Source organism: Kogia breviceps, chromosome 3 (assembly GCF_026419965.1).
Source record: "Kogia breviceps isolate mKogBre1 chromosome 3, mKogBre1 haplotype 1, whole genome shotgun sequence".
Lineage (NCBI taxonomy): Eukaryota > Metazoa > Chordata > Mammalia > Artiodactyla > Physeteridae > Kogia > Kogia breviceps.
The window spans coordinates 12,205,692-12,411,931 of NC_081312.1; the positions used below are offsets into that span (position 1 = coordinate 12,205,692).

The window sequence follows — 206,240 nt, forward strand, 5'->3', positions numbered from 1 at the left end:
AAACCTATCTCATTCACCCCAGTATCCCCGGCTTGGAAGCAAAATGGAAACTCAGCAAATACCTACTGAGTTGAACTGAATGTCCTCGTGGTTTGGTAGAGAATGGAACATCCAGATCAAAGTCTCCTAATTCCAATAAGTCAACTTAAACACACATCCTTCATGCTCCCAGCTAGGTAAACAAATTTGACACACTCGAAATTTGTTCTTTGCACTACTTAATGCCCCTAATTTTAAACTCAAGTCTTTGTGTTATTTTTATGACCTAGGATTGATTAATCCTGAAAAACAAAGGCAATTACAATGAGAGGTTGATGATTAATTTTTCTCATTTGGGTTTACCCCTTCTGGCCAGTTTTCTCTTTCTAGTAAATGACAAATTTCAGGACAGGGAGTTGGTACACAGCCCAAATAGATCTTCCAACCCTGCATGAGACAGTATGGTCTGGCTGTAGATCCATCCACTGGCCCAACTTCTCCCTAAATATTGAAAGCCCTCGGTTTTGCCACTAGGTGTGTGTGTTTTTTTTTTTTTTGGTTTTTTTTTTTTTTGTAGTACGCGGGCCTCTTACTGTTGTGGCCTCTCCCGCTGCGGAGCGCAGGCTCCGGACGCGCAGGCTCCAGACGCGCAGGCTCAGCAGCCATGGCTCACGGGCCCACCCGCTCCACGGCACGGGGGATCTTCCCGGACCGGGGCACGAACCCGTGTCCCCTGCATCGGCAGGCAGACTCCCAACCACTGCGCCACCAGGGAAGCCCCAGGGAAGCCCCCACTAGGTGTGTTTTTGACTAAGTTCCTATGTAAACAACTTGGGTAAAACCCTTGCATTTTGTGTTACACTTTGTACTTTTCAAAGCATTTTGATCTATATCTATACCATTCCATTCTCACACCATCTGGTTAAATCAAAAGGGTTCACATTTTGCAGAGGAGAAGACTGAGGCATGGAGAGCTCAAGTTGATCTGTTCGCTTGAGTTACCTAATAACTTCCTTACTTCTCTGGTTAAGACTTTCCAATTTTAATGCACATTTATAAGTTCAAAGCTCAGTAGCTGCCATGCCAGTGTTTTAAATCATCTGCCCACCTTCCCTCGGGCGCACAGCAGCCAGTGCCGACACCCGGGACGCCTGCCAGCTGCCGGTCAGTACTCTTCGGGGGCAAGAGGCTTTTTCTGAATAGCAGGCTTCTTGGACTCCAAGCTGTCTGGGCTCCTCGGTTGCTTGGCACAGAACCTGTCTTAGGGGATTTATGATCAGAATCCAGAGGTGGGGGAAACGAGGACACGCCAAAGAGCTGAACCTCAGAATGACAGGAGGTGATGGCTGGTCCTGGTCCAAAGTGGTCCAGAGTCTGTGGCAGCAGGAGCTTGTACAACTTCACCCCAGCCTGGAACTCCCCTATAAATGAGACTCAGCTCCCAGGGAGGCAATTCAAGCTGTTTCTCTGTCTTGTCTTCACTCGCCTAATGCTTTACTGCTGCTCAGGGTATGTGGAGCTAATGCTCTGAAGTCAGCACAGTAGGTGAAATTTCAGCAGAGTCCAAATTTGCCCTCGAAAATTCTTTAAACCCCCCAGAGAGTACAGTTGACATGGTTTGATGCAGCCAGCCCTATTTAGTAATATGTATTCCACGCAGAATGTGAGAGACAACAGTCCTTACAAAAACCTTTTCTTTGCTAGGCACTGGCCTTTAAACCACCCCAGTAGGAGGCATCCTTCTCCTGTCCCTGGATGAACATTTGGGGTAGCCCCTTGATCTTTTTTTAATTGAGATAAAATTTACCCAGCATAAAATTAACCATTTAAAGTGTACAACTCAGTGGCATTTCGTACATTCACAGTGTTGTACAACCGCTACCTCTATCAAGTTCCAAGACATTTGCATCACCCCAAGAAGGAGACCCCGTACCCATTAGCAGTCATTCTCCATTCCATACCCCACTCCCTAAGCCTCAACCCCGGCCATCTCTAGCCAGTCCTCTTTCTATCTCCATGGGTTTACCTATTCTGGGGGTTTCATATAAATGGAAATGTACAATATGTGACCTTCACGTTTGGCTTCTTTTGCTGCAGATAATGTTCTTGAGGCCTATCCACATTGTAACATCAACGTTTCATTCCTTATTAGCCCCTCAATTTTTGTTTGCTCTTTGGTTTTAAAAAGTCTCTGGGTAATTATTCTTTGCAATCCATTGTCTCAATTCAGAAATTCAACGCTCGTCTCCAATCAACAGCCAAATCTTGACTCAGAGGTAAGGCTTCTGCCCCGCCTCCTGTCCTCCTGCTCCAGCACCAGGCTGTGGTCCTCTTCTTCTCTCCCTTTCCCCTCCCTAGTTGGCTAACTCCAGTTTCTGGTTTCTGGCCCCTGTGGGTTGGAATGGGAGGGGGAGGGAAGGCAGGGAAAGGGGGCAGAAGATTTGCTACTTGACTGGTTCTACAGTGCAAAGGCTCCACGCTCCCTGAGTCTGATTGTATTACACACCTTTCTTGCATGAGCATTTCTTTGGGTCATTCAGTGGCTCCTGCTGGGGCACTGCAGTTGCAAACACCTTGATGTGGGCAATGCATTCTGTTCTTTTCCTGTGGCCACTCACTCTGCTTGGTCACTGTGGCATCGCAGCCTTTTCAAATAGCCTTCTGAGCAGGATTTTAAAGTCTCCAGCTAGTCTGTCTCCTGTGAGGTTAGGGGGTACTAAAAGCAATTAAAGGGCTTCCCTGGTGGCGCAGTGGTTGAGAGTCCGCCTGCCGATGCGGGGGACGCGGGTTCGTGCCCCAGTCCGGGAGGATCCCACGTGCAGCGGAGCGGCTGGGCCCGTGAGCCGTGGCCGCCGAGCCTGCGCGTCCGGAGCCTGTGCTCCGCAACGGGGGAGGCCACGGCAGTGAGAGGCCCGCGTACCGCAAAAAAAAAAAAAAAAAAAAAAAAAAAAAAAAAAAAAAACCCCAAAAAAAGCAATTAAAATTGTATTAATTATGTTTATATATTGATCAACAAATTGGTTTTATGACATTGGTGAACCTATAAAATAGTCTGATTCAAAAACTATATTTAAAAATAATATTCGTTCTCAAAATAAAAATAACATATCTGTATCCATATATGTCTGAAGAAGCTTTTTGAAGTATTTATACTAATTGTGTGAACATTGAAAAAACTTAGAAGAATACTTTGGGTGCACAATCTAGTACTTTTACTCTCTTTTGTAGCTATATCTGATTCTAATACCATGTCATAAATACTCTTCTGAAGAATATGGTTCGTTTTGTTTTTTCAATTCGGGCTCGTTATTTTTAGATTTTTATAACATAGACTGAAATTGTCTTCAAAATTGCGTTTAATTGTTAATACATTTGAAATTGTTGAGGTCTTCAAAAGACTCTACAGACCATGATATTTTTTTTATTTTTTAATTTGTTTTGTTGAAGTACAGTTGATTTACAATGTTGTGTTAATTTCTACTGTACCGCAAAGTAATACGGTTAAATACATACACACACACATACTTTTTCATATTCTTTTCCATTACGGTTTATCACAGGATATTAAATATAATTCCCTGTGCTACACAGTAGGACCCTGTTGTTTATCCATTCTAGATATAACATTTTGCATCTGCTAGTCCCAAACTCCCAATCCATTCTTTCCCCACCACCCTCCCCCATGTCAAACACAAGCAGACCATGATGTTTTTAATTGAGAAAATATTCTTTCCTGGTGCTGAGGTGCCTGGTGAGCTCAAAGGAAATTTTTCTAGTTGAAGGAGATTCTCATTTCTAATTTATTTCAAGTCAAAATGTAGAATATTTCAGCCAAGATATTTTCACACATTGTCTTTTTGCCTCCTTTCAGATTAATTTTCTTTAGTAAGTATCTTTATAAGATGAAAAGGCATTGAATAATAGATCTATATTTATGACTCTTTTTTTTTTTGAGGTTCAAGGGTTTATTAGTGACATTTTTAACACAAATTCTAAACTGGAAAAAAAATTTCCCCCAAAGGAAACAAACACTCATACTTAATTTAGATCCAACTAGAAAGGAACTTAAAATGATACACCAAATATGCTCTTCTCTGACATATTAAGTCCCTAGTACAGCGTGGAATATTCATCAGGAGGACAATTTTGCAGCAGTATGACCCTTTTCAATGTTTTGTCAAACCGAGATTGTAGGCCTTTCTTAATTTTATTCCATCTGGAACAGAGTATAAATTTATACACTTAAAAAAATAAGCTCCATCCAAAGATTCTCCCCTCCAGTTAAGATTTCCCAAAGCACATCCTAGAATTTTTTCAGTCCCTTTTTCCATTTTCATGCCTTCCTGTTTGCAAGCTTTGTCTTCAATCATTGCAATTTGCTAAAAAGCTTTAAAAGCTGAAGTTCTATTTTAGTGCTCTGTTCATTGAGTACTTTGATTAAATATTTCCAACTGATTTTTGACAAAAATGTTGAGACTCCCTTTAAACAAAGAAAAAGCTTGGTAAAACTCTTGGGCTGATCTACAAAGTGGTTCTGCCAAAGGTCAAGCATTTCTAACATCTGATTAGTGACTCGTCAGCAAAAAAAAAATTTTTTTAATGCTGCTTCAGCATTATCACAGTTACTCTGAGTATGTATAAAAACATGTGTGATGTTTAACAACTGCAGCTTTTATTTCAGTTGGTGGACATCACAGCTAATTTGAATGAATTACAAATTACATGTGCATATCACAGCCAATTCCAAGGTCATTGCTAATTTAGTACAAACATCATTTTTACCATAAAGCTGTGATTCACCAAAGTATATATTTGTATTGAGACCACAGAAACAATTTTATCTTCAATGCTGGATATTTTAACTAAGTTTACAATGTGTTTACGTTAATTTTGGATGTTTTACCCTTGGCAGAATGAACTTTTTAAAACTTTATTTTGATTCCGTGAATTGGCTGAAAAAAATCAAATCCGCATTGGAGTTAACCGATATACTTAAAACATTGGATGACTTTGATATCAAATTGGCATCATTTAACTGTTTGCAAAGTTGTTCTTTTGCCAGGGGAGCCCACACGATAACAGTTATCACTTCTCTTTGTATATGTACAAGGAAACTTGGAAACAAATGAGCAAGATTAATTTTTATTGTGGTAAAATATACATAACATAAAATTTACCACTTTAACCATTTTTAAGGGTATAATTCAGTGGCATTAAATATATTCCCATTGCTGTGCAACCATCCCCAGAACTTTTTTTTATCATCCCGAACTGAAACTCTGTCCCTGTTCAACAAAGTCATGGTTCACAGAGGGTTGTGTAAATGGACTTTTCTGGAGCTGCACATGTTAAGTCACCCACTTAGGGCATCACTTCCTACAAATAATCACTACCTTTTGCAGTGGTTGTTGATGCTTCTTCAGCAGATTCCTGTCTTCAGGTTTCCATGTGGTTGGTGACCATGGTCTCGTGGTGTCTGGATAAACATCAACATTTTGTGCTAGGTACGTGCTCACCATCGATTTTCTTGAGAAACAGAAAAATAGTGCTTAAGTTTTCGTTAAATATGCACACAAATGTTCTTGAGCTCCATGACGGCTGGAAGGGTTTACTGAAAATGTAAAAAGCATTAGCAAGCAATGCAGTGAGTGAACAAGCAGAGTTACACCATGTGATAAGTGACAACGCCTCTGCACCAAGAGCACTCAGACTCCTCTCGGTTCTGCAGGATAGGACTGCTCAGCTCCCATCCCACATCTTTGCCATACACCTAACCTGCACTTTCCTGTATTTCCCACTGACGCCATCAACTCGCAGCCCGGTGGCTTTACTGCAGCACAGGCTCTTGGTACAGGCCATTGGCACACCTGGTTGGCACGCCGAATGGCCACCAGATCAGCAGCGTCAAATACCTTCTCCTACCATCAGACGAGGCTGGCAGCAGCTTTTGGCTTTCCCTAACCCCCCACGTCACAGTGCGCTTTGTGAGCGCCCTGCATGCTGTCCTTGAAAGAAAGGTGTTGCTTAAGTTGTGCAACTGGAAGAGACAGCTGTTGCTAGGAAACTTCTGGATTGAACCGCAGGTGTCACACACTACTAGATGAGGCCATGGTGGCAGCTGCAAGTGCCAAGTGGAGGCCCACCAAACCCATGCAGTCTGTTTGAATGGAACTATTAATACAATATACTTTATTTATTTACTTATTATTATTTAAAAAAAATTTTTTTTTTATGGTACGTGGGCCTCTCACTGTTGTGGCCTCTCCCATTGCGGAGCACAGGCTCCGGAAGCGCAGGCTCAGCGGCCATGGCTCACGAGCCCAGCCGCTCCGCGGCATGTGGGATCTTCCCGGACCGGGGCACGAACCCGCGTCCCCTGCATCGGCGGGCGGATTCTCAACCACTGCGCCACCAGGGAAGCCCAATACAATATACTTTGTTTACAAATGACATGCTGAACAGGATGAGACCCCAAGACAGCAGATCTAAACTGGAACTGTACCTGGCAAACTAGGGCGGGTGGTGGTTTATCAATGGCCCCCAACAGGTCCATGGGAAACCCACATATCCTCGCCCAGACAAGCTCTGGTCCCCACACAGCAGCAAACCCCGCCTTTGCTCCTCCACTAAGGCAGCTCACAAGCTCATCCTTCCTGCCTTAAAGATTTCCCACCCAGTGATGCGGTGGTTAAGAATCCTGCACTGGCAGTCCTGCAATCACCTGCATTGGCAGGCGACGTGGGTTCGGTCCCTGGTCCAGGAAGATCCCACATGCCACGGAGCAACTAAGCCCGTGCGCCACAACTACCGAGCCTGTGCTCTACAGCCCACAGGCCACAACTACTGAGCTCATGTGCCTCAACTACTGAGCCCACGTGCCACAACTACTGAAGCCTGCACACCTAGAGCCTGTGCTCCACAACAAGAGAAGCCACTGCAACGAGAAGCCCGTGCACTGAAACCAACAGTAGCCCCCGCTCACCACAACTAGAGAAAACCCGCACGCAGCAACAAAGACCCAATGCCGCGAAGAATAAATAAATTTATTTTAAAAAATAAAAGATTTCCCAGGCAGGACTCAAACACCAATCTATTATGTCCCCAACAGCTTGACCACAAAGAATAAGCAACAGGGAATGCACTGCTTTGAGATACAGCACACCTTGCTGTTGAGCGCCTTCCTCAAGACAGCGGAGAAGACAGTTCTGGAGTTAGACCACCTGGGTGCACAGCCCGGCCCTACGACTTGGCAGCTCTGTGAACCTGGATTAATTGCTTAATTGCTCCGGGTCCTCATCTGTAAAATGATCATGAGTGCTTGCCTTATGGTATATCAGGTTGCCAGATTCAAGGTAACGCCCAACTAAATCTGAATTTCAGGTAACAAATAAATGTTTACGAAAAGTATGTCCCAAATGTAATAGGGCAGCCTGGATTTTTTCAGTGCTGAAATCTGACAACCCTATTGGTATAGCCATTAGGAAAGTACCTGGCCTATAGTAAGTTACATAGAGTTGACTGTTTTTGCTGTTGTTAAAGCTTTGGGGCCAAAGGGAACAGAAAAGCTTACAGCATAGGGAAAGGGGACCATGGGTGTGTGGGGACACAGCTGGTCCCTCTATTTCTCAGGTGTTGGTGACTTCTATCTTCTTGTCTCTCAGAGGCCTCGTGGACCCACCCGGTCTGCTTCTCTCGGCTTCATCTTTCTGTCGCCTTCACGCTAATGTCCACCCTCACAAGGCCTTCTGATTCGAGTCTACAAGACAGGCAGACCCAACCCTGTCTTAGTTTGGGTTGTTCCAGGAGCAGCCCCTGACAAAAGGACTCTAGGGAAGTAGTTTATTTCGGGGGGTACCCCACAAACACTGGGGGGGCTGAGGAGTGAGGCAAAGAAGGAAGTCAATAAAAAGGGTTTCACCAAGCAAATCACCACCAAGTGCAACTCAACCTCAATCCTGCCGGGAAACTCTGGAAAAACAGGAGTTATGCCAATTGAGGGCTGAGGAAGCTGGGTATTTAGCCACTGGCTCTGCTCATCAGGCCGAGGGCTGCTTCTCGGGCCATTAACTCTCCGGCACTTCTGGCTCACCTGGTGCTATGCATGCTTCTACCACCAAAGTCCTCAGGTGGAGAGCACAGGTGTGCCCCGCAGCCACCTTCGGGGTGCAGAGATGAGGTTGGAGGGTGTGTGTGTAGGGCCCTGGCAGCACCTCCTGCAAAAGCACCCACCTCAGCAGAGGAATCTATGTCTCAGTGCAAATTCTCAAGGGAGAGCACTGATGGGTCGCTGTCCGGCCAATAGGCTGGTCGGCATTGGGTCAGGTAGGTCTTTCTGCCTCTTCCTAGTTTCTGGTGGTGACTGCTGATCCTTGGGGTTCCTTGGGGTCCCAGCAGCATCACTCCGGGCTCTGCCTCTGTGGTGACATGGCCTTCTCCCTGTGTATCTGTCTTCACATCATCTCTCTCTTCTTATAAGGACACCAGTCATACTGGACAAAGGATCCCCCCTCCTCCACCTCATCTTAACTTAATTACACCTGCAACGACCCTATTTCCAAATAAGCTCACGTTCTGAGGTCCTAGGGGTTAGGACTTCGACATATATTTTGAGGGGACACAATTCAGCCCATTGACAGGAAGCAAAGGGCAATGCTCACTCAAATGTGGGCTGGCACTTGGGATTTGATAAAGCGCCCCCCCCCACCCCAGGGTGACTCAGGACCACACCCATAAGCCTGGTGTCTCCGTGGCAGTCCTACAGGGGTCCAGGCCCACCTCACCAGGCTGAGAGTAGAATCTTAGAGGGAACCACTGATCTGGAGCACTTCTCTCAGAGGCCAGGAGGATAAAGCAGCCAGGAAGACCCCGGCTGCCTGGGTCTGGAGGTGCTGGGTGCTGGCGCCCTCCCCTCCCCTCCTATCCTGCTTCCCTCTGATGTACAAACCATCGGTACGAATTTCCTGCACCTCCCTCTCCACTGACCCTTGGGGCTCATGCTCTTCCTTCAGCTCCTGGTCACTAATGTCAGCGCTAAGGTTCATACCTGATGTCTATTTACGACATTCATCCATTCATTCATGCCTGAAGTCAGATCACATCAATCCTCTGTCCAACAGCCCCAACGGCTCCTGTCTTACTCAGAGGAAAAGCCAAAGTCCTTCGGTGGCCCCAGGGCCCTGCGCAGTCTGCTCTGTGCTGGGCATCATTGGTTGGCCCCCGTATTTCCACTCTCCACCCTTCACCCAGCTCCCAGCCCCCAGAGGCTGACCTGCAGAGGGTTCTCTGGCTTCCGGTTGGGTTCAGACAATAGGGGACACTGGGCAGGTGACCGAGGGAGAGAGGAGAGGAGAGCTGGGGTGCTTATTCCCTCAGCTTCCCCCCTGCAGGGCTCTGCACGGCTGCTAGTGTCCCTCAGCCAGCAAGCAGCCACCTCCTCTCTCCCTGGGTTCTAGTAACTTCTCTTTTCCTGTCCCTTCAGTTTCAGGGCGGGTAATGGCATCCGGGGATACTGAATCCTGGTGCCCCGGAATCTTGTCTACTCTGCAAGCTGTCCTTTAATTAAACTCTCTTCCAATCACCCAGTGTGAGCAGACCATCTGCTTCCTGCCACGACCTTGACCGGCACTCCCCCTCTTACCTCTCTGTCCTTCTCCCCTCACCCTGTCCACGTAGCCACGCTGGCTACCTCACTGTGCCTCTCCGGCTGCACTCTCACTTTTGCACAGGCTTTTATTTTTATTTTGCTTTTTTAAAAAAATTAATACTTTATTTTTTTAGAGCAGTCTTAGGTTCACAGCAATATTGAGAGGAAGGTACAGACATTTCCCATATATCTCCTCCCCCCGAAGGAATAACCTCCCCACTATCAACACTCTCCCCAGAGTGGCATATGTGTCACAGCTGATGAACCTACACAGATACTTCCTCATCACCCAAAGTCCACAGTTTACATTGGAGTTCGCTCTTGGTATTGTATATTCTGTGAGTTTGGACCAATGTCTAATGACATCTGTCCTTCATTACCGTGTCATACAGAGTGGTTTCACTGCCCTAAAAACTCTCTGTGCTCTGCCTATTCACCCTTCCCTCCCGCATCTCTGGCAACCATTGATCTTTTTACTATCTCCATAGTTTTGCCTTTTCCAGACTGTCATACAGCAGGAATCATACAGTATATAGCCTTTGCAGATTGGCTTCTTTCCCTTGGAAATATGCATGTAAGGATCCTCCAGGTTTTTTTTATGGCTTGATAGCTCATTTCTTTTTAGCACTAAATAATATTCCATTGTCTGGATATACCCCAATTTATTTACCCATCACCTACTGAAGGACATACTGGTTGCTTCTAAGTTTCGGCAGTCATAAATAAAGCTGCATAAACCTCCATGTGCATGTTTTTGTGTGGATATAAACTTTCAGTGCATGGGCTTTTTTCTCTTTAACCTGGAGCTCTCTTTCCCAGATACCTACTTGACCAGTTCTCTTGTCTTTTCTCAAGTCTTTGCTCAGCGATGACATGGTAAGGAAGGCCCACCCTGCCCATCCTACTTACAATTCCAACACCCGCCCACCCGCAATACTCCCAGGCCCCTTAGCCTTCTCTATTTTTTTCAGGCACGTAACTCCTTCTAGGATGTTCTATGATGTCTGTATTTGGTATGTTTATTGTCTGTTTCCCCTGCCACTAAAATGAAAGTTCCACAAGGAATGTCTGGCTGTTTCTTTTTGTTCATGGATATATCCCAGTACGTAGAACAGCTCCTGGCCTGTGTTAGTCATTCATTCATTCATTCATTCATTCACAAATACTTACTGTGTGTCTACAATGTCATCAGGCACTGTCTAGGCACACAAACACACTCTTCATCCACATTCTTTGCCTTTATTTTCTCTCCCTTACCTGGCCTCTGGCTCACGGCTGCCCAAACCCTCCAGCCTCTGTACATCCTGCATGGCCATCCCAGAGCACCAGGCTGCCAGCCTGGCAGGAGCTCTGCTGTTTGCCATGGCAGGAATGACCATGAGGGCAGGAGAACCCCTTCTGTGGCATGATCACAGGGGAGCCTCTCCTGACTGCTTCCCACTGCTGTTTGAGGCTGAGCTCTTTGAAGCCAGAGTTTCTGGGTTGGCTCATTTTTAAACAGTGATGCGGTTTACACACTCAGCACTTCTGCATGGGGCCCTTGGCAACAGCTCGGGCTGGCTTCTTTCCAGCTCTCTGATAAATCAACTTCTGAGTCAACCTCTTTCGGTCCAGCATGAACTTAGCCGAATCCCACCTCGGAAACGCGCTTCACCAGAACATGTCTTTAGAGGTGTGAGAGAGTCTCTCTGCATTATCTCTCAGGCATAACGATTATGGAGTTGACCAGAGATTCTCTTGCAACTTTCCCTCAGGGCTCTGGAAATGTAGCTAGACATAAGCCAAAAAGAAAAAAGAAAATCTCTGCATGCAAAACAACCTGGTTTTAGGAGGTATGTAGCATCTGTCATTTTGTAAAAGCAGAGGGGCTGCTGATGGAAGGGGGGGTGGGTTGTGCTTGTTAAAGCCCTGAAGGCAGCAAATGATCCCAAAGGGGACTGAGATAATGGATTCTGGGACTTGTCTCATCTCAGTCTTTATTGAAGTGAGCTGGAAACTCGGTGGGTCAGTACAGCACAGATATTAAAAATTGGGTGGTGGGCGTTTCTGGTGCCTTCCACGGTGGGACAAGACACCCAAGATATGGTATCCTCACTCTTCTCTGGTTGCAAGACAAAGAGGGAAGAAGAATGGCACAGAGTATTCTGGGAGGCTCCACTGGGTCTACTGATGAAAGATATTGCTTCAATAAGCACATGGAGATTTTGTGTTCTCCTTGGTCCAGGGACGAAAACAAAAGGAAAGGAAAGATGTGGCTGGAGAGAACTGAGGGAAGATCTTCACCCACCCCTCCTCTAAAGCCAGAGTGGTGTGGTGTGCTGCCTGCTGCCCTGAGTACAGACAGCCTGAGGCACCCCCTACGTTGATGATATAGCTCCCCCCGTCCCCCCGTAGGACCTCAGAGAGCACGAGACAGAGCCCAGGGGAATTGCTAGCATGCCAGGGATCTGGGAGTGCAGCCCCCAATGTTGGGTGCAATGCAACTGTTCTGATCGCTTGTGACAGAAATTTCTCCAACAGCCACCCCGCACCCCTCAACCCCAAAGATCCCCAAAACACTGCAGAAGGACCCTTGAGAGGCTAAGGTCAGCTGCCGACTTCAGGTTTAGGCCAATGGTAGCTGAGATTTCCTCAGCCAATCAGAACACAGCCCATGAGAGGGACCGCCCCCCACCCCTCCCATCCCCGCCTTACACCTTGCAGCCAAGCTGCGGCTCCTGCACTCTCGTGCGCGGTCTTCTTGGGGTCTTCCACTCCCGGGTCCTTCTGGGGCCTGCTGCCTGTGAAGCCATTCTTGGTACCCTGGAGGAGGGTGCGGATGGGTGTGCCCGGGGTGCGGCCCCACGGTGCTCCCTGAGTGCCAGGGGCGGGGAGTGCGGGGCGTTCTCGCGGAGCAAAGCTCCTCCGGGATCCACCAGCAGGGGGCAGGGAGCTGCCCGCACCTAAGCACAGGGCACACTAAGCGCGGGACAGGCCTCAGAGTAGCACCGCTGATGCCCTTCCGCTGCGCCTGTCCCTCCGGTTCTCAGCCACGGCGGGCCAGGCCAAGGAGTACCCGAGAGACTCCACCCTGTGTCCTTGTCCTCTCGAGAGCCCGTGCAGAACTCCTCCAGCCCCAAAGCTTCGTATTAGTCATTCCTGGTTCAACCTGAGAGCTAGCTAAATCCCAGCCACAGACGCACGGATTTTTCAGCTTCTGTTTGTCTCTTGGTCTCTTAAGCCAGTGTTTCTGACGCTGGGTTAGAAGTGCTTGCAAGGTGTGGGGAGCAGAGAGGCAAGGCAGGTGGCCCAGAGCCCTCGGGCTGTTTATGGCCTTGGGCTGTGTGCCGCGCACCCGGCACCCCCGCTGTGTCCTACTCTTGATCCTCCTGGCTAAGGCCCTGTGACCCGGGTCCCGCGTTCCCATCCTTTTTGCCTCTTGTACTTGGCACTGCCTTTCCGGCTTTGACCTTGGCTTCCCCTTGACGGTTTTCCGGCTTACACCCAACATACTGTGGGCATTCCGTCCTCAGCGGACACTCCTCCCGGCTCAACCTGGTCCTGACACCCTCTTATTCCAGAAGTGTCTTCCACCTCCACCCTTCACCTGCTGTGTGTGGTACTCTGGCTGGGCACCACAAGTCGGAACAGAAAATGTTCTTAAACTTAGCAACCTGGGCTTGAGCAGAAAGGGAAGACTGGGGCAGGTGTTACGTAAACCTTAGCTACACCTCCTGGGATTGATGGGTATGAAGGGGAAAAAAATGGGTGGATGCTTGGTTTATCTGGATGCAAATCTAGAATGCAAACAGCTCAGGAGAGGTGTTCATGGTCCGGTTCAATTAGGTGAATGGACTGGGAGGGGATGGGGCTGATTCTAGACCTGCCCATGGTGGGTGGGGTGGTGAGGAACGGAGGCTGGGGCTAGGCCAGGGGAAGGAATCAGTAGTGGGTGCCAGAAAAAAGCTCTCATGTACTCAGCAAAGACAATGGTATTTGATGGGAACAGTGATTAACAATAATAGTACTCCAGGTGAAGAGAGGGCATATGGATCGATGTGATGTTGTGGGGATCCAGGTGCAGGGAATAGCTAACAACCCAACAGGTGGGCGGGTGGTGTAGTGGGCAAGTTACAAGGAACAAAAGTCTGGTGATCGGGCTTCCCTGGTGGCGCAGTGGTTGGGAATCCGCCTGCCGATGCAGGGGACACGGGTTCGTGCCCCGGTCCGGGATGATCCCACGTGCCGCGAAGGGACTGGGCCTGTGAGCCATGGCCGCTGAGCCTGCGCGTCCGGAGCCTGTGCTCCGCAGCGGGAGAGGTCACAACAGTGAGAGGCCCGCGTACCACAAAAAAATAAAAAATAAAAAGTCTGGTGATCATACCTAAGGGTTGAGATTGAGTTATCAGATTGAGTTATCATATGGTGAGTTTCATTGAGTTGGGCATGGAATGCTTCAAGTTCTCCTGCTCAAAGTTCAGCAAACTTAAATGCCTTTCTTTTTTGTAACATCTTTATTGGAGTATAATTGCTTTACAATGGTGTGTTAGTTTCTGATGTATAACAAAGTGAATCAGCTATACGTATACATATCTCCCCGTATCCCCTCCCTCTTGCGTTAAATGCCTTTTGAAACAGGCTACAAACATAAATGTAAGAGGATACGGAGAGATAGGATCGTGCCAACAGCAGAGGGCACATCTGCGGTTATCATTAGTGCTGACTCTGCTTTCCCCGCACTTGGTAGGATTTCACGTCCCCATCTGCTCGGAAGTCAGGAGAGTGTTGAGCTGCTCAGGCCAATGAAACTCACAGGGCACGTGTCCTTCTAGGAGGAAGCTTTAAGGACCAGTGAGCTGCTCACCCCACTCCCCTCCCTTCCCTGCTGCAGTGGTCCTACCAGCACATGTCAAGATGGAGTCTCCACCAGCCTGAGTCCCTGAGTGGAGCCATGAGCAGCACCCGCTGGGGACGTGCCCTTGGACGTGCAGCACGGCCCAGAAATAAACTCTAGCTGTGTTAAACCACTCAGATTTGGGGGTTGTTACTGCAGCATAACCTAATCTAGCCTACCCATTGGACCCTCTTATTCTGTGCATAAGTCACTGTGACAATGATCAAAGAGTTCTCCCTCATCAGCAACTTTCAAGAGTTTCTGAGTCCTTTGCCAGACTTATGGGGTTAAAAGAAGAATCACCGAAAGGCAACTCCCCGTGCCTGAGTTTTCCCATTTCACTGAGGAATCACACAGTCATCATCAGTCTCATCAAGACAGTATTCAGTGGTGGCCACCTAGCTACCTGTAGTCCTAGGAATGGAAAGCAGCCTGGTCCAGGCAGAAGCATGGATGGGAAAGAACTTTGGCTGCATGGCTGATCCCTAGGGATAGACACAGCCCAGTGCACAACCCTTAAAGGGGGAAATGACACTCTGCTTGATTCCGACTGGGGTCACTCTCTCGGGAGAGAGGTCATCCCGAATGGATCTGTCAGGCCAGGAGGCAGCGCTGAGGTTTAGAGGGTTCAAGCGGTAGAACTGGGAGGCAACCTCCCTGTGTTCCTGTTTCCTCATCTGTAAAATGGCACAGTGCAGATCCACCAAGTGCCTCCTCTACACTGGACGCTGTGCCAGGCCCTGGGGATACAGAGATGAACGTGTCACAGCCTCTGTCCTCAACGATCTCACAGTCCGGTGTAGCACTGCAGAAGATGCTGGTCTGTGAATTGTTACCAGCCTGCAAGAAGACAAGGAGCTTATACCAGAATGTAAATCAATTTTCGTCATTAGGCACCGCTGACTTTTTTATAGTAGGACTTTCTCAATGAAAGAAGCCGTGGGTTGATTCACAAATTCTTTATTGTGAATGGTAACGGTTTGTGACACTGATTCACCGACTGCACTTTGAATACTGCTGTCTAGTAGTTTTGAGACGCTCTCTGAAAGATGAGTAGCAGTGAAACCATTTTGCTGGTTTAGCAATGGCAGAGCTGTTGGTGCCCCTTCCCCATCCTCTCGGCACTGGCCATTCTGGTGCATACTGATCGTTCCTTCCTGTGAGCACCTACGATGTGCCACCTGAGGGCTTTCTCTGAGGGCCAGGGGAAGGGGAAGACAGAGATGCTGAGAGCTGATGCTCCTGGGAGCCACCCTCGGTCAATGAATGGGATCTGGAGTATAGAGAACCCGGCTTTTTGTCCCTGGGCTGGGACAATTCTGATGCGTGCTCGATACCCTCTTTCAGAGGGGTCCCCAGCCAGACTGCACTCCAGTTGCCCATGGTGGTAACCTGCTCATTATAAACCCCATCTTGGCTCCTTCCCCTCCTTCTCCCACATCCCCGTTCTCCTCCAGTACTTCCTGAGGTCACCTCCCAACTCAACTACATGCACTCCCATCCTTGTCTCAGGATCTGCTTCTGGGGTAACCTTAGAAGACACTGTGCTAATTTAATGATCCCAGTAAACAAATGTGCCTTAGAAGCACTTTGGAGGTGACAAGAAAATGCTCTCTTAGAGCTTTTGCTATATCCTGGAGTCCTTTCCTGCTTCCCTCACATCACTTATCACTCAGATGTGCCCACAGGGCAGTAATAACTCCTCGTGTAAAGTTTGTATTTTACTAACTGTAGGGAGGCAATGGGGTAGGATGGAAAGAACACCAGCTCTGGACTCCAGAACAGAACTTTTGATTTTCACCCAGACCTCTTCCTCTCCCCTGAGACAGCACCACCACCCAGTTGCCCAAGCTCCAGCACTAGAGGCCAATCTTGATTTATCCCTTTTCCATACCCTGCACATACACTCCATTGGCAAGTCCTGTTGCTTGTGCCTTGGGAACCTGGCTGGAATCTCTTCACCCCTTTCCAAGCCACCCCCCAATTCCAAGCCACCATTACTTCTCTCTAGGGCCACACCAATGACCTCCCGACTGGTCTTGCTGCCTCTACTCTTACCCCTTACTATGCAATTCCCACTAGCGTCCAGAGAGACCTATCAAATATATAAATCAGGGACTTCCCTAGTGGTCCAGTGGTAATGAATCCACCTTCCAATGCAGGGGATGTGGGTTCAATCCCTGGTCAGAGAACTAAGATCCCACGTGCTGCGGGGCAACTAAGCCCATGCGCCACAACTACTGAGCTCGCGCGCCTCAACTAGAGATCCCACATGCCTCCAGAGCCCACGCGCCCTGGAGCCCACACTTCACAACTAGAGGGAGAAAACCCGTGTGCCACAACTAGAGAGACGCCCGCGTGCCACAATGAAGAGCTCACGTCACAATGAAAGATCTCGCATGCCTCAACGAAGATCCCACCTGCCACAACTAAGATCTGATGCAGCCAAAAGTAAATAAATAAAATACATATTTTTTAAAAACGTAAATCAAATAATGCCATCCCCTGCTTAAAACCTTTCAATGACTCCTCTTCTCAATCAGAATAATATCCAGACTCTTTCCAAGGCCCTACATGGCCCTACAGGAGCTGACTCCTGCCTCTCTCCAAAATTAGCCTCTTCCATTCCTTTCTGAGCTCCAGTCAAGTGGCCACCTTTCAGCTCCTCAAATGTCCCCAGCTCTTTGCTGCCTCGGGGCCTTTGCACATGTTGCTCCCTCTCCCTGGAAGGCCCTTCGCTGGGTCTTCACATGGGGACGGCAGCTCCTTCCTGTCTGTCAGGCCTTAGTTCAAATGCGACTCATCTACAAAGCCCTCCCCAATCACCCTGTCTCAAATGTTCACTCCCCCTCCAACACACACCAGAAACCCAGTTACTTTCCACCATATCACCCTATTTATGACCGTTTCAGCCATCATTGCTGATCTAAAATCACCTTGCTTGTATGTCTGCAGCCTCCTCTACTGGAATGGAACCTCCTGAAAGCCCGGATTTGTCTGTCTCCTTTGCCCTGCCTCCCCAGCTCTTGGAGACTGCCTAACACATAGCAAGCGCTCAGTAAATTTTTTTAAGTCACAACAGCTTAGAGTTCTGCCTCTGTCACTTAGTGTGTGACTCTGTGCACGTTACTTATCTTCCCAAGGCCTTAGTTTCCTCAAATGTACAATGGGGATAATGTAGCAACGACCTAATAAAAAGCTCCTAACACAGCCTTACACACTGGGGAATTTGGCAAATGCTGGTTTATTTCTGTATCCATCAGAATCGTTTCAGCTGTACAGAGCAAAATATCCAAATACAAGAGGATTAAACAATAGGGGCTTCATTATCTCACATAATTCTCCTACATGAGGGAAGGTCCGGGGTTGGTCCTCAGCAATGTCATCAGGGACGCAGACCCCTTTTCATCTTTCTTCTCAGCCTTCTTCAGCATAATAACTTGGTCCTAGGCTTGTCCTTATGGCCACAAAATGGCTGCCACAGTTCCAGCATCATGTGTAGATGTGACAACATCTGGCTAGAGAAGAAGGGCATTCCCACCCATGCAGCTCCTTTCATTAGGGGAGAATACCTCGCTCAGAAGACACCAACAAACTCCTCCTCTAATTGATCCTATTGGCTAGGATTGGAGCATATGCCCTAGTTTTGTGGCAAAGGAGGCTGGGAAGGTCTGTGTCTGGCCATTTCAGCCTCTTTGTGGGAGGATAGGAAGCAGGAGTGGAGAATGTTTGCTGGGTGGGTGTGTATCCGAGATGTTCCCTGCACCTTCTTTCTCTTTCCTCTCTGCTCTGCAGGTGTTTCCTTTTCCCAAGATGCCCTCCCAGGCTTGGTCGGTTTTGAATTAGGGAGTCCACACCTTTCTCTCAGCTGTGTTATTCCCTGCAGGTAGTGTTTTTAGGTGCGTGAGTGTTTCAAGGCGGAGATTCAGGATGTGCTGTGGGTTAGTAAGAAGTGGGTAGGAAGATCCAGGGATCGGTGGAAGGGGGAAGAAGACGGTGCTGAGCAGCCTGCGAGGGTCAACAGAGGAGGAGACCAGAGGTAGGTGAGAGCCTGCGCTGCCTGGAGCCAGACCTTCTCTGAGAACAGGGCAAGTGGACCGAGGGGAGGAAAGGACTTTTATCTCAGAACCTCAACTTGACCTCTCCTCTTCTTCCTTAACCCACCCTGACCTCCCGCTCCTCCTTCCTGTTCCATCAGGACACGGATGCTGCTCAAAGCTCCAGCTTCCCCGTCTTGTGTGCCCATGTAGGGGGTGTCCCACCTGCCTCTGTCCTCTGAGGACCTGGCCGCTCCTAAGCCAAAAAAGACATTCCTGGCTGAAGACACACACGGTGCCGAAGGGCCCGGGTGGGATCTCAGTGTGGGTAGGGCTGCGAGAAACAGCTGAAGCCAAGGGGAAGCCCCGAGCTCACCACTCTCACAGTGGAGAGAGCATGGTGGCGGGGCCACAGTTATTAACCCATTCCAGACTGACTGGTTCTGGATCCTGGGAGCAGCATTCGGGCACCACCTCAAGACCTGCCATGTCATGATGAAGAAGACCTTGGTCCTGGTTGATAAGGGCTCGAAACCCAACTTTCATATTTACTAGCTATAGTGGACATTTGTCATTCCTTTGGGCCTCTAGCAGCTGGACTCCCTTATTTTATGGTGACTCCTCCACCTGAAAAGGTGAAAATGCCAGATATTCCCAATCCTCACCTCCCTTGCGGCTAAGGTACAGGCACGTGACCTGGGCACCACGTATTCCATCAGTTCAACCTATGGAGCAAGTCTTGTTCTGCTTGAAAACCTGAGGTGCTTTCTGTCTTCCTGACTGGACACTCACTGAGGCTAAGTCCAGAGTCCACTATGACTGAGCATTTTTCACGGCATATACTCTCAAAACTAGCTTCTCTGGCCCTCTCAATGGCCCCCGTTTTATTCAGATTGATTGGGGTATGTTTTTCACAGCTTTATTGAGATATAATTGACGTCTATCATTGTGTAAGTTTCAAGTGTACAATGTGATGATTTGATACATGTATATATTACAAAATGTTTACCACAATAAGGTGAGTTAATCCTTCACCTCATATAATGACCATTTTGTTGTTGCTGTTATTATGGTAAGAACATTAAAGCTTCACTCTCAGCAGCTTTGAAGCACACAGAACAGTATTGTTAACATAATCACCACGCTGTACTTTAACTCCCCAGAACTTATTCATCTCATGAATAAGGGAAGGGAAGTTTGTACCCTTTGATCAACATCTTCTTGTTTTCTCCACCCCTCAGCCCCTGGTAACCACCATTCTACTGTCTGTGTGTTTGGGTTGATGTTTTCAAATTCCACATATAAACGAGGTCATACAGTATTTGTCTTTCTCTGACTTGTTTCAGTTAACAAAATGCTGGCAGGTTCCATCCATGTTGTCACAAAGGGCAGAATAATTCCCACTCTTTGAGGTCAACTCTCAGAATTGTGGCAGCTTATGTCATGGCTACAGTCTGGTCATCATGCAGTTAACTTCTCCACCTGGTGGGGGCTTCAGTATCTACAAGACAGCTCATGGGATACGGCTCAGGATATTATCTATAGTCCTTGAGAAGGAGCCAAAAGTCCTTGACTATGCTTAATGACTAAGCAATTATTATTTGGTCTTGTTTGGCTGTTTTCCTTAGGTGATATCCCTGTTTCTCTAAAGTCCTGGGAGCTTTTTAAAAATTTATTTATTTATTTATCTGTTTTTGGCTGCGTTGGGTTTTCGTTGCTGCCCAGCGGCTTTCTCTAGTTGCGGCGAGCGGGGGCTACTCTTCGTTGCGGTGCGCGGGCTTCTCATTGCTGTGGCTTCTCTTGTTGTGGCGCACGGGCTTAGTTGCTCCGCGGCATGTGGGATCTTCCCAGACCAGGGCTCGAACTCGTGTCCCCTGCATTGGTAGGCAGACTCTTAACCACTGTGCCACTAAGGAAGTCCCAAAGTCCTGGGAGCTTTATCAGTCCTTGGCTATGGGCACCCTTGCCTTTGTGTCTTGGGCTTCAGGTGTTACTGTTACAGCTTGTATCTTTGGGGGGATAGGCCGGTTCCACCTTAGCCATCTCTGAGGGTTGCATGTGGAGTGACATTCAACAGCGACTGTACAGCAAGGTGGTTAAGAACATGGGGGCTTTGGAGACGGATGTTGTAGGTTCAAATCTCACCTCTGCCAATCTTCTCATTGTGTGGCCTCAGCAAATAACTGAATTTCCCTGTGCCCCATTTCCCCCATCTGTAAGCTGAGGAACTGGGGCCAATAACTGAACCTACTTCCTAGAGTTGCTCTGAGAAGTAACACTTGAGAGCCCCTCGTAAAGGCGGCACATAGTAGGTGCTTTATCAGAGTGTGTTGAATGAGCAGACATCTCCTCGGGCCTCTGACTCAGCTCTTCCGCTGCATGTGGTTCGGCGGCCGGCCCCCCCACCCAGCCACAGCTGACGGGGCTCCATGGTGCTCGTTCACACACAGGCTTTAAGTGGTGGTGATGAGCAGGCCCACTGCACCTGTCACTTCAGGACAACTAAGCAGCCGTTCCCCTCAGGCGCTGTTCTCTCACTAATTAGCTCAGCCCCGGGGAAGGCCTCCGGGTGCTGGCTTAGTCCTCCCATGGCCGAGCTTCATGGTGCAGTGTCTGAGCTCACGGCCACACGAGCCCTTAGCCTCACGGGCCGCAGCTTCGCCGCCTGTGAAACGGGATGCCAGCGCCTCCGGTTCCGGGTGGGGCGGGCTGGCGGCGCGTTGTGGCTCCTGAGCCTGGCCTCTCGGCGGCGGTTAAGCCGAGTGGCTTACCTCGTGTGCCTTCCAGCCCCGGCAAGTAGGTTAAGGCCAGCCTGGGAAGATTATTTGCAGGGAATTAGAGCAGGAGAGAGCAGGATTCGGACGCACTTCTGACTGCTGGCTCGGGTGGCTCATCCGTAGCTGCCATCTGCAAAGGGCTGGTGCCACCTTCAGCTGACAGCGAGCACTGACGGGGGGCGGGGGGGAAGGGGTCTCTTATGGGCTAGAGAAGCCGCTTGAGCAGGGACCTCGGGACTTGGGGGGTTCTGCCCTGCTCCCAGCTCCCCCTCCCAGGCCCTCTGACCAGCTGCACCAGTTCCGCAGAGGATGGGCGGGGTGGGGGGAGGGGAGCTGGGGACGAGGACACCCGAGTGGGTGCCTGTCCTGTCACTCACTGTGCGAGCCGGGTGAGCCACCTTGCCTTTCTGGGCCTCTGTCTCCTCACCTGTAAGGTGAGAGTCTGGGCCTATGACCCGTCAGAACTACCTGCCTCTAATGTTTGCGGGACCATTCAAAGCAGAAGGCAGGAGGTTGAGGAGGAAAGATCAGCTGGGTATTCCTAGTGGGTGTGAAGACAGCACCAGCAGAGAAAGGCTGAACTGACACTGACAGGGAGACAGAATTCAGTTAAATGAATGAATAATGAGTGAATGAATGAATGAAATGGTACATGTGATTGATATATAGGATATTTAAAGAGCAACAATTTCCTCCCAAGGCTGTGAAAATAATAGAACTAAATTTGCTTCTGATGGAGAATTATAGAATCCCCATAAAATGGATAAAATCAGAATTATTCATATACTTAAATAACATGGATAGTAGCCCTTATTGAGCACGTACCAGACATCGTTCTTTGTGTTTTACAACTATAACCTCATGTAGTCCTCACAGTGATGTAATATTATAACCCCCAATTTAAAGATGCAGAAACTGAGGCACAGAAATGTCCGAGGCTAACCCTGCAGTCTTGCTTCGGAGCCCTTAGGTTAACATTCCCCAGGTTAGCCTCATAGTAGCTAGAAAGGCTCTTAGGTCAGAGCAAGCCTTGGCCACATGTCCCTGAGGCGTGTACTGTTTGCCTGAGACCCGCCTCCATCACCCCTTCCAGATTAAGAGTCCTCCACACCGCGCGGGCCAGGAGATCTGAGCTTCGGACTCCCCAGCTTGTCCAGTTAGAAACCTTCGGGTTCCCCAGCGTCCCGCGCCAGCTCTGCCAGGCACCGGGTTCACAACCCGGCTGCTTTGCTGCCCGGAACCCGGGCCACAGTGCTCCCTCCCAGTCACCAGCAGAATCAGGGCTGTGGCGCAGGAGGCTGTCCCCTGACCCTCCCCTGACCCTTCCTGTGCCACACGCAGGCCTGGACTCACTCCAGAACCCTTACCTCACCGCCAGAAGAACACTTCCTCAAGATGAAAACTCAGGGGCGGGTGCCAGGCTTCCTACAGGCTGATCGCATTGGTGCCAAATCCTACACGACGCAGGGGCCTGGAGGTGTGGGGACAAGCTTGTGAGGAGCTCAGGTCCTCGGGCTGGTTCCACTACTTAAAACTCACCCCAAACAGATCGCGGCCTTTACTCATTCCTCATAGCCTCACAGTAGCCAGAAAGACTCTTAAGTCAGAGCAAGCCTGGGCTGCACATCCAGGACGAAAGCCCCTGGTTGGAGCAGAGGGCTGGGATATCAGGTGAATTTTTTTTCCGTCACAGGCACATGACTTCCAGCCCACACAGTAGCCCACAGAGGTAAATACACCATTTTTCATCAGTTCTAAGACATGCCATTATTTTATAAGCCACTAAGAAGGGGGAAATGCTACTAGTGAAATTTTGACGTGCAAACAATTTTAAGACTCAACCCAATTTCAGAGGTGTTAAAATGTGGGAAAATGTGCTTTTCGGAATCAATGAAATATGATATAATCCTCATTTGAGAGGTCAGAAAACCAGGACCTTGGTGTAGGTGAACATATTCAAGGTCACACGGTAAATAAGGACGTGTGGTTTTCAAGACCTGTTCTGACAACAAATCCTGCTTGTTTCTGCTACGTGTCTCACTTCTCTGAGAGGTCATGGAAGGAAAGGAAGTGGAGGACCAGCCTTGCAGAGAGAGACGCACAGTGATCAGCAACGGATTGTTTATGGGATCAAAGGGATCCTCTGATTGCAGGGAGCGCAGGGGGTCACAGGAAGACCTGTCCCCGTTCAGGCAGGGCGGGGAAGGGACACTGGAAGGGCAGGCAAGCCCCAGTGAGGAGAGCGAAGAAGGAGGGTGGAGACCCCCAAATCTCAACCCTCCTACTCATCACCTGGGTGGTCCCTGCCCTGACCCCATTAACAGAAGAGGAAACCATTTCTGAGGCAGATCTTCAGCGAGATGGATGTTGAATAACAATGCACTTTGAAAACTGTGAAGCACTAATATTTAATTTCCTACTATTACAAGTGAAATTTAATTTCCTACTATCACAAGTGAAAATACACAAACCCAGGCTGCTGTGCAGTTCCATCTCAGCAGGCTATCACCTTCAGACTGGAAGCAATTTAAAGCAATTTATATCTTTCTTTATGCTAGCCTCTTCAAAAATTCCAAAATGGGATTCAAAGTCTCTTGTGCTTGTCCTGTGTGATACAAGGTATATCTCTTACAGCATTACCCGGTAGCTGTCTGGAAACTGCATTCAGGCAGTTCAATCTCTCTTCCTCCCTCCCCTTTCTCTCTCCCCAAGAATTTCCAAAACAAAGGACAGAGGGGGAGGGGGAGAGAGAGAGGAAAAAAAGAAAGCCTAGCCCACCATGGCCTTTCTCTTTTCTCTAAGTTCCTCCCATTTCGGTATTTACCCCTTTTCTCTTGTGTGCAGATCTCTGCCCCTTTGGAAATAACTCAATCTACATTTTCTTTGCCCTTAAAAATTCTGCAGTTCTATCCCCCATCACCATTAGCACACCACCACCCTCCGAGACCCACAAGCTGCCCACATAGCAAAGGATTAGTTCTCTTGCGAGTGGAGTATAGGGAGCCTGTTAATACTTTTTTTTCTGGCATATAAATAACCATCAATGACCTCTTCACCTATCACATGGCAGCTGTTGGATTCATGATTGGCAGGTAAATATAATGCAAAGTGTAAGTTCTCCTGGTGACTAAGCTCTTATTATATACATACAAATATTCGTCAAGATTCCCCCCAAAATTATCCCTCAGAAAAGGGAGCTGCCTTAGGTCCTTACAAAATCTAGCATGTTACAGGAAACTCTTATTTAAAACATTAAAATACTGTTTTGAGAAGACACATCAGTCTGAAAAAAAAAATCGGTGCTAATTAGGGATGCTTCTAAAGATCCTGATAATCACCTGATAGAAACAATAAAAAAGGAGACAGACACTTAACACAGACTTATTTAGTCCATGAGGGGAAGGGCCTTGCAATTATGTGAAATGTTGTTTTTTTAAAAAAGCTTTTTTACAGACCACTAAAAAGCAATGCGTTTAGCAAGGCTGGGCACCTGCTGGGTCCCCACCAATCTTGGGCATCTTGGATGCCTCTCTCCCCCTCTGTTGGGCTTTCGCACCCAACTCCACATTGCGCTGGGGGATGAGCTCACCCAGAGAGCCTCCGCTGAGGTCTTGCAGCCTCTACGCTCCCTCTCTGTGGGAGGCAGAACAATGGCCCCGAGATGTCCACGTCCTAATCCCCAGAATCTATGAATATGGTACCTTACACGGCAAAAGGGACATTGCAGGTGTGATGAAGGATCCTGAGATGGGAGATTATCCAGGTGGGCACAAAGTCATCACAAGGGGCCTTATAAGAGAGAGGCAGGAGGTCAGAGAAGAGGTGACAGCAAAATCAGAGGTTGGTGTGATGCAACGCAGCTGCAGACCACGGGCCCAGCAATGCAGCAGCCTCTAGAGGCTGGAAAAGGCAAGGAAATAGATTTTCCCCCTCAAGCCTCTAGAAGGAACGCAGCTCTGCCAACACCTTGACAGTGAGACTCTATCTGATTTCTGACCTCCAGAACACTAAGATAATAAATTTGTTAGTTTAAGGGGGAAAAAAGGCAAGGCATTTAGTACTTATAATGCAGAGGTTATGAATATGCGTCCACAGGAGGAATTGTTCCCTGTGTTTCCAATGACAGCGTCACACACACTTGCTCTACCAACATGGGCTGAGGTGGTAAACTGTTAGAGGACTCAAACGAGTAAGGAAATTGCTCCATGAAACAAGACAGGGCAAAAAATCCCATTTCTAAATAAATATATCCTTTTTATTTCATGTGTGACTTTTAGATATGGAGGGTACAATAAAAATTGAATCATAAATATATAACCATTTTATTTATTTCTCTAGAAGTTTATACATTCAGGTTAGCCAAAAACATTGGTCTTTGTTTCCTTGGTTGTTTGGTTGGCTGGTTTTGTTTGAGCATGTTTTAAATGTTTTCATTGGGATAATGGGAAATTGCTTTATACTTAGAGTTATATGAATTGGGCATATATGGGCATAATAGGAACAGAATTAATGGGCCTAGAGTTTATGTTTTAGTCTGAAGGGAACTAAAACCTGCACTTATCTGCAATTTTAGGTTGATGGCTCCATATTTGGAGGGATACATACTTGTTTCCTGGGCTGTGACTTGAAGAACAGTCGATGAAACAGTTGAGACGTGCAACGGCCAGGTGAGCCCCTTACCATTGTCACTGGAAGCATTAGGCTGGGAATTCCTTCTCTTTGTAAGATCTACAGAAGACCTTATTGGAGGGGGAGGGAAAGGCAAATTCTACTAGCATTGTCCTTTTTCGTCAGAGATTTTTTTAAAGATAAGAATATTGTTATTGTTTAATACTGGGAAGAGTTCTAAGTATTTGCAGATATCAGTAACCAAGGTACTTTCCTTTTTTAAAAAATTTTTTTGGAGTATAGTTGATTTACAATGTTGTGTTAGTTTCAGTTGTACAGCAAAGTGAATCAGTTATACGTATACACATATCCACCCTTTTTTAAGATTCTTTTCCCATATAGGGCATTACAGAGTGTTGAGTAGAGTTCCCTGTGCTATACAGCAGGTTCTTATTAGTTATCTATTTTATATATAGTAGTGTGTATATGTCAATCCCAATCTTCCAATTTATCCCTTCCCACCCCTTACCCCCTGGTAACCATAAGTTTGTTTTCTACATCTGTAACTCTCTGTTTCATAGATAAGTTCATTTGTACCCATTTTTTAGATTCCACATATAAACGATATCATATTTGTCTTTCTCTCTCTGTCTGACAGCTTCACTCAGTATGACAATCTCTAGATCCATCCATGTCGCTGCAAATGGCATTATTTCATTCTTTTTTATGGCCGAGTAATATTCCATTGTATATATGTACCACATCTTTTTTATCCATTCTTCTGTTGATGGACATTTAGTTTGCTTCCATGTCCTGGCTATTGTCAATAGAGCTGTAATGAACATTGGGGTGCATGTATCTTTTTGAATTATGGTTTTCTCTGAATAATCCTAGGAGAGGGATTGCTGGATCATATGGTATCTCTATTTTTAGTTAGTTAGTTGGTTGTTCACAGGCCTCTCACTGCTGTGGCCTCTCCCGTTGCGGAGCACAGGCTCCAGACGCGCAGGCCCGGCGGCCATGGTTCACGGGCCCAGCCGCTCCGCGGCACGTGGGATCCTCCCTGACTGGGGCACGAACCCGTGTCCCCTGCGTCGGCAGGCGGACTCCCAACCACTGCTCCACCAGGGAAGCCCTATTTTTAGTTTTTTAAAGAACCTCCATACTGCTCTCCATAGTGGCTGTACCAGTTCACATTCACACCAACAGTGTAGGATTCCCTCATCAGAGATTAATTCTAAAGAGCAAATGTCTTACCTGTGACATAAAAGCCCTGGCTTTCCCAGGGTCCTTGAGAGAAGAGCAGAGTGGTGTAGGGCAGGAAGTTGGGGGAGAGTAATGACCCCCCCAAGTGGAGGCCTGAGCCCCCCATGCTCTGCTTATTCCCTGATTCAAAGATGTAACCAATGACAATCTATCTCCTGGAATTCAATGTCTAAAGAATTTTCCAGATCAAGCATTAGCAAATTCTAATCCAAGCTACACCCTACCTCTTTCCAATAATTCATCATCTTCCCTATCATTAAGGAACTTTTAGAAATCCAAACTGAACTTGCTTTCCCCTCTACAGGGCCTGGTTAGTGCTTCTCTTCATGACAAGAAACAAAAGGAAAAACAAAATTTAAGGAATTTGGTGTGATATTTTGAAATACCAAAAAAAATTAAGGAAAATCTCTGATTTAGCAACATTTCTACTCAGAATTCCCCAAAGAATCTTGATTTGAGAGAAGAGTTGACTAAAAATTATTCCGTGGTACAGTCGTGTAGTGTTTTGATTTTCAAAGGGCTTGTCGATCTATCCTGTTTGATCCCCTCCACGACCCCTCGAGGTAAGCAGGGCAAGTATTACCTCCAATTTGGAGATCAGAGAAGATTTAGGTTTAGAGAAAAATGAGAACTAACCAATATTTGTTTGGCTCTTACAATTGTTTCGTCCTATGGGGTGGGCCCTCTTTAGTTAGAACTCTTCTAGTGCAAGTTTCAGAAAAACCAGCTCAAACCAGCTTAAACAAATGAACAAACCCAAAAAAGGAATTCATTGGTTCATATAAGAAGTGCAAGGGGTGAATTCACAGGAATTCAGCTCTCTCCTCTCGCTCCTCTTGAAACGGAGCAGGACCCTGTGGTCCTCGCCCCCCATGTCCTCAGCCTGCATTTTGTCCGTGGAAAAACTTTAGCCAAACAATAAGTTTAATCAGAGAAGTGAGAAAATGCAGAAACAAAGGAAAACAGTCAAACAAGACCAAATAATAATAGTTTAGTCATTAAAGCAAAGTTAAGGACCTTAATTCCTCCTCGAGGGCTCTAGATCATATTCTGAGCCGTATCCCGTGAGCTGTTGTATAGATACTGAGATCCCCACCAGGTGGAAGAAGTCACCTACATGATGACCAGATTGCCGCCATGACATCAGCTGCCACATTTCTGAGAACTGGCCTCAAAGAAATGGGAACAAACCGACCCTGGCACTGAGGACTAACTGTACTTAAAACAGTCAAGATGACGCCGATCAGACCACTGCTTGACCAATTTCAAGATGACGGTCAGAGCTGACTGTGCTCTTTCCGCGTGCAGCCCCCCCCCTCCGTCTATAAACCCCCCACCCCTGATTGTCAGTGGCGGGGAGTCGGCCTTCGGACAGGCGTCCGCCCTCTGCCCAGCTCCCACAACAGGTTGCCAGCCTCTGAAATAAAGCAGACTTTCCTTTCCACCAAGCTTGCCTCTTTCTTGGCTTTAGAGCAGCAAGCAGCTGGACCCCACTTTTGGTTACACATACTCTCTCTCTCTCTCTCTCTCTTTCTCTCTGTTCCCCTCACCCTTCTGTTTCCAACTTTAGCTTTCTTCTGTGTTGCCGTCATTCTCAGGCAGGCTGTCCCCCAAGAAGCAGAGATGACCACCTCAGAATTAGATGCTACCAGTTTAGCAGTCCAGTGGAAAGCAAGGTCCTTTCTCACCACTGTTTCAATAAAAGTCGGATGCTGGGCCTCTTCAGCCTGACCTGAGTCACGTTCCCGCCCCTGAACCAATTACTGTGGCTCTGCCTTGTGTCAATTGCTCCCCGGGGCGTGGTCATTCCCCTTCCAGTCAAATGACAGGAGACCCAGGAGAGGATGACTCTCTCAAAGGCAACCTGGCGTTGTTGCTAGCAGAAGGGGGCGTGGTTGCTGGGTAGACAAAAACTACAGAAGTCTATTCCATTCACATTTTCATTCTTCAGTGGAGGAAAGTGAAGTACAGAGGCATTGTCCTGGGTCTTATAGCCAGATCTCAGACCACAGAGCCCAGGGCCTCTTTGCACATTTGGTGGAGACAAATCCATGGACATGCCTTAAAGTGGTTGAACTGACACCTGAACTGGGGCCATCTGCTGTTTGGCTCTAAATGCTCATTGCCAGAAATACGAGCTTATATCATCCTACGATGCCTCACATGGTTAGCTCACCTCCCACCACCATCCCAATAAAGCAACCTATCATTTAAAGAGAACATATTCTCAGGTCCAGAGTAAGTCAACCGTCAAGCCTCTTCATGCTCTTCCTTTAGACCTGCTGGGAGGCAACGGGAAAGCCAGCCAGACCCCAGCCTCCATCTCTTCCTGAGGTTGGCCCTGCTTCACCCTTGCTCCCCAGCCAGTAGGAGGAGCTCAGTAGTGTCCCCCCACTTCCTTCTTTCTCTCCACCACTCTGCTCTTGGGTGTCTATCCAATCAATACAGTTCTGATCCAAGAGACTGCCATACCTGTGCTCTTAAACATATAACTATTTGATGCCAGGGATGGCGCCTTATTTCTTTTCCCCTCAGAATGACTAGTCCAGCACCCTGAAGGTAGTCAGCTTTCCATAAATGATTCTGACTTGCACTAACCCCACTTTGGTGGTATCTTGAGGGTTAACAGTCAGTAGATTAAGAGACGGCATAATGGTAGGTATTACTCATTTCTCTTTCTAAGTTTTCTGATCACAGATTTTTCCAGAAGCCACAGATTGCTCCAGAGTGGATGGGAACAATTCCATAAGCATTACATTGGGTATGAATTGGTCTTAGGGTTAGTTTTCTAATCAAAGCGTCTTTCAGTTGCTTTACAGTGTATTTTTTAGAAAACAATTTCTCCAAATCATGTCTTTTCTTAGCCTAGTTCCTCACAGTAAAAAAGCTCCTCTTTTACGTTTCTCTTTCCATTCTTTGAGATACTCATTTTTTTCTATAGATAGATATAAATGAATTCAATATATTTCATTTTCCTCAAATTTTAATGTGTCTTCTTTAGATTCTATCCCCTAGTTCAGGCTGAGAATAGGGAGTTAGAATATCCAGAGCATTAAAGATTTATCACTTCCATCATAATTTATAGGACTTCTCTTATATCTAAGGAATATCTCATTTGCTTAGGTGATTTTGCAGAAGAAAGGGGAATTAATATTTTCTGAAGCTCTGTATGAGTTTTCAAAAATCTGTTGGATGGTGAGTTTTTAATAACTCCAACTAATTACCCTTTTTAAGATTAGATGTTAGGTAGAAGCCTTTAGATTTCCCACCATTGAAAACTACTAATAAAACCAATTTATAATGAACAAAATGTGGTTTCAATATGAAGATACCTCCAGGGGACAGCCATTTGTACAAGAAAGATTTTCTGTAGTTCAGGTTTGAGGAGATCTATAGTAAATCCTTCCAACAAAGGAATGTTGGCTGGAAGTACTAAAATTATGTGAGCAGTTTTCCCCTTTGCTGACAGCACTGGGCTGAATTAATGTGATATTTGTTTTCTACCTACTGGGTTGTAAAGGTAATGAGGATGGGGAGGGCCTTGTGGAGGATGTGAGCTGTGGGGACCCCAGAAAGTCTTCATTTGCCAGGTCTTACTTTTATTACCTATTCCCCAGTGCCCTGGATCTAAAAAATAGAATGTTGTGCCCTAAGCAGCACAATGTTTGACTTGGGTGATAGAATCATAAGGTAGGCAGGGTCTTATAAATTATTCAGACTAATCCCACCCCAGGTCCATTTTATGGATAAATAAAGTGAGGATCACAGAGGACCAGAGACTTGGCCAGGGTCCCCTAGAAAGTGGCAGTACCCAGCTTTCCAAGTCTCCAATCAGCGTTCTTCCTACACTGAGACTCTCATTTGTTCTCACTCATCATGCTTGTCAACCATTTTGGGTGGCCAAGCTGAGGACAAGACCCAAATTTTTTGAACATGCCACCTGAAACCACATTTAATATCAGAACTTGTCCAGACTTTAGCATATATTGGAAATGAGACGAACATAGATGGACAGGGGCCCATTCACTGCGAGAGTAGAAATGGGAGGGCAATGAAGCCAAGGGCAATGATGCTCCAGGAGAAATGCTTCCATGCAGCCTCTCTACTTTCATGCTCCTTCCTCCTCCCCTCTTTCCCCAGTACCTCCCCTACTGCCTCTCTGCAGCTCCTCTGGACACTGGCACTGAGGATTGCTGAAGAAAGGTGAGGTGGGAATTTTCACGTGACATCCATACAGTGTCCTTTAGACGGAGTACTCACTGAGGCAAAAGAATTAGTAAAACTCATGAACCGAAAACTGGGAAATTTTTCATCTTCAATGCAGACCTAGGTTAAAATCTTCTCTCAGCCATTTGCATATATGGTTTTACAAAAATGTAGTCATACCTTATATATTACTCTGCAACTTATTTTTTCTCATTTTAATTAATGTGAACATCTTTCCAGGTCAGTATGTAATATCAATGTCAATCAAAATTATTTTTTTTAATGAGTGCTAAATATTCCACACTGTGGAATAATCAATTCAACACCATAATCAACTCAACCTCTCCCTTTACATGGATGTTCAGTGTTAATCAGGTGTGCTATTCAAAAAAATGCAGTAATAAAGTGCTTAGGCCAGTGCCTGAGGTAAAGGCACACCAAATGTCAGGCTCCCTGTCTTCCTTAGCTATTGGTGCCTTCACAACCAGAAATGGAATTAAAACGGGAGTCAAAGGTAACAATTCCAAAGACTCACTAATCATTTTATACATCTCTGCTTCCTGAGTTCGTAAGTTTTTCTTACTTTCTGAATTTGCACTTGACACCAGTCATTTTCCTGCTTTATTTCAAAGGAGGGCATCTCAAAATGTTAAATCTGTCTGAAGCAGCTCTATCAGCAGCAGAAAAATGCTCCAAAGGTGGGACAGGGGAAGCAGCAGCATGCTGTGGAAACATTTTTTTTAACATCTTTATTATATGGAGGTTCCTTAAAAAACTAAAAAAATGGAAACATTAAAAACAAGGGAAACATCACATGATTCTGGATTAAACATCAGCTTTAAGCTGACCACTATTTCTATTTTGAAATAGTGGTGAGGAAAGCAAGTTGAAGACCTGGGAATAAACAGATCCTGAAGTTTCAACCCAATGGACAGAGAAACATGGAGGCTTCCTTCTCTGAAAGATAGGAAATATACTTTATTATATCCTCACATTCTTTCAATCCATACAACTGTTTCCTTCCTATTTCCTCAATGTCTATTTGTTGCCACACTGGGATAGGCCTACAATTGTAGTCAACCTTTTGCAGTCTTTAATCTGTCATAAGAGTGTAGACTTTGGAATACTCAGAAAATCTGGATTCATATCCTGGCTACAGTTGTTATTTAATAGTGATTGACACCTGGGAAATTCTTTTTTTTTTTTTTTTTTTTGTGGTATGCGGGCCTCTCACTGTTGTGGCCTCTCCCTTTGCGGGGCACAGGCTCCGGATGCGCAGGCTCAGCGGCCATGGCTCACGGGCCCAGCCGCTCCGCGGCACGTGGGATCTTCCCGGACCGGGGCACGAACCCGTATCCCCTGCATCGTCAGGCGGATTCTCAACCACTGCGCCACCAGGGAAGCCCGACACCTGGGAAATTCTTAGCGTGAGTCTTCACTTCCTCATCTGTAAAGTGGGGATAACTTGTTAAATCTGGCTGCTGCGAGGGTTAAATAAAAGTAATGCAGAGCAAGTGTGTGATACAAAGCCTTCAAGAATAGTCCTCTTCATTCTGGATCAATGGAAACACAGATCCTTTCTCTCCCTGGTGTATTAGTGTATGGCATACTATTGTTACAGCTTAAAATTTATTTCTGTTGTCCTTCATCAATTTCCATAGGATTGCCAAAAGATATTCATCCTTTCTGAGCAATTGGAAGAAAAATATGCTTATACTGACCTCATTTTTCAGGAAACCGAAGTCATGGAATGAAGAATTCACTAAAGCACTGCTGCTTCTAGGAACGGCTGCAGGAGGCTGATGTCTGTGGGTAAGTTTTGTACAGTTGCTCACATGCTCTGCCTTTTCCCACTGTGAAACATGGTTTGGTTTTGTTAATTTATTTTTGGCTGCATTGGGTCTTTGTTGCTTTGTGCTGGCTTTCTCTAGTTGCGGTAAGCAGGGGCTCCTCTTGGTTGCAGTGTGGTCTTCTCATTGTGGTGGCTTGTTGTGGAGCACGGCCTCTAGGCGCACGGGCTTCAGTAGTTGTGGCACCCAGGCTCAGTGGTTGTGGCTCGTGGGCTCTAGAGCACAGGCTCAGTTGTGGTGCACGGGCTTAGTTGCTCCGTGGCATGTGGGTCTTCCCGGACCAGGGCTCGAACCTGTCTCCCCTGCATTGACAGGTGGATTCTTAACCACTGCGCCACCAGGGAAGCCCGTGAAATATGTTTTTAATAATTACTAGCAATAAGGTAATGAAGAGAGTGACAGTTCTAACAAATCTTTAAAAAAATTTTTTTCTGGCTCCCCCAGGACGGTCAGGGTCGGATGTAATATCGTAAGTTTTGAGAGAGAAACCTTGGGAGGGGGAAAGGCAGCAAGAGAAGGAAAGATAGATAATTCACATAGAAGGTGCTGGCACTGGAAGCAAATTCTTGGAACAGTTATGTTTGGGGGTTGGTGGTGGGAATACCACTGATGCTCTCATTTCGTTGTTGAATGTTGAAGACGTTACTTTTCTTCTCCAAAGAAAAGGCGTTGACTGCATGTTGAGTACATAAAGCCAGGTCACTACTGGGAAACTGAAGAACACAGCAACTTACCTGATAGTCAGTTGACGTGGGTGCTTTTAGTAAGATCCTTAGCTCATTCTTTGTAAGATAACCTCTTTTCCAAAAAATGAGCCCTATTGCATACTCCAACCCATATTCTCAGTTTCTATTTGCAGTGGTTTCCAGGCCAATCAACAAGCTGGTTACTCTCTTCTGGACCTAATTCAGATATTAATGTCCGTAAAGAGTGGTACTTAGGCTGTTTGCAATTATGAGCTAGTACTAATATCATCACCATGATGCATGACTTTATGAATAAATCTGTATGCATTTCAGATTATAGAGAAAAATTGGAAACCACCCAAAAACTGGGAAGAACTAAGTAAATAATGATACAGCCATATGATGGAATATTTGCAGCCATTAAAAGATGTTTATAAACCTTGGAAATTCTTCTCTAAAGACAAGTGCAAAATTGTATATGTATTACATAAACATTTTATTGAAAGAGATGGAAATAGGCCAAAATGATAAAAGTACTACATTTAGTATAGGGCTTTTTCCTGTTTCTTTATGCTTTTCTGCACCCTCCAAATTTCCTAGCATGTGCATTTATTAAATATTAGAAGGGAAAGTTAAAAAAAAGGTGGGGGAGGGAGAAAAATGTTTTCTGAACTAAGTGGGGTCTTACCAGTAGAATGAAGTAGCAGGCCCATCACCATGTTTATTTTAAACAGTGTCTTAGTAATTACAAAGTCCATGTGTCTATTAGTAATACGGCCCTAAGTCATTACCTTTTTTGACAGTTCTCTTTATACTCAGCTTATAGTCCACTGAAATGCCTTTTTTTTTTTTTTGACCGCGCCGTGCAGCATGCAGGATTTTAGTTCCCCAACCAGGGATCAAACCCGTGCCTCCTGCATTGGGAGCGCAGAGTCTTAACAACTGGACTGCCAGGGAAATCCCTGAAATGCTTCTTTATAAACCTAGAATCCTAGGCTAGGGTTTTCTCTCCATTATTTACTTGTGCCATTGGTTTAGAAAGAGGTAAAATTTCATTTTCTCAGATTTCACCCATTGTGCAAACTTGTCAGGATCCCTTTAGGTACCAATGTTATCTTCTCATACAACAGCTATTTCTTCTAGTGGCAGGTCATTTGCAAATTGTCTTAACCTACCACCAATATCCTGAACTAGAAAATTTATAAAAGTGGCATGTAAGGTGAGATGAGGACAGAGCCTGCTAATTCAGACTAGCACGTCCACAAATGAGCAGCTTTTAGAAATGGCTATAGAAAGGTTAGAAACCCACTTGACTAAATCTCACCCAACCCCCATCTCTCCCTCTTATCCATAAAGATTTTAAGGGAAAGTGTTAAGTGGCTTTTTGGAATCAATATATAAGCATTCCTGGATAAATATATCCCAAGATTCTCACACAGCTTGTGGGTTTCCTCATTTTGACCAAGGGAAGTCTGTTTTCTGTAATTCTATGGGGAATAACATCACCAGTAAAGATAAGATTCAGTATCTTTAGATTAATGCATTAGCACCTTGACCAAATCAAAAAGTCTGCTGCATTTAAATTGTCTTAGAAAATGTCTAAAGATAAAAACGTCTTTGATCTACATTAGGTCATGTGGTATAAATTCCACTGTTATTTAGAGTAAACTGTAATACATTAGAAGTTACTTTGAAGGATCCTTCTCTAGAAGCTAAAAGGATAAATAGTAGAGCACTTTTTGTAGATCAAGTGGTAAAAGCACCCGATTCACTATTGATCAGCTATGTGACTTTGAATAAGCCACTTAGACACCCCAGAGCCAGTTTCTTTTTCTGTAAAAATGAGGTGATACGTAGCCTTTAGGGTTGTAATAAAGATTGAATGAGGTGATGGATGTGCAAGTGGCACTAAATAATTATTAACATGTATTGAGGTGCTTACCATGTGCCAGACACGCCACATGCTTTGCATGGTTCATATTTAATCCTCATGCAACCCTAGGCAATGGTACCATTACCATCCCCATTATCTGAAGTGCTAAGATGTAAAGTAACTGGCCAATCCACACAAAGTGGTACTCAAAACTAAAGAACTCTAATGATATGTCTAAACAAGTACATACTGTAATGCCTATTATGTGTCAGGTATGTGTCAGAATTGGGAGACTAATAACAGACCATAGACTTAAGTTTCCACATCTGTAAAATGGGGTAATAACAGTGTCCATCCTGCCCATGATCATTATGATTAAATGAGACAATGCATATAAAGTACTTGGCACAGTATTTGGTACATAGAAAATACTCAGTGTCAGCTACTACGATAGGGGCTCAGTTATTTTTTACTAAAGAAGCACTTGCGCAATTATTCCCATTAGGTGAACCACATCTCTAAAATGGAAATTATGGCCATAGACTCCATTTTCCCACTGGTAGGGTTAAGTTCTAGTAATTATTATACAGGTTCCACATTTGTTACATAACTGGGCTCCATCTTAAGCTCACTGAGGAATCCTTTCTCCAGGGGCATATTATTCCTCGCACTCCAAATTGTTAAGATTGAAGAATACCTGACTGTTTAATAAAAGAACACCTCAGCACTCACTATAGTGAACTTGGTCATGACGCTCCTAAAGCTTAAGAGTTAAGGGGGTGGATGATCCAAATGATGAAAGGACAGGCAGAGGTTTTTTTGCAAGGACAGTTATAAAATAATATTAACACAGATCTTAAGAGCTTTAACTGCGAATGTGTTTTGCTTAGACAGCGTTTTGGATTGTGATCGCCATGCGTGTTATTCTCTGGCCAGACCCGCTACTCCCCTGAGACGGGGTTTCCACCTCCTTCCTTTTCATACTCTCCTCCACTAACCCCACTCCACAGTGATCATTACTTTGGCTTAACTCTAGAGTAGGAAATAATGAGGAAAATATTGTAGCAAAATAACCAAGACAAATACCCAAAGACTGTAAAGTCACATTCAAAGTAGAAACCCTCAGAATTTGTGCTTCTTTCACCATTGCTGGACCATCATGTAAATTGGAACAGAACATCTGTTGAGGCCAAAGGTGCCTTCTTTAAAATACCTGCTATGGGGTTCAACGGGCAGGTGCTGCCATGGAGCGAGCAATAGAAGGAAACTCTGTTCTTGCAGCAGCTGTGTGCAGGGGGGCTTCAAGCAAAGCAGCCAGCCCCATGGTCAAAAACTGATTAATTATAGGGGAGTGAACAAATAAGTGACTATATTGAAGATTATGGGAGCCCCTGTTTTTACTATAGGGTAAAGGAGGTACAAATATGAAGAGAGGGAAGGCTAGAATAAACCCTGTGGAGTAGAGGTGGAACCGGAGATCAGTGTGAACTTGTGGTTTTTAACATAGAGAGATGGATGATGAGGAAACAAGCATAGATGTAGATATTTCCTAACTGTATACTGAGGACCTGGTAGCAATGATAGCACCGTGGCAATGAGCACAAGTGAGCACCCAAATCTTGGTTCTAAATGACATTCTCCACTAAAGTGAACCAGGACTCTGGAGAAATGGCTAATCCCAGGACTGGGGTAGTGAAAATGCAAGATGGAGCCTGGAACATCTTGTGGTGACTCAAAGTTAGGAAGTGCTCAAAGAACCATGGGGACGTGCAGCCATCATGGAAATCAGTATGGAAATCCTCGAAAAATTAGAAATGGAATTATCATATGACCCAGTAGCCTCATTGGATATGTATCCAAAAGATGTGAAAGCAGGATGTCAAGGAGATATTTGCACACCCATGTTCACTGCAGCATGATTCACAAGAGCCAAATGGTGGAAACAACCCAAATGTCCATCGACAAATGAATGGATAAAGAACATGTGGTACAGCCAGACGGTGGAATATTATGCTGCCTTTAAAAGGAAGGAAATCCTGTCACATGCTACAATATGGATGAAGCTTGAGGACAGTATGCTGAGTCAAATAAGTCACTCACAAAAGGACACCTACTGTACTGTTCCACTCATTAAGTCTCTAAAGCAATCAGAACCATAGAAACAGAAAGTAGGAAGGTGATTACCAAGGGCTGGGGGAAGGCAAGTGAGGACATTAGCGCTCAGTGGGTATAGAGTTTCAGTGTTGCAAAATAAAAAAGTTCGAGATCTGTTGCACAACAACCTGAATATATGTAACACTACTGAACTTGTATACTTAAGAAAGGTTAAGATGGTAAATTTAATGTTATGTTTTTTACCACAATTAAAACAAACAAAAAAAGAACCTGAGACCATGTCAAAAGAGCACAGAAGCCACCTTAAAAGGGCTCCCACTAGCCAAACCTAGGAAAACTGTAGCATTTCATTTTGAAATGAATCATGATAGTTTGTAGATTATAAAACAGAATCCATGTTCCACACCGATATAAATAATGAACAAACAAATGGGGGAGAAGAGAATGTGCTTACACTAGAATTTCAAATAAATGTAGAAGCCACAGTGTAATCAGAAAATCACCTTTTGGCAATCTTATCTGATTTCTTCAGATAAGAATCATCAATAGATGCTAAAACTAGAGGATAAATATTTATAAAGAAGAGGATATTGACATAGTCTCAAAGTAGCTCCCCACAAAGTATTTATTAACTTGACAGTGGAGAAACCTTGGAAACATAACCATGAAAAATTAACATCGCCAGTAATGGGGAAAATTGACACTATGTGCTTCCTGATATAATGCAGAGAAGAACAAAGCATCATTTACTTCTCTAGTATTCCTGTCAAAAACCCATAACCTGAACCTAATCATGAGGAAACATCAGACAAACTCAAAGGAAGGGCCATTTACAAAGTAACTGATCGCACTCTTCAAAAATGTCAAGGTCACAAAAAAATAAATTTTAAAAAAGGAAAAACTGAGGAAGTCTTCCAGATTGAGGAAGACTGAAGGGAAAACATAACTAAACACATGCATCATCCTGGACTGGATCCTAGACCAAAAAGGAAAGGGTTATTTTAGGGACATTTTGGACTAACTGGTAACATGTGAACGGGGTTTGTGGATTAAACGGTAGAATTTCATCAACACCGGTTTCCTGACTTTGATGGAAGTATTGTAGTTATGCAGGAGAGTCCTTGTTTTTAAAAAATGCACACTGTAGTGCTTATGGCTAATGGGATGTCATAATTGCTACTTAGTATCAAACCATTCAAAAAATATGTATATACAGATAGAATGATAAATAAATACAGCAAAATGTTAACAACAGGGGAACCTAGGGGAATGATATATAGGATCTTTTAAACTATTCTTGTAATTTTTCTGTCAGTTTAAAATTATTTCAAAATAAGTTAAAAAATAAGACACACACAAGTGGTCTTTTAGCTATTACGAATTTATTACACTGGTTTTTGTACTAGAAAAATCTCTGCTTAATGGTTTCCTTATCTCAGGTAAAACTATTCAAAAGAATATTTGAAATAAAGGTGAAAGAAGTTTTCTTTAATGGGCAATAATGTAGATATAAGATTCTGCTTAATAGTTAAAAATGCACAATGTTCTGAATCTTTCTCATTAAACGTAACTTCTTTCTTCCTACAATAGTCTGTCTCCTTGAAAAAAATTACGTATGGGAGATATTGAAAAACCCTGAGAATCTGAATCCTATACATTTAGGTAATTTGTTTTTCTTATAACTGATAGAGGATTTCCATAATCTCATTAGAGACATACATCCTTTGATACCTGAGTATGAAATTTAACCTGAACAATGACCTATTTGAGGATGTTGGGAATGACGGCATCTTTATGATTTCTGGTATATTCCACTGCTTTTATTTTCATTATAGTTTGGTTTTTAATAGATAACTTTTTAATATAAAAAATCTCCTATGATAGCAAATGTCTGTCCATAAAAGAAGAGCTGTTAAATATTGAGGGGGGTCATTTAAAGTCAAATGGTAATAGCATATGTTGGGCCAAGACCACAATGTGTTTCTAAGATAAATTACATTTCTCATAAGCTCGGTAAATGAATCTGAAGAGAAACGAGAGCTCCAAAAATATTTAAAACAAGGACAGCAGGCAGCACCCTTAGAATAAAAACAGCTTCCAATAGAGACTTGTTTGAAGGACTTCACTAGTTTGAATGTACAATTAGTGGTGCCTTAAAAAAAAAAATTGTGTCAAGAAGAAAAAGGAAATACAATAAATTGGATACTGAACATTAAAATAACTTCAGAAAGCGATGTAGTACGTCCTTATGAATCCTTTGCGTATTCTCTGCTTGAAATTATCACTCAATATCAAATGTTTGAGTAGGATCCATGGAATTCCATTAACAATTTCACAAAAGAAGCACATACACTTTTGGTTCTCTTCAACTACAATGAGGAGAGATTTAAAACTCTCCAAACTCCTATTTTGCTCCTCGAAATCACATTTTGACTTCAAGAACTAAAATGAAATGGGCTGAGTAGTGAAGGAAAAAGCACCAAAAAAATAGAGCTGTGTGGGAATGGGGCGGGGGCAGGGAGGAGGGGGGACCAACAGGAGAGAGAAGCAAAGATACCCTCACTTCCAGCAAAGTCCTGAACTTTTACTGTGACAATTTTGGGTATTTTCTCACAAACACAATTCACGTGGTTAAAGTGAGAGAAAAGCAAAAGAAGGATAAAAACCTTTCCTTGATCCCCGCCCAGGTAGGCAGATCTGAAGACTCCTTCTCTAGTTCACACTGCGTCGTCACTTAGCCATCCACTCTGTAGTTATCAAATGGCTGAATAAAGAAGGGGTTAGGGGTAGCAGAGAACAACCACCACACAAACAAACAAGCAAACAATCAACCTCTCAATCACTGAATTACTAACCACTATTTATACCCTTTGACTTAAGTGGTAATGAGTTCATCGATATTTAAAGGACAATAACCGTGTGCTAAAACTCTAGAACCTTAAAACCAAAGAAAAGTACAGAAGGTGACATTTACCCTTTCTCTCCCCGCCCTCCCCACCTTCACTGGCCATCACACAGAATGCAGGCAGTCTCTCTCTCAGCAGGCTATTGTCCTAAATAACAGCTGCCAGATGCTGTTCTTAGAGCAGATAAACTGAAAGTATTCCCCCTAAGCAAAGTGAATATAACTAAGAAAGCGAAACAGCACAGCAGTGCAGGGAAAAAAGCAGTTGAAATTTACAGCTTAAAATCTCAGAATGTTATGCCTGAGAGGAACTGAAGAACTCATGTAGTTCAATATACTTATTTTAGTATTGAATCAATGGATTCTATAAGGATTCTAGATTCATTCATTTAATATAAAATGAACGGACTCTATGAAGGCTAGATTCCAATTCCAACTCTGTCTCTGACCAGCTATCTGACTCAAGCAAACCCCTTACCTCCCACAGGCCCATTCATTCAATACTAAAATAAGCATGTTGAACTAGATGAATTCTATAGTCCCTCTCAGCCATAACATTCTAAGATTTTAAGCCCTAAATTTCAAGTATATTTTTCCTATTAAAAGTGAGTGGCCTTTTTACAGAAATTGATAAACTGATTCTAAAATTCATATGAAAATGCTAGGGAACCAGAACAGCCTAAACAATCTTGAAAAAGAAAAAAGTTGGATGTACAGTTGCCGATTTCAAAATTTAATACATAGTTACGGTATTCAAAACAATACTGGCATAAGGATAGATGTATACATCTGTGAGATAGAATTGAGAATCCAAGAACAAAGTCATATTCATAGGCAACTGATTTTCAACAAAGGTGGCAAGAAAATTTGATGAGGAAATAGTCTTTTCAACAAATGATGCTGGGACTACTGGATATCTAAATGCAAAAGAATGAAATCAGACCCCTACCTCACATCATACATAAAAGTTAACTCAAAATGGATCAAAGACTTAAATGTAAGAACTATATTAAACCATAAAGCTCTTAGGAAAAAAAAATAGGTATAAATCTTTGTGACATGGGATGAAGCAACGGGTTTCTAAGATATGACACCAATAGCACAAAGGACCAAAGAATAAAACAGATAAATTAGACTTCATCAAAATTAAAAACTTTTGGGCTTCCCTGGTGGCGCAGTGGTTGAGAGTCCGCCTGCCGATGCAGGGCACACGGGTTCATGCCCCGGTCCGGGAAGATCTCACATGCCGCAGAGCGGCTGGGCCCGTAAGCCATGGCCGCTGAGCCTGCGCATCCGGAGCCTGTGCTGTACGATGGGAGAGGCCATAACAGTGAGAGGCCCACATAACGCAAAAAATATATATATATATTAAAAAAAGAAAAATTAAAAACTTTTGTGCTTCAAAGGACACTATCAAGATAGTGAAAAAACAAAGAGAATGGGAAAAAATATTTGCAAATCATACATATGATAAGGATTTAGTATCCAGAGTGTATAAAAACCTCTTTAACTCAACAATAAAAAGATAAATGATCCAATTTAAAAATAGGCAAAGGATCTGAACAGACATTTGTCCGAAGAAGATATACAAACAGCCAATAAGTACAGAAAAGAAGCTCAAAATCATCAGTCATTAGAGAAATGCAAATCGAAACCACAATGAGATACTTCCTCACACACACTAAAGTGGCTAAAATAAAAAAGATGGTGAGTAACCAGTGTTACCAAGGACATAGGAATGTAAAATGGTGCAGTCACTTTGGAAAACAGTCTGGCAATTTCCCAAAAGGTTACACAGAGTTACCATATGATCCAGCAATTCTACTCTTAACGTATATGCCTCCCCAAATTGAAAACATATGCCCATACAAAAAGCCTGTACACAAATGTTCATAACAGCATTATTCATAATAGCCAAAGAGTGGAAACAAACCAAATGTCTCTCAACTGATAAGTGGATAAACAAAATGCAGTATATCCATATGGAATACTATTCAGCCATAAAAAGAATACTGATACATGCTACAGCATCGATGAATCTTAAAAGTTATGCTAAGTGAAAAAAGTCAGACACAAAAGACCACATACTGTATGATTCCATTTTTATGAACTGTCCAGAATAGGTAAATTCATAGAGACAGAAGAAGATAGATTAATGCTTGCCTGGGGCTGAGGAGAAGCGAGAATGGGGAGTGACTGCTATCGGGTACGGAGTTTCTTTTCGGGGCAATGAAGTGTTCTGGAATTAGATGGTGGTAATGGTTGCACAACACTGTAAATATACTAAAAAAAAAAAAAATGTAACTTTAAAAGAGTGAATTTTAAAAGTATGTGAATCGTATCTCAAATTTTTTTTAAAAAGGCAAAGGCCCTCCTTTGAAAATTGATTTTCTCACTTCTGTTTCAGGCCACCTACTGGTTCATGAAAATATAGAAAGTTTGCAATGATACTTGACATTTATAATCCCACTGCCACAAATATTACAACAAAATTTCTTTTTAGCCAAATTATAGATATCAGCTGATGGTCCATTGTATTTATTTTGCCTTTGAACAATGACGATCTGAAAGTGCCTCTGAGTTCGTGATTTATCTCAGAGTCCATTTTAAAATTTATATTTTTCTTAAGTAACTGGGACTAAACAAATGCCTTCATTTTAGAAATTTTGGTAATACTGTCATCTAGAAACAGGTAAAAATATTGCTCCTGCATTGACATTAGTTAGCACAGCCATCTTCAAGCAGTACTTTAAAATTTAATTCCTGTTCATAGGACAATAAAAACGCGAGGCAAGAGACAATTTTTCAATATCACTATTGCAATGTAATATGTATAACCAGATGCTTTAAGCCATGAAACAAATGCAGACTTTCTTTTCCCTGGAATATAAATAGGATTCTAGGCTTACTCTATTCAGTAGTAAGAGTTTAAGTGATTTTTTTTTTCAAAGCTCTGCAAAGAAAACATACTCTTTACCTTCATCGTCTGTAACTTGTTTTGTGTGTCTGGTTTTCAGTACCAGAAGGCTGTAAACTTTGCGTTAGCAATTTAACTCACAATAAAAGCTTTCTAAGCATTTGAAATAGAGTGAAATATTAATTCTTGTCTGATATCACTGGGTTGTATTATACATAGTTCCATATAAGTTAAACAAGATTTCTGACCCTTCTAAAAATGCTTAAGTATAAAGAGGAGGGTTTAAATAAGAAATAAACATCAAGGTCTGTCATGATTAAGCTACATTCTAAAAAAGCACCCACAGATTACAATAGGGTGACATGACTTTCATTTTTTAAGTTCAATGAGAACTGCATATACTGTTTTTACTCTTAAACACAAGTGATTTAGACTGTATCAGGGCTGCTAGCCCCAAGAAAGATATGAACATAGAATGGATGGCCTTATCCAACTTCAGTATTATTTCTGTAGTAATGTGTATAAAATCCAACCACTGCTTGGGCAACCTTAGGAGAAAGCAAGCCTAAGAGATGAAGACCTTCACACCTTTAAATTATACTGCTACCTTATAAAAATGTGAGGTTCAACATTTGTTTCCCTAAAAGCAAAGCACAAAACAGTCTCCAGTACAGTAGTTAAGATGTGTTTAAAATGTATGAAGGACCTTTAAGACTAGAAAACATCAAGGGGTTTTTCTGAATTATGTATATTCAAATGATGGTGTTATAATTCAAGCTGAACAACAACAACAAAATCTTGATACAACAGGAAATGGGAGAAATAAAAACTGGTTTCTGAACCAAATGTGTACCATCTCAAAGTAGAGTGAATCACTGGGAAACGTAGGCATGGAGTAGATAAGCTCCCTGTGAAGAAAACTGCATACAGGAATTCAAAAGAGTTACAGCACACACTCTTTGTTTTTGTTTTTTAAATACATAGGCTCAACAAACTGTTTTATCAGGTTTTTTTTTTTATAGCATCTTGCATCTTTTTAAGATAAATTCTCACTTTTCATTCCAGAAAATGTAAGAAAGTTTGCAAGAATTCATGCAAACATGTTTCTCTAAGGCCATGAACTGGTTTGCTAAGTTGCATTGTTTTATTCAAGTAACAAGCCCTTCTAGAATAAGCGGTCTCTAAGGGAAGCCAATCACCTTCAACTCCAGGGCCTGCACACTTGTAAGGATCTCTATCACTCTGAAAGCCAAAAGGTAGCATGCTCATTTGAGCATTAGCAATACGGTTTCTATTTACATTTTTAAAAATCTAATGCATGTTAAGTTTTTCTGGCAGATTCTTTTTGTATGTTACAAAACGAAAAAGCAAAAGCTTAGAGTAAGAATGCTTTTTTTCTTAGAAAGGTCAAACAGATACTTCTTGACATCGTGTCCTTTACACAATGGCATACTGTTCATATAAAAGGTCTCTTATCCTATAAAAATCTTGACAAAGGCAGCCTTCTAATCCAATGCGTCCAGTTTCCGTCTAGAAACCAAGTAAAAAAAATAAGTTATTTAGCAGATTTTCTATCCATTAATATGCAGACATAATAACCAAAATATATTAACTAGATTGCTCTATGATTGATTAGGAATGGACCGCTCTGATTCACAGAATATGGATATAATATTCAAGTCATAAATTTTACATAGACACATAAATGTCACAGGATTCAAATAATAAAAATTTACAATAAAATTATATATCACGTCTTTGAGAGTCACTTTTAAAAGCCATCAAGGTCATCACTATAAATGTGATGTCTTCACTATAAATTACTGATCTCCAGTTAGTAAAATTAATTCAATCAAGAATTACAGAATTGAAAATAACTAAACATCAGGAGCATTTGTTCAATTCAGCCCTTCTTAAAAACACACTTACTCTACGGACTGCTACTTGATTGTTGCAAACAAGTACACCTCCTACGAACTCAGCTTGGATCCCCTCCCTTAAAAGAACTTGTTTGAAGTCCGACAGTCTTGGTTCATTCATAAAAACCGACTGATGTCCAGGAACCTTAGATAAGGTTAAAGGGGAAAGAACTTCAAATAAAACACCAGACACACAGTTGTACTGAATAAAGTGAAATAACACATGATCTCTAAGTTATTTCCTATTATCCCCTGAATTCCTTTGACAGATCATTTCAAGACTATAAATCACATTCCAAGTTGTTAGTCTGAATTTTACCTCATTATTTTACATTACAAAGCCCTTCACATTTTCTGAATGTTTCACAATCAATTTTATTAGTCGTGCCTCATAATAACAGAAAGCCATCTGATAATGTTATGCTCTTCACTCCCCCACTTGCCGAAGGGGGTCAGCAAGAGTGTGAGTAGGCAGAACTGAACAAAAAATTCATTTTCCAGATCCCAGTCCTTTGTACACAGTTCAGAGGATAATTCTCCCCTGATCCCACTTCCACTTTCCTTCCTCCCTCACAGTGAATGCGTGGGTTGTAGAATCAGAAAGGCAAGCGGTTCAACCTAATGCCGCTGCTTTGAATATATTCTCTAGCCATAGAAGACATACGCTTTGAAGTTGCTTTGAAGAGTGCCAGCTTTAGCACAGAGAGAAGAAAGTTCCTAGTTCCTCCCCACAATTTTGTTGTACTTGAAGGGAATCCAATGACAGAGGCCGTCTCTCCATTCTTTATTGCATACAAGGGCCAAAGACATCACTTGACAGTCGTGACAGACTCTCATAATATAGTTTTAATACTGCTGTAAGTTAATTACCTGAAAGCTCTGCCAGTTAACTAGCTATCTCTTGAGAACATGTAAATAAAATACTAGACTAAAACTATACCTATAGGAAATAAATGATTTCCAACTGTATTAAAACCCAAAGTGGTCAAGTTGAATCAATAACACACAAAAACGGAGTATAAGAGTATGACATTCTTAGAAAATTATAGGTAGATGACCCTCACAATCACCAAACTTAATATTTAAAAATCCTTACTGAAAGACAAATCATGAAACAATTATGTATCTTATAAGAAGATCTGCTAAAGGTTTCCTTACTATCGTTATCATTCTCTAGCCATAGAGGACATACGCACACACACTGAGACATATCTTGAGTAATTTTTTTAAAACTCCAAAATGAGCCTTTATATGACATATTTTAAATGGTTAAAAACATTTAAAAAAACATTCAAAGGATGACAAATTAAAGGAGAGAGAGAAGCAGCACATGCTTTTTACCTCATGAGGTGGTAAGGGTTCCAAAGTAGGAATGATCTCACTTTCTTCACCTGTTTCTTTCTCATCGTCTCCAAACAGACTTTTCATGGCCTTCTGCTGTGCTATAACGCTAGAATCTGATGGAGCGTCCACTTGCATTTCTGAGTCTTCTCCGTCATCCTTTAGTTCTCCTTCTTCTAAAATAACTCCTGTGTCCACTTTGGAAACTCTCATGTCTAAGACACCATCTATCCAAGCTAATTCAGCATCTTTTGCCTTACAAAACTGAAGGGAGCTGACAAGTGAATCTTTTAATCTCACCTAGATATGATGCAAAGGGGAGGGAGAGAAATAAAGCCCAAAGAGTATAACTTAACAATTAAATATGATCTATTGTCATTTTCTAACTCTAGTATTGTGTATTAAAATTTGAAAATCTTTCATTCATCTTCACTGTAACTGGTAATGACCTAATGGCCTGTAAAATCATAGGGCCCCTGTCTACTTTCTTAAGTAAAGGTTATTAACCTTGACTGTACATTGGGACCACATGGCAATTTTTTTTTTTTTTAACATTAATGCCTGGGTCCCACCTACAGTGATTCTAATATAACTGGTGAGACTAAGGCCAGAACACTGAGCCCCTTGACTCCCCCAAAGCTCTCCAGATGTGTAGCCGGGGTGGAGAACCACTGATCAGTCTCATCCCCTAGGACCTGATGCTACTTCAGGAGTACTGAACGGCTTCGGGTTTCCTCAATGTACCCCGCCGTTTCACGCCTCCGTATTCCTGGGACGCTGCTTCCTCTTGTTCTGCCCAGAATGACGCTGCTGCCTGGTGAATTCCAATCCATTTTTTCCAAACAAATACAGACACCACTCTTGCCTTACCTGGTACCATCTCCCATTACCAGATATGAGTTGATCAAGCCCTCCTCTGTGCCATTCCTGTTTTCTATACCTGTCTCCATTTTTTTCAATTAGGAATAGAACCTTAACATTTGTGAATTTTTAGAAAACTTCTGAATTCCTAAACACTCCCCATTCCCCTCACCTCTATACTTTCACAAATGTTGTTCCGTCTGCCTGGAACACTTTTTCTCCCTCTCTCTACCACTCTATAGACCACCCTGACAACCCATCTAAATAGCTGTCGGGATTCAGCCTAGTTATCCCTTCCTCTGGGAAACTGTTTCTAAACCCCCCAAATTTGGGTTGGAATCTCCCCGTGTATACTCTCATAGCATCCTGTACTTCCTCTATCAGAGGTAGAACAGTATGATAAATGCTATTTCCTTGTTACAAGCCCCACAGACTATAAAATCTGCTAGGACAAGGGACCACATTTGTTTCACTCACCACTGTATTCCTAATCTATCTGTCCTAATCTGCAACAAAAAGTACTTATTTCTATGTGGCTCAAATGCCAGCATACTTACCTGGTAGATATGAGTTTCACTAGTGGCATCGACTGTTTCATGTAGCTTTGGCATGTACACTTTAATATCTTTCCCACCAAACCCACGGCAGCACTCTGCAAGATCCTGACTGGCCTCTGGTGGTCCATGGACAATGATCAACTGTCGTGGTTTCATCTGATTGATGATTTTTTTAATGGAATCCCCATCAGAGCGTCCTTCATAGTCTATGTAAGTAACCCTGGCTCTGTAATTAGATGATTATTCAGCTTACTTTTTGGTAAGTTAATTCTAAAATTAGGTTTTTAATGGCTTTTATCATCAGGAAAGAAATGTATCAATATGCAGAATGAGGATTTGAGGAATACACTGTGTTATATTGTTAATATGTCATATTGAGCTCTTAGCCGTACCCAAGAATGTATACTAGATGATACCACTGGACAAAAAGCCACTTTGCTCTCTGATAACTATTAAAAATATATTCCAAAATGATCATTTACTGGTGTTAACTGCACTAAATAGAAAGGGAAAAAAAGGTTCACAATTTTTTAAGGCACAGTGGTTATTTTTAAAGCACAATGGTTATTTTTAAGACACAGTGGTACTTTTAAGATGTTAATGCACTTGCAGAGATGCTGAGTCAAGGAGTTTATTTTTTTTGTTTTGTTTTGTTTTTTTTGTGGTATGCGGGCCTCTCACTGTTGTGGCATCTCCCGTTGTGGAGCACAGGCTCCAGACGCGAAGGCTCAGCGGCCATGGCTCACGGGCCCAGCCGCATGTGGGATCTTCCCCGACCGGGGCACGAACCCGTGTCGCCTGCATTGGCAGGAGGATTCTCAACCACTGTGCCACCAGGGAAGCCCAAGGAGTTTATTTTAGTAAACAAGCGTTTAGAAAAATTAAACTTGGAATTATACAAGCTCACCTGCTACTAGACTTACTAGAAAGACCAGAAAGAATGTTTTTTCACATACATGTACAATTTAAAGTTTAACCCCCTCCTCACCACCAATTCATTTTGGCATTCAAATATCATAAATGAAGGGGAAAAAAACACCATACTTCACAAGAAGAAAAAAATTAAAATTTAAAAGCACAAACTTACTAGAGGATATTTGGAAATCTCACTTTTGAAACAATGTAAATTATGTGATTCAGCACTTGAAATTTTACCTCGTAATCTATGTTCAAAATGCAACAAGAGCACTTACTTTATTTCTATAGATTCTGTTGTAGAAATACACTTAGTAGGAACATCAGATAAATCCTGATCCATGGGTTCATCTCCATTTGTCAGGCCAGACTCTAATTTGCTTTTTTCTTCTTCAGTAGCTTGAAGTTCTGGCACTAAGAAATCCTCTGGTCTAAATAAAAAGTCTCTAATTAGAAGTAGTAACAAGCAAGCCAACATTATTTAATACATACAACTAATTAGTAGATGGCATAATTTTTAGACTCCTCACATATATCAAGATTCAAATACACATTTGATCCAAAGTCAATGCAACTTCACAATATCAATTATCAGATGACTGCATATATTACATTCTTCATGACCATCAAGGAGTACACTTTAAGTACACTCACCATGTGGGTGAGTGAAAAGGCCCTACTTAGACACGTCATTAGAAGACCGTAGTGGCTATCATAAGTATTCTTGCAACCTGGCCCTGCATTTGTTTCAGATTTTTTCTCAATTTCTGTGGTTCCTCTTGTCAATTTCCAGTCCTTATAAATCTCAGATCTCCTTTGGTTTCCTTAAGACACCCACATTATTCCTTCCCTGCCCCATGAAAGCAGATGACTCTCTATTTTTGCACATTACAGAGAAACCTGAAATACAAAATCATTAGCTCCCTCAAAAGCCTTCATCTTTATTTCAACAAACTATTAGCACAACTATTTTCCAATATCAGAGAGAGTTCTACATTAAAATTAAAAAGCAAACTTTTTTTAATGTTCTAATCTCTATATTTATCATGCCCTACCCCCAAATCCCCTCACACTCCTGAGAATCCAGGCCTCTGTCACACAACATCTAGATTGCTGCAGGAGCCCAATATCTCCAACCGTAATCCACATAACTGTAGTAGCAACCATTTAAAGTGCATTTACTATGAGTCAGGTTCTATGCTAAGTGCCTTAAAACGCATAACCTCGTTGTATTCTTACCCCCATTTTTCAGATAAGAAAATTGAAGCTAAAGAACACTGTCCATATGATAAACAAATTGGCCATTAATTAAGTGAAATGGTAAGCAAACTCACCAATATGGTTTAGATGGTTAGTTTTTCTCTCTCCTATTTTAGAGGGCCAAGAAAACAGTAGAATTTTCCTAATTAAATTCAAGGATGACCTAAGACCATATGCTCAAGATATTTACAAAGAAAGTAAAAGAGAGGGAACTAACTGTGTTGCGATGGTAAGGGAGAGACGGGAAAGTTTTCCAGTGGTTTGTGAGGCCAGATTCAGCAGCCTGAAAGCTTGGGATGGGAAGGTAGAACCAGGCTGAAGGAAGAGCATGGGTAAAGGCATGACATGAAAGAGCTGAGCAGGGGGAAACTGAGAGAAGGCTGGAACCACCAGAGTGGAGAACACACACTGCTGTAAGAGAAATATAGAGAAATATAATAGAAAAGTAGGGAGAAACCAAATTGTGAAAGACAGCGTGCATTATGCTAAGGCAGTTGACATTTACTGATCTTTATTCAGGATAGTAGGGTTTTCAAATCTGTGATTAGAATGTGTGATTTCAGTTGTTTTTCTAATAGTGGGTATAGATTTGGTAGATTTTCTATGGTTCCACTCACACTATCTCCTATTCCTCTTGTAACTAAAACGTGTGCAACACTACTTGAGACATAACCCATTTCCCAAACTTAACATAACCTTGGCCATCAAAAGTTCTTCCTATCATATGTCTTTCTCCAATGCACATCCCTTACCTCTTTTTAAGTGGGGAGGGCGGGAAAGAGTCTTGATCATCGTTTTAAACATTTCACATACCTAAGTAATAAAACTACCAGTTTTTCTTTATTATTAACTCTCTATATGTTCCTCAACCTTTCTACTTTTACATTTCAAACTACAAGCTGAGATACTCAGAAACTAAGTACATGATGACAAGAAAGACCAAATTCTTTGAGCTAAAATGACAATACAGTTACTACCTCCAATCTGCAAGAAAGAAAAACTTGTTTTGTTCACATACTTGATAATTTCTCCATATTCATCCCATTTAATTCTTTCTTCTGGGGCAGGAAACATAGGATAAGACTTTTTAGCCTGTTTGAAGAAACTTCCTTTACGACTACCTTCACCTTTCATCATCAGGTCATGCTTAGTCTTATGAGCTGATGGTTGGTCAATATCTTCCTCAACATCACTCTCATCACTGGAATCTATGTCTGCCCTAAGGGAGTTTGGGAAAAGATAAAGGTCATAAAGTCCCCAAAATACTTTTAATTAATATTTATAAAATTATAGGGCTTCCCTGGTGGCACAGTGGTTGAGAATCCGCCTGCCGATGCAGGAGACACGGGTTCGTGCCCTGGTCTGGGAAGATCCCACATGCCGCGGAGCAACTAAGCCCGTGAGCCATGGCCACTAGGCCTGCGCGTCCGGAGCCTGTGCTCCGCAACGGGAGAGGCCACAACAGTGAGAGGCCCGCATACCGCAAAAAAAAAAAAAAAAAAAAAAAAAAAATTATTATTAACATTCACTATTAATTCAATGATAATGATAATATTATTGGATTGATATTTTGTGAAATATAGCATTAACTGCCAGTTAATTAATACATATTAACATTAGCACTGAAAGGATTTAGTATTCTAGCACCATTGGAAAGATGTAATAAAAGTAATAAAGTCAAAAGAAAATTTAAATATTTTCAATTAATCATTTTTGTCTAGAAATAAGTTATCAAAAAACTTATATAAACTTCTAATCGTCTGAAAACAACTTACTCTTTTGACTGTTCAAGTTTTTTAGCAGCTTCTTTCTTTAGTTTCTCTTTTTCCAAGTATTCTTCAAGTTCTTTCCCTTCAAGTTTCACACGTTTCCTCAACTACAGAAAAAGAGCAGGAAATGAAATAAAGGAAAAAGAAGGAAAAGAAAAGGAAAAGAAAGGAAATATCAATATTAGGGGGTTAAGGCAGTGGGGTGTGAGATACATCACATCTCTAAATTGATTCATCATCTTTAAACTAAATTTTCCTCTGAAATTATTTAAGTTTCCATTATGCACAATTACAGATCCTATTTAGATTAGTACTAAAATTGAGCTGTCACATTTCCAGGATGGGTTTAATTTAAATCAAACTGGCTAAAAATCACCAATCAGGCAAAGAAAATACAGAGAAGTTTTTTTTTTTTTTTTGCGGTATGCGGGCCTCTCACTGTTGTGGCCTCTCCCGTTGTGGAGCACAGGCTCCGGACGCGCAGGCCCAGCGGCCATGGCTCACGGGCTCAGTTGCTCCGCGGCATGTGGGATCTTCCCGGACCAGGGCACGAACCCGTGTCTCCTGCATCGGCAGGCGGATCAGAGAAGTATTTTTATAACTTGGTGTAGGTGAGACCTACACATGACATAAAACCCAAAAGAAAACGTGAATAAATATGGTGACAGGAAAAAAAAAAACCTCTGACATTTTAAATCTCATGAAATATAAAGAAACTGAGAAAATTATCTGCAGCACTATTTGACTATCAGAAGCTACTTTGTCCTAAGAGCTCTTCCAAATCAGTTAAGAAAAAGATGATCAACATATCAAAAAAGGACAAAATGATATACAAGTAATTTATAAAATAAGAAAAATAACTAATAGCCAAAAAAGATATATAACTTTACTAATGATTTTTGAAAAATTTTTAAATGTAATACCATATTTTATGAAATGTAATACCATAATTTATGAAATTGGCAATGCTAATTACTAATGGAGAAAGGGTATTTTCATCTGCTCTGGGAAAATTAGTGCAACTATGTTAGAAGGCAGTTTGTCAACATCTAAAACTAAAAATGTACTTGTCGTTTAACACAGCATTTCTACTTCTGGGAATTTATCCTACTGAAATGATCACACAAACATGAAGAAAAAAAGTACATGGCAGCAATGTTTGTAATAGTAAAAAACTGGACATAACTTTAAAATCCATCAACATGGAATGATTAAATCAGTAGTTCCCAAACTTTCTGATCTCTTTTAGACTCTTAAAAATTACTGAGGGGGCTTCCCTGGTGGCGCAGTGGTTGAGAGTCCGCCCGCCGATGCAGGGGACACAGGTTTGTGCGCCAGTCCGGGAAGATCCCACGTGCCGCGGAGCAACTAGGCCTGTGAGTCACAACTACTGAGCCTGCGCGTCTGGAGTCTGTGTTCCACAACAAGAAAGGCCGCGATACTGAGAGGCCCGCGCACCACGATGAAGAGTGAGTGGCCTACGCTTGCCGCAACTAGAGAAAGCCCTCGCACAGAAACGAAGACCCAACACAGCCAAAAATAAATAAATAAAATTTTTTTAAAAAAGTGTTACAAAAAATTACTGAGAACCTCAAAGAATTTTTGGGTTTTGTGGGTTATATTTATTAATATTTACCGTATCAGAAATTAAAACTGAGAGATTTTAAAAATATTTATCTGTTCATTAAAAAGTAATAAAACCATTCATTACATGTTAACATTAACATCATTTTTTACAAAAGATAATTATAGTTTCCAAAGCAAAAAAATTAGTAAGATGTATGGCATTATGTTACATTTCTGCAAGTCTCTTTAATATCTAGCTCAATAGAAGATAGCTGGATTCTCACATCTGCTTCTGCATTCAATCTCTTGCAATATATTTGTTTTGGTTAAAGTATATGAAGAAGGGGCTTCCCTGGTGGCGCAGTGGTTGAGAGTCCGCCTGCCGATGCAGGAGACACGGGTTCGTGCCCTGGTCCGGGAAGATCCCACATGCCGCGGAGCAGCTAAGCCCGTGAGCCATGGCCGCTGGGCCTGCGCGTCCGGAGCCTGTGCTCCGCAATGGGAGAGGCCACAGCAGTGAGAGGCCCGCATACCGCAAAAAAAAAAAAAAAAAAAAAAAAAAAAGTATATGAAGAAAATCCAGCCTCACACAGATGAATAGTTGGGAAAAATTTTTAAATAGCCTTTTCATGAATATTCTTCTCTGATATTACATTAAAACTCAGAAAGTGGTAGTTTCTTAAAGGTTAGTTGTAATGTGGAATCTGTAACCATACTGATAACTTTTGTACTCTGTTACTAAAATTTACCGATTTATCTTACACTCTGACTGGATCTTTTATTTGTACATTATTTTGCAACTTCATGCATTAGTTATTTGGAAAATACTAGTTCACTAAGTTACACAGATCTTACAAATATTGACAATATTTTTAAAAATCACATTTGCAAATATCACCGCCAATCTCATCAGAAAAGTCTTTTAAGTTGTCAGTCTCACAGTGATGAGAGTAAGTTTTCCAAAATTCTAATTTTCACTTGAAAGTTTCAATTTTATCAGATTGAGGCAAGAAATGCTGTCAATTGTTTTCCTTAGATCCACAAGCTCAATTATTTATTTTTGGGAAAATATTTGCCAAATAGCCAAGTCTGAATAACTATGTCATTACTTCAAGTAAAACCAGTGTTTCAGGAAAAAAAAAGTGGCTAGTTTAACTCAACTCAAACAATTACACAAGCGGTTTTCTTCAGGACAAACATCATATTTCAGTATGCAACACAAGTGCTTTTGTATATTTCACATCTTGGCACTCAGATTATTAAAAAAAACCTTTTTACTAAAAGGATTTAATTAAGTTAATAACTTTTACTGCTTCATCAAGGACATTCTTAAGTGAAACTGACTTTTTTGAACTACAAGTGTGTGGTAATGAAAAATGCAGTGATTAATACAGTTTGGTGCCGCTGCCCTGATTTACGCTAAGGCACCAGCACTTTACTCACCATTGCTTTCACTCGTCAATATAAATGTAGACACAGTAAAAGGCAAATAACATCTTAATATTATCATGAAAAACAGTCTGTGGACTCCATGAAAGCATCTCACGTAGTCCCCAGGGGTCCTTGCACCATACTTTTGGGAACCACTGGATTAAATAATCAAAGTATGTATACAAAATGTATTATTTAAGAATTATTAAAAAGAATTCATGCACTTATTCAAATACATTTGAAAATTTATTAATACCAAGTATTGAATAAAGTAAATCTGTATCTACTTTCACTGTTTAAAAATATGTGGATAATTTGGCCTCATTTCTTTTTTTTAAAAAAATCATATAGATATTTGTATGTGAACAGAAAAAAAAATCCAGAACATATATGCTTCAAAAATGTCAAGTCATGACAACTAAATGTAATGTGTAATCCTGGATGGGATTCCAAACAAAAAAGGAAAGGGTAATTATAAAGGACATTGTTGGAGCATTCACCAAAAGTCAAGTGGAGTCAGTGGATGAAATGGTAGTATCATATACGTGCTTATTTCCTTATTGCAACAGATGTATTACGCCACAGTTTTGCAGGAGACTCCTTGTTTCTAGGTAATACACATTGCTGTGTTTAGAGGTAATGATGGAATGCCTGCAGCTTACTTTCAAAAAAATATCTAATATTGTGTCTATATGTATAAAAAGAAGTAATAAGGCAAACCCAGTAAAATGTTGACAATTGGGAAATCTGAGTATGCTATTTTTTATAACTTTTCTGTTAACATTGAAATTATTTTAAAATAAATAGCAACAAAAAAAATTAAACCAAAATCAAGTGTTTCTACTATATAGGATGAAAGAGTGATTTACATGTTACACCTGGCATCCCACATTTGCTTACTTGGAAATAAGTTCAATTTAGAAAAGTGTCATTATTTTCCTGTAGTACACACTCTCAGCAATTTACATAGATCTCTATCTTAACCACAAATAAACTTCGACAGAACATTTACCTCATGATTTAGTTTATGCCTGTTGCTATAATAAATTTCACTCTCCATCTTATTTTTCATTTAAGATATCTAAAATTAATGGCTATATTCAAAAACAGATTTCTAGAATAATCAACCCTAAGATGTTTTTCTCCCTAGTCCTTCACTGTATTACCTCCAAGTTATTCCTTCTTCCTAATCAAATTTACTCCAATTCATTAATCCTTATTCATTTACTGTTTTTGCTCTTCTTCAATGAATAAGATTTGACTCTAGAGAGTGATAAATGTAGATGAAAAAAATACCATACATAGTAAACTCTTATCTAACATGATAAGAAATCTGGTTTATTGCCTATTCACCTATTTGGTCATTCATGAATTCAACCAACCCATTTATTGAGGACCTTCAATGTACCAAGCACTGTTCTGGGTGCTAGGGATATAAAAAAACAAGATCCCTTTCTCATGGAACTTGTATTCTACTTGGTAGTAGGAAAAGGAAGACAACAAACAAAGGAAAATATCAGATAGTAATGGGAGCTAGGAAAAATAAAGTAATGTGATTGGGTTGGCAACTAACTGAGTAGTAGACTGGTAGTCAGAGAAGCCCTACCTGAGGAGGTGACCTTTAAACTGATACTTGAATGACAAGGAGTGACCAAGTGCAAAGCTGGGAAGGAACATCAGAGGCAGGAGACCCTGATGCAGTGAAGCAGTGTAGAGCATAAAGAAAATAGAATGAGATATGGTCAGAAAAGTGGGTGGAGATCAGATCAGTGGGATCTTGAAAGCCCAGGTAAGGAGTGTGAATTTTATTCAGAGAGTAGAAGGAAGCAACCTGAGGGTTTAAGCAAGGGAATGACACGAAATGATGAATTTTTAAAAGATGCCTTTGGGAGCTGTTCCATGGGTATAGAACTTTCTGCAAGATGAAAAGTTCTAGAGACCTACTGTACACCAATGTTCATATAGTTAACACTGCTGTGCGGGACCCTTAAAAATGGTTCAGATGCCACCTAGAGGGGTGGGATAGGGAGGGTGGGAGAGATGGTGATGCAAGAAGGAAGAGATATGGGAACATATGTATATGTATAACTGATTCAGTTTGTTGTAAAGGAAAAACTAACACACTATTGTAAAACAATTATACTCCAATAAAGATGTTAAAAAAAAAAAAAATGAAAAAGAAAAAGGGTGCGATTTGTCTTACCAGATATCAGAATGTACTATAAAACTACTGTAATTAAATCAATTCAGTATTGACATGGCAATAGATAAATGTATGATTGGAATAAAATAGAGAACCCAGGAATAAACCAAGTGTGTATATGTGAGAATTTACTGTATGACATAGTTGGTATTTCAATTCCATGAAAAAGGATGGATTATTTAATAAATGGTGCCAAGACAGCTTCCATCTGGAATAAGATAAAAAAAAAAAAAAAATGGTTCAGATGGTAAATTGAATGTTATGTGGCTTTACCACAATAAAATGAGAGACAAAGACAGAGTGAAAGGGAAAGATATGTCTTTGGCCACTATGAGAAGAAAGGATTAAGGGAGTAGAAAAGTAAAAACAGCGAAACCAATTAGAAAACCACTGCACAGTCCAGGCAACACCACTTAGCATGGGCTAGGATGATTGGGAGTGGAGATGGAGAAAAGTAGACAGATTTAGGACATATCTGGAGGTTGAGTCAATAGGACTTGCTGCTGGATTGGATATGGGTAGTGAGAGAAAAGTAAGGAACTGAAAATAAATTTTAATAATCTGTGCGTTAGAAGCCTGGATAGTGGTTACCCTTGGAAGGATAGGGAGGATCAGAAAGGGGGCATCTGGGGTACTGGTAATAGACTGTTTCTTGATCTGGGTATAAGCCAGACAGGTGTGTTCAATTTGTGAAAACTCATCACGCTGTACACTTACAATATGCAAACTTTTCAGTATATATTACACTTCAATGAACATATTTAAATTTTCTGTATTTGGGGCTTGAATAAATATGTGGAAAGCACTGCTAGTCCATGACACGAGGAAGACTCAGAGAAGAACAAGTTTGGGAATAGAGGAGGAATAGTAAAAATTATTTTGGATGTCACCAAGTGGAGGGAAAAGGTGATAGATAATGGAGAGAAAAAGAATAACTACAGAAGAAACACCCCTAACAAGGTGAGAGGGCAAAGAACCTTAAACATACAGGGCTTCCCTGGTGGCGCAGTGGTTGGGAGTCCACCCGCCAATGCAGGGGACATGGGTTCAAGCTCTGGTCTGGGAGGATCCCACACGCCGCAGAGCAACTATGCCCGTGCGCCACAACTACCAAGCCTGTGCTTTAGAGCCCACGAGCCACAACTACTGAGACCACGCGCCACAACTGCTGAAGCCCGCGCACCTAGAGCCCGTGCCCCGCGAGAGAAGCCACCGCAATGAGAAGCCCACGCACCGCAATGAAGAGCAGCCCCCGCTCACCACAACTAGAGAAAGCCTGTGCGCAGCAATGAAGACCCAACACAGCCAGAAGATGGAACGATGATGATTAGCAGAAGTGGTGAGGTTCATGAATTGAAAGTCCCAATGGGACCAAAGAATTGTTGGCATGAGAGTACTAGAGAAAGTCAGCTATGAGACCAGAGTGGGATGCTTGAGGGAGAGATCTGGAGATCATAACGAGGTTAAAGGTATGACCATGGGAGTGGACAGCAAGATCATGGGAAGGGATGGCTGAGGTGGAGTGGAGGAAAAGATCATTAAGAAATAAGGTGTCAAGGAACTGAGAGGGCCAAGAAACTGGATATAGCATATATATGGATGCTAAAGTCATCAAGAATAGAGTCCTGAGTATGAGTGGACTGGAAGACTGTGAACCAGGGTCTAAAGTCACCGATGAACAACAGAGAATGACCAAGAGATCAGTGTCTGAAACAAGGAGGGGTCAGTGTATTTTCAAGTCTGACAGCATGAACTACAGAGGTAAGAGAAATGGCTTGAAAGCTGCAACACAGAACAAGGATACCTACCTCACCCAAAGTACACGAAGCATGAAAGAGAAGGCTACAGGAAAAAGAAATCATTAGGAAATAGCCAGATTTCAATTACTGGAAGGATGTGAAAGGAATTTTTCAAAGAATGAATAAGAATACAGCATATATGCATACTCTCTGGGTATGGTTCCAGAGGGTACCATAGAAGGGTTCAATACTGAGAGTTTCCAATTAAGGAGCTCTGAAATGTGTGCTATTAAAGCCTCTCTACTGTTAGTCAGATAAAAATCCTGAAACAACTTCAAGTATTATTTTGGGTCATTGTTATAAACATCTTGTACAGTGTACCCCCCAAACAATTTTAAGATAAGGTTCATGGACTTCCATGGCAGTCCAGTGGTTAAGACTCTGTGCTTCCACTGCAAGGGGCATAGGTTCAATCCCTGGTCAGGGAACTAAGATTTCACACACCACACAGTGCGGCCAAAAAAGAAAAAAGATAAAGTTCACATACAAGCACTTACCTCTATCTCTGTAATTTTTTCAGAAGGATTATCAATTAGGAAACGTGCTAAAGTCCCAGGAGTAGTTCTGTAAGTTAGAATGATCGAGTTTTTAGGGTCCTGGCACCACTGAATAAACAGATCCCTTGAAAATCCACATTCCAGGTCGGGTTGGCTGGCAAGTACCACTTTAGGGCTAGGTACTCGAGCCAAGTCAGAAAGACCATGGCATAGAGAGAGATGACGAAACTGAAATGGATTATTTCTTTTGTCTTCAAAACATCTCATCAATTTATCACTCATCCATTCTACCTAATATGGGGGGAAAAGGTGACAATAATTAGAAAATACTGTATTATAACCTCAATGTATCCTACGACAGTCAAGGGATTCAAGTTCCATCTTGTTTAAAGTCTTTTTTCCACCAATTGTTGCTTATACTTGTACTATGTTAATAAGCAGCTTGCTGTCTGTTTCTATTCCCCATCAGATCTGCCCACACCACTGTTCATCCCTAGAAATCTAACTTTGCCTTATGTTTCAGGTATAAGTCACCTTAAATCTTATTCAGAAGGTGGTATGTAAGTTCTAAGTGAATATCTTACCCCAGACATTGCTACTTCAAGAGAAAGAGCTTATCCAAAAGGAAGAGAAAAACAGATTCTAACAATTATAGCCTATGAAGTAGTTCTATTTTTGCCATCATTTTAGACTGTGATACTAAGCATTAGAGAACCAAGTTGCCCAATCTGTAAAATGGGGACAAAAACAGAACCTACTTCATAGGATATAAAAGGATTAAATGAAATAATACACAAAGTGTATTATTACAGTAAGTGGTTGATTTTTAGTTTTTATCATCATCATCATTACCAACATTATTATCATCAACCCCAAGAGAAAAAGAAAATCCAAAGGGCAATTAACACACAGTTTTCCATAAGCCCAATCTCTGTAGAAAACATCTTTATTACACATGATAACATGAAAACAAACCTGGGACTTAGAAAACTCCACCACATTATAACTGACATTATTTAGGAGTGCCAATGAGTAAACACCCAATCCCGCATCTTTAGTTCTCCAAATTTGATCAAGGAGTTGAGCAAGTTCCAAAACTCTGCCTGCAGTGTCCACTGCTATTAACACATTTCCATCACCTCGAAGTGTTTCCAGGACATTTGCTAGAAAACAAGAATGTAAAATCCTTATAGAAGATAGCAATACTTTGCTATAAAATTAAAGATAACTTTATCTCCATGTTTTTACTATAAAGACTACAGTTTATAAGAATGCCATTAACTCTCAATTTTTTTTCCACTGAAAAATTATAAATTGGTGGTTTCCAACCCTTTTACCCATAGTACACATAGAAAATGACATTTGTATAGGATACTGGGAAAATTGGGTGAATAGGGCAAATGCAATCAGCCTTGGGTTTCCAGGTCACTCTGGTCTCACCTGCCTACCTCAATGAACTTCATTATAAAACATAATTCCCAAATTTATACACACACATTTATAGTTTAGATTAATACATACATGTTTTATATGTATATATGCCTGTAGAATAAAAGATAAATAATATTCCCTCTTCCAATAAAAGACTTTCTAGATGAAAGTCTGCTTAGAAATATTTAGTCAAATCAAACCCTAGCAAAAACAAACAAACAACAAAAAAATACCAAGAATTGAAAACTTCTTAGAGTAACACAGTATATAAATCATACATTTTAAGTAGAAAAATGAAGGCAGTGGTATCAAACATGTTGAAAGTGGAACCCGATTTTCCCTGTTGAATTCCCATGCAGCTTACAAAAAAAGAATGTAAGGTAACAGGGCTCAAGCCAAAGCAGAAGCAACCAGGGATGGCCCAGATACATCTCTTTAGAATCAAGACTACTAGATTAGAGCATAAAACACCCAAACACCAAAATCAGCAGACTATTTGCACCCTCATTTACCTCCTTTGTTCATTTTGCTTTTAGAGTGTAAATGTTTTTCTAGTAGATTTATATGAGATCTTTATATATTTTGATGTTCCCTAGACATATACCAGAGACTGCTAGCTATCTGCTGAATGGCAGGAAGAAACCAATCTTTATACCTATCCCACAGAAGTTAAATTCAAACCAACTAAAGCATCTTTTTGTAAAAATATTGATATGGTCACATAGTAATTTTTCAAAAATACTAGAGTTCGCCAATCTCATATGACAAGAAAAATGTCAAACAGAACAGAATAAACAGTAATTCATACTACCATGCACTTCCACAGCTCTGTACAAAGGACAGTATGCAATACATACTCAGAAGTTGCTCGTCTCTTTGTTTCCTCCTGGGCTGCACATACGTAGCATTAAATGAATCTGTGATAAGTAGAGAGGGTCTGCTTAGCATTTCCAGGGAACATCCATTTAAGTGGCTATAACAAAGTTGAAGAAGAGGAATACTTTATATCATTTCAAATAAACAATAGCTTTTCTTACCTAAAAAATAACTTCTTTTATAAGGTTTTTCCTTTTCTAACTATAAAAGTATACATGTGGGCTTCCCTGGTGGCGCAGTGGTTGAGAGTCTGCCTGCCGATGCAGGGGACGCGGGTTCGTGCCCCGGTCCGGGAAGATCCCACATGCTGGAGAGGCTGGGCCCGTGAGCCATGGTCACTGAGCCTGTGCGTCCGGAGCCTGTGCTCCGCAACGGGAGAGGCCACAACAGTGAGAAACCCGCGTACCGCAAAAAAAAAAAAAGGTATACATGCTCCTTGATAAGAAAATCTGGTAAATTCAAGAAAGGAAAATTAAGCTCTTCCAGAGCAACATCACTGAAAAGATAATCGATATAATATTTTGGGGTATATCTTCTAAGTACATAAATAAATTTTTCTATGCGTATATAGGTATATGTGTTTTACAAAGGTGATATCCCACGTATATGATTATATACTCAGTTCTATATCCTAGTTTTCTCCCATGACATTAAAATCATTTTCTAAATCTGATTTTTAACAATTATAAAAGCTTTGTGTTGTGTTTGTACAATATTTATTTGGTCATTTCCCTTTATTGATATTTAGGTTATTTTTTTTTGCCATTATAAATAATCTGTCAAAGAAAACTTTTGCAAAAAGCTTCAATTGCATTTCTCGTTGTTTCTTTAGGACACATTCCTAGAAATGTATTTACTAGAATATATGATATTGCTAAATGGCTTTCCAGAAAGGTTTAACCTTTTTCAGAAAGCTCTCCCTTTTCCAGAAAGGTTCAACCAGAAAGAATGACCAACTCACTAAATATTTTCCAGAAGAATACTACCATTTAAAAACAATTTTAACAGTATTTAATTTTAAAAATCATTATCCTTTAAATTTTCTCTTTTATGACTTTATAACTTTCATCCATTTTGCAACTGTTATCTTTTTGATTGATTAATACCTGGTCTTATAAATAAGTCTTTGCTCAACTTGATGTAAATATTTTCCGTCATTTATAGGTCTTTAATTTAGTTTGTTTCAGACATTTTAAACCTGTATGTAATCAAATCTAGCAGTCTTCCTTTGCAACTTGGTCCACTGCCTCTCTGCTTACAAAGTCTTTTCCAAATCAAGAGATCAGACTCACCCATACTGTTTCATTTTCTATTTAATTCTAATCCAACTGAAATTTATTTTAGTATGCAGTAAAAAAAAAACACAAACCAAGTTTTTTCCCCAAATGTTTGAATACCATTTACTCAAATACCCATCTTTCCTCATTAACCTGTGATTACAAGAGCCTAAAATTCAACTTATTAGTCTTAAATATTTCTTCATAAGATACCAAAGATCTTGAGGATAATGTAATCTAATATAGAATAGCTATGTATTTGATGTACAGAAATTACAAAAGAAGGCAAAACAATTTTAAAGAAATGCTGTAAGTACAAAATGAAGTTTTAAAATTAAACTACTGTGTCCCCTTTTAAAGGGAGTCTGACTTTAAATATAGTTATATTAGATGGTATTAATGACTTTATCAAAAACAAAAAAACCCCACCTGCAAAGTTCATCTAAATAGCAGGTCAAGAACATATAAAATATAATTTGTTGTACAAAAATTAATCTCCTTTGCAACATCTCCAGAGAGATATCTGTTTTATAGAGTGGATATTTGCATGTAAATTTCAAAACAATGTCTTTTATCTCATATCAAATTTTTTCCCTTACAATGCAAATAACTGAAAATATTCACTGTTTGGTGTTTTTAAATTGCTCTAGATTTCTAGTTAAAAAAATAACTTTGTTTCTAATTTTCTCTCCAAAGAATGAAATAATACAAATTGCATTTCCATTAGCTTTTGTCTTGATATACCTACATCTCCCTCTTGTGGTTGAAGTCAACTGCATAAACAATTTCTTCTTCTCCATCTTTGACTATCTTCCATATTGTTCCACCTATCATATGACCAGCTGGCAGAGGTGTGATAGACAAGCCATGTCCTTTACCTATGTCAACAAGACAATGACAGTACTCAGATTTCTTTTTACAACCCTAAAGAAAGGTTATTTATTTTTAGCTATTTTGAAATAGGTAACATATGCAATGATACAAAATTCAAAAGTAAAAAGGCATACAGTGAAATGCAAGTCTCACCCACCTGTCCCCCAGCTACCCCATACCTTCATGCAGGCACTCTTGTCATGTTATTATATATTCTTGCAGATATATTTGTGCTGATAAATAGAAGGCTAGAGATTGCCATTACTATTTAATAACTTAGCATGAACTAATAAATTTTAATATTTCTATTGTGCACATAATTATCAAGTGTTTCCATCTTCGCTAACCTCTAAATTGACAATTCTTATCTCACTATGGTAAAGAATGTATCGTATAGAAAACAAGTACAAGCAAAACTGTTAAGACCATTGTTACTTCCTGGCTAATCTTCAGAGTCCATTTTGTGCCATTTTTTCATATTTATGGGTTAAATTTATGAAAATGTTTTACTATAATTCTCTCTATAGATGAAAAATGTATACTTAATATATGACTTCCTGACCTAATTAAATGACAGTTTTCATGTTCAATTCTAGAATTCAGGCATGTTCTACTTTGTGCTGCCATAGCACTTCATTTACTTCAATCACTACATTTAGTCATCTGAGCTACTCAACCTACATCTGATCTACTGTCCTCAACTTAACTGTGAGCTCTTAGGAAGAGAATCTGGCCACATTTACCTTTGTGCACTATATACAGTAAACACTAAATAAGTGTTTCCCAAATTAAATTTGAAAAGGCCTGAGCTGTTACATTTTGTTAAAATATAGTCTGGAATATTTTAAAATTCAAATGACTTCGGGGAATTTCACAGTTCCCTATGAAAAAATGCTAATTTTTAATTCTTCAGACAATAGTGCCTATAATTTTTATGACAAATTCTCCTTGTACTTTTCAGTAGTTTAAACCCCATTAGTCCAATTATTTGCTACCGGAAACATGTTTTACCTTTCAAATTCACAATCTGAGAGAATTTTAACTGCTGTATTTTATCAAAGGCTGCATCCACATCATCTAGTGTAAAGAGTGTAAAATCTTCTGTATTGTGCCGGGACTAAAAGAACAACACAAATAAAAGGTTAAGTCTACAACAGTGAGAGGCCCGCGTACCGCAAAAAAAAAAAAAAAAAAGAAAAAACGAAAAAATGCTCACTGCAGGAGTGTTGAAAATTTTTTTTAATAGCTTAAATTACCTGATAAAGATCATACATGAACATCTGCCCCATTTTATAAACGGGAATGGTTGCATAAATGGCACAGTTCAAACCCAACTTTCCGACAGCATACGGAAGGGCGCCAAGATGGAGAGGATCGGGGTGAGACAACAGTACTGCGTCAATCTGGTGAACATGCCTAGAACACAATCAAAATGACTATTTCTCAGTCTTGTTCCCAAGGGTAAAGGCAGGATACTCAAAATTAATTTGCCAGTTCTGATTCCTCTCAGTACTCTGAATCGAAGACTATGCTGGGGTAAAAGAGAAAAACTAAGAGCTAAAATTATGTTACTTATGAATTTCAATTATTACTACCCCTGTCCTACATAGAGATCAAAATTATGGTATAAATTGCACGTAAATATATAATGTCTAGACACATTTTTTTTTAAAAAGGAAATTTTTTAGACACCACACAAAGCTGATTTCAAGTGGCTATCTTGTATACTATTAATTTAAGTTCAAGAACTCAGCTTAGAATTTAGGAAATTGTTAAGGAAAGGATATTTAAAAGGCCACATATTTATTATGGATTTTTGTCTCAGCTTTTTAGCATGGTGACTGACAGTATATGCATGATAGTAAAACTTCAATTAGTCAATAATACGTTCTCATCAACAAAAAAATAAGAAAAAAAATTTTTGCTACAAGTTCTAAGTGTTCTAAATGTTTACGTCCTGGTTCCTTCCATAATTAGTACAATACTGCTAATGTAACTAAATTTTTCTTTGATGGATTAGTATCCTTTTGTATCTCACGTCTTTAATCTAAGCACCAGTTCTCAAATTGAATCAAAAGATAACAGGAATTGCATCAAAAGATAATACAAGATAAGCTATTGTGATATGACTGAAGAACTTTTAACAAGGAAGGTTTTTCTTCTCTTCAAATTCTTATAAACTTAATCTTACTCTTTTTCTAAAATTAGGGTGCAAAAATTTCTACTGAGTTCCATCAGGCAAGTAACAATTAACTTAATATTTTGCTGAATTTCAATAAACACAGCTTGAGTCAATCAAAACTACACAAATATAGTATTTGGCTCTTCGGCATAAGTATAACTAAATATTTTACTATCAACTAAATTAGAGCAAAAAAGCAAATACTGTGTAACATCAAAATGGTACAACAGCATAAAAAAGAGACGTTGATTTACGAAAAGTGTGGAAATATTAACAGTAACTTACTTCCTCAGGGAATCTATAATATCCATAGAGAAGTGCTCATCCCAGCCACAGTCCAATAAAAATCTAAACTCATCGACTTGGAGAAGATAGCAAAGAGCAGACTCTTCCTGGACCCCAGAAAGGGTAGTTAATTTGATAATAGATGTCATTTTTTCGGTCCAATAACAATAATCCAAAAGGTTCTTTCAATAGAAATAAAAACATAGTTAAACATAAAAGTCTTTTTAAAGACCTATTTCCATCATTGCTAAGTGTAAAGGTACAAACATAATCTTACACACTCCTGTTTACCAAGAGTCCTTCAGTGGCTCCCCAGTGTGGTTTAATGAAAAGTAGTAGATTTTGGAATCAGACAGACCCGTATTTGAATCTACTCCTATGTGGTTCTGGGCAAGTTAATTAACTTTTCCTCACTTATGTATCCTAGTCTATAAATCATGAGTATTAATATATACATAAGGGCTTCCCTGGTGGCACAGTGGTTGAGAATCCGCCTGCCGATGCAGGGGACACGGGTTCGTGCTCCGGTACGGGAAGATCCCACATTCCGCGGAGCGGCTGAGCCCATGAGCCATGGCCGCTGAGCCTGCGCGTCCGGAGCCTGTGCTCCGCAACGAGATAGGCCACAACAGTGAGAGGCCCGCGTACCACAAAAAAAAAAAAAAATATATATATATATATATATATATATATATATATATATACACACACACACACACACACACATAAAAAGGATGTTGGAAGATTTCAAATAATGTGTAAATTACCTAGAATGGAGGCTACTAAGTTTCTCAATAAATAAATGTATAATAAATTAGTGAACTTATTATTTACGGTAAATTTGTTCCTCCTTTATTTTGCTCTGTGATGGCAGTAATTACACTGCATTACAGTTATTAGTTTATGGTTCTTTCTCTACTAGTAGACCAGTGGTCCTTAAATAAAGGGACACCCCCCAAGAATCTGATAAAGGGCTATGGACCTTTCCTTCTCCCCCCAGTCCTTAAAAAAAGACAAAAAGGCCCATATACATGTAAAAATTCATGTATTTTTCAGGGAGTTTAATGTTAAGAACTCTTGCACTGGAATGTGAGCAACTGAAAAACAGAGGTAGTACCTTGTGTCTGTAATTCCTAAAAGAGAACCTGACACATAGGAGGTGCTCAACACATACCTGATAGAATATAGTCAGGACGCCTACTACATATTTCAAGAAGATACAACATGAACACATGTTTTGGAATTTAGGACCTAGAGTATGTGTGCTATTAAACAGATGTTATTAAAAACATTGATTAGCAAAGTACAACTCCACAGCAACACTTCTGATCCTAGCTTTAGCCTTGCCTGGCTAACTACGCAAGTAAGAGAGGTCACTGCATGTCTCACGATCCCTCGCCATCTGCCCAAGGTCACCTCAACAAACTAAGGGAAACTGCCCACCTTTCTTAACAGGCTGTCAGGGGGCTAACCCTGCCATATCTCCCATCCTTGTTTACCTCAGTCATAGCCAAACATCCAAGACTCCTAGGTTATCCAGCATCACTGATGTGTACATCTAATTGGACCCAATCCACTACCTCTTCTCCCTCCGAAATCCTTTCGGTACGCCCTCTGGAACTACTGCACTAACCTGGAACTTCGACCTCTTCTCTGAACATTCTCCTCACCTGCAAATCTTCACAGAAACCTAGTTTCTCCTGCAGGCTTCTCAAGAGGCCTTTTTTCCTCTTGTACTCCCTGACCTCCAAAGCAGGAAGGATGTGCTCCTTCCTCCTCACTGCAGCTTCCAACCTGTCTTCTTCCACCTCAAAATACTCCAGTCCCATTGAAGGTCATGCTGCCCAGCCAGCTCACTGTGAGCCTTTCCTATTCTTCCTTATTGCTGGCATCTATTAATCTCACCTCACTCACTGAGGACTTTAGTTCCTGACTCAGTCTTCCTCTGAGTAGCCTCAATACTGACCTCTTAGTTCCCTGACTTTCTCAATTCCAATAATCTTCATTTCACTTCAGCTACCCACCACCACAGTCACAACCATGACATTATCATGACCAATAAGCTGCAGCACTTTCAAAATATCACCTTCAACTATCTCCCTCTCTCACTCCCACCTTCCTCACTCTAGAATTCCCACTGCAGGTTGAGAGTCCGCCTGCCGATGCAGGGGACACGGGTTCGTGCCCCGGTCCGGGAGGGTCCCGCGTGCCGCGGAGCCGCTGGGCCCGTGAGCCATGGCCGCTGCGCCTGCGCGTCCGGAGCCTGTGCTCCGCAACGGGAGAGGCCACAACAGTGAGAGGCCCGCGTACCACAAAAAAAAAAAAAGGGAAAAAAATAGAATTCCCACTGCAAAAATCCTTTAGCCTCACTGGTATCTCTAATCCACTGACTACTTTTTCACCGTCCATGACCCCCTCCTGTCTCCACTCATGTCTTACCATCGATCTGCGATCCATCATGATTATTTTGCAAATACTCTCAAGTACCTTGCTGCTCTAGTCCTTCCTTGTACGAGCCTGGCAAAACCCCAACCTTCATTGACTCCAATCACTCACCTGTCTATTCCAGCAGCTCAATGTTGCCAGAAGGGGAAAAAAAAAAAAATCACAAAACTATGCTATTTGCTCTTCAAATTCATGGCCAAAGATCTCAAACAGGCACTATGTCCTACCTATCAATCTGATTTTTCTTAGTAGGTTGACTTTCCATCTCTGAGACCATCATTTCACATCTCCTCTTCTCTGCTCAAGTATCACACACCCTTCTCTCCACCCTACTCTCTGTTGATAATCTCACCTCATTCCTCAATTATAAAAGTAATCAGACAGTAACCCCTCATTTTCCAAATACCGTACCTGTTAACCTATCTGCATGTATACTGTTGTGTCTCCTACCGTAAGGAACAAATAGCTCAGCTCTCATCCAAGGCCAATCCCCTGTATGTGCTCTCAATCCCACTCTTGTTTCTCTTCCAAGGATAACTTCTTCAGTCATCCCCTCCTTCTCCTGTATCATCAACGTATCACTGATTTACAATTCCTAATAGCATACAAAGATACTCTAGAATTTCCCAACTTAAAAGAACCCTCTCTTCATTCTCCTATCCCCTGCAACTGCTTCATCATTTCTACACTCCCCTTTCACAGCAAAATTTCTCAGAATATTTGTCCACAGATGTGTCTCCACTTTCTCACCTCCCATTCACACTACTAAATCTGACGTCTTTCTCTACCCTATCACTACACAAGCTTTCATCAAGGTCACTGACAAACCTCTATACAACTGAAGCCAACAGACGTTTCTGTGGTCCCAAATTACTGGAAATCGTAGCAGCAATCAACAAAATTAACGGCTCCATCCTCCCAGAAACACCTTCCTCTTCTCCTCTGTCAACCCTCTCCTGGTTTTCTTTATATCTAACTGGCCATTCCTCACCCTCTGTAGTTAACACCTCTTTCTCCCCTCAACCTCTAAATGAGGCAGTGATTTTCAGCAGGACTTTCTTTTCTCTTTTCTCTCTAGGCAATCTTACCCAATCCCACAGCATTAAGACCATCTGGCCTCTGATGGTATCATCCTTGATTCCTTCCTTAACTTGTTGCTCACATCCAATCCATCAATAAGTCCTGCATTTTTACTTCTATTGTATTTCTCAAGTACAATAATTTCTCAAGTATTTCCTTCTATCTCCACTGTCACCAAGATCTCTAACTAGTTTGAGCTATTATTTTCCCTGCCTCAAATTTATTCTCTCAGAAACATTTTCTGACCACCCTAAAGTCCATCCCCACCTCAGTTACATCCTATCACGTGTATTTTCCTTCTATTTTCCTCAAAATATTTAGTGCCCACCTGCACTTGCCGCTTATTTACTTACTCACTTTGTCCATCCCCTTCTCTCCTCTTAACCTTCACACCAGAATAATGACTCCATGAAAGTAGAGACTTGGTCTATTTTGATCACACAGTTATATTCCAACACCCCAAGGTGCCTAACACACAGTGGTGGTCAGTAAATGCTTCTTAAGTGAATAAATGAAGATGGCTGGTATTAAGTGAGCTTAGTGCTGTTACCACACCATTAACAGCTACCTATTTACATGTATTTCCTCTGGCTTGGGAGAGCTCTCTGAATGCAGCACTAGGTTTGATCTATTTTTGTATCCTTACTATTTTAGCACATGTGTTACACATAGTGGTTGTTTAACAAATAGTTACTGAAACAAATAAGTTAAAATTAAAAATATATTGACTTAGGGACTTCCCTGGTGGTCCAGTGGTTAAGAATCCACCTTCCAATGCAAGGAACGCAGGTTCGATCCCTGGTCGGGGAACTAACATCCCACATGCCACGGGGCAACTAAGCCTGCGTGCCACTAACTACTGAGCCCATGTGCCACAACTAGAGAGAAGCCTGTGCGCTCTGGAGCCCGCACACCGCAACTAGAGAAGCCTGCGCCCGCCTGCGCACCACAACAAAGATCCTGTGTGCTGCAACTAAGACCTAACGCAGTCTAATTAATTTATTAATTTAAAAAATATATTGACTTGGTGTGTTCCTATTTGTAAGGTATGAGAAATGCAAAGATACTAATTCTCTATTTGATGAAAAATATTTATAAATACAGTTTTGGATAGGACTTGAATCTCCCTGCCAAAAAGCTCCCTGTACCACAATTATATTAATGGCCTAAGAGAAACTTTTCCTACTCAAATCTACCTTACCCCCACTTTCTTTATTTAGAGTATGAAGTGAAAATACAAAGTTTCTTGTAGGTAGAACTGAATGAGCTCATGTTAAAACTTTCTTGCAGACAGACCCAGATTTCAATAGATGAAAAGATTTTTATTACAACTGCTTGTAATATAATAAAGCTGTATCTTTATTAGACAGTCTTTACTTACTGGTATCTCAGTCGTATATAGGATGAAACACCATGAATTCAAAGAAAGAGTTCTTTAAAATCTAAAAAATAAAGAAATAAGAGTCTCATGAATGAGGTATAATGATTTACTTCTGTTTTTAATACCAGTATTAAACGTCTATGTCTTGCCCTAAGGTGAAAACCTTGAGCAAGTAGAATAACATATGCTCCTTTTTTTTGGGGGGGGGGGCATATGGCGAGGCATGCAGGATATTAGTTCCCTGACCAGGGATGGAACCAGTGCCCCCTGCAGTGGAAGCGCAGAGTCTTAAACACTGGACCACCAGGGAAGTCCCGATATGGTTCTTTTTTTAAAGAAAATAAATTTGTCATAATTTTAGGAAGCCTAAACTTACATAAAAAAATAGGACTAAGATAATAAAAGACAAAAATAAATAACATGAAATTGGCTCTAATCAGGGGCTGAAATATGCGGCTTAGGAAGTAAGATTTAAAAAACTGACATTAGCTTATGTTATTGAGAATCAGAAAAGAGGTCGGATCATAAATTATTGGATTGGTAAGGACTGGTAGGCCGTGGGCAGAAAGAGACAAAGAGAAAAAGCTATTCAAAACAGGGGAATAACAGGATCAAAGGCATAAAACAAACACTTAAAGTACCAGTGACAAAACTAGCCTGGCACACTTTCATATAAGCAAAAAATGAAAGAAAAGTCCTAATGAATAGAAAAGGGCCAGCTAATGAAAGGCCTTAGAAACTCTGGACCCAGTTCTAATTGTTGAACAGAGAACAGGCAACAGAGAGACATTTTAAGATCACTTATCAAGTAAGATGACTTGATACAGGTAGTTCTGTATTTTAGAAAAACTAGCTGGAGTACATGATTAGATAAAGAAGATAGAGAAAGCAGGGAGATAAAAAAGGAGAGTATTTAAGTATTTAGCAGCACACTTTCTCCTTTCAACTTTGCTGGTTCTATTTTGAGACTAAATTTCTTTAGACTCAAATGTACCTTATAACTCTATGACATGACTTCTTAATTGTTATCTAAATAACCAAGGCTTGAAACACTCCTGTTTTATTCCTTCCTTTACTTCTTGAACAGTCTGTTACCAACTCCTGATTATTTTCCCCTGAGAATGCCTTGTACATTTATCATTCCCTTTCCACTCCTACTGGAAGTACCTTAATACAGGGCCTCATTACCTTACATTTGGGTTTCTGTTTCTTTGCCTCCAGCCTTTCCTTCCTTCATCTCAACGTATACCTTACTACCAGATTAATCTTCCAAAACACCCCTGCACATAGGATCCCTTGCTCAGAAATCTCTGAAGGCCTCCTACTGCTTGAAAAAGCAGAAACTGAATGCCTTAACTGGCAACGGAGGGGGCCAGCAAGCTGCTCTGACATCACCATTGACTATCATCATTTTAAGGCCCAGCTCAGATCCCACCTCCTCACTAATCCCTCTATCATTAGTCTAGACTAGCACAGCTCTGTCCAACAAAAATATCATGCAAGCCAGATATGTAATTAAAAAATTTTTTCACAGCCACATTGAAGTTTCACAGGTGAAATTACTTTTATTTAACCCAACATATCCAAAATATTATCATCTCAACATGTAATAATTAAAGAAATTATTGAGACTTTTTTTTGGTACTGAGCCTTCAAAATCTAGTGTGTATTTTATAATTACAGCACATCACAATTCAAACTAACCACAATTTCAAGTGTGCAATAGCGACATGTAGCTAGAGGCTACTGTAATAGCAGAGATTTCTAGAATCTAAAAATCAATGCTTTGGACTGTAGAGCATTGTGCTTTGGCACTCCTAAAGTGCAAGTTGCCACCATACTATTTTTATGTACATGTCTTAGGCTTTATTTAATGGTATCACCAACCACTTAGTCTCCCAGACTAAAAATTCTGAAATCACCCTCTTATCACCACTTTGGCTGCCACCAGTTGAATCCTATTTGACCTTTCAGAAATGTCTCTGACATCCTTTACTATCCTGCCTCAAAGGAGGCATTCATTACCTTACCTTAATGATTGCAATTTCCTCTCATCTAGTTTTCCTGTTCCAAGTTATCTTCCACACAGCTATCAGAGAGACCACCCTAAAAAAGAAATAGCCTCATGCCCCTTCCTTGTGCAAAGCAGTCATTGACTTCCGGCTAAATACTGAATAAAATCTAAACACCTTCCTCGGAAAGCAAGGTCCTTCACACGTTTACCTCAATCTCCCTGTTGCTTCGCCAACCGCCCTTACACTGCATGCTCAAGTGCATTCATTCTCCCGCTCTCCCTAAGCATGCCAAAACTTCTCAAGTCTCTGCATCTCTGTACTGCAGCCAGGGATGACCTTCTCCTGAGCTTAGTACATTCCTTTTGAGCCTTCGTGACCCAGCTCAAATATTTACTCCTTTATAAAGCTACTTTGGTGTCTCCAGGCAATGGTATGTATTTTTAGCTAGCACAAGTGGGCACATAGAATATATGTTGAATGGATGTTAAATGTATGGGGGAAGAGTAAAAGTGAATCTTTTTAACTCCAATACCAAGCACAGCGCTCAAAGCAACATAAATGTGTACTGAAAGGAATGAACCTTCACCATATCATAAATTCCTTCCGGGCAGTGATTTCCGACGGATACCATTTCACCTTAATTATCTATCAGTTACTTGCTCTCTCAATAACGACCCTGCATGTTGATGACAACTGAGGGGAACCATGCAAAATCTAAGGGAAAACGAAAGAGTCTGGGTTAGCCCTGGAGCTCAAGTGAGAAAAGTCTCCTCCTGGTCAATTCCGGGAGAACACGGGTTTCACAACAGGGTCAAAGGGGTTCTAAAATTAAAACTTTTAATTTTAGGGCATGGGCAATGATAACGCAGGCTCGCCTGGTCACAGGAAGTCAGACTTGTCGGAGTTAAAATTATTCTGACCTCCTGTTTACTGAAGAGCATGTAAATAGAGTGATGATGCTGGAAGCGCTCAAAGGAGATGCGGGGTGGGGGGCGGTGCGGAGGGCCGAGGCTGTTTTAACAAAGCACTGTAACCTCTTAAAGGTCTTTGGAGTCGATTAACTAAAAAGAACGCCTACTTTGTGCCCAGTAGCCTCGTGATCTCTCTACCCGAAACGACGGGAAGACCCCGAGCGAGGAGGCCGAGAACAAGGTAGCCACAATGCTAAGAAGCCAAAGCTGGCGTCGGATTAACTCCTCCAGCGAGGAGAGACTGAAAGGCCGGAGGGAAACAGCAAAAAGGAGGAAAGGAGAGTCTGGGAGTGAATCGTAGGAACTGCCACAAAAGACCGAGAGCTTTAGACCCTTGGAGAAGTCACTCTCTTTCCCTCGCTGAACACTTCCGTCAGAAACGACCAGGACAGTCGCACCCGCAACCCTGGGGGCACGTCCGCGGCGGAGACCGGGTCGCAGTCGGAGCCAGGCTCTCCCCGAGGGCCGAGACGTTCCCTACCCCATCCAAAGGCGCACTGCTTTCTTCCGCCCCCACTTGCCTCGTCAGTCCTCCCCCAACGCCGTCCACTGCCCTTCCCAACCCCTAGTCGCGTCCAGGTTCAGGAGCGAGAAAAGATGAGGTTGGCTCAACAGCGCCGGTGACGATCAGGTACCAAAATCCCCTCAATGGCGGCCGCCATTTTGAAACTGGAGGCGATCCGCGGAGGCGGGGAGACCCAGGGTGATACCATCTTCGGGGGTGGGAGGGACTAATCTGGAGGAAGGAGGTGGCATTTACACCGAGTCTCGTCACCTAGGGCTGAAGTTTTATTTTTAAAGAATTTACAATATGTTGAAGCTAAAAGAAATATGAGAAGAGTCAAGCAGTGAAAGGAAGAAGAGGAATGATTTCTCGGAGCCACCCCTCTCTTAGAGCGGGCGCGGCGAATGGTGAGTCCCGAGGCCGCAGCTTCCGCCGGCGCCGGTGGCTGGGCTCACCGCCGCCCTAGGCCGTGGTCTCGTTGTTGCTCCTGAGGTTTCAGGTGGGTCGGGGATCCCGGGCGGTCGAGGCGGCGAGAGTACCCTTTGTGCAGGCGGGGAGGGTGCACCTCTAGGAAAGCCCTCACCGGCGGTGTGTACCTGCGGGTGGGGGTGGTCTGGGCCTCCCCGTGACTGCCGCGGCCCGCTTTCCCGAGGCTTCCAGCGAAGGAGACAGGGAAAGGCAAGGGAATAGGGATTGCTTTGAGGTGGGCGGCTGCGCTCACGGTTCCCCCCTGGCGCCTTTGGGAAGGGGTACTTTGAGGCTGTCCTAACTGGAAAATGTCTAGGTTCACGGCTCCTAGGCTGCAGCGGGGAAGGGACTGCTTTTCCACGAGCATCTCCGATTGGTCCAAGTTTCAGAGTTGTCTTCCTCGTTATTCAGGATTGGAAGCTAACCTTGCTCTCTTCTAAGTCTCCAACCCTCTTGAGCCGACCATTCCACAAAATACAAACTTTTTCAAAACTTAATTTAAAAAAAAGTAATACTTACGCTTGATTTCTAGGGCATATACGTCATTAAGACGAGGTTCCAGACCTCAAGGAGTTCCGTTTCTCCATGCATCCAGGACTGATTTTTATAGGTTAAGTCGACACTTTTTTTTTTTTTTTGCGGTATGCGGGCCTCTCACTGTTGTGGCCTCTCCTGTTGCGGAGCACAGGCTCCGGACGCGCAGGCCCAGCGGCCATGGCTCACGGGCTTAGTTGCTCCGCGGCATGTGGGATCTTCCCGGACCAGGGCACGAACCCGTGTCTCCTGCGTCGGCAGGCGGATTCTCAACCACTGCGCCACCAGGGAAGCCCAAGTCGACACTTTTTGATTACTACATATAAAGTGCTGTAGGGACTAATTAGAGTAGAATTTTTTTTTTTTTTTTTTTTTTTTTTGCGGTACGCGGGCCTCTCACTGTTGTGGCCTCTCCCGTTGCGGAGCACAGGCTCCGGACGCGCAGGCTCAGCGGCCATGGCTCACGAGCCCAGCCGCTCCGCGGCATGTGGGATCTTCCCGGACCGGGGCACGACCCCGTGTGCCCTGCATCGGCAGGCGGACTCTCAACCACTGCGCCACCAGGGAAGCCCAGAATTTATTTTTTTAATGTCTAGACGTCTATATTATTCCAGCGTGAATTCAGAGGGCCTTACAAAAATACACACTGTATACAATTTTCGTTTTAGAAGTTAAGTGGAAAAAAATTGGGTTGAAGAAAAGGTAATACAGGCATATCTCATTTTATTGTGCTTCACAGATAACGCATTTTTAACAAACTGAAGGTGTGTAGCAACCCTGCAGTGTCAGAAACAATATTGTGTTTGTATTTTTAGACATAATGCTATTGCACACTTTAAATAGACTCTAGTGTAAACCTAATTTTCCTGTGCACTAGGAAACCAAAACATTCTTGTGACTCACTTTATCTCTATGTTCGATTTATCGCGGTGGTCTGGAACCAAACTCATGATATCTCCAAGTTATGCCCTTATTAGGAAAAACGAGATAAAGCCGAAAGTAACAATATAAATGTTGACCTTTATACTTCCTGTAAGAGACAGTAAAGCACCAATGAGCTTGGACCAAGGAGCCAGACAGCCTGGGTTTTAATACCAGTCTGCCACTTACTGCATCTGTGACCTTAGGCAAGTTGATTGTCTCTGGATTTCCTCATCTGAAAAAAATATCCCTATTGCATTGGGGACATTATATTAGTTAATACATGTATAGTAATGTGAGGATTACATGAATTGGTGATTATGAAAAGCATTAAGAACCATGCCTTACAGAGAGTACTCTAAGAGTCAGCTCTTTCTAAAGGTAGGGAAAAAATTTTGGATCATTTTGGTATCAAAGGATACATCATCCGTTACTCAATTCCCTTAGTTCATAAGATTAAAAACCAGTTTGTTTTGTTTTGTTTCAGGAATAGCATAGCTACTCCCCAGTTCTGAAGTAAAAACAAAATTTTTCTTGAGAGATCTTCATATAAAGAAGACACTAATAACATGTACAGTGCCGTTGAGGGCACCCATGTGGATGTCACTCTTTATCCAAGCCTGGACTTGTCTCATTAGAGATTGTCCCAGGTGCTTTCTGCCTTTTGCCCATCAGATGAAGCCATCTTACTGTCTTGAGCCCGTGAGCAAGAGCCTGTCTACGTTCCCCCTCCTATCCTTTCTCTAGGGAATCATTCTTGCTCACTTTTTATGTCCATCAATCTTTGTCTTCCCTGGTCATCCCTTTGTCTTCCCAGTGACATATACAGGACAAATTATGCTGAGTGCCACTGGGTCCCAAAGTCCATTTAGTAGTAGATTGTACAGTTGTAATATGAAATGCCTGTGCTGCTAAGATTTGCGTTTTATGTCTTTGGGGTGGAATCAGGCTTCCATCCTGGTAGTTGAATCCTGTAGAGTCTCTGTGAGAGCCTGTATACAGCAGGAGTCTCAAGGGCTTGGCTCATCTCTTCTGCTTAGAGTAAAGCCAGACAGAATTGCCTTCTGGCCCTGTTAGAGGAGTGCCAACAGTAATGGCTTATAGCCCACAGGTGGCCATGGACTGATTTAAAAAGTCTTGGGCTGAGAGTCAGCAATTACTTTTTTTGTTGTTTAAATACAGTTATCTAACAGTCAGCTGTGCTGAGTGTTAGAATTGACACCTCTTAAGAAACTTGAGGAACCTAATAAGGACAGGTGGGAGAATAGATGACCCCCAGGCTTCTCTAGAGACCTATATTGTCTAGTATTTTGTAGTTTAGTGCTTTCCAGGTTACATCATTTGTTAAGGCATGCATTGTGATTCCCATACTTGACTGGCTCAAGTTTATAAAGCAAGTGGCTAACTTGGATCGGAATCACAAAAAGTACCTAAATGTTTATCAAACAGTAAGGATCTAACTGCAAATAATGCTACTTAGGGAACGTACAATGCTAAGAGAACCACCATCTTCTAGGAATTAGGTAAGATTGGTTACATTTACATTTATATGTCCCAGAACTATTTGCAGCAAATCAGCTGGGGAGTTATTTCAAACATCTCATTTACTTATATCATAATTTTCTAGATCGGTGATATTCAGACTGGAATCTGCTGTGTGTAGTATTACACTCTGTGAAAGACAGTATGTAGTAATTGTGTGACTTAACTTCGTGTCCATTTCCTAACCCAGTGCCTTTAGGTAGTAAAGCTTGAGAAATAAAGAATTAGAATGTGAGAACCAGTATCCTAGAAGGAGCAGCAGGAATCCGGTCTACATAATCCTAGCACAGTTCAGCGCTAAGCCCTTTTGTTAGCAGTAATGTATTTTTCTATGATGTTGTCCTGTCTTCTCATCCATAATATAGGATTTATTTATTATAGATTCATGTGCATACATATGTATTTTGATTTCATCTTTAGATACAAATTTTTACAGAAAATTGATGATTCAACTGTGTTTTTATTGAATTACTGCAAATTCATTTGCCATATGATGACTTCTAGATCTTCTATGAAGAAGTCCTCCTCTTCTGCCTTTTAGAAACTCTTAACACTTAAAAAGTCTTAGTACCATAAATATCAATTAGGGGAAAGGTCTATACAAGAGGCATCTGGATATGATAGAAGGAGCTGGAGCTTTGGAATGAACCTGAGTTTGAATTCCAGATCTACACGTAATACCTATTTGGGTTAAACTGTATTCTTATCTGTTAAATAAGGATGACAATATTTCGTGTTATATATTGGACTATATGATGGCTCTGGTACCTAGCAGTCATTCTACAAAAGTAAGTTCCTCTGTTGCCATATGTTTTGTAGAGTCATTTAATTGATATTCAGATCTGTTGTGACATTATTCAATATGATTTTTAAAAAATTTCTCATGTTTTCATTTCCTTTCAAAAGTTAGTTTTAAAAAAATAGTTGTCAATAATTACAGCTTGAAAGAATTCTGCTTCTGACAAAATACTATTATACTTGGTTTAACATTGTGAGAGGTTCTAAAAATAGTTTACAAATGTAAAGGTTCTAAATCAATACTAGGAGGGTGCAAATACTCAGCTTTTACAGGTAGAATTTTTTTAATACTCTCTCCATTCCTGTGTTATATCAGGTCACTGGTGGAGCTAGAAATAAAAGGTAGCAAATTGACTTTAGTGCAGTATAATTTTTATACTAATCATTGTACCTATATAATCTTCATCAAGTAGATTTTAAGTAGTATACTACATTCTGATGCCAAACAAATGTAAAGAGGCTTATTATGCTTTTGACGTCTATATCCTATATTTAGAGCTATCTTCCTGTTTCAGATGTGATTTAAAAGATACTTCAAAGGCAGTTATATTTCTGGTAATTTTTTTTTTATAGCATTCATGATGAACTTACTTCAGGTTGTGCGTGACCACTGGGTACATATACTTGTCCCTGTGGGATTTGTCGTTGGATGTTACCTAGACAGAAAGAATGATGAAAAGCTCATTGCCTTCCGGAACAAGAGTCTGTTATATAAAAGGTTAGTTTTTGTATTTTTTTTATTAAACCAACAGTCAGGTTTTAGAAGTATTATTCTTAATGTCATTTGTGCCAAAATGAACAGAAGGGGTAATTTTCTCCCCCTGAGGATTTAGATTTAAGTGATATTATTTTGTAGTCTTATTTGTTGCTTAATCCTTAGACAAAACTCTATGATTACTTTTGGATTGTAAACAAGTTCTTTAGTTTCTGAACAGGCTATTTCAGATCTTTGAAAGTTTTTTTTTTTTTTTAAAGTCAGGGTACATTTTAATGTGAAAACAGTCTTAAACCAGCTTGCCAAAGCCTCCTCTCTGTGCTTTAATATATATGATCATGCACTGTCTTACTCAGGCCATGATATAGCTGAAAACAATGGCACTAATTGTGGCTTGGTGCTGTGTTCTCAGCTACACTGGTTGAGAGCTTTAGACATGGTGGTTGGGTGATCAAATAGCAACTGGCAGCTGCCTGGTCCCACTGTGTCTCTGGAGATGGCACCAGAGTTAGAGTTAGGAAGACAGGGTGTCTGCCACTGACTGTGTAGCTGGGCGGAGGAAGCTCAAGGGACAAGAGAACCAAGCAGCAGCCAAAGGCGTTGTGTAGGGGAGGTTCCAGCCAGGGATTTCAAGAAAGATAAAATGAGCTAGAAGGAATATAAAAAACATTAAATGAACTCACTGAGAGAGGATAATTGCTTTCATATAAAGGTAGACTAAGAAATTACAGTTCTTTAATCTGGAAAAATGAAGAGATGGTAAAAGTTTAAAATCATGAGAGAATAGAATGAATATGTTGAACCTAATAAAAACTTTTAAATGGGTCAATTTAATACAATATAAAATACTGAATCCATATTCTTCTGACTTTCCCTTTTATCTTATCCTCTCGTAAAAGTTTTATTTACACTTTTGCTTTTTCTTTTTTTTCTTTCCATGCAGGGAATTAAGACCCAGTGAAGAAGTCACCTGGAAGTAAAAGGCTGCTGCTGAATTATAGAATGTTCACAGTTTTTAAATTATAAGAGAAATAAAAACACATTCAATACTTAATTTGAAGACTTCTAAGTGTGAATCTTTTTGTGCTGAAATAATCTTTCCCATTTCAAGTAACAGACACACTTAGTAATTAAAAAATAATCACTGAATCATATGGCTCAATTTTTCAGAAAAATTTTTTCAAACCATGTTCTTCAAAGGCACTCTAAAAGGATGATGCTAGGATTTTATTTGGCAGAAATCAATAGCTGAAAATTTTAGTGGCCTTGAATTTAGCAAAGATTTCTTAAATACAATACATAAAGCACGAACCAGTTTTAAAAACCAAGACAATTATACTTTATCAAAATTAAAAACTTCTTCAAAAAACACAAGGAAATGAAAATGCAGCCATAGACTAGGAGAAAATATTTGCAAAACATACACACAACAAAGAACTTATATTTAGAATATGTAAACTCATAACTTATTAATAAGAAAACCCGATTTTTAAAAAGCAAGATTTTAACATACACTTCACCAAAAGCACATGAGAATGGCATACAAACACGTGAAAAGATGCTCAAATCAGTAGTCACTAGAGAAATGCAAATTAAAACCACAATGAGCAACCACTACACACCTATCAGAATGGTTAAAATTAAGGAGACTGATCTTACCAAGTGTTGGCAAGGGTGTGGAGCAACTGGAACTCACACCCTGCTGGCAGGAATGGATAATGTAGCTGCCAGAAGTTGCACCACTTTGGAAATCAGTTTAGCAGTTTCAAGTTAAACATGCACCTACCATATGACCCAGCCATTCTACTCTGAGGTATTTACCTCAAAGAAAGGCATATATGCCAAAAGAAAGCATATGTCCACACAAAGACATCTTCATGAATGTTCATAGCAGCTCTACTTGTAATAGCCAAAAATTAGAGACAACCCAAATGTCCATCAACACAGGGATAAATAAATTGTATTAAATCCATATAATGGAATATTACTACTCAGCAATAAAAAGAAATGCTCTATTGATATGACATAGATGAATTCCAAATTAATTATCCTGAATGAAAGAAGCCAGACAAAAAGCACACACTGTGTGATTCCACTTACATAAAATGTTAGAACCTGCAACCTATAGTAACAAAGCAGATCAGTGGTTGCCAGGGAGTGGTCCAGGAAGGGGTTGGAGGAATTATTTTCTTGATTATGGTGATGGTTTCTTGGGTATATATATATGTCATCTGTTATATTCAACTACCTCTTCTTGGAAAGCAAATTTTGTTTCAGGTAAGCTTGAATTTAGGAGAAGTGAAATGACAATGAAATGATACTCCCTTATCACTGATTCTTTTCAGAACTCAGGACATTTAAGATGACACATAAACTTTAAAATCTCAATTGTTTGAAATTCTGTTAAACTATTTGGTTTGGGGTAACAAAATTTAGGCCAGTTTAAAAGACAATGTTCAAGAAGATAGGTATAACTTTTTGCCATCTTGCTTGTTAACATAAAATTTCAATGAGGTAGATACAGAGATAAGTCGAACTGTCCAAGGTGAAATAGAAGTCTGGAAGTGCATCTATTTCATGTCCTCTGTCTCCAGGAACTCCTTGATTGGCTCAGTAATCACTGTCTCCTGCTGAACTATTGTAATACTTGTCTGTGCCCCCCAAATTTGTGCATTTATTCACTTCTATGCAGCAACCCTTGTTATAAAGAGTAAAACTCCTTTGACCCTCAAAAGCTGATAGTCCACTGGCGTATAAAGTAGTAAGTCCGGTGTGTTGTAATGAGGGTTTTAATGTAGGTAGGTGCAAGGTATAGTGGTGGCACAAACGACTTTTCTTCAGAGGACTTTCCGGAAGTCAAGGGAAGCTGGTGTGACTGGAGCAGAGGGAATTCCAGGAGATAAAGCCAGGCAGGTCCAGGGCACAAAGAACTTTTTAGTCCAGCAATAGGAAGTCACTGAAAGATTTCAAACAGAGTAATATTGTGTAATTATTTAAGGATTCCCCCCCCCAATATAAGCTCTGTGAAAGTTGGACTGTTTGTCTCTCTCATGGTTATAGTCCCAGTGCCTGATACACAGTAACATTCCATTTGTTAAGACAGAAAAACTGGTGAGGTTTGCATTTTTGAAAGATCACTGACAGCACTATGAATTAAACATACTGAAGCTGGAATCAGACGACCAATTCAGAGATCCTGGACCTGGAATATACAAGAGACCAGGAAGGCTAAGCAGTAGCAAAGCAGACAGAGAGGAAAGAGCCATGAACATGCACATTTGAGGACCGATTGGAACAAAATGTGAAGTGGAAGAATGGGGGGAAAAGAATCGAGAATGATTCCCAGATGCTAGCTTCACTAATTCATTTGAAAGGCATTGACTACAAGATATACAAAGTCAAATAAGACATGGGCCCTGCCATCAAGACATTTATAGGGTATTGGCGAAGACGTATGATCAAACCAACTGTTACGATACTGTGTAAAAGGTACCAAGTAAGATACAGGCACATACAGGAGCTCAGAGGAGGGACAGGAACTTCTAAGTTAGTTGAAGACCTGGGGATGCTTCCTGGAGAGTGTGGTCATTGAGTTTTGATGAACAATACAAGTTAACTTATGAAGTTCAAGTTTGGGATGTGCCGAATATCAAGTGGAGTTATCATAATAGGAAATGCAACAAATCTAATACCCAATTCACACATGGCTTCAGGGGCAAAGTCACACCCAGAATTTGCATTCTGACTTCCAGGCACTGATCTTTTCATTTTATGATGCTTGCTATTAATCACATACTCAATAGGTCGGAAGGCCTAATGAAATGATTAGTAGTAATTCAACGTTACTAAATATTGCCAAGCACTGTTCTACATGCTAAATGAACAAAACTATAAGGTCCTTTGGGGTCATTTACATCCTAATAAGCAATTAGTCACTGTAGAGAGTTGAATCATTACCCTCCAAAATTCAAGTCCACCCAGAACCAAAGACCTTATTTGGAAACAGAGTCTTTGCTTACGTATTTAGTTAAGTATCTCAACATGAAATTACTCTGGATTAGGATAGAACCTAAATCCAATGACTGGTGTTTTATAAGAGGAGAGGACACAAACAGACACAGAAGGAAGAAAAGGTCATGTAAAGATAGAGGCAGAAATTGGAGTTAGGATGCCACAAGCTAAGAACACCAGCAGCCACCAGAAGCTGAAAGAAGCAAGAAAGGATTCTCCACTAGAGGCTTTGTAAAGAGCATGGCCCTGCTGACACCATGGTTTCAGACTTCTGGCCGCAAGAAGAAGAAGAAAATAAATTTTGTTGTTTTAAGTCACCAGGTTTGTGGTAATTTGCTACAGCAGCCTCAGGAAATGAATACAATCACATATTTTTTTGAATTAGTAATACATTAATTAGCTCAAAAAAACAAGACTAGGGACTTCCCTGGTGGCGCAGTGGTTAAGAATCCACATGCCAATGCAGAGGACACGGGTTCGAGGCCTGGTCCGGGAAGATTCCACATGCTGCAGAGCAACTAAGCCCGTGCACCACAACTACTGAGCCTGCACTCTAGAGCCTGCGAACCACAACTACTGAGCCCACGTGCCACAACTACTGCAGCCCGCGTGCCTAGAGCCTTTGCTCCACAACAAAGAGAAGCCACCCAGTGAGAAGCCCGCACACAGCAACAAAGAGTAGCCCCCGCTCGCCGCAAGGAGAGAAAGCCTGCACACAGCTACGAAGACCCAATGCCGCCAAAAAATAAATAAATTTATTTTTTTTAAAAAAGACTAAAATTGTATACAGTGAAAAGTCTCCCTCCCACTCTTTCCCCCATTTGCCTTAGTTCCCTTACCACTCAAACATGTAACCTCTGGGTTTTCTGTATATTCTTCCAGAGATTTGTAATGCATATGCATGAAAAAAGAAATACATGTTTCTCTACATAGACACATTTTCTTTTAAAAAAAATCAGAAAAACTGGTTTGCATATTTTTTTGCTTCATGAGACCATGATTTCTTTCCCCAGTTAGGCCACAATTTCTTAAGAACACAGACTACTTCCAATACAGGACTGTATTTCCAATACAGGACTGTACATGCAGAGACATTGGATGAATGGTTACTGAATCCTCCCCTGAGAACCTGGTCCTCGCTGGCAGTCTCCTTTCCTTCCTTCCCACTGCCCCTTCTGTTCCTCTGGACCTGCACTCACCAAGGTCACCAATGGTCTCCATAGCAACACAATTTATTTGGCTCTTGTAAGTCCTTATGCTGCTGAACCTCTGGGCAGCAACTGACACTGACTGTTCCTTGAAACATTTCCTTCCTGGGGCTTCCATACATTACACCTTCCTGTTTTTCCTCCCTTCTCCTAGGCTATGCCTTCTCTACCCTCAGGGCTCTGTGAGATCCTCTTCTCAGTCTCTTCCTTTTCCCCAAGATGATTATATTCACTCCTGTGGTTTCAGTTCCCTTTTTTACGCCAACAGCTCTCCGTTCTACAGCCAAACTATCTATCTGTCTACCTATCTAGTTGTGCTGTTCTTAATCTCTTCATGCCTCAGCTTCCTCATGTATAAAATAAGGATAATAACGCTTACATCAAAGTTTGCTGTATTAAATTCGTTAATACATGCAAAGCACTTACAAGAGTGCCCACCGACAGTAAGCCCTACGTAAATATTAACTCTTATTTTTACACAACTGCTCAGTATTCAGGGATGTAATGAGAATTTCTGTGCAGGAGGAGGAGAAAGATATTAAATAATTGTATGCAAATGTGATAAAAAGAAAGTACAAGGTAAAATAGAAAACAAAAAGAACATAGAATTCGAGTGGTCCTTATCCAATCCCCCAGAAACCTAAGAATCCAAAGCAATGAGTGGGAAGCGGAGATGATCCTCCACACGGCAGGGGGCGCTGCATCATCCTCCAGCCGGGGGGAAAAACAGGAGATGGGAGGACGCTCTACAAAGGTCACGTGCCCCGGAGTTTACCGCCCCGGCGTTCACGCCTCTTCGCTCCACGTGACTCGCATTCTTGGGGGTGATTGGTCTACACGAGACACGTGGGCAGGGGTGGCACGAGGCGGGGCGGGGCATAGTGGGCGGAGGGGTGGGGCTGGGGGCGGGGCTGGAGGGGGTTGGTTCGGCGCGGGGGCCGTTGGCTCCAGACAAATAATCATGGAGTCCATCTTCCATGAAAAAGTGAGTATCCGCGTTCGGTGGGGAGCTGTCTGCGGCGCGGTGGCGGGCGTGGGACGCGGCATCGCTGCCTCCCGGGGAGCTGGGTGGGGCCCGAGATGCCCCCATCCCGATCTCGCCGGGCGGGAGGAGCTTCACCTGGAGGGGAGTTTCACCGATGCCCCCATTGCACCCTAAGGCCCGTGCCGGAGGAGCCGGAGAAGACCCGGGCCTGGGATGTCTGGGAAGCCCGCAGGGAATAAGGGCAGGACCGGCGGCACGAGAGAGGCGGTGACTGCCGCGCTTTCTCTCTACTTCCCGTGGGAGTCCTTCTCCAGTTCCTCTCCCCCGCTTTCCCTAGGTTCTAGCTACTGAGCTCTTGGACACCTCCCTCTACCCTTCCCAGTTCCACCCCGCTCTCCCAGTCCTACCCTTTGGAAGAATTAACTTTTCCTTCTCTGGGTTCCTCAATTCAAAATTGGAATTTCTCCTACAGCCACATCCTTCTGCACTGGGTACGTGAGCATCCCGGGGGCAGGGACCTTGGCTCGTCCCACGGAGGGCGTGACCCTTAGGGAAGTGAAGTAGGAAACCCCGTGCGACCCTGAACTGGGAAGTCGTCACAAGAGTTTTTGTTATGAGATGTTTGAGTTTCGTTTCTTTTGGTGGTGGCGTCTTTCCGGATCAGGAGGCCAGCTTTCTTATTAGGTGTCAAGAGTGTGCAGGAATAATATTGTTTTTCTCTGCCTAGCCTGTTTGGCTTTGATTCTTACATGACTATGCGCTTGAAGATAATGTTTGTGGCATGTGGAGAAACTCGTCTTTTCTCGCAGTTATCAAACCATTTGGGTGTGAGTGAAACCTTCCTCAGGATAACTTTGTCAACATATCTTGTTTCATAATAGTTTCGTGTTTGGAACGGGTTACTGGTGAGGCTGTTATTTAGTAGGAGTGAAGGGGTTTTGTTTCGTTAAATACTTGTCCATTTAAAAACACACACACAACAATCAGATAAAGCAATCAGACAAAGGAAGTACAGTATAAATCTAACCAAATGTTATGGAATGCTTTTCTTTATAGAAAACATTTCAGAAAGTTTGGTACTAGAATAGACCAGTTTTTAATGTGTGGGTGAGGAAGGACTCAGTGGTATGGTTATCACTAATCTTTTGACTTGACTGACATGTTATATGAATCCTGGACAAGAGAAATTTAGCTGCTTGGCTAAGGAGACTGGATGAAGAGAACCTTGAGTGGGCATATTTTTATGACTGATTTTCAAAAGCTTTGCTATAGAACCAGATGGTTCAACATTGAAGATTTTAAATTTGTCCACATCACTTCTTGAGAATTATACAATATATTTTTTTAACAATAATGATTGGTACCTGGTTTGGATAGAGTTCAGTGAAGGTAGCTGCTTAACCATGGGATCAAAAGAAGCCAGACGCTAGCCTAATGAAAATCTACTTACCTGAAAGCAGTCACTCTGAATTATCAGCATGAATGTAGACTTAAACCTACTTCAAGAACACATTTAACCTTATCAATTTATTGTTACTTAGCAAATGAAGACTTAAAGTTCTTCAGGCATATTTCAATAGTACGGAAAGCACCTGTAACCATAGGGCCCATTGTCCATCTCATACACAGACCATTCTGGGAAGGTCTGAGCTCAATATGACATTTTCCAGAGCACTCCCTTCCCCTCCTCCACATACATTTAACTCTAGGTCCTGGGTTTGGAGAGCCAGAGAACCAACTTTGGCCCTAGGGAAGCTGTGCATGTAGGGTTATATGCCTACAAAGGACTTTGCAACCACTTCCTCTTGGAATTTTGGTTTCTCCATTTTCAGAGTTGTCACTTGGAGTGCCCCTTGTTAAATTAAAGTGTAAACTCAACAGTTTTTTTTTTTGTTTTTTTTTTTATTTTGCGATACCGCTGTGGTCTCTCCCGTTGCGGAGCACAGGCTCCAGACGCGCAGGCTCAGAGGCCATGGCTCACGGGTCCGGCTCCGCAGCATGTGGGATCTTCCCGGACCGGGGCACGAACCCATGTCTCCTGCATCGGCAGGCGGACTCTCAACCACTGCGCCACCAGGGAAGCCCTCAACAGTTGTTTATGGATATATCCCCAGTGCCTGGCTCATAGCAGGTGCTCAATAAATATTTGAATGAATCAAGAGTGTTCCTTGAGCATCTAAGATGTATATGGTGCTATTTATCTAAAGTAAACAATTTTTTCTGTAAATATTTTATTTTTTAAAATAGGATTTTTTTTTTTTTTTTTTTTGGCTACGTTGGGTCTTCGTTGCTGTGCGGGCTTTCTCTAGTTGCAGTGAGTGGGGGCCACTCTTCATTGCGGTGTGTGGGCTTCTCATTGCAGTGGCTTCTCTTGTTGCGTAGCACGGGCTCTAGGCTCACAGGCTTCAGTAGTTGCGGCATGTGGGCTTGGTAGTTGCGGCTCGAAGGCTCAGTAGTTGTGGCTAGCAGGCTGTAGAGCGCAGGCTCAGTAGTTGTGGTGCATGGGCTTAGTTGCTCCACGGCACGTGGGATCTTCCTGGACCAGGGCTCAAACCCGTGTCCCCTGCGTTGGCAGGCAGATTCTTAACTACTGTGCCACCAGGGAAGTCCTTCTGTAAATATTTTAGACTTTGCAGGTCTTTTATGTTCTCACATATTCGTGTGTGTGTGTGTGTGTGTGTGTGTGTTTTCCCAACCATCTAAAAATGTAAAAACCATTCTTAGCTCCTGGGGCAGATTGAATTTGGCCCAAGGGCTAGAGTTTGCCAATCCCTAACTTAAACCCTAGTGCTATATGGCCACCAACTGCTGGAGTTTTTTGTTGTTTGGGTTTTTTTTTTAGTTCTGGTGCCTGATTTCTGTCGTTTTTGTTATCGCTTCTGTTGCTGTCTGCTCTTGGTGAGGTTACTGTGCCATCTGAATTGGTACTTTTATGTGTTTACAGCTGTGAATGATAACCAGACTTGTTGGGATTGTATTTAAAATTACTGAAAATACTGGAAAGATGCTGAGAATTGACTTTATGACATTCGTTATTTTTTTCGTGTGATTGCTGGTTCTTAACCATCTTCAGGATATTTGAAGTTTAAGAATCACCAAATTCCAAATAACTGGCTTAAGGAGGTGGGAATAGTACAGACTTGAAACTTCTGCCTGGGTTTGAATCTCAGCTCTGCCGTTTACTACCTGTATGATCCTGGGCAAGTTACTTATTATCTCTGTTCTCCAGTTTCCTCCGCTGTATTTGATGATTTTGAAGTGTCTGTCTCAGAGTTATGAGTGCTTAGAATGCTACTTGGCACATAGTGCTGGACACGTGCTGGCCATTGTTGTTCAGATGCTTGTGCTTGCTGAACCTCATAATAAGGGGTGGAACCTTATTCTTACTAAGATGAGATGAACAAGTGCTGCTAGGTTGATTGTGTGGCCCCATTTAGGCCATTTCTGAGCACACCTTTGGGTTTATACCTAGTTTCAGTTGGAGGCAGTAGTGTCTCTGGGAATTTGAACTAGTTTCAGGGAGGTCCTGAAGACTTTGGGGACAGTGAGGGAATGATTTGGTTGAAGTTACCCTTGGTGGTTTTTTTTTTTTTTTTTTTTTTTTGCGGTACGCGGGCCTCTCACTGCTGTGGCCTCTCCTGTTGCGGAGCACAGGCTCCGGACGCGCAGGCTCAGCAGCCATGGCTTACGGGCTCAGCCACTCTGCAGCATGTGGGACCTTCCCGGACACGAACCCGTGTCCCCTGCATCGGCAGGCGGACTCTCAACCGCTGCGCCACCAGGGAAGCCCCCCTTGGTGGTTTTGTAAGATATCTTGGTAAAACTGAAGATGCATTTTGTTCATCCTCGGATCCCAACACAATAAAGTCTGGGCTTGAAATCATGAAATTTCAATACCACTGAACTTTGACTATAGCAAAGTGAACTTCTGTCCAACTTTGGTTAAAGTTTGATGAGAAAGAAGTGGTTGGGGGACTTCCCTGGTTGCACAGTGGTTAAGAATCCACCTGCCAATGCAAGGGATGCTGGTTCGAGCCCTGGTCCTGGAAGATCCCACATGCCGCGGAGCAACTAAGCCCATGAGCCACAACTACTGAGCCTGCGCTCTAGAAGTCCGCAAGCCACAACTGCGGAGCCCACACGCCACAACTACTGAAGCCCGTGCACCTAGAACCCATGCTCTGCAACAAAGACAAGCCACCACAATGAGAAGCCCACGCACCGCAATGAAGAGTAGCCCCCGCTCACTGCAACTAGAGAAAGCCCACACACAGTAACGAAGACCCAATGCAGCCAAAAATAAATAAATAAATTTTTAAAAAAGAGAGAAATGGTTGGGGGGACTTCCCTCGTGGGCCAGTGGTTAAGACTCCATGCTCCCAATGCAGGGGGCCGAGGTTTGATCCCTGGTCAGGGAACTAGATCCTGCAACTAAGAGCCTGCATGCCACAACCAAAAGATCCCACATGTCGCAACTAAAAAGATTCTGCATGCCGCAACTAAAGAGCCCGCACGCTGCAGCAAAGATCCTGAGTGCCGCAACTAAGACCCGGCATAGCCAAATGAATGAATGAATGAAATGGTTGGGGATAGTTTGCGGGGGGTGGGATGGGCAGGCAGGGAAATGCATAATCTTAGATGGGACCATTTTACAATTTTTTTGGTCCATGTAGAATTTGACTCATCTTGTGACTTTAAAAAATAATTTTATTTAAATTTGACTGTACAATTTGTTCTTTTCTTCTATTAAATCATGTTAGAAGTACAGAACTTGATATAATTTCCTAAAGCAATACAGTATTACTTCAATTAGGTTTAATTTCAAGTGCTTTTTTTTGGTATTTTAAAGCTAATTTTTATAGAGAGAATTTTTACATCAAATATTTGGATTCACTGTTTCTATATATGTTATTACATATGGTGACCATAGTCTGAGCGCCCCAAACTGAAGCATGTAGCCTGACAGCAAACAGAAAATGCCAAGATAATCCAGTGTCTGGTCACTGTATTAGGTAGCTCTTAATGTGAAGTAGCTGTATCTTAGTAGAGACTTTTTTATCGTTGTTTGAATTTTTTATTAAGGATAACACGTGTAGGCGTACACAGATCATAAGAGTATAGCTCAATGAATTCTCATGAAGTGAACACAAGCGTGTCAATAATACTTAGGTCAAGTAACAGAACATTTACCTGCATCTTATAAACCCCCTTACATTGTTCGTCTTCCAGGATACTAGCTCTCCCTCCACCCCTGCAAGGGTAACCACTACCCTGATTTCTAATGTCATCCATTAATTAGTTTTGTCTGTTTTTGAAATTTTGTAAATGGAATCATACAGAGTGTACTCTTGAGTCTGTCTTCTTTTGTTTAACATTGACGGAGTCATCCATATTGTTGCAGGTAGTTGTAGTTATAATTCATTGTCATTGTTACATAGTAGTCCTTTGTGAATGTAAAACAATTTAGCCATTCTACTGTGAGGAGCATTTGGGTAATTTCCAGTTTGGGGGCCAATACAAATAGTGCTTCTATGAACGTTCTTATACATGTCTTTTGATGAGCACAGGTTTACATTTCTGTTGCTTACGTTATGTACCTAGTGGTGGGATTGCTAGATCATAGGGTAGGTAGATGTTAAGCTGTAGTAGATATTCCAAATAGTTTTCCAAAGTGGTTAAACTAATTTACACTTCCATCAGTAGTATATAAAAGTTTTGATGTCTCTAATCATCTCCAACATTTTAGCCCTTCTGGAGTGTGTAGTAGTAACACATTGGTAGTTTTAATATAGGTTTCTCTGATGGTTAATGAAGTTGAGTCCCTCTCTGTTTTTTATCCATTTGGCTATCCTCTTGTGAGTTCTTGTTTGTCTTGCCCACTTTTCAATAGAATATAAGTAGACATCTGTGTATCCCTCCAATTCACATTATATTGTTCAGTGAGACTGGCTTTCTGGCAGAAGGAATACAGTAGAAGGAAAAAGAAGCGGAGACAAGTACTGTCTCACCATCGTAGTTATGACTTGAGGGATGGATAGTGTCTTCTTCAAGTTACTTATTTTTTTTATTTTTATTTTTAAAATAAATTTATTTATTTATTTATTTATTTTTGGCTGTGTTGGGTCTTCGTTGCTGCATGCAGGCCTTCTCCAGTTGCGGTGAGCAGGGGCTACTCTTGGTTATGGTGCATGGACTTCTCATCACGGTGGCCTCCCTTGCTGTGGAGCACAGGCTCTAGGCACGCGGGCTTCAGTAGTTACGGCACACGGGTCCAGTAGTTGTGGCTCGCAGGCTCTAGAGCACAGGCTCAGCAGTTATGGCACACGGGCCTAGTTGCTCCGCGGCATGTGGGATCCACCGGGACCAGGGCTCGAACCCGTGTCCCTTGCATTGGTAGGCGGATTCTTAACCACTGTGCCACCAGGGAAGCCCCAAGTTACTTATTCCATACCAAAATATGAAGATAAACTTGTCTCAGACCCTTTCTCACACTCAGACTGTCTCAGTGCTGCATTCCTATTCCATTATATACATATATCCTGTATCTTTTTCAGCAGCGGAATTTTGTTCCTAGAAAATCAGGAAAAAGATATATCTTGCAAGGTGTTGGTCTTTGGGGTCTGACCTATTGTGTGATATAGCTCGAAAGAAACTGCAGGATGTCAGACAGGTTGGGTTAATGAAAAGACTTTACTGGGGAAATGGAGAACTTAGAGGGCCAGAGTTAGCAGGAGAAGAAGGTGTTCTCCCATCTGCCATCGTACTACAGAGAGACCAACCCGGGGCCGGGTTCACTGGGAGGAACCTCATCCACCCATTAGTCTCCCTTCTTATAGGGAAACAGGAAAGCAGCACTGTTGAGGGGAGAGGGGTGATACACAGGCTGCTTAGTTGGAGGAAGCCTGGATTTAGGTTTGGGGTGCCAGTTGTGTGAGAAAGCCAGCTGCCCAGCCCGCGAAGGGCCTGTGGGAAGTTGTTTTCTCCCCACCCCCATAACAGGAAGCCAGTGATCTCAGTTCCCAATTGGAGAACTGAGCTTGGATGCAGCCCCCTTGCTGTTTTGTCCAGATGTGAACTCCAGGGGTGGTTTTTGGACAGTTTTGCTCATGCACCAAAACTGTGTACATTATCTGCAGAGTTCTTGAAGAGAACCTTAGCTCTGTAGCTATAAGTCTTCATAAACATGGAACAGAATTTTTCTTACTATATCAGTTCTTGAGATTCTTCATCTGTTCATGGATTTGAAATTCCATGAACGAACATTTAGACGGATTAGAGATTATCTTGTTAAAAGAACAAATGTTCCAGGGATAAAAATTCCCTTTCAGCATTAGTAATTTACCATGGAATCTCCAAAAATGTATTTATTTTAGCCACTGAAAACAAAGGAGGCTAAATGTTTATTATAGAGTAGTTTTTAATAAAAATGGGATTTGGTGTATTTGACAGATGATGTTTGTTTAGTATAAATCATTCTTAAATTTTTGATCATATAGCTAAATAACTGTAGTTTCATTAATGGCAGAATTATAAACTAAATGTTAACAAATGAAAATGCATGTGCCTGTGTTAATCATGCTTGTCTAAAGCTAAGAATGTTCGGTTTGGCTGTGTTAAGTTAATGATTAAATTTCTGTTTCGGGGAAGATACTGTACAAGTGTGTTTTACAAATCCCATTTGAATCTTTTCTTTTGGAACTATTAGCAAGAAGGCTCACTTTGTGCTCAGCATTGCTTGAATAACCTGTTACAAGGAGAATACTTCAGCCCTGTGGAATTATCTTCAATTGCACACCAGCTAGATGAGGAAGAGAGGATGAGAATGGCGGAAGGAGGGGTTACTAGTGAAGACTACCGCACATTTTTGCAGGTACTGATTTTAAACTCGCTAAATCACACTTCTTAAAGAAATGTGGGTGCTGTTTAGAAAAGGATGAAACCCTGTCCCTGTGGGGATCTGACCTGTTAATTATAAAGCGGCTCTCAACTTTGTAGACGGGAATATGCACAGGACATTACTTTAAATATGTACACTAATGACACTATCCTTCTCTTCCCACCCTCAACCCCTGTCCCAACTCCCTATATCCAAATTAAACAGCAGCCTTCTGGAAATATGGATGACAGTGGCTTTTTCTCTATTCAAGTAAGTAGTCACAGGCATCTACTAAGTGTTGTTTATGTCCCAGGCACTGTTTAAGCTCAGGGTATGCTTTTCACAGTCTTTCATAGTCACTGTAATGATGTGACCTTCAGAAGTTCCTCTAGTAGATTCTGTCTAAGAGTATAAGATTCTACGCCAGAGTACTAGATTTTTATATAGATAAATATGAAAATTAGGATGATAGAATCTTCATCTCACAGTAGGGCTTTTTCAAAGGAGGTTGTTAATTTGCATCTGGATGCTAATAACCGTAATTCCAGTAAGTCACAGTATTTCAAACTTACCATCTCCTGTGTAAATTTGAGAAAATACAACACTTTGCTACCTTCCATTTAAATCAGCCTACTAGGATTGGATTCCTTCATTATGGTCTGTGGCTTTCTCCTTTTTCCTTTTAAAAATCTTATCACTCCCCTTGAATTCTGTGGGTGAATATATATGTACTTGTGAGATTGATTCTTTCATCCGTGGATCTTTCATTCCATTTCTAACACCTGGGAGGCATATCCAGAATTCTTTAGAACTTCTCTTGGGGGAACTTTTTCTGCAGATATCTCTGCTTGTATTCTGCTGTACTGTCCTCCTGGACTCCTCAGTCACCAGCGTTTCCAGCCAGTGCTTTTTTATGGACCGTTACAGATGACAGCTACTGCAGGGCTTGAAGCAGAGGCCTGAGCAGGCCCAGTGTTTGCCATTTCCTGTTTGTGCAATGCTGCTCTTTTGTTTTTGGCTGTACCACGTGGCCGTGACATGTGGGATCTTATTATACTTCCCCAACCAGGGATGGAACCCGCATCCCCTGCAGTAGAAGTGTGGATTCTTAACCACTGGACCACCAGGGAAGTCCCTGCAGTGCTGCTCCTGGTGCCAGTTCACATTTGCCCACCTCAGAGCATTCACTTTTTGTCTGTATTTGTGCCTGGTTCACTTGCTGCTTTGTTGGCTACCTTGGAGGGTAGGTAGTGAATTTTCAGAAATTTCCCTTTTTTTTCTCAGTTTGAAATAATCAGGTTTATCTTTTGTTTTTTTCCTACAGATCACAAACCCATGATAATAGACCTTTAAAATTTATGAAAGCTTCAGTTTAAATCCCCCGAAATAACTCATTTTAATAGACATAAAATTATCATTATTATATATCAGGTAGTGAGTTGACTATCAGTTTTCTAAAGCAGGACCCATAGCAGCCAAATTATCACATGTTTGCAGTGGACTAGTTTTAAGAGTAGCGCTTACTGGATAGAAAATACATCTGGATTTTTAAGGCAGTTTTATCTAGGAATTGTGTGGTTCTCTGGAACATTCCAGAAACTTAGTGTAAAAAGTACTCTTTTAATGTTACATTTGTATATTATTTATGGACTTGTGATATATCTACACACACACACACACTTTAAAAACCATAACCTTCTGGGGAAATTTATATATGAACTACAATTGTGTATACAACTAACATGGCTACACTACTTAAATCTGGAATTTTTAAAAGTTGCTATTTTTTTATAACAGGTTATAAGCAATGCCTTGAAAGTTTGGGGTTTAGAACTAATACTGTTTAACAGTCCAGAGTATCAGAGGCTCAGCATCGATCCCATGTAAGATTTTATTTTGCTTTTCCTACATTTGATTTTTAAATTTATACTTTCTTAAAGGAGAAAAATACATCTTGCATGCTTTTGTTTTGATACTCCCTGTTTCAATCCCTCAGGTTTTCCTAGTTCACCTTTTGTGGCTGACTGTGAACATCTGCCCACTGAGCCTTCCTGACCCCTCAGTGTCTGGCAGTGCAGAGCTGATCCTTGAATGGGGTGTGGTGCTATCGTTTTTGCACGGCATCACTTATCTGCACAGAGATTCATACTGTTTTGTAATTTTTTAAAAATCAGTAATACTTAAAACTGTGAATATAATGCTAAATCATCATAGGTTTTGTGTAATACTTTCCAATAGACAAACTAAATGAATATGAACTCTAGTATTTCAACTTAATATTATGTATGTTTTTTTTCCTGTTTCTAGAAATGAAAGATCATTTATATGCAATTATAAAGAGCACTGGTTTACAGTTAGAAAATTAGGAAAACAGGTAATGCTTTCCCTCTTCCCCTGTCTTTTTCCTCATTCTGTACCTCATTTGCAACTGAAGTGTAAGGGATTTGTGCCTTCATCTTTAAGGCACCCATCCCTTTCACTTCAGTTGCAAGTGAAACTCACCAATAATGTGTGTATGTGGCCTGGTTTCAATAGAGAGAGAGAGAACATAAGTAAAATTATTTAATAAGACAATACAGCCGTGGTTACTTTTAATATGTTTATGAGTTTTTATGTTGTAAAGATGCTCTGGCAGTTAACTACTATTTTCATGGGTTTGTATTAAGCATAGCAATGTCACAAAGCCTCAAATAGTGTCTAGCATGAATAAAAATTTCCAGTAGCGTCTGCTTTTGCTTAACAAGGTTATTCACATTGCAGAATGCCATGTAATATATGTATCTGCATAAATCATTTCTATGTTTTCTAAAAAAAGGACATGGAATGTGTCTTGAGCAAGGCTTTTAATAAGATCAGAAAAGTACCTAAAGTGTTATTTTTTAAAATAATTGCCAGTGATCTTTGTATACATGATACCATTTTTTAAACAGAGTTAAAGTCTTTTTTCTTAGAATTTTGACTCTTTGAAAGAGGATTATTATTATTTTTTTGGTGTTATTTATTTGTTTATTTATTTATTTATGGCTGCATTGGGTCTGTTGCTGTGCATGGGCTTTCTCTAGTTGTGGCGAGCGGGGGCTACTTTTCATTGCAGTGCGTGGGCTTCTCATTGTTGCAGAGCATGGGTTCGAGACATGCACGCTCCATAGTTGTGGCACGTGGGCTCAGTAGTTGTGGCTTGCAGGCTCTAGAGCACAAGCCCAGTAGTTGTGGAGCACGGGCTTAGTTGCTCTTCAGCATGTGGGATCTTCCCGGACCAGGGCTCCAACCCATGTCCCCTGCAGTGGCAGGCGGATTCTTAACCACTGCACCATCAGGGAAGTACAGAAAGAGGATGATTGAAAACAGGCTAATGTAGTGAAAAGGAATGAATTATTGATACATGTAACAACATGGATGAATCTCAAAATAATTATGCTGAGTGAAAGGACCTAGACACAAAAATACTACATACCGTATTGTTCCATTTATATAAAGGTGTAGAAAATGCAAACTAATCTGTAGTGACAGAAAGCAGATTGACTAGTGGTTGCCTGAGGATGAGGAGGGCGAGGAGCAGTGAAAGAGGAGGATTACAAGGGGCACAGGAAAGTTGGCAGCGACGAATATGTTCACTCTTGGTTGTGGTGATGGTTTCATGGGTATATACATATGTTAAAACTTTTCAAATTGTATACTTTAAATATGGCCAGTTTACTGCATGTCAATCATACCTTAATAAAGCTGTTTTAAAAAATAAACTAATACAAAACGAAAAAGGAAATGAAATCAAGAAAGTACACTGAATTAAATCAATACACGATAATTCAAAAACAAAAGCCCTGCTATTAATCAATACACGATAATTCAAAAACAAAAGCCCTGCTATTATCTTTTAAGTCTGCTGCCTAGAAGCAGCTTCATCATAACTGATTATTTCTTAAGGTCCCTCCTGGGGGGGCAAAGAGCAAGTACGGAGGTGTGGTGAGGTGTGGTGAAAGACAGGAAAGACTGACTCGGGTGGGAATCAACTCTGGGAAAAACCAGGGCAGGACAACTGCCAAGGTTATTTAACCTCTGGGTTTTATTTAGATTTTTAAAAATATGATCAAGTATTCTTCACTTTCAAGATCTGAAGACTTAAATTCTAGAAATTCCTTTGTATTGATTTGCATGTAAACTTACATTATTTTGAGAAAAAAAATTTTTTTTGTATTTCTTTATTTCTTTATTTCCTTTGGCTGCGCCGGGTCTTCGTTGCGGCACTCAGGATCTTCGCTGCAGCATGAAGGATCTTTAGTTGCGGCATGCGGGCTTCTTAGTTGCGGCATGTGGGATTCTTAGTTGCAGCATGCATGTGGGATCTAGTTCCCCAACCAGGGATTGAACCCAGGCCCCCTGCATTGGGAGCGCAGAGTCTTACCCACTGGACCACCAGAGAAGTCCCCTATTTTGAGAAATTATTAAAATTGTGGTTCTTCAAAATTGAATTTACACATTTCAAATTATCTTTGACAAACACAGGAAATGTCAAAGTATGACTTGTCATCTTTGGTTCTAATTTGTATTTTTGTTTAAAATTGTATTTTTCCCTATAGACTCTTGTCTGAGGTCCCTGTATAAAGAAAAAGATGACTGAGAAAAATATTATCTCTGTGAAAATCCAGGAAAAGTAGTTGGTCACGTTGCTGACAGTAACTTCTGAAACTTTTGTATCTTGTGGCTTACACTAGGACGCCCATGAAGTAGTGACCCAATGATGTTAATTACATGCAGTAGTGGCTTAGTGAACTTTTTAAAATGAGTTGGAGATTATAAATTCTCTTCCTGGAATGTCTGGCTTTCTCTCAATTGAAATATTTTGACCAAGATTATCAGCAGTGGGAAAACTGGGTAGTTTTCCTTTTTCTTCCACCATCAATATAATAATGATTAGATGAGGATTTTGTTGGGCTCTTCCTTTGAAAAAAGATTTAATTGTCGCTATCAATAAAGATACTTTAAAATACTGGCTATCAGTTTCTTTTCTTTTTTGGAGGAGGGATTTAAAGCTTATGGCTTAAAGCATACTTTTAAAACATTTAATAGCGATAAATTTGCAACATTCTATTTCAGTTTTTTAGAATCACATTATTTAATTACTTTAAAAAAATCTTGATTTGACATGTTTTCAGTGTTTAGACAGTCTTACTAAGTTTAGATGGGTTATATCTATCTTTAACATGTGAAACTTCCTTATTACTTACAATGTGCACTAACTTAAATATTGACAATTTTTTTCCAGTGGTTCAACTTGAATTCTCTCTTGACGGGTCCAGAATTAATATCAGACACATACCTTGCACTTTTCTTGGCTCAGTTACAACAGGAAGGTAAGTAAAGACTGAACATTTTATGTTACCTTTTGAAGTAGCCAAATAAAACTATCTCATTAGAAGTGACTGTAACAAGGGGCTTCCCTGGTGGTGAAGTGGTTAAGAATCTACCTGCCAATGCAGGGGACACGGGTTCGAGACCTGGTGCGGGAAGATTCCACATGCCGTGGAGCAGCTAAGCCTGTGCGCCACAACTACTGAGCCTGCGCTCTAGAGCCTGCGAGCCACAACTACTGAAGCCCGTGTGCCTAGAGCCCGTGCTCCACAACGAGAGAAGCCACCACAGTGAGAAGTCTGCGCACCGCAGTGAAGAGTAGCCCCTGCTCACCGCAACTAGAGAGAGCCCACACACAGCAACGAAGACCCAACACAGCCAAAAATAAATAAATTAATTAATTTTTTAAAAAAGTTAAAAAAAAAAGTGAGTGTAACAATATTGTTTTTGTGGCAGTGGCAGGGATATAATTTTTATGTTTTACGTGGTGAGCTTTAGGCTGTGATTTGGATGATAACTGCTCATTTAGCATTCTTGCTGACACTTGGCCCTCCCCTGGGGATGCTGGTTCCTTTGCAGCCCTTCTACAGTAATGGTTCTTTTGTCTTCCATACCCCACACAGCACGGAGCCAAGGGGAGCTGTGGGTATTCTTCTTGCTCCACCTTGCCCCTTCGCGGCCACTCTTCTTCTCTAAAAACTCCAGGTGCTTTGAAATACATGTCACGAGATTAAACTCTACCCCATGCTCTTTTGTAGTCTTTTGCAGTCTGATCTTCCTCCTCTTCCACTGAAGATTTTAGGATCTGACTCACTGTCATCTCTCTACTTCAACTCCTTTCATCATTCTTGGTGATTTCTACATCAAAAATCAATCCAATTCAACCTCTTCTTACTTTCAAAGATAATTTTCTTCACTTTTGCCTAGCCATTACTAACAACTGTACCACCTCCAAATCCCAGTTATAAGCATCCTACTCTTTGACTATTGCCTCCTATGTTTATACCATATTTTCGGTTTTTTTTATTTCCAACAATTCTTTAAACAATACTGCAAACCTAAACATTCCCCTTACATCCTTAAATCCTGTATTACCCTGCTTATTTCCAGTAATCCATCATTATAATAACTCTGTTGCATTTCTCAACTCCTCTGTCCTTCTCTCCCTCCATCATACTTTTATGACAAAATCCCAACCCTGGTTAAAACCCAATCTTGGGCTTGTACAATCCTCCATCAGAACAGCTGAACATGGCTAAAGATAAAATATGATTTATTTGGCTTCAAATTTATAATCACAATTAAAAAAAATTTTTATATGATCACAAATTTCAGATGAGCCTTTAGTGCTGCTTGACATCCCTACTATGTTCTCTCGGTTACTTCACTTACCACTGTCCAAGATGATGATTTCACAACTTCTGCCTTCAAACATCTAACCACTCCCCTCGCCCTTCCTGACTCCTAGCTTATGGCCTCCCTTTACATTCTATTACAAAAACAGGAGCAACTAAAAGAGAACCTCCTCATTTTTCTACCAGCAATCTATCACTTTGTTTCTATCTCTACCTGTGCTTTGAGCCTATTAAAATAGATGAATTGTCCCCTGTTCCTAACCAAGACCAACCTCGCCACTTTGGGGCTAGATCCCAGCTCCTCCCACCTACTCAGGATCTTTGTTTCTGCTTTTGTCACTCCAGTCTAGTGTGTGATTAGTTTCCCCCTCTTTTCTGTATTATTTCTATCAGCAGAGAAATATACTTTTTCTCTCCATTGAGTAAAAAGAAAAAGCATCTTCAACACCAGGAAACTCCAGCTGTCTCCTATTTTTATTTTCTCCTTAGAATCATCTCTAGTGTGTTGTCTCCTATTCATGAACTCATTCCAGTTACACTGTCATAACCAATGTGTCACTGAAAACCCTCTTCTCAGTGTCACCAATGACCTCCGCATTTGCCACTGCCAGTATTCAGTTCTCAGTCTTCCTTTGACCTCATCTTTTTTGAGGGTATAGTTGATTATATTCTCCTTTAAACAGAACAAAATAAAACATTCTTACCAAGAATTTCAAACAAGTATAAAGTATGGAAAATAATGTGATAGAATCTCATGTACCCTTCTCCCAGCCTCAACAAATAACTCATGGTCAGTATTGTTTTACCTTTACCCTACCCACTTCCTTTTCCAGTTTATTTTGAGAAAATACTAATTGTCTTATGTTCTGTGTAGGTGTCTTTTTAATTAAAATCTTTAAAAAACAAGGACTCTTTAAAATATATATATAGTCACAATACTATAATGACACATAAAAATTTAATTACAATTCTGTAATAACATCAACTAATAACATCAACTAGCCAGCCACTGTTCAAATCTCCAGTCTCTTTGGTTGATTCTTCTGGGTTTTGTTTTGTTTTTTTTTACAGTTGAAGCAGGTTGAAATAAGGTTAATTGATTCCATTGGATTGCTGTGTCTCTAAAATATATCTATAGGTTTCTTCTCCTCTTTTTTCCTTGATATATTCTTTTGAAGAAAATGGGTCTTTTGTTCTCTTTCCCACATTCTAGATTTTGCTGGTTGCATCCTTTTTTTCCTCTGAGCCCTGGATGCCCAATAGACTGGTCCTTATATTTAGAGGCTTGATCAGATTCAGGTTGATTTTGGGAGGACAGAATTCTCTTTACAGATGGTGGTGTCTAGTTATCTCTTTTTGTGACTTGGGTAGCTATTGATGATCAATGCCTAGTCCATTATTTCATTGAAGACTGCAAAATGGTAATGTCAGATTCCTGTCATTCCTTTATTTATTAGTTGGAGGACTTCTATACAAATAAACGTTCCCTCATCAACTGTTTGGTTATCCTGAAGTATAGTTCATATAGAAAAAGCAGGATAAATATTTCTTTTATCAGTTTTTTAAAATGAGTCAGTTTCATAGTATCCGTCCTCCAAAGGTAATTGGTTTGTTTCTGAAGTGTCATCGTAAACAAATCCATTAAAACCATAGTTCATATGGTTTAGTCCATTGTAATTATTATTCATGTTGATACTCAAAATTGTCCCATCTTGGAGGAGTGGGAACTTCTTGAACTTGACTCCCAAGCTTCTGAAATGACCACTCTAGCCTTTTGAAGCCCTTCTTCCTCATACAATAAGAATTTTCAGTCTTATCTTGTATATTTCCTGCCCTTTTAGTAATGGTGGTTAGAGATCACAGTCTGGGCACTGGCATGCTTATTGCTACCAGGTTGGTTGCCATATTACCTCTCTCCAGTTTACACGTAGGACCATAGTGTTGTAACTTCCTTGATTTTATATACTTGTATCCCTTTTCTTTTATGCCTAAAACCTTTGTTCCTAGCTGTATCCTCCCTTCTTGAAATACTGTCTATGCAAGGCTTCCAGGCCTCTATGGAGGTTTACCTGCTATCATTGGCTGCTTCTTTCAGATTCCTTTTATGGATCTTACTCTTTTCAATCTCTAACTAATGAAGTGACCCAGAGTTCAGTCCTTGGACAACTTCTTGACTGCTCTCCCATTATTTTAAATATCATCTCTAAATAAAGTCTATCTGCCAATAATTCCTTAGACTTTTATCTTCTGCCAGATATCTACACTGAACACCAAACTCCTAACTTTGACATCTCCACTCAGAAGTCCAGAAAGCATTTTAAACTGAACACGTCTACAAAAGACGTATTTTTCTTTTCCTCCCCATGTACGCTATCCCTCAGGTTTTCCATTTTAGTAAGACCCACTCTTCTTGCACGCTGGTTCCTATATATTTTGTTGATAAAGCAGCCTAGAGTGCTCTTTTTAAAATGTAATGCACATTATGGCACAGCTTCATTCGTCAACCCTTCAGTGGCTTCCTAGCACACTTAGAATGAAATCTGATCTTGAATGAAACCCAAGATCCTTACAATGCCACCCACCTCCATAAGGCAGTTTCTGCCCTTCCTGATGCTCTTCATGGAATAGCATCGCGAGCTGACATAGTTTATTCTAGAATCTAGAAACAGTTTTTGGGGCGTAAAACATGTTAAACCGTCTGAACTCTGAGCACACTTGTCCTTGTGAAAAACAAATGTTAATTGAGTTTTTCCATTAACAGTCCTTTTCATCTTTGTTCATTTGTTTCATTATCTGTTAATGCTCACAAAGAATGTCCATAACAAGCACCAAAGCTGAAGAAAATTTATGGTAGAAAAATGTAAATTGAGGGACTTCCCTGGAGGTCCAGTGGTTAGGACTCTGCACTTCCAGTGCAGGGGCACGGGTTCGATCCCTGGTCGGGGAACTAAGATCCCACATGCCACGTGGTACAGCCAAAAATAAGAAATGAAGAAAAACGTAAATTGATTAGAAGGACTTAGGTGTAGCCCACCCTTATTTAGCTATTGTGTGGCATATCCAGCTGGGAAAACCCTGGCTTTCTAGAATCGTATTTATAAAAAATTACACTGGGCTAGTGTAATTTTTCTCAAAACATGAACTGCATCTTCAACACCTTGACTAGATTTGGGATATTGGCTTTCCAGCCCCTGTTTTCAGTTTGGAGGGGTGTGTATGTGTTAGGGTCAGGGGCAGCTGTTTCCACAGATGACTCATTTTACCCATATTACACATTATTATACACATCCTCTGATTGTGTCCTCAAATAGCCCTCCGAGGAAGGTACAGTATAATCTATGTAGCAGTTGAAGAAACCAAGACATAGATGGGTAAACGGGTTTACCAGAGGCCAGGCAGCTAGGAAGTAGAAGAGATAGAGGATTAAAACCCAGGTCATCTGATTCCAGATTCCTTGCTCTTCCTTATTCCTTTCCTTGCCTCTCTGTTATCATTTCGTGTAACCTACTTGGTCAAGCACTGTTTTAGTAGATTCCTTTACAGATTCGATTACTTCTCATAGTCACTCTGTGAGATGGCTCTTCCCATTTTACAGGTGAAGAAAGCAAGGTTCAGAGACTAAGTAATTTGTCCTAAATCACCCCACTAGTAAGTGTAAGAATCATTATTTGAACCCAGGTACTCCTGACTGCTCAGTCTGTGTTCTTCCCACTGGTCTGTGCTGCCTCTCTATCTGCTGTCATTTTTAGTCAATTTTGAATCACTTGCTAACTGTTTTAGTTTATTTTTGCCTTTTTTTTTTTTTTTTTTTTTAGGTTATTCTATATTTGTTGTTAAGGGTGATCTGCCAGACTGTGAAGCTGACCAACTCCTACAGATGATCAGGGTCCAACAGATGCATCGACCAAAACTTATTGGAGAAGAATTAGCACAACTCAAAGAACAGAGGTAAAATTGAGCTTGCAGTATGGAATACATGATAGTATTTCATTACAAAAATTAAATTTTCATGCTTACACTGAAGATGCGGTCCTTTTATTATTGGTGATTTTTTTTAGACCTTTATGTTTTAGTGAAGTTTATTGGTTTAACCGTGGATGAACTCTGAATTATTTAAATATACTAACTTAGACTCACATCACAATAAAACCTTTACAGTATTAGACCTTGTTTGCCAGAAAATGTGTAAGTTTTGACTTACATAAAAATCTTTGGTTTATAAATGTCTCTATGTTATATCTAAAATAGAAGAGTGGTCTGCAGTTATTTTTAGTGCTTTTGTTCTTTAGAGTCCAGAAAACAGATCTAGAACGCGTCTTAGAAGCAAATGATGGATCAGGAATGTTAGACGAAGATGAGGAGGATTTGCAGAGGGCTCTGGCACTAAGTCGCCAAGAAATTGACTTGGAAGATGAAGAAGCAGATCTTCGCAGGGCCATTCAGCTCAGCATGCAAGGTATGGACATTCCGACACATACTTTATTCATTGTTGAAGAATTGATTCAGGTCATTCTTAGTTCTTCCGGAAGTTAATGTACTATCGGTAGAAGTTCTTGGGCAATCACTGCAGAAGCAATAGCTATGCACAATCAGTTATTGTTTTTTAGATTTCTTTTAAAACAACTTTTTATGGCTTGTGTTATATTAGGACTAGTTTTATTTTTATTTCTGGTTATTCCACTTAGTTATAAAACTGTGCTAACACAAAAGCAAACTGAGGTTAATCATTGTGAGGTCAGTGGGCCTTTACCCAGACCAACTGTTCTAAAAATGTATGCTAGTGGACATGAAGGCAGGCCTGGACAGAGAAAATAAATTGATTTTACAAAACTCCAACACTTAGTGTCTCTGCAGCTTACAGCTTAAGCCCACTTTGGTGAGCCCACTTTTTTAAGTGATATAAGCCCATCAGCTGTGAGTAAAGATGCATCTCTCAGGGAGTCCAAGCTGAGGGAGTTGTCTGGGATGTTGCTCAAAGGGGCTTACTTAAAAGTGTGAGAGGTTTGCTTTTTTTTTTTTTAGTTTTGTTTTTGTCTAATTAACGTGAAATTTGCCTTCTACTTTCTAGTGAAATTACTTGTCAGTTGAATTCCTTAAATATCTAAGTGAGGAATTCAGAGGTGTGCCGGGAGGCTCATGAGTACTCCATATGGTGTGTAGGCCCATTTTGGATTAGCAGAGCCCTGCTAGATTAGCCCAGTAACGGACAGACACCAGCTGTAATAGTTTTAGATATTTCTGTGTACTTTACTCTTCTTTCCACTTTATTTCACAGTTTGTGCAGAATCTCTGATTGGTGCAATAATGAAGTAAGAACATGGAAACATACTTAAGTTGTTGTAGTACCCAAACGTTTGAGGATAGAGGGATACAGAGAATGGGTTTGTTTTATGATCATCCACTTCGAGTTGCTTCTAGGAATTCTATGCCTTTGAAAGTGCAGATTCATTTCTAATAAGAGAGCACGCAAGTGTGGCGTTAATTATTTCTCCTACCAAGTTGTCGTTGGGCTTACCTCCTCACATCCACTACATCACAGATGGGTAACATCTTTGGGTGCAGTGGACACAGGTTAGATTTGAACTGCCTTATTCAGATTCTCCCTGAGACTTTCAGAGCCTTTCTTAACATTTACAGAATGGTACAGAATATTTTTGAGAAGAAAACTTTTCAAAAGTTCCTTCACATAAGTATAAACATATTATTGCTTGACTTGGTAAATAAAATAGTTTTTTGTTCTGTTTTATTTTGCTTTTAGGTACTTCCAGAAATATATGTCAAGATATTCCACAGACATCAGGTACACATCTTACTTCTGAAGAGCTGCGGAAGAGAAGAGAGGCCTACTTTGAAAAGTAAAGTAGTTGGTACAATATTAAAGTTGCATATTTAATATTTACCTTGGCTGTTTTGTTTGTAAACATACAGCTTTGACTTAAACCATTTATTTTATTGAGGGTTCTCTCCTTTTTTAAAATACTGGTTACTGCCTGACCCTATGAGCATTTGAATGTATTTTTAAAAAATTTGTAGCTAATAAACTGTGAAATCAAATATAGTTTTAAAGGAAAACTTTGCCCCAGTACTACTTAAATTTACATGAAATAGGGTGAAGGAAACCCTGTAAAATTCATCATCAAAAGGAAAATGGAATTGGGTCAAGGCAAGAGCAAAGCCTAATGATCCTTCGAATGTACTTCTTGGTTACCTGACCAACCCTGCAAAGTTGTCCTGTGAATTAATAGGAAAAAGAGCATTTGCGGTAGGGGAACACACCCTCAAAGAGAGGTGATGGTTAACTGCTCCATTCATTGCCACAGTAGGGGGGTACTGCAGGCCCATCAGCATCAGGGACACGAGGGTAACCATAAATCTGAATCACCAGCTCCTAAAAGCTAACCTTGTGCCCAGGTTTATAAGTGCTTTCAAAATAGAAATTTCACCTATAAAATTATCCTTTCCAGTGACTGTCACTCACAAGTCTTCATCCCTTTTTCTTTTTTTAATGAAATAACTTCATCTTAAGATCACAAGATCTACAACGATATTCAGAACCTCTGATCCCAGGTCAGAAAACAAAGGGCAGTGGCTGAGTCTGGCCTATTATTCACTATATTTCAACAATTCTAAGGTGCACATTTTTTCACATTTCAACATCTCTGCAATTCAGAAGACTCGTACACATCAGAGTTGGTAGTACTTTAGTAGTATCTAAAATGTTAGAGCATTTTACATTTGATGGTATAATGAAGATAATATTTACTTTCTTTTCTGTTTTTTTTTTTCTAAGTCACAGCTCAGAAGTATATGAAGGAAAGTTCTGATCAACTGACATCCTCTTAATGTGAGATATTTCTAGTCTTTATTCAGTGATAGATTAATGGATTTAATTATGTATAAAATTTCAAAATAGTGCTTATTAGTGCTTGTCACTCCCTTTTAAATTTTAAAATTAACTCTTTTTATTTTTTAATTATGATAAACTTCAAATTTATATAAAAGTAGAGAAACCAGCATAAGGAACCCCTCCCTATTTATCTGTTGCCCAGATTTAACAGGTATCAGCACATGGGCCATCTTGGGTTTTTTTATGCCCCCATCTCCCATGCTTTCTACTCTCCCACCCCCAGGGTGGGATTATTTTGTAACAAATCTCAATCATCATACTGCATCTGTATTAATTTCCGTGTGTGTGTCTCTAAAATATATGTTTTTTTCTTAATATAGCCAAATGCTCTTGTCATACAATAATGGAATAATTATCACATAATTATTAATGGTAGTTCTATAATATCATCAACTAGTTATTGCTAAAAATAGCTTTAAATGTTTAATTCGATAAAAATAATGTTTGGGAAATTTTATTTTTAGAGATATCTAAATTTAAAAAAACATAATCCTACCTTTAATAACTGATGTGAGTGTTTTGGCAGTCATACACGCTTCTAGTCACACAAATGCCCATATATTGTATATCAGTTATACCCATTTTCCCATGATACCAAATATTCTTTGTAATAGGCTATGTTATATTTCATACAATGAATTTATGTATCACAATTTATGAACCTTTTGATTTTTGCTATTATAATTAATAATGCAATGAACAATCCTTGTATTGACTTTATGCCTCAAATCTCTCATCATTTCTGCTAATTATTCTGAGAATTTCAGATCACTAAGTTAAAGGACATGAACATTTTTAAGGCCTTGGTACAGATTTCTAAACTGCTCTCCAGAACAGTTTCCAAGTGATACTTCTGCCATGATTTTTTTCAGACTTCAATTTTTTTCAGAATAAAATGTTCCAAACAGACATACTTTATAGAGAAACTATAAAATTCACAAGTACGTGTAAGAAAAAGAAAATGTCTTTAAAATATAAAAACAAATCCCTCTTATTTATTTATTTATTTATTTTGGAAATCCCTCTTTTAAAAAAAAAAAGTTTTTTAGATTTTTTGGATTAAAAATGTAGAATTTCCAATGAGTTAAACTTTTTAGAATACAAAGGATAATGCAGTAACATTCCATAATGACTAAGTAAGTTATAACAAGCACAATACCAGCTATAACTAATGCAGGTGTTTTATTCAACGTTGCACCCTTTTTTAAATGTTTGAGTCTCCTTTCTGACTGGGGGTAGTTGATTGGGTAAGAAAGTACTGTGATGGTTTCCAGCTTCGGCTTACTATCCTCTGCCTCCTGGTTTGGCCTTGAAAATACGGGTGAGAACTTGAGTAGAACTAGAGAATATTTTACACAGTTACTTGTTGCTGAGAAGAGTTAAGAGCTAACTTCTTGGGGTTTCTTTTTAACTTTGGCTAGCATTCAGAATCTTGTAGGACTCATTAGTGAAGGAGCTGAGAAACTAAATTTTGCCTTTCAGTAGAATTCCTGATTACTAAACCTATATGGGTCCTTGTCTCAATAGCTTCTATTTTGGAGAACTTGGCTCTAAGGTTATGGAGCCGTTTCTTCCCTCTGATCCTTTCCAAACTGACCCTGGTGCTAATTTCTTTTTCATTGAAATTTATAGGTTTTTTTTTTTTTCCTGTAGAGTGTCTGAAGCTTCACACTTAATATAGTAGCCACAGTGTCCGTGCATTAAGCATGAAAATGCTGTTGAAAGTCTACCTGTTACAAATTCATAGTTTATGAGTAAGAGCTGTTAACTGATATGTTCGTAGCCAGGATATTTTTTCCAGTGGTAATCTCCAAATCCATGGTACCTATCATAAAAGCCTGAGCAAAACTCTGCTGTGTCAGCTATGTCACCATGAAACCTTAACTCCCATGTTACGTGCAGCAGATGAGGCAGTGTGTAGAACGGCCCCGTAAACTGTGAAGTAGCCCACAGGTATATGTCAGTGTTATTAATGCCTTCTCCAGGTGCAGCTCTGAAATGCTTCCGATTCTGTGTTTCTGTCACTAAAAAAGTGTTTCCCAACAGGAGGGAAACAAATGTTTTCATAGCCATGGATTGCTAGGATTTGTTTGATTGCCTGATGTTTGAGCTACCACTTCAGTGGCGTGGCATAGTTCATCAGGGTTCAGTCTAAGAAACAGAAATGACTCGGAGATGTCTTAAGTAGAAAGGAATTTAATACATAAATTAAGGGCTTACACAATCTTGGGAAGAGCTGGAGGGGCACACTGTAGGCCAGGCCTCCAGAATACCACAGACCAACTTGTTGGAAGAGCTGCAATGCTGCCCCAGTTGGATGGTGGGGAATCAGGATATCAAGTTTAAGAACACACTGCTTTAGCTGTGATCCTAGCATCAGGAAGCTGCCACTACAGTTGCCTAGATGTGGGAACCTGAAGTCTGGCCCCCACTGAAACTGCCAGGAAGCAGAATTCTGGAACTGGCATCTCCATGGCTTTACTTGCCAGCAGAGAACAACAAAAGCGGCAGGAAAGATGGCTGTGCCTCATCGGCCTTGTAAATCTCATGCAAGTGTTTAATTAGTAACCGGAATCCTAGCTATAAAGCAATCTAAGACATGTAGTTTTGAGTTTCCCAGCCTCTGTCATACTGAAGGCACATTAGAAGGCACAGTGAGAATGGATGCTGATTTGCTACTTGAACATGTTCCATCTTACAGTGTCATCACATACGAAAGGCATCAGCATTGTTTCAAGGTTGGCAGTTGATTTACTTCTCACTTTAAAGTAGAATAAAGGTTATCCTTCTGAAGTCTTTGTCTCACCAGTCACTTGCTTGCATTCTGACATACTTTCTTGAATGGAGGGGAAGGAGGGCATGGAGAGGATGTGCCAGGAATTCCTCTCCTCACAGCCTGTCTTTCTTGTGCCATGTTCCAGAATCAGGGTATGCTAGGGGGATCCCAGTGCCTACGTGTCCCTCATTAGCCATGCTCACCAGAGTCATAAACTCATGCACACATCAGTGTCTGGCTCAAAGGCCAACAGGGAGAAACTGGAAGTCCCACTGGCTGAATTTTCTTTGTTGCTCATATTTAAAACACAGGATTAAGAGGGACCCTAGAAAAAAATATGCTATTCTTTTCATAGCGTTACTGGTCATTTAAAAATTCTGCTTCCTTTAAAAATCCTTTTATGCATTTTTCGAAAGCTGTAGCTTCTTGCTTAGATTGTCAGGTGTTTATACGTTTTGCTTTTTAAATTTTTAGCATATACATATGTATATATATGAAATAATTTAAAATTTATGCCAAAGCAGAAATAGTTCACAGAGCTCCTTATACCCTCCACCCAGATTCCCTAATTGTTGATATTTCTGAACCACTTGAAAATAACTTGCAGACAGTTTCCCATTACATCTCGCAATACTTCAGTGTCTGTTTTCTAAGTACAAGGACATTCTCCTACATGTTTATATCATAACTGTCATATTTAAATGTTTTAATATTTGGATTATGACATTGATTTTCCTTTTGAAAAATTACAGGGAGAAATTATTTTAATGCAACAGGTATTACGGAAACTTGATAATGCAGGTTAAATAGTTGTTTTCTTTCATTCATCAAGTATTTGGTGACAGGCACAATTTTAGGCACTGGGGAAACAGACAGGATAAGCTTTGTGCTCTTGTTAGTTGACACTGTAAAGAGGGAGACAGGCAGAAGAACATCACGGTGCTAAGTTTATGCTGAAAGTTAAAATGGAGTGATGAGCGCGTGAGGACGCCAGGTGGCTGCTTTAGGTGGGGTGGTCAGGAGAGGGATCCCTGAGAAGGTACTGCAGCCCGGATCCGACGATGGCAAGAGGAGCCAGCCATGGAAAGATCACGTTAGCTCGCATGGTCATTTGAGATGCTTTATCTTCTCAAAGGTGCTTATTTTCAGTGACTCCCAACAATATTAAGGATCTGTAAACAAATACATTTGCATAAAAATAGCTACCAGTGACTCCTTTTGTACAATGCGTTATTTTTGTGGTGAAAATACCTACCCATTAATTTGTCTGATAAATTCGAATTTTCTAAGTCTTCTAGGGTCAGCACTGTGATGCTTCTCAGTAATTTATATGAGACTGATTGCTCTTTTTTTCATTGAAGTGTAGTTGGTTTATAATGTTGTACTAATTTCAAATGTACAGCAAGTTGATTGACCTTTAGATATATGTATTCTTTTTCAGATTCTTTTCCATTAGAGGTTATTACAAGATATTGCATATAGTTCCCTGTGCTATCCAGTAGGACCTTGTTTATGTATTTTATATATAGTAGTGTATATCTGTGAAGCCCAAACTCCTAACTTATTCCCCCCCTTCCCCTTTGGTAACCAGAAGTTTGTTTTCTGTCCGACTGATTGCTCATGCCTTCTTTTGTGGTGTTCATGCCAGTGACTCTTCTGTTTTGTGGAACCGTTTATTTTCCACGTGAATATTTTTTCTCGTGGCATATTTACTCGTAGGTTTTGTTTTTTAAATACACATTCACTCTTGAATGTTTCAGGCAGCAGCAGCAGCAGCAAGATCCACCAGGACATCCGTGTGAAAAGCCGAATGCAAGTTCAGGAGCACTTGATGGTGATCTAGGTACGCCTCTCTGATTGTATATCCCAGTTGTTACCTGCACACTCTGTTTGACACCCAGACTCTATGTGATTTTTGGCTTTATAGGCTTTTTTTTCTCCTCGCTTTCATTATATTGAAACTCTTGAAGGAATTTGTAATCTACCAAACTTTCTTGGATTAAGGAGCAAGCTAACTCCTTAGTGTATCCGTAAGTGCCCTTAAAGCACTTAAGCAATGTTTTGCTTTAAAATTGTAAACATCACAGTAATTCGTACATTCTCCAAAAGTTTCTCAGAGATAATGAATATTAGTAGGTGAAAAATAAGTTCATTTTACCACTGGGAAAACTGAAAACACCTGAGTGTAGTCCAGATTACAACAAAGAAATTGAGAGTTACTCCTCAGGCCTTGGTTTAATAATAGGTCTTAAACTTCGGCCAATTATTGGTAGTAGAAATCGAGTGAGAAGGAAACTGTACGTGACAAAGAACTTTTAAGTAGAATATTGTAAAGAACTCTCAAAACTAAAATAAGAAAACAATTCAAAAAGATGAGTGAAGGATTTGAACAGACACTTCACCAAATATATGGATGACAAATAATAGCACATGAAAACATGCTCAACATCACTAGTCATTAGGGAAATGCAAATTAAACCCACAATGAGACACCATTACACACCTACAAGAATGGCTTAATAAAAAAATTAAATTAACAGTACCAAATGCAGCAAGAATCAGAGCAACTGGGACTCATACATTGTTAGTAGGAACGTAAAATGGTACAGCAATTTTGGAAAATGGTTTAGTATTTTCACTTAACCATGTGATCCAGTAGTCGCACTCCTAGGTATATAACCAAGAGAAAAGAAAATTTAGGTTCACACAAAATCTGGTATATGAATCCTTACAGCAGCTTTGTTCATAGTAACCCCAAACTGGAAACTGCTTACATGTTGTCCTTCAGCTGGTACACACCACAGAGACTGAGCTGCATCCAAACAGTGGACGACTATTAGCAATGAAAAGGAATGAATGGGTACTTTTTCCTAATCATTCCGCTAAGTATAGCTGACAACCCTGGACCTTTGTATAAAACAAATATAAGAAGACTCTGAAAGGTAGAAGACAGACTGGCTGAGAAGCTGAGGGCCAGAGGAAGACACAGCAGTCAGTATTCTGGATTTTCTTTTTGCCCCAAGAAAAGCCTGCTCTATGGAGCCAAAAGGGACTAGCTGGAAGACAAAAACTTTTAGATGATAAACACTCTAGTCCAGCCAGCCTGGACTAGGTAAATAAACTGGTCCTACTGCCACCCTACCCCATTGGCAAAGGCCAAGTAACATAACGAGGCACATCTCCCACCTCTCCGGGCCAGAGTGGTGTCAGAAAAAGCCAAGTGGAGAGCTGGGACTTTCTTTTCCTCCAGGAGACAATGATGCCCCCTTTCCCATGGTGTCAGTGGTCTTAGGGAGCCTGGACTTCCACCCAGCAATAAAGAGGCATCCTTCTGGCTTGTCTCCTGGGTGATGTCAGAAGAGGTGTAGTGGAGAATCAGGCCGTCACTGATTCGAGGCAGTAATGAGGAGACCACCCCCACAGTGCCAGTGAGAAGCAGTAATGAGGCATTCCTACCCCTCCCAATCAGGCAGGTATCAGTGGGAAGCCGGAACCCCCACGGATGTTCAACAGTAGTGGTCACACACACCCTCTCCCCATCTGGAAGCAGCGGGGCAGCACCCCTTTTCTGCCACTGGTGCTCGTGTCAGAGGAGGCCTGCTGAAAGAGGACATTCATGGGACTTGCCTGGAGGCGCAGTGGTTAAGAATCCGCCTGCCAATGCAGAGGACACGGGTTCGAGCCCTGGTCCGGGAAGATCCCACATGCCGCGGAGCAACTAAGCCTGTGCGCCACAACTACTGAGCCTGCACTCTAGAGCCCACAAGCCACAACTGCCGAGCCCGTGTGCCACAACTACTGAAGGCCACGTGCCTAGAGCCCATGCTCCGCCATGAGAGAAGCCACCATGATAAGAAGCCCACGCACCACAACAAAGAGTAGCCCCCACTCGCCACAACTAGAGAAAGCCTGCATGCAGCAACGAAGACCCAACGCAGCCAAAAATAAATAAATAAATAAATTTATTTAAAAAATAAGATTCACATTATTATAAGATAATACCCCAAATATCCAGGATTCACTTAAAAATCACTTGTCATATCAAGAGCCTGAAAAATTTCAACTTGAATGAAAAAAGACAATCAGTAGACACCACCACCAAAATGACACTGATGTTAGAATTATCTGGCAAGGATTTAAAATTAGCAACCATCATAAAATGCTACAGTGAGCAGTAATGGACATGCTTGAAACAAATGAAAACAATAAAAAGCCTTAGGAAAGAGATAGAAGATATAAAGAAGAACCAAATAGAAATTTTAGAACTGAAAAATAACAATAACTGAAATTTTGAAACTCAGTGGACAGACCCAACAGGTGGATGGAAGGACAGAGAAAAGAATCAGTGTGAACTCGAAGACAGAACAGTAGATATTACCCATTCTGAGCAAGAAAGAGAATTAGACTGGAAAAAATTAACAGAGCCTGAGACCTGTGGGGAAGATCTAACATTTGTGCCATGGGAGTTCTAGAAGGACGTGAGAAAGAGGGTATAGCTGAAAGAGTATTTAAAGAAATAATAGCTGAAAATTCCCCAGATTGGCAAAAGGTACCAACCTATGGATTCTAGAAGCTGAGTGAACCTCAAACAGAATAAACCCAAAGAAATCCACGCCAAAACACATCATAGCCTAACTTCTGAAATTTCTGAAGACAAAAGAAAAATCTTAAAATCAGCTAGAAACGGCTTGCCTACAGCAATTTGCATGATATCAGATTTCTCATCGGAAATCGTGGAGGTCAGATGGAAGTGACACACATTTTTCAAGTGCTGAAAGGAGAGGAGTCTCAACCCAGAATTCATGAAAATTTTCTTCAAGAATGAAGGGGAAAATAATGGCTAAAGGAAGTTCTCTAAACAGAACTGTTAAAAAGTAATTTTGAAACATCAAGAAGGAAAAAAGAACAGTAGAAAGAATAAAAATATGGGTAAGCACAATAGACTTTCCTTTTCAGTTTTCTAAATTACATTTGACGACTGAAGGAAGAATTGTAACATTGATTTGGTTTTTAACATAAAATGTAGGAAATACTTAAGGCAGTTATAAACGGGAAAGTCAAGGGAGGTAAGATTTCTAACCTTCATTTGAACTGGTATGGCCACTCTGGAAAATAATTTGGTAATTTCTATAAAAACTGAACATACATTGACCATGCAACCAGCAGTTATATTCCCATTTAATACCAGAGAAATGAAAACTTCCATCCATGCAAAAACCTGTACATGAATGTTCATAGCAGCTTTATTTGTCATGATCAAAAACTGGAAAAAAACAAATGTCCTACAGTAGGTGAATGGTTAAACATGCTGCGGTACCTCCATACCATGGATCCCACTCGGGATTAAAAAGAAACCAACTGTGGACACATGCAACAGCTTGGATGCATCTCAAGGGCATTATGCTGAGCACAAAAAAAATCTCAAAAGATCTTATACTGTCTGATTCTATGTGTGTAACATTCTAAAAATGACATTTATAGAGATGGAAAGCAAATTAGTGGTTGCCTGCAGTTAGGGAAGGTGGGGGGGAAGAGAAGTGGGTGTGGCTAAAAAGGGATGGCAGGAAGGAGAGCTTGATGGTGCCATAACAGTTCTCGGTCTTGATTGCGGTGACGGTGGTTACACGAATCTACGTGTATGATGAAGTCCCAATATTCAGATTTAGGTTTGAGCTATAGTTATGTAAGATTTAATTATTAGGTGAAATTTAGCCTGAGTGTACACAGGACCTCTCTGAACTATCTTTGCACCTTCCTGTGAGTAAATAATTATTTCTCAAAACAAACTTTTTTAAACTAATTCATCATCGATAGACACAAAGTTAAATTTTCTTCCCCTTAGCTGAATGCTTTTAAGTGAAAGATGCCATACTAAAAGGCTACATACATAATGATTCCATTTGTGTTGACATGCAGGAAAAGGCAGAACTGTAGGGCAGAGAACTGATCAGTGGTTGCCTAGACTTAGGGCTTGGGGATTGACTACAAAGGGGCAGTGTGAGGGAATATTTTTGGTCAGTGGGACGGTTCTGTAGCTGGGTGGTGATAATGGTGATACCACTCTATGTATTTGTCAAAACTTACAGAATTATAAAAGAGTGGATTTTATTGTATGTAAACTTTTAAAAAATCAACAAAGGAAACTATAGTAGTCAAACAGTTTCTAAGAGCTTACCTTTTGATGACTTTGGAAATTTTCTAGAAATTTCTAAGAAATATGTGTTTTTATCTCCAACAGGTGATGCTATGAGTGAAGAAGACATGCTTCAGGCAGCTGTGACCATGTCTTTAGAAACTGTTAGAAGTAATTTCAAAACGGAAGGAAAAAAATAATACCTTTCACAAATCATTTAGATATTCAGTCTTTCCAGTATTGTCCTGTGTGTTTACAGCATAGGGTCCATTTTGGTAATGTGTCAAAGGGAACAATTTTCAACAGAGGAAATAAGACTTAGGTGGTTTGCAAACAGAAAGCTGAGAGGGTGAAAAATACATCCGTTGTAGGACTAAATAATGATCCTCCAAACACTAGCCAAAGAGGCATTCAGCAATTAAAGAAATTTAAAATAGTTTTCTAAATGTTCTTTTTTCTCTTTTGAGTGTGCAATATCTAACATGTTTAAAATTAGGGCCATTTTTCTTGGATAATTTTGCAGACCAACTAATTATAGCCAGCTATTGCCACAGAACTTTTCCCCCACATTTTATCTTGTTTTCCTCCCTTCTGCATAGGGAATTTGGCTGACTTTCATAATCTAAAAGTTGCTCTTATTTCTCTTTAACCAAATTAACCTTTTAGGACAGTGTCTCTCCTCTGTGTTGATAGTAGTAACAGTTCCAGAAGGATAAGCTGTTTACCCTCTATGTATTGTGCACCTGGGTGTTTTCTCATGTTATTTTCTCTGATCACAATTTCTCTGCTACGTGGTTTTCATTACTTTCTACAACTCTTTTGAAAGATGGTAATGTTTCTTGAGGTTTTGCTTTTTAAGCCCTCTAAGATGGGATCATTATTTCATGATTCTGGTGCATTCCTAAACTCTGAAATGAGCTCTGCACAAGTATTTGAGAATAAATGAGAATTTTGTTAATGTGTGAGCACATGCTTTCCGAAATGCTTTGTGAATGTCTTCTCAGTTGTGTCAGAACTTTATAGGTTTGTTGTTAATGCTCTTTCCTGCACCTTGTTATTTCCTTTTCTTTTCCAATTGAGAAAAATAGGAGAATAGTGTGCAAGTTTCCTTCTGTTATAGAACAACATCCAGTGCCCGCCATGAATGTATGACAGATAAAATCTGACCTTCAATTTTAGTAGCAGTTTCATTTTATTTTTCCTCTTGTGACTGGTGATGTCTGTTCTGTTTACAATTGAATCATGAAGTGCAGGTGTCTGCTTCTGCTGTACATCTTTTAGTAGGTGTAGTTTGCCAGAGATAATGATCTAGAACATGAAAATAACTTACCAACAAAACTACATTTAAATTTATACTGTGATTTAACACGTGCATTATGTTTAAATAGCTTAGAATTACAGAAGTCACAGTACTTACTGGATCTGTAAATAAGAAAGTCTTTAGTTTTGATAAACATTCTTTAATCGGGATGCAGAGTTTCTTGTTGGGTCAATGCAGTGGGATGATTTTGGTGAAAATTAACCATGTCTCTCTGAAATGGGCCTTTTAAATTCTATCATCTACTCCCCTTCCTTCATTCTCCATCCCCCTTTGAAGCCCTTTTGAATGATGAATTGTTCATAAGCTAAAATTTAAGAAGAAATTTCAGCGGACAACTTAGAAAATTAAAGTATGATATGTTGCCATATCCTGGTGTATGGCTACACATATTTTATCAGGGAAAAAATTTTGATGTAGGATTTATTGCTAACTGAAAAGAGATGAAAAACTGCCTTTTATTTATGATTATGAAATAGCTTTTTCTTGGATAGAGACAGATTTTTTTTTTTTTAGTCATTATTTTGTGCCAAGTAAGTTTTCTGAGGTTTCCCTTACATAAAATTAGATGGTTTTCTTTTAAAATCTAAAGTTTTCTTTTGACAATTGAAAATGTTTTAGAAGAATTACAAAACTTTAGAACTACAAGGGATGTTGGATACTACTCCCTAAGATTTACAAACCAAAATATTTTAAGACTGGACCTTTCTGTAGTTATCCCAAGTATGCTAGTCATATTTTCCATGGATATTTGGCCTGTATCTTTTCCCATTGAAGAATTAAACTTTTCATATATTTGAATTGATGAGCTACCTAATATAAAAATGAGAAAATGAATATACATTTAAAAGTTTTAACCTTAAGAGTTAGGGTTAGGGGTAGGGTTAGGGTTAGTTTTTATATTACACACCCTTGTTAAAGCACTTAAAGAAATGTGGCATGTTGACCTTCGTTTGTTAGGGATTTTTTTAAAGCAGGACCGAGCACACACTGGATATATTTGAATGTGTTTATTTAGTTGTGAAATTGTTATATTTGGCAGGCAGATTCAGAATCACTAGTGAACTGCCATCTTGTGTGGATTGGCATATATTTAACTGAACATTTAGATTCCATTTCTTAATCAGTTGGCCAGTATGACAAGATGCCAGTGCTCATAACCACAGTAAGAAAATTTTCAAGTTACACAAAGCTATATATAGTTCACACATCAGGAAGTGCTGTTTACTTTAAACCACCTGCAAGTCAGGAACAATGCAATTCACGATAACTGTCCTGCTAAGAACTTTATTTATATAAAGATTTCCATTCTGTTTTACCAATTGGGAACACCTTAATGTTTAATATTTAAACTATTGGTATCATTTTTCTAATGTATAATTTGTATTACTGGGATAAAATACATACCATGACAATGCTAGTATTATAAGTAAAGTTTAAACAAGCTTTGGAAATAACACTTTCATACTTATAGATGTCATGGATTTAGTAAGTAGTTATTTATGTTTTAAAAATTCAGAGAAGTTAACATCTGATCTAAACCATCAATGTACATTTTTATAGTAATTAACATACAAATATTTCAGTAATGTAAATTGTTTGAAAAGGTTGCAGCAGGTAAACTGTGTATCAGCTCTAAGATCTTGGCCAAATAATTTACAATTCGCAGAATATTTAAGGAGGTGCTTTTTTTCTTTAAAACTTAATTTTTCTTAATTAAGACTTTATTCATGCCAAAGTTAATGAGGAAAAACTCAACTAGTTGAGGATCATTATAGGCAAAACTACCCATAGTCTACATTGTTTCATTTACTATTAAGTCAAATAAAGTAAATTTTGTGCCAGTAAGAGCTTAAGTCACATTTTTAATGTCTGCATGTTTGATACTATTTTTAAATAGTATCAAGTTAGTGCCAAGATTTACTAAATGTCTTACAATTGGCCCACTGGACCTGTGCAAATTCAAAAAAGATTGATTCTCAGTGCATAAGCAAAATATAATGATAGTAATTGAAATAGCCTAGAATGAAAAATAAATCTTCATGTTTTAAATTCTTAAGAGGATTCAATTATTAATATCGATGACTTTCTATTAAAAACTTTATCTGCAATTAGAGAGGTCTATGGCCACTACTTTCAAAGTAAATTGTTTGTTGTAGCTGGGCCCTAACAAGCATGGGGATGTTACAGATGTGATCTTAATTAAGAAAAATCAGATTGGATTAACTAATCATCTCAGCAGTATACGTAATTATTCATATTTTCAAAATAAAAACTTTGCTTCATTTCTGGTCCATTTATAACCAGCATCTTTTGCTAAAGAGATGAACCAACTCGTTTTTTAAAGTCTTATACATAAAATATTTTTGTTCCGTTTTGCTCTCATGAATGAGAAGATTATTGACATGGTTGGTTAATTCTTGAATTTTAATCTTTTTTTTTAATTTGAAGAAAACCTGCTATTTTAATTTTTTTGCAAAATGGTCTGGCATTTTAAAAATTAATGCTAGTAACCACTTCTAAATTTATAGCAGTTGGCATGTTTAATTATAATAGTGTATCAATAAATATTTTAAGACTATGGATTCATAGGCTAGGAATGGGAAGCATTCGTGAAATATATGTGGAAATGCCTGATTCATTTAGGAAGCACTTCACTGGCTCCTTCATATTTCAAAGGTTAATGTTTTCAGGAATTTTTTTTAAAGAGGAAAACATACATTTGAATGTGATTATCTAACTTCTACAACACTGGACTACTAGGAATAACTTTTTAAAAATTACTGTTCTGTACAAATAGAAATTCAACTACCAAAAAACATCTGAAGTAAAAAGCATTCTTTTGGCCATGACACAAGTGCACTGTGGCAGTGCCATTTGCTCAGGACCCAACTCTGCAGCCCTTCTGTGTGTGCTCCTCTGTCTGAATTGTTTTGCCGTTAATACACACACAGGCCTTCCTGTCTGGTCCTTAGAAAAGCCGGGCTTCCAAAGCACTGTTGAACACTGAGGATACTGTTGTTAATGTGGATGTTCGATGAGTTGTATTTTAAATATCAAAGATTATTAAATAAAGATAATGTTTGCTTTTTTACTTCTGTTTTTATTTGTGTTTATTGTTAATTTATAGCTTTGCATTCAAAGTATGGTTGGAGCATCTGCACCCTCAGAGTTTCTCAGAAATGCAGAGTTTCAGGCCACACTCCCACCTACTGGATCAGAACCTACATTTTAAACAAGATTCCCCAGGGGATTCACATGCAGAGTGAATTTGAGAAGCATTTTTTTATGGATGTGGTGCTGAATGAAGCAGGTCAGGGGAAGCCACTGATTCTCCATTCCAACTACAGTAACTGCTGCCAGAAAGCCCATTGTTACTGGATCCTCTGATCTTTTCTAAGAGAGGCTAAGAATTCCATATTTTTATTTGAAATCTGATTTTAAAATGTTGGCTCGGTTGCTTTTTTAACCCTGAGAGCCAAGCAAAGCACATTAGTGACAGTTTTAAGAGTGCCATTTTTCCTCATTTTATCTAACTCTGGACACCAGACGAACAATTGGCATCCACCTGGACTGACTGAGGGTTATAGAATCCTCAGGTTTTATGAGCATTGTATATCCATTTTAGCTTTAGTTAGGGTTGGGCACAAATTTTGAAACAAAAATTTCACATTGACCACGTGTATCTTTTTAGCATAACTTCATAGCTTAGTCCTCAGAAGGACCAATCCATTGAATTTGGATGCCACCAAATGACTGATCTCATCAACATCACCTGTGGGCCCTATGAAATATACAAGTTGATTTGAATGCCTATTTTGTGGTTAGCTAAGAACTTTTATAAAGGATAGGCAAATTTTGGGTTGTCCTTATCCTGAAGATTTGCCTTTCAGACACTTGAAAAATGAGGAGGCACTATACTGCCTGGGGAAACAGCAAGCACAATGACTGAGGCAGAGGTGGTTGCTTGTCTCTCTGAAGAAAAGAGAGAGCCGGAGAGGCTAGCAGGTAATGAACAAAAGCTGGAACTGGGATGTAGGCAAAATCTTATGTACAGTTTTATAAAGATAAGTTTGAATTGTATTTATATTTTATTACACCAAACAATCTGATTCTAGAATATTCTCTCTAGAATATCCCAAGCCTTTTTAAAAAAAATCTTCAAAGGCCCATTAACTACATCTGCTACCAAAGAGCCTTCCATGCCAGTGTCCGTCTTAAGCAACCCGAAGAACTGAATTTTTAACCCTCAAGGTATATTGCTTCACCTATACCTCAGGTCAGAATTTTAGGCAAGGCTCCCCCTTCCCACTGGTGCATTTTGTTCTCCTTCCCGTTACATTTATGCAGTATTTTTCATCACTGTCAGAAACTACTGTTTTGAAAACTTAGCATTGTATTGATATTTTGCTTGTCAATCCACATCATCAATTGTAGTGATTAATATCTGAGTAGCTCCCTTTGGTCTTTCTCAGCCACTTCTAGTCCAGGACATCATCATGTCACATATAAGCATGTGCCATAACATCTTACCCGTTCACTTGGCCTTTGGCCTCTCTGTTTTTGAAACCAGCTTTCCCAAAGCTCTTTAGGCCTGTCACTCCAATTACCTTTAAGTGAACCTTCATTACTGTCAACGTGTTATCATATGAAACGATGTGTAAATATTGGAAAGGATGATGTCTAATTATTTGCTGATATGATTGTACACCTAGAGAACACAAGGAAATTAACTGAAAAGCTACTGGAACTAATGAGGGAGGTCAGTAAGTCAACAAAAACCAATAGCTTGTCTGTATACCAGCAATAACCTGGTAGAAAATAAGATGCAAAAGTACCACGCTCAACAATGTCTAATCCTTGGAGCACCAGACGGGTCATAAGTTCCAAGCAAAGGTGAGTGGAATGGCCTTGTCTCAGCCCCAAACCACACATTGTCACACGCCCTGAGCAACTCTGCTGGTACCCAGAGTCCTGCTGAGTCTCTCAGAAAATCGTTCAGTTGGGTTCTGGTATTCACCCCTCTAAAGTGGCTCAAACCCGGTGCCAGAGGCCAGGAAGGAGCTGATCCCACACCTTTCATGCCTTCTCCAAATAAGATATGTTTTCTCCAAAAGCTGTGTTTCTCTTCTGCACAAGGGCAGCCCTGTCTCCAACACTGAAAACATTCTCAGGCCCAAAGCAGATGTAGCTTTTTTGAACAATCATCTGAACCGTCTCCCAGGGACTTTTAGTTAAGTGCAGAGGATTACTGTGTGATTCTACTTACGAGGTCCTTAGACCGGTCAAACCCATAGAGACAGGAAATAGAATGGTGGTTGCCAGGGGCTGGGTAGAGGAGGGACTAAGGAGTTGTTATTTAATGGCTACAGTGTTGCAGTTTAGGGAGATGAAAAATGTTCTGGGGATGCATGGTGATGATTTCACAACAATGTGCATGTACTTAATGCCACTGAACTGTATACTTAAAAACAGTAAATTTTATGTATATTTTATCACAATAAAAAATACATAGGATAGGGCTTCCCTGGTGGCGCAGTGGTTGAGAGTCCGCCTGCCGATGCAGGGGACGCGGGTTCGTGCCCCGGTCCGGGAAGATCCCACGTGCCGCGGAGCGGCTGGGCCCGTGAGCCACGGCCGCTGAGCCTGCGCGTCCGGAGCCTGTGCTCCGCAACGGGAGAGGCCACGGCAGTGAGAGGCCCAGGTACCGCAAAAAAAAAATATATATATATATACATAGGATTGATCACTGTATTTACTCCCTTCCAAAATCCCACCTAAATGAAAGTAAAGGGACTTCCTTGGTGGTCCAGTGGTTAAGAATCCGCCTGCCAGTGCAGGGGACACGGGTTCGATCCCTGCTCCTAGAAGATCCCACGTGCTGTGGAGCAACTAAGCCCGTGCGCCACAACTACTGAGGCCATGTGCTGCAACTACTGAAGCCCACGTGCCTAGAGCCTGTACTCTGCGACAAGAGAAGCCACCACAATGAGAAGCCTGCACACCACAATGAAGAGTAGCCCCTGCTCGCCACAACTAGAGAAAGCCCACGCACAGCAATGAAGACCCAACACAGCCAAAATAATAAAATTTTTAAAAAAGGAACTACATAAATGAAAGTAAAGAAAAAAATATAAACTCATAAGTACAGAGAGACCAGCAGAAGAGATGAATTCATTAGATTAGATTTGACTGTCATAGAAAAACCTAATATAACAGTGACTTCACACACTACAAATTTTTTTCTCTCTCATCTTCAGGAAATGTAGAGGTTGCCAATCCAGGGCTGATAGGGCATCACACAGTGTCAGGAATCTGCTTTCTGTATTCTTGCTTTACATACATGGCTTCCATTGCTAATGTCAACTCATGGATCTAAGACAGCTGCTATGGTGCCCATGCTTACATCTGCATTCCAGCAATCAGAAAGCAAAAGGAGGGTGGGAAAAGGCCATGTGCCCTTTCTTTAAGGTTACCTCCTTAAAGCTGCACACACCACTTCCACTTATATGACATGGGCCAGAACTGAATCGCATGGCCACTCCTAGCTACAAGGTGGTTTTCATTCTGGGTGGTCACGAGTCTTAGCTTGAGCACCCTAGAGGCAGACCCCGAGAAAAGTGAGAACTGTTTTTAAAAAGTGCTCCCAGGAAGAAATGGACCAGGTAAAGGGGGGTGGGAGATAAGAAAAGGAAGCCAAGCAAGGGTGTAACAGTAAACAGAGCCTCAATCTTGCAGACAGGTCCAGAGGAAGTATAGTCACATCTTAGAGATGTCCCACCGTGGGCAGGGGAGTTGTGTCATTTTAAAACGCTACTGAACAAGGTTGTGTTTCAGCTCTCTTGGGCATAGGCAACGTGGGCTCTGACAGCCTGAAGGCAGTCCTCTGCCAAAGAGAAATGGGTGCTGACTTTTGGGAGTAAAAGCACCCCAAGGATAGGTGTGCATGAAAACGGTAAAGGGGTGAGGAGATCAGAAGGGGCGCTGGCATCTTTTACTGTACGATTGTCCAGGTAAAAAGTGACGGTTCAATTACTATGCCCAAGGGGGAGAACAGACTTTGGGGAACAATTAGCAGTCACTGCCAGTTGAGGCAACAGCAGAAGAGAGATGCGAACTTTTCTTTGGAAGACGGAGAAAGCTGATACAGGAATGAGCAGAACTGAGGAAGGTGCATACTAAGTATTAAAGAGAAGGACATCCAGCAGTACACAGGACATGAAGCAACAACTATCATGGAAGGTGGGGGTCAGATGTAGACTGAAACCAGGCGGATTGATTAAAAATATCCGAAAAACAGCTGTTTCCCTAGAGAGGGGCCATTCATCAATAAAAAGTATTTTAAATAATTTGCAGAACTAAAAGACATGGTTTTTGAAAGGGTTTGCTGAGTCCCCAACGTAATTAAACAACAAACCCACCCCAAGGCACGTCATTATTAATTTCAGAGCATCACAGATAAAGGGAAGCGTCTACGAGGCTCCATAAAGAAAAACAGGCCCAGAGAATAGGTCATGGGAGAGTGGAGCCGGGAAACAGAGGACTCTGGGTAGAAAGGACTGAGTCTAAGCAAATAATAGAATTCTTGATACTTTCTTGAAGTATTAGGAGCATGTTTTACAATTCTGTTGCTAAGTTTTAGAAGGATTCGTGATTCTGTAGTAACAAAATTGTGCAAATCTAAAAGATGGAATTTGTTAACTTCAGTAAAAACAGAAGTTTGAAAAATAAAAGAAATGTAATCTTAGCATACCATGTGGCTCAGCAATGAACAACACTTATGTAGTGATATAAAGTAAACTTTAATTAGTGATGTTACCAATAATTATGGTATCACTCTATTGGGAGCTCAGAAGGAAGGGAAATAGAGGCATGTGGTAAATACAAAACTGCTAAATCTTTTAGTTTTTGTAATAGAGAGAAGGTAATGTCTAAAATTAATGAGAAAATGGCAATTATAAGCATAATATTTAGAAATTCAGAGAAAAAGATCAGACTAATATTTTAAATTCTACTTAAATAATTTTTTTCCTTCACATTTGCATAAATAAAACATTTGGATAGTTTCATCAGAACAAAGGAACTGTTCTCCTTAGAGAAGTATTGGTGATGCTGCCTCGAGAAATGGAAACCAGTTTGCAGCTGATAGTACTTTTTGTTGTTGTTGTTGTTGTTAGCTTTTAAAAAAATCTTGTACCTGTTGAGGTTACAAAAATCCTAAGTTCAGAATTTCAGCTGGGCAGCCTGGATCCCACCATGTGGAGCTATGCACATTCATGGGCTCTGTCTGATGTGGTATGTTTTTTTTTTTTTTTTTGGCAGTACGCGGGCCTCTCACTGTTGTGGCCTCTCTTGCTGCGGAGCACAGGCTCGGGACGCGCAGGCTCAGCGGCCACGGCTCACGGGCCCAGCCTCTCCGCGGCATGTGGGATCCTCCCGGACCGGGGCACGAACCCGTGTCCCCTCCATCGGCAGGCGGACTCTCAACCACTGCGCCACCAGGGACGCCCTGATGTGGTATGTTTGATATTGATGGTCTGATTCTGCTACTCATTAAGTGATGATGAACACCCTTATTAGCTACAGGGGTTTGGGGTAGGAAAAAGAAGAGGTAGAAGAGGTGTCTTCAGCCCAAACTTCATCAAACTTGTATGTCTTTTAACTGTTTAATTATAAAAAATTTCAAACCTATGCAAAAGTAAAAGACCAGTATAATGAACCCCTATGTACCCATCACCCAGCATCAACAATGATCAAGTCCTGACAATTCTTGTTTCACCTACCCTGTCCCCATTTTTCTGAAGCACATCCCAAACATCATATCATGCTATTTATCAGAACCAAACTTTAAGTCTCTCAGACCACAGTCCATTGCACTGTAAACAATCCCCCATAAGGAGGACTTTAGGACATGGCTTTTATGTTAATAACTTAATACATGATGTGATGACATATATTTTGTTTGTTTTCTTCATTAACTGCAGTATCTTTATGGCATAACATGGGTTTACGGAAATGGCACTCCGGAGAACTTACACCTGTAGGAAATAAGAGCTTGATTTACACTAAATGTTTCACTGTCATCCAGGAACCCAATTAGGTCCTAAGCTCACGTGGCTCCTTTTCTCAAAACAATCCCTCAACCTACTCTGAGTTCCTACAGTGGCTTACCAGGTCCTATGTGATCTGCCCTCTCCTATTCTTACTCCTTGGTCCTCACTGCTTACCACCATTCCCCAGCCCACTCTGCTCCAGCCATCCTTGCCTTTTTGCTAATACTCTAACCTGGCAAGGATTCTCCTACCTCAGGACCTTTGCATCAGCTGTTTCTTTTGCCTGGACTGCTCTTTTCCAGATACCCACATGTCTCACTATCTTATTTCCTTCAAGTCTCTGTTCGAATATCAGCTTACTGGTGAGGCCTTGCCTGACCACCTTCTACAATATTACAAGTGCCATTTCTCCCCACATCCCTTCCATATCATTCTTACCCTGTTTTATATTTTCCCCATAGCAGCCATCACCACCTGTCTTATATTTATTACATTTTATTTTTCATCTGTTCCTTCCCAGTAGAATGTAAGCTCCACGAGATCAGGGACTTTGTGTGTGTGTTTTCTCCTGCTGTATCCCTGGTGCTCAGAATAATGGGAGACACATTAATAACTTGCAGGTCACCTTTATGTCACAATTTAAAAACTTTACACTTAATAGAACTCACCACGTACCAGGCACTGTTCCAAGCACTTAAAAATTACCTTACTTAATCCTCCAAACAACCCTGCCCAGTAGATACTATTATTATCATTCCCCATCTTACAGATGAGAAACTGGTACACAGAGAGGTTAAGTAACCTACCCAAGGTCACAAAACTAATAAATAAAAGATCCAAGCAGTCAGGCCCCGGAGTCTGCATATCTAACCCCTGGGCAATGATGCCTTTCAAAAAACTACATGGAAAACATTTAATAAAAACTTCCAGAACGAGATGCAAATTTTATTTGAAAAGCATTCAGATTTCTGGGAGGGCTACTATTCCTAGGTGCCATCAGATTTCAAATACTGGAGGCATTCCCAATGTTCCATTCACAAATGAAATGAAATGAAATCTGTGGCGGCCCCTGCTGTGAATAAAATCGAAGAGAAAGATGCTGGTATATTTTGGTGCTATGCTTAAAAGACCTGCAGACCTATCCTGCTCTTTTCAAAGTAAAAATTGTGGCAAGTCTCTCTGGCCAGGTAGTGTGTGTCCACGTACTACTGCAGCAAACGCCTGTAGGTCATGTGACTTTTTTTCCTTTAGGGAGGAAACCAAGCAATTCAGGACACAGGTGTGTGCACCAACTTGTGTAACTGAGGACCGTGGGAGGGGTGGGGCCTTGCAGGGCTACTGCCACCAATACCTTAGGACAGTTCACATTAGAAGAGCTCTTCTTCTGTATTAAGTTGGCATACTGTCCTCTAAAAAGTTATTTTGAAAAGAGGTCTGTATTTTCAACTTCATGGGTTAGGTCGGCTTCATGAATAAAGCTCTTCGTGTATTAAAGAAGGCAGGGTATCAACTGTGAGCTGGAAAACCAGCAGAGAACATTTCCATTACGAAGGTAATCAATATAAGTATGTTTGCTGCCTGGACACTTGAATCTGCAACCCATCCCTTCTGTGTATCCTTAGTTAATACCGTAGTGCCGGGCACAGAGCGGCCCTTGACAGGGTGTAGAATTATCGTTACTGTATACGTGTGATAAGTTAAAGTCCACTTCCTGTCCGGTGGAGGGTCTCCGCCCAGTCTCCTCGCACCGCTGCCTTCGCGAGTGTAGTCACAATTAAAACACTCAGGTTTCACCAACAGAGTAAGAGTCCACGGGGTTCCCTTCCCAGGCCACGCCGGCTTTGGGGGGCACCCACCGAGGGTCGGCTCTACCTGAAATCCAGCCGCGGTCGGCCGAAAGCGCAGCGTCGTAGCAGGTTCCGGTCGCTCTTCCACCTGCTGCCAAAGCGGGCAGGCTACGTGGAAGACGACCTTGCCCTGGGCTGGAGGCAGCGGCCACCGCGGCCGCACTTGGTCCTCCGAGATCCCATGCTCCCTTGCACCAAGGACACGTCCGGCGGCTCTGCAGGGCCTTTCTACGCCATCGCGGCGCCTCTCTATGATCCATTGCCGCGTTCATGGTGGATGTCATGGCTGACGGCGTCGAGTTGGCAGGAGCTGCCAACGGAATTGGGGAAAGTCACTGAAGCAGAGGAAGAAGTGGCCTAACCCGGACTGTGGGAAGTGGTGAGGATGAGCGGAGGCCCCGCGGGGGGTGCCCGTGTCACTGGAATTGGGCCCCTGGTAAAGTCCCAGGCCAGGCCTCTGCGTTTCTAGTCAGAGCCCGGGGGTTGGTCGGGGTCCCCGAAGCCGGCGTTGCCTAGGAACCCCTGTCTTATCAAATACTGAGCTTTGTGATTTGGACCAGTACACCGGAGACAGCGGTTCGAGGACATTTGGCGGGGTCGTCCGACGACGCTGGCCGCCTTTCTCGGAGCGGAGCAGGTTCTCTAACCCGCAGCGATGTCGTCCTGGCTTGGGGGCCTCGGCCTCGGCTTGGGCCAGTCCCTGGGTCAAGTCGGGGGCAGCCTGGCTTCCCTCACTGGCGAAATTTCAAACTTTACAAAGGATATGCTGATGGAGGGCACGGAGGAAGTGGAAGGTAACAGCTGGGGCGATGGGAGGGAGGGGTTTACTGGGACCCTGGGAGCGTCCGTGTGGTCTCCCAAGTCCATCTGTCACGAGACACACACAGGGCCAGAGGAGTGTCACTTCTCCTTTTGCCTCTTAACGGATTTTCTCTAGTGAGAGACCACTGGGGTCGGGGGGTGGGGGAAGAGTTCTGGTTCTTCTCTTTTGAGTACCCAGGATAGCTCAGAGCAGAGTGGAACGGCCCCTACGTCGCGTAGAGTTTATTTTTGTTTGGTTCATCCACGCCCACCTCTTCCTTTGCCCTTAACTTGGGGGTGGAACTGATTTTGATCCTCTTCCTTTATACTGACACAGTTTAAAAAATTATTTATGTATGATACGTCACTTTTGGGGGGTTTTCTTCGGTTTTCGTTAACAATTGAAGTAACTCATAATTAAGATATTTAGTGACTCTTACCCTTTCTCACTTGAATATATTGTTAGTGAAACATGGGTATGGTTTTCCTGTTATTTTATAGTTTTGCTTATTCTGGTGACACCTTACAGCGTTCCAGCTGAAAGTGTACTTTTGTGCCTAATTGCCCACTGCCTCCCGCCCCACCATATTTCTACAGTAGAACAAGTAAGATAACCCTGTTCTTCGTGTACCTTTGGCAACCTTCACTCATTTTTGAAGTCCTCATTTTGTTTTACTAATGAATAGTGACCCAGAGTTACGTGGTAATCGTTGATTAAGTTAATTACCCCTTTGATTTCTTGATATTTCTTTCAGCAAGTAGTATTTAGGACAAAAGACTTTTAAAATTTCATTCTGGGTCTGCCTCCAGAGAATGGGTGGTCTTTTGGATGAGAGCAGTTTCTTTGGCAGTTTGTTTGTTGTAAATAAATCAGAATTCTGGTTTAATTTTTTAATAGTGATTTAACTGAGTCTTCGTGTTTATTTGGTTGAAATAGAGAAAGATGGTTTGATTTAGAAAAACAGTATCTATATTTAGAATTTCTGTGGGGTCTATTTAGAAGGAAGATTGGGGAGCTGCCGGAATCCATTTGACTGCTTGGGGGTCCATCAGGTGGGACAGGTTGCGGATGGGAGTTAAAGGGATTCTTCCTGTGTTCAGGAAAGGCTCATGTGACCCTGAGGGCAGTCAGAAGCAGAGAAGGGCTAGATAACATGGGAAATGCCTAGTCTCTCCTTGTTTCCTAGATAGGGGAAAACAGTTGACTATTCCTTTGACCCTAAGCCAGAAAATAGGCACCCCGCCTCCAACTTGGATGTCCTGCAGGCTTAAGGTAGAATTCTTCCCACCAAATGTGCTCCTGTATTCTCAATTTTAATGGTTTCACCATCTACCCATTCTTAACTTAGAAATCTTTGTCACTTTTTTTTGCCTCTTTCTTTTTTTTTCCTCCCACTTCCAATCAGTCACCAAATCTTGTTCATCCTGTGCCTGAATAGTTTGTATATGTCCTTTCATTATTCCTACTTCCTTAGTTCAGATCCCCATTATCCCTCCCACACACCGTTTCTCTTTCATGTCCTGTCACTCGTTTCTCCTTACTTTATTCCATTTCCTGTTGTGTTGCCAATTACTTTTCTAAAAACAAATGTGGTTTAAAATCTCTTGACTCTGTTACTTACAGGATGAAATCCAAGCCTATTAATTTTGGGAGACCAGAAACCTATCCTATCTGGGTTCAACCTACCTCTTCCAGTCTTACCTCTTGTTCTCTCCCCTTTTCTCTCAATAGCCACATATATGCACATTCATATACACAAGCATGCTTACACCCAGAGCTTCTGCACAGGCAACGTTGTGAGATACCTACACAGCTCCAGGCCTTTGCATGGAAAGCCCTTTCTTTCTACTTCCTCCACTACCCTCCTTTGCCTGGAAAACAGTTTTTCCTGTATGACCCTGCTCACATGTCAGGTACCTGGTGAAACCATTCTCACTCCATGGCAGGTTGAGTTGTGTCTAACAGAACTTTGTGGATCTCTCTCTGACAGCTCAATTTTATTTATCCTTATATTACCAGTATGTGGTCCCTTCCTTGGTACATAGTAGATGCTCAATAAAAATTTTGCTGAGTGATTAAAAATCTGCTTTTATTGTTTTCCCTTTGCATTAAAATAGGACTTGCTTAACACCCAATTTATTGATTTTGTGACTCATTTAAAAATAGGGTCAGAGTGCAATTCATTTATTCATTCAACAACTATTTATTGAGTGTCTACCCTGTGCCAGCAGTGAACAAGGACAGTTCCAAAATAGCACTGTTGATACAACTTGAAAATTATCCATCTTTACGATATCAGAAAGTTGCTATTTTACCAAACACTATATTGATTTAGGAGCTTGGGCTTTTAAGTCAGACATGGATTGAAATTCCACTTCCATGTGTTACAAATTGTGGGATCTTTGGCAAATTATTAAATACTTAACCTTTAAAAAACAGAGTGTTCTTATCTGTTATATAGGGATAATTATACCTATCATGAAGTTGGGAGGATTAAATGAAATCATGAGTGTAAAATGCATGGCACTGTGCCTAACAAATAGTAAGCATCAATAAATGATAGTTGTTATTTTTGTTTTCCCTCATTGAGGAAAACTTTTTTGGTCTGTGTAACATCTCCCCTTTATTCTGAAAAAGACCAGGATTTTGTGGGGGCGGCTCTGGGGGGAAAAGTCTTCATGACCTTTTTTTTTTTAATCCCTCTTTGAAACAACTGCTGCTTCTAACAATGACCTTTCTAAACAGATTAGATTATAATTTGTTCCCTTCTGAATAGCAGTTAGACAGTCCTGTCAGAGTTTCAAGCAAGATGTATAAACAACCACCCAAGCATCCCCACCTGGTGATTTTCAAAACAAGAAGAGTGGGTTTGTCGCTGTTATTTATCGGATTCCACTTGTATTTTCTTTTGATTTAAATTAATTCAGAGAACTTATTTTTATAGTATTAAAGGGCTGTGAAAAATACTACTTAGAAAAGAAATCTAACTCTGTGGATGATGATTATCTGGCAGCATCAGCTGTGCCATTTTGGTACTGTGGGCCTCTGACTTTCCTTTTAAATGAAAATGTACAAGACTGAGCTCATTCACATTTTAAATAACTTGTGTCCACGTTACCTGAAATAAGTGTTCTTTTGCTGCATTTTAAAAAATTTTATTTATTTTTTATTTATTTATTTTTGGGCTGCGTTGGGTCTTCGCTGCTGCCTGTGGGCTTTCTCTAGTTGTGCCGAGCGGGGGCTACTGTTCGTTGGCGGTGCGCGGGCTTCTCATTGCGGTGGCTTCTCTTGTTGCGGAGCATGGGCTTCTAGGTGTGAGGGCTTCAGTAGTTGTGGTGCATGGGCTCAGTAGTTGTGGCTCGCAGGCTCTAGAGCGCAGGCCCAGCAGTTGTGGCACACAGGCTTCATTCCTCCGCGGCATGTGGGTTCTTCCCGGACCAGGGCTTGAACTCGTGTCCCCTGCATTGGCAGACGGATTCTTAACCACTGCGCCACCAGGGAAGTCCCTTTTGCTGCATTTTTATCCTTTCTTTGTAGGTCATTAATTTTTTGGTAGTATTGGGAGCAGAAAAAATTAGAAGTAAGGCCCTCTAAACCCCAGTTTCATAAGAGAAATACGTCCTTGGGAATTCCGTGGCGGTCCAGTGGTTAGGACTTGGCGCTTTCATTGCCGAGGGCCGGGGTTCAATCCCTGGTGGGGGAACTAAGATCCCACAAGCCGCACGGCATGGCCAAACCAAGAAAAAAGAAAAGAAATATGCCCTTAAAACCCAGATGCGTAAGTTTCATCAAAATTTATACTAAGCCAACAGAGAGATTAATTTTCCATAACAAAATTTTTTTAAATTTATTTTTGGCTGCTTTGGGTCTTCGTTGCTGTGCGCTGGCTTTCTCTAGTTGCGGTGAGCGTGGGCTTCTCATTGCGGTGGCTTCTCTTGTTGCAGAGAACGGGCTCTAGGCTCACGGATTCAGTAGTTGTGGCTCGCGGGCTCTGGAGTGCAGGCTCAGTAGCTGTGGCACATGGGCTTAGTTGCTCCGCGGCATGTGGGATCTTCCCGGACCTGGGCTCGAACCCATGTCCCCTGCATTGGCAGGCGGATTCTTAACCACTGCGCCACCAGGGAAGCCCCATAACAGAATTTTAATGAACACTTCCATAGGGTAAAGGTAGATGCTCTAGGGTATAGCAGATAGGCAAAGAATGACTTACATGACATTAAAGAACATTTGTGACAGTAGAAAGTTGTGATAATCAAGTGATGTTTGTCTTCTGAATTTGTTCTTACATCAGCATACCATTCTGTTTAAAGCTCAATGAAATATACTTTCCTTAAAATGCCTGTTTACTTCACATGGTGTTGACTGAATATATATTCAGTATATGCTGTTTCTTTTGTAGCAGAATTACCTAATGCTAGGAGAAAGGAAGTTGAAGCCATTCATACAATCTTAAGATCAGAGGTAAGGAAACATAAAGATTTAGATTTTTTTCTTTTTTGAAGCCATGAAAGTTATTCATACTTTATTTCAGTCCTCTCTTCTTAATGCACTTTTTCTCTTTCCCTTTATCTTAGTTTTTTTTTTTTTAAAGCCCTGTCATCTTCTTTTGATGAAGAATATATTTACATGTTACTGCACTTTGCTGTTAAATATTCCCACTGCTGCTTCTGAATGCTGGAAGAAGGAAATCTGCCAAATTTAGAAAATAACACTGGCAACAGTTTATCATTATCAAGGATTTACTATGTTTTATTAGTATGCTAAACTGCAGTAGTACCTCTATTTAAGTATAATGTGAAGAATGCAATTGTTTAATCTAGAGCTTTTTAATCCCCTAACATTAAAAAGTGTGATATTTGTATACAGAGAATGTAGAATATAGGAATAGCAAATTAATTTTACCATTTTTTTCATTATTAGTCAGTGCCTCGTGGTAACTGGCTCTGGACATTGTACTTAATAGGGATGAGGAAAACTTGGAAAGGGTTCAAAGGAGAGCCATATAGGAAATGAAAGGTTTTAAAGTGGGATCTGTTGTAAAGTACTAAAGACACCCAACTATTTAGCCTTTGGATAAGAAAAGCGAGGGAACACTTAATAGTATTTCAGCAAACAGTATTCTTAGAGGACTGTGGTAAGCATGTTTTCCCTTGCTAAGCCCATAAAAGAGAAAATGGAATTTAAATATAAGAAAATACTTGTCTGACAACAAGCATTACTGAGCTCTGGTCTACATTATCAAGGTCAGATTGTGGAATTTGAAAGTAGAGGGATCTCTCAAGAGGGACTACTGAAGTATTCTGCCTCAATAGAAGATGGCAATTTGGTGGCACTTAAGAGACCTTAGCTGTAATTACCTAATTAGTAGATGCTTCAGTGACAGATGAATGTAATAGCTTCTTTCTTTGTAAGGCTGAGCTAGGTATTAGTCCCTATAGTCCCTAAAGAAATCCTTGAGAAAGCACTCAGGATGGGCCCATCCAGGAAAATTAGATGGCAGAGATGTGTGTAATGGTATTAATTAAGCTAAATTTGCCAGTATACATTTGGGGACCGGGAAGCAAATGGGGTTAACCTGCTTAATGAATGACTGCTCTGTATTGAGGTTGAAAAGAGAGATAGAAATCTTCTGTCCCTCTGTTGATTTCAACTCTAGTCTCTCTCCTAATTTTATCTTTGGGCTGTGGCAAGTATGGTTCTAGTGTTCAAAAATATTTATTTTTGGTATAACACATCCCCAAATGAAAGCCAACTTTGTTGTTTGGTGCTTATTCAGAGTACCGTGAGCTACTCAAATACTGGGTTGGCCAAAAAGTTTGTTTGGGTTCCCGAACAAACTTTTTGGCCAACCCAATACTATAGGAAAACAGACTATTGGACTTCCCAAGGACTTTATTTTCTAAGGTGATTTTGACTATACATGATTCTTGCCTTCTCTCAGCACATAAGCACTTCATAAAGGTAATGCGTTATGTGACTGCAATAAGAGAAAGTGAACATATGATTGAAACCACTAGGAAATTACAATAGAAAATTCTATTTATTTAGAAAGTTTTAGTATAGACAGAGGGCAGTATGTTTTCTAGAGGAAATTAGATTTGCTTACAGATGTTAATATTTGAAATTGACTTAGTTAAGTTTCCTCAGTTGCCACTAATGGCAACCAATCTAAGGTAATTTAACCATCTGTTCCAAGAAAAAATCTTCACATTTACCATCTCGATCCAATGTACTTTTAATTTTTTTGTTTTAAGTTATTTTATAAAAAATTTACAGAAAAATAAAGTGATAGTGAAAAACTTTATTAGAAATTTTAATAAGAACTTATATATAGCAAATTCAGATTTTTATTCCATGTGTTTCTGCTTTTGAAAGCATATATGCTCAAAATAGGCAGTGTTCTTTGAATGCAGTTAACTGCTTATTAACTCTTTTTGTGAACTGGAATGTATCTTATCTTGTAAATACTGATTCCAGATTTCAATTTACATCTCTAATAGATTTTAACCTATTATTACTTCTGGTTCTTCTTCCTGACTTGTGTCATTAAAACCAATACTTATGAAAACTTTGACGGCTTATGATTTTGTTAAAGGCATGGCTGTTTGCTCCATAATTACAAAGCATTTTTATTCTTAGATTTATAAATACCAATTAGAGTGATCAGTCCACTGAGTTTTTTCATTTTTATGTCATCTGTTTCCTCCTAGTCACCTGTGTATACACCTGTCTCCTCATTTGTCCATGTAGGGACTGTATCAAGTAAATGCTGGTGTACAAATATCATACATAATGAAAGAATACTGTTACATATCCATTTAGTAAAGTGGCATGAATGGTTCAGGTTTTTGTCACAAAATATTGTGAGATAAAATCTTTTCTTATAGAATGACTGACTTCATGAAACACCATATTTCCTTTTTGTTCTTAGAAATATGTTGTCACTCCTCAGTTCTTGAGTTTGAGAAATTCGTCTAGGATATTGTTATTCAATAGACTTGTTATTCCAAGACTTGTCTGAGGTTTTGCTTCTACATTCATTTTCACCATAACCATTAGACTCTAAAGTGCTGTTTTCTGTCTCTTTGCATTTATCTTCTCAGTTTTCTAATTGTGGAATATTTTCTCTGTCAGTTTTCTTCTCTGTTGAAAAGTGAAAATTCTGAATTTTCAATTGTGTTCAATGAAAGTGAAAAAAATAAAACTCCCCCCAAAACAAACAAACAAAAAAATCACTGCAAAGATGGTGTCTCCAGATTGGTGTTTTCCTTTTTAAAAGATGATGCAGTACTTTGGGTAATGCAGTCAGAAAACTGGTTATTTCACTGTTGCATCATTCTTCTAGGTGATTCCATCAGTTCTTCTGTTTTCTTAAGTCTTTTTAAAACATAGTTGTAAATAGTTGATGATTAATGATTAATTCTTAGGATGATAAACTAGCAAAATGTTTCAAGATACAGAAAAAACAAGATCATTGTGACCTCATGATTATTCTTAGATTTATATTGTAAAAGGGCCCAATGTACCCTTACGGTAATTGCAAAATAGAATGAGTTTTAATCTTTTTTTTTTTAAGTGTATTTTCTCTTTGTTTGTTGGAAGACTACTAAGAAAGAATCAGTGTTTTAAATATCAATCCTTAATACTACTCAAAAAAGAAACTCACAAACTAAAATTGGTTCCAGTAGACCTTGATGATATAACAAGGGTTAAGCACAATGGAATAATTTAGGGATATGATTATCTCATGGATTCCAAGGGCATAAATTTTAGCCAGTCTTTAGGAAAGGGCTTCAACCGGAACTGGATGCCATCAGGAATGGCATCTCTCTCATTTTTATTCCTCTCTGTTCTTTGTGTGTGTTTATTCTTTTTTCCTTTCAGACCAGCCCCCTCTGCTTCATATTTCATATAATAGAAAATTTGACCACGGACTACTCCTGGCATGTTTTGGGTCAGCCACATGAAGAGAATCTGTCCTTCGTATGCTTTATCAACCTTTCTGACTCATTTATGGCTACGGTGATGAGGAAAGACAACCAATTAGTTATTGGCCAAATTGAAAGTTTTCCAGTTCTAGTGATTCATCAGAGTTAAACAAATAGCCTTAGGTATTTGTATGTGAAAAAAGCCTAGAGTGGACTTTATGACTAGGTTTTGACTTTAGTATATTCTCTTTCTTCAGTTATGTATGGTATTTTCATGTGAACAGCTCACAGAAAATCATGCAAAAGCAGCCAGTAGATTGGAAGGTAATTAGTTGTGTGACCATTGGTCCTGTTTCTTATTCATATTTCTGCAAGATAACCAAGGTCTGTTAGATTTCTGGAGATAGACTCCCAAACTAGGGTTTGTGTGTGTGATAATTTTTCCTTTATTTTACACCATTGATTTTCTCTGGGAATTCATTTAATCTCCCTGGATCATAATTTTCACATCTGTTGATGTAAGAAATTCCTAGAATCTAAGAAGAAAACAGATGACATCCTCAAAGTGAAAAAGTCTTCACCTTGTAGCAGGAGCTTTCTTTCCCACCATGAATCTCCTTATTCTCAGTTATCATTGTTAAACTCTGCTTGCAGATACATTAGTAGAATTCTTAGTACATTATTATCTATAATAATTTGTAAATTCCTTTTTGCAGAAAGTTTTAGTGTCCATTTCTCTTGCTCCGTTATACCTTATTCATTCAAGTGTCAAAGGATGATATTAGGTTAACATAATTTAATACTTAGGTACATAAAATTTAAGTAATTTTTTTCATATTTTCCAACATCTTAAAACAAAAGACTGTGATGTCTAGATTCATTGAATTATATTTAGAGTATTTTTTGTACTTCAAACTGTAGTTTTCCAAACTGAGTTCTAGTAGTGGTTTTTTTTGTTTTTGTTTTTTTTTAACATCTTTATTGGAGTATAATTGCTTTACAATGGTGTGTTAGTTTCTGCTTTACAACAAAGTGAATCAGTTATACATGTACATGTGTTCCCATATCTCTTCCCTCTTGAGTCTCCCTCCCTCCCACCCTCCCTATCCCACCCCTCTAGGTGGTCACAAACCACCGAGCTGATCTCCCTGTGCCATGCGGCTGCTTCCCACTAGCTATCTAGTTTACATTTGGTAGTGTATATATGTCCCTGCCACTCTCTCACTTCGTCACAGCTTACCCTCCCCCCTCCCCATATCCTCAAGTCCATGCTCTGGTAGGTCTGTGTTTGATTCCCGTCCTACCCCTAGTCTCTTCATGACATTTTTTTTTCTTAGATTCCATATGTATGTGTTAACATATGGTATTTGTTTTTCTCCTTCTGACTTACTTCACTCTGTATGACAGACTCCAGGTCCATCCACCTCACTAGTAGTGGTTCTTAAAATGGATTTTTTAGAGGTGCCTCACTCAGGAGCCTAGGGTTCAGTCAGACAAGTAATGTCAGGTTTTGGCCTCCTACGTATACTTAAGCCACAAGTCTTTTTTTAAAAAGGTTTCTTTAAAAAACTTCTACTGTTCAGGGAGAAAACAAAAACTTAAACATGTAATCTAGGTCATTCATTTACCAGACATTTATTGCCTACTGTATGCTAGACACTGGGGGTGTACAAAGATGGGGGAAACACTGATCAGTGAGTTTTTCTTAGCAGAAAATCAAACTGAGCGAGATTTTTAAAAAACTTTGCTTCAGAATTATGCATAATCTCTATAAACATGCTTATTGCACTTGTAACTTTAATTGAAATTGTGGTTTAAAGGTCAGAATTCTGAGACCTACTATAGTACGTCTTTTTTGTGCATGAAGCAATATGTTTTTCATAATTCCCTGCACATAAGTGTTACTAACATGTTTTATTTTTAGTCTTTTTGTTGAAAACACTTTTATCTTTGCTTCTAGAATGAGAGACTCAAAAAACTTTGTACTGATCTGGAAGAGAAGCATGAAGCATCAGAGCTTCAAATAAAGCAGCAGTCTATGAGTTATCGAAATCAACTGCAACAGAAAGAGGTAAAGGTTATTACAGTTACTTCATGTTTATTTCACTGTAATGTATTTAGGATGGTTTCTAAGAGTTATAATATAAATCAAGCTCTGTTTAGATCCATGAAAATATCAAAAGGGTGTTGAAGTTAGTAATTTCCAAATCAGTATGATATCACTAATTTAACAAGAACTCTCTAAGCTTTTACATTTATATTACATAAACTAACCTTTGTGGAGTTTAATTTCTACTTTCCAAAAGAATAAAAGTCTTTGTGTATAATATCTTCAGGCATTTGTTGCTAATTGTTTCTGAGTTTATGAAACTTATTTCTCATCTATTTATCTAAATTTGTTTTAAATCATTGTGATTGTTAATAACATTTCTTTTTTAAAAAATGATTTTAACTACAAGTGTTAACATATGCTTATTAGTGTTTACTTGATTTTCCATGGAAAACAGAATATTAAGTATTTTATAGTTGACTTATACTGTTCTATAATTTTTTCCCCCTTTAGTTTGATAGAAATGGTTATTTTGGAGGTAGCTTATCTTTCCTTTGCAGTTTTGATAATATATAATTTAACCAATGTTACTACAAATCCTTAAAATAATAGACTATGTCCCTAATGTTTCATTCTGTCATTGAATTCTCTTTAGTGTTTAGTACGTAAGTGGAATTCAGTAAATGATTCTGTGGAATTGAGCCACAGAATTTCTTGTTTAATTATCCAGATCACTGGGTGTTTTTCAGTTTGTTGATTAAATGTTCATTTCTACCATCACTTTATATTTGGGTTTTTAAAATTTAGATGCATTGATTTCAAGTTCTTTTAGTGACATACTAAGATGAAAAATAAAAGTAAACCACATTGAAGATAAATATAAACATTTAAAGAAGAACTTAAATTTCCAGTCTGTTTGGAATTGATTTCATAAATACAATAAAAATGAATTAGTACAAAAAGAAAATGAATGTAAAAAAGCAAAGTTACAAGTTCAAATTAAAGTTAAAAGCCCACTTTTTTTGGTAAAGAGTCAAAAGATGTAAAATTACTCTGTCAACTTGCTTTATTGTTTTGAAAATTTATTTATTTGTTTACTTTATTTTTGGCTGCATTGGGTCTTTGTTGCTGTGCGCGGGCTTTTCTCTGGTTGCAGCGAGCGGGGGCTACTCTTTGTTGAGGTGCACAAGCTTCTCATTGCGGTGGCTTCTCTTGTTGGGAGTACAGGCTCTAGGTGCACGGGCTTCAGTAGTTGTGGCTCACAGGGCTCGAGCCTGTGTCTCCTGCCTTGGCAGGTGGATTCTTAACCACTGCACCACCTGGGACGCCTCTGTCAACTTGCTTTAAAAGTCTTTAAGCCTTACTCTTTCAGTTTCTTTACTTATCTTGTCGTGGACTGGTAGCAAACGTTCATGGCATTGGTCCACAGACCACACTTTGAGAAGCACTGATTTACAGATACTCCAACAGAGCAGTGGCTGAATCACCCAGGGATTTACAGCTGAGTCATAAAAAATACACATTGTTAGGTCCTCTAGGAGATTCTGATTTAGTGTACTGGGAAGGGGCTCTGGTATTGGTATTTTTCAAAAACCCCATAGCTGATTCTGATGCTTACATCCTAGTTGAAAAAACTGCTGTGGAGTAATCTGTCATTTTATTTTCTACTTAACTATGGATATTAGAGGGCAAATTAAGAATTCAAGTTTAGGAATATGTCTTTGTTAGTAGAGTTTGTACTTTTTAACTCTACAACTTGATATAAATGTCTGTTGTATAATGAGAACTTTCTTTGCATTATAGCTACATTTGAAAAGAATTGTTGATTTCAGTACTTTTTACTAGAATGAAAGATAATATATACTTTAGATCTGCTATTTTCTGAATCTATTTGTTGCCCTCGTTGTGATGTTCATATTGCCCAAAGATGCAATTTGCCTCATATCATTTATGGGAAAATAAGATTTGTACATTATTATAAATCTCCATTAGAGAAGGGGCTCTGATACGAAAAAATGTCTGTTTACTATGACATTTAACATAATTGTATTTGGTTTTTGTTTGTCTAATTGCTTGACATTAGAAATACTGTTACTTGCTGACTGTCTCCTCAGTATCAAATTTTCCTCTGTTGTGGCAGGTTGTCTTTTGGACTAGCTTGAGTATTTTACAGAAAGCTTATTTCAGTTTTCTCTAGCTTGCTTTTATGTTTTGAGTAATCTCTTACTTGGAATGGATGTGGCATTATGGTAAGTCCTATTTTTATAACTTCTTTTAGACATTGACTTGGTATTGCAAACCTTCAGTCAAAACTCCACTTGGGGTTTCACGGTTTTTATACTGTTGTCTCCTTGAGTAGAATCAGATTTTCACTGGCCTTTCTTTGCCAAGGCTAAAGCCAAGGTCTCTTTCAGTGCATGATTTCCTTCTAAGACTAATGGGCTATTAATCACAGGCTTACTGTGAAGATCGGATTAATAAATCAGAGCTTCCTTCCAGCTTTGTTGTGTAGACCAGTACAAAGTTACCTGATTCATGGTGCATTTTAAGCCTAAATCTAGCCATACATAATCAGTTACAAAAGACTCTTCCAACAGGTGTTCTAAGGAAGCTTACCAGTGCATAGACTGTTGCAGCTTTTATTTTCTCATCTCTTGAGGCTTGATAATCACAAACAGAACCCTAAGAAATTGCATATACTATACTACCTGGTATGTAGAAGATGGTAAACTGATGTTTAACTGAACATTTTATTGCTTTAGTTAATGTGTGAGTGGAATTCTGTTGTTCATATTAATTGGAACATTATACTCTATGGTAATCATGGTTTTGAAATAAAAATGTTATGTTGGGGTGTTATAGACAACTTGGAATCAGTTGATAGAGTACTGTCGTTGGGTAATCTTAAACTATTATAACTTTTAACATTATGAATGTATAAAGGGGTCATTATGGTTATTTTGAAGTACTTTCTCTAAAATATGGATTGTAAATATAGGTGGAAATCAGCCATCTTAAAGCAAGACAGATTGCACTGCAGGATCAGTTGCTGAAGCTGCAGTCAGCTGCTCAGTCAGTGATTTCAGGAGCTGGTGGTGTACCAGCAACCGCTGCATCTCCTTCATTCAGTTATGGTTTAAGTCATCATGCTTCAGCTTTCCACGATGATGACATGGATTTTGGTGACATCATTTCATCACAACGAGAAATAAACAGATTGTCAAATGAAGTTTCAAGACTTGAGTCTGAAGTTGGCCATTGGAGACATATTGCTCAGGTAGGTACAGTTTTCACGAGTTTTTGAAAACTATGAGTGAGTAAAAGTAACAATGCTATGTGTAGAAGTTTTGGTATCAGAAAGAACCCTGGACTAGGAAATTAGAAGCCTGTATTCTGATTCAGCCAGTGACTTTTTAAGTGGTTTTAGTCAGGTCATCTTTCTCTCTCAGCCTCAGTTTCCCCTTCTGTACAATATTTGGAAGAAATTTCCAAAAAATTTAAAGCAAGAGAACCATGCATTAAAATAAAATTAAAAGCTACAAGTCCAGCACTTAAAGGAGACAAAAATGGAGTTGCTGTGGTTGAACCAGCACCTCTTCCCCTGGAGTCCCTGAGACTTCTCTGGTGGAACCAAGGCACCAGATTTGAAACTACTTGCTTAGATGTTGTCTGAGGTTCTTCTTTGCATTAATTATATGTAAAATGAAAAATCTGATAATTGATATTGTAAAACAAACTATTATGTGTTGTTTCTCACACATTAGAATAGAAATTAAGTCCTTCCTATTTTGGGCTGTAAACTTTCTCCCAAGGATCCCTTTTTTGTCTTCTTTATCAGATTTTATGTATTACTGAGGTTGCCAATACACACGAGACCTGAAATAAACTGGAACATTGTTCATATAGACTTTATTCCATCAGTGTGGAGAAAAATAAAGTACATAAGTAAAGAGGTTATTTTCTATCTTTTTGTGAGTGTAATTTTGTTGTGTAAAGGAGAAATCCTCCCAATTAAAATGATGTCCTTGCTTCCCAAGTTGCTAGACATTCCCAGTACCCAAAATAAACCTTAGAGAGGATGATCTGTTTGTCCATCTTATCTCTGAAGGATGGTAGTTCTTAAACTTTGTATGTGTAAGAATAACCTGAGGAACTTGGTGGTATTGTCGGTCCCCTGTCCTAGCTTCAGAGAGTAGAGATTAGTATTTTGTAGCCTATTTTAGGATGTTGAAAAATATAGTCAAACAAATAAGTGCCCAGGTGATTCTGATGGTCTGAGGAACACATTTTAAGAAACATTACCTAGGTAAGATTTCATGTGGAAAAGATTTGATATATTTCCTTTAGCATATCTCAAGTGCCTACTATATGACAGACCTGTACTGGGATGTTACAGTGAAAAAGGTATAATTGGCACCTTGCAGGGGACTTAACTTTCTAGTAAAGCATGATGAAAATTAATATTTGTATCATACTTTACAAGATGTTTCCATATATACTAATCTAATATATTATCTTTAATAACTATGAGAGGTATTTATTACCTCTGTTTTGCAGATAAGCAAAGTAAAAGTTTAAGTAATACATCCACTGTCACAGTGATTAAGCTGTGCTTCAAACACACATCTTTCGACTTCAAATCCTATGTTCTTTCCAATGTACTATATTCCTTCTTTCATCCAGAGAGCAGCTTTTGGTTCCTTAACATGCTATAGTAAATGTTAATAAAGATAAATGAGCAACATACAGCTTTGAATGAGAAGAAAATCATGCAAAAGCCAATATGTTAATATTAGCATTATTAGCAATGTTAGTATTAATCTTATCATTAATGTTGGGTAACTTTCCATTTTAGAAATTAACCTTTTAGGAAGCTGCTTGATTATCATCAGATTTACATTTTGTTGAGCCAAGAAAAATATTCTGTGGTGTTTTCCTTCTTATTTTGTAAAAGTATTGTCTTCCCTAGTTAACAAACTCTTGAATGGTATCTTGTATTTATTGTGTATTACTCACTATTGGACTAGGTTCTTTAAAAGGTGCTTGGCACTCTTTAATAAGAATTTGTCTGGGAAGTAAATGCTCCCCATTTTTTCTTACATTTGTTTTAAAATTTTTTTTAATTGAAGTATAGTTGATTTATAATAGTTTCAGGTGTACAACACAGTGATTCAGTATTTTTATAGATTACACTCTGTTTAAAGTTATTATAAAATATTGGCTTTATTCCCTGTGCAAATGTCCCTTTTTTTAAAAACGTATCTTCTAATAAAGTTAGTTTCTGACTTTCTCTTTTATAAGAAAATCAGTACAATTGTTTTCTAATTGTGTTTTTCTGATCTAGACTTCTAAAGCACAAAGATCAGATAGCTCTGATCAAAGTGAAATCTGCAAACTACAAAATATCATTAAGGTAAGGTGGATTTTTGGAATAATGGCTGTTACACATCTAAAATTTGCTTATTAAAAGTATAAGCCTAGGGGCTTCCCTGGTGGCGCAGTGGTTAGGAATCTGCCTGCCAATGCAGGGACACAGGTTCGGGCCCTGGTCCGGGAAGATCCCACATGCCACAGAGCAACTAAGCCTGTGTGCCACAACTACTGAGCCTGGGCTCTAGAGCCCTCGAGCCACAACTACTGAAGCCCATGCGCCTAGAGCCCATGCTCTGCAACAAGAGAAGCCACTGCAATGAGAAGCCCGCGCACCTCAACAAACAGTAGCCCCCACTCGCCACAACTAGAGAAAGCCCACGTGCAGCAACAAAGACCCAACACAGCCAAAAATAAATAAATTAAATAAATAAATTTTTTTAAGTGTAAGCCTAAATTAATAAAAGGCTCAGTTATAAAAGTATTTTATAGATTATGATATTCACTTTTTTTTGCTGTTTTTATATCTTCTCCTTTATGGCACCTTAAGTATATAATAATATCTCTCTTTCCAAAATCATTTGGTTTTGAATATTTATTTATTAGGTAGTTTATATTTCATAAGTTTCTATCTTCTATTGTATCTCATGAAACAGTCTTTATTAAAACAATTCTAGAGTCACTGAAATTTCAAGGGTTAGGGTTAAAGGATACTGACAAAATACAATGTTAATATTATTTATTGTAAACAATTATTTTCCCTTCAGGGTGGAATTTTGCTAGTTTGTGTCAATTATTTCCTTCAAGAGACGTCTCAGTTACATATACTTAGCACAGCAGTGAATTGTTTTTAGTATGTAAATTATTGTCATGTATAGAATATTTTTAGGTTTTGGTTTTATTGTTATTACAATACCAGTGTGGATGAGTTCCTCATTCAGACCTGGCTTTGAATCCTGGCTGTACTAGTTACCAGCTGTGCTGCTTTGGGCGAGTTACAAGCTTCTGTTTATCATCAGTGAAGTAGATATCATAATACCTCTCTTGTAGGATTGTTTTTGAGGTTTAAATGTAAACTTCTTTGTCAAGTACTGGCACATAAGTAAGTGCGTAGGACTAAAGAATAACTTTACTTGTCTTCTCAGGAAATAGAAGCTAATTTATTGATTAGGATTCTTGGCTACAAGCAACAAAAACCATCTCTGGCTAAGTAAAGCATAAGAGGATTTATTAGAAGGAGCCAAGTACTCTGTCCACAGGATTGAAGAAAAAATTGAGCATTTTGGCCGCAGGAAGGGTAGAAATTAGACCAGCATCAAAGATCTAGGTAGTGGGACACAGTGGATAGGCTCTCCAGGGTGCAGCTATTATAATGCTTCTGGTCTAACCAATTTCCCTCTTTGAAAGACGCAGCTGAGTATCCAGGTTCCTAGGAGAGAGATAGTGGTCTCAACTTGGGTAGCGAGACACCTTGGTTGACAATTTAGGGGTCCTGTCAAGACTGAGAGAAGGAAAGACTGAGCAAAAAGATAGGTATAGTAGGATAACAGGAACAGATTGGCCAGAAGGTGGACACTGATATTGGTGGAATATGTCATTAGCAGGAGAAGTTCATGGTCACAGATACTAAAGAGAAAAAGATATTTTTCCTTGCATTTTGTTTCAATTGTTTCTTGCTGGTGTTCCCTCATTAAAAGTAGAAAAACTGCTTTTAAGGACCAAGAAATGAAAGGGTGGGGTCTTTTAGAATTGTCCAGATTTGGGGCCTGTATTTAAATTTTTTCAGCCTGAGCATGTTCAGAGAATTAGTGTTAATAATACGGACTTTTGGACAACAATGAAATAGTTTAGTTAAATTCATTTATTTTAAATGTGGTTAACTTTGTTTTTATTTTTTAAGGAACTTAAACAGAACCGAAGTCAGGATATTGACAACCATCAACATGAAATGTCAGTATTGCAGAATGCACATCAACAGAAATTGACAGAAATAACTCGTCGGCATCGAGAAGAATTAAGTGACTATGAAGAACAGATTGAAGAACTGGAAAATCTGTTACAAGAAGGTTATTAATTTGATTAGTTTAGTGTATTAAATGACATAATTAAATGATAGACTTAGCTGATGTAAACTTGGTCAAAGTTCTAAGGAATGAGTAAATGACTGGTTCTGCTCATCTGCCAGAAATTTACAGCAGCACCACTATTGTCAAGATTCTGCAAAAATGGAAAAGCCCTTTTACCTTTGTGGTAAATAGTTATAATACAGAGATTTCTTTGCATTGTTTGGTGTGTTTTTACTTTATTTCAAACTCAGATACAAAGGCTTTTTAGTATTTGATTCAAATAATATCTTTCCTTAACTATTTATTTGAAAATGCTTTGTGTATTACGGTAACTGAACTTTTTTTTTAAAAAGACTTAATTTTTTTTTTTTTTTTTTTGGTGGTACGCAGGCCTCTCACTGTTGCGGCCTCTCCCATTGCGGAGCACAGGCTCCGGACGCGCAGGCTCAGCGGCCATGGCTCACGGGCCCAGCCGCTCCGCGACACGTGGGGTCCTCCCGGACCGAGGCACGAACCCGCGTCCCCCGCATCGGCAGGCGGATTCTCAACCACTGTGCCACCAGGGAAGACTTAATTTTTTTAGAGCAGTTTTAAATGTATAACAAAATTGAGGAGGTACAGAGATCTCCCTTATACCCCATTCCCCCACATGCATAGCCTCCCCCACTATCTGTGTCACTCATCAGAATAGTACATTTTTTACCAAGGCACATCATAGTCACCCAGAGTCCATATTTATCTCAGAGTTTACTTTTAGTGTTACACATTCTATGCATTTGGACACATGTATATTATCATAGTATCATACAGAGTATTTTCACTTCCCTAAAAAACCCTCTGTGCTCTGCCTATTCACCCCCATCCCACCCTTAAAACCACTGATCTTTTTATTATCTTCATTGTTTGTCCGTTTCCAAAATTGTCATATAGTTGGAACCATACAGTATGTAGCCTTTTCAGATGGACTTCTTTCACTTAGTAATATGCATTCAAATTTCCTCCGTGTTTTTTTAAATTTATTTTCTATTGAGGTATAGGTTTTTTTAAAATATTTCTTTATTTTGGCTTAGTTGCACACACGGGATCTTTGTTGCAGCATGTGGATGCCTTAGTTGCAGCATGTGGGCTTCTTAGTTGCAGCATGCCTCTGAGATCTAGTTCCCCAACCAGGGATCAAACCCAGGCTCCCTGCATTAGGAGCACAGAGTCTTATCCACTGGACCACCAGGGAAGTCCCTGTTGAGGTGTAGCTGATGTACAATATTATATAAGTTTCAGGTGTACACTTCCTCCATGTTTTTTCATGGCTAGATAGCTCATTTCTTTTTAAGCGCTGAATAATATTCCATTGTTTGGATGTGCCACAGTTTTTTTATCCGTTCACCTACTGAAGGACATCTCAGTTGTTTCCAAGTTTTGGCAATTATGAATAAAGCTGCTATAAACATTCTTGTTCAGGTTTTTGTGTGGATTTAAGTTTCCTGCCCCTTTGGGTAAATATTAAGCAGTATGATTGCTGGATCATATGATAAGAGTATCATATTTGTTAGTTTTGAAAGAAATCATTAAACTCTTCCAAACTGGCTGTATCATTTTGCATTCCCACCAGCAGTGACTGAGAGTTCCTGTTGCTCCACCTCCTTACCAGCATTTGGTGGTGTTAGTGTCCGGAGTTTGGACATTCTAATGAGTAATATTGTCTCACTGTTATTTTAGCTTTTCTTTTTAAGCCTTCCAAGTTCTGAAGTCTGTTAAATCTTTAGTTGTATATCGCAGGCTATTTGTCTCTTGGTACTTGACATTTGATGTGTCCCTGATTTTATGTTTATGTTCCAGGTGGCTCAGGAATTGCATTAACTGATCACTCTAAAATCCATGAGATGCAGAAAACTATTCAAGTTCTACAAGCTGAAAAAGTAGAGTCCACAAAAAAAATTGAAGAACTTGAGGATAAAATAAAAGGCATAAATAAAAAATTATCTTCTGCAGAAAATGACAGAAGTGTTTTGAAGAAGGAACAAGAACGACTAAGTGTGGAAAACAGACAATTACTTGAAGAATGTGAAAGCTTGAAACTGGAATGTAGTAAATTGCAGCCTTATGCTGCGAAGCAAAGTGATATTGTGACAGAAAAGGAAAGAATTCTTCCCTACAGTTCTTCAGTAGAAGAAGAGGTGTTCAGATTGCAGCAAGCACTGTCTGGTATAAAATGTTTGGAACTTATTTCTGATTGGTGTTTCATTTCATACTAGTTGTTTTCAGAGTCAAACACTTGAATAATTGAACACTATGGAAATGAAGTATCAATGGAAATGACTATGTGGAATTTGAATAGAATTGCTTGCTTTGGATTCAGTGCCATAATTAATAGATCACAAATAGGATATTTCTACTAAAAAGGGTTAAGAATTGGCTAGGTTTCTTTCAGCCTCCCTTCTTCATCCTTTAAGTGTTTACATGGAACTCCTTGACTTAGGAGGCTATGTAGATTTCTGAGAAATGTTTATGTAAACATTTGTTGGGCAGAGGTTACCAAATACTTCCTGTAACTCATTAGGGCCCAGACCCTCCAGTTAGAGAATGCAGCCTATCTTCTTCAAAAGTCTATATTACCTTTCAAAATGATCTGTATCTAAGCAGACCTAAGAATAATAAGAGCCATAGGTCTTCCACCACTTACTATGCTCAAGATGATACTTAGTTACCGTACCAGTGTTCTAGGTTACAAAAAATAAATATTGAATGAAATAGGCCAGACACCAGTATTTATTTATGCCAGGAAAACATAATGGGAGCTCTTCTATTGAAAAGATGCATTTTATTTTTCTCTCTGTCCTCTTCTCACAGTATGAACTCTCACTTTATGAACTCATTCCTGCTCTAGAGGTTTCTAGCCCTTATGTGCTTGTGATACCCCCTGCCTGTCCCTTCTGTGTTCCTTACTTAGTTCTTTATCGTGAGCTCCTGACCTGGAGTAAATTTAGAGTTAGGCTCAAAGTAGAGTGACCCTCTTCCTTTCCCTACCTTGGTGATTGGTAGCATTTACCACTCTCCCAAAACAGAAAACTTGAAGATATCATCTTGCAAGTCCTATAGGTTCTAATTCCTTGACGTCTCTCTGGCTCAGTGCTATTTCAGGATTGTGTCCCAGAGGAGCTCTAGGGTTTCTCATAGGTGCCTCAGTCTTGGGACTGCCATGAAGACAAAAGGAAGGCTGTGTGGTGTGGTTCTGGATGACTTTGTCATTTGACTTCAGAGTAGCTCTGTTCTTCTCAAAATTAATTTATTTACTTAATATATTGGGTGATCCATATGAGTTTATTTGCTTTAAAAACAAACCGGCTGCTCTAGTCCTTCCCCTTTTCTCCATTTCCACTGCCACTGAATAACTTCAGCCAATTATAATTTCTTTTTGCCTGTTTAACTATAGCAGTCTCTTAGAGCAGAATAGCGTCGTGGTTAAGAACATGACTAGGTTGGAATCCAGCTCCATCACTAACTAACTGACCTTGGACAGTTAATTAACATCCCTATACTTTGGGTTTTTCATCTCTATGGCTGGGATAATAATACTGTCTCATTCGTGATTGTTGTAGTAGGATTTTATGAGTTACTAGCTGCAAAGTTCTCTCTAGAACAGTGTCTAGCCCATAATAAGCATTATAAAAGTGTTATCTGTTATTCTCTGGTGTCCATGATTCCTTCTTCAATCAATATGTTTTCTTTCTGCAGCCAGAATGATTTTTCAGAAATGTAAAGCAGGTCACTTCCCTGATTTTAGTACTTTGTGGCTCCCTGTGAACTTCAGGATACAGTCTAAACATCTTAGTTGGACATACGGTGTCTTTCATGATCTGGTCTCTACCTCTGCCGTTTCAACTCTTCCCATTTTCCTAACATTCTAAGCTTTAGCCGTGTTGAACTTTCTCTGTCGCTCAGTAAAGCCAGCAATGTTGTCTCTAAGCTCTGTTGCCTTTGCATTTGTTGCTTTTTCTGTGTGGAGTGTCTCTGTTTTTTTCCCCCACTAACTCTTAGTATATTAAGATTCAATAGAGGTGTTGCATCCAGCAGGAGGTACCTAGCGCTGCTGCTTCCCTGACCCCATTCACCCCACTCCCCTGGCCCTCCTAGTCTGGATGAGTTGTTTGGCCCTTTTGCTCTGGTAGCACCTGTGCTCCCCGTATCACACTGTACTGTTCTCATGTGTTTCCTTTTTTATCTTCCCCTCTAAATTGTAAGCTTCTTGAGAGCAAGCATGAACTAAATTTTTCTGTCTTGTTTAGCAACTCACATCATAGTAAATGCTCAGTATTTCTTGAATGAACATTGAATGAATTACTTCAGCTGAAATCATGGTATTTTGTCTTTGTGTTCTTCTTCCAGAACTACTTCTATTTGTGGATCTATCTCTAATACCAGATTGAATGGTCTTTTTATTAGTAATCATGTCTAAGTCACTTTAGAAAATTGAGAGATTATTTTATTATTTGGTATAACATATTTTGATATACCAATATGTGGTATAACATATTGTGGTATAATATACATTGTTTTTTCTTTTTTCTAATATTAGTCCTTATACTGTTTCCTGCTACACAGACTAATCAACTCGTTTTGAAATGCAGTTGTTAATGTTTTTATCCAGGCAATAACTTATGACTCATCCAGAATACAGTTATAAATTATTTCTTATACTAGTCCATAGAATTGGATTTTAACATAGTTTTTGACTGACATTTATATTTTGACTTCTTTGGTGTAGTCAAAATAGAAATACAAAAATAGCAGAAATACATTTCACTGTTAGGGCCTGCTAATTGTGCTTATAAATAACATTTTAATTGGATTTCATTTGTGAATTTAGTATAGGAGATAATTATTAAGTTATTTTAAAGAATTTTAATGTCAGATCCATTGTTGTTTTTACAGATGCTGAAAATGAAATAAAGAGACTGAGTAATTTAAACCAGGTAAACTAATTTTTAAGAGAGAAAGCTTTTGTCTTCGGTTTACCAAGAAAAAGGATTTTGATTATTTATAATTACTTATTTTGTGTTTTTTACAATTCCTGTGAACTTATCCAAGGAACTTTCATCTTAGTAATTTTATGTTTGCTGATTAGTAACAGAATCTTTTTGCATCATAAATTGACATAATTTTAAAAGTACATAATTGAAAAATGCAGGTATATTTCTTTGAAGATAAATTTGACAAATGATACCTATGTGTAGACAGTGGAAGCAGATCCTCCACCAAAGTGAGGAATGCATTTTGATTTCCCTTAAAGAATTCAAGGAGTTTCTTTTTTTTTTAATGATTACAAGTTATTTTGTAAATATATTTACATATTTTTTCAAATAAAGAAATCCTCTTTAAGAATGTCTATAAAATGACTGATTTTAGATGGTCCAGTGTTTTATGCTTATAATTTTTATATATCACTGAGGAGTAGAAATGCACAATTGTATAGCTTGCCTGCTTTTTTGTAAACTTTAAATTTCTTGTTATTTGAAAACACAGTGTTTTAACATTTTTATAGGATAACAGTCTTGCTGAAGACAATCTGAAACTTAAAATGCATGTCCAAGTTTTAGAAAAAGAGAATTCATTACTGAATCAAGAAAAGGTGGGTGCAATAAATATGGGGGCAGAGTTAAAATTGTAGGTCATAGGAAAGGGCCAGTTTATATCAAAATGGAGTATTTAGTTCTTGAGAGTCCTGAGGCTAAAGCTGATCTCATTGATGCTGGTTCAGGCCAGGTTGAAGTACGTGGGCAAGGTTCATAGTATGAGAGGCTGGGCAGAGTTTATGTTTGAAGATAAGCCAGTAGGCATACAGATATGAGCAGAAAAGATAGGTAAAGGCTCTGTTTTGGTTTCAGATGAGGTCCTGCCAGCAACAACATACACAGGTGGGTCGGGAGTCTGGAGTGGCATACTATAGTAACTATACACTACTTATATGCCCCAGAATATGTCTGGTGTGGTGGACAGGAATTTCTTAATGGTGAGAGGTAAAGAGTGACATTCTCAGTGGTAGAAATATGTATACTGGTAGCAAGGATGGAATAAGATTCTGTAATGCATTGTTGGAAATGGGGAAAGGTATTTTTATGTTTGTACCACTTAAGGGGTAAGTCCTTGGTTAAGGCAGCTTCTTAAATATAGAACAGTTGTAAGCTGGTATTATTTATTATTATCACAGGCCAGTGTCTCAACTCAATTTAAAATCTTAATTTTTATAAAAGTAACATATTTCCTGCTGTATATGTTCAGTAATACATCCTGAAAAACTTCAGACAGTACAAATACAGTATCCTTCACACTTCAGTTGGTGTCTTCCTCAGAGGTGTTTTTGCTTACCAGTTTCTTGTGTATCTTTCCAGACTATATCTATGCGTATATGATTTTTTATATATAAATATCTTTAAAAAATACAGATATTAGCATACTAGATATAGTGTTCATGCATACCTTAATATTATATTTTCAGTATCCTTGCCCATTAGTATATAGGCAGTGTTTCTCAAAGGGGCACTGTTGGCATTCAGGTGGGAGAATTCTTAGTTGTGTCCTCTGCATTGTGGGTTCCTTGCCCCCACTTTTTCTACCCACTAAATGCCAGTAGTGTCTTCCAGTTATTTTTTAATTACTATATTCTGTATGTTTCCTCTGTTCTTTTCTGCTTCCATTGCATTCTGCTCATTCAGTTATTCCTTTCTCTAACTGGTCTAAGTGTATTTTGTAGTTTGCAAATCTCTGCATGTATTCTGATAGGGCCTGTAACCTCCTCATGTTAATTTTGGATTCTGTAGCTATTCCCGATTAGCTGTTTCTCCTTTCTTTTGATGTTAGGTAATCCATTGCAACTCTTGCTTGAATTGTGTCTGCTATGGGTCTGCTCACTGGTTAAGAATGCCAAAAATACCTGCAAGGTCATGTGCATTCTTTTTTAAAAATATTTTATTTATTTATTTATTTATGTATTTGCCTGCATTGGGTCTTTGTTGCTGTGCACGGGCTTTCTGTAGTTGTGGCGAGTGGGGGCTACTCTTGGTTGCCGTGTGCGGGCTTCTCATTGCGGTGGCTTCTCTTGTTGCAGAGCACGGGCTGTAGGTGCTCAGGCTTCAGTAGTTGTGACTCTTGGGCTCAGTAGTTGTGGCTTGCGGGCTCAAGAGCGCAGCCTCAGTAGTTGTGGTGCACAGGCTTAGTTGCTCCATGGCATGTGGGATCTTCCCGGATCAGGGATCGAACCCGTGTCCCCTGTAATGGCAGGCGGATCCTTAACCACTGCGCCACCAGGGAAGTCCTGGTCATGTGTATTCTTTAGATCCACATGACAAAAAATTTTGTGGTTCTCTTCTTAGAATTTTATTTATTTATTTATTTGTTTGTTTATTTTTGGCCACACTCCACGGCATGTGGGATCTTAGTTCCCTGAGCAGGGATCAAACTTGTACCCCCTGCAGAGGGAATGCAGAGTCTTAACCACTGGACCACCAGAGAAGTCCCTTTTGTGGTTCTCTCTCTTTTTTTTTTTTTTAAATTAAAAAAAAATATTTATTTGGTTGTGCCAGGTCTTAGTTACGGCAGGTGGGCTCCTTAGTTGTGACATGTGAACTCTTAGTTGTAGTATGCATGTGGGATCGAACCCGGGCCCCCTGCATTGGGAGCGTGGAATCTTAACCACTGCGTCACCAGGGAAGTCCCTGTGGTTCTCTTAATTGAACAGATAACTCTAGAAAGGCATAAGAGAATGATATTTCCATCTTGCAGTTGTGGTTCAGAATAAACTTTTGAATTGGAAGAGAATGAGAATTGTAAGGCAGATGTTCTAATATAGTTTTCATTGGTCTCTTTTGTAAGGTATATATTAGACTACTTATGAAAATTTGAGATTATTATTTACTTTAAAATAGTTTCCATAGAAGTTTGCTTTTAAAAATCTCTGTCAATGAATGATATCTTTACAGTGATAGAGGGTTTATCACAAACATCATATTCAGAGGTTGAAATAATGTTGAAGCATAGAGAACTGTCCCATGTCTGGGATTTTGGAGGAAAAGCATTAAATACAAATAGAACAGAGCATAGAATGTGCTTTTAAAAAATCACATACAGGTGTATCTTTAGGAATGTTAGGTTTGAGAGAGGGGAACCTAGTCTGTGCTTAGGTTAGAAGGTAAAAAGGAAGGAAAGGAGGGTTCTTTCTTGGGTCAAGAAAAGGTTTCATGTTCTGACAGAAGCCAGTTATAAGGGAAATTACTTTTATGAGGGAAAAGAAGCCTTTTATTTTCTAATTAGAGAGGACAAACTTCAGAGCAAATGAATATCGATAGTTTACATTTTTGCCTGGGGCTGTTGGTGGTGACGTTAGGGATGGAAGTGAAGGGAGCTGGAAGGCTCTGGACGTTTTGAAAAGTATGTGTGTTGTGGAGGGAAAGGAGGAGACGGAAGGGAAGCAGCAGTGGGAGTGGGAGTGGGAAGGCTCTCAAACGGGGAAGTTTTTGTGTAAAGAAGTTGGAGCTAGAGGACAAACTTACAGTTGTTGCATCTTGTCTAGGACTATAGAAATGTTTTGCTTGAAGCTGCAGATAAAATTGTACATGAATGAAGGCTGTGGCTTGTTGAATTTTATGTATTATTGCTGAGGTATTATTCAATAATGTTTCCAACACAGAGCATTTAAAAATACATTCCCAAGTTTTGCTTATATATGTATATTTTTAATCTTTTGGTATCTCTTCTTCCAATTGATAGTATGTGTTTTTTTTCCCCTTTTTTCATTTAAGGAAGAACTGCAAATATCACTTTCAAAATTGAACAATGAATATGAAGTAATTAAAAGTATAGCTGTAAGGGACATGGATTTGGATTCAGAATTATGTGATTTAAGACGTAATTTGGAGGCAAAGGAACAAGAACTCAATCAGAGCATTACTGAAAAGGAAATACTAAGAGCTGAGTTAGAAGAATTGGATAAACAGAACCAAGAGGCTACAAAGGTAACAATATATTATATTAAATTATATTTTATGATATATGTATATTTTAAAATTTATTTATTTTATTTTTGGCTGCGTTGTATCTTCATTGCTGCACACAGGCTTTCTCTAGTTGCAGCGAGTGGGCTTCTCACTGTGGTGGCTTCTCTTGTTGCAGAGCATGGGCTCTAGGTGCACAGGCTTCAGTAGTTGTGGTCCGCGGGCTCAGTAGTTGTGGTGCACCAGCTTAGTTGCTCCGCGGCATGTGGGATCTTCCCAGACCAGAGCTCGAACCCGTGTCCCCTGCATTGGCAGGCAGATTCTCAACCACTGCACCACCAGGGAAGCCCTATTTTATGATATATTAAAGACAGTGCAGCAGCATGTTCTACTCAGTAGACCGAACACTGGATTAATAAGGAAAACCGGCGTGATTTAATTTCGGTGATTTAATCAATATTTTAGTTAATTGATGCTCAAGTTGTAGAGGTTGGCAAACTTTTTGTGTTAGATAGAGAATATCTTTGGCTTTGCAGGCCATGTAGTTGCAGTTGCAGCTACTCAGCTCTGCTGTTGTCATGTGTAAATGAACGAGCCTGGCTCTGTTCCAATAAGAATTTACTTACAAAAACAGGTGCAGGTGTGATTTGGCCCATGGGCTGTACCTTGTTGTCTCCCTGCTTCAGTGTTTAAGAGTTGAAGATATCACTTATCATTTATATATATGATATAACATATATCATTTATCCTCTTTGCTTTTAAGTTCTAATCCCTAAAACAGTTAAATAGATTTACTGTAAGATAATTAGTAAATAATTTTGTTGGGAATTTTTAAAAAGTTCCCAACAAAATTAGAAGGATTAGAAATGTCTGAGGATTATTTTTGTATTATGTGTGACATTTTATCAAGTTTCCTTTAGGTACTAAAATGAGAGAATGTTTTAAAGTTACCATGCAAATTAATTTTTCTTTCAGCACATGATTTTGATCAAAGATCAGCTATCAAAACAAGAAAATGAGGGAGATAACGTCATCAGTAAACTGAAAAAAGATCTAAATGATGAAAAAAAGAGAGTTCATCAACTTGAAAATGATAAAATGAACATTACTAAAGAGTTAGACATGCAGGAAGAAAAGTTAATTCAAAGTGAACTGGTACTAAGTGATTTACATTTAACCAAGCAGAAGCTTGAGGATAAAGTAGCAGCTTTAGTAGATCAGCTCAATAAATTGCACACAAAAAATTTAAACATCCAGAAGGAGAACTCTGAACTTCAGGAACATGTTAAACAAAAGGAGGAGGAGCTTTCTAGAGTAAGGGATGAGTTAATAATGCAGTCTCTTAATCGAGACTCGAACAGTAATTTTAAGGATGACTTACTTAATGAAAGGGAAGCCGAAATGAGAAACTTAAGGCAAAATCTTTCAGAAATAAAACAGCTCAACGAAAATTTAAGGAAAGTTGCTTTTGATCTCAAAATGGAAAATGAAAAGTTGAATTTAGCATGTGAAAATGTAAGACATCAGTTGGAAGAGTCTGTTGCTGGTAACAGTCAGATTTCTCAGGAAAAAAACGCTATTGTGGAGGCTCTAAAAATCGAGAAGGAACAGTTAGAAGCAGTATTGTGTCAGGCTCAAAAGAGGCTGTTGGAAGAAGCAAACAAGTATGAGCAAACCGTGGAAGAACTGTCCAGTGCGTGTAATTTGAGTATCTCTGCTTTACAGCTGGACCATGAGCATTTAATTAAACTCAATCAAGAGAAAGACTTCGAAATAGCAGAACTCAAAAAGAATATCAAGCAGATGGATACTGATCATAAGGAAACTAAGAAAATTTTGTCATCTAGCTTAGAAGAGCAGAAGCAATTGACCCAACTTGTAAATGAGAACGAAATTTTTATTGAAAAACTTAAAGAAAGAAGTTCAGAGCTTCAGGAGGAATTAGATAAGTATACTCAGGTCTTAAGAAAAAATGAAATTTTAAGGCAAACCATAGAGGAGAAAGACAGAAGTCTTGGATCCATGAAAGAAGAAAACAATCATCTGAAAGAAGAGTTGGAACGACTCAGGGAACAGCAGAGTCGAGCTGCACCTGTGGCTGAGCCTAAAACCCTTGATAGTATTACAGAGCTAGAATCTGAGGTGAATCAGCTGAATATATTAAAGGATAATCTTAAAGAGGAAATAAAACATCATCAAAAGGTAATTGAAGATCAAAACCAGAGTAAAATACAGCTGCTTCAGTCTTTACAGGAGCAGAAGAAGGAAATGGATGAGTTTAGATACCAGCATGAGCAAATGAACGCCACACACACCCAGCTCTTTTTAGAGAAAGATGAGGAAATTAAGAATTTGCAAAAAACAATTGAACAAATCAAAACCCAGTTGCATGAAGAAAGACAGGACGTTCAAACAGAGAATTCTGTTATTTTTCAAGAAACAAAAGTTCGGGGTCTTAATATAGAAAATGGAAGTGAAAAGCATGATTTATCTAAAGCTGAAACCGAAAGATTAGTGAAAGGAATAAAAGAACGAGAATTGGAGATTAAACTTCTAAATGAAAAGAATATCTCTCTAACTAAACAGATTGATCAGCTTTCCAGAGATGAGGTTGGTAAACTAACTCAGATTATCCAGCAGAAAGATTTGGAGATACAAGCTCTTCATGCTCGAATTTCTACAGCTTCGTACCCCCAGGATGTTGTTTACCTTCAACAACAGCTGCAGGCCTATGCTATGGAACGAGAACAGGTACTAGCTGTTTTGAGCGAGAAGACTAGGGAGAATAGCCATCTAAAAACAGAATATCACAAGATGATGGATATAGTTGCTGCAAAAGAAACAGCTCTCAATAAGCTGCAAGATGAAAATAAAAAATTGTCCACGAGGTTTGAAAGTAGTGGCCAAGATATGTTTAGAGAAACTGTTCAGAATTTATCTCGTATCATTCGAGAAAAAGACATTGAAATAGATGCATTAAGTCAGAAATGTCAGACCTTATTGACAGTTTTACAAACATCCAACACTGAAAATGAGGTTGGAGGTGTTAATAGTAATCAGTTCGAGGAGCTTCTACAGGAACGCGATAAGTTAAAACAACAAGTAAAGAAAATGGAAGAGTGGAAACAGCAGGTCATGACTACAGTACAAAATATGCAACACGAGTCAGCCCAGCTCCAGGAGGAGCTTCATCAGCTTCAGGCACAAGTTCTGGTTGACAGTGACAACAACTCTAAATTGCAAGTGAACTATACTGGCCTGATCCACAGTTATGAGCAGAATGAAACCAAACTCAAAAATTTTGGGCAGGAATTAGCACAAGTTCAGCACAGCATAGGGCAGCTTTGCAATACCAAAGATCTTCTTTTAGGAAAACTTGATATTATTTCACCTCAGCTCTCTTCTGGATCGTCGCTTAGTTCCCAGTCAGCAGAGTCTCTTAGAACAACTAAGTCTGATGTATTAAGTGAGTCTTCTAAACAAGAAATAGAAGAGCTAAGAAAATCACTGAAGGAAAAAGATGCAACAATTAGAACTCTCCAGGAAAATAATCACAGATTGTCTGAATGGATTGCTGCTTCCTCAGAGCTAGAAAGAAAAGAACAGGAGCAAACTGATTCAGAAATTAAGCAGCTCAAGGAGAAACAAGATATCTTACAAAAGTCGCTTAAGGAAAAAGACCTCTTAATCAAAGCCAAAAGTGATCAGTTACTTTCTTTGAATGAAAATTTTACTAACAAGGTGAATGAAAATGAACTTTTGAGGCAGGCAGTAACAAACCTGAAGGAGAGAACATTAATCTTAGAAATGGACATTTGTAAACTAAAAGGGGAAAATGAAAAAATAATAGAATCATCCAGGGGAAAGGAAACAGAATATCAAGCATTACAGGAGACTAATACGAAGTTTTCTATGATGCTTCGAGAAAAAGAGTTTGAATGCCATTCATTGAAGGAGAAGGCTCTGGCTTTTGAGCATCTACTGAAAGAAAAAGAGCAGGTATGTTCTGGATGCCGTGTTGTGGAGGGAAGTTTGGGGTGGAGGAGATTTTTTAGTGTGCTACTTTACTGATGTTCTTTGAAGGGGAAGATGCATTTGTTCATTTAGAAATATTTATTTCAAGGTATTGTGATTCATTCAAAATAAATTTTCCTCAGAGGCATCTGCAAGTTTCTCCCCCAAATTACTAGATATTTCCAAATATTTTTAGTTCTAGATTAATTTTTTTACAGTCTAAGTAGAAAAAGTTTAGAAGCAGTTAATGTTTTTCTTTAGAAAATAGAAATGTGATATAAGAACTCTGAGGTTACTGCAGTTTAATCACATTTTAGGCATATTTCGGTAACTGCTGGTTTTAGAGGTTCTTAAATATAAAGGGAAGCTCTGTGAAATACATGCTACATCTTTGACAATGATCTGAAGTACGAAATACATTTTACATTGTGACACAATAAGCATGTGTGTGTGTGTGTGTGTGTGTGTGTGTGTGTGTGTGTGTGTAAAACTGAAACAAACGTTTCAGGAATCAGAAATTACCCTTACTACCTGTGATGCTCTCTTAAAAAAAGGAAGTGCTGGATGACACATTAAATTGATTTTTATGAATCATTCACAGCCTGGTATTTGAAAAGCGTTAGCTATGAATAGTACTTTTCACATAAGTAGACTCAATAAATATTCTAATCCCAGTTGTGTCATTGTGTGACTTTGGGTTTGTTTTGACTTTATTGGTTTGTTTATTCACCCGTGAAAAGGAAGGTTGTATTGGTTAAAATTGTCAGTAGTTTTTTGTGTTGTTTTTTTTAAATTTTTAAAAAATTAATTAATTTATTTTTGGCTGTGTTGGGTCTTCGTTTCTGTGCGAGGGCTTTCTCTAGTTGCGGCAACTTCATCGCAGTGCATGTGCCTCTCACTGTCGTGGCCTCTCTTGTTGCGGAGCACAGGCTCCAGACGCGCAGGCTCGGTAGTTGTGGCTCACGGGCCTAGTCGCTCCGCGGCATGTGGGATCTTCCCAGACCAGGGCACGAACCCGTGTCCCCTGCATTGGCAAGCAGACTCTCAACCACTGTGCCACCAGGGAAGCCCATGTCAGTAGTTTTGATATATTTAAATGTTTACATTCAGTTGATATTAGATTTTCATAAGAATGTATTGAAGACCCAATACATCATGCTGTGATCAAAGCTATGGACTCTTTTGATGTAGTGCCTTTTTAACTCTTATTTCTGTACTTTCAGTGGTGGAAATTTAGCAAAGAAATGAGGCAGAACAATGGAATATTCAACAATTGCTTCTTGAATGTTTACATGCTGCCGGGCACAAGATACAAAATGATTTAACTTCTTTTGCCAATTAAATTCTCTTCTAAGAATCTCGGATTAAAGTTTGTGAAAGCTTGATGTAGTTTTCACTTGATAAGAAAAGTCTTGCCTCGTTTTCCCCTTCTTTGTCATCCGATTAAATAGTTACACTGATGTATTGAGTTATGCTCCTCCTTTCAGGAATAGCTTCTTAGCTTCTTATGGTACTGATCTATATTCAGTATGAAAAAGACTGGTAGAGGGTAGAAGCTTTCTATTGCTCACTAGCCAAAATTGGGTGTAGCATCTTAGGGCTTGTAAGAGTATAATGGAGGCGAGGAGGACAATAAAGTATCTTTTTATATGTTTTTTCCTATTGTAGTTTTAGTATCTTGTACAGTCTAATTCTATTTCATTGACATTTATAGATCCAAAGTGTGCAGATTTAATTAAGATTCACCTACCTTTCAGGAAACTTTCCCAAGTTAGTTAAGTTGTACTTAAGTATTGTATTACTTGAGGAATACTCTATATAATTGAAGAATACCTTTATTTTGAATATAACAACATTTTTCTTTAGGGAGACAGGAGTGTTCTTAACAGGAGATCTTCAACTCTTTAATTGTCAAGCATTTCTCTAATATGAAAAAACTGTTTAACTGAAAAACTGTTTGGAAAATATTGGCCTTCTTTTCCAGGAGGGGGTATTGAGATAAAAGGAACAGATGGTTTTATGTTTTGGTTTCAGTGATTTTTTCCTGGGGGACGTGTTACATATTCTTAAAGAAATGGAAAGTTTACATGAAAATGTAAAAATGATTCCAATCTATAAATAGATTCAGACAATATGCGCTTTTCAAACAGAGAAAAGAATTGGCTGTAAACAGTCTGACACTTTTTTGTGCTTTTTAGAATTCTAGCTATCATCTTAAATTCATGGTCCTACTTCTGCAATGAAAGGTTTTCTTTTTTTTCCTGCCATCTTTAATATATTGTTCTTGTATGGAAGGCATTCAGGAATAAATTTTCCTAACAGTCTTAGCAAGATAACATTCCAGAGTTGCTTTCCTTAAATTGTTGCCAAAATGTTCTTTTAAAATAGGTTGTGCATGTGAAATGACTTCCCTTTTTCTCCTGTGCCAGCAACTCCACAGTTACTTTCCCTAACAACAGTTGCATATGCCTGATGAATAGACACACACACACACACACACACACACACACACACTTACTTTTGGGTGATTTGGAGGTTTGTGTGTGCTTTGTTGTGTAGGGTAAGTTTGGAGAGATTGTGTCTTTTGAGTTCTTTTTAAAGCATTTTAAATAAACTTTTCCTTTAAGAATAGTTTCAAATTATTAGAAAAGTTGGAAAGATAGTACAGCGTTCCCATATACGTCACACCCTGTTTCCCTTATTTTTAACATCTTATGTTACTATGGTACATTGGCAACAACTAATGAACCTTTGTAGATACATTAATAGTTTATTTGAATTTTCTTAATTTTTTAGCAGATGTCCTTTTCTTGTTCCATGGTCCCATCCAGGATACATTATAGTTAGTTGTCATGTCTCTTTAGGCTCCTTTAGACTGTGATGGTTTCTCAGACTTTCCTTGTTTTGGATGACCTTGACATAGTTAACTGAATTTTTAAATTATTTAATGAAGAAATGTCTTTTTTTAAATGTGTCTTTCTTTAAAGCTAAAGTTATTTCTTTCCAAAAGGGCAAGACTGGGGAGTTAAATCAACTTTTAAATGCAGTTAAGTCAATGCAAGAGAAGACAGTTACCTTTCAGCAGGAGAGAGATCAAGTCATGTTGGCCCTGAAACAGAAACAACTGGAAAACACTGCCATACAGAATAAGGTATACTTTCACTTTAAAGAAATAGTGATTCAAACACTTAAGTCTAATAACTCTTAAATAAGAAAACTATAAAGATTATTAATTAAAATGAATTTCTCTTAGGTGATTTTTTTCTTAGTCTTATTCTGATGTACTTTAGTAGGATTTTGATCTCCCAGAGTGCATTCTGTTTCAGTTTTCAAGCAAAAACTATGATCTCATCATTATGTTTTATACCTGAAATTAAATTATACCTCAAGAAAAGAAAAAGATGGCATATCTTGGATATAAGAAAAATTTCCTACCCACAAAGTATGAAAAAAATGAGATTTACTGAAAAAGTGGCCTGTCACACAAAGCCTAGTACTTTGTACAATTCCATTTTCCATTATAGCCACAGGGAATGAGATCTTACAAAGTAAACCTTCCAAATGAATATTCAGGATGATTTCAGGAGGCTTTTTTCTTAGCATAAATATATCTTGTAGTATGAGAAATTGGTATACAATTAATACACTTCAGTAATGGGGAAAGATTTGATAACAGAGTGGCTTGTAGGAGGGGAAAGGGGGAGCATTTTATGGAAGAAAAATAAAAGAAATGTCCTCTACCTAGGTTCAACATTTACGTGACAAAGAATTACGCTTAAACCAGGAGCTAGAGAGATTGCGTAACCATCTTTTAGAATCAGAAGATTCTTACACCCGTGAAGTTTTGGCTGCAGAAGATAGAGAGGCTAAGCTAAGAAAGAAAGTAACAGTATTGGAGGAAAAGCTAGTTTCATCCTCTAATGCAATGGAAAATGCAAGGTAACTTTTTCTTTTCTTTTTTTTTTTTTTTTTTTTTTTTTTAGTATTAACGTTAATTAAATACTTCCTGAATGTCAGAATCAGAATTTTTCATATGCTACCATATTTTATTCTCACAAAATTCATTATCTCCATTTTACAGACTAAGAAACTAAGGGTAAAGAGGTTTAGTAACCTTCCCAAGGTCAGGCACACAAAGTGCACATGTAGGTTTCACACTTGGGTTTGTAACCCTTATCCAGATCTGGCATTCAAACTGAATCGGTTTCTCCAAATCTTAATTGTTACCCTAGATAATTGCTTCTCATCATTTTAGGAGGCTAGACTTAAATTCTGACTGATTTAATTAGCATTGTCAGGTTCCCCAAGAACTAATTTAATTTATGTGATTTAATTTTTAATCAAGTGATCTAAGGTTGAACAAAGTTTGGATATTAGAAAGGAGAGAGTAAAGGAAGTAGCAAGGGAAAGACCTAGGTCAATGTGAATTAACTCCTGACTTGTTAGAACTTTTGAGTGACCAGGTCCCTGCTTATATATTTTTAAATTTGATTTCTCTCAATAAAATGTGGGGTTTTTTTCTTATTACAAAAACATATTTTCCACTTCAGGAAACTCACATAAACCAAAAGAACATAAAGCCACAGACTCACTCATCCAGAGATAAGCTTTTTTTGTGCCTTAGTATGCTTCTGTGTATGTGTGTATATATTACATATTATTTTCTTAAAGCAAAATTGGGATCATACTATTTATCTTCTTTTGTAACCTGCTTCTATCAGTTAATAATATGAATATGAGTACACATTAAGCCATATGTTCCTGCAATATTATTTGTGGCTGCATAGTATACCATTATTTGGATTTGCCATAATTTCTTTAACCCACTCATTTATTATTGGACTTTTAGAGTGTTTCAACTTTTCAGAATGACTAAGAGTGCTGTTTTGTTTTTTATATAAATTTATTTATTTTATTTTTGGCTGCACTGGGTCTTCGTTGCTGCGAGGCTACTCTTCGTTGTGGTGCACAGGCTTCTCACTGCAGTGGCTTCTCGTTGTAGAGCACGGGCTCTAGGCACGTGGGCTTCAGTAGTTGTGGCACGTGGGCTCAGTAGCTGTGGCTCATGGGGTCTAGAGCGCAGGCTCAGTAGTTGTAGCACACAGGCTTAGTTGCTCCGTGGCATGTGGGATCTTCCCACACCAGGGCTCAAACCTGTGTCCCCTGCATTGTCAGGCAGATTCTTAAGCACTGCGCCACCAGGGAAGCCCAAGAGTGCTGTTTTGATAACCCAAAATAGGTATTTTTATGTTGATGACAGATTATTTCCTTAGTGTAAATTTTAAGAAATGGAAATTCTGATTGAAAGGCTGTTTTTAAAACATTTGAAATGTACTGCCAAATAATCTTCCGAAAAAATCATGTCCATTTATCTTCCCATTAGTTGTATGTGCATCTTTTTTTTTTTTTTTTTTTTTTTGCGGTACACGGGCCTCTCACTGCTGTGGCCTCTCCCGTCACGGAGCACAGGCTCCGGACGCGCAGGCTCAGTGGCCATGGCTCACGGGCCCAGCCGCTCTGCGGTATGTGGGATCTTCCCAGACCGGGGCACAAACCCGTGTCCCCTGCATCGGCAGGCGGACTCTCAACCACTGCACCACCAGGGAAGCCCTATGTGCATCTTTTTATCTTATTACTGTGTATGGTGCTGAGGGAAATATAAGGAGATAGTAGGTATTTTCTCTGCAAAGAGATTATAGGCCAGTAGAGATAGTATTTCTGAGGGTGAACTCCTTACCCCCTTTGTAGGATGTATTATTGTACCTTCAGACTCAGAAGAAGAACTTGTTTAAAATGAGAATTAAAACAGTGAGTGAATTTGTGTGTGTGTGTTTCACATTGGCAGAAATAGCAAAACATCCTTAGTCTATAAGATTGATCATCTTTCCTTTCAATTTTCAGGCCCTTATTTTCTCTAATTGAAATAGTTTCTAATCTCTGCCTATTTTTGTTTACCATTCATAATAACTGCAGAATAACCTTCGGTAGGTAGGGCTGTGGTCTTGTTGCTCCTTTTTTCAAAACCAGGTTAGACTGTCATGATTTGGGCCAACTGTTTTTCAGTTAATCCCACTTATTCTTCAAATAGCACTTCATGATGAATTATTTGTTTAGCACCCCACTCCTCAAATCCAAAATCAAACCCTAGTGTGATGTTTTTCCTTTGAACCTGCATAATATTTTGAGTCTTTGATAGGGCACTGGTATTTTACTTAGGGGTATTTGTAATTGTTGAGCTATTTTACACTTTCTCCCACCCAATGAAGTGTAAGGCCACCAGTGGGTAGGAATGATGCCACTTATGTCACACTCTTCCCACAATATACATTCTTACACATAGTTTCATAGATGTTCAGTAAATATTTGGTGTATAAGTAACTCAAACCTACAGAATCAGATTATGATGTTTTGAGCCCTTAACAATAGTAACATCTTGTATTTATTAACTTTTTGAATGACATCACAGTTCATTTCATCCTTACAATCACCCTTTGAGTGATTTGCTAACCAGCAAAGTTGAATAAAGTCCAGGGACGTAAGAGGGGAGAGTTAAGTCCTCTGGTTATCAGTTTACTGCCTTTTCCAAAAGAGGGTGCTATTGGGTAAAGTTTCTTCAAAGTGAGCTGCTCTTAATGGGTTTTACTGGTCTGCTCTAAATAAGAATTTAACTGGATATTAAAAACCCAGGAAAGGCTATTGCAATATTTTGTATGTAATAATTGTACATTAAGGAGGTACCTCAATGACATAAGCCTGGGTAGATATTCTGTAATTCTCTTAGGGATCTCTGATTTGGGACAGGTGTAGGGGTTATTATATTTAATGTAAGCAGAAAGAAAGATGACAGTAAAAGATGGGATAATCTTTGGAAAGTTGTGAGTTCACTAGGATTGTGAGTGCCAAAAGCAAGGGTGGGGGTATCATAGAATCCATTGCTTGTTGGGTTGGAGCTGGACAAAATGACTTCCAAGATCCCTTACAACTTACAAGTGTATGATAAATTACACCTTAGAGTTTTAGCCTCGAAACACAAAAGTTGCAGGCTATTTTAAAATTTTTCTTAAGCTGACATATCTTGTTTAGCCCAGTTCTGTGTTTAAAATGACTGCCATTTGTTCAAAGTCACCTTCACAGGAAGGATGATTGAATTAACAAAAGCAGGGAGAACGAAGATCAGAGGAACTCTTCAAGTTTCTTTGAAATCTAACTTGAATGTAATGCAATAAAATGTAGGGAAGGTCAGATTCATAGAGACAGAAAGTAGAATGGTGGTTACTGGGGGGAGAGGGGTTTATTGTTTAATGGGTGTGGACTTTCGGCTTGGGAAGATGAAAAAGTTCTAGAGATGGATGGTCGTGATGGTTGTACAGCCATGCGAGTGTGCTTACTAGCACTGAACTGTATACACATAAAAATGGTCAAAATGGTAAATGTTATGTGTATTTTACCACAATAAAAAAAACATAGGGAAGAGATTTCATCTTGTTAAAGTATCTAAATACTTTGAATATAACTTGCATTTAGTGCAGTAAAATGTAGGGAAGGTATTTCATCTTGTCAAAGTGTCTAAATAGATTGAAACAGTTTGACTTTTATTCTTTTTGTTTAAAGCCGTCAGGCCAGTTTACAGGTAGAGTCATTGCAGGAACAGTTGGACGTGGCATCCAAGCAAAGGGATGAAACTGCACTACAGCTTTCCATGTCTCAGGAACAAGTAAAGCAGTATGTTCTGTCACTCTCCAACCTGCAGATGGTCCTGGAGCATTTCCAGCAAGGTCAGTTGTATGGCCAGTCTTTCATTGAAGAAGAGTTATTGTATGGTTGGTTGACCCTTGAACAATGCATGGGTTATTAGGATGCCTACTCCCTATGCAGTTGAAAATCCATAACTTGAGTTCCCCCAAACTTAACTCCTAATAGCCTACTGTTGACCAGGAGCCTTATTAATAACATAGTCAATTAACACATTTTTTTGTATGTTATATGTACTATATACTGTATTCTTAAAATAAAGGAAGCTAGAGAAAAGAAAATGTTATTAAGGAAATCATAAGGAAGAAAAAATACATTCACTATACTGTATTTATTGATACTATAAGTTTATGTCATCTGTTTACAAGATGAATTGTTTATTAGTACCTACATCAGTATTCTCTTATATGATAGAAAACACTGTAGATACTATACATATTACTAACACTAGACCTCAAAAATGAAATGTGTGAAAAAGAAATTCATATTTAGGTATAATGATTCGTGATTGATAATGAAGAAGTAGCAATATTATTGCTTTATGATAGCCTAGCCTTTACACTAATGAATGGTTATAAAATTTTTATGGTATACAGTAATATAGTCATATTCATTATATAGTACTGGAAACATTGTTACTTTTTTTTAAAAACCGCTTACTTGTGATGATAGACTGATATGCAGTTTCTCCAATTACAAGAGAGAGGGGCATACCTTATAGTAATGTGATTCTTTGGAAGCAAAATTATAAAACAGTAAGAAAACTAACATATTGTTAAATTTATATTTTCACTCACCTTCTGCCTATGTTAGGATAGACTAGTATCTATATGTATTTCAAGCATTCGTGATATAACCGTTTTCTTAATGTTTTTGATATTTCTAGTCTATGTGGTTCATCTGCTTTTTCAAATTGTCTCAAATCTCCAAAAAGTTTTTCCAGTATCTTTACTGCAAAAAATCTACATATGGTGGACCCATGCAATTCAAACTTGTGTTGTTCACAGATCAGCCGTAGTTTTGGGAATTTTGGCTTGAGTGCTATTTTAGATTAGGCATAGGGAAATCTTTGAAAGGTTACCCACTTGTAGGGGGAGAAGATAAGTAGCCATCAACAAATTAGACTTTTTTTTACAGTTAAGAATAGAGAACATAAACTGTATATACTAATTATTTAAAAAAATTTTTTTAGTGTCATATTATGAAACTTTAGTTAAGGCGAGAGGTGAGGGAAGTATGAGGGTAACATAGTAAGGAGGATCACATGATAAAGGGGAATACAAAGGAAGAGAGAGGCACACATGTAGAAAAAAAGATAGGGGTTGGTTGGTTGGTTGGAGATTGAATCCACTTCAGAGAGTTAATCATCAGTAATTACTCTCTTTTGAAATATTGATTAATTTGTTCTTAGCTGTTCATCTATACTTGAAGGTAACTGCATTTTTCTAGTTCAGGTGGAAAGTACTTTTCTAGGCACATAGTAATAGTGACCAGAGCACACGTACCCCGATAACCAAATATGCTTTTTCACATCTACCTCCCATCCTCAGATTTACCCCCTTTAGATCATTCACCCATCCATATGTCAACTCATACATTCTGTAATTACTGGCAATGCATGAACTGCTAGTGCAGGGGCAGGCGGTTAGAGGATGTGAGGATAACGAAGTTGAAGAAGTTATAATTTTGTGCCTGAGCAATACTTTACATTTGTACATACGTACATATCAGGGTTACTCCTGTGGTTGAAATTTTGAATTTTACACATAAGAATTCTCTAGGTCTGCTCTGTATAATACTAGAGTGGACTTGTGTACAAAATGTATGGTACTGAGGCCATAGAGAAAGCTTTGCTAAAGAGGAAATATTTGAGTAGAGTTCTGAAGGGAGGGAAAGTTTGCAAGATGGACAAGGTGGAGAAGGATTTAAGTAGAGGAAAGTGATCTCATTACTTTAATTCTAGTTAACGTCATCACTAAGGCATATATAATTTTCTTGTTAAGACATTTGAACTATTTTTGTTGAATTATTAAAATTTCAAGTGGTTTAAAATTCTAATTTTATCACACAATTACAAAATACTAATGTAACTTTTTTTTCCTCTTTAGAGGAAAAAGCTATGTATTCTGCTGAACTAGAAAAGCACAAGCAACTTGTTGCTGAATGGAAGAAAAAGGCAGAAAATCTGGAAAGAAAACTTGTATCATTACAGGTTGGTTGAAATAATTTACTCTTGTAAATTTTATTGTGCACAAAACAATTACTTGTAGAATTTTTGTCTCGGAAATAATCTCCTAAACAGTTAATTTAGTAAATGTTGTCACTGAGGCATAACAGTGAATAAGATACTCGGGATTTCCCTCATGTTACTTACAGTTTAGCATAGACACAGCAAATATGAGATTTAAATATTTAGCACAGGTGGGCATTTTAGAGATCACTAAAAAAAATTAATGTAAAATTTTAACTGTATAATTTTCTGTTTTCAACAAAATATAATGGGTACTTTATTTCACATGAATTAAAATAATGTGTATTATCCCATTAGATCTTTTTCTTTTGCACCTTAATTCTTTTCTTTTGCTGTATCTTTTTTTTAACATCTTTATCAGAGTATAATTGTTTTACAGGGTTGTTAGTTTCTGCTGTATAACAAAGTGAATCAGCTATATGCATACGTACATCCCCATATCCCCTCCCTCTTTCTGCTCCCTCCCACCCCTCTAGGTGATCACAAAGCACCGAGCTGATCTCCCTGTGCTATGCAGCTGCTTCCCACTAGCTATCTTTTAGTGTATGTATGTCCATGCCACTCTCTCACTTTGTCCAGCTTACCCTTCCCCCTCCCCATGTCCTCAGGCCCATTCTCTACATCTCTGTCTTTATTCCTGTCCTGCCCCTAGGTTCATCAAAACCATTTCTTTTTTTTTAGATTCCATGTATGTTAGCATACAGTATTTGTTTTTCTCTTTCTGACTAACTTCACTCTGTATGACAGACTCTAGGTCCATCCACCTCACTACAAATAACTCAATTTTGTTTCTTTTTATGGCTGAGTGATATTCCATTGTATATATGTGCCACATCTTCCTTATCCATTCATCTGTCCATGGACATTTAGGTTGCTTCCATGTCCTGGCTATTGTGAATAGTGCTGCAGTGGTACGTGACTCTTTTTTTTTTTTTTTTTTTTTTTGGCGGTACGAGGGCCTCTCACTGTTGTGGCCTCTCCCGCTGCGGAGCACAGGCCCCGGACATGCAGACTCAGCGGCCATGGCTCACAGGCCCAGCCGCTCTGCAGCATGTGGGATCCTCTCGGACCAGGGCACAAACCCACGTCCCCTGCATCGGCAGGTGGACTCTCAACCACTGCGCCACCAGGGAAGCCCTACATGACTCTTCTTGAATTACGGTTTTCTCAGGGTATATGCCCAGTAGTGGGATTGCTGGGTCATATGGTAGTTCTGTGTTTAGTTTTTTAAGGAACCTCCATACTGTTCTCCACATTGGCTGTATCAATTTATATTCCCACCAACAGTGCAAGAGGGTTCCCTTTTCTCCACACCCTCCCCAGCATTTATTGTTTGTAGATTTTTTGATGATGGCCATTCTGACCCCTGTAAGGTGATACCTCATTGTAGTTTTGACTTGCATTTCTCTAATGATTAGTGATGTTGAGCATCCTTTCATATGTTTGTTGGCAATTTGTATATCTTCTTTGGAGAAGTGTTGGTTTAGGTCTTCTGCCCATTTTTTGATTGGGTTGTTTGTTTGGTGTTGAGCTGCATGAGCTGCTTGTAAGTTTTGGAGATTAATCCTTTGTCAGTTGCTTCATTTGCAAATATTTTCTCCCATTCTGAAGGTTGTCTTTTCGTCTTGTTTATGGTTTCCTTTGCTGTGCGAAAGCTTTTAAGTTTCATTAGGTCCCATTAGTTTATTTTTGTTTTTATTTCCATTTCTCTAGGAAATGCATCAAAAAGGATCTTGCTGTGATGTATGTCATAGAGTGTTCTGCCTGTGTTTTCCTCTAAGAGTTTTATAGTGTCTGGCCCTACATTTAGGTCTTTAATCCATTTTGAGTTTATTTTTGTGTATGGTGTTAGGAAGTGTTCTAATTTCATTTTTTTACATGTAGCTGTCCAGTTTTCCCAGCACCACTTATTGAAGAGGCTGTCTTTTCTCCATTGTATACTCTTGCCTCCTTTATCAAAGATAAGGTGACCATATTGCACCTTAATTCTTTAAAATATTTTTCTCTTTATTATTATGCTGTATTTCATGCCTATAAATATTATATATAAGAAATAAATAAAGTGAACCCCATGAAGAGACACCACAGTGACTTGCCTGTTTGATGTAGGATAAACTTTTCTGAGTCATAAGTAGACTCTGGTGATAGCTGGTGGAAAGTAATAAAATTTATGTATCTGTCATTAGAGGTGAATATGCTGTTTAGGCATATTAATATTCTAAATAATTGAAGACATACTTCCATAATGTTTTAAAATTTTTACTAAAGGTTGAGTGACTGCAAAACAATATTTAGATAATACGTATAAAATATAAGAATAGCGATACAGCAAATACCCACGTACTCACCACCCAGTAAAAGAATGTCACCCTTTGAAGTTCCAAAAGCACCCCTCCACACCTCCTCTCCTTCTTACCACCTTTTATGTGTTTTACCCCCTTGTTTTTCTTTATGGTTTTATCAGACAGATTTGCATCTTTTTACAGTACATTGTTTGGTTTTGCATATTTTTTAACTCTGTATGAATGGAATTCCGAACTGTGTGTAAATGGAATTCTTCTGAGGCTTGCTTTTTTTGCTTAGTATTATGTTCATGAGTTTCAGCCGTAACTGTGTAGTTACTGTGTTAGAAGGTTCATTATTTTCACTGCTGTATTCCTTGCATGAATATGTCATTTATTTACCCATTTTCCTGATAAAGGACATTTCCCTTATCTGCCATACAAACAATGTGGTTATGAATTTCCTTGTTTATATCTCCTGGTGCACATGTATAAGAGTTTCAGGTGTGTATCTCAATTGGAATTGCTGAGTCATGGGATATATATGGGCAATTTCAATTTTATTAGATTTGGGGGCAGATTGTTTTCTAAAGCACTTGTGCTCATTTTCTCCTACCAGTGGTACTAAGAGTTCTTGTTCTACATCTCGGCAATGCTAGCATTATCAGACTTTTTTTAAGTGTTTGCCAATGTGGTAGGTGAGAAGGGCTATCTTATGGTTTTAATTTGCATTTCTAGTAATGAGGTCAAGCATCTTTTAACATGTTTATTCACCACTTGTGCTTACTTTCTGATTAGCTCATTAACACATTAAAAAGATATTTTATTTGACGCTTTTGTTTTCAGTGGGACCAAAATATCTAGCCGGTCATACTGTTAGAAGTTCAGATCTTCTTTTTATTTTTTTATTTTTTTTTTTTTTCCAGATCTTCTTTTTAAACTAGCTCTATTTAAAAATTTTTTTAATGTAATATATATTTAGAAAAACAACAAAATAAATCAGAAGAAATTAAGAGGGAATTAGTAAAGATAAAAGTTGAAATTAATGAAATAAAAAACAAAAAATGGTAGAAAGAATACTGAAATCTAAATGTTAATTTTCAAAAACGTCTTAGTGTAGTTTTTTTAAGCTTTAATTGTTTCTTAAATATAAATGCTATGAGGTTAACAAAGTCATTTGAAAGTTTTTAAAAATTTCCTTTACACTAAATTTAATCTTGTTGATTTTGTTTAAAATTTTTTGTTTCAGTCTCTCTCTGTATCAGTTAAGGTTCAACCTGAGAAGCAGAACCAGTAGGATGTGTGTGTGTGTGTGTACACATATGTACACACACACACACACACACACACACACACATACACATATACATTGATGTATGTACCATATATGGTTACCTATGAGATTTGTTACAAGGAATTGGCAACATTGTGGGGCCTGGCTAAGCAAGTTCACATCATAGGCTGAAACTCATAGGCATGGGCCAAAGCTGTTGTCCACAGGTGGTCAGGAAAAAAAATCACAAGCAGGATGGACTCTGTGGGCATGGGCTGAAGTTACTGTCTACAGGTGGAATTCCTTCTTTATGGAGAAACCTCAGTCCTGATTTCAAGGAGTTTCAGCTGGTTCAATCAGGTCCACCCTGATTTTCCAGGATAATGTGCCTTCCTTAAATTCAGCTGATTTGAGCTTTGATTACATTTGCAAAATACCTTCAGTTTGGATAACTGGGGACTAGCCTATCCAAGATGATACATCAAAAAAGCTATCACACTCTGATTCAAGATGATGAAACTTGACCTGACATTTACATGTGTGAATCCTCTAGAATAGCCAAGAAAATTGTGTGAAAGAATAATGGTAAGGAGGGACTTGCCTACTACTAAATGTCAAAATAGAGCCATAAATCAATACCATATTGACTAGATTAGTGGAACAGAAGGAGAATCCAGAAATGGAGCCCAGGTTATATTTGAGAATTAAATTTAAAACTAAACCCTGGGACTTCCCTGGTGGCGCAGTGGTTGAGAATCCGCCTGCTGATGCAGGGGACACGGGTTCATGCCCCGGTCTGGGAAGATCCCACATACCGCGGAGCGGCTGGGCCCGTGAGCCATGGCAGCTGAGCCTGTGCGTCTGGAGCCTGTGCTCCGCAATGGGAGAGGCCACAACAGTGAGAGGCCCGCGTACCGCAAAAAAAAAAACCCCAAAACAAAAAAAAACTAAACCCTGAACTACTTTCAGTTCAGTGGGGAAAAGGGTAGGTTATCTAATAAACAGTAGATACAACCGACTGTCTGTATGGAAGAAAATGAAATTGGACCCCTATCTTACACTATATACAAAAGTAAATTCCAACTGTATTAGAGCAAGGATTCTCAACTGGGAGTGGTGCTGGAAATCTGGGGGGTATTTTTGGCTGTTACAGTGACTGTGGGTGGGTCTTCTGGCATTTAGTGGCCAGAGGCCAGGAATGTTGAAAGAACTCCTGAGAAATACTATTTTAAAGATATAAATGTTAAAAAAGAAAAATATCTTCCAAGAAAATCTTGAAGACCACGTGTGCAGTTCAGGGCAGGAAGGAGCCTAACCTAGAATAAAACTGAAGAATCAAAGTGGGACATGTTTGACTATATTTATAGCACTGATGACAAAGGGTTCATATCTCCTGTATAAGATGCTCTTACAAACTGATGAGAGAAAGACAGCTCAATGGAAAAATGGGCAAGGTATGCAAAGATTTTTGCATAAGAGCAGATCCAGCTGTCCTATTAACATGAAAAATTACTCAAATTCACTAGTATGTATTATAGTTAGAGAAATAAAAATTAAAGTAATAAAGTAATAATGAAACATCACTTTATACCCATCAGACTCGCAAAAATTTAAAAAAAAAACATTTGTTGGGACTTCCCTGGTGGCACGGTGGTTAAGAATCCGCCTGCCAGTGCAGGGGACATGGGTTCAAGCCCTGGTCTGGGAAGATCCCACATGCCATGGAGCAACTAAGCCCGTGCACCACAACTACTGACCCTGTGCTCTAGAGCCCACAAGCTGCAAACTACAGAGCCCGCGTGCCACAATTAGTTAAGCCTGTGTGCCTAGAGCCCGAGCTCCACAACAAGAGAAGCCATCGCAATGAGGAGCCCACGCACCTCAACGAAGAGTAGCCCCCACTTGCCGCAACTAGAGGAAGCCCATGCGCAGCAACGAAGACCCAACACAGCCAAAAAAAACAAAATTTGTTGCTATATTTCTTGACTTTTTGTAGTTTTTATTCTTATTATTGTCATTTTTTTAAACTTTTGTCACCATGTTGTCTTTAAATAGCATTCTCTTTTTTATTTAGTTTCTCTGAAAGAGACATTATTGTCTTGTGAAGTGTGGGTTCTATCTTTGATACTTATTAGTATCAAATGAATTTGCCCAAGGTCACGGAAATACAGCGTCATTAGCTGAAAGGGGTTGATTGACTTTAAGATGTCTTCCAGCCCTGTAGTTTGTGAAATAGTTTTTGCATGCTGCTTTTTAATGAACTTTTCTTCCTCAGGAGCGTTTGGATGAAGCAAATATTGCATTGGATTCAGCATCAAGACTTACAGAACAGTTAGATTTAAAGGAAGAACAAATTGAAGAACTTAAAAAACAAAGTAGGTTTTTTTCCTTTTCCTTTTTCCCCTACAGCACTAGTATTGAATCAGATGTAGTTTCCCCCCATGCATTGGTACAGTCGAGTGAGACCAACTGCCATTAGTCTGTGACTTCCATTTCCATCTGCCATGACCAGTTTGCTTTGATTTGAATCTGGTCCTAGTGAAACCAGAGTCATAAGTTGGCCCTGGCTGTCCAGATAGTTTTCCGGAATATTGAGGCAGTCCAGTTGTGCTGGCTGTCACCCTGTTGACCATCAAAGGGGTTGATTTGACTGACTCAACTTGTCATGGTATATCTTTTCCCTGTTCAGTCCGTGGTCATCCTGCCTAAAGCTGTCTGATATGTTAGAGAAGGCAGTGTTCTCAAGTAAACGAGTAACCTTTTGTGGAGTGAATGTCTGGCTATAACTAGCTGTTTATAATTATAGATGGTGCCTTACATGCAGGCATTCGTCATGTAATTTTGATGCTTATAAATTATCTCATAGGCCCTGTTAATTCCTGAGGGTGAGTCCTGTGCTTAGGATTATCAGTTGGGCCTCAGATAATGAGGTGGTTCGTAGTGCTCTGTTAACTCGTAACTGCTGACAGAGATGGCACGCTCTCATTTAATCTCCCATGTAACAGTCCCCAGGAAGTTGAAGCTATTCTAGGGCTACATTTAGTAGATAATGATTAAAGGTTATTGGAAAGGTGATAGGAACCTAGAAATGTGTCAACTTGAGGTGTCTGGGTTAGGCACAATAGTACCAAGGCATGTAATGAAGTAATTAAGAAGTACCTCCTAACATGAAATAGAGTTAGAAATAGGAAAAAGTAGGAGGTGGTACAGCACAAATACCGTCAGACAATAGAAACGGTGACTTGGACATTACGGAGGCAAGTAGACAAGTCACTGAAATGTGGATACCAAAGGACAAGCTGAGGAAGTTGGCCTAAAACCAGCAGGAGACAGGAGATGAGAGATTGTTAGGAATAAAAAATAATAATAAGATCATGGGAGGCATTGTCCTCAAGAAAATTTGATTCTGCGGCAAATTAGTGCCCAACTAAAAGTCCTCTGTTTGCTTTGTAAGATTTGGCCAGCCTTAGAACTCTAAATGTAATAGAGGGGCTGGAAATGGACAATAAGGGAACAATTATATATTGAGTATCATGGTCATTTTATATAACATATACTGTATTATTTAGTCTTCTCATATTTATTTACTCTCACAAGAAACTCTAAAGTAGGTAGTATTAGTTCCATTTTATAAGTTAAAGAAGCTGAGATTTAAACTGATCTTTTATCCTTGACCAAAGTTCATAATCTTCCCATGTTACTGTATTTCTTCTTGTCAGGAAAACAGTTGTTTATAATCTGACTTGTATTTTGTTCTGTATGTCTTCTTTGAAGATAGGACAGTATCCAGTGTGCTGTGCCCTAAATATTGAAATGGTTGCCCTTACCCGGAGGCAGTGATTGTTGGGAAGATAGTCTAGTTAGGTTGAAAGCCAATGTAACTACAACATTATCTGGAAGACATACGGGCAACCTGGAGGAGAGATACTGAGCACCCAAGGGTTTAGCCAAATAATTGATATCCTAGGGAAGGGCTAGACTAATGAAGGTAAAAAGGCAGTATTCTGAAGCAACTCCTTGGTCTGTGACAAGGTTGCTATATATGTCATGCTACTGTAATATTTAAGTTCATATACCTTTTTAGACAACTACCTGTGTCATTCCCAGTAGATGACGGTAAGATAAAAAATTCTATGACTTACTGTAGTTGCTAAATGTTATCAGAGTCCCTGCACTATTTAGTAAGTTGTTTAGGCACACATTTAAGTCCTCAGTAGTAGAATAATTTTAGATTTTGATTGTAAATGGCAAGGCTTAGGTGGCCTAGGTCCCTATTCATGTAAAAAGTTACCAGTAATAATTCATTGTAAATATATAGGAACTTTGGCCTCGTTTTGTGCAGTTAATATTAGCCACAGAAAAAGCTCTAATTGTGCTTTACAACTGGTATTTGAAAGGGCAGGCGAGAGGCCAGTGTTGCACAGACAGGAAGCGGGGGTAAAGGGACAGACAGTTCTGTTATGTCTTTAAGTCATTCTTGCCATTTAAGCTCTTCTTAACAGTCTGTTTTCTTTTATTACCTAAGTGCTTAATATTGCTTTTAGATCTCTAAACACAAATGTGATTTTATTTTATCAAAGCTGCACTCTTGATTTGATAATATAAATAAAACTTTGATTGGCTTGGTTGTTTCAAAAGAATCACTGTATATTTTCTTTCATAGATCATTAAGTACTTTAAATGTTGATTGATGTTGTAATACTGTACTTTATTTTTAATGCAAAACTTGGCCAGACAGCAAAAATATTTGCCAGGAGAAACAATTTTGAAAAAGACAGATTGGCTTTTGTTGCAAGAAAGTACATAGAGACTTGAATCGTAGAGGCAAAGTATTGTTTTATTTCTAAGCATCTGTAGACGGTCGATGATTAGTTGATATGCAGTTTCAACATTTAGACAATATTAGGAAACTCATTTTAAAAAGTGGTATTTTATTTGAAATGCTTGATTATGTAATTGCCACCAGAGATGAGATGATTCAGTCTGGTCAAACATACGAAAAGGGAGCTATTGCTTATAGCACCAGTATTAAAATAGTAAATTGTTGACGATTTCAATCATTCTTAGAGTCCATAACTGTCAGTGCCATGTATGTGCAATTGTGGTTTTGAGTTCCAAGTATTTACAGGCTTTGTATGAAAAATATGAAGATGCCTTAATCAGGCATTAAATACTTAAGGAGAACTAACTACTTGGCTTCATGTTAGATGCTGTGTGAGATACTAGATAGGATCCCTTTTTTTTTTTTTAAGAAGCTTAGTTAATGAAGTAACACATGGCATAGATACACCATAGGTTCATAGTTTAAGACAGTGGTGCTCAACTCTGGTCAGACAGTGCATATTTAGTTCTCCAAGGATCCCATGAAGGGTTAGGGACATTCCATGGAGGAAAGAAACTTGAGCAGACAGAGCTCTAAACTAGTAGTAGGATTTTATTCCCCAAATGTAAGTAGTTCTTTGTCTTCTCCCCCTCACCCCCCTGACCCACACACCAAGGGAAAGTAACAATGAAAAGAAACCCTAAGATCCTATAGGTTCTATGAGCTTCCCTGGTGGCACGGTGGATAAGAATCTGCCTGCCAATGCAGGGGACATGGGTTCGAGCCCTGGTCCAGGAAGATCCCACATGCTGCGGAGCAACTAAGCCCTTGTGCCACAACTGCTGAGCCCGCGTGCCACAACTGCTGAAGCCCACACGCCTAGAGCCCATGCTGTGCAGCAAGAGAAGCCACTGCAATGAGAAGCCTGTGCACCGCAACTAGAGAAAGCTGGCGAGCAGCCACAAAGACCCAACAAAGACAAAAATTAAAAAAAAAAAAAAAAAAAAGAAAGATCCTATAGGTGCTATATTTTAATAGATAATGTTGGCTGGTAGAAGAATTACTGCTTCCCTTCCTTTTAGAAGTTATTCTTTCAACATTTTACCTGGAAGTGTTCTTTTTCAGTGTAGTTCCAAAGACTTATTTCACATACCATCCTATATTTTATTGATTTTTTTCAAACTTAAGACATTAGTCCTCTATGAAGCAGATAGGACAGTGTCTTTCATTAACTATTCTGAGTTGATCAGAGTTCAGAATTTCTATGGAATTGTCATTCATGGGAAAATATACTACCTGTAGAAACCTGAACCATGAAAAGACATGTTATCATCCTATATTCATGGCCAAATTTAACATTTTGCTTTCACTTATTATTCTCTACCATCATCCTTGAGATAAATTCCTGCTTAAGTGAAAATGATTGGATAAAATTGAAATAGCAAGCCCAAAAGAGTTATTGTTTTGATAATGATTATTCAAAAGGGTGGTAAATTTTATGGTACACCAAGAAAAATAAATTTTCATAAGCAATACAAGTTTAGATTCTAGCACTGGGGAAGTCTTTTGGTCTGTGTGCCAGTTTATAGCCATATCTGAAAGGGCCCCATCACTGATTTTTTCTTATTTTAAGAAGGTTTGGTGACTGCTTTTTAAAAAAAAGTCTTCTGTGAGTTCAGAATGGAAAATTTCCTTACAGTGTTTTTTTAAAGAAAATCTAGAAGAATGTATAAAATAAGCCCCAGTAAACCAACTGTAATAGGAAGCATAAAAATGTATTTTAAAACTACACATATAAAAGACATTTAAAATGTTTTTCATGGAACCGCCTTTATGGTGTTGGATGGTCGAGTTTTTATTTTAAATAAAGACATTCCATTTTCCAGGACACGATTTATACAAGAAAACATATAATGTCCTGTTGAACATAGGCCAGATACATTCCCAGACGCTTTGTTACCCAAACCTTTTGAGGGATTTCTTTATAGATGTTTTTGGCAGAAGTGGTGATTTTAGAGGAAACATATAAGAAATACCAGATGCAGTTTTCTGAATTGCCATAAATAGTTAAAAAATTATTTGTGATGATATAAACATCTGGGTATACTAGAAAATGTCAACATTTTAGTTAAGAAAAAAGCTATGTCAATTAGGTAAATAATTAGGCCCTTTTCAACTTAATGGTTATACTTTTAAATGTATATTTTATTAATTCTTCTAGGTATAAAGGGAAAAGCAAATTATGTAGATAAGAGAATTTTTTGACTTTGTATGTTTTGTGTAGTTTTCCTCATATGAATAATATGAGTAATTCATAACATAAATCATTTATTCTTTTTTGACCTGTGTTCTATTCTCAGATAGTCTCCCTTCCCAGAGAAAAGTCAGTCATTCTTTCATTTATCACAAATTCATTGTTTTGTGCTGTGTACCAAGCACTCAAATAAGTACTAAAGATATGGGACAAGAGTTCTGCCTTTAGGAGGTTTATAGCCAAGCAGGAATAGGGGAAGACTACATGTAGTCACATACATGCAGCAAGCTATTTCAAAAGGAAGAAGCAATCCATTCTACTTCTTGATGGTGGTGAAGAAGGGTAGAAAAGGCTAGTGAAGGGTATACTTGCCCTCACTTGAATGGTGAATACGTACAGTGAAGCAGGCAGAGAGTTGGGGAAGAACATTCTAGACAGAGGGAGGAATTCATATGAAACTGTGTGCCATAATTTGGAAACTGGCTGAAGATCTGGTGGACTAATAACGTGTGCGTGTGTGTGCTGTATTGGTGTGGAGTGCCGAGAAGGCAGAGGTGGGAGTGAGCTGTTGTGTGAAGAAATGAAACTGTAAACAAACAGAAATTGTAAACTGGGGTCCAAATTATAATATAAAGGAGCAACTAGGACTAAGTAGAGACTGTGGTGAATTGGAGAGCTTCTTATAGCGGGCAACAGATTCTCAGCTTCACTGAACTGTTGTTGGGTAGGAATGTGGGTCCAGGGTTGCCAGATCTTCAGGTCTTTCAAGAGACACCAGAAATGTAGACTTATGTGAAATGTTCCAATTTTTTAATGTGACATGTAATTTGAGGTTTTCAAAAAACCCTGTGTGGTCTGAACAAAACATTTCTTTGTATCAGATTTAGTCCATGCTAATTTGCAGCAGAGAGCTTTCAGAAATGGGTTGAGGTTTAGTCTGTAACCTAGAAAGTCTTTGTCATTAATAAATATCAGTATAAGTGTATAGTGATGATGATATTCAGTAAGTGGCAAAATTATTATAATGACTTTACTGCTCACTGACCCAATTGTGGCCCTTTCTTTTGAGATATGGCAAGTCTGTGTAAACCTTTAAAAATTAAATATATAACTTGACTAATAAGAACTGACAGAGGATTAATCCCCCAAATTTACAAGCAGCTCATGCAGCTCAATATCAGAAAAACAAACAACCCAATCCAAAAATGGGCAGAAGACCTAAATAGACATTTCTCCAACGAAGATACACAGATTGCCAACAAACACATGAAAGAATGCTCAATATCATTAATCATTAGAGAAATGCAAATCAAAACTGCAATGAGATATCATCTCACAGCAGTCAGAATAGCCATCATCAAAAAAATCTACAAACAATAAATGCTGGAGAGGGTGTGGAGAAAAGGGAACCCTCTTGCACTGTTGGTGGGAATGTAAATTGATACAGCCACTATGGAGAACAGTATGGAGGTTCCTTAAAAAACTAAACATAGAACTACCATATGACCCAGCAGTCCCACTACTGGGCATATACCCTGAGAAAACCATAATTCAAAAAGAGTCAATGTACCAAAATGTTCATTGCAGCTCTATTTACAATAGCCAGGACATGGAAGCAACCTAAGTGTCCATCAACAGGTGAATGGATAAAAAAGATGTGGCACATATATACAATGGAATATTACCAGCCATAAAAAGAAATGAAATTGAGTTATTTGTAGTGAGGTAGATGGACCTAGAGTCTGTCATGCAGAGTGAAGTAAGTCAGAAAGAGAAAAACAAATACCGTATGCTAACACATATATTTGGAATCTAAAAAAAAAAAAAAAAAAAGTGGTCATGAAGAACCTAGGGGCAAGACAGGAATAAAGACACAGACCTAGAGAATGGACTTGAGGATATGGGGAGGGGGAAGGATAAGCTGGGACGAAGTGACAGGGTGGCATGGACATATATATACACTACCAAATGTAAAATAGATAGCTAGTGGGAAGCAGCTGCATAGCACAAGGAGATCAGCTCGGTGCTTTGTGACCACTTAGAGGGGTGGGATAGGGAGGGTGGGAGGGAGGTAGACACAGGAGGGAAGAGATATGGGGACATGTGTATATGTATAACTGATTCACATTGTTATAAGGCAGAAACTTACACACCATTGTAAAGCAATTATACTCCAATAAAGATGTTAAAAAATAAAAAAAAACTAACTTGACTCATTCAGTCTTTAAAAAAATTTGTTTTGATATGGAAAAATGCAGTGCAAATTATCTGAATTCTAATATATTAAAGGATTGAGGGAGGAGGGTGGAGAGGAAAAATAAATTTGATCTGGTTACATTAAAAATATTTACATAAAATCTCTTTCAAATGCACATAGTAACTCTACTTTAACTGTACAAATAATCCAGTAGACTTCAGCATTGATATTTCACTTTAATCACAGATTCTAATCTATTTGAAGTTCAAGTTAATGAGGTTATACTGTATTAATAAAATTGTTTTCTGTGAGTTCATTGCTAGGAAGTGGAGTTTCAAAAATTACTTTTTACTCTGCAATTAATAATTATAATTGTGGAACAAGAGAGCATTCACCATATACTCTAGACCTTAAAATTCCGTTGAAATGGTTGAAAGGAATTGAGTTAAAAGACAAAGCAGTTGCTAATACGTCTTTTTTTAAAAAATTTATTTTTGTTTATTTATTTTGGCTGCGTTGGGTCTTCGTTGCTGCGCGTGGGCTTTCTCTGGTTGCGGCGAGGTGGGGCTACTCTTTATTGCAGTGTACAGGCTTCTCATTGTAGTGGCTTCTCTTGTTGCCGAGCACAGGCTCTAGGCGCGTGGGCTTCAGTAGTTGTGGCACGTGGCCATCCTCAGTAGTTGGCTTGCCGGGCTCTAGAGCGCAGGCTCAGTAGTTGTCATGCACAGGCTTAGTTGCTCTGCGGCATGTGGGGTCTTCCCAGACCAGGGATCGAACCCATGTCCCCTGCATTGGCAGGCAGATTCTTAACCACTGTGCCACGAGGGAAGCCCACTAATACGTCTTAATTTCCAATATAAATAAATACAAGGTGCCTTTAAAAATTATCATTTGGGTACTCTGGTTTCTCTCTAGATCAAATAAATCTTTTGCCTTTTACTAAAGATTTTCGTGGAGAGAAACAAATCTGAGTGTTCAGTAAATATTTTGAGGCCTTGCTTTGGCAGGGCTAGGGAAAAATATCGTTTGGTGTTATACTGAAAGTGATCTTGTATAAGTTGAAATTCTGTAATAAAAAGACCATCAAATTTCTAGCCTTTGCTTTAATTATATTTAATTGACTGAAGAGGCTAAATTTCCTTATATTAGATTTAATATATCAGATTTAAATTTATTTTTTAGGTAGCCAGTCCAAGTAAGACACATGACCCAGTTTATTTACTTACATATCTATAATAAAATCACATTTCTAACATTCTTTTTTTCTTGCATTGACTTCTTTGCCATAGTTTGTAAAGATGACAAATAAGGCAAAATGGAGGAAAAGTTATCAGTGTTAATGTTAACCAAAGTGATACATATTATCGATAATGGTTAGGGCTAGGTTGAAAGATGATATTTTTAAAAATCAGATGAATGAATACTAATGCTTTATATAGAACTTTACTGGTTAAAATGTCACATTTAATCACTCAGTAGATTCTCTCAAAATCCTTTGAGATAAGCATGCTCATTTTACAAAATAGGCAACAAAGTCCGGCCCTGGTGACAGGACCATGATTCACATCCAGGTCTTGTGACAAGACCATCATTCACATGCAGGTCTCCAGACTCTCAAGTACTGCTCCAGCCATCTTTCTTTTCTCAGTCAGGTGACTGTTAAATAAACTTGAATCTTGTCCAAGGGAGCTTAGTCATAAAATAGCCAATGACTTTGTAAGGAGTGTGACCTAACTGTACGATGCTCTCTGAGGACAGTATTAATAGTGCAGTGTAATAAAATGTAAAATTATGATGTACTAATTTGTTGTAGTCACTTATATTTTATGTTAAATTTTGATTTTAAATCAAGTGATGAAGATCATGGCACCATCTCTAGGTATTACAGAGACGAGGCTCTGTTATGGTTTTAGGATGTCAGATATTCAGAGTAACTGTTCCCCTAAACTAGACCAACCTCAGTTGCTTTATTGCTCAACTTTAAAGTGTACCCCCCTGCCCTTTCTTTCCCCCCTAACTTCCAGACAATTATTTTGGCATGTTTTTAGGTTATTTCACAGGGATATTGTATTTGGCTAAAACCCCATTTCTGAATAACTATGTTTTGCTTGCCCATATAAATATAATTCTGATTTCAAATTGTGGTTTGAATTAGTGTGCAGTTTTTATGGAGAAATATTGAGACTCTTTTGTGAGAGGAGAATAGGTGTGCCTGGGGAAAAAGAGAAATCTGTAGGGACCTTTGAAGTCAGTATTTGCCTTTCTTTTCTTTTCTAAATCTTTCCTAGTTAACCCATCCTTCCAGTCCCTTCCCCCAAATTCTGAGGTTGTTTTCTAGACTCAAATATCAGAATCCATTTAAACTACTGCTCATATTTGAAATAGCCCTCTACATGTCTGCAAGGATATGCACATTGTCAATTCCCTTTTTCATTAGCTTAGGACTAACTTGTATTCTGATAATGAGTTTAAGAAATTTTACCCTATTATTTTGGCCTTAAGGATGTTTTGATCAGACCTTTCAGAACACAGAGTTTTGGGGTTTTTTGGTTTTTGTTTTTTGCGGTACGCGGGCCTCTCACTGTTGTGGCCTCTCCCGTTGCGGAGCACAGGCTCCGGACGCGCCGTCTCAGCGGCCATGGCCCACGGGCCCAGCTGCTCCGCGGCATGTGGGATCTTCCCGGACCGGGGCACAAACCCATGTCCCCTGAATCGGCAGGCGGACTCTCAACCACTGTGCCACCAGGGAAGCCCAGACACAGAGATTTTAATAAAAGTTATACCCATATTAAGAAATTTTCATCAAGAAAATATTTTCTACTTGAACTTTATTAAGATGGATTTCCTGATCAGTTTTTCATAGAACAAAGTTAAATTTTTCTAATTATTTTTACTAAAATCATTTTTATCAGAATCAGCTCTGTGAATTTTACTCTGAAGATACCTATCATTCAGTTTTATCTTCCTTTTCTTTTTTTAATAAGAGACATTACAGTGTAATGGTTATATCCTGGTTATACTCCAAAGCAGTGCTATCCCATAAAAATGCAATGCAAGCCACATTTATAATTTAAAAAAATTTTAGTAGCCATGTTTAAAAAGTAAAAAGATACAGGGAGATTAATTTTAATAATGTATTTTATATAACCCAGCATATCTAGAATATTATCATTTTGACATGTAATCAATATAAAAATCATTAATTTTAGAAGAAAGTAGTTAGGAGAAATGGAAGGTTGGGGATAGGTTAAATTTGACCTCTTCTTCTGCTGCCTTTGTATAGTCTTGGGGAGAAGTGGAGGAGGATGAAAGAGAAGGCTGTGCCCATCTTTACTCTAGCTCTTACTTCAGTTCATGAGTGGGGTGGTTAACTCAAAACATCAACAAGATATTAACTTACTTGCTGTTCTTCCTCTGAATAATTAAGAGTTCTACTTAATTTATAAGGTAGTACTAGAAAAGGCCCACGTGGCACCATGGTTCTTCATAGTATATGTGTGCCCATTAAGAATCTAAAATGTCTTTTACTGACTCAGACTTTAGTAATAGTCTTGTTCTGTCTGTCTTTCTGTGTCTGTCTGTCTCTTAATGTCCAAGCTTAAATTCCTCCCTGGAAAGACAGGAAAGGAAATGTTTGTAGTAGGTTTTCCAAACACAAACCTTTCTTTTATAATATGGTTATGACAACCATCTCTGTTTTGGTAAAAGTTAGCCTGTTACGTTTTGCAGTTTAGATTTTTGCAATTTGGAAAAACCACAAACCATTGCAAACAGTTAAACTGGACATTTTGTATATACAGTTAGTACTGTAAATCAGAATTTTAGTACTGTACAGACAGAATGAAAACATAAGGCAGATGAACCTGGCCTAATCTGTAAGGTTCCGAGAAAACTTCTTTGAGGAAGGGACCTGGGAACTGACATGTGAATGGTAAAGAGGAGTTAATAGGCAGTGCCGAAGGAAAAGAGCTTTCCAGGCAAAAGGAAAAACGTTTGCAGAGGTCTTGCAGTGGGAATTGAGAGTTCAGAAATAAATCATACATTTCTGGTCAATTTATTTTCAACAAGGATTCCAAAGGAATAGTTTTTTCAACACATGGTACCAGAACAACTGGATATCCACATGTACAGGAACGAAGTTGGACCCTTTCCTCATACCATGCACTAAAAGTAACTCAAAGTGGGTCATAGACCTACATTTTAGCATTAAAACTGTGAAACTCTTAGAAGAAAACGTAGGAGTAAATCTTTGTGATGTTGACTTAAGCAGTGGCTTCTTAGATATGATACTAAAGGGTCAAGCAACAAAAGAAAAACTAAATTGGACTTAAAAACTTTTGTGCTTCAAAGGATACCATCAAGAAAGTGAAATGACAGTTCACAGAGTGGGAGAAAATATTTGCAAGTCATATACTGGAGAAGGAAACTTGTATCCCACTACCACTAGGAAAGTGCTGCATAACTCAAAGAGTAGGTTTGTGGAAAGAGGTCAGAGTTGACTCATGTTGGGATGTGAGTGTTTCTTGATTTTAAAAGTTGAGCTCTACTGCAAAGCATTCTCTTAATTTCTTTCAGAATGAAATTGTAATCTAGCTTGATGTTAATAAGCATCTCCTTCTGCTCAGACTATCCATTTCTGAGGAAACGGGTGTAAACTCCATGGGTTTGCTGAGAGTTCCTTAGTCTAGGAATCCATGGTCCCATGGCATGGTGATTATGAACAGGGTCTCTCCTGTTGTAATTCTAGACTTTGCTTTTAGTACTGTTCACATTCCTAGTATTCTGCCAAGACTTTACAGATTTTGCTTCCTTTTAAAATAAATAAGAATTTTAAAATAAAATAATCTAAACATCTTTCTAAATCAGTCATAAGCTGTAGTATCTTGCCTAGTGTGAGAACCAGTGATCTGAATTGTTTTTTGCAGCTTATTTACCCCAGGATACTTTGCCCTATCAGCTGCCTTCTGACCCATGGTCTTGGTTGTGTTAGCTGCTCTTCCTCTTCTTAGCTCACCGAAAAAGATTCCAGCCAGGAAAATGGAAAAAGGAAAATCTAAAATTGTCCTTTCCGTTTTGTTCCCATTAAAGAGCGGCTCTGGAGATGTTTCATGCAAGGAAGCAGTGGTGAAAAATCTCTTCTTTGCTGTTAAGTTTCTGAAGAGAATGAGAAAACCTTTGGTTTTTAAAAGTTCTGTTAAAGAATTGATTATTTTATTGGGGTTAAACAATGTGAATTAATGCATACTCTGGCTTCTAGGTAATTTCTATACCAGAGAACCTAATTCCTTGAACCAAAGAAGAGGTGGATGCAATTGAGTATTCCTAATTAGAATAAGTACATATATTCAAAATTCTCAGTAAAGATGTCATAAATCTCATTGTATATTCATACAGACTATTTTAATCAGTTAATGACTCTCTTTATTCACATATTTTAAAACAGATGAGGTCCGACAAGAAATGCTGGATGATGTACAAAAGAAATTGATGAATTTAGTAAATAGCACAGAAGGAAAAGTGGACAAGTATGCTCTGCCTTTTACTTTTTTTTGTTTTTTTTTTTCATCTTTATTTGAGTATAACTGTTTTACAATTTGCCTTTTACTTTTATGTATTTTATGGGGATCACTTTTATGGTAAAAACAATTTCTACATGTAAATGTATGTGATTAAGGTTTTAAAAAACCTTTTCTTTTTCTTATATAGTGATGAGCTTTAAGGTTTTAAAAAACCTTTTCCTTTTCTTACATAGTGATGAGCTGCAGGTAGTTTTAATGAGGGGTCAGTAACTTGTCTTCTCTTGGTTTTTAAATAGACTTTCCCAGCTCAAATTCTTTTTCTTAAAACCATAGGGAAGAGTTAAAACATCACCACAATATAAAGTTCTTAGAAAATATAAAGTTTATTCTTTCCATTCTCTTTTGTTCTCTTTACTGCCCTTAAGTGGACATATCTTGATCAAATGTATTAGGTGTGAAACCTAGGTATACATGTAGTATATCTTTAACATTTTAAAGATTTAGATATTATGAGCAAATTTTTAATGAATGGGGAAATATAAGCATAACCATTAAGCACAAGGACTATCATCGCCATTTAGGATATAGAGGGAAAAATCTGAAGTGTCTCCTTAAGACATCAACCCAGACAGGCACTGAGAATTACTAATGAGGTACCATCTCAGTTGATTATTTGGTTGAAGAAAGTTGGTGACTAGTAAGTGATGTTTTTAAAGGTACAAATTTTGGGTTGTTTGCAATATTCTTAATTAAACTTGTCAAACATTTTTTAAAGCTACTTTAAAATATTTTACTGTTTAGTGTTTTTTATAACTATTATTTAAATATGATTAAATATTTGTATGTTTAGTGTTTATTGTTTGGATACACTAGATATTGAGACAACTGGTGAGTTAGCCTGAGCTGTTTCTGCCTCTGTTTTCATAGAGTCCTAATGAGAAACCTTTTCACTGGACACTTCCACACACCAAAAAATCAGCGTCATGAAGTGTTACGATTAATGGGAAGCATCCTAGGTATCAGAAAGGAGGAAATGGAACAGGTAAATGAATATTGAATGCCATTCTGAATACATTTATAACTAAAATGCTTGGTATCATATACATTTTTTTTTACTGTGTATTATATAACTTGCTGAATACAGTTTTCTCAATAATGTGGAAATGGAATCATTTTATACTACAAGGAAGAAGCAGATATGTGCAGCTTGTATAATATTAGTTTAAATGTTTTGTAACTTATATACAACCGTTCATATCAGAATGCTTGAAGTTAGAGACATGACAGTCCTCAAATTTTATTTGAAATAGTGCTTAGGATGACATTTCAGTGTATATGTAGCTTCTATCAGTAGGAACTGGACTTGAAAAACATGGTTTACTACCATCTGAAATCATGTAAAAGTGCTTCTGTTTTCTTTTCTTGTGTTGATAATATTTTTGTGTTTTAAAATAATCTTTCAGTTGTTGAATGAAGATCAGGGTGGTGTTACCAGGTGGATGACTGGGTGGCTTGGAGGAGGATCAAAAAGTGTTCCCAACACACCTTTGAGACCAAATCAGCAATCTCTGCTTAATAGTGTAAGAGTTGATTTATTCCTGCTGGATATGAGCAATGAAATGGTTGTACATCATATTCATTTGCAAAGAATTAGACTTCTTTTTCAGGTTATTTTATACAGCCCTTTTATTTGGGGGTTGTGGAAACTGAGATCCAGAGAGGTGATTAGCTTAAGGATAATAAGCCAGTTTTAATAATTTATTGCATATATCAGTAGGTTTTATTTTAACATTTTGTTTACATGGTACTTTGATTTTTCAGAGCATTAACTGTTCCTTCCTTTATATTTGATCATGCTGCTATCAGCCCACAATCATTTATCTCTTACTAGTAAGTTATGAGATTCTTAAAGACAGAGGCTCTATTTTATGCCTGTATGTATCTACCTAGTCATTGAGCCAGTGAATTTTTATTGAGCACCTGCTGTGTACCAGACTGTTCTGAGCATTGAGGATGCAGGTGCAAACCAAATAGGTAAAGTGCTTTCCCTCAACAAACTTACATTCTGGTAGGAAGAGGCAGTTAATAAACACGAAAACATGATGCCTGGTATATAGTAGGCTTAAGATGAGTATTAATTGAATTGAATAGCACTATGAGTTAGAATATGGAGTTTACTTCTTTATTTTATTTTATTTTTTTTACTAAAGAGGAAACTGAGGATAGGTGACTTACCCAAAGCTGGTGAAACATAGAACTCAAATTGGATGGCATAAAATTTAATTTAAAGAAAAGTTCTACATTACATTATTTTAATCTGATAATTTGCTGTACTAATTCATTGGGCGTTACTGTAGAAAAATAGGACTTTAATGCTTGTTTTCTGTTGATATAAATTTTTTATGTCTATGTAAACAGTTACTAAAATGATTTAAGACTTGATTCAAGTCTTAAGTGCCATTGATGGTGAGAAATCCGTTATCTGGTGGCTAATTCTCATTATGAGGTTTGTAACAAGTGTTGTCATCAAAGATTATTGATTAAATTGTTAAAGTTTTTGATTGATACCTGTGTATCAGAGTGCTAGCACTTTTAATTGTTCATAAAGCTTCTTCATAAAGAAATGATTCAGATAGCATGACTAGTTTTTAATATTTAATTAGAATAGCTGGTATAATTTCTTAGCTGTAATGAATATAATTTTATTATCTGCCTAATATATCCCAAATATTTTTTCTTAGTCTTTTTCAGAACTTTTTGTTAAATTTCTAGAAACAGAGTCTCATCCATCTATTCCACCACCCAAGCTTTCTGTTCATGATATGAAACCTCTAGATTTACCAGGAAGGACAAAACTAGATACAAGTGTACCCGGAAATTTTAAAGGTAAAATCAGATACTTATTTTTTCTACAATTTAAAAAATTGATGAATTTTTATTATGTTTTACAGTGATATTAATTAAATTTTTAGTGTTTTTGAAAATATGCAATAATGACTTCTTCCAGAATTCCAGTAAGGTGTTAGATTTTGGCTTCATACATTCTTGTAGCAACCTGATATTTAATTAGCTTAGATTAATTTAAGCAATATGAAATATTTTCCCTTTATATATTAGAATAATTCTTCTCTCTCTGCATAAGACACCTTGAATTATTCATGGAAGCGGTGGTTGAACTGGTAAACCTTTGCTTGTTCATGCATTTTCCTTTCGAATTGTAGTTTATAGTTAGAGAAAGATTTTTCCCCTGTGATAATAATCTAAGTGTTACACTCAAAAACCAAAGTTGGTGTGTTAATAATACGTACAAGAACTGTTTAGTAAACTGGCCTACACAACCAAGAACATTATGAAGAGTTCTTATGTTGAAAGGCCTGCCTGGAAGCAAATGGTATGGTGGTTCTACAATATGTAGACGTGGTTTTCTACCCCACTAGGTTGTAAGGATCTTATGCTATTTATATCCCCTATATTGGCATGTACTAAACTTTCTTGAATTCAAATTAAAGTATAATCCATTAGACTATATACGAATTCTTTATTGGAAGGGCTGTCTTTTATCTGAAATCTTCATATTTTAATACAGACTAACATGTTTGCTAGTTGGACTGTAAAGGAAGATATTGTATACTGTCAAGTTTGTCACATGCCAGATACTTAAATTTGGATAAAATACTGAATTTATATTCTGAAATTTAAAGAACTTCCTTAATTCTTATTTAGATGAATATTTCTATTTTCCTGAACTTTTATAGAAAGAGAAAGTGGTAAAATTATTTTAGATAAAAGATTTGTCTACTAAATTTAGTCTTTAGAAAAGTCTCAACTTTAACATGTATAGACTATACTAAAGCACTTTTTCTTGTTATACTAGATTTTAGCATCTTGAAGCTAAAATTTATTTTATTTTATTTAAATTTATTTTATTTAAATTTTATTTAAATGTATATTGTTTAAATTTTGATTCCAAAATTTCTTTTGGCAGGGTCTCCCCTCCCTCTCCCTCTTTCCCCCTGTCTCCACCCCTTCCCCTTCTTCCCTCTCCTCCTCTTTCATACATCTCCCCCCCTTCAGTTATCAAGTCACATGCACAGCTTCATTTGTATTTATCAGAGACAAAAGCCAGAGCTTACCACATAGCACCATAGCTTTTTCAGAGTTTGGAAAATTGTCATTCACAGGAAAGTACAACTTGGGGACCCAAGGGTGCTCAATGATAAGATTTGATGAATTTTTCTCAATGCTCCCTTTGTTTTGGAGGCCTCTTTTATTTGAGTTTCCCACTGCTGAAGTGGGTGCCTTCGACAGGTTGCTTGTCTCTCAACAGTGAAGTTATTAATGCTCTTGCGTAATAAAGCAGAATTCTGCCCACTAAGAAATTAGTACGTAAACCAAATGCCTGTTCCAGTAAAAACTTAATTGTTCAGCCTGACTTTACAGAGAAATAATCTAATGAGAATTATTTTCAGACTTTTGAACGTCTAAAAGGTGATCATTTAATGTAATGTATAAGTTGTTTTATCTTTTGGTAAATTAATATTAAATCTGATTGTTATCATTGTAATATGGATGCTAGTTTTTTTCATGACCATTGTAATTATTTGGGCAAAACAAGTTCTCAAGTCCTCCCATCTTTCAGGTGGTTAGATAGAGTTTGTCTGGTTACATAGAAAACATCTTTTAAAAAACTGTTGTTATAGTAAATGATGTTAATCATTTATATAACTGGTATTAAGTATAAGACAACAATACTAATGTGTTTAATAAATTATTAGCTCTACATACAAATATTTCTCACCTCTATTTCTTTCTCTATTTATTGCCTTATCCTCTTTCACCTTCTGTGTTTCATAGACCTGTTTATCCAATACAGAACCCAGCAGCATATGAATTAAATTTATTTGGGGGCCAAATCTAGGAACCTAGAACATATGTATAACAGTGACCAAATAACATATGGGAGACTAAATCATTCATATTTTGTCATTTAGATACAGCCGAATCCGGGTCTGATAGACGAACAGATGTGAATCCGTTCCTGGCTCCCCGCTCTGCGGCTGTGCCTCTCATTAACCCAGCTGGACTTGGACCTGGAGGGCCTGGGCATCTCCTTCTGAAACCCATCTCAGATGTACTGCCCACATTTACGCCTTTGCCAGTGTTACCTGACAACAGCGCCAGAGTTGTGTTGGAAGACCTTTTAAAGCAGTAGGCGATCCTCAAGCCAGAGATGACAGATATAGCACTTTTAAAAAAACCCGTGAACACTATGTGTATGTAGTTTATTACAAAGCGGCCTTTTGGAAAAAGTCATGTATTTGTTTGCAGTTGTACTTTATCTAAATTTAATAGAAGTATTCTTAATGATTTTAGAAATTGCAGGTGTTAAAGGAGGAAGTGTTTGCTATATTATCTGCCTTTTTTGCCTGTCTGATTTGACCTAACTTAAGCTAGAAACATTCATTCTTTTAATTTTAATTTACAAAAATAAGAAAAATTAAGAAAGACGAAAACACTAGTAGCTATATATCAGCTCTTTATTTCCTTTTCAAGCTCATTTAAGCTAGAGACATGTAGTTTATCTTTTAAAGGTAATCAACAGATTTACCAAAAAAAGGGAAGAAGAAAATAGTGGTGGCTTATCTGCATAGTGCAAAAATTGATCTAAAGTATATATTAATCATCTTTAAGAGGACGTGGAGTAGACAGGCCAAGAACAAGGAAACCTCCCTGGGAGGTCACAGGTGTCCTAAGGTGGAAGATGTGTGTATTTGGTACTATGCAATTTCATCTCGTGTGTAGATTCATGTGATGACGGTGCAGAGGCAGAACTGTTTCGTCAAGGACCCCTTGTGCTCCTCTTTCACAATCACAGCCACCTCCTTCCCTACCGGCTCCTTAACCTCTGGCAACCCCTCACTACACTCCTTCTCTATAATTTTGTCATTTCAAGAGTGCCACTCGGGGGAATCCTACAGTATGTAACCTTTTGAGACTGGCTTTTTTCACTCAGCATAATTCCCTTGCGATCCTTCTAAGTCGCTGAATATATTGAAAACTTGTTCCTCTTTACTGTTGAGTGCATACTGTGAACATATGGTTTAGGTTTTTTTGTTTGTTTGTTTGTTTGTAGTACGCGGGCCTCTCACTGCTGTGGCCTCTCCCGTTGCGGAGCACAGGCTCCGGACGCGCAGGCTCAGCGGCCACGGCTCACGGGCCCAGCCGCTCTGTGGCATGTGGGATCTTCCCGGACCAGGGCACGAACCCGTGTCTCCTGCATCGGCAGGCGGACTCTCAACCACTGCGCCACCAGGGAAGCCCTATGGTTTAGTTTTAAGAGCTAAGGTGTCTCTTTAAAGATAACATCTTAAAACTGTTTCTACACACCTACTCACACCTTTCATCTAAGTGTTAAATTCTACAGATGCATTTACATAACTATAATTAGCAATATCACTAGACGTGACACCTCCTGCCTCTATCTGAGGTATTGACATGAGAGGTACAGCCACCTTGGGGTCATCCATTCTCATCCTCACGGTCACTGAGGGTAGTGAAATCACTTCAACGACACCAGCACCAGGTGTTTGGAACTTAGCGGTAAGGGAGTATTCCTTTAATTTTTTTATAAACCCCTCATAAAATTCCTGACTTGGAATTTAATTATGTCGGGACGTTCATGTTTGTATTAGTTGCTGAAGTTGTACATTTAAAGACATTTCTTTGCAAATTTTGTAAATTTCGATATGCCTTTAAAATAGAAACATCTGTATAATAAGGAAAGGTGAAAACGATACTAATCCAAACATGTAAATAGGCCTGGCTCTGACCAGGGCTAAATTTGGTTGTTTGTAAATTTTGCTGTGATTAACTGTATACTTCGTACTGTATTTAGAGGATTGGAAGTTTTTATGTATTGATAGGTAAAACTTGTTTTTCTGAAAAATCTAGTAACTTAGACATTGCTGCTTCAGAACATCCCCTGTCTCCTTTGCTAATTTATTTATATTGCCATTCTTTATTTAGCATACTTTAAAGGAAGTTGTCATACAAGTGCTTTATTAGAACTACCCAACTGTCTCCTGTCCAGTTTGCCCATTATTGTTTCTCTGTGAAATTATTACTCTTAGGTTTTATAAGGTCCTTTCAGATACTCTCACTGACCACCCTGAATTATTTGCTGCTTGCCGTTGAAGTTTTCTTTGTGTGGAGCATCCGAAATAAAAGTCTCCAAGTTTAAAAAAAAAAAAGAGACAACATGATCCTTCATTTTGAAGAAATATAGAAAAAAATTCCCTCTTTTAATTTGAAAAGGAGATGCATGGTGGGTATAAGTAGGATGTCATCATATTTTAAATGCCTTTTATGACATTTTCAGTATTTCCTTCCCTGCTCCAAACAGCCTATCCCCCCTGTTAACCCATAGTTTAACATAAGTTGGAAAGCTGTTATGGGTGGATTGCGTATCTAAACATCCCAACGTGACCTTACGTGGCTGCTATTTTAAAAAGTATGTGACCTCATCCTAAAGCTGTAGTACCTAATGTTTCAGTTGTATCTTCATCGAAACTATAGCTCCCTGGTGTGCACACTAAGTGTTTGTTGATCTAAACCAGGCATAACTCATCTGCTTTTCTGAAACTAAGTTGAGTCAGAGATGAGCCACCTGCTCAAGGAATCTTCTTAGGAACCATACAGTGATGAAGCTTGTAATTCTCATGTTAGCAGTTGGACATTGCTAACACTAATTTTACTGCAGTATTTTAACTACAGTAATTTTGCTGTTTACTTCTCTATATAAACTTACTAAAATTTGTGGTTGAATTTTTCCATAGCTGCCACAGTTTTTCCCAGCATTCCTAATGGTTTTCAGCTGCTATATTGTAGTAGAAAATTCATCCAGCCATTGGATTTGATTTTAATATAATACTGTATCTCATGGTTGAGTTTTTAGTTCCTGCCATTATTGAGTTGAAAGAAAAAAAACAAAACCAAAACTAAGTGACAGAAACATGGGGGGAAAAGGAATAACTTTCTTAAAACCATCCAGCTAAATACTAAATATCCCCCCCCCAAGTAAAGCCTCTAGTTTATTTTAACCTTTTAATGGGTAATTGAAAGGGGGAAAATGTCAAAATACTTTTCCAGTCAGTAGGTGGAAAAAAAACCCAACTATGCTTCAGGGACAAGAGATAATAAGAATTATTGATAAAGAGCTATTATGTGTCAAACTTAAGGCATTTAAATTTGATTTTTAAGGCTAATGAAGTTTTTCATATATCAAACTATTTAAAACATCTTCCATTAACAAAAAATTATCTCTAGTTTTTTAAATATCAAGTTAAGTATAACATTTATATATTCCTATGGAAAAAATAATGGTACTTTTAATGATCTGACATTTGTGATTATTTGCCAGTCTTTACTTTTTAACTTATTAAGGTTTCTCTACTTAAAACTGATAATTTGTCTTTCGACTTTTAGGGACATATCTAGTGGGATATTTACAGCCCAGCCTTTTAATATTGGGTTGTGTTTTATAGAGCTAAAGTCAATGCATTTCTGAATTTCTCAGGAGCACCGCAAGGCAAAAAAACTACTCCAAATAAAAATGATATATGTAAGTTGGCAATGTCTTCATCCACAATAAAAAAAAAAAAAACTTTTTTATCAAACAGCTGCTGACTTTTTCTTTAGAAGGGGGAGAAATGACTTACACATGTTGTTTATAGCAGAAGTTGATGAACTACTGAAGCTGATATCTTCAAGTGTTCACCGGATGTCTGCTGTTAGGATACTGTTTGAGCCTTGGAAATGTTAAGTATGAACGATTTAATAGATGCTCACGATTACGTGTGAAAAGAGGATCTGAGAGGTTTTAGCCCTTTTTTCCTCCAGAGGTGATGCCGTGCATCATTGGGCCCTTGGTTTTTCTGCAAAATGATCAGTTATGTATTCATTTTTTCTTAGATGTGGAACCTGTATATTTTTAACTGTTCTAGGATTGGAAGGAACATGGGTTTTAAATTTGGGAGATGGATTGGAGTACAGATTTTTGAACCTTTCTGTGTGACCTTTAACAAAATTACTTTGACTACGGGACTGATGTTTCTTGTCTCTTAAATAACACACACCTATTAAACTTATGGGTTATAAGGATGAAATGACCCATTCATTCATAATATTTATTAAATGAATAAATGTACCACTTGTAGAAATGCTTTATAAAGTCTATAGTTCTACACAGATATTAGAAGTTGTGATAATTACTGCCAAAAAGTAGATAAGAATGTCAGGGATGGGGGTGTTACTGAATCCAAGTGTTGTTTCAGAAAGGTAAGGAGAGGTCAAACGCCTGAAGTTCTTGCTGCTCTGGTGGGCTGCGTTTTAAGAAGAATCAGTTGGATTTAGGAACTGGCTCAGGAAGTTGTTGGCTGTGACTTAGAGAAGTGTTGGTGGAATGGTGGGAGTGAAAGCCATGTTAAGTAGGTCGAGTAGGTGCTGAGCAAGTGGTGATGGTGATTTCTCTTCTGAGGAATCAGGTTGTGAAGGGGGAAAGGGATAGGAGGAGAGGAGAGTGGGGTGGAGGCACTTGCAAGCTGGGAGACTGGAGCACGTGTGAATGCTTGTGCGAAGGACACATTTAGATGGAGGCTGACGAGTGGAGAGAAGGGTTCCTGAGGGGGGAGCTAATAGAGTCGGAACACAGATGGGGGCATTGGCCTCAGGGAGGACTCCTGCTAGGATGGGGGTGGCGGAAGAAAGGGCACATGCGGGTAGCAAGAAAACTGTAAATTTTCTTCTGTGAGGTTGGCAAGGAGCTTTATCTGCTACAGATGAGGGAGAGGAGGGTCTGAGGCTTGAGGGATTCAGTCAGATGGGAGAGACAGACGCTTGTCCAGGTACTAGAACAGTGCTCGTGGGCACGTGCCAAGTGCCTGAGGGCCCTGACTTAGGCCTGACAGACAGATGGGGGGCGTGGTGGTGAAGCACATCTCAAAGGAGGTACCACTGGCGCACCCTAGAAGGGAGCAAGCTAGCAAAGTAAATGTCAGGTAAAAAACAGTTCTTGCTCTAACCAGTTCTAGTGGAATACAAATTATTACTAACCTGAACCTTGTTTTCCTGTCCTTGGAATTTAGGTCATGTGAATATATGATATATCTGAAAGTTTTACAGCATGTTATCATAATTTAATACATCCAGTAAATTATTAATCCATTATAATTACAACAATATTTGTTTTGCAGATAGAGAAAAATTTAAGAATGTTAATAAATGGATCACTTAAGGCAAATATTTGAACCCTTAGTTGGTTTTCTGCCTTGGCTATTAACTGTGTATCTGTCTTTTAGCCCTTCTTGGATTAAGAAATTAATAATTTGCCCTATAGTGATGTTTTGACCATGATCATTTTCAGCTGTGATTTTATTTTACAAGAGTACTCTCCTTTTCACCTCGAATGTTCTTAGGCTTCAGTGAACTATTTCTGACCCTCAAAAATTAATTCTCAGTGATTGAAAATATTTGTGAACTTAATGTAACTTAAGAGTTTGGTAAAGTTTTCTAGATATACTTGGACTGTTAAGAATGTAAGATACATTATTCTACTATGTCAAATATAAGGCATTTTAGATGTTGAAGGACATTATATTGTGAGGTTTCCTCCAACAATGGTGAATCAGTCTCAAGCCCTTATGGACCCATGGGTAAATGGGTGTGTATCTAAAGTTCATAGGTTTCCCAAAGGGCAAGGGCCATCCCAGGTGGTGAAGGGAATCATGATTTCATTTAAAGAGAAGAGTTGGAAAGAAAGTAACATAAGTTTGTTCAGGTTTCCTATGCAGCTCCTTCCGTTTAGCTGTATTTAAAGAACCTTGGTGTTATGTGAGAGCTAACACATTAGTCCCTTTATAAAAGGGATTTTCAGGCACTCTCCTCAAATAAAAAGGGAATGATGGTGATAAAGTTACAAGTTGTAGACTAATGAGGTAATTTTTTATTTTTGAAAACATATGGAATGTACAGTCTTTGAAAAAGTTTGGAATCATTTCAAAGTTATCTCGCTAAGGCATTTGCAGGGCCTCATGCAAATTTACTACTAGAGTAGCCTGGATATAGGCATTCAAACTGTGTTGCTTCCTTTAGGACTGTACGTGCCAACTGTAGCTCCTGTGTTGAAACATATTGATGATGGTAAACATCAGTTCTCCACAAAATTGCTACTTGAGATATTAATACTTCCATTTTTATAAGTCTTTTCACTTTTATTTTTTTCCCTTCAGACATTAGTTTTAGTTGGTGAAAAGTATTTACCCCTGCCATCATCCTTTAATTTGTGTGTGTGTATATGTGAAATGTTTTAAACATTTAAGAATAGACAATAAGGATATTATGAGGGATCTCTGGCCAGGGCAGTGTGAAGAGGTCAGTCAATCCTCCCTACAAAAAAACAAGTATACAACTAAAATGGTCAAAAACTACCATTTGGAGGCTCCGGTAATTGACCAATGTTATGCCCTTCCTTAGCTTATGCACAGATACTTGCACTGTTGACCAATTAGTGCCTTATGATAGAGAGAGAGAGAGAGAGAGAGAGCACTAACCTTTGCTGAGAGCCTACTGTGCCTTGACATGTGCTAGGCGCTTTATGAATACTGTCTCCGTTACAACATCATGATATATTTTTGCTCCCATTTTATAGCTGACAACCTGAAGCTCAGCAAGGTTAAAAACTTGCTTAGGGTCCTGTATTTGTCAGGCGTCTCCAGAGAAACAGAACCTATATATATATATATATTAACATCTTTATTAGAGTATAATTGCTTTACAATGTTGTGTTAGTTTCTTCTGTAAAACAAAGTGAATCAGCTATACGTATACATATATCCCCATAAGCGTCTCCGAGAACCAGTATTTTTAAAGGTCATTATATGTTTAACATAAGCATGACGATGAAGGCAGAAACCATGAAGGATGGGATTAAGTCTTTTAAATACATAAAAATGCAAACTGGGGCTTCCCTGGTGGCGCAGTGGTTGAGAGTCCGCCTGCCGATGCAGGGGACACGGGTTCGTGCCCCGGTCCGGGAGGATCCCACATGCGGCAGAGCGGCTGGGCCCGTGAGCCATGGCCGCTGAGCCTGCGCGTCCGGAGCCTGTGCTCCGCAACGGGAGAGGCCACAACAGTGAGAGGCAGCCCGCGTACCGCAAAAAAAAAAAAAAAAAAAAAAAAAAAAAAAAAAAAAAAAAAAAATGCAAACTGTATGTGTTTCCAAAAATGTTGTGAACAAAATTAAAAGGCAAAAGACAAACTGAGGAAAATATTTGCAACATAAATGGCAATGGAGAAATATCCTCACTATGGAAATAAAGATAGGAAAAGAAAGAGAAATTGAGCATGAAATTGATGCTCCTAAGGATTCTGGCAGAGGTTGCTGCTTGTCCTCTGATGTCCATTCTCTGCTTTCTGAGTAAGAGAACTCCAGATTTTTAGGTAAGTAGGTTTGTGATCTCTCAGAACATAGACTACATCTCCCAGCATCCCTTGCAGCTAGGTGTAGCTGTCAATTTCTATCCTGCTTCCTGAATTGTGGGTGTGGTTGTGGTGTGCCATTTTGGACCAGGTAGAGGAAGGTCTAGAGACTGTCAAGCAACAAGATGGAAGGAGCTTGAATCTCTGGTACCTTAGAGAGCTGCCATACTAGTTAGCCCTAACCACCAACCTACAGAACGTAGTGTAAGAACATATATCATTTTGCCATCAAACATAACTGTTAAGCTATTACTATTAAAAAAAGAAACCACAAACCACCACCCTTCAAAACCCCAAACCAAAAACCACATGAAAAAGAAAGGCTGGATCTAACTTTGGGGGTCTCTGGTTATCAGGGAGGAAGAGAAACAGTGGGGTGGGGGGCTGCTGGAGAAAATATAGTCAGACTTACATGGAGAAAAACAAGGTAACAGTCATGGACAGGAGAGAAGATGGGTCATCAATGGTCAAACACTTCAAAGAGACAAAGGAAGAGTTAGAATGGAGTAAAGGGCATTGTATTTGGCCATGAGATCTCTAGGAAACTTAGGGAGCACCATCTTGGGTGACTGGTGGGGACATCGTGAGGTTTCAGAGGGTTAAGGCGGGACTAGGTGGTAACTAACATACTCACTGAGAGGCCTGATGGAGGGAGGAGGAGAGCAGAAGCCGCTAGGGCATCAGGACAACAATTTCCCGCCTTCCAGGGTGGGAGGACCTGTGGAGTGGAGCTGCTGCCCAATACCGTTCTTCGGCGTTGGCTGCCATTTTAGTTTTCGGATTGTTTTGGGCCAAGTTTGGACAATATAAGAAGGGAAAGACTTTATTAGTACTGAGGAAGTAGAAAGAGAAGGTAATGATGGAAGGGCCCAGGGAGTTCTGGAGTGTTCCTGAGGAGCTAAGACGACGGGCGGGAACCAGCCTTGTAAGCAGTAAGTTGGGGTAGCAAGGATTAGCCAGCTGGAGGCAATGAGGGCTCCAAAACCAGTTAGGCTCGGTTTGGGCTTCAATCTGGACTGTTTATTGTCCGTGTGGCTCTGATCTCTCTGGGTCTGTTTCTTCCTCTGCCAAATGGAGAGTTTCCTCTTTGACAGAGTTATTGTGGCGGGTCAAAGGAGAGGGTGTGTGTAGACACCAGCACAACCGCAGACAGTTCATAGGGTCCCCTCCCGCGTTTTGCATTCACTCCTAGAAAGGCACGACAATGCAGTTATTTTGGGACAGTGAAAAAATGAACAACTTAATATTAATCATAAAAATCTATCATTAAAGGTCTAATTTTGTGAATTTTCCCTCCAATTTGAAGCATTACCTTTTTTAAAAAAAATAGCCCATCTGTCTTCCAACCCACGGCATTGTGAGCAAACTGAGTTTCGTTGGAGCCAGGAAAGTCCCATTCAGCAGGTGATAACCTCTTACATTTATACTGCAATTTAGCTTTGCACAGTGGCAGTGTCGTAGTTAACGAGGTTTATCGGAGGCGCAATTACTGCTGATTGAAAACTTTTCCCTCTACTACAGTTTACATGTCGTAAGTCGTTCTGTAGTTGTGTTGTGTTTGATTCTGATGCTGGCGGAAGAGGCAGAGGTTGGGATCCTTATTTTGCAACTAAAAACCAACCAACAAACAAAAAACGCTTAGGAAAGGAAGTGCTGAGAAACTAACCAGACTCACTTGGTAGTTCATGCTCACAAAGCTCATTTTCTTTTTTAAAACAGAGTTGCTAAATCAGGAATGCGATTACAACGTGCATTTTGATGTTAGGACAGTTGACAAAGCCTCTCACCCAGTCTTTGTGGAGAAGTTGGGGAAATGTAAGTTGAGTGGAGTGGGTGGCGCCCTGAATTAAACAATCAGGAGTGGCCCCAAAATGTTGAAGAAAGAAGTGGATCAGTGCCAACCTGGACCAAGTGCTTCACTCCAGCGCCTGTCCCAGTAAATTTTTTATTGATAACTCTGATGAAATCACAAAAGTCAAGGTCAATATATCTGAAGTTGTTAAAGCTGGGAGTGATACTTAATACCTTAGATAGGAGAATTCATCTTGAGAAAGATCTTGAGCAATGAACAAAAATTTAATAGGGACGCACGCAAAACCTGTTCTCCCTTAAAAAGAATTTGCAACCCAAGCGTGGGATGGAGGAGATGGTGTTAAGCAGCCTGTGGACTCCAAGTTGCTTCATTGGTGCAAGTTCAGTGCAAACCAAGAGCTGATGCAGCCCAGGGAGGAGGAGACAGACCAGGCTGTCGCAGGGTCACGTGACACCAGGGTCACATGACACCGGCGGGGCAGGGTTGTGGGTGGCGTTGTTCAGCCTGGGGAAGAGGATACCAGCAGGGTCAAGGGGTAGAACTGTTTTCATAAAAAGGAAGTTCGTTGTGTAGAGGAGGGACTAGCCCGTGGGTGCTGAGGGGAGAATTAGAATCCATGGAAGGTGGTTCCACATAGGGAAGCAGATTTGGATTCAATGCAAGAAAGAACTTTTCTAGCAATTTGACCTGCTCAACAGTGAGCAGGGCTGTTTCGTCCGTGGACGTGGATAATTTACCAGTTATTAAAGATATTTGGGACAGGAGTGTGTAGGGCTGGGAATTTAGACACAGTGACAATCACGAGGATAACTAACTTTTATTTCATTCCCACAGCTACTCTGAGAGGTAAATAGTATCTCCATTTTGCAGGTGAGGAAACTGAGATGCCTAGAGGTTAAGTGACTTGTCCAAGGTCACCCAACAGGTAAGTGGCAAAATCAAGACTCAGAATTTTATTGGAACTCTTATTCTCTCCCCTCTTCCAACCCTACAGTTTTAAGGTGGGAGCAGTCTCTGGTCCAAGATGGGTCTCTGGACAGTTTTGCTTTCAAGGCTCTCCATTTGCTCATGTAGAGAACAGTCATACTGATTTCCTTTCCCTCCTTATCCTTCAGAAGGGTTGATAGTATAAGTGAGGTAATGGACTAAGTCATTTAAAACTCTTTCTAGGGATTTCCCTGATGGCACAGTAGTTAAGACTGTGCTCCCAATGCAGGGGACCCGGGTTCGATCCCTGGTTGGGGAACTAGATCCCACATGCATGCCACAACGAAGAGTGCCCATGCTACAACTAAGGAGACCATGAGCCGCAACTAAGACCCGGCGCAACCAAATAAATAAATATTTTTTAAAACCCCCCAAAACAAAAATACCTCTTCCTAACCCCACCAAAGAGCTCTACACAAATAGAGTATATTATTAAATTAAATTAACCTCATATTTTGAATAGGTACAAAATATGGTACATGGTACACAATTCAAATTATAGCAAAAGGTGAGCAGGGAAGGGCTAATTCTCCTCTCACATCTCTTCCCCAGCCACCGCCTACCCAGTTTCTTTCCTAGGAGACAAACAATGCTAAACAATGCTCCTGTATCCTTCTGGAGAGGTCTTCTCTATACACATGCAAGCAAGAACTTGTGTGTATACATTATTCTCAAACGGTGGCATGCTTTACACACAGTTCTACAACTTATTGTTACACTTATTAATGTACTAGTTTGATCGATGTGAACTTACCGATATTCTACAATTTTGACCTACAAAATTTATTGGAAGTCTTTCAATACCAGCCCGTAAGGAACTCCTTCAGTCTTTTTCTTTTTTAAAATAAAGTGTAACATACATAAGACTTCACAAATCTTAAGTGTACACACCCCTGTGGAACCAGCATCCAGATGAACAAATAGAATATTACCAGCACCCAGAAGGTCCTTTGTGTCCCCTTCCAGTCACTACCTAATTTTGAATTCTATATCAAAGGTGTCATCCAGTATGTACTCTTTTTTTTTTTTTTTTTTTTTTTTTGTGATATGCGGGCCTCTCACTGTTGTGGCCTCTCCCGCCGTGAAGCACAGGCTCCGGACGCGCAGGCCCAGCGGCCACGGCCCACGGGCCCAGCCGCTCCGCGGCATGCGGGATCCTCCCAGACCGGGGCACGAACCCGCGTCCCCCGCATCGGCAGGCGGACTCCCAACCACTGCGCCACCAGGGAAGCCCCCAGTATGTACTCTTCTCTGTCCACTTTTTTGTACTGGTTCCACAATAGTCTATATTTGGAAGTCCCTTACTTTAACCCTATCGATGCCTAACTGATGGATGATAAGGCTCTTTATACTCTTTTTGCTATTCCAAGCAATGGGAGCAAGGAATAACCTTGTAAATATAATATATTTTAAAAATATTTTATTATGGGTAATGTACAACACATATAAAGTAAATAGAATGGTATAATGGACACTCAGCTTCAACAACTATCAACATTTTGCCTTTCTCATTGAACGTATTCTCATAAGTAGGATTCCGTTTACTTACCCAAAAAAATGCCCTTTAAGAAGGCTAAATATGCAGACTTTGGAGTCTCAGAGGTGTCAATGAATAGCTGTGTGACCATGGGGAAGTTACCTAACCTCTCTTAACCCTCTCCAATACAATGGAGGTGATAATTCCTACTGCACGGAGTTATCATGAGGAGAAAGGACCTCATCAGTGCTTTCCCAGCTGGAGGTAGGGCTGTGTTGTGGAGCCCAAGGGGAGATGCAGGTGGGGAAGCAGGGGCTTGGACTACTGCCAATCCATTGTCGTCTTTTAAAGAATAGTGTCTTCGGTAAGATTTCATTTGATAAAAAGGGATCTAATGCTTAAAAAAAAAAAGGAAAAAAAGAAGGAAAAAGAAATAGTGTGAAACCACCAATACAACAAATGTAAAGGACTTAGCAAAGAGCTTTTGTTATTATTATTATCCATCATTCTGCTTTCCCTGACTGTCCTTTTGTCTTTGCAAATCACCTTGTTACTTGTTAAAATCACTTTCAAGCTAAGGGACAGTTTTTTTTTTTTCAATTAAAAAAGTCCAGCTTTATTGAGATATCATTGACATATAACATTGTGTAAGTTTAAGGTGTACAACATGTTGATTCGGTCCACGGACAATTCTTAAAGCAAGAACAGGCCCCCGAGAAACAGGGGATGAGGGCGGGCCGGGGAGAGTGTCCTCCCCAAGGTTTGCATTGCACAAGCTGACGTCTTGAATAAGTGTCAGCCAATTTCCATCCTCCTCCTCTTTCCCACCCCCTCAGGCTCCCCACCCCTTCTTCTGGAAAATCGTGAGTCTCCTGCCGCTTACCCCAAGCCTCTG

At 39.5% G+C, this 206,240-nt stretch overlaps 4 protein-coding genes and 2 non-coding genes across 19 annotated transcripts; 5 read left to right on the top strand and 1 right to left on the bottom strand.

The window, feature by feature from the left end:
- Window positions 1–42,903: 42,903 nt before the first annotated feature.
- Window positions 42,904–75,359, bottom strand: CPSF2 (cleavage and polyadenylation specific factor 2). 3 transcript variants are annotated; one of them, XM_059056876.2, is made up of 16 exons: window positions 75,191–75,359; window positions 71,684–71,744; window positions 66,778–66,959; window positions 65,567–65,726; window positions 65,322–65,427; window positions 64,186–64,315; window positions 62,142–62,257; window positions 60,829–61,016; window positions 59,854–60,144; window positions 52,364–52,464; window positions 51,607–51,807; window positions 49,607–49,759; window positions 48,414–48,639; window positions 46,996–47,295; window positions 45,665–45,799; window positions 42,904–45,265 (listed from the first exon to the last, which is right to left on the bottom strand). In XM_059056876.2, the coding sequence occupies exons 3-16, from the start codon at window positions 66,924–66,926 to the stop codon at window positions 45,173–45,175; spliced, it is 2,349 nt and encodes a 782-aa protein (XP_058912859.1). In that variant the 5' UTR covers window positions 66,927–66,959; window positions 71,684–71,744; window positions 75,191–75,359; the 3' UTR covers window positions 42,904–45,172. The 3 variants fall into 3 exon arrangements, with proteins under 3 accessions (XP_058912859.1, XP_066883976.1, XP_066883977.1); XM_067027875.1 differs by lacking the exon at window positions 75,191–75,359 and adding an exon at window positions 73,714–75,083; XM_067027876.1 differs by lacking the exons at window positions 71,684–71,744; window positions 75,191–75,359 and adding an exon at window positions 67,233–67,293.
- A 137-nt stretch (window positions 75,360–75,496) lies between these two features.
- On the top strand, window positions 75,497–81,206 carry NDUFB1 (NADH:ubiquinone oxidoreductase subunit B1). 2 transcript variants are annotated; one of them, XM_067027879.1, is made up of 3 exons: window positions 75,497–75,581; window positions 80,011–80,155; window positions 81,096–81,206. In XM_067027879.1, exons 1-3 carry the CDS (start codon window positions 75,536–75,538, stop codon window positions 81,130–81,132), a joined length of 228 nt encoding a protein of 75 aa, XP_066883980.1. In that variant the 5' UTR covers window positions 75,497–75,535; the 3' UTR covers window positions 81,133–81,206. The 2 variants fall into 2 exon arrangements, with proteins under 2 accessions (XP_066883980.1, XP_058912895.1); XM_059056912.2 differs by lacking the exon at window positions 75,497–75,581 and adding an exon at window positions 75,588–75,673.
- Window positions 81,207–86,267: 5,061 nt separating this feature from the next.
- ATXN3 (ataxin 3) lies at window positions 86,268–121,164 on the top strand. Of its 7 annotated transcripts, none has more exons than XM_059056895.2 (11): window positions 86,268–86,356; window positions 94,062–94,226; window positions 94,458–94,502; window positions 96,030–96,115; window positions 96,540–96,606; window positions 99,496–99,583; window positions 104,752–104,884; window positions 105,226–105,392; window positions 106,695–106,791; window positions 112,380–112,462; window positions 116,858–121,164. In XM_059056895.2, exons 1-11 carry the CDS (start codon window positions 86,333–86,335, stop codon window positions 116,950–116,952), a joined length of 1,050 nt encoding a protein of 349 aa, XP_058912878.1. In that variant the 5' UTR covers window positions 86,268–86,332; the 3' UTR covers window positions 116,953–121,164. The 7 variants fall into 7 exon arrangements, with proteins under 7 accessions (XP_058912878.1, XP_066883979.1, XP_058912881.1 ...); XM_067027878.1 differs by having other exon boundaries at window positions 86,269–86,356; window positions 106,699–106,803; window positions 116,858–116,943; XM_059056898.2 differs by lacking the exon at window positions 116,858–121,164 and adding an exon at window positions 107,727–107,780 and having other exon boundaries at window positions 86,269–86,356; window positions 112,380–112,452.
- Window positions 121,165–129,213: 8,049 nt separating this feature from the next.
- Window positions 129,214–197,209, top strand: TRIP11 (thyroid hormone receptor interactor 11). 5 transcript variants are annotated; one of them, XM_067027871.1, is made up of 22 exons: window positions 129,225–129,349; window positions 129,531–129,764; window positions 134,172–134,233; window positions 139,661–139,771; window positions 142,749–143,027; window positions 145,095–145,163; window positions 147,021–147,186; window positions 149,023–149,388; window positions 152,116–152,156; window positions 152,726–152,812; window positions 155,979–156,191; window positions 157,146–160,169; window positions 163,195–163,335; window positions 163,930–164,123; window positions 167,796–167,959; window positions 170,045–170,148; window positions 176,018–176,117; window positions 188,459–188,540; window positions 189,462–189,576; window positions 189,998–190,114; window positions 191,276–191,420; window positions 193,526–197,209. In XM_067027871.1, the coding sequence occupies exons 2-22, from the start codon at window positions 129,626–129,628 to the stop codon at window positions 193,744–193,746; spliced, it is 5,940 nt and encodes a 1,979-aa protein (XP_066883972.1). In that variant the 5' UTR covers window positions 129,225–129,349; window positions 129,531–129,625; the 3' UTR covers window positions 193,747–197,209. The 5 variants fall into 5 exon arrangements, with proteins under 5 accessions (XP_058912645.1, XP_066883972.1, XP_066883973.1 ...); XM_067027872.1 differs by having other exon boundaries at window positions 134,175–134,233; XM_067027874.1 differs by having other exon boundaries at window positions 129,225–129,764; window positions 137,657–139,771.
- On the top strand, window positions 183,911–184,026 carry LOC131754008 (U5 spliceosomal RNA). Its single transcript, XR_009335060.1, has one exon. It is a non-coding gene; the product is annotated as a U5 spliceosomal RNA (small nuclear RNA).
- A 5,294-nt stretch (window positions 197,210–202,503) lies between the features above and the next one.
- On the top strand, window positions 202,504–202,639 carry LOC136793959 (U4 spliceosomal RNA). The gene has a single exon (XR_010840064.1). It is a non-coding gene; the product is annotated as a U4 spliceosomal RNA (small nuclear RNA).
- Window positions 202,640–206,240: the final 3,601 nt, after the last annotated feature.

What these genes read in the sequence shown, in the direction of transcription:
- CPSF2 (XM_059056876.2), bottom strand. Translation starts at nt 66,926, where the DNA reads ATGACATCTATTATCAAATTAACTACCCTTTCTGGGGTCCAGGAAGAG. An exon ending in ATTATAGATTCCCTGAGGAA is followed by an intron (nt 65,727 to 66,777) that starts GTAAGTTACTGT and finishes ATTGTGTTCTAG; the next exon opens with GCATGTTCACCAGATTGACG. An exon ending in AAGAGACGAGCAACTTCTGA is followed by an intron (nt 61,017 to 62,141) that starts GTATGTATTGCA and finishes CTTGTTTTCTAG; the next exon opens with CAAATGTCCTGGAAACACTT.
- NDUFB1 (XM_067027879.1), top strand. Translation starts at nt 75,536, where the DNA reads ATGATTTCTCGGAGCCACCCCTCTCTTAGAGCGGGCGCGGCGAATG. An exon ending in TAGAGCGGGCGCGGCGAATG is followed by an intron (nt 75,582 to 80,010) that starts GTGAGTCCCGAG and finishes TTTTTTTTATAG; the next exon opens with CATTCATGATGAACTTACTT. An exon ending in AAGAGTCTGTTATATAAAAG is followed by an intron (nt 80,156 to 81,095) that starts GTTAGTTTTTGT and finishes CTTTCCATGCAG; the next exon opens with GGAATTAAGACCCAGTGAAG.
- ATXN3 (XM_059056895.2), top strand. Translation starts at nt 86,333, where the DNA reads ATGGAGTCCATCTTCCATGAAAAA. An exon ending in AGGCTCAGCATCGATCCCAT is followed by an intron (nt 96,116 to 96,539) that starts GTAAGATTTTAT and finishes TCCTGTTTCTAG; the next exon opens with AAATGAAAGATCATTTATAT. An exon ending in GCACAACTCAAAGAACAGAG is followed by an intron (nt 104,885 to 105,225) that starts GTAAAATTGAGC and finishes TTTGTTCTTTAG; the next exon opens with AGTCCAGAAAACAGATCTAG.
- TRIP11 (XM_067027871.1), top strand. Translation starts at nt 129,626, where the DNA reads ATGTCGTCCTGGCTTGGGGGCCTCGGCCTCGGCTTGGGCCAGTCCCTG. An exon ending in ATTGCAGCAAGCACTGTCTG is followed by an intron (nt 149,389 to 152,115) that starts GTATAAAATGTT and finishes TTGTTTTTACAG; the next exon opens with ATGCTGAAAATGAAATAAAG. An exon ending in AGCAATCTCTGCTTAATAGT is followed by an intron (nt 190,115 to 191,275) that starts GTAAGAGTTGAT and finishes ATTTTTTCTTAG; the next exon opens with TCTTTTTCAGAACTTTTTGT.